General features: G+C 40.5%; 1 protein-coding gene and 1 non-coding gene across 2 annotated transcripts; both read left to right on the forward strand.

Annotated features, from left to right (window-relative positions):
• Positions 1-3122: 3122 nt before the first annotated feature.
• On the forward strand, positions 3123-201099 carry krtcap2 (keratinocyte associated protein 2). The gene is made up of 5 exons (XM_072591747.1): positions 3123-3177; positions 45465-45619; positions 71908-71971; positions 79435-79501; positions 200960-201099. The coding sequence occupies exons 1-5, from the start codon at positions 3174-3176 to the stop codon at positions 201072-201074; spliced, it is 405 nt and encodes a 134-aa protein (XP_072447848.1). The 5' UTR covers positions 3123-3173; the 3' UTR covers positions 201075-201099.
• trnal-cag (transfer RNA leucine (anticodon CAG)) lies at positions 30481-30562 on the forward strand. Its single transcript has one exon. It is a non-coding gene; the product is annotated as a tRNA-Leu (tRNA).
• Positions 201100-288358: the final 87259 nt, after the last annotated feature.

The raw sequence follows: 288358 nt of genomic DNA on the forward strand, positions 1-288358 counted from the left end.
GGAAAGCAAATCTTAGCAGGACTGATACACTTAATGGTAAGGTCCTGGGGAGTGTTGCTGAACAAAGAGATCTTGAAATGCAGGTCCATAGCTCCTTGAAAGTGGAGTCGCAGGTAGATAGGATAGTGAAGAAGGCGTTTGGTGTGCTTTCCTTTATTGGTCAGAGCATAGAGTACAGGGGTTTGGGAGATCATGTTGCGGCTGTACAGGATATTGGTTAGGCCACTGTTGGAACATTGCATGCAGTTCTGGTCTCCTTCCTATTGGAAAGATGTTGTGAAACTTGAAAGTGTTCAGAAAAGATTTACAAGGATGTTGCCAGGGTTGGAGGATTTGAGCTCTATGGAGAGGTTGAACAGGCTAGGGCTGTTTTCCCTGGAGCGTCGAAGGCTGAGGGGTGACCTTACAGAGGTTTATAATAGAGGTTTATAAAATCATGAGGGGCATAGATAGAATAAGTAGACAAAGTCTTTTCCCTGGGGTGGGGGAGTCCTGAACTAGAGGGCATAGGTTTAGAGTGAAAGGGGCAACCTTTTCACGCAGAGGATGGTACATGTATGGAATGAGTTGACAGAGGAAGTGGTGAAGGCTAGTACAATTGCAACATTTAAAAGGCATCTGGATTGGTATATGAATAGGAAGGGTTTGGAGGGATATAGGCCGGGTGTTAGCAGGTGGGATTAGATTAGGTTGAGATATCTGATCAGCATGGACAAGTTGGACTAAAGGGTCTGGTTATGTGCTGTACATCTCTATGACTCTATGACCTGGGACGGCACAGTGGCTCAGTGGTTTGCACTGCTGCCTCACAGCACCAGGACCCGTGTTCAAATCCAGCCTCAGGAAACCGACTGTGTGGAGTGTGCCCATTTTCTCTGTATCTCCGTAAGTTTCCTGTGGGTGCTCCGGTTTCCTCCCAGAGTCCAAAGGTTAGGTGGATTGTCCGTGCTATTTTGCTCATAGTGTCCAGAGTCAAAAAGGATCCTGGTATGTGTAGGTTGGGTGAATTAGCCATGGGGAATGCATGGTTACAGTAATAGGATGGGGGGTGTGTCTGTGTGGGAATCTGTTCAGCAAGTTAGTTTAGATTTGATGGGCTGTATGGCCTGCTTTCACACTCTAGGGATTCTATGATACCTGCAGTCCCTCATTCCACCATTCGTTCTCAGGACCGAAGTTATGGAAACAATGGTGTGGTGCTCCCTTTTTACAAAGTGACAGGTGGTGCTAGCAGGTACCCATGTGGACATAGAACAGTACACAAACCTCGTTGTACTTTCCACTCAGGTGACTGTAGTGGTGGCCAGGATAGAGTCATTCTTGGGTTGTCTTATACATTCTGTCCATTATTTTGACTTGTTATCCATCTTTATACAATTTCATTATTTTTTTAAAAATTTGGTATTGTCTTTAATGTTTTTTTTAGTTAACTATGAACGATGGTCTGGTCCTTGGAAAAATTCTTCCTCGTTGGGATTTATCTATTTCGTGTATTCTGAAATACCATTTTAATTATCTACATTTCTGTTGACTTGTTCATAACTTAAATGCCAATTCACTTCAGCTAATTGTGCTTCTGCACCACCATCATTCATCTTATTTAAATTTCAAATACTAGTCTTTGATCCACTTTTGTCTTTGTCAAACTTAATGTAAAATTTAGGCATATTATGGTTGTTGCTATCTGAAGGCATCTTCATCATGAGGTCATTAATTGTTCCTGCCTCATTGCATAATACCAGTCAGTTTTTAGTCTGCTCTCAGTTGGCTTCAGAATATCCTGTTCTAAGAAACCATGTGAAAAATATCTTCATTTAACCTACTTCTGTTTATCTGAGTTTTCTGGTTTCTATATAAATTAAAATCTCCCATGCATATGGCCAAATCCTTTTCCATTTATACTCCTATTGAGCAATTACCAAGTGTGTGTGTGTGTGTGTGTGTGTGTGTGTTGCTTACATCACTCTTACAAGTGACATCTTGCCTTTATTATTTCTAATCTTTATCCATATTGCTTGTATATCCTGGTTTCCTATGTCTTAGGTCACTTTGGTCATCCCTCTCTGTTGTGCTAATGCTATCATTAGTTAACAGAGCAATGTTCCACCTTTTCGGTCCTTCCTAAATATAATTTACCTTTGACTATCTAGGTTTCTTATCTCTGTCGTCCTGCAGCCATTTTTCGATAATGGCTATGCAATTGTACTTACAGTATATTGCACTATCCTTATTTATTTTAATTTGCCCTACTTTGTTTCCAATGCTGATGCAGAGTCTTCAATTCTTTACTTTTATAACCTTTAATCTTAGTTTTGGTTTACTCTGAGATTTGTCTTCATTTTCCCTTCCAGTCACATTTGTTTTTATCATTTTGCTTATTAATACCTTTCTCTTTTGTTTTGACTCCAATCTGGCTTACCACAACTTTCCAAATTTGTTGTTTACTATATTAGTAAACAATTATGGAAGGATCATGGAATAAATGAGAACAATATTTTTGATGAATTGTGGAAGAAATTAAAATAATGAATTATGTTATTATTATGTTGGCATGGCAATGTTGTCATTGATATATCCATGATGGTTGGGGATTTGCCTGAGGGGCAGGAGTGCAGTGTAATTTGTCAAATAGAAAGGCTCAAACCTGCTTCCGAATAGGTGATGGATTCAAAACATGTGAACAACTAAAGTCACTGTCAGGAGAAATAAATATATATTTTAAAATGTCTTTGTTGTAAATTGTATCATTTTGAAGGCTTCGCTGAGAAAGCAAAAATATATCTCTTGGGAATAAATTTTCAGTACAAAGTCACATTGTTGTCAGGTTCTCATCTATTAAAATTGAATTAACAATAAATATGGTGCAGATTATTGAGGTGACTTTTGAATAAAATGGATGAAATTGAACTCTTTTAGTGAATTGTGTGATAAAAATGTGAATAGATGCCATGAATGTGATGTTCCTGCTGCAGAACCTTATGCAGAAACATACCTGTTCTTTTGCTTTTGAGATGACCTTCACAATCGGCATTTGTGATCCTACATTCAGTGGGAAAATGACACCTGAACAGTTATTTTTAGAAAAACAGAAACTAGTTGATCCATTTTGTGACTGTTTGAATTTGAACATTATTTGTCTCAGGTCATTCTCCACCAAAGGTCTGCTTTTCACAATGAGTAAGTATCTGTTCTTTAGTTTTTCTTCTGTTAAATCCCTTTCAGATAGCAAACGGTGATTTTAAGATTACAGTGATTTAACCTGAGTTGCACTTTGAAAGTAAATAAGAACATTTCACTGGAAGCAGTAGAATGCATTTAAATACAATTTTTATTGGGAGTATAAAGTTCATGGAAAGGGCTATTTTGTTTTTTGAAATGTTCACAGATGATTATGAAATAGAATTCTATATCTAATGAGTTTCACTTTTAGATTGCCTGATGATAACAACTGATAAATAATAATTTGATCAGCTAAACAAAATGTCAATGGTCTTGGATGTATATCAGATGTTCACAATTCAAGTCATATCTTTTCTATCTAGAAGCAATATACTTTGTACTGCTGTAACCCTGACAGTTTGAAATTAGCTGGAGAATTTTTGTCCCATGGCAGGCCATTAACTATTACAAATGACCAGTTCCATTATTCCAGAGTTTCCCAACACACTGGTCAAATCACTCCTATGAGTTGGAATCATGCTAAGTCATATTTTATTTGAATTGGGTTCCTGATATAATTTTAAAAGCAGACTGATATTATACACAACAATAACATTTTGATTTGTCAACCAACTTTACATCAAAAAAAAACTCCTCAAGGCACAAACATCATGGAAGTATAATAAAACAAAGTGTATTCATGTATTTATTGCAAACATAGTATCCTACTGGGGTGAAACTGTTCCATGTTCAGCTAAGGTCACCATTCCACAAAAAATATACAAGTTGGAAAGGGTACCTAGAAGACCAATAAAATTGACTTTAAGTGTAAATGGAATGAGCTATGAGCAATGATTAGACTTGAATTTTGCAGTCTGAAAAGAATCACTTGAAAATTAGCTTTCAACAAAATGCCCCAGCAGAATGGAGGCCTGGGTTACATGCCGGGGATGTGGGACAAGCTGATTTATTCTAATGGCAAGGCATGGACACAATATGCCAAAATGCATTGTTGTATGCTATAATGATTTTATGATCCTATTACCATTTCTCTTTGAGTACCAGCCCATCATCGAAATTGCTACTACCTAATGTTTTGAAATGTACAGTTGCTGAGAAGGCAATTTTGTTGTGAGGATATTAATCCTTGGATGGTTTACGGGGGTTGTGCCTGAAATATATAAACTATTAATCAATATTGGTAAAGTAAAGCCAGTTTCCTACTTCAGGTAAGCTGTAAAAATGGGATTAATGGCAAAGTGGAGATTATATAATGCAAATGTAAAAGTTATATCAGAAACACCTTCTTTGCTCAAAGAATCAAGTAAAGGAGAGTTTTTTTTAAAGTTGCGAGACCAAGAACATATTGCAAGAACTTTCAAAAAATGTCTTGATTTGAAAACAATGAAGATATGAGTGAAAGAAAAACTGCTTATCAACATACTTATAATTCAATATAAATAAGCAAAGATTGTGTCCAGGAGCACTGACAGCATCATTTACAGGCATGGAAATGAATAAGATACTCATTGCTGAATTTAAAGTCAAGACGATCTTCAAGTTATAGAAGTTAAAGAATAATACTGATGAAAAGTGGAAATTGTAAGTTGAGTGTGTGATCTGAAGTAAGAAAAGAAGATAAGAGGAGTGATTGGCAAAAACAGAAGTGGATAGTTTTGATGAGGAGGTAAATATAAACAAGAATTTGCAGATACTGGTGATCTGAAATACAAAGAGAAAGTTCTCGAGAAATTCATCAAATTTGGCAGCATCTGTGGAAAGAGAAACAGAGATAATAATTTAACTCTTATGACTCTTCTCCAGAACACATGATAATTACGATTATCAGTTCATTGACATGAAGATAACACATAGCAGGGCACTAGATCAGCATTCTATGGATCCTTTGAATAGGAAAGGAGCTAGTGGATGAAGAAACCATAGCACGGACAAAACAAACTAAGAAGATATCAGATAGTTACAGAACTTTGATGGGAGCTTGAAAGCAGAAATTCAATTAAAAAATACTATCAAAGGAGATGAAGATTCTTGAGGCACATTGGATTTTAACAAAATGGTCGAGAGCAGAGTTCCAGTAATTTGTAACACAGCTCTAATGGAAAATGAATCAGGGAAACAGACATTTCAAGCATTAACAACTGCTTTTTAAAAATTCACTTGTGAACTGTGGGCATTGCTGGCTGGCCAGCATTTATTGCCTGTGACTATTTGTCATGAGAGGGTGATGGTGAGCTTTCTTCTTGAAGCACCATAGGTACACCCACAATGAAATTAGAGAGGGAACTTACACAGCGTGAATGTTACCTACCACTTGTCAGTCCAAGCCAGGATATACTCCAGATCTTGCTGCATTTAAACATGGACTCCTTCACTGTCCAAGGAGTCGTCTAATCAGAAGATGAGGTTAAATTCTTTGTGTTTTCATTATGATTCATTAGAACACCAGAAGAGGCTAAGGGCTGAAATGTTGGAATGGTAGTGAGGTCATGAATTAAAATGGAAAGCAACTTTGAGCTCAGTGTCATGTTATGGGCTGAGTGGCTGTGTTCTTTAAAACAGACACAATCTGCCTTTGAACTCTGCAAAAAGGAAAGCACTTGCTGACCAGCAAATGTAACATATTGAATTGAAATAATGTAAGCAAATTGATACTTCATTGGGAAGTAATATTTGGAGCATCAGGTAATGGGAAGAGAGGAGATAAAAAGGTGCCTATTGTGCCTCTTGTGATTGAATGGGAAGGGTCCAAGGGAAGGGGAGTAGTGTTGAAATGGTGACATGGTAAAGAAGATGTCTTCAGTGAAGATCCAACTACCCTGACAAATAATCAAATTCAATATTAACTATGAAGAATGAACAAATTAAAAAGCAGTGATACTAAAATAAAAAAAAATAGTATTTTAATGCATGGCTGTAATTGTACCCTGTTTAGAAAATATTGTTATTGATATTTTAAATAGGCTGATATCTTAAACATCCATTGAAATATTAGACAGGAGAAAGTTGTACAAACATATTAAGTATCAACAGTAATTTGCAACATAAAGTTGCTTTGTATAGGAGAGATTCTGAAAGAGCTTGTAAAATCTTTTTCTCGGAAATAAAGGCTGAGATTGCCCCTTTTCACATCACAAAGTTATCATTCCTAGAAGTGCTGTTTGCTGAACTATACTTTCAAGATAAATTGTCCTTGGCCTGTCTTCCCTCTAGGTGCGCTGCTAATGGTCTATTGCCTATATACTAAACTGTCACTAATGACATGGTCAGTTACAGTTGGACACACGACCCTTTTCTAGTTTTCCGCAACCTCGTCTGTCTAAGTGAGAGTGAAACTGAAGAATCAATCATTGCTTTACAGTTGCCGTGAATGAAGACACCATGGTCCAATAGTTTGACTAAGAAGGATTGCTGATGATTTTTGGAAGTAATATATATCGTCTTGGCTTCCCTCTGTGCACTCCCCCATGATTTTTCTGTTCATTATAGTGATTGAGGACAAACTGTGAACACACAGCATAGCAGCCTGACCCTGTGTGGCTAGTGCAAAATAAACAGCGACACTAATCCTTTCAAGATATCATTCCCATCCTCAGCTTCCCTTGCCTCACGAAAGTCCTCAGTATATTGTTTAATCACAAATTCTTGTCCATCTTTCCTGCAACTTTGATATTTGACTCTCTCCAATCAAAGTTAGAATTCTTCCATAGCACTGAAGTGACCCTTCATGTCCTGGTACAGTGGCTCAGTGGTTAACAGTGCTGCCGCACAGCACTAGGGACCCAGGTTCGATTCCAGTCTCGGGTGACTGTCTGGAGTTTGCACATTCTCCCCGTGTCTGCATGGGTTTCCTCCAGGTAGTCTAGTTTCCTCCCACAATCCAAAGATGTGTAGATTTGGTGAATTGGTTAGCTAAATTGCCCATGGCTTTCAGACATGTGTAGGTTAGGTGTATTAGTCAGGGGTAAAAATAGGGGAATAAGACCATAAGACATAGGAGCAGAAGTAAGGCCATTCAGCCCATCGGGTCCACTCCGGCATTCAATCTTGATGGGCATTTTAACTCCACTTACCCGCATTGTCCCCGTAGCCCTTAATTCCTTGTGACATCAAGAATTTATCAATTTCTGCCTTGAAGACATTTAGCGTCCCGGCCTCCACTGCACTCTGTGGCAATGAATTCCACAGGCCCACCACTCTCTGGCTGAAGAAATGTCTCTGCATTTCTGTTCTGAATTTACCCCCTCTAACTCTAAGGCTGTTTCCATGGGTCCTAGTCTCCTCGCCTAACGGAAACAATTTCCTAACGTCCACCCTCTCCAAGCCATGTATTATCTTGTAAGTTTCTATTAGATCTCCCCTTAATCTTCTAAACTCCAATGAATACAATCCCAGGATCCTCAGCCGTTCCTCATATGTTAGACCTACCATTCCAGGGATCATCCGTGTGAATCTCCGCTGGACACGCTCCAGTGCCAGTATGTCCTTCCTGAGGTGTGGGTACCAAAACTGGACACAATACTCCAAATGGGGCCTAACCAGAGCTTTATAAAGTCTCAGTAGCATAACAGTGCTTTTATATTCCAACCCTCTCGAGATAATTGACAACACTGCATTCGCTTTCTTAATCACGGACTCAACCTGCATGTCTACCTTTAGAGAATCCTCAACTAGCACTCTCAGATCCCTCTGTACTTTGGCTTTACGAATTTTCTCACCGTTTAGAAAGTAGTCCATGCTTGTATTCTTTTTTCCAAAGTGCAAGACCTCGCATTTGCTCACATTGAATTCCATCAGCCGTTTCCTGGACCACTCTTCCAAACTGTCTAGATCCTTCTGCAGCCTCCCCACTTCCTCAGTACTACCTGCCTGTCCACCTATCTTTGTATCATCGGCAAACTTCACTAGAATGCCCCCAGTCCCTTCATCCAGATCATTAATATATAATGTGAACAGCTGCGGCCCCAACACTGAACCCTGCGGGACACCGCTTGTCACCGGCTGCCATTCCGAAAAAGAAACTTTTATCCCAACTCTCTGCCTTCTGTCAGACAGCCAATCCTCAATCCATACCAGTAGCTCACCTCGAACACCATGGGCCCTCATCTTGCTCAGCAGCCTCCCGTGTGACATCTTATCAAAGGCCTTTTGGAAGTCTAGGTAGATAACATCCACTGGGTTTCCCTGGTCTAACCTACTTGTCACCTCTTCAAAGAACTCCAACAGGTTTGTCAGGCACGACCTCCCCTTACTAAATCCATGTTGACTTGTTCTAATCTGACCCTGCTTTTCCAAGAATTTAGAAACCTCATCCTTAATGATGGATTCTAGAATTTTACCAACAACCGAGGTTAGGCTAATTGGCCTATAATTTTCCATCTTTTGCCTTGATCCTTACTTGAACAAGGGGGTTACAACAGCTATCTTCCAATCATCCGAGAGTTTCCCTGACTCCAGTGACTTTTGAAGATCACAACCAACGCCTCCGCTATTTCCTCAGCCACTTCCCTCAGAACTCTAGGATGTAGCCCATCAGGACCAGGAGATTTATCAATTTTAAGACCTTTTAGCTTTTCTAGCACTATCTCTTTTGTAATGGCAACCATACTCAACTCAGCCCCCTGACTCCCTTTAATTGTTGGGATATTACTCATGTCTTCCACTGTGAAGACTGATGTAAAGTACTTATTAAGTTCTCCTGCTATTTCCTTATCTCCCATCACTAGGCTTCCAGCATCAGTTTGAAGTGGCCCAATGTCTACTCTTGTCTGTCATTTGTTTCTTATGTATTGAAATAAACTTTTACTATCATTTCTAATATTACTGGCTAGACTACCTTCATATTTGATCCTCTCCTTCCTTATTTCTCTCTTTGTTATCTTCTGTTTGTTTTTGTAGCCTTCCCAATCTTCTGATTTCCCAGTGCTCTTGGCCACTTTGTAGGATCTCTCTTTTTCTTTGATAGATTTCCTGACTTCCTTTGTCAGCCATGGCTGTCTAATCCCTCCCCAGATAATCTTTCTCTTCTTGGGGATGAACCTCTGTACAGTGTCCTCAATTTTACCCACAAACTCCTGCCATTTTTGCTCTACTGTCTTCCCTGCTAGGCTCTGCTTCCAGTCTATTTTCGTCAGTTCCTCTCTCATGCCCTCATAATTACCTTTATTTAACTGTAACACCATTACATCCGATTTTGCCTTCTCTCTTTCAAACTGCAGACTGAACTCAACCATATTATGATTGCTGCTTCCTAAGTGTTCCCTTACTTTAAGATTTTTTATAAAGTCTGGTTCATTACATAGCACTAGGTCCAGAATAGCCTGCTCCCTTGTGGGCTCCATGACAAGGTATGGATGGGTTACTCATTGCAGGGTTGGTGTGGACTTGTTGGGCTGAAGGGCCTGTTTCGACACTGTAGGGATTCTATAAAACATTGTGGTTGAATGTTGCCCATTTTGAATTAGTGTTTGTTTGAGTGAGATTCCACGATACCTGGTCTGCCATGGCTTAGGGCAACTTTTCTCATGCAATCTTCTGCTTTTCACCTCATTAATGGTGTATTGGAGATCTTCTTGTTATACGTTTCACATGGCAAAATAGACAGAAGTGTTCACCGCTGCTGGGACATCCCAACGTCCATGCAGTAACACTGTATTTAAAGCCCCAGCTGCACACCACTTCAATGCTGCAATCCAGAAACTGCACTTCACATTGCTACTACATTGCTATAGCAGAGGACAGGGACTTGGGTAGTGTTGTAGAACAGAGGGACCTAAGTGTTCAAGTACACAATTCTTTAAAGTTAGAATCACATATAGACAGTGGATAAAAAAGTGTTTAGCATACTTGCCTTCATTGTTCAGACCTTTGTGTATAGGAATTGAAAAGCCAAGTTGAGATTGTACAGGATATTGGTGAGGCCTCATCTGGAATATATGTACAGTTCAGTTTGCCCAGCTGTAGGAAGGATTTATTAAGCTGAAGAGAGTACAGGAGAGATTTATCGGGATGTTGCCATGTATGGAAGGTCATATGATAAAGAAAGGATGTATAGGCTGTGACTTTTGTCACTGGAGAGTAGGAGATTGAGAGATAACCTTAAGTTTATGAAGTTTAGTATATAAAATCATGTCGGTTATAGTTAGGATTAATGGTTGTTACATTTTCCCTAGGATAGGAGATTTTAAGACTACGGGGCATATTTTTAAGGTGAATGGAGAGGGATGTAAAAAAAAATGAGGGGCAACCTTTTTACGCAGAGGGTGGTTCATGAGGAATTTTCTGAGAAAGTGATGGATTGCAGGTACAATTATAATGTTTAAAATGCACTTGAATAAATGCATGACTAGGAAAGGCTTGGAGGTTTATGACCCAGGAGCAGGCAGGTGGGACCAGTTTAGTTTGGGATTATGTTCAGCATGGACTGGATTGACCAAAGGATCTGTTTCCATGTATGTCTGTATGGCATGAAGCAGAAAGGGAAGCTGGCACCCCTTGTTTGCCTCCAGGATCTGAAGATGCTGCTGGAATAGGGAGTGAGTAAAGGAGGGCAATACCTTGACCGGCTGACCAACAAAGGAAGCCACGTCATCAGAGCCAGTCAGCCTACATCAAGATCGCAGCCTGGTTCAGAAAAGATCAACAAGGATGTTGCCAGGCTTGGAGGGTTTGAGCTGGAGGGAGAGGCTGAATAGGCTGTGCCTATTTTCCCTGGAGTTTTCAAGGCTGAGGGGTAACCTTAGATAAGTTTATAAAATCATGAGGGGTATGGATAGGGTGAATAATTGAAGTCTTTTCCCCAGGCTATGGAAGTCCAAAACTAGAGGGCATAGTTTTAAGGTGAGAAGGGTAAGATTTAAAAGGGACCAAAGGGGCAGCCGTTTCATGCAGAGTGTGGTGTGTGTATTGAATGAACAGACAGAGAATGTTGTACAATTACAACATTTAAAAGGCGTCTGGATGAGTGTATGAATAGTACCAGGTTTAGAGGAATATGCTGCCAAATGATGCCAAATGGGACTGGATAAATTTAGGGTATCTGGTCAGCACCGACAAGTTGGACCAAAGGGTCTGTTTCTGTGCTGTACATCCCTATGACTCTATGACATCCTCCCTTCATTTCTTTCACTAGGAGTTAGCTTGTACTCCAAGTGACCATCCTTACCCCTCTCCCTCTAGGCTTTACTGATCCCAACCACAATTATGATCACCCAGGATTATATCCAAGTATTGCCAGCAACTACCCGATGGTTTCCTTAGCTGGCTGCCATCCAGTTCATTGACTGATTTCTGGACAGGAACCATGGAGGTAATCATAATAAGGTCCGAGGCATTAGCCTGCAGCCTATGATCTTGCTGCAGTTCCCTGCACTGCCACTCCTTTTCACACCTTTCCTGTCACTCTATAAGTTTCATGGTTCATATGTTTCAAAACTGTACATTCCTGTCATTTACAGGTATTCAACTGATGGAAAATGTCAAAACTCTTAAAATATATTTTTTAATGATTTATTTTCAAATTTCTGGCTTGTATTTGTTCAGGCCATATAAAAATTTGATTCACAAGAACATAATACCATCTTTTCAGGTACATTCCTTACTTAATTATGAATAAGTATTCTAACATATCATAATACAAAGTTCCTTCATGGACCAGTTTATTTGCTTCCTTTAACCTATTTAAAGATTATCTGTTTTGCCAATTTGATTCACTCGAAGTGATAAGAAACAGCTGAACGCACTCAATCCTGCAGAGGCTCTGGGCACAGACAACATTTTGGCAATACAACCAAAGCTCTTATGATCCAGAATTAACTATGCCCCTTGTCAAGCTGTTCCAGTACAGCTGCAACACTGGCTCTATCTAGCAATGTTGAAAATTGCCCAAGTGTGTCCTGTCCTCAAAAAGCAGGACAAATCCAGCTTAATCATTTACTATCTTGTCAGTCTACTCGGAATCATCAGCAAAGTGACAGAAGTGGTCATTGACTGTATTATCAAGCAGCACTTTCTCAGTTATAACTTGCTCAGACAACAACTGCCAGTCAGGTTCTGACCTCTTTATAGTCTTGGTTGAAATGTGGACAAAAGAGATGAATTCCAGAGGCGAAGTAATTAAGAGTGCTAACAAAACTGGAATCCATGGGAATTAGGGGTAAATTCTCCATTGGATAGAGTCACACCTAGGAAAGGAAGTGGTTGTGGTTGTTAGAGATCGGTCATCTGAGTCCAGGATATCTCTACAGGAGTTTCTGAAGGTAGTGTTCTGTGTCAGATCATCTTCAGCTGCTTCACCAATGACCTTCTTTCTATCATCAGGTCAGAAATGGGGACATTTGCTGACGTGCACAATGTTCAGCACCGTTGTGACTTCCTGAACACAAAAGTATTTTATGTTCATATGCAGCAAAGACATGCAAGCTAGGATCTTAAATAACAACTAACATTTGTGTCACTCAAGTTTCAGGCAATGACCATCCCAAACAAAAGAAAATCTAACCATCACCCCTTGATATTTAATGACCTTCGATGAATATCATGCTGTCAACATCCTGGGGCTTATGATTGACCAGAACTGGGCCAGCTATGCAAATGTTGTGATTGCAAGAACAAGCCAAAGGCTGTGAATTCTATTTTGAGTAACTCACCACCTGACTCCACAATGCTTGTCAACTATGCATAAATTGTGAGGAAAATGTCCCCTTGCCTGGATGAGTGCAGCTCCAATAATGCGCAAGAAACCTAACACCATCCAGGTGAAAGCAACCATCTTTATTGACACCTTATCCCAGTTCTCACTCTCTTCACCAATGACGTACAGTGGCAGCAGTGTGTGTATGATACACAAGATGCACTACGGCCACTCACCAAGCCTCAACCAACAGCACTTTCCAAACCTCTGACCTTCACTACCTAGAAGGACAAGGGCAGCTGTTGCATGGAAGTTGGATTCAGTTAAACTTGGTACTTCTGATTCTGACATGACAATGTAACAATTGTCCAAAATCAATTCTGTTCGAGAAAATCTAAGTATTAAACCCATAGATTAAGGAAGAGGAAACAGAGAATGTTTCTTACATGGTGGTCAGTGAACTAAATTATAGCTAGTACACAACTTTAATACAGCTGTCCATTTGGTACTTATTTGAAAGTCAAGACAAAACTTCAAACATTTATAATGCCTCCCCATAAAAGTCATTTTTGATTAAATAGAGAGTATTTAATGGGGAAACATGATGAAACATTTGCAATCTATCATGGCTGATGGATCCAAATAATTCATGGGTAGTAATAGTTTTCCACCAAAAAATAACTTAATTTATGTTTATTGAGATTTATGAACAGTTTCTATTTATTGGTCTCTGCTTTTTAGCAGCTTTATGCTTGATATTGACATCGGCATATTGGAAAAATGGAGCAGAGAGGTATTATACCCTTCTCCATACCTTATGAAAATCATTATAGTAATGAATTCTGCATGTGAACAAACTTTGCCAAATCTTTTTACATCTTCCCAATTTTTATTTCCTTTGAAACCAATGGAACACTGTTTCCCATGTTATTTTAGTAGATAACCAATAAACAATAATGAGGGAAGTACTTTTTTCAACTTGCCATTTGTTTATTTGGTTACCACAGAGCGTGTTAGGTTAACGTAGCCCTCAGGTCAATAATGTACCACAGACCCATAATCCGGGACCTTTTCTTCTCCACCCCTCACTGCCTCCTCCGCTGCCGCCTGCCCCCCACAACACCTACTGCTTTCTTTTCTTCAGATAATTTCTTTTTCACATCCAATTACAACTTGAATTGCCACTCATTTTTGTTTCAGCACTTTAATGATGGCTTTCCTTATGCTACTTTTTCAAGACAACAGTTATGTTACAAATGTGCTCTTACACTGTGTACATCAGAATTACATTAACTACACCACTAGAGGGCATCCAGCTACAATAAATCAGGTCTTGCTGCTTTTAAGGGGGTGCTGGGGAATTATTCATTGTTGAAGTTCGAGATACAATTCTAAAACAGCAGCAGTAAACAATTTTACAGTCTGTTCAAAGGTTTTATCTTTTTTATTCTCAATAAAACACAAATTGAACTCCACAACATTCTAAAGTAATCCTTTGATTATTTTAATTAACATGATTTGACATATCATTGCATTTACTCACTTGATCTTGACAGTGATATGGAATTTCATTAGCTATTTGTATATATACTCTGAATCTGTGAAGTCATCCCAGAAATTTGTCAGGCACCATCAGACACTGTTAAAAAAGAAGCAAAAGGGGAATGTCTGACTCTTTATCCTGAGAATTCTTTGATTTTTACTCTGTGCACACTGTCCTCTAGTGGAAACAAGCAGAGCTTAGTAATTTTGTGCAGGACTGGTCGTAATTTTGTTTTTCAATTGTAAGTCAACTACAATGTCAAGTTAGTGTAATGGGATGTGGATAAACTGACCATTTTCACATGGACGATAGCATGAATGAATCGATTAAATTGTGTATGTAAAACAAACTGCACCATAGCATCCTTCATTTGATATTTGATCCCAGCTTACGGTAATCTAATTGCCTGAGAAATGAAACTGTATCCAAATAGAATTATTCTCATATTAAAAGCATGCATGTTTTAAATTTGTTCCCTTAGAGTATATTTCTATAAGAATTCCAAATAAAACAATAAATAGGTGATGTAACCAAATTTTTCAGATTCGGCTTAACGATAAATACATTAAAAAAACAATTTTGTTGGTGGCCTCACCATTAACAGACATTACTAAGCATGGAACCACCAACTTATCATTTCAGTACTAACATTGTGCAGAAAACCAAAAGTGATTGTGGTTGGGTGGTTCAGCAAATTCAGTTCATTTTGTGCCAGAGTTTATGTTTTAATTAATTTACTTTTAACTCTTTTGGTTTCATCCTGACCCAGCCCAGAAATGCCATCACATCTCACCTATTCTCCCTTGAGATAAGGAGACAAGAGAAGCAAACCAATGCTAGCTGCTGTGTTGTGGTTCAATGTGCTGCTATGATGACAGTATAGATGTAGCGTCATTAACTTAGCACTGGGTTCTGTGTTTCTATCTCCTACAGCAAAAGCACACAATGCTATAGGATCAACTCCGTGCCCTGTTTCTTGAAGGCAGCCCTCTTGGGGATGTCTCCTCTGGAGGTCAGCCTTAGGTATGGACTCTATAAAATATTGTGTTAATCAACCCCATGTATCACTCTGTTAATGTAGTGGTCAAAGTTTTAATTATGAGTATGGAAGCAATTTTTAAAATGATATTGATATGTTTATCCTTAACCTGTGTGCAGTATGAATAGTTATATAACTTATGAGCATAAGAGGTATAGTTAGTAAGTTTGCAGATGACACCAAAATTGGAGGTATAGTGGACAATGAAGAAGGTTACTTCAGATTACAATGGGATCTTGATCAAATGGGCCAATGGGCTGAGGAGTGGAAAATGGAATTTAATTTAGGTAAATGCGAGGTGCTGTATTTTGGGAAAGCAAACCTTAGCAGGGCTTATACACTTGATGGTAAGGTCCTAGGGAGTGTTGCTGAACAAAGAGACCTTGGAGTGCAAGTTCATAGCTCCTTGAAAGTGGAGTTGCAGGTAGAATAGGATAGTGAAGAAGGCATTTGGTATACTTTCCTTTATTGGTCAGAGTATTGAGTACAGGAGTTAGGAGGTCATGTTGTGGCTGTACAGGACATTGGTTTAGGCCACTGTTGGAATATTGTGTGCAATTCTGGTCTCCTTCCTATCGGAAAGATGTTATGAAACTTGACAGGGTTCAGAAAAGATTTCCAAGGATGTTGCCAGGGTTGGAGGATCTGAACTATAGGGAGAGGTTGAGTAGGTTAGGGCTGTTTTCCCTGGAGTGTCAAAGGCTGAGGGGTGACCTTGTAGAGTTTTATAAAATCATGAAGGGCATGGATGGGGTAAATAGACAAAGTCTTTTCCCTGAGGTGGGGAGTCCAGAACTAGAGGGTATAGGTTTAGGGTGAGAGGGGAAAGATATAAAAGAGACCTAAGGGACTACGTTTTCATGCAGAGATTGATGCGTGTGTGGAATGGGCTGCCAGAGAAAGTGGTGGAGGCTGGTAATATTGCAACATTTAGAAGGCATCTAGATGGGTATATGAATAGGAAGGGTTTGGAGGGATATAGGCCAGGTGCTGGCAGGCGGGACTAGACTGGGTTGGGATATCTGGTTGGCATGGACGGGTTGGACCAAAGGGTCTGTTTCCATGCTGTACATCTCTATGACTCTGTGACTCTTAGCTATAGACTATGGAGCATACTTAGATTAGAAGGTTTGTTGCCCTGTCTGGCCTGGTCAGGGTATTGAATGATTGGTGACACTGGTTTGCTGCCAGGATCAGCGTCACCTCCCTCTGCACAGTGCAAAGGCCAACTCCTCCAGGTACTCACGAGCCACCTGCATCTCCTCTGCTCTGTTTCATCCAGGAGGCTTTACTGATTGAAATTTTACATAATTTTCCACCTTGATCTCAGTTCTTTCCTTGTTTGCCTCGGGCAGATGGTAAATGTTCTTGTAAACTGTGGCAAAACATTTAGAAATGGTAGGGTTGAGGTACTTGGGAGTGAAATTAGTAAGCTCAGTATTTGGCTACTTATCTATTTTTTCTTCACAACGCTATTTCAGCCATCAGCTAGAATTCTAATTCTAAAGGCTGCACTCTACTTCCAAGAAACCCCGTGCATTTTCACTTTAATCACCAGAGTGGGACACCAACAGCCCCTTCAAATGATTTTCAAGTGAACTGACCCATTACATTTCTTGTGTAAATAGATCCTTGGGTATTGCCCATCTTACACTGGTGCTCACAAAGTGGAAAAGTGGAATACAGAAATCTATCTTTATTCTGTACTAATACACAAATCTAGCTAGCTGCCTGTCTTAGGATTTAGTTCTTTCTCCTCTTTATTGTCTGATTTGAGGGAGGAGACTGCAGATGAATACTCCTGCAATAGTTTGACTTGCTTTTAGTCAGTTAAAGGCAGAGACAATGTTGAGTAGAATTCTGAGAGCTTTGTTTGCAGAGTACTTGCACAGACTGAGCACTTTAATCTGCTACTCAGTTGAACACCTCCATTCATCATAGTTAATAACTTTGGAAAGTTTCAGAAATTCACATCCAGATTGGCAAAAGTGGTCCAGGTCATCAGAGAAAAATAATATTGAATTAAAGGCCAGCTTTAATATTCTATTACTACTCTGCTTACATGTGGCTCTGCAAATGATTTACTTCTGAATGTTTTAATGTGTATATGTTCATTATGTTCCAAGCCTCAATTCAGTATTATTTCTTTCAATTAAGATGGCAACTGAAAAGTTTTACAGAACTTGTTTATTTAGTCGTTTGATTAGTTTTCCTTTCTCCTTGCTGTATGACAGCTCTTTACTGAGCTCCTGACTCTTTAGTGCAGTCTAGTAGGGATTTGTTTTTACCTACGTCAGCACAGATGGAAACTGCAAGGGTGGGGTGGGGAGAAATGCTGATGAAACTGAATAGATATGTGCTCAGAGCTCCTCTGTTTCTCAACAGTGGACCCTGAGGGTTCTGCAGGCAGATGGAACACCAGCCAAAATCAGTTTGGGGATCTCATGAATTTATGTAAACCACGATCCTACTCTGTCATGAGCTGCATTTTAATTTGGGTCATCAGATAATCAAAGGTCAGCGGCTGTATGGAAAAATGGGAGGTCTCACAATGACAATAAGAAAGTTTCCAATATGGAGGTAGCAAGGTTTCTAGCAAGAAAATTGTTGTCTCCTTTGTTCTAGCTTCCAACCCATTTTCCTCCTGCTGAAACCCACTTATCTGGAAGCTGAATTATGGGAATTCCGATGCTCGCTCTGTTTGGAAGTGAACTCATAGCGTTTAAATAGAGCTGAGTGGTGAAAAATTTACCAATGGTCTCAGATTTTTCTTGTGGCCATGTGATCAATTGGTCATAAATTGTTCAGCTGATAATTTTCATACCCTTTTGATTTCAGTCATTACGGATTCCCCAGATGTCTGTTGTGATAATGGCAGCTGAGTTTATTTGCATGAATGCCACCTACTTTGTGGGAAATGGTGGTAATAGCACTGAGCTAGTATCTCAGAGCTCCTGTCTGATGTGTTGGGAACAGGAGGGATTAATTGCTGTGTTGGGGATAGGGGGTGGTAGGGGTTTGGGTTTGCCGTTGAGGGGTGTTGACAGCATGGGGAGATATGTCCCTTTCATGGGATCTTTTTGTTCTACTACCAGGTCCCTCGGTTGGGCACAGACTGTCTGGTTATGATGGGTATCCTTCCCCTACTCTAGTAGCTTGATTTGCTGATCAGTCTTCCTGGATAGTGACTGCTCCACACCACTGGTAGAGTATCAAAGATAAAAAAAAATTCCCAAGGTTCTTCTATTCATTATATAATTCGCTCTAGAATTAGACTTGCCTAAATGCATCACTTCACATTTGTCTGGATTGAAAGCCATCTGCCACTTTTCCACCCAACTCTACAGTCTATCTACATCCTCCTGTATACTCTGATAGTCCTTTATGCTTTCTGCTACTCCACCAATCTTTGTGTCATCTGTAAACTTGCTGATCATACCAACAGTGCCCTCTTCTAGATCATTTATATATACTATAAATAACAGTGGCCCCAATACTGACTCCTGTGGAACACCACTGGTCACCTTTCTCCATTTTGAGAAACACCCTTCAACTACTACTCTCTGTCTCCTGTTGCTCAACCAGTTCTTTATCCATCTAGCTAGAACACCCTGCACACCATGTGACTTCACTTTCTCCATTAGTCTACAATGGGGAATCTTATCAAACACCTTACTAAAGTCCATGTATATGACATCAACAGCCCTTCCTTCATCGAACAACTTGGATTAATATTAGAAAGAAGGATCGGTAGCAGTAAATCTCCCCAAAGCATCTCCGATGATTCAAGTTGACAAGTCACTGCATATGCCATGCTCACAGTGGTGTAGATTTTGTAAAATATACAATGAATAGGTAGCCATTCTGGTCAATATCAGGAGCCTTATCCTGAGGAACTCGATACAGTACCACTAAAAGTTTCATGATCTGATATTAGGAGCCAAGAGCCAGTATGTACCTGATATGCTATCTCGCTGTCCTGCCATCCCTGGTTGAATATCAGTGATAGAGTTATAAGGTCCTTAAATAGGCATTAATTGTTGTTCTAAATTCTTAATTGGTTGGTTCTCCCAACAGGAAGAACTCTTGCCTATTGTCCATCCAACAGGTGAGATTCCTGTGGTCTGGATTAAATTGCACTTGCTACATCTAGTGGTTCCCAGCAGTCACATTTTTAGACACAAATGCAGAGACCTGACACCGGACTTTTCATATCTCACAGTGTTGTGGAATAATGCACAGTTCGTTGGGTATTCAGACTGGTGTGGTAGTGAGTGATATGGCATTTTGATTCCTCATGTTTTCATATAGATAACAATAAAGTTCTGAACTCTTTTTGAACAGCATAACAATACAACAGGAAATTTCAAGAGAATGAAAGCTGTTTGTGAGTTTTCCTACCCCAAATTAAATTCGGACAAAAATGAGAAAGTGGTGGGGATTCCACCCAGCATGCCCCTGTTCAATTAAATGTCCCCATGCCATCAATCTCACCTCAGGGGAAGGTATTAAATTCCACCTCACATTTGAGAAATGGGGAAGGAATGGAGACTACAGCTGACAACTAACCTGGGGGATTCTGCTATAATTCAAAAACTGTCCAAGATGCACTCCAAGGGTTTATAATGTGTTATGGACCAGGCCAGATCCCTTCAAAACATTTCAAGAAAGTAGCCCAGACCCTAACTTTGCTAGTTGTTTTAAGCAGGTGTAAAATGGGTATTCCAGGAGAGAATCAGCTGGTCAAACCATTTAGTTTTAAAGAAAACAGAATTTATTTGCAAGTTTACTGAATAAAGCACAAACAACAGAAAACAGAATACCGAATAACTTAACTTCTCTGAAAACCCAATAGATCAACCCAACTTAATGATGCTGTTCCAAATACCTGCAACAATCCCCATAAATACCCCTTGGCACAAAAGATAAAATCAAACACAGGTTCTTACAGGAGAGAAGTCAGAGAGAGAGAGAGAGATTACCAGCCTGGACCTGCTTCTGCTTCCAGCTGCTTTTCCATGCTACTGCTTAAGAAAAAAACCAAACCAGCAAAAAGCTGAACTGGGATAACTGGCCACTGTCCTTTCATTGTACAAGTGTTGTTTTTCTAAAACTTGAAAGCCTTCTGTCTGAGGCAGTCTCTGTTAGCTATTATCAACTCAGCCCTAAAACCCCTCACCTCCAGACTTCTCAGAATCTGTGTCATTTCCAACCTCTCTGGAAAAAAAAGCCAAGGACAGCGTAACCTTGTTTAAGGAACAGCTTTGTCACAAGTCTCAGCTCCTCAGTCAGGTTATAGAATTTCAGGTTATTCCCATTTTGAAGTTATAGTAGCCTGCAGTCTTTTAAAAGCTGTGACTCTAGCACATGAATAATAAAGATGCACATTGAAAACCTTTGGTATTATCTACCAGCGTGTTATTCTTAAAATAGATAATACTGTAAACAATAATCAGAACACACCACACATAGTACATACTGTACAAATAAGTTTTAGTATCAGCAATTGCATATTTATCAGAATTTAAAAATATTTCTACTTCATAATCTAAGATAGCGAGGTGTCCTTTAAACAAAACTTATTAAGACAACACTGGTTTGCCCATGTGCCGTTCACAGATGTCATGTATGTATTTCATGGATAAAATAATTACTTTGTAATTGTGGATACTTGCACAAGACTACCTTGGAAAGTTGATTTGGTACAATAACCAAAGTGTGAACTTTTGTATTGTCGGAATTGACATAATTTGGATGAAATGTTGACCTGAATCTCTAACTATCCTCTCAAGTAGACATAAAAGATCTTTTGGAATTCTTCAGTAGTTCTCCCTATGTGTTAATCAAAATGCATTCCTCTAAAGTGGGATATTTGCTAATTTATCTCATTGCTGTTTGAGAAGCCTTTCTGTTTATAACTTATTTGTTGATATTATAATGTTGACTATATGCCAAAGTAGTTGTTATTGTGAAGAAGTTTGCAAGGTACTAGCTCGATAAAAGTGGAAGCTAAATTTGTCTTGAGTGAAGCCCGAGAACAGAGAGTGTTTTACAGACAGAGTTGTCCACTCTGCCCAATTCCCTTTCCCACGGGAGAAATGAAAATGAGACCAATTGCAAAACAGGTATAAAGTTAAAAATGTTCCTGTGAGGCAGGAAAAATAGAAGCAGTCCTCTGAGCTATTCTGGGATTTAGCTGAGGGTCACTGATGATGTGGTGGGTGATTTGAAATTGGAATGCTGCTGATGGTTAGCACTTCTTGGCATATCATCCATATTATTGAAATAAAGCTGATATCCAACTTGGGCAAATATTTTCACATAATCAGCAATCCTAAAAATAGGCTACAGAAGGTTTTACCCCCAAGTGTCCTAAAATATGATTAAAAAGCTGTCTCTTGGAGGACAGGATATGAGAGAATGGACGTATTCAAGTAAAAGCAATATAACAAATATTATCCACTATAATTGCTGGGAGAAGAGAATAAGTTTTATTCAGTAATATTAAAGCAAACCATTGATACTGTTCCATGCAATATAAACGGATTTGAAGGCTTACAATGGGTTTGCCAAGCAAGGGGCTGAAATGCCATAATCCACTCCGGTTGAAAACTATATGTTTATAACAGTGTGTATGAAAATGATGCACAGTTACTACCATAAACCACCATAGTCAGAAATCGAAAAGAAAGGATACATCCCATAAACAGGATACCTTCAGCAAACGGGTTATCACACATTAATTTTTGGTAACCATTGTGTCCTATAATGCATATATTTTTGGCTTTGGAATTATTATATCCCTTACTTCATTAGGATCTCTTTTGATTCTATTGTGGGATGTAGGTGTTGCTGGTTTGGCTAGCATTTGCTGCCCTCCTTGTTTGTTGCACTGCGGTTAATTTGAATAAAATTATCAGGAAAACAACAGCTTGCAAATTTAAATCTGTGTTTTGCATCCCAGAAGTTCTGTAATGACACATTTTAACAGTCTTACACTGGCACTGACACACTAGTTAATGTAATTCCTGTGTGTATGGTGCGTTTATAAGCTATGTGAGATAATGTTGGCAGGGGTGTTTTTACTTTGGACAAGTTTTTTTTATGTTATCAGCTTTCCGATCAGGAGTTACAGTGGGCTGACACTGGCCTCCCTGTCCCAGTGGCTCTGCTCTTTCCCTCTGGGTGGAACCTCTGAAGCTATGCCCTTGAGTCAACTGAGGTTGAGAAGTGGGGGAAGGAATGGAGACTGCAGCTGACAACTAACCTGAGGGATTCTGCTGTAATTCAAAAACTGTCCAAGATGCACTCCAAAGGTTTAGAATGTCATCTAATCTCCTCAGTCAGACTATAGATTTTCAGGTTATTCACATTTTGAAGTTATTAGCATCCAGCATGCAGCAAGGGGTCATTTCAATATGTGGGGAAGTGCTAAGGCTTGGCATTTAGTCCACTGTATCAGCTGTCTGTAACATGTGCTAATATTTAAACTGCCTGTGAATGTATAAAAAGTGAAACACATTGTAAAGTTGTCAGGGTTAGGGACATGCCAAAAATCCACAAAATAGGAGCTGAACAAAGTTTCTCCCAGGAATCATTTATTTAGAAGTTGAATTTTAAAAAGCTGCCTCTTGGAGGACAGGATATGAGAGAATTCATCTGAGGCAAATATTTCTTCTCCAATTATAGACTGTAAATCCAATGGAGAATATAAATAATTGGGATCAGAAGGGAGGGGAGGTGGAACACCGTCACTGCTCATGTTAGTTCAATTCTCTGTTGGTGCCAAATTAAATTGAATTTAATTTTAATTTTCTAATTTGAGCCGAAAAGGTGGAAGGAAATGCTGTGATTTAGGTGCTGTATTCACCTGGGTCACACATTTTCTGTGTTAGAAAATTGGAAAGGCCACAACTATTGTCCATCCATAATTATCCATTGTATAAGTAAAATCATTCCAATGATTACAAAGGTTCACAGAAATGATTTTATTTATTGTATATGCTGCAGAACCAACTATTATCAGATTTTGGTTGGGTTTCCACCATACCCTTTCCATCACTGGTTTCCAAATGTTTACTTGTTTTACAGTTGTAGAGAACAACCATTAGTGAGTCTCAATGAGAGGAGGATCTTGCGTTCAACACTGTATAGTTTATTGTGTGATAGTGATCAGTACAAGTTATATGAGAATGCTAAACATGGCCACAAAGACTCTGATGAGACATTTGAATAAACATCTTCATTCTACAAGATCCTAAGATATTTTGCCTTTCCCTAACCCAAGTCCTTATGACATGATCAGATTAGGTAGACCTTACCTTTGTCTTCACATTAATCTTTTCAAAACCATTAACTTGTACAATTGCCATCCCAAGCTATTTTTCTCACAGTTAAAATATATACATTCATTTATATGGTTATATTTACCACGACCTTATCTCCCTTAAAGTCTCTGACTTCACAAATTCAGACAGTCTGGAGATTTCACAGTTTTTCCAGAATTTGTTCTTTTCAGATTTGGAAGGTTGGTAGGTCTTTGGCTTGAGGACTGTTGACATTGATTTGTTTTCACCCGCTGATATCTGTAAAATGTTGCTGTCGTGGTGCTCTTGGTTCAATGATTGTTCCATAAGACAAAAGGTTCCAGGCATTCTTTTATAAAATTTTGTCGGCCACACAGACAGGAGATAATCACAACTGGCTTACTCCCTTTAGAATAACTGTCTCGTTCTTGTTAAAGTATTATATATATATCTATTGCCTTTGGTTGGAGTGCATCAATTATCGTGCACCGTATCATGAAGACAGATCAGAACTCCAAAGTCCTGTGGACATTTCAAATTCCGAAATGTGGCTTGTTTTAAAGAGGACTGCTACAGACAAAAAAGACTGCAGATGTAAATCCAGTGCTGATGAAGTGTGTCACTGGAAAAGGCACAGCAGGTCAGGCAGCATCTGAGGAGCAAGAGAGTTGATGTTTTGGGCATGACTCTTCTTCAGGGCTTTTCACTTTATCAACTCTGACTTCTCCAGCATCTGCAGTCCTCACTATCTCCTAAATTCAGTGCTGTTTGACCAAGTCATGTCTTATAGACATGTTTTTTCTGTTTGCCCTTTCAGGAAGTCCAAAAAAAGTGTTAAAAATTGACTGTATCCCTAGTTCCTATGTGTTGGTAGTAGGAAATATGCTAAAGATTCATGTACTGGCCTGAATTTGAGGGCTAGCATGCCAAATGTCTGGCAAAAAGGAACACCCAGTGAAATAGTTCCTTGCCTAGTCAATTCTTTCAGATTCTGCTACAATGTGATTGATCAGGGTCCTGATGCATCATTCCCAACTATGCTTCAAAATGATTATCTGGCCATTGGAAAATCCAGGCAGAGTCCAATGGATTTAACTGTGGAGTCAACTTCATTGATATGACAGGGAATTGAGTCTTCAATTTCTGATCAGCAATTCTGATATAGATCAGCTGTACTGTAGTGGGATGGACATAACTTAATAAAGCTGTCTTAACAAAGTCAGCATTTCTCTTTAAAAGGGACGTGACTGGCTGGATCGCATGTTTTGCCCACCAGTTGAATGGTGAACTTGTTGTATGTCCAATTCCAGAACTAGTTGTAAATTTGCTGGCAAACTTGTTAACAAGCTGTGGGCCATTGTCTAACACAACCACATCAGGGATCCCACACACAGTAACTTTTTCATGCAAGAACATGATAGTGCCATCTGTGGTGATAGTGTACAAATTTTTCACCTCTATCGCTGATGAAAATGACGTGACAGTGATAAGCTTAGATTGTCTGTCAAACATAAATGCATCTGTTCTCACATGTTCCCTCAGTCTGGTGGAAAATGTAATGGGCTACGAGTGACTCTCGCTGCTCAGGACCCTGAATGGCAGAAGTTTCAATGTCATTTCCCTGGAGTGTTGGAGGCAGAGGGGTTACCTTATAGATGTTTATAAGATGATGAGGGGCATGGATAAAGTCAAGAGACAAGGTCTTTTCCCAGGAGTTGAAAACTAGAGGGCATAAGTTTTAGGTGAAAGGGGTAAGATTTAAAAGGTACCTAAGGGGCAGCTTTTTCACGCAAAGGGTGGTGCATGTATGGAATGAGCTGCCGGAGAAAGTGGTGGAGGCTGGTACAATTGCAACATTTGAAAGACATCTGGATGAATATATGAATAGGAAGGGTTTGGACGGAAATTGGCCAAGTGCTGGCAAACGGCACTAGATTAGGTTAGGGTATTTGATTGGCATGGATGAGTTGGACCGAAGGATCTGTTTCCGTGCTGTACATCTGTATGACTCTATGACTCTATCTATTGATCATTGATCTCCTTTGAGATCCAAGGCCACTGCACTGATGACCAAGCCTTGGCTCAGCACTTGGTAATCTCCTGTGTATCCAGACTAGGATATCTTCCTGAATCCAAACTGGAACCACCAGCCTTTCATCAAACTCAAGCAAACCTTCCATTATTAGAAAATGCTGTCAATGCTCGAAATAGGTCACATGGCCAACCCACTGCAAAAGGGAAGCAATAACCTTGTCAACTGGCTTGTAATGCCAAAAAAAAATTGGAGATCATTAACCAATTTTGGAGTGGAGAACACCTTAGCAGCCCTCTGTGGTTTCGGATGTTCCATTCTTGTGGAAAAAAATGGGAGAGAGGAGAACCTGGAGACAGTCACCAGCATCTAAAAGAGCAGGTGGATCTTTGGTGATGTACAGGAGGGAGGACAGTACTGACAGAGGAATCTTTAGTGATGGGACTAGATAGGAGTTTCTGCGGCTATTAGTGTGACTCCAGAATGATGTTGCTGTCTGTTGTTTGGAGCAAGGATGTCACAGAATGGCTGCGGGACATTCTTCTAGGGGAGGACACATAACCCAAGGTCATGGTCCAGATTGATACCAAAAATATCTGTAGGAAGGGGAAAGCGGGATGTGGCATATTTCAAAAGGTCCATCACCCCACCAGAATCCAAAATGGAAAACCTCCATGGATTAGTGTACTATCTACGTGGTTCTGTTGGAATATGTGGCAGCCACTTATTCCCTATCTGCCTGCTGTTCCCTAACTTGCAGTGTGACCACCTCTCTGAATGTGCTATCCATAAGATCTTTTATCTCACAGATACACCATAGTGATTCTAGGCATTGCTCAAGCTCTGAAACCTGTAATTAGTAGGCAGGTGAATAGAAACTTGGCAAGTCGAATGTCCAAAGTAGTAAATGCCCTGATTACTCTCAATGTCACATGTAATTGAGGACAGAAATAGAAGAAAAGTCAGATTGATGAGTGGCTGTAAAGATGCAGTCAGAGGGAGGCGAGTAGGTTGTTGGGATCCTTCCATTGGCTCAGCAGAAGATAGCACCTGTATTAACCAAACAGGTTGCATTTGAACAGAGTTGGGATTGGGTTCTTTCCAGGTCATCTACTGGTGCTATTGCAGAGAGTTTAAAATAACTCAGCAGGTGTAAGACTCGGAGAGAATTTTCAAAAATAATGCCAGGGTGCACAAAATGCTAGGAGAGGTAGATATCATTAGACTGGAGAATAACAAGTAAATAGGTGGAGTCAGTGCAAAGGGGAAAGGAATGAACTAAACAAGTGTTGCATTGCATGTTTCTTAATGCAAATTGCTGTTAGTAAGACTGGGGAATTCCAGGCACATAATGCCATGTTGCAGTGATAACTGAGGCATGAGTCAAGGAAGGACAGGTCTGGGAGTAAAATATTCATGGATACAAGGAGTTCACAAAAAAAGGGAAAGGTAAAAAGAGGAAAGGTAGTATTTTGGTTAAGTAGAGGAATGCAGTACTGGAGTTGGACAATGCTTCTGAGACTTCAAGAATGCAATTAATTTGGTGAGAGCTAAGGATTGAGTAGCGTGCAATTACATTTCTTGGTGTAATCTATAGACCGCCAACTATAGGGAAGCATGTAAACGAACAAACCTGCAAGGAAATTACAGGGGGTGGAAACATCATAGAGTAATTATAATTATGGCATAGTGGTAGTGTAAGGGACAATGAGAGTAGATGTTGCTAGATTGTACTTAGAAGGCTTTCCTGTAGCAGTATGTATTCACTTCAGCAAGCAAGCAGGCACTAATAGGAACAAGTAAATCAAATGACAATGGGGGACATTTGGGAGATAGTGATCATTCTGTCATAAGGGTGATGATGGTAGAGAATGACAATGGTCAATCTAGAGTTCTAGATCTTCGTGTGCAAGTGGTTCTGTCAAGGTATGTGGATGACGCAAAATTTCAAACATTTATAAACTCAAACTAAGGACAGAGTAGAACTTCAAGAGGACACTGACAAGTTGGTGAAGTAGGGTACTGGAAAAGCACATAGGTTAGGCAGCATTCAAGGAGCAGGAGAATTGACATTTCGGGCATAAGCCCTTCATCAGGAATGATTCTTGCAGTGTGACCACCTTCATCAGGAATGATTCCTGACGAAGGGCTGCTGCCTGAAACATTGATTCTCCTGCTTCTCGGATGATGCCTAACCTGCTATACCTTTCCAGTACCACACTCTCGACTCTGATCTCCAGCATCTGCAGCCCTCACTTTCTCCAAGTTGGTGAAATAGGCAGATAAACAGCAGATGATGTTCATTGCAGAGAAGTGTGAGTTGATATACATTGGGACAGAGGACATGGACTAACATTACAAATTGCACTATGTAAATGCTATGCAGTAGCGTAGAGACTTGAATTAAAATGTGAAAATCTTTAAAGTTGGCAGGACAGGTGGAGCGAACTGTTAAAAAAGGCAGACAGTATTACGGGCTTCATTAATATGGACATAGAGTGCGGAGGTGAGGTAGTTAATTTATATAGGACAGTGATTAGACCTCAGTTGAATTATTATGTACAATTCTGGGTACCAGACTTTAGGAAAATGTTAATGCATTGGAGAGAGTTCAGAAGAGGTTTATAAGAATGGATTAAAAACCTTCAGTTATGAGGAATGCTGTATAATGTTAATGTGCTGTGGCATTTTGAGATCGAGAAAAAAGTGGGTGTTCGGTCTCTTGAAGAGTATTAAGGTGGATAGTTCCCAGGGCCCAATGGTATCTACCCCAGCTTATTTAGAGAAGCAAGAGAGGAGATTGCTGGGGCCTTGACCAAGATCTTTGTATCCTCACTAACCAGTGGAGAGGTCCCAGCAGACTGGCGAATAGCTAATGTTGTTCCTCTGTTCAAGAAGGGCAATAAGGATAATCCAGGAACCTACAGACTGGTGAGTCTCACATCGATGGCAGGGAAGCTTTTAGAGAGAATTCATATGGATAGGATATACATGCATCTGGAAAAGCACAGCCTAATTAACAACCGTCAGCATGGCTTTGTGTGGGACAGGTCATGTCTTACTAATTTGATTGAATTTTTTGAGGAGATGACAATGGTGATTGTCAGAGAAATTATCCAGTTGAATAGAGCATGGATCGGATGAAATTGACAAGCTGTTTATTATAAGCAATATCACTAGAAGAGAAATTGACTACCCTGACACAGAACTGGCAATCTATAGGTAGATCAAGGGTTCTCTTCCACAAGCAGTGATTGTGGGCAGTTTTTATAGGGATACAGTACAATGGTGTGAATTACAGATCGATCAAGAGAAGAATGGAATCAATGGGAGAACAGTCAGCCATCCAAGAGTAACACCCAGTCCATAATTGACACAGGAGATTTTAATCCTGTGTGAGGGTAGGTGTGAGTATCTCTCATCCTGGCATCAGTGGGTTTCCAAGGTGGCTTAGTCGCAGCTGAGTTAACTTGGTGCCCGTCAGTCTGAGCACCCTTTTGGGAGAAGTTGTGCTTACTGAGGACTAGGAAGTCTATTGTCAGGCTGTCTCAGGAAATGTATTCCCCAGTCTGGACATGGCTTGAGTCATTTCCTGTTTGCTGTCTAGTGTCTTAGATAGCCTGTTTGGTCAAGGCTGAGGCACTCTGGGTAGTTTCTGTTGTGGCTTATGCAGACGTGGTTCCTTATATTCTTTGTGGCCATGCTGTGGGTGGACAGGGTAACAGATTTTCTCCCACAGTGGTCAATGAGGGTAGAGCAGTGGATGTTGTTTACATGGATTTTAGTAAGGCTTTTGACAAGGTCCTTCACAGTAGGCTCACCCAGAAGATTAAGATGCTTGGGATCCATAGTGATTTGGCCACGTGGATTTGGAATTGGCTTGCCCATGGGAGACAAAGGGTAGTGGTGGAAGGGTATTTTTCTGACTGAAGGTCCATGACTACTGGTGTTCTGCAGAGATCCATACTGGGACCTCTACTGTTTGTGATCTACATAAATAACTTGGATGAAAATATAGATGGGTGGGTTAGTAAGTTTGCAGACAATACATAGATTGGTGGAGTTGTGAATAATGTAGAGAGTTGACAAAGGATACAGCAGATTATAGATCAGCTGCTGATATGGACAGAGAAATGGCAGGTAGAGTTTAATCCAGGTAAATGTGAAGTGTTGCACTTTGGGAGGTTAAATGTTTAAGAAAAGTAGGCAGTTAATAGCAGGACGTTGAACAGCATTAATGTACAGAGGGATCTTGGGGTTCAAGTCCATAGCTCCCTGAAAGTGGCCGCACAAGTGAATAGAATGGTGAAGAAGGCATGTGGCATGCTTACCTTTATTGGTCCAGGAATTGAGTACAAGAATCAGGATGCCATGTGGCAGCTTTATAAGGCTTCGGTTAGGCCACAATTAATTGTGTTCAATTCTAGTCGCCACATTATAGGAAGATTGTGGAGGCTTTGGAGAGGGTGCAGGAAAGTTTTGCCAGGATGCTGCCTGTATTAGAGGGTCTGAGCTATAAGGAGAGGTCAGAAAATCTCAGGTTGTTTTCTCTGGAGCGGTAGACTTGATAGAAGTCTATATAATTATGAGCTGCGTAGATAGGGTTCACGATCAAAATCTTTTTCCCAGAGATGAAATGTCTACTACTGGGGAGCATGCATTTAAAGTCAGAGCAAGAAAGTTCAAAGCAGATGTGAGGGGCAAGGCTTTTACACAGAGCTTGGTAGGAGTCTGGAACACACTGCCAGAGGTGGTAGTGTGGCCGAGCGGTCTAAGGCGCTGGATCCAGGTTCCAGTCTTGAAAGGGGCGCGGGTTCGAATCCCGCCACTGCCATTTCTGCTGTTTAACTCCAATGCTGCAGCTTGTTAAAATGCTGTTTCGGTCCCCACTGTCTTGATGTTGAAAACAAAAGTAAAATGGGTTTGCTTCCCGGGGAATTAACTGTGGTGTGGGATAGTGCCACGCGGAAAATCGCAAACAGCTCTGCTGTTCCAGGGTGGCCGGCACGGTGGCACAGTGGTTAGCACTGCTGCCTCACAGCGCCAGAGACCTGGGTTCAATTCCCACCTCAGGCGACTGACTGTGTGGAGTTTGCACATTCTCCCCGTGTCTGCGTGGGTTTCCCCCGGGTGCTCCGGTTTCCTCCCACAGTCCAAAAATGTGCAGGTGAGGTGAATTGGCTATGCTAAATTGCCCGTAGTGTGAGGGGAATGGGTCTGGGTGGGTTGCGGGTCGGTGTGGACTTGATGGGCTGAAGGGCCTGTTTCCATACTGTAAGTACTCTGATCTCTGATCTAGGTAATGGTGGAGGCATATAAGATAGAGGCATTTAAGGGATTTTAGATAAGCACATGAATATGCAATGTATGGAGGGATGTAGATCAAGGACAGACAGAAAAGATTAGTTTAATTTGGCGTCAGATTCGGCACAATACTATGGGCTGGAAGGCCTGTTCCTGTGCTATATTGTTCTATGTTCTATGTTCTATGAAAGATTGGAGAAGTTGGGACTGTTTTTCTTGAGAAGGAAAGGACAAGGGGAGATTGGATAGAAGTTTACTATTTGTATTCAGGATTATTAGGGGTCTGGGTACAGTAGATGCAGAGAAACTGTTTCTATTCTAAAATGGATTGAGAAGGAGTGGGCACGGTTCTAAAGTGTTTTGCAAAAGAAGCAAGTGCAAGGTCAGGAATAAAACCTTTTCATTGAATGAATGGAATGCATTTGGAATGCACTGCCTAGAAGTGTGGTGGAGGCAGTTTCAATTGAGGCATTCAAAGAGCACTGGATGATTACTTAAATAGAAACAACCCCACGTCAGCTGTGTAAAAATGGGAGGAAATTGGCAATAAGTTAAATTGCTCAGACTACTGCTGCAAATATGGTGGGCCATAGCAATTCCACGATTCTGTGATTGTTTCCAAGTTCTCTCAAAATGTGAATAGATTCCTTAGACAATTCACACTTGCTGTTGAGGGCAAACCCTTCTAAAACTCCATGGACTCGCTAGTCATGTTTTCTGTCTGTCTCCCCATCTATCAATATGTCATTTATTTGGCATATGTTACATTCTAAGGCTTGTAAAATACTGAACATAGTCTGTTCAGAAATCTCCGGGATTAAGCAATTCCAAAAGGCAGTCTGTTGAAGTAGAATCTCTCCAATGATATTTTATCACTGGAGTGAGCATCTAGATTGCTTATCGAAAGGTACTTGCCAGAAGCCTCTGTTGGCAATAAGTCTAATGGAAACTCTACTTTTAGACATTTTGGCTAAACTCTTGTTTACTGTAGACAGATGGTGAACTTCCCTCATCACTGATTTGTTGAGTTGTGTTCATTCAACATAAATTATGACAGCCATATTGAGTTTGGGCGCAGTATCTATGCCTGAACACCATACAGTTAGTTTTGCAACCCTTAAAATCATGGCCATTTTGGCCACTCCACTTCTCAAAATGCTTTAGGAGTTGTTTCATTATGGATTAGAAATTTCCCAGGTATATGGAGACATAATGAATGAGACTCATAGAGTCATACAGCATGGAAACAGACCCTTCGATCCAACTGATCCATGCTGACCACAATTCCAAACTAAACCAGTCCCGCCTGCCTGAGCTTGACCCATATCCCTCCAAACAGTTCTTATTTGTGTACTTAACTAAATGTCTTTTAAATGTTGTAACTGTATGTCCACCACTTCCTCTGGAAGTTCATACCATATGCGAACCACATTGTGTGAAAAAAAAATTCCCCTCATGTCTTTTCTCCTCTCGCCATAAAAAAAAACGCCCCTGGTCTTGAAATCACCCACCCTAGAGAAAAGACACCTGGCATTCGCCTTATTAATACCCCTCATTATTTTATAAACCTCTACAAGGTCACCACTCAACTTCATACATTCCAGTGAAAAATGTCCCAGTATCCATCCTCTCCTTATAATTCAAACCCTCCCTTCTTGGCAACGTCCTGTTAAATCTCTTCTAAACCCTCTCTAGCTTAATAAAATCCTTCCTATAACAGGGAGACCTTTTTTATAGTGATGCTGTAAACATCATCGAAATTTTCTAATCCCGAGATCAGTTTAGAGTTATCTTTCTTATAAGAATTTTTACTCCTGTGCTATTCAGCTTCTTTGACCTTGTGAAGAAGTTGGAAGGCAAAACATGCTTTATCATGTGATGTTTTCTGATTATAAATTACATGTAAATTCTCTGTCGTCTGACACTATTTTTGTTGCTATGTTGCCTGTAACATACCTCAACCAGTTCCACCTAGACTGTGCGGTTTCATCTCTGTAGGCTGTAACTTTTGATTCTTAACTAGGATAAATGATCTGATATGACATTGACACTTGCCTCTATATCAGGTTTAATATTAATAAGGTGTGCACTGACATAAACTGATTCTGTCAATCCTGAATTGGTTGAATCAACAATTTTCCCCAAAAATGCAGTTGCTATCTTTTCTAATGCTGGTGGCTCTATTGCACTAAAATAGTTCTTTAAGTAGCTGTTTGACTTTTTGCTGCGCTAACTGTGCCCTCTTTCTGCTCATCTTCTCGAGGAATTTAATTCAGATAAATGCGAGATGCTGCATTTTGGGAAAGCAAATCTTAACAGGACTTATACACTTAATAGTAAGGTCCTAGGGACTGTTGCTGAACAAAGAGACCTTGGAGTTCAGGTTCATAGCTCCTTGAAAGTGGAGTCGCAGGTAGATAGGATAGTGAAGAAGGCGTTTGGTATACTTTCCTTTATTGGTCAGAGTAATGAGTACAGGAGTTGGGAGGTCCTGTTGTGGCTGTACAGGACATTGGTTAGGCCCCTGTTGAAATATTGCGTGCAATTCTGGTCTCCCATCGGAAGGATGTTATGAAACTTGAAAGAGTTCAGAAAAGATTTCCAAGGATGTTGCCAGGGTTGGAGGATTTGAGCTATAGGGAGAGGCTGGACAGGCTGGGGCTGTTTTCCCTGGAGCGTCGGAGGCTGAGGGGTGACCTTATAGAGGTTTACAAAATTATGAGGGGCATGGATAGGAATAATAGACAAAGCCTTTTCCCTGGGATTGGGGAGTCCAGAACTAGAGGGCATAGGTTTAGGGTGAGAAGGGAAAGATATAAAAGAGACCTAAGGGGCAACGTTTTCACGCAGAGGGTGGTTCGTGTATGAAATGAGCTGCCAGAGGATGTGGCAGAGGCTGGTACAATTGCAACATTTAAGAGGCATTTGGATGGGTATATGAATAGGAAGGGTTTAGAGGGATATGGGCCGGGTGCTGGCAGATGGGGCTAGATTGGGTTGGGATAACTGGTTGGCGTGGACAGGTTGGACCGAAGGGTCTGTTTCCATGTTGTACATCTCTATGACTCTATGACTCTAAGTGACCTATAGTTGTAGAGATATTGTATTTTTTTTTAATAGCTGAAAATTTCTGATTCCTGCCCATGATGGTTTCTGAGGTTTGATATTCCCAGAGGCAGCTAGTCAACAGTAATTTAGTATGTTCAGTGGACTGTGTAAACAGGAAGGTTAATTTGGATTTCCAGGCACCATGCTAGCTGAAGCCTCATCACAAGAGGTGGTTGCTGCTAAGGTAGGACAAGATCATGCAGATCTCTCAAGATGGAAATAGCTTTTGATCACTTCAAAGATTAAATTAACTGCTGCCACAGCTACCAGGCCATCAGCGGAATGGCTTTTGACCTTAGATCTAGGCTATATACTAATGGCAAAATCTTGCTGCTGACAACAATTTGTTCCCAAGTGAGGATTTGATTGCCTATAATAGCTACTACCACCAATAGGCATGCAGCTGATGTCAGAATCACTTGACTCTGATAAGATTGGTTAGAGGCTGGACCACATTGAGTCAAAGATTTGATGCATACATTTCAAAAATTCTGTGCCCTCCTGCCTCAAAATCTGTCTACATGTAGCTGATTGATTCTGCCCAGAGAGTGCAGGCCATCCTTTATCATGCTGTTCTTTTTTTCTTGTTTAAAGTTGTGACAATGGAATTTAGCAGTAATCAGCAATCATTCAATGCAGTTCCCCTATAAGAGAGACAGACTGTCTTTAAGACCACATAGCCGACTGCAACCTGCACTATTAGCACAATGGTGTTTGGCTTTCATATGACTTCGAGGCAGTTAGCATGTGTGGGAGCCACAGGATGATAAGATTGCTTTTTTAGATTGTTTCATTCCTAAATTTAGATTGAAATATTTGTTGCGGTAAACATTATTTTTTCATTCTTGCCAAGGGTAAGTTGTACTTGTCAGTAATAGAGGATAGTACCACTGTCAGATGAGTCGATGAGAAAGAGACCTCCTGACAAGATGATGTACTGTCTTGGTTTCCTTTGCTCCTTCTTTTGCTCCTTCTCTTCCTCCATTCGTTCCTCCTTCACTTCCTCTTCATCATTTGTAGTGGCAAATGATGTGGCTTACATATGGTGAGATTCTGCAGCATCCAACAGTCATCAGAAAAGTTGAATAGTTCTAACAAGAACTAGATCTTCACTAAACACGATATACACTATAAAGTCAATGTAAGATGCTGCGTTTGATATTTTGTTGTGCATCAAATTATGTTATGCATGTCAAACAGTTCTGTTTTGTTCCTTCCATGGACAACAATGTCATCAAATAGTTGTAGTAACATTTACAACGCTAAAGAAACAATCTTCTTCAATGTGTGATGTGCTAAACGTGGACAATTGAGCTTGCTGTAATACTGAAACATAAGACCATAAGGAAAAGAAATAGGAGAAGGCAAGTCCACTCCTTGAGCCTGCCCCACCATTTAATGCAATCGTGGATTATCTGATTTTAGCGTCAACTTCACTTTCCTGCTGACTCTCGTTACAAATTAAAAATCTGTCATCTCCTCCTTAGATTTATTCAATGCTCTGACATCCATCACATTCTGTGTTAGTGAATTCCATAGATTTATTACACTTTGAAAGAAGTAATTCCTTCTCATCCTTGTTTGAATTCTTGACCTAAGACTATGACCTTTCATTCTAGATCATCTGTCTACTTTGTCAATCCTTGCAGCATTTGTATGTAGCTGAAAATGTGTTGCTGGAAAAGTGCAGCAGGTCAGGCAGCATCCAAGGAACAGGAGAATTGACGTTTCAGGCATGAGCCCTTCTTCAGGAATCCTGTAAAATATTGCTCTGATAGTGGTATCTGAAACCGTCATCATTACATGTTGATATTTGTGAAGAGTGTGAATTGATGAAATGATACCGATAGTTCTTAGATTATAGGAACCAAATAACCTTTCTGGAATGATTGTTTTGTTAGGTCAATGCACAGACTAAATCGACCATTTTTACATCATGCAATGACTGGGTTCATTTCAGTTCCAGTGATATGCTGGCATGGATTACAAATGGTAACCATCTCAACTTCTGCAAAAATGGCAGAACATTTGTCATTATAAGAAACATGACAGTACACCTTAACGCCTCTAGGAACTGTAATTAATGAAGGATACTGCTGTGTCTAGTTTATGCCATTAATCACATAAAGATGTGCTTCTTCAAGTGGTCTTCAGGTTTGATGACAGACCTACCTTAAATGTTACCCTAATAAGGTTGTTTAGGGAAGGAAATCTGCTGTCTTTACCTGGTGTGGCCCACATGTTACTCCCAACTCAGGGCATTGTGAATGAGTCTTGGTTGCCCTCTGGGTAATTAGGGGTAGGAAATAAATGCTGACTTATCTAGGAGCATCCAATCCCATAAAGAAGAAAATAATGCCCAGCTATTAGCTCTGTAGAACATGAACATGTGTAAGGTGATATTTTTGGAGCACACAGGAAATGCAATCCTCCAAACCTGGAGTAATCAATTCATCATTGGCTTAAATACTGTCTGATGCAGGAATTTGCAAAAATAAAATGACGTTTGGAGAATTTTTGCTCAATATAGATACTTTCATGCCAAACATCAATGAGAAATGATACTGAAATGCCTACAATCCCGACTGAGCATTCTCTAAACTAGTTTTGTGGGGGTTTATCATCTGTGTTAGTATACAAATGTATAAGTGGTATATCTTGCAAATAATATAGAAGCCTCTCACTTAGAAAGAGACTCCTTCACAATGCAGACTGATTAAGCTCATTGATGAACTGCATATCTTTTTGGAATGATTCCACTTCAAACATAAGTTAAACTATTTTTCTTCAACATTGTGAATTGACGGGTACGTTGAATTTGAGTACATTCTTAAGTATATCTGACTATGATGAATGGTCTGGTATTTCTGATTGAATTTATATTTTTCGATCATCAAGCCTTTTTTGGCCCAAAATATTTTTCAATAATAGTTACTGCTGTATCAAACATAGATTTGTCTTCAATGAGCTGTGTGAAAATTTGTTGACTTACAATATCAAGACAATGTGCAAGTACTATCATCTTCCGGCGTGTTGCTACATCTGTACGGGGTAAAAACAATGACTGCAGATGCTGGAAACCAGATTCTGGATTAGTGGTGCTGGAAGAGCACAGCAGTTCAGGCAGCATCCAAGAAGCAGTAAAATCAATGTTTCGGGCAAAAACCCTTCATCAGGAATAAAGGCAGAGAGCCTGAAGGGTGGAGAGATAAGCAAGAGGAGGGTGGGGGTGGGGAGAAAGTAGCATAGAGTACAATAGGTGAGTGGGGGAGGGTATGAAGGTGATAGGTTGGGGGCAGGGGGTGGGTGGAGTGGACAGGTGGAAAAGAAGATAGGCAGGTAAGACAAGTCATGGGGACAGTGCTGAGCTGGAAGTTTGGAACTAGGGTGAGGTGGGGGAAGGGGAAATGAGGAAACTGTTGAAGTCCACATTGATACCCTGGGGTTGAAGTGTTCCGAGGCGGAAGATGAGGCGTTCTTCCTCCAGGCGTCTGGTGGTGAGGGAGCGGCGGTGAAGGAGGCCCAGGACCTCCATGTCCTCAGCAGGGTGGGAGGGGGAATTGAAATGTTGGGCCACGGGGCGGTTTGGTTGATTGGTGCGGGTGTCCCGGAGATGTTCCCTAAAGCGCTCTGCTAGGAGGTGTCCAGTCTCCCCAATGTAGAGGAGACCGCATCGGGAGCAACGGATACAATAAATGATATTAGTGGATGTGCAGGTAAAACTTTGATGGATGTGGAAGGCTCCTTTAGGGCCTTGGATGGAGGTGAGGGAAGAGGTGTGGGCGCAGGTTTTGCAGTTCCTGCGGTGGCAGGGGAAGGTGCCAGTTCTTTAGAGACCGCAATTTCCTTCCCATGTGGTTAACGATGCCCTCCAACGCATCTCATCCACATCCCACCCCTCTGCCCTCAGACCCCACCCCTCCAACCGTAACGAGGATAGAACGCCCCTGGTGCTCACCTTCCACCCTACCAACCTTCGCATAAACCAAATCATCCACCGACATTTCTGCCACCTCCAAACAGACCCGACTACCAGGGATATATTTCCGTCCCCACCCCTTTCCACCTTCCGCAAAGACTGTTCCCTCTGTGACTACCTGGTCAGGTCCACGCCCCCCTACAACCCACCCTCCCATCCTGGCACCTTCCCCTGCCACCGCAGGAACTGCAAAACCTGCGCCCATACCTCCTCCCTCACCTCCATCCAGTGCCCTAAAGGAGCCTTCCACATCCATCAAAGTTTTACCTGCACATCCACTAATATCATTTATTGTATCCGTTGTTCCCAATGCAGTCTCCTCTACATTTGGGAGACTGGACGCCTCCTAGCAGAGCGCTTTAGGGAACATCTCCGGGACACCCGCACCAATCAACCACACCGCCCTGTGGCCCAATATTTCAACTCCCCCTCCCACTCTGCTGAGGACATGGAAGTCCTGGGCCTCCTTCACCACCACTCCCTCACCACCAGTCGCCTGGAGGAAGAATGCCTCATCTTCTGCCTCAGAACACATCAACCCCAGGGCATCAATGTGGACTTCAACAGTTTCCTCATTTCCCCTTCCCCCACCTCACCCTAGTTCCAAACTTCCAGCTCAGCACTGTCCCCATGACCTGTCCAACCTGCCTATCTCCTTTTCCACCTATCCACTCCACCCTCTCCTCCCTGACCTATCACCTTCATCCTCTCCCCCACTCACCCATTGTACTCTATGCTACTTTCTCCCCAACCCCACCCTCCTCTAGCTTATCTCTCCACGCTTCAGGCTCACTGCCTTTATTCCTGATGAAGGGTTTTTGCCCGAAACGTCGATTTCACTGCTCCTCGGATGCTGCCGGAACTGCTGTGCTCTTCCAGCACCATTAATCCAGAAACTACATCTGTACTGTCCATCCACTAGTGAATAAATAGGTGTTAAAGATGGGACACTATGAATCCCACAGCATGGGTGGAACTTTCAGCAAAGAAAAGAGAGGTAGGTCCTGGATCCAACAAATTTACTCCAATCTCTATCTCATTGTAAATTGTTTTATATTGTTTCTTTTATTTAAGAGATACTTCAGAGATATGCATGGCTCTATGTATACAGGAGCTCTATTTGCAAGTGTCTTTATCAAAATTGCTTGCTTCGTCTCAGTTTGATTTCTATTTCTCTGTGTAATTACACTGAGGCTTGGCTAATAGCACACACAGAAAAGAGTCAACAGACTTAATTAGAGACTGAAAAATTGAAAACTGTAGTAGCAAGCTTGTCATCAAAAAGATAACTTGCCATTCACATCATATTGAAAATTCCAGTGCGTTAGTGTTTCAAATATATCATAGAATTGCAAAGGCAATTTTCCTCTGCTGGAAATTGACAGCACCTTGGTGAACTAGCTGGGTGCTTTTTCCCATTGAAATAAAAGGAAGAGAATTTTTAACTGGGGCAATTGGAAGCAAGGTGCTAATGTCACTGCAGAAGGATATATTAGTAGGTGAGAAGGTAGATTCCCACATCTTTGGTTTTCTGACCAAAGACAGGTCCTTGGCAATTGTTCACTGAACTATGGTGAAATGCAGTTTTTTTTTATGATGTGTAGGCAAGGAGGAAGATGACAAGTCTCCCTCAGTCAGCATGGGGATCAAACTCTGTGCTGTTGGCATTAACCTGATCTATACCACTAGCTGTCTAGCCAACTGAGTGATCACCCTCCTTCGAATTGGATATACATACCAAAGTTTATTACAAAACTGACAATTACAGATTTTGGCGGATGGGAGAACGATCATGAGAGCCTTAGAATAGTTTGATGTACAAGGGATAAAAGGGATACAGGGATGGAGGTGTTTATTAGCAGGCTATGGGCTGCGATAGGAATGGAGTTATTGATATTGTCAAAAGGGAGATAGGTATGTTTTGTGACAGTGAGGATTTTAGTTAGATACTAAGTTTAGAACTGAATAGGATTTTGAGATTATGAACAGCTTCACTCAGACTGAGATATTGAAGAAATTGATGGTAAGGCTCTGGAAGTTTTGGTTGAGCCAAAGATGATAATTTACCAGTCTTATCAAAGTTAAGCTAAGGAAGCTACATTCCACCCAAACTGGATGCCAAGAAAACAGTTGATATACGTAAGTGGTCTAGGGATTCAGGGGGTATGTGAACAGGTAGAGTTGAGTGTTGTTTGTATGCATGAGAAAGCTATCTTTATAATTGTGATTGAATATTACAAACAGAAGAGTACAGAATTTTAGGTGACAAATGAAATAAGTGTAGATTGTAAGATGAATTCATGTGTCCTTTCTAAGATCCAGTAGCTAAGAGTGGTAATAAGGAGAAGACAGTTACACAGAGCTGGGCTATACAGTATTAGCAAATGATTTGTGGTCAATTATATCAAAGGGTGCAGAAAGATGAAAGAGGAGGGATATTGCATCATTGTGACAATCATGGAGAATGTTGTGTATGACTTTGTTCAAGGCTGTTGTACCATTGCTCTTTCTCTCAGTACTTACATCTTGGTGGTTGAAGAGATAGACTGTAGGGTCTATTATTTCTCAAGATTCTATTTCCTTGTATCTTCCAGCCATTTGTGATGCAAAAAGATTTTTAACTAAAAAGTTAGGGATGAAGGACAATGGGAGGAAACCAGCTGTAGTAAATTCTGGCCCATTGTGTTCGAGTGACACAATACTCTTGTTTTCAAAGGGAAAAAAACTTTTGGCAGACAAACTCATTGTACCTTTAATTCAGCACTAAGTACTTGTTGCATTTCAAAGAAATACATCTGTTATTAGGTTGGAATGTACAACAAGCGAAATACACAAAGTAATTTCATAGTCCTTTCTCATGCTCCTTTCTGCTGTTATAAACCAACGGTTCTGTGCTACATAGTTTTAGAATGATTCTGGTTTTCTGCCATAGCACAAGTGAACCATAGAAATACAGCAGACCCCCTTTAGAGTAAATATCATCTCTAATCTTGGATCACTAGAAGATAAGCTTTTTAAATTGAGTTGTGTGAGATGTACATTATCTTACGACAGTATCAAGCAAAACTAATCTGTGTGAGTCTGTGAGAAACATGGAGAAAAGCAGAAGAATATTAATAATTGGAGCAGATGAAGGCTTGTTTGCCACTCAACAAGATTGTGTCTAATCTTTTACTTCAGCAATACTATTCTGTAAATTCCTCATAACCTTTCATTCCTTTAGTAGCCAAAAATCTGTGTCAACCTCTATCATGAATATACTGAACAATTGAGCATCCAGAACCCTGCAGTATCGAGAACTCCAAAGATTCAGATCTTCTGATGGTAGAGATTTCTCATCTCAGTCCAAACTGATCAATCTCTATTCAGAGATTTGAATCTTAGTTCGAGACTTTAAAGGTTGGAACACCATTCTTTCAGTCTCTCTACCCTGTTAAGTTTCTGACTCTATGACTAAAAGACAGAAGATGACCCAGGGAGATTTGCAGTTGAAACAATAAAGACGCCGGAGGTGACAGCAGCTGAATGGTTTTGAAATTAAGTTGATGTAATCTTACTACATGTTTTTAGTGGAACAGTACATTATTATATAGTTGGATACAGGTAACAAGCAGTTAAGAGAAAGGGGCTTAGAGCTGTGAATAGTTTTTGTTTAATATTCACTTTTATAGTTAAGGAATAAATTGATATTATTTCCTTTAAATAGTGGAATTTGGGAATTCTCTGTCACTCATAGTTTATCAGATTACAAGGCGAGGCGAGCTTGTCTGGGTGTTTGGTTTAATTTACAGAAGGGTTCACTGCCGTGTCGTAACAGCCTCTCATAATTGAATAACTGGAAAGGTCACTTACCAGCCATCTATGAAAAATGAGCAGGATGGCAAGTTAACACAAAACGACATTCATCTGATTCATGTGAAGAATAAAGACACCCAAGTCTTGGTGGACAAGGTACAATTTCAAACCTTGCAGTTGATACATAACTTGAAAGCATGTGAACTGTGAGGTGGGTAGTGTAGCATTTGAAAAGGATATAGGCAAATTGATGGAGTGTGTAGACAGGTGGCAGATGGAATTTAATTGAGAAAAATATATGGATACAATATGAAAAACAGTACAGTTCTAAAAGGTCTTTAGGAGCAGAGGGAGCTGGGTATATATTTGCATAAAATTCCTGAAGACGGGCTTATGCCCGAAATGTCGATTCTCCTGCTCCTTGGATGCTGCCTGACCTACTGCGCTTTTCCAGCAACACATTTTTCAGCTCTGATCTCCAGCATCTGCAGTCCTCACTTTCTCCTATATATTTGCATAAGTTCATTTCAGGTGACAGGACTGGTTGAGAGAGTGGGTTCATAAAATATATACCATACTCCCCTTTATTAATAGCAGCATGGAATATTTATTGGGCTGGCTGATCATGTTAATCTTGAGTAATTTTGGCCTCAGCTGTTGAGTGCAGTTCTGAGGTTTATACGTAGGAATGATGTGAAGGCAATAGAGGGAGTGTTGAAAATATTTATGCAAATGATTTCTGCGAGGAGGAACTTCAGTTACTAAAATGGATTTGAGAAGTTGGGACTGTTTTTCTTCGTAGAGAGAAGACTGAGAATGAATCTGATGGAGAAATTATATCAGAAGAACAGGGCACAGATTCAAAGTAATCGGCAAAGAAGCAATCAAGATGTGAGGAAAAACATTTCCATGCAGCAAGTGGTTAAGGTCTGGAATTACTGCTTGACTGTATGGGAGAGGCAGGTTCAATTGAAGCTCTCTAAAGTGAATTAGATTGTTATTAGAAAACGAACAATGTGCAGGATTATGGGGAGAAGACAGGAAAGTGGCACAAACTGAAATGTTAATTCAGAGGATTTATGTAGACACAATAGACAGAATGGTGTTCTGCTGTTCTGTAACTGTCATTAATTGTGGGGTTCCAACATTTCTGTTTTTATTTAAGCTATAAGTTTGAATATTATATTCTCCCTTCTGCTCCTTTCTGTTGATGAAAAGGGAACCGTGGGTGCCTTTTCCCTCTCCCTAGAGGTGGTGAGAGAGGAATTGAGATAAGATAATAATTGGGCTGGCTGATCTTGGAGAGGACCTCACCCACTTCACATCACCTCACCAATTAAGTTATGGACAAGTAGGACCCATAAGACCTGCTCAATTCCAATTTAGACACTTAAGTGGTCAATTACTGGCCACTTTGGGGCCTCAGCCAGCCATCACCCCAATCACCTGACTGTGGAGGGAAACCAAGGCAACCTACCTGCTGATTAGAGGAAAGACCTCCAGTTATGCCAAACTGGGGCAATTGTAGACATGTAGTTGAGGGGGCAAAGGGTTGGTCTCAAAAAGCCTCACCTCTATCTTTGTTTCTGACCCCTGAGCAGACACTACCCACGACTACCATCATTTGAGAAGAATATAAAAAGTAATTACTTTCTCACCACTGTGGAATAGGCCTCGACTAGAAGACATTAGGATCCAGAAACTGCAAGCTTCTGATAGGCTGGGAGCTGCTGGCTAGTGTCCAAGCCCACAATTCATGGAGAAACTCAGTGCAGCTTGACTTTCAGTGCATATTGAGCTGATTGGCAAGCAATACAATAAGTTTTCTCAGCAGTGGGTATGGTGAGTTGGTCACTGATTAACACACTCTCCCCTATACTTTAGAAAAGGGGTAATACCACCCTTTGTTTTATTTTACTGTTGACATGGTAAAAGGTAAATATGCTGGTCTGTGTTCATTTCTGTGATTCACATCATCAAAGAAATGATACCTTTGGACCCAGTGCACTGATTGCTGTGTTCGACTCAAGAGGCTCATTATCTCCCTTGTACCTGAACTGATTAATCACCTCTTTACGGCAGTGCAGATGTAGTTTAGGCATACGGAAATATGTAGGTTGCCCCATTCGCTCTGAACAAAGCCGGAACATATGGGAAGTGGCACAACTTAAGAACACATATATTCCCTACAGCTTGCCAGTAGTAAGATTGAAAAGAAATCTGGAAGCCTACTTTATTGTACTATGGGGATTTCAAACCCTTTCAAAATAGCTTGAATAATAGAACTGTTCATTTCTTCAGTAAGCTGGTTACAATGTTTATATCTGGTTTATGTTATGACTGACTTTAGGCAGGAATGAGCCATTTTTAAATGTGCATTAGGACATGTCAGACAGAGTGAACTCAGGATTCCTAATTCCAAACAGCTTGGAGCATTATATATTGTTCCCACTTTGCCTTATCACAATATCAATAAGATAAGTTAAAAAGCATCAAAACTCCAATGTTTGAATGTAGATTATTAGCAGGGGAATGTAATATTTGGATATTAATATTCTGAGTTAATACTGTAACAGAAGATGAATGCTGTAGCCACTATTCTTTCTTCCAGGAGGGTGGCATAGTAGGGCTCCTCAGCTGGAGCTCATTTGCTCCAGATGCTTTTCTCTTTCTCTCTCTTTTTTTCTCCTTGTATTTTTTTTTCCTTCTTTCTTTCGGCAAAGCCCTGAACTCTTGGCCTCAGCACAGAGTTGGACTCTTGGTCTCAATGCAGACCCAGTGTGGCGATCTCTCAGTCCAGTGTGGCAATCAATCTACTCAGCATAGTGTCCTGTCAACCTGCCGTGGCTGTCTCCCGCCCCATTGTGGCTATCTTCCAGCCTGGCGTGGCTGTCTCCTGGCCTGGTGTGGCTGTCTCATGGCCTGGCATGGTGGTCTCTTGGCACAGTGTCCTGTCTCCCAACCCAGTGTGGCGATTTCCTGGCACTGCGTAATAGTCTCTTGGTGGCTCAGCCTGGCAGTCCCTTGGCAGTCCGACGTGGTGGTCGTTAGGTCTCAGCGTGGATTTTCACCCTCGAGATGATTTCAGAAAGGTCTCCCAACCTCGAGAGCCTTGAGGGGAAGCCCAGCGTGGTCTGGAGTCAAGGCCCAGTGCAGACTAGAGATTAGGTGGTGGCGTGGACTGGAATGGAAAGACATTCATTTTGAACTATTTAATAACTTTTCTAATTTATTCCTATAATCTGTAATACTGGGCTTTTTATTTCTTTATTTTTCTGATTTTGTTTTCCTAAGAATTTGTTCTTACGAATCTGTTCCTATGTACCTTTCTACCTGAGATGGTGCGTGAGTGGCAACTTGTAAAGGTTTCGCTGTACTCATTTGGGTACATGTGAAATAAAGCTAATTCTAATTCTAATTGTAATTCTACTAATATTTGCTTTATCACAATGATAAAACCTGTGATTTACTTTATGGTAATAATTTTGTACTTCAAATTAATTTCTGTGACCTATTTCTGTTTATTTTATGTTTTTGTGATTACTCACAGGTAAACGAACTGCAGTCTCATTTGTCCTGTCCTCCTTGCTGTCAATTCTCATTTACTCGGCTCTGGGAATATACAAAGAAAACCTGGTAAATGACAAAGGAATGATTCTCTGCTCTGGCTTTGTGACATCATATTTGTTTATTTTTTCACTGACCGTATCCTTTTCTATTGGTTAGACTAGTTCAAAATACTAATAATTTAGAGCAATTATATAATTAATAGAGCTTGTTAAAAAAATCGGTCAATTTTAAAATAACTTTTCTCACCCAAACACACAAAAGTCTAGCTGATGCAATCAATAGATTGAGCTGAATATGTTTGTATGACGTTCTTCTAGCTGCTGTTTTAAGACTTTTTTTTTATTTTTGCATGGGATGTAGGAGTCACTGAGTGGGCATTTATTGCTCGTCCCTAGTTGCCCTTGAGAAGGTGGTGTTCAGCTGCCTTCATGAATGCTCCAATCCATTTGGTAATCCCCATATGGTAATCATTTGATCTTCAATGAGTTACTGATTCTCCTAAAATATAGGACAGGGGGACGTTACACAAATGCCCCAAGTTTGTACATTAAAGTTGAGAACAGTCATTTCTCAGCTCATTCATTTCTCAGTAAACCTGCAAAGATGTAACATTGCGAACTTTCCTCTGTAGCCTCCAGACATTTAAACATATCTCTTTGACCACACTTTGATCATCTGCCTTATTATCTTGTCAAGTGTTAAATTTCGCTTTTTACTGATTCTGTGTGGAGCTTTGGAATATTTTATTATATTATTGAATTGAATTGAATTTATTGTCATGTGTACTGAGGCACAGTGAAAAACTTTGTTTTGTGAGCAATGCAGGCAGATCACAGAGTTAAGTAGTATAGATAGGTAATATAATAGGTAAATAGTGACAAAACAAAAATGTAGGTACAGGCAAATGCTAAGAGTTTGTGAGACTATTCAGTGTTGTAACAACAGGAGGGTAGAATCTGTTTCAAAACCAGCTGGTGCATGTGTTCAGGCTTCTGTACCTTCTCCCTGATGGTAGAGGTTGTAGAAAACATTGCCAGGGTGGGATGGATCTTTGAGAATGCTGGCAGCCTTCCATTGACAGTGGGCCTGGTAGATGGATTCTATAGATGGGAGGTTGGCCTTTGTGCTTGTCTGGGCTGAGTTCACCACTCTCTGTAACAGTCTTGAATGGTACTCTTTCCATGCCAGATAGTGATACATCCAGACAGAATGCTCTCGATGGTGCACCTATAAAAGTTGGCAAGGGTATTCGCTGACATGCTATTTTTCCTCAGCTGCCAGAGGAAGAAGAGATGTTGTTGGATCTTTGTAACCAGTGCATCCACATGAAGAGTCGAAGAAAGCTTGTTGTTGATGACCACTTCCAGGAGCTTGACATTCTCTACTCGTTCCACCTCTGTGCTGTTAATGTGTTGAGGGGCATGAATAACATCCCACTGAAATCAATAATGAGTTCCTTGGTTTCAGCGGCATTGAGAGCTAGATTGTTCTCAATGCACTATTTTTCCAGGTCTTCCACCTCCCGTCTGTAGTCTGTTTCATTGCCATCTGAGATTCAACTGACTATGGTGATGTCATCAGTGAACTTGTAAGTGGCATTAGTCTGGTATTTGGTGACACAGTCATGGGTATACAGCGAGTACAGTAGGCGGCTGAGTATGCACCCCTGGGGGGGCTCCAGTGTTGAGTATTAGTGAGGATGAAATATTGTCCCCAATCTTCACCAACTGTGGCCTGTGGGTCAGAAAACTGAGGATCCAGTTGCAGAGAGTGGGGCTCAATCTAAGATGACTAAGTTTAATAATCAGTCTCAAGAGAATAATAGTGTTGAAGGCTGAACTGCAGTCAATGAGTAGGATTCTTACATAATTGTTCTTGTGTCAAGATGTTCTAGGGAGGAGTGAAGGGCAAGTGTTATGGCATCTGATGTGGATCTGTTGGTCCGATAGGCAAATTGGAGTGGGTCAAGAGTAGTGGGGAGGCTGGAGTTGATTAATGCCATGACCAGCCTTTCAAAGCACTTCATGACCACCAAAGTTAGGGCCACTGGGCGGTAGTCATTGAGACAAGATGCATGAGCCTTCTTAGTCACAGTGGCTCAGTGGTTAGCACTGCTGCCTTACAGCACCAGGGACCCAAGTTCAATCCAGCCTTACGCTACTGTCTGTATGGAGTTTTCACATTCTCCCGAGTCTGCAAGGGTTTCCTCTAGGTGCTCTGGTTTCCTCTCACAGTCCAAAGAAGTGCATATTGAGTGGATTGGCCATGCTAAATTGCCCCACAATGTCCAAGGATGTCAAGCTAGGTAGATTAGCCATGAGGAATGCAGAGTTACTGGGATAGCGTGGATGGCATGCTATTTGGAGAGTCAGTGTGGTCACGATGGGCAGAATGGCCAGCTTCTGCACTGTAAAAGGGGCGGCACGGTGGAACAGTGGTTAGCACTGCTGCCTCACAGCGACAGAGACCTGGGTTCAATCCCCGCCTCTGGCGACTCTGTGTGGAGTTTGCGCATTCTCCCCGTATCTGCGTGGGTTTCCTCCAGGTGCTCCGGTTTCCACCCACAATCCAAAAATGTGCAGGTTAGGTGAATTGGCCATGCTAAATTGCCCATAGTGTTAGGTGCAGGGGTAAATGTAGGGGAATGGGTCTGGGTGGGTTGTGTTTCAGCGGGTTGGTGTGGACTTGTTGGGCCGAAGGGCCTGTTTCCACACTGTAAGCAATCTAATCTAATCTAATCTAGTCACAGGGATGATGTTGGCCCTTTTGAAACAGGCAGGGTAAGTGGCCTGCTGCAAGGAGAGGTTGAAGATACCCAAGAAGACCCCTGCAAGTTGGTCTCCGCGTGCTTTGAGTACACAAACTGGTACTCAGTCTGCTCCCATCACTTTCCTTGGATTCACCTGAAGGAAAATTGATCTGACTTCTGATGCAGTGACTATCGGGATAGGTTCGTCAGGACTTATCAGAATTGGTGTTACTTTTCCTCCAAAATTCTGCTCAAAATGAGCATAGAAGGCATTGAGACGATCTAGGAGGGATGTGTCATTGTATGCTATCTTGCACTGTCTATTTTTAGAGCCTGTGATGTCATTCAGTTGCTGGGTGTCTGTCTGGCCGTTTAGTTTGGATCGATATTGGTCCTTGGCTGTCTTAATGGCTCTGCTAAGGTCATACTTGGATTCCTTATATTTGAGTGGATCTCCTGATCTGAAGGCCTCACAGCTGGTTTTTATCAGGTTCTGTATGTCCTGATTCATCCAGGGTTTCCTCGGTATGCAGTCCTCCCATACGTGCGATGAAGTCTGTGACGGTGATAGCGTACTCATCCAAGGTACCTGCAGACTGTTTGAAATTGACCTCTGCCAGGGAGGTACAAACAAAGTTAATTCAGTAATAGCTGTGAGTTTTCACGATGAGTAATTACACAGTGCAATACACAATAATTAGGGCAGTCTCAACTGTGATGCAACCAAATGTACCTGCTATCATTCATTGCTCAACGTCTTTCCTGAGGAATGGACTTACATGTGGACAACAGGACAATAGATGGTGCCTATGGAAATATATTCTGGATTAGTGGTGCTGGAAAAGCACAGCAGTTCAGGCAGCATCTGAAGAGCAGTAAAATTGACGTTTTGGGCAAAAGCCCTTCATCAGGAATACAGGCAGAGTGCCTGCAGAGTGGAGAGATAAATGAGAGGAGGGTGGGGGTGGGGACAAAGTAGCATAGAGTACAATAGGTGAATGGGGGAGGGGATGAAGGTGATAGGTTATGGAGGAAGGTGGACTGGATAGGTGGAAAAGAAGATAGGCAGGTAGGACCAGTCATGGGGACAGTGCTGAGCTGGAAGTTTGGAACTAGGGTGAGGTGGGGGAGGGGAAATTAGGAAACTGTTGAAGTCCACATTGATGCCCTGGGGTTGAAGTGTTCCGAGGCGGAACAATAAATTAGAAATATTGAGTAGATATAAACTCAACAAAAGAGGAAATATATAATCACACAAGAAAAAATTAATAAGAGTTTTGACTTTAATCAGGAGCTGAATTCAGGTGGATGGGACAGGACAGGCAACATGCCTGTGTCTTATTATTGTGAGCCTTAGCTGGTTTTTGCAGTGAGACCTTGTTATATTATGATTGCTTATCTGCATCTCAGTGCAAAGACAGAAATTTTATAGTTTTAAATGACCTGGACTATTAGGTGAAATCTGGACAAATCACATGAGGTGTCCAAAGACATTTTTCATAACATTGTGAGCAACTTGAATAGAGACAAAATACCACTGGAAATCTGAAATTCTGAAGAGGTTCTAAAGGACAGTCATACCTGAATCAAAGCATTAACTCTGTTTCTCTCTCCGCAAATGCTGCCAGACCTGCTGAATTTCTCTAGCATTATTTGTTTGTTTGGAAGCAACCTGTTGCATTTTCCAATAGAGTTCTGGATGTCAAGGTGAGATTCTTGCCATGGAGTGGTGAGAGGCCTCTTAATAGCGATTAGTGCTTGTTCCCATCCTCAATAACTGTAAATCTCAGTTTATTAATATGCAGGTTTCTACCATATTCCAGATGTGGCCTAACTAAAGTTACTATACAGCTGCAACATGACTTGCTAATTTTTATACTTTATGCCCCAACCAATGAAGGTAAGCCATTTGTATTGTCACTTTCAGGAAACAATGGACTTGTACAACTAGATCCATCTGTATATTGATGTTATTAAGGTTCTGGCATTTACAGTATACTTCCCTCCTACATTTGATCTTCCAAAATACATCAGCTTGCATTTGTCCAGATTAAACACTATCTCCTATTTCTTTGCCCAAGTCTCCAGCCTATCTATACCCAGCTGTTATCCTCCTCACTATATGCAGCTCCCTCAATCTTTGTGTCATTAGCAAACTTACTAATTAGGAAACCCACAATCTCCTGCATAGCGTTTATACTTTTGCAAACAACAGGGATCCCAGCACTGATCCATGCGAAATGCTGCTGGTCACAGATCCCCAGTCAGAAAAACACCATTCCACTGCTACTCTCTACTCTCTACCTTCTAAGACTAAGCCAGTTCTGTTACCAGTAGGTCAGGCAGCATCCAAGGAGCAAGAAAATTGACATTTTGGGCAAAAGCCCTTCATTTCTGACCTGCTGTGCTTTTCCAGCACCAGTCTAATCTTGACTCTGAGGTCCAGCATCTGCAGTCCTCACTTTTGCCCAGTTCTGTTACCAGCTCACTATGATGCCATGTGACTTTACCTTTTACCAGCCTGACATGAGACACAGCCTTCCTACAAAAAGCAAAGCTGCTTATATCCCTAATAAGCCCATATTTTTCCAAATGTGATTAAATCCTATGCCTCAGAGTCTTCTGCAATAATTTCCTTACCACTGACATAAGGCTCACCAGCCTGTAATTTCTGGATTATTTCTGTTTTCTTTTTGAAACAAAATAATAATGTTGGCTATTCTTCAGTCCTCTGGGACCTCGCCTGTGACTGAGTTTCACTTTGAGAACTGTTTGCATTTGGCCTTAGAAAGCAATCTCAGTAGGTTTCACCTAATGGGATTAGTGTGTGGTCAGGAATCATAGGGCTGCGCATTACACTGCTAATAGATTTGAAGGCAGGGCTTCATAAAATGCCTGCCTTCCATCTACCCACCCAGAATGATCTGTTTCAAATCTGATGGCAAAGTGGTGCATATATTGAGCAGCTGGCCACAATTCATATCCACCGATGGACCTCATCACACTCCCATGACTATTTTACCCATATCGGTGGGGGGATTGGAACTAGAATTAGGTTTTCATTGCCACATGTAATCAAGTACAGAAGTACAGGAGTACGGTGAAAAATATATAAAGTTGCCATTCCTGGTGCCATCTTAGGTACAAAGGTACCTAGGTACAAAATCTTCGGTACAAAATAGAAAAATATAGAAATAACTTAAAAGTTCAAAATTACAGTCCCTCTTTAGCAAAGGGCCTGCAGTAGGAGGGGGAGGAGAATCTGTACCAAGTGGGTAGCTGACTGCTTTAGCTGCTCACACTGGTGCTGGGCAATCTTGATGGAATCCATTGGCAAATTTAGGGATGCATTTTCCCAAGGTTATCCTTTCCTCCTTGCCTTGCTACCTGGCATCTCCAATCTGACCCTTCATGATCCTCAGCTTCCTTCTGATCAGGACCAGCCAGCCTTGCGCTGCTAACACTCTGGACTTATTTCGGAGTCCTGCCTCCAAGGCCTTCTCTTCCTCAGGATTGCCTGTAGTCTTAGCCATAACCACATTTTAAAGCCTGGCACAGCTGGCAATACTGAGCTGTTGAGCATCAGATTAGGTTGCAGCAATCTGAAGGGAGAGTATTAGCCCAGGATAGTAGCAGAAGCCTCAAACTTTGCTAATTAATGCTACTGTCAGCATTATATTGCAGTGGAGCCGGTGGAAACAGTGTGTGAGCTTCATCTTCACTCTTTAGCTGAGGCTGTAGGTACCACAGTGCACTGTAAAATCCAGCCGTCTGGATTCTGATTGATTCTTGACAGGTAGGTACCAGCACTGCAACTCTACTAAAATAAAGGAGTGGCTAAAAGTATAAATGCTGAAAGATTGGTGGTCTTTTGGGTATAGTAGTCATTCAGGACAAAGCTGAGATGAATCATCCACTTAGCATTTGTGACTGAAGGTGCTTATAAACACCTCAGTCTTGTCTTTTGCATTATTATGTTAGACTCCACCATTATTGAAGATGCTGAATGGAGATCTTTCCAGTCCACGTTTTGTGTTATTGAATCATTATTCCCCTGATTTACTTGTTCTTTTATACTTTCTTGCCTTTGCAGGGTCGTACTTCACCCTTTCACTTGGATTTCTCAATTAAAATAGATTAAATTTTCTAAATCACCATGTCAGTCTTATGATTAAGTCTTAAAGCAAAACTTACCATAACCCTTTACTAACTGAGACACAAATCCTTGAGGTGATACAGATTAATTAATTTTATTCTCAGGTTTGTATAAACGATCAACAAACACATCGACCTGGACCCAATATACTGGCCACTACAGTGGACAGCTCGAACGGACAACCGGAAGCGGCAGAGACAGGCCACTATAAATACCGGAGAAAACAGCACAGAAGCGCTTCACAGGAGGCTCCCAAGCACTGAGGATGTCACCTAGACAGGGGACGAAACGTTTGCAAGACAAATTCCCAGCTCGGCGAACAGAACCACAACAACGAGCAAATCTTCTACCAAACTTGGTATAAACAATTCAGATAAACAAAGATGGAACTAAGTACAAGTCAAGTGTCAAAGAACTCGATGACAGCTTTGTCTTGTTGGTAGCTTGCACACCTATGTGGTTCTAGACAAGTTGATTTACCTTTACAAGTTGGCAAGCCTCCAACAGCAGGGCAAACACTTGCTCAATATCTCCAACATACCATTTAAATTATTACTATGATTTTTAGTCTCTACCTCAAATTTCTCTTTGGTGACAAACTGCAGCCTTTTAAATGTTGTTCTTTACATTAGTTTGAATCTGGGATGAGTGAGCTCTATTTGGAGAAAATGATTTGGATGGACCTTCATTCTTATAAGTCTCGAAGAATCAGTGTTGATCTTATTGGAACATTGAAGATTCTTTGGGGGCTCACTATAATGTTGAGAGGCTGTTTCCCATGGATGGAGAGCCAAGTCTCAAGACAAGGGATCAGCCATTTGTGACTGAGGAGAAAAGAAATGTCTTCACTCAAAAGGGTTTAAATCCTTTGAGCTCCCTATTGCAAGAGATAAGGAAGCTGAGCTAATGAGCGTATTCAAGGCTGATAAAGATAAACTTTGGGGCTGAAGGAATCAAGAGATAAGTGATAAGGAGGAAACTGGAGTTGATGCTGGTGTTTGATTAAAATTTGTCTGCAACAGTGAGTTTTACCTGATGCAGCAATGCTTATGTTATCTCTCGTAACATAAGAACCTAGGTGTTGGTTTTGTTTTACTGATGAAGCCAGCAGACATTCATTACAACTATTACCTAAAAACGTTACATCCCACTGGTACAAAATTGTCTGAGCCAATATTAAGCTATTATGTTAAAACAGAGGAGTCTGCTTCTAATAGAATTTCGTGCTTCAAGTGATCCACAATAAGATGGAGTATGAGATCTTTCTACCCTCAATTTACATGCTGTGATGCAGTGATGATATCATGAGCATGTGTCTTTAAGATGTACTAGCATACTGACAGTGAGACATAGCACAGAACACAATAGTGATCATTCATGATTGTTTTGAATGATGGAGGAGTTTAATGTGCAGTATGTTCTAATGTTGTCCATGTTTCTTCCATTCTTCTGTTTTCTCACCAATTGTGGTAAAGGCTAAGCTATTCCAATGACTAACATAACAACTTAGGAAGGAGAACTTACATTGAAAAATTGAACCATCTGTGCTACAACCACAAGTGAGTCCAAAAATCATTAGAACTTCATTTCTACCAGCGGTCGAAAACTGTGATCATAGCTACCTGTAGTGTTGAAATTCATGATATTTTTAATTTCACCTCTTATTAAATATATTTACTACTATAATGAGGAGGTATAACTTTCATCACATTGTCTAACATCTGGTTCTATATTTTGGTTTCCTGCTGGATGGTTACAATGATCTGTCTCCACTTGCAATCCACAAATCAACTGAGACTTTAACTTACCACGTTTGTTTCTGTGTAAGGATTGTTGAAATCTATGTATATTGAATAAGCATTCCATATCTTCTCTGACAACTGTTTAGAAAACTGCCTTAAATCTGATTTGTGCTTTAATTCAGACAAATCCATGTTGTTGTTGCTGCTGTCTCCTACTATCCAGGAACCAAAACTATCCACTTCAAAGAAGTGTATGGTTGATGAGTAGAGTCATGTTCCTACAAATGCACTAAAAATTAGAGGAGTGTAACTTCTCATTTAAAGCACTTATAGAGTCGTAGAATCATAGAGTCATACAGGACGGAAACAGGTCCTTCAACTCAACTTGTCTATGCCAACCAGGTTTCTTAAACTGAAGTAGTTCCATTTGCCTGTGTTTGGTCCACATTCCTCTAAACCTTTCTGATCAATGTACCTGTCCAAATGTCTTTTAAATGTTGTAATTGTACTTGTCCCCTACCCCACTTCCTCTGGTGGTTTATTCCATAATATGCCATCCTCTGTGTGAAAGTGGTACCCCCTTGGATCCTTTTTAAATTTTTCTCCCCTCACCCTAAATCTATGCCTTCTAGTTTCCCCTGGGTAAAAGACCTTGACTATTCACCTTATCTTTGGCCACATGACTTTATAAATCTCGAAAAGGTCACCTTTTCCGTTAATGAAAGATGAAATATTATCACATCAATTTCCTGAAGACAGCCTGGGATAATAAGCAAAGTGCAACCTGTATAATCTTTGTTTTGATCATTACGTTTCCGTATTATTGAGAAAAACTGCTCCAACAGAGGATTTATTTTGCTATGTTTATTCCTCACATCGACCAAACATTGCAAAATTAGCTCCATCGAACTGGTGTACCATTGCTCTGTCAAGAATGCAGACAGCTCATTGACAACCTTGCTTTATAATCAGTGTATTCTTAAAAATCTATATCATAGATCCAGTATGATGCAAACTTCCAGCATATATTATTGAAAGCTAGCGTGGTATTTGCATAAATATCCGGCTAAACAAGGTATGTGTTTGAAATAGAGTTGTTCACTTGAAGATGAACTTATTAAATCATAATTTAAAAATAATTACTTAGTACAAGTTTTCCAGTCTTCTGTCATCCATTTTTTACAGTGACAGATATGAGGAGTATTGTATCTGAGCTGAAGCACCATAAATAAATGTAAATTTGTAATTAAATGCATCTAAGATCTAAATGATTTCTTTTTTTCTTGCTGATTGTGCATAAATTAAAGCAGTGACAGTTTGGTCATTTATTGACCATGTGCGGAGTGCAAACAATGGCTGTGTTGGCTACATGAAAAGAATCTCATCCCTTCACTCCATCACCCAGAAAACACCCATTTGGTTGGATTTAATGTAGCCAAACTGCAATCTAGTGGGATGATGGGTAACACAGAGGCTCTGCTCACCTCAGTGTGGGAAGAAGCATTGTACCAGTCTCCTGCAGTAACAAAATTCTCTTGAGGATGGGAGGGGCTGATACAAGATCCCCAGTGGCAGGATAACAATTAGGTTCATGAATTTTTTTTAGATTACTTACAGTGTGGAAACAGGCTTTTTGGCCCAACAAGTCCATGCTGACTCGCTGAAGCGCAACCCACCTATACCCATTCCCCTACATTTACCCCTTCACCTAACACTATGGGCAATTTAGCATGGCCAATTCATCTAACCTGCACATTTTTGGACTGTGGAAGGAAACCGAAGCACCCGGAGGAAACTCAAGCAGACACGGGGAGATTGTGCAAACTCCACATAGTGGATTGCCTGAGGTGGGAATTTAACCCGGGTCTCTGGCACTGTGAGGCAGCAGTGCTAACCACTGTGCCACCGTGCCACCCCAAGTTAATGACCCAAGTTACATTCATTATCCCTGATCCGACTGCAGTCTAGTGGGGTGATGGGGACATTGTGTAATCAGACATCCTGTGTCTGAATAAGGGACCCAGCTCTGGGGGGTAGTGGCCATTTCAGTGCCTGAAATGCACTTCATATCATCAGGCCTTCCCCATGGAACAGAATGAGTTTCCCTGCTGTTCTCTGATGAGTGGGTAGGCCTCTGTCAGCTTGTCAGAATCTCAGCCATTACATGAAAGGATCTTGTCATGGATAAAACAGATTTAAAAAAAGAGTCTTCTGCCAAATTCAGGGCTAGAGGTGCTACAGTAGAACAGTTCAATAGTCACCAAGATAAGTCCTTACGGAAACCTACCTGTCATACATTGTACTGAGATGAGTTTATCAGCATTCAGATGTGAAACACAGCAGAAAATCACAAACAGGACCAAACGATGTGGGAGCAGAAGAAAGAACTTGGACTCTTGCCAATAATTAGAGCAATGACATTTTGAGCCAACTATGAATATAAATCAGAAGTGATACATAAACATAAAATGTAAGTGCCTTTCACTGATGGCCAGAATCTTGTGTAACGTGAAACAAAAAACATAATATGCTGGAAACACTGAGTAGGTTAGCATCTGTGGAAACTCCAGACATATTGGGATGAATCTTACCCATATTTTTGTTGAATTTCATGGAAGGTTTCTTTCTGCATGGCCAAACAGTTTTTCTCACGTGATCTTTACAAACTCGTTTCAATAACTTCCCACAATGTCCCCAGGTATCCCTCTTGTCTGATTAGCCTGTTTCTACCACTGCTGGGTTATTATGGAATAGATCAGCATCCTTGGTGCCACCTTTTAAAGATTGCTGTGCATCTGGACAAGTGCTGGCCCTGCTCCAGATTTGCATAATATAGGCACACCATGTCATGGAGAGGGTCCGAGAGGTTATGGCAGATGAAGTGAACTCACAATTGAATGCAACACCACTCATTCTACCACCCCAAACTCCCCCAAACTACCAATCATGCATGCCCTCTACCCTGCCTACTCTCTCACTTGGGACGCCTCACCAATTTTCCCCTCCCTGTACCAACACCAACAGCTGTGCCACCCACCTTCACCTCATTCAATCTTCCCCTTTCTCTCAGTCCAAGAGAAGCTAACCCCTAATGGGGCCGAAAGAGTGAACCTGGTGGTGGGGTGCCTGACATTCGGTCTCTCATCCTCTATGAGGAAAGTGTTCTGACCTTGTCCACTTCAAGTACCTCCTGAGTGTGCATAAGCCTCTGGATTGATATTGGAGGCTGTCCTTGGCTTAGAATGCCAACACATCCTTACTGGAGGGTGTCTCCTTTGATGTAACTCCATTAACTTTGAGACAGGGTCATTTATTGGAAGCACATTCAGGACCATTTGTTGGAAGTTTGACGGCTGTGAGCGCTGCTGGCACCAGGTTCATGTACAGCACTGGGGTAGCATGGTAACATGCAGCAACATATCAACTCCCTGGACTGGTGACTGCTGACGACATGGGAATCAGCTTGGCTCTGTGCTTGTGCTGAAAGGCAAGGCAGGGCTAGATGGAGATGCTGAAGGCATCCAGGTTAGTGCAAGGTGTGAGGCCAAGGATTGTGTAAAGTTGAGAGATAACCTGGTCCAATCTATGAGCTGGGTGCTGCCCCTGCATACACAAACTGTCCTTGCAGCGACATTACAGTGAAAAGTGCTGGTGCACTCCAATTTGCAGCATGATAGGGCAGAAGCATACTGTCAGTTGGAGACATGCAATAAAAGTGTCAAAAGGCTGCAATGTGTCAGATGCTGGAAAAGCACAGCAGCTCAGGCAGCATCCGAGGAGCAGGAAAATCGACGTTTTGGGCAAAAGCCCTTCATCAGGCAGCCCTGCTGCGCTTTTCCAGCACCACGCTGATCTAAACTCTGGTTTCCAGCATCTGCAGTAGTCACTTCCGCCTAGTTGAATTTTAACCTTACTGCGAATCCTCTCGCAAGGATGCCTACCTTGAAGAAGTTCTCCTCCTCTTTCCACAAGAATCTCAGTGAGTCTCTCTCTCACTGCAACTCCCAGGTCATCTCCTCTGCCCTGAAGCTCTTCAACCATGTACTGAAACAGACCCGCTACCACAGCCACATCTGCTTTCTCAATGCCTGCCTCTGTAACCAACTGGTCCCACATGGACTCCGGACTACATTCAACCCAGCGCAGTTCAGAACCGAACAGGACAAACAGTACTGACGACAGATTCAAAACCACCAGAAACAGTTCTTCTTCCAGATCCTCCGCTCCATACTCGTAACCATATGCTGGCACCTAACCTCTCTACAGTCAGTCCTGCCTCAGCTGAGGGCCACACTCTCTCATAACTGCAAAGGACCCCTTCTGTACTTTATTCTAAAAAGAATTCATACTCTCAACAAACAGTATTTCAACATCATCTCAAACATCAAAAACTGTAAGTACAACAAACTTTTATACACCACCTCAATAACCAGCACTCCTCAAACATTCCAGAAGATTCCCCTGGACTCTGGAACTGCTCGGATGCCATTAGCCATGTGGCTGGTACAGCTACCATCCCCATGGTGATCCCTGACATCACTTCTACCCCCATCATGGCCACATCTGCAGCCACTTCCGCCCCTCATGATTCATCATGCATCACATGTGACATCACTTCCACCCCCCCCACGTCATCGCTGACGTCACACGTGTTCACCACCACTTCCGCCCCAACCAACATCACTCACCTGCATTCTGCTGACACACCCCCCACAGATCCCACTGTCACCATCCCCACCCCCAGAGCCGTGAGGGGGACATCACCCCTGCTCATGACTCCACCCCTATTCCCTCTACCACCACACCCACTCCAGTTACAGGCTCTGCCCCCACTCCCAGCTCCACACCCATGACAGATCCTAGTTCTCAGCCCTGCTGAATTTTCATCATCCTCCCCAGGACCTCCCCCTCACTGAGGATGAACGATCAGTCCTCAGCAAAGGCTGTACCTTTATCCCCTTCCGTCCATGCATCAATGAATTTAATACACATCGTGACGTTGAACACTTCTTCTGCCACCTCCACCTCCGAGCTTACCTTTACAATCAGGACGCCCGCCCACCTTCCGAGGACCCCTTCACTCACCTCCAACACACTCCATCCACCTGGATACCCCATGCTGGCCTATTACCCGCCCTCGACCTCTTCATTTCCAACTGCCACTGAGACATTAACAGCCTCAAACTGTCCACCCCCTCCCCCACTCCAACCTCTCACCCTCACAACGCACAGCCCTCCATTCCCTCTGCTCCAATCCTGACCTCACCATCAAGCCAGCAGATAAAGGGGGTGCAGTGGTAGTTTGGCACACTGACCTCTACACTGTTGAAGCCAGACGCCAACTCAAAGACACCTCCTCCCTACGCCACCTCGACCATGGCCACAACCCCCATCACCAAACCATCATCTCCCAGACCATACAGAACCTCATCACCTCAGGAGATCTCCCACCCACAGCTTCCAACCTCGTAGTCCGGGAACACTGCACCGTCCAATTCTACCTCCTTCCCAAGATCCACAAGCCTGACCACCCCAGCTGACCCATTGTCTTGGCATGCTCCTGCCCCACCGAACTCATCTTTACCTACCTCGATACTGTCCTATCCCCCCAGTCCAGGAACGCCCTACAAACGTTCGAGACACCACCCACGCCCTCCACCTCCTCCAAGGCTTCTATTTCCCCGGCCCCCAACGCCTCATAGAACATAGAACAATACAGCACAGAACAGGCCCTTCGGCCCACGATGTTGTGCCAAACTTCTAACCTAGATTAAGCACCCATCCATGTACCTATCCAAATGCCGCTTAAAGGTCGCCAATGATTCTGACTCTACCACTCCCACGGGCAGCGCATTCCATGCCCCCACCACTCTCTGGGTAAAGAACCCACCCCTGACATCTCCCCTATACCTTCCACCCTTCACCTTAAATTTATGTCCCCTTGTAACACTCTGTTGTACCTGGGGGAAAAGTCTCTGACTGTCTACTCTATCTATTCCTCTGATCATCTTATAAACCTCTATCAAGTCACCCCTCATCCTTCGCCGTTCCAACGAGAAAAGGCCGAGAACTCTCAGCCTATCCTCGTACGACCTACTCTCCATTCCAGGCAACATCCTGGTAAATCTTCTCTGCACCCTCTCCAAAGCTTCCACATCTTTCCTAAAGTGAGGCGACCAGAACTGCACACAGTACTCCAACTGTGGCCTAACCAAAGTCCTGTACAGCTGCAACATCACTTCACGACTCTTGAATTCAATCCCTCTGCTAATGAACGATAATACTCCATAGGCCTTCTTACAAACTCTATCCACCTGAGTGGCAATCTTCAAAGATCTATGTACATAGACCCCAAGATCCCTCTGTTCCTCCACCTGACTAAGAACCCTACCATTAACCCTGCATTCCGCATTCTTATTTGTTCTTCCAAAATGGACAACCTCACACTTGGCAGGGTTGAACTCCATCTGCCACTCATCTTCACCATGGATATCCAATCCCTCCACACCTCCATCCGCCATGACCAGGGCCTCCAAGCCCTCCATTTCTTCCTCTCCCGACGTCTCCAACAGTACCCTTCCACTGACACTCTCATTCGTTTGGCCAAACTGGTCCTCACGCTTAACAATTTCTCCTTCGAATCGTCCCACTTCCTCCAGAACAAAGGGGTAACCATGGGCACCTGTATGGGCCTCAGCTATGCCTGTCTCTTTGTCAGCTATGTAGAACAGTCCATTTTCCGTAGTTACACCAGCACCACTCCCCACCTCTTCCTCCGCTACATTGATAACTGCATCAGTGCCAACTTGTGCTCCCGCGAGGAGGTTAAATAATTCATCAACTTCACCAACACATTCCACCTCAACCTTAAATATACCTGGACCATCTCTGATACCTCCCTCCCCTTCCTGGACCTCTCCATCTCCATTAATGATGATCGACTTGACACTGACATTTTTTTTACAAACCCACCGACTCCCACAGCTACCTGGACTACACCTCTTCCCACCCTACCTCCTGCAAAAATGCCATCCCGTATTCCCAATTTCTCCGCCTCCGCCATATCTGCTCCCAGGAGGACCAGTTCCACCATAGAACACACCAGATGGCCTCCTTCTTTAGAGATCGCAATTTCCCTTTTCACGTGGTTGAAGATCCCCTCCAACGCATCTCATCAACATTCCACACCTCTGCCCTCAAACCCCACCCCTCTAACCGTAACAAGGACAGGACCCCCCGGTCCTCACTTTCCACTCCACCAACCTTTGCATTAACTGCATCATCCGCCGACATTTCTTCCACCTCCAAACAGACCCCACCACCAGAGATATAATTCCCTCCCCACCCTTTTCTGCCATCCCCAAAGACCGTTCCCTCCATGACTACCTGGTCAGGTCCACACCCCCAACAAACCACCCTTCCATCCTGGCACTTTCCCCTGCCACCGCAGGAATTGCAAAACTTGCGCCCACACCTCCTCCCTCACCATTATCCAAGGCCCCAAAGGAGCCTTCCACATCCATCAAAGTTTCACCTGCACATCCACCAATATCATTTATTGTATCTGCTGCTCCTGATGCGGAATCCTCTACATTGGGGAGACTGGACGCCTCCTAGCAGAGCGCTTTAGGGAACATCTCCGGGACACCCGCACCAATCAACCCCACCGCCCTGTGGCCCAACATTTCAACTCCCCTCCCACTCTGCCAAGGACGTAGAGGTCCTGGGCCTCCTTCACCACCACTCCCTCACCACCAGACGCCTGAAGGAAGAATGCCTCATCTTCCACCTCAGAACACTTCAACCCCAGGACATCAATGTGGACTTCAATAGTTTCCTCATTTCCCCTCCCCCCACCTTACCCCAGTTCCAACCTTCCAGCTCAGCACCATCCTCATGATCTGTCCTACCTGACAATCTCCCTTCCCACCTATCTGCTCCACCCTCCTCTCTGACCGATCGCCTTCATCCCCACCCCCATTCACCTATTGTTCTCTTTGCTACCTTCTTCCAAGCCCCATCCCCCATTTATCTCTCCATCCTGGAGGCTTCCTGCCTCTATTCCTGATGAAGGGCTTTTGCCCGAAATGTCAATTTTCCTGCTCCTCGGATGCTGCCTGACCTGCTGTGCTTTTCCAGCACCACTCTGATCTAGAATCTGGTTTCCAGCATCTGCACTCCTCACTTTTGCCTGCCATGTGTCAGATGCCAAGGCTTAGTGTGTCTACTGTGCCGTAGCTTGCTTTGAGATGCTGCTGATGTGCTGTCCAAGATGTGGCCTCAGAGGGTGCAAGCTGGTCTCGTGCTACCTGCTTAGCCTTTCATGTTGGGAATTATTGCCAGCTAGATTCCATCGGAGACATGGTAGAATCAGAAGTTGCATGTTAATAAGGGGAGAATAAATGTTAATGAGGGTGATAATGAGCAATAATTCCTGTTAACTGGAATCTTGCTGGTCCCCTGATCCCAGAACTCTGTTGGGAAGTGTGACTTGTTCCCGATGTTTGGGAGTGGTCCTGGATTTCTGACCAGAGGCCGCCTCGTTCAGAGCTGAGCAATATTCCGTCTGTTACCTTTACAGCTGTGAACCCTTTTAGAAAAACTAAAACGTAAGAGGCTGACAGATACATAAAAGGAGTAGATGGGAGAATTTTCAGATATATTCCCTCCCCATTGCAAATGATGACAGACTATGTCAGCCAGTATTTCTGAATGAAAAGATTTAGAAAGAAAAGTGGCCTGAAGAAGAAGCGTGATGGAATAATAAAGGCTGGTGACAGAGGAAAGGACCAGGTGGACTTAGATAGGTATGTGGATTTGGATGTTGGGAAGTGCATGGTGTGGTTTGGTGGGAATCTCCACACCACCATGATAAAGAAAAGGTTGGGAAGGTTGAAGCCTGGCTTGTCGTGATGATCAATGGGGCCAGATGAGCATTTGGAGTAGTCAGATCAGCCATGTGTATAACCATATTGTATACTGCAGCAGACTCAAGGGGAAAAACCATCTACTCGTGCTCCTCATTTATATTCTTCTTCACATCACGCTGAAGTGGATGAAACTGGGCCTTATGCTAAGGATAGACATTTCGGACCATAAAGAAGAAAATTTCTGAACAGTGAAGATATTGGAACTGGTGAATGGAAATGGGAAGAAGGTGAAGCAGAGAGATTTGAAGTTAGACTTCAGGAATTGTTTGGGTTTCCAGTGCAAATTACATGAAAGAAAAAACAGAATGCTTTAGTTAAATTGCTTGATGAAACAGCAGTGAGCACCAGGCTGCCTATGGAATAAAGGTCATTGAGGAACAGATAGATATAAAGATGTGTTAATAACAGTAATTTAACCTGTTTATGTACAGCATAAAATGCTATATTTTATTCCACTGAATATGGTGTTCTGCTATTTGAGCATTACTTTTTAAGTAGTGCTTTAGATTCTATCTCTTGGTGTTGATGTACTGTAAGCAATCTCTATTATTCTAATTATATGCACTTTAAATATTCATGTAATTCAATAAAGTATAGACAACTCGTATGTGTTATATTCCTCCATGCCATTTTAATTTCATTACTTACATTATATGATTCTCATCAGGTTCCCTTCACTTCCTAAGACTTTAATTCCCAATGCATTTTAATGATATTAATTATTGTTTTATCAAATCATTTAGTCACTTTAGGGAGAAGGCGGAGACAGAAATATGGAGACTAATTCAATGGTTATATTGAACAGGTTTTTTGTCCCAGCTTTGTTTGACTCAACTCCTCTTTCATATTTGTTTTCAGTTTCCCGTAATTATTTTGCATGCCACACATTATTCTTTAGCCAGGACAAAGTCTAGTTGCAGATATCTGTAAGCATTTATGAAGTGATGCACAAAATTAGAATACAAAATGCTGGAAAAGTTCTCAGGCCAGGAATTTGAAAAGATATATGAAGGTAGGCAGAGATAATCACCCTAGTGATTTACAAGTTTCTTTCTTGTCGTAGGAGCTATTTGAGTGTAACTCAGTTGTCAAAAGCATCACTATTTTTCTTTTACTTTTCTATTTTGGTTTGGTTTGGAGCTGTGAGTTGAGAATAACAGTTGAATTTTTAAAGCTGCCAGTTTTAAAAGAGGACAAAAGCAGATTTTATCTGTTAGGAACTGGCCCTGAAGATTAGATTACATTACAGTGTGGAAACAGGCCCTTCGGCCCAACAAGTTCACACTGACCCGCCAAAGTGCAACCCACCCATACCCCTACATTTACCCCTTACCTAACACTACGGGCAATTTAGCATGGCCAATTCACCTTGCCTGCACATCTTTAGACTGTGGGAGGAAACTGGAGCACCCGGAGGAAACCCACGCAGACACGGGGAGAACGTGCAAACTCCACACAGTCAGTTGCCTGAGTCAGGAATTGAACCTGGGTCTCTGGCGCTGTGAGGCAGCAGTGCGAACCACTGTGCCACTGTGCCACCATGCCACCCACTAATGCAACTCAATTAATGCTTTAAAGGACACTGTAGATGAATGGGCAACAAATTATTGGTATGTTCAGGGCTGGCAGCTATTTGGGTGTAGAATTGGTCAACCAAGATGGGATTAAGCCAGTTTCTACACTTCAGCAGAGTGACTTTCAAAACTGCTGGACTGGCTGCTCTGTTTTGCTCTTTCTGGTTTTCTCTCCAGTTATTGAATTGTTGAATGGTCTAGAAAAGGATCCCAGTCTACAAGAAATAACTTAATATTTCTGGAAGTCTGCTGAAACTATTTACATTTGTCAGTGACTTTAGAATTCGAGCAAAATATATAGCAAGAAAATGCTATGAAGCCATTTTCCAAGGATTTTGTGAAGGCTTGGTATTTATCCTTTAAAACAGTTTAATTTAACTGGCAAATTACAAGGCAATTATTTTTCTTTTCAATTTATCCCTTAATTGTGTATGCCTGTTAGACTGTCTGTGTTTGAGTGCGGGTTATGGTCAAAGAAGATCGGGTTTTAAATTGTACGTAATAGTTATGTTACCGTTGTTGATTATCTCTGTTCTGCTAAGGTCACATTAAACACACATTAGTTGTAACTTTATGTTTAAGTTATAAACTTGGTGTCCAATACCTTTTAGTTATAAACTCTGGTTAAGAGAAATTGGGCACTTTTGCTGGTTAATGCTTTAATTCCATTGTGTTATGAATCCAGAGATAGAGACAGATGTAGTTTGGCATGATGTCATCTGTGTTGTAACACAGTATGCTGACCATTTTGGGAACAAAGCCTAGTTTTATGACCTCATGGCAAAGCCTGTTCATCTATGGATGTAATTTGCAACTATATTGCTCATACTAAATATGGAGAAAACTGCAGATCATTTGACAAGGCGCATAATATTTTGATAGCCAAACATAAGTAAATTATGCATTAATAAGTTAAAATTTAGGTAAAGTGAATATCAAGCTTCAAATTGAAACAAAAGCTTACAATTATATTGCATCATCAAGGTCCCAAGTCATTCCACATGTAATAAATTACTTTCTGAAATGTTATATTGAAACAAGTGAAGCAAACAGATTGCATGCAGCAAGATATCAAAAATAACAGATGAAAAGAATGAGCCATTAATTTGTTTTAGATGATATTGATTGACAGAGAAATATCACTCAAGATATCAGAGTGACAAAAACTGTTCTTGTTTGAGCAGTCCCATATGCTTTTTTAATTCATCTGCAATGGAATTTGAATTCAATCAGTATCTGCAATTATTAGTCAAACTGTTCAATCTAATGATACCATTGTCGATCGTTGGAAAGTCTCATCTCGTTTACCAATGTCCTTTAGGGAAGGAAACTGCCATTCTTGCCTGGTCTATGGCATAAAGTGACTAAATGATTTGATAAAACAGTAATTAATATAATGAAAAAGTACCGGGAATTAACTTCTTAGGAAGTGAAGCGAACCTGATGAGAATCATATAAAGTGACTCCTGACCCACAGCAATGTGGTTCACACTTAACTCCTCTCTGGGCAATATGGATGGGTAATAAACACAGGCTTGTCCAGTGATGTCCACATCCTGTCATAGTCATTGCAATGTACAGCATGGAAACAAACCCTTAAGTCGAACTCGTCCATGACAACCAGACATGCTAACCTAATCTAGTCTAATTTTCCAGCACTTGACTCATATCCCTCTAAAACCTTCCTATTCATATACCTATCCAGATGCCTTTTCATTGAATAAAAAACCTATTCAAATCTAGAAGTGGAGACTTCTCATCATGATGAAGGGGCATATGCGTTGGCAAATGAGGCAAGTATTCCACTGTAGACTAATTTAGTAATTTACTACCTCTCAGCAGAAAATATCACTCACTGAGAAAATCTGCTTCTTTCTCAGTGAGTATGCTTTTCTTCTATTTAAATCAATGGTTGAAAAACTCTGCGTCCCAAATTGTGGATTACGTACAAAGAGAAATGATCAAATCTGATATAGAACATGATGGTTCCTGATGGCAGGATAATTCAAGTTAGATGTCAAGTTAAATAGGGGTTTTGGTCAATTTATTACTTGAGCGAGATGACAGGCCTATATTTTTACAGAACCTTTTCTTAGAAGATGAATTAGACGGTGCAGAATCTCTTACATTGAACTTTTTGAGTATAGTTTTCAGAAATGAATCTTGTTTTATTAAGTCTTAGCTGAAAATATATTTGCAGGGTCAGACACAATCAGTCAGTGCGCTGATGCTCTTCCCATTTTGTCTGTGCAAATATGACAAAGAATTTTTCAAGACAGATCACCGTAGCAACATATTCACTTAGTAGGCGAACATATTTACTACATTGATATGGCTTCAGTCTGTGCCATGTCACATGCTTTCTTTCTATTTCATTAACTATCTCATTGTTTATAATTATTGCAAGAGTTGCATTTTGATTTATACCATCTTTCTTTTGTACTTTACGATGAATAGATTTTTGGATTCTCTATTACAGTGGAAGATATTCTGTTTATATTTCTTATCTCATCCCTTAGAACATTTCCAGGTCCTAACTCCTGCCTTATAATTTTCAGCGACAATGATTAATTGTTTTGGAGGTCAGTTCATTAGTCAATTTGTGGCATGGAACAATGGTCAGAAGACAGGGGATGGCATCAAGAAATAATTAAAGAGCTAAATGGCTGCCATAACTGGCTTGCTGTTGTCTTTGCAAATAGAGGATCAGGAAAAGCAGCCAACTAGCAAAGGTTTGGGCAATCATCTCTGCATGGCATGACATTATTTTGTTTGTGATGTGTCCTCTGGGCCCCTGATTGAGGTGATCGATAGCATGGCTATAGTCTGGAAGAAATGCTCCAACAAGATGCACTAAGCAGGCATGGCATGGATGCCAACAACCTCACGTTCCTCTCAAAAGTCCAAATACTGTCTCTTCACAAAATCAAATCTCCTAGCTTTAGTGTTTACAATTCTGTACCATTGCATGGATAACTGAGATACTCTGTGCTCTTTTATGTTTGTTTTTCATACTGGAGCACTTGTGTCTTCAAATCTTCTATCTCTGTTCTGTCTCTGTCCCACATTTCCTCACAGTGGCTATTTGAAAGTTGCTAACTGTCTCCTGATACACCTGATGGGTACCACAATGAGGTCAGCATGCCATTAATTGTGGTAAGCAGGATTGCCCCCTTTACCCTCTCTTTGAAAATGTAAATGTATCATTGAGGTATCAGAACAAGTGGACACTTCCAAATGTGTAATATTCCAGGCCCACACCTGAGTTTGGCCCCATTGGTGATTGACAATGTATTTCCAAAAATTTGGTTGGTGATCTGCATTTTCTTTCTCACAGGACAAGCATGATCCATTGGAGTTTTGTTCCCATCTTATTTATGGCAGCTCATTGTAATTGCACACTCACATGTCAATCAACAGCCTTCAATGTTCAACGTTAACCAGTTTCTGCTGAAAAGTTTTTTCTGACCTTCACTTAAATCGTGCCATTACACAAGTCTCTGGTCTAAGGATTTCTTTCAAAACAAATACTGAATTGGCATTTTGTTGGCAGCTTCCTCGCTTCAACTAAAAACTGATTGAGAGATGTATCTTGTTTTTTCCTATGGAATATGAAAAGTTCACTAACAATTGGAGGCTTTGGACTGACATTTTCTTTCATTAATATCAATAATCCACAGAATGCTTTGTCTTGGTCCAATTGTGCTTAGTATACATTTTTCTAGATGACCACTCCTGACACCTTGTGACATTGCCATCTCTAGCAATGTATGGCACGGGGTAGGAGTATTTGAGATAGTTTGCTGCCAACAATCCTCTTTGGTCTTTGCTTTGTCATGGGCCAAGCTAATGATCAGTCATCGATAAAGCACCAACATGAAGTATCTACAGGAAACAATCTCCTGAATTTGACTCATTCCCACCAGACATTGCCCTCCTGTTTTTAAATACAGTTCGTTCTTAAATGACGCGATAGCTCTGTTGTCTTGCAATCTTGCATTTCAAGAAAATCGCATAATATGCACCTCACTTAAAATAATGAAATCAGAATCATGTTACAGCCAGTATAGGTAAGAAAAATTCATGTTCTACAATAATGGTCTAACTTCTTCAATTGCATTAAAGCCAATTCACATTGAAGAAACATATATTATAGCAGAAACCGGCTGTATGTACCCTTTCTACCATTCCACAGCAGCTCAAGCTTTTCTTTCTTGTGAAGGTTAATTTTGCCATTTCTTTATCATGCTTCGCCAACACTGACTGTCCAGAACAATAAATTACTTTCCAGATTGACAAACATCCAGGTCTCATGTCCCAAATTGGGTAGTGAACCTATCTCGAGGAGAATTAATGGCTCTCACTTTGAAGATAGTGTTGTATCACTGGTGAATCGATGGATTTCAGAACTCAGAAATGTTCCAGGTGTCAAGTGAAATGAAATTTTGGCCCTAACATTTATAACTTGGTAAATTGTCACCAATGCCATGACCCATATTAGCAGAAAATCTTCCAATTTAATAGAGAGTAGTTATCAGTCTAAATATCTATTAATCATAAAATGCAATAAGCTGTCAGTGATGACTTGATTAAAATATTTATTTTTGCAGCAATTATACATAATTAGATAACTTCTAAAAAGAAAGTGTATGACTTGGCACAGGCTAAAGTCAAATCCAAATATTAAATGTGTTTATTGCTAAGTTAGTAAGTTAATAAGTTTTCAAATGACACCAAAATTGGAGGTGTAGTGGACAGTGAAGAAGGTTACCTCAGATTACAACAGGATCTTGATCAAATGGGTCAATGTGCTGAGGAATGACAGATGGAGTTTCATTTAGATAAATGCGAGGTGCTACATTTTGGGAAAGCAAATCTTGGCAGGACTTATACACTTAATGGTATGGTCTCAGGGAGTGTTGCTGAACAAAGAGACCTTGGAGTGCAGGTTCATAGTTCCTTGAAAATAGAGTTGCAGGTAGATAGGATAGTCAAGAAGGCATTTGGTATGCTTTCCTTTATTGGTCAGAGTATTGAGTACAGGAGTTGGGAGGTTATGTTGCGGCTGTACAGGACATTGGTTAGGCCACTTTTGGAATATTGCATGCAATTCTGGTCTCCTTCCTGTCGTAAGGATGTTGTGAAACTTGAAAGGATTCAGAAAAAATTGATGAGGATGTTACCAGGATTGGAGTATTTGAGCTATAGGGAGAGGTTGAATAGGCTTGTGTTGTTTTCCCTGGGGGGTTGGAGGGGCATGGATAGGGTAAATAGACAAGGTCTTTTCTCTGGGATGGGGGAAGTCCAGAACTGGAGGGCATAGGTTTATGGTGTAAGGGGAAAGATATAAAAGAGACCTAAAGGACAACTTTTTCATGCAGAGAGTGGAGCGTGTGTGGTGCCAGAGGAAGTGGTGGAGGCTGGTACAATTGAACCATTTAAAAGGCACTTGGATGGGTATATAAATAGGAAGGGTTTAGAGGGCTATTGGCTGGGTGCTGGCAGGTGGGACTAGATTGGGTTGGGATATCTGGTCGGCATGGACGGGTTGGACCAAAGAGTCTGGTTCCGTGCTGTACTCTATGACTCTATAAGTGGTTAGCGTTGTCATAGTGATAAGCCCTGGACTACAGGCTCAGGATTGGCTCCAACAAAAACAGGTACTAATATAGAACGCAATGTCCCTGCAGTGACATAAAGATAATTTGGTTAAATATCTTTTTAATTTTATCACTTCATCAAATTATTCAAGTTTGGTAAACTTAACTAGATGAAACAAAAGGCAATTGGAAAGGTTGTGGTAACATTGTGGATTTTTTGCATGTAGCGCAACAATTAACATAATTACTGCCATTTTCCATGTGAGATTAAATGTATCAGTAATGTTTTAGCACTCAATGGCCAAAGCAGCAATTAAGTCAATTATTAAGGAGTGAACCCAATTAAGTAACTATTTTCCACATGAAATATCACTGTATTTCATTTATGCTACAAGTGAACCATAGTAAATCGTCTGCAACCAAGTTCAGAGAAGCTCACTTAAACAGCTAATGGACTATTAGAAAATTATCAATAATATTTATGGTTTTATCTGGTGACACTTTTCCTTGATTCTTTATTTTCATATTGCTTTATTCTTCATTTTGTAATTTTGACTTGTTTCGATCTTGTTCATCTCTTTTCTACTTCTAGATTGCTTAATTTAATCTTTCTTCTTAGTGTTTAAAAGGTTCCAAGAGTTTGCTTACTTCTAACCCCTTCCTTTCATTCACCATGTTGAAGTTACAGGATTGAGATTTTCAAAAAATGCTTTCATTAATTGAAAATGCCAACAAAAGGATGTCTTCCTCCTTTACAGTCTAATACGTGTTATTCTCTTAGGTAATGTAATGGCTGTTATTTTCATACAAGACATATAAATGTAGTATGATTGATAGAAGTGAGAAAGTGAGGACTGCAGATGCTGGAGATCAGAGGCTTAAAAATGTGTTGCTGGAAAAGCGCAGCAGGTCAGGCAGCATCAAAGGAGAAGGAGAATCGACGTTTCGGGCATAAGCCCTTATTCACTTGTCTCAAGCAACTAATTTGTCACTTATGAACTAAAACCGATTCAAAGTTAGTGAAATGTCTAAAACAGTCATATACTGGTGTCATGGAAGTAGAGGAAATGGAGATTCACCCAAAAGATACTTCCTAAAAACAAATCCCAGGTTAGAAAGAAATTGGTCCTGCCTGGTTTCCTAATGCCTCATCTAAATGGATGCCAGTTCCTGAATTTTCAGGTTTAGGTTATTGAACTTGTCTCCTTGGTCCAGCTTGGTGTGCATTCACATTTTAAAGTGCAGAAGTTGGTCTGTTATTAACACAGATAGAAGCATGAAAGGTTTATACAGTATCTGCAACATACGCAACATTTTCTCCCATCCTGTTCTTCCACCCACCCAAAAATCAACGTGAATGATGAATTTCTGCCTCACCTTGTGCTGTCAGTTGATGGCAAAATCAATGGCTATGTCTGTGGCCTCTCCAAAAATTTATAATCAAGAGAAAATTGAAAGATTAACTTCAGAAAAACTCTGTCTGTACACAATTTAAAATTTGAAATACGTCAGAGCAAAAACAAATGTATTTTTCCAGTACCAGGTTATTGATGTGTCAGATCATTGCTCCGGTTTAGTTCCCCTGTATGATTTGTCACAGAGATGAGGTAGATGCACAAGATCTTCATTTTTACACTTGTTTGCTTTCTTCCTTGACTTGCTTTTCACTCAGGCGGTCAATAATCTTGAGAATATGATGTTTGGAATGGGATTTGAAGCAAGCTTTTTCCCTGAAGGTGAGAATCAGAAACACACAAAATATTTGAGGTACATTCATTTGTGTAAATATATTTTCTGAATAATGGAAGTCATCATCTCAAGGCACTATATTTATCCATTATAAACAAGTTTGCATAAAAAGTGTGATATATTAATTGGAGTACAGGTTGAGTAAGAGGAAAGGAGGTGTTGGGACTGAGCTTTTACAAAATGAGAAGAAGAAAGTTCAGCCTGTCAGTGTGAGTGGGAGGAGGAACTGCAAGCCAGCTTTGTTAATATGGAGGAAGACAGTCAGGAGAATACTGACCTGTAAATGTGGGAACAGAGAAAGATTGAAATCTTGTCTGTAAAGTTGATGGAGCAAAGTGAAAATGAGAATACAAAAACAGAAAATGTTTAAAATATAGACTGGATCAGCCAGGTACAATGGGAAGAAAATATATTTTATAGAATGTAAACCAAACTAGAGAATGGAGGGGGAAAAAACAAGAGTAATTACAATTATAAAAAGGAAAAAGGGTTGAATGATTTGCAACCTGTTTAAATGATAACGTTCAAACGTATTAAAGATTCTATTAATAAACGAGTGAAAGGCTTATAAAGAAAAAAAGTGTCTAAATAGCTGAAACTCGGAGCCTAGAACTGGGGAATATTGAAGGCAAGTAAAAAATACAAAGCATTTCGTGCTGAGTCAAAAAGGAGTACTCAGTGCTGGAAGATGTATTAAATATTGCCATCCTGTATAGTGAAAAACAGGCCAACAGCAAAAACCTAAATTTTCTTGATCAAATTGAAATCTCAGGAAAAACTAACACTTAAAATATTAAGCTGCTTTCCTTTCCCCCACAGTCCCAAAATGTGACAGGTTCAAGGGGTGCATAAATAAAATGGGGGATATGGGCAGGTTCTAGACATCAATGTTAGAACAAAGGGCTCCTGTGAGAGTTGGAGGGGGAAGGAAGAAACAGTGAAGTCTCATCACTATGTGTGCATGAGAGGAAGGAATCTGAGGGATCAGGCTGTCAGTATGGAAAGCCTATGTGGCAGCAATGAGAGTTTGCCCCTCTAAGTTTTTATATGTGGAATCATAACTATCTATTGATATCACTGCTAACTCTATCAGGCAGAATCAAATTGCAGATAACCACGGGTGTCATTCCATCTACATGAGAGACGTCCTTCTCCTAGATTGTCTTAATTTTATTTCCTTTTACAGTCAACACATATGTTGTCTTATGGCAGAGATTCCAGGCCTGTACATTTAAGATTGATGCATGACATCATGAAATGTTGTGGCCTAGTACAAAAGCTACCTGCCTCACCTTCAGTCACTCTCTGTGTGTCATGGAATTAGTGCACAGTCTTCAGTCAGTCTGCATGTCATTGACAGTTACACTCGGAAGCACAGAAGCCACACTATTGGTGGAATCTGTGTATTGTTGAGTTGAGATTTATGGAGGCTGGTCAATCACATTTTAAAGTGACTATTCTCATACAATCTTCTGTTCTTCATCTCATCACTTATGGAAGTGGGGTTTTTTGCAATCCTTCTCATGGAGCCATGTAGCTGGAGGAGTGGTGGTGCTCGCCATTGCTGGGACCTTTTGTCATTCACATCACTGGCACCATGTTTAAAACCCGGCTGTACACCATGTCAGGTGTTGTAAGCCAGAAACTGCCCCTCACACAGTGGTGTTGGATTATGGCACACACAGAAAAGCTTACCCCTCACCCAATGGACCTGGGGGTGTTGATGGATGGGTTGTGGAGAGGCAGGCTGTCCTTTTTTTCCATTTCACTTCCACACCACCAGACATAGCCACCCTGGACCCAGTTAGCAGTGTGGGTCAGAGCTGTGTCCTGGGGGAAGCGGAATGCCCAGCAGTGCAGTAAAAAGATCATTGATCAATTAAGTTCAGCCCAGGGTGAGTGCCACCATTTTCTCTCTGCTACTTCATTTGTAAGGCCACCATTCACTCCAGTGCTGCCAGTGCACCTCCAAGGTTCATGCACCACAAATCTCAGTTTTACACATATCATATCCTTTCAAGGGTTCGTACCATCCTCATTCTCACATACTACTTATCCTTCCTGTCCTCCATGCTTGCTACTCACTGACTGGAGACACCTCACCACTTCTCCTGCTCCTGATTCACCATAAAATGCTGATCCAACCTCTTCCATCAATGTCTTATTGCAGGAAATGGCCCATAAACTGGACGAGAGAGCCAAGACAGTGTCAAGACAGAAGCTTTTTTCAAATTTACTCTTGGGATACTAGTGTTGCTTGCTAAGTCAGAATTTATTGCCCCTCCCTAGTTGTCCTTGAGGAAGTGTTGGCAAACTGCATCCTTGTTCTGGATTAGTGGTGCTGGAAGAGCACAGCAATTCAGGCAGCATCTGAGGAGCAGTAAAATCGATGTTTCGGGCTTTTTACCTAAACTGCATCCTTGAACTGCTGCTGTCCATGTGCTGTAGATAGACCCACTACGCCAATTGTGCTGTGCTGCACTGCTCTCCCATTACTACCAGTACTAACGTGTTCTGAATCCACACATGCTTTTTATCTCTGTAGGCCAAACTAAATCTCTCTTCTCCCATGGAGGTCCTAATGGCATCCAGCAAAACTTTGCAAGGTATAGACCAGACCAGAGACTCTCTGCTCCACCTCCGCCTCTGAGAAGGAGGCCACTCAATCCTCATGCACTAGCAACACTTTCACTTCTCTGCTGGCTCAGAGACTTTCACTGATTCTTTCCAGATTAGATTCCGGAGCACAATCTGGTGAGCAGAGCATTGACATATATTTGCAACTGGTCAAGGAAGAAATGCTACAAGCCTTTAGCACTTAGAGGACTGTCAGAGAACAGGCACCTGATCAACCCCAAGCAGGAGATGTCCTTTGGTCTGGCGTATTAAAGAACTTTATCAAATTGCACAGATAAGCACAGGAGCAACAGGAAGATTTGTTAGAGTCATTTGAGAAGCTGTATCAAAGGATGAAGGAGTCCACTATGCTATTCGTACCATGCTGACTCGAGCATATGTTTATCTGGCTCCCTCCATGGACAGGCTGGAGACCACCTTGGAAATTCAATTCACTATAGTCCGTGTCCACTGAGCATGCACAGGAACCTGTGGTCATCACTGTCACTGTAATGTGCTAGGAATCAATGGTTCAGTAAGAGGAGAATGAGGGTCCTCAACCTCACTCTTGGTGTCCCTTCCTCTTGGGGAGAAACAGAGATGTCAGCATGTACCATTAGAATGGAGGAGCCACAGAAGACCCCTAAAAGCTTCCTCTCCAGGCACTCCAGAGGGACCTGGTAGCAACTGCCTTGTGATCCCAAAGGCTGCAAATGTTCTAACCACTGAGGGTGAGCCTACATTTGGGCAGAACATTTACAGCTGGCCCAAAGGCACTGAAGGATGTTTGTCCAACTCTTTCAGGCTAACAGCTAAGTACAGAACTGGCTGCTTCCAACACAGCTATGGAAATCAGCACTGCACCTGGATATAGTGGGAGACAGAGGAAGACAAAAATATACCAAGGGCAAATAGGTGTGTCAAGTGATGTACTATAGACAAACCTTTCATTTTTGTAGATATATATATTCTTTTGCACTGTGTTAAAATGTGTGCCACGTATGATTTTCATTGGCAAACCTGGCTAAGTCACACCCATTCAGGAGTTCAGCAGTCTCTGACATCCCAAGAAAGGAGTTGCAATAGCCAATCATTGCTCATCTCTCATGAGCAACAGACTCTTGGACTGCAGATTGCCTCAGATTCAGGGATTCATGAACTGTGACCTTCAGCACTCCAGCCATGCCATTCTCTATGTGAGATCTGAGCTTAGATAAAAGCAAATTCATTGAAGAAACTCCTTAGCCCTCACATCCTTCACAACCTAGCCTCATGTTGTACCCAGGATGGCATGGTTGCTTTCCAAGGAGGGCATTGTCAGGCCTCCATAACAAGCTCTGAGGTTTGTGACATTATTCAATTTTACTTTGAGCAACCAAAGTTGTAAAGCTACATTGTGAAGTAGAGTTTTGTCAATAAGCCATGATTAAACCAACCTCCATCCCTACTTCCCAAACATAAGTCCTTTTCATATCACAAGCCATGTCCTTGCGCACTTGCATGTCAGTATGAGAATGTGGCAGCTGTGGTGTGTGGTCTTCCAATGCTCGTTATGCAATGTGTTTGGGAAGTGGGAACTTTACACTTGACTTTGAAATGCCTGGAGGATGTCAGTTGCCTCACTGACTTGACAAGAAAGTGAACAAATGCACACAATGTGATGCTCCTGTTTGCTTGAGGTCAAGATTTGGAAAGTGCATTTTTGGACAATGAACGTCCAAATTGGACAATGGAGTGCATATTGAAGCCACATAGGTGGCAATACTGAATCAGTACAGGCGGCATTTCAGAAATTATCACTATCAGGACCAAGAATTTTACTCAGCACCCACAAAAAAACTTTAACTTACTTCACCCACTTTAGATGCAGGGATAGTCATTTTATGCAGTTATTGTACAATTGATTTGTGAGCTAAAAGAGCACAGTTCCAGCACCATGACCTTGTGAGTCTGTTGCAGACTCTGCCTGTTATATCAGAATGTTTCCAAACTTCATATTTCTTTTGAAATTGCTGTCCTTGGTGGTCCTATGACCTTTTAACCTTCTTCATTTCTGTTGAACCCCTTTGTGTTACATGCCCATTTTACCACCAGAGAAAATGACCGGAGGTGCCCTTACACTTGATGGTCCTACATCCTGCCCATGTAGAGGCCAACATCATTGTGATCTGTAAGTACCTGCTCATTTCCACTCTCCAACCAACACTCTCCCCACAGTCTGAGAGCTCCCTGTTTCCTCTTGTTCTTACATAGTCCCATCCTTCTACCCAGAAATACCTTCATCACTGTCACTATTCCCTCATCAACCCAGAGCAATTAAGCCTCACTCCCAGACTTGAGTTGCCTGCTTTCCCATGACTCCTTATTTAAATGGCAAGTCTTTGAAAGGGTAAATTAGAGAAAATCAGTGGGAAGTTTTCAAAAATAATTTAACATAAATCAGAACAAGTTGAAGGTATCCAATTGCATGCAATTGTGATAAATCATTTTGTAACAGTCATTTATCAACTAGTCTGAGTTCAGAGCTGTAGTTACAACTATAACCAAGGCTGAAGTACCACAACCAAAGCTAAAGACTACAAACTTGTACTGAAGCGCAGTGAGTACTTTAGTTCACTTTGTAACTTAAAAAAAAACACATACAAGAACTTGCTACTAATCTGACTTAAAATGCGTATGCTTAAAAATGTGCCAAAAGCACAGCTCCAATCTAAGAAAATGCACCTCGATAAAAATACAAATAAAATTGTAGAAAAACATATCTTTTAATAAAGAGACCTTACCTATGTCCAAATATTAGTTGATTCTGCCATTTTTATTTTTTTTTAAATCTTTTTTATTTTCACAATTTAAGAAGAATAAAATTCTCCAGGACCTTTGAAGATGATTGCAAAGATCCTGACAAATATTTGTCAGATTTCAGAAGATCAACTTAAAAGTTCCAGTCGATTTCAGCGTACATAAACATGAGTTCATGTCACACTGACCACACTGTCACACATGTCACACTGACCACACTGTCACACATGTCACACTGACCACACTGTCACACATGTCACACTGAAGCTCTTCAGCCACGTTCTCCACTTTCCCCACACTGACCACAGCCAGGCGAATCCAGTTCAGAAGGAAATATCGAATGAAGGCACTGAATGTGATCACTAGACCGAATTGGCTAAAAGGCTTATGGAGCTGGTTTTTCCTTCTACATCCATCACATTCTTCAGGAATGCAATTCTGAACAAACCCAAAAGAAAGCTCTATGCCAAGATATGTTAGACCATTTCCATTAGGTCACAAAGGCATAGAGAGAAAATAAAACAAATGATGAGTATGTGGATTCTGTTTTTGATCCGGCATTAATAGGGCATTGATCAACTACTCAAGTGGTGTGAAAAAAATGTCAATTCCATCTAATTCAGCAATCAAGAAACTCCACCCTTCCACACGAGATTCCGTTTGAGCTGTTCTGCAAGATCATCGCTGACATTTTCCATGTCCAAGGATTTAATTATATTCTGGTGTCTGACTATTTCACCAAGTTCCTTTTTAGAGGATAACTCAATGATTCCACTCATGCAACAGTTATTGACAGATTGAATGCTTCATTCGGGATGGTCGCTGTACTCCATCAAATTGTGCTTGGCAATAGTCCACAGTACATTAATGCAACCTTTCAAAACATGAGAAGAAAATGGGGTGCCAATATATTATCTATTTTCATCACTGCCCTCAATTGAATGGTCTTGCAGAATGCACAGTTCATACCATAAAATCTGTGATCATTAAATGCAAAGTGACTTGCCAAGATTTTCATAAGTATGTTAAATCTATATGTTAGTCTTTCTTGGCAACAGAGCCTGCAGCTCTCATGTTTGATGGATAAGTTCACACAGTTCTCCCCTCCCATGGTCTCGCTACTCAAATTAAATGTGCATGGCTATGTTTGGAAAGTTGGGAGAAAGTGGTACTAGGACATTATCAGTGAGCTTGCAGTTATCCTAACGTGAATCAGTACAGCGCAACAGTTAAAGATTTTCACAACAGCACATTGGATCTTGGAAAGATAACACAACACTAGGCTGCTGTGTCCAGCCTAGATCATGTGATATTATATTGCATCAAGTCCTGCAAAGAACATACCTGAACTGCAAATCATCAACCATTCATTACACAGGATGACAACTGGGATTCTAAAGATATCATACCAGCCAACTACAGAGTTTATCAATATTTATGATAAAGATTTCTATCAATTCCCCCCCTCCCTCCTCTTCTTTGGATCTACTGGGAATACAGTTTAATGGTTTGCAATTCACTGTTAACATGGAAGCCTTATCATTGAGTGTTGACAATATTTTCAACTATGAGGGCCGCAAAGCAGAGCCTGACTTGTCTTTAGTTTGATTGATGGTCTTACTCTCAGCCACGTGAACCAAGTTAATTTTATGACTCTCAATGAATTGGATAAATCTGGTGAGCACTGGGCAAGTCTTTGGTTGACACTTCTCTTGTTAGCTTGGTGGGATTGGGATGTCACCTAGTGCAATTCCACAAATGATTTGAATATTAAATAGCAAAGTATTTCCAGGATATTGGTGTAATGTATTGTCAATCTGAATATTATAATGCTGCAGCTGAATTATATATGGTACTGAATCTCAGACAACTCATTTTGAAATTATTATCTGATAACAAACATGGGAAAGTGCTGATTGTCTCACCCCAAGCCTAAAAGAATTTTGAAAATTGTATCCCAGTAAAATGTTGGGCTTTGACTGATAGCAATGTGTTGTTCAAGTAGACAGTTAATTTTTTTTTCATTTTCCCCCAGTTTTGTCATGCTTTGGCCTTGCACTTTATACATCTTACCAGGTGCATCCTGTGTCATGTAGTTCATGGTAGGTAATTGTTCTTTACTATCTATCTGTTGATTTCTGAAAGCAGTTATTCATGTATTCATTCTGTATGAAATCTACACAGCGTGAATATAATGTTGTACTACAGAAATAAGGTTCACTTGTTTGAAATGGAATTCCAATATATGTTTCCATTCAAATGCGCAAATGGATCAAAAAAGACTGATAACTTTAAAATAAAAATAAAAAGCTGTGGATGCTGAAAATCTGAAACAAAAACAGAAAGTGCTGGAGAAACACAGCAGGTGTGGCAGCATCTGTCGAGAGAATAACTGAGTTAATGTTTCAAGTCCAGTGATAACTTTCACATAATTCTAAATGCTGATTTTAAACGGCTGTACAAAGAAATTGGTATGAATAAGGTGTCAGTATGACAAACTTGGCTTGATACTGACCTATTGATACAACAAAAATTTGCATTTGTGTTGTGGTGAAAGATTTGTGACTTATCTATATTCATATTTGTTTTAAACGTTGGATTTAAAAATAGTGGCATGTCGATCAATTTTTGTGAAGGTGTTTAATAAATACCAATTTTAAACTTGTTCATGTCAGAAAGTGGGACTATAGGGCCACATGGAGTATTATTGAAACTTTGTTGATGTAGTGGATTACAACCGGAGTGAGAAAACAATTTTAAAAAACTTGCTTTTGCATTTAGAATAATCAAAATTGATTTTAACTTAGAAAAACCCAGATATTAGAAAGTTTTTGGGTAGTTCCAAGGAGACCTGTGGAACTACAGTATGGTCTGTACAAGAAAAAGGAGGTTATGCAGAGTAGTGAGGAAATAAGCTGTCTCAGAGGAGTAGGATTGTGAAACTTGCAGATCCAGACTGTTTGGTTGGAACCCTACAGATTATTAAAAGACTCTTAGTTATATGAAAATTCGAGAAAATAATTCTTCACAGTTTATAGGACAGGAACTGGTGTTCTAGTTTACTAGACCAGTGACATTATTATTAAGCTACTGCCTCCTCAGTAGTAATGAGAACTGCAACAGGGCAACCTGCTTTTGAGCAGAATATCACTGATAGCAACTTCCAGATTTCTGCTTTCATTTTCACATAACAATACCAGTGAATAATAACAGTTTCATCATGACGATAATCGCAAATTCTGATTTTCAGAACAGATATCCAAAAACATGATCAAAGAGATTGTTTCAAAGGAGATACTGTAAACAAAATGGAGAGCTAGGTAAACTTGGGAGAGAACCTAAGAATTCTGGGCCAACATGGCTGAAGCCACAATCACTTATGGTGGAAAAATGGAGATTGGAAGTACAAAACAGCCCAGATTCATAGTTCTGAGAGGATAGCATAGCTGGTGAAGATACCAAATCTCTGGAAGAACAAGGCACTGGAAATTCATTATAGATCATTAAGAATTGAAGTGATTCATGAACAGAACTTCTGTGAGTTAGAATATGACCAGCAGAGTTTTGGATGAACTCAACTTTACAGAGGGTTTCGGGTAGGAGACTGGCAAGGATAGCATGAAGAGAGTTGACTCTGGAATTAACAGAAACATGAATGACGGTCTGGCCAACCGCATTTACAAATGATGTTATGATTGGACTGCTGAACTATATGCCTATATCAGGCAGTAGGTCCTTTTAATATGTACATTGAGTTTCATAATATACGTACTAGTTCTGCAGCACTTTTGGCAGCATGACTAACTGAAGGACGTTTTCTGTCTACTGTATAACAAAATTCCAGCTTTAGTGTGAGAATTATATAAAGTGTCTTTACTGGTGAGAGCGCTATATTAAATTCCAGGACATGTAGAAATAATATTGCAATATCAATAAAGGTTAACTACCAGTTATATTCCTCAGACTTAGATTTTCACACTAGTTTATAATTATCCATACTTTTGACATATTAGATTAAAAACAGTCCACAGTTAAAACAAAAGCAGCAGTGTCAGGTATTAGTGGGGAATTTTCACTTAATTGCAGCTTTGGTTCATGAGAGAATCTGCAGACTGAAAATAAACAATGACATTTAATCTGAGACTGAGGACTGGAATAGACATGTACAAATATACATTGATGTTATTTCCTTCTGTAACTCAGTTATCATGTTACATACTTATCAGCTCATCAAAATCTTTATAAATTTAATAATAAATATTAATTGACAGGTATCAATGATGAAAAAGGAGAGAATTTCTAGCAGGTTGATGCAATTATACTAAAATATTGTAGTAAACTGCTACAGATTGAAAGAGTTATTCTGAAAAGCTTCAAGAAATTAAAGTTGTTTTCATATTGATGGTAAAGTGGCAGTGTAATTGCAGACCAATTTTCATGTAATGAGTTTGAACTATTTTGTCTGGGCTGGTAGTGTCATACTGAGAGCTGTGGCACTCCAAAGATGTACCAATGACTCAGGACAAGGGGCTCCACTAAAACGTAGAAAGTTTTCAATCAAAAGTGCATTTTAAAGTAATCATACACCCAAATGTTTGCAGAGTCAGTTGGGCTCTGCACCTTGACCCATGCCCTGAATTGATAAGCCCTGCTCCACATCAGTGTCCACCACTTTTGTGGGGTGGGATGTAGTTTGCACATTCACAGTTCACAGAAGCAGCAGTATGTTGAGAAATGAAGTTGCTTTCACTTAGAGGAATCTTTGTTCCTGAGGTTAGTGAAAAACATCTTGTAAGATTTACAAGTTTGAGGAATAGGTCTCAACATAGCAGCCTTCTTTGAAGAAGTCAATTTTTTAAAAAGGTCAAATATCCTGATGAGATTTTTAAGTAGGCATTAACGTCTGTAAAGGTTTCATAAAACCTGTGGAACAGTCAGGCTGTTGTGATTTAAATCCCCTGCATTTTAAATTAAAGTACAATTGTCTGTCTCCGTTGATAAAAAAGACTCCTGCAACTTCAATAGCTGTTTGTGGATATAAGGTTGCGGCATTAGTACTACTGACTGTCTTTATAATCAATGACTATCACAATAGGGAGTCTGTAAATTCATAGTTTGTTTAAAAGTCTCAAGAGGTAACAAACAGAGTAGTTACTTCTGATTTTTCTCAATTAGATTACTTACAGTGTGGAAACAGGCCCTTTGGCCCAACAAGTCCACACTGACCCTCCGAAGAGCAACCCACCCAGACCCATTCCCCTACACCTAACACCACAGGCAATTTAGCATGGCCAATTCACCTGACCTGCACATTTTTGGACTGTGGGAGGAAACGGAGAACCCGGAGGAAACCCACGCAGACACTGGGAGAATGTGCAAACTCCACACAGACAGTTGCCTGAGGCGGGAATTGAACCCGGGTCTCTGGTGCTGTGAGGCAGCTAACCGCTGAGCCACCATGCCACCCATATGTGAACAGGAATATAATTGTTTGTTCTTGTAAGAGATTAAGCATGTGAAAAGAGATTTTTTTAAAATCATGAAGTTTGTAATAGGTACTACAAATTTTATTTCATTTTATCTCAGGTTGGCTCTGAAGTGGATGCTGGGTGAGATGAGATGGGACAATGAGAGACAGTAGAGATGATTTGAAGGGGGAATGGGTTGGCATGAATTGGCAGAGTTGGCAAAGGAGCTATAAAGGTGGGTTGAGAGAGGAAGAAATTGGCATGGATGGTGAGCAATGAGGTGGGGGGGGAGAGTGTCAGCTGATATGAAAGGGCAACTGATGTGCAAGTGTGTGGGGGATTGGGGGTGTGAGGGGTGAGAACCAGAGAGACTTTAACTAATTATATTATAACAGGAGCACTGAGACAAGACATTTAACACAGCCTGCTTCAATACTCAGCAGCATCTGCACTGCTTCAGTGTGAGGTGGGCCTGAGTCCAGCAAGTACCCACCTTCTAGAATAAAAATCCTGCTGTTTGAGAAAATTTCTCTTGACTCGGGTTTGGAGAGTCTAGAAATTTTCCAACTCTGTGCACTTGTCCTGCAAATTAACTTTCAGCCCTTAGGGTTATTTCCAGAACAGAAGGAGTCGTTTGGCCCATCAAATCTATGCTGGTTCATTGTGGGACATTCGAGTTAGTCCCATTCCTGCTCTATTCCCATAGCCCTCATCGTCTTTTACCCAAACCCAAAAGGGAAGGTAATGGCATAGTGGTGTTGTCACTAGTAATTCAGAGAACCAGGTAATGTTCTAGGGAGACACATTCAAATCCCAAGGCAGCAGGATGTGCAATTTGAGTTCAATAAAAATCTAGAATGAGAACAAACGGTGACTGTGAAACCATTATCAATTATTGTAAAAACCCATCTAGGGAAAGAAATTGCTGACTTATGAATCCAGACCCACAGAAAAGAGGTTGAGTCTTAGTTGCCCTCCAAAATGGCTAAGCAAGTGACTCATTGAAACTGCTAAAATGTCTCAAAACAAGAATGAAACTGGACAGACCAACTGGCATCCACTGAGACACTAGAAACAACAGGCCTCTGTTGATCCTACAAAGTCTTCCTTACCGGAGCTGGAGGGCTAGTGTCAAAATTGGGAGAGCTGTCTCATAGTCTGTTCAAGCAATACCTTGACATATCCATACAATTGGAATCATGCTGTAAATGTTCCAACCAGTGAATCAACCCTGGTTCAATGAAGAGAGCAGGACAGTATGCCAAAAGCAACAGCAGGCATACCTAAAAATGAAGTGTCAACTTGATGAAGCTACAAAACAGGACTACTTTGTGCCAAACAGCATAAGCAGCAAATGATAAACAGAGCTAATCAATTCCACAATCAACAGATTGATTTAAACTCTGTAGTTCTGACACATCCTGTCGCGAATAGTGTTGAACAATTAAGTAGCTCACTGGAGGAAGAGGCTCTACAAATAATCTTACCCTCAATGTTGGAAGTGCTCAGCATGTCAGTGCAAAAGATAAGGCTGAAACCTTCACAATAATGTGAAGTGCCGAGTAAATGTTCCACGTTTGTCTCCTCCAGAGGTTCCCAGCATCACACTCTTCAGCCAATGCGATTTGATGTCAAAAAATGGTTGGAGGCACTGGATACTGCAAATACTGTCCATGTTCAAATGCAGCAAGATCTGGAATAGTCAGATTAATACTGTGCCTCAAGAGTTTGGCAATGTTGCAGCGAGTATCTCAATTACTGATTTCCTAAAGCCAATCCACCAACAACAAGACACAAATCAGGAATGTGATGGAATACTCCTGCTTGTCTGGATGAATACAGCTCCAACAACACTCAGGAAGCTTGGCATCAACCAGAACAAAGCATAACATCCACTCCTTCCATCACCAGCATTCTGTAGCAGCAGTGTGTACTGTCTAAAAAATGCACTGCAGAAATTCATCAAACCTCCTTAGACAGTACCTTTGAATCACTACCATGTAGATAGACAAGGGAAGCAGATACATGGAAATTCCAGTACTTGCAAGCTTTCCTCCAAACCACTCTTCATTCTGACTTGGAAGCATTGGACTAGCTAATCTTCTGGGGACAGATTTGAATCTCTCCATGGTAGATGGTGACATTTGAATTCAGTAAAGTCTAGAACATAAAGGGGACCACGTAACCACTTCAGTTGGTATAAAAACTCATCTGTTTCACTAATGTCCTTTAGAAAGGGAAATCTGCATCGCTATCTGGTCTGGCCTAGATGTGACTCCAGACCCACATCAATGTGGTTGACTTTTAATTGTTCCTTGCGCAATTAATACTGGTCCAGTCAGCGATATCCAGGTTCTGTGAATGAATTAAAACAAAACAACAACCTAGTCCTGCAGGCAAATGCATGGAAGATGAATATAATATAGATAAACGAGAGGTTTCCCACTTTGATAGCCAAAACGGGAAGGCAGATTAGTATTTAAAAGAGAGACCAGAATTGCGATAGGGAACTGTGCAATGAGACCTGGGTGTCCCTGTACACCAGTCACTGAAGGTAAGCATGCTGGTAAAGAAGGCAAGTTGTATGTTGGCCTCCATAGTGAGAGGATTTGAATACAGGAGCAGGGATGTCTTGCTGCAATTAAACAGGGCTTTGGTGAGAGCACACCTGGATGATTGTGTGCAGTTCTGGTTTCCTTATCCGAGGAAATAGGTTCTTGTTGTAGGGAGAGTGCAGCAAAGGTTTATCAGACTAATATCAGAACTGATATATGAAGAGAAGTTAAATTGGGGGCAGAGGTTTAAGGTAAAATGGGGGAAAATTTAAAAGGAGATGTGAGATGTAAGTTTGTTATGCAGAGGGTGGTGGATAACTGGAACACGCTGCTGGGGGGGGGGGGGGGGTGCGGGGTGATAGAAGCAGATCAGATAGCAATGTTTAGGAAGCATTTGGACACTCATATGAATAGGCATGGAATAGAGAAATATAGACCATGTGCAGGCAAATGGCATTTGTTTAACATGACATCAGTTTTGGCATGGTGGGCAAAGAGAGCTGTGCCTGTGTTGTACTGCTATGTTTTATATTCTATATTTGCGAGAGTTATGAAGAATGAGGGGAATCTCATAGAAACATAAAATTCGAACAGAACTAGACAAGGTAGATGTTCAAGAAGGTGGGTGATGGTGGGTGAGTCCAGAACCAGGGATCACTATTTAAGGATATGGCGTAAACTATTTAAAACTGAGCTGAGGAGAAATTTCTTCACCTAGAAAGTGCTGAGCCAAAAGAGAAATTGCAGGAAAAACTCAGCAGGTCTGGCAGCATCTGGGAAGAGAAAAGAGAGTTAACATTTTGGATCCAGTGAATCTTCTTCAGAATAGTTCAGGTGAATTTTTCTTCAACAATTGACAATGGATTCATGGTCATCATTATACCCTTACTGCCAGGATCTTGATTGAACTCAAATTCCACCATGGCAGGCTTCGAACTGCGGTCCCCAGAGCATTAGCCGGGGGCTCTGGATTAACAGTTAAGTGATAATATCACAAAGCCATTAACTCCCCATGATGTGAGAATCAAGGTTGTTATTGAACAAATTTGTCAAAACAATTGGATGACACCATGAATGTATAATTCAGCCAGCAGTTTATACTGAGGAAGAGATACCTGAATTTCAGTTCACCATGAATTACAAGCTGATTTGTGTCATTGGTTATCTTCTTGAAAAACCATCTTCCTCTTACTCTTCCTATGAGATTCGTGAAGTGACTGCATTTGCACAATAATTTTCCATTAAAAGTGCAACAGAAATTAATTTATCATGTGAGGACACTTCTAATGATGTGATTACTCATTACTGGCAAGAAAATTCTCTGGTCCAGAAGGTGAATTTGAATTATGGAACCACATACCTTCAGCTAGTGAATTGTTGGAGAGTTCGAAGTACCTATTTTGCATTATATTTTTTATTTTCCTTGCAGCCTCTTGTCATTTTTTATTTATCTTTAATCTTTTTTTCTTTTCCGCTCTTTATTTCTCTGTCTTTACCAGCATTGATATTCCACCATCCACTCAAACTTATTCCCTTGTCAGTATTTCACCTGTTTATTTACCAATTTTTACAGCTCATTGGTTAAGGAGCTAGATGGTTGGTTCCACTATTCAGTTAGCTTCCAAATTCTCCAATGACCTCACCACAACATTTTTAGTTTGCACATTCAGCAACTTGCAGGGCAAGGTGAATTTAAACTGACAGATGAAGAAAAAAATAGAATGAAGAAGGCACACTGTGTAGTGGACAGCGAAAAAGGTTACCTCAGGGTACAATGGGATCTTGATCAGTTAGGTCATTGGGCTGAGGAGTGGCAGATGGAGTTTCATTTAGATAAATGCAAGGTGCTGCATTTTGGAAAATCAAACCGTAATAGGACTTATACATTTAATGGTAAGGTCCTAGGGAGTGTTGATGAACAAAGAGACCTTGGAGTGCAGGTTCATAGCTCCTTGAAAGAAAAGTCGCAGGTAAATAGGATAGTGAAGAAGGCATTTGGTATGCTTTCCTTTATTGGTCAGGGTATTGAGCACAGGAGTGGGGAGGTCATATTGCAGCTATACAGGGCGTTGATTAGACCACTTTTGGAGTATTGCATGCAATCTGGTCTCCCGCCAGTTGGAAGGATGTTGTGAAACGTGAAAGCATTCAGAAACGATTTACAAGGATGTTGCCAGGGTTGGAGGATTTGAACTATAGGGAGAGGCTGAATAGATTGGGGCTGTTTTCCCTGGAGCATCAGAGACTGAGGGGTGACCTTATAGAGACTTATAATGTTATAAAGGACATGGATAGGATAAATAGACAAGATCTTTGCCCTGGGATGGGGAGTCCAGAACTAGAGGGCATAGGTTTAGGGTGAGAGGGGAAAAAGGGACCTAAGGGGGCAATCTTTTCACGCAGAGGGTGGTGCGTGTATGGAATGAGCTGCCAGAGGAATTGATGAAGGCTGGTACAATTGCAACATTTAAAAGGCATCTGGATGGGTATGTGAATAGGAAGAGTTAAGAGGTTTATGGATCAAGTGCTAGCAAATGGGACTAGATTAGGTTGGGCTATTTGGTCGGCATGAATGAGTTGGAATAAAGGGTCTGTTTCCATGCTATACATCTCTATGAGTCTAGACTGTGAGATACCCTAGTCCAACACATTTCAGCCCCTTGAGTAAAATCGTATCAGATTCTGGGCATCATGGCAGAATTGGCCAAGATGTTCAACAAGACCCCATCTCAACATTGAGATCACATTTTATACACTATTCAGTCATGCAACAGGACAAGATTCTCAGTAGGCAGCCACAGGTTACCAATTGATGCTCATATTTGCTTGTTAAATGCCTTGTTAACCTACTGTGATCTTACCAAATCTTCAGAATAAGTTGGCATGAGGAAAACTTGACATGGAAACTAGAGTGGTTTCTTGGTGGATTCAACCCACTGCCCCTCCAAAACACCTCTTTGCTTGACACCGAGCATCAATATCTTAGGCATGATCCACTGGCATTGGCCACATCCTCCTCACACTATACAGAATTAGAATCCAACATATGCCAGCATCTATGAACCCTTATGGCACATCTTTGATCCAGTTGCAGGATGTTTTTGCCAGGCTCATTTTGCTACTGCCTTGCCATGTCATTTCTAAAAGACACAAAGCCAGGAATTTTGTTTCTATTTACTCGTGGGATTGAAGCATTACCGGTAAAGCTGCCTTTATTGTGCATCCTTAATTGACCTTGCACTGAAAGGCTTGCTGGACCATTTCAGAGGCTGGTTAAGAGTCAGCCACATTGTTTTGGATCTGGGATCACATCTAGATCAGATCAGGTGAGGTTGACAGATTTCCAAGCCTAAAATACATTGGTGAACTGACAGTGAGAGTGACAGTGCTTGTCCAGGTACTCAATAGGCACTTAAAAACAGGGCCAGGAAGCGAGTGGGCATTCCAGAGATGCCAGTCAATTCCAGGATCTCCGATCAGTGCTGAGTTGCTGCAGGAATGGCACTTGGTAAGATGGAGTGGTAAGTAGACGTGATACTCACTATAATGGCTGAAATGCCAATCATTGCAACGGGTTTGGGAAGGTACAACAAGAAAACTCATTTGGTCCTGCAGTGAGAATCGCTCCCTCAAACCTGACAAGAATCTTAACCAAAAAAATCATTCAATTCAGTCCATTGTCTTTTCCTAAAGCAGTTATATAGTGGCTAAATTGACATTTCATGAAGTTATAAAATACATATTTGGCCCAAGATATGAATAACAGACCTAATGCTAAAATCCTTTGTTATATTTCAAAGTTGCATTATAGGATTTGAAATCTAGCTCATGGATTAAAGTGGTTAAAATGCCTCAGCAGGCATCTGTCATGTATCACTGTAGCTTTAAGTAAGAGATTACAGATCCATTCCTTTTTACAACATAGTACAAAAGAGAAAAGAATAACAGTTCAAGCAAAACAGTCTCTGGTAGTGCAAAGAATATCCAGGACATTCAAAGCCCGCGGAAGATCACTGAGAAAATAAGACAGAGCATTTGGTAGATTTGTACCATGATATGCATGGTTCAACAGGTGTACTGGAATATTCTTCTGGTTCAACTATGAGTTAGTTCTGCACTTTATCCTTAAAAGGTTGCTTAAATAATTTAATTCCTCGTGTTAAATCTGTTCCAGATACCACAGTGCTTGGTCATCCTGCCTTTTCATCTGTTTTGAGCAGATGTAGAATCATTCATTTATTTTTCAAAGCATACTTCCAACCTTCTGGCTTGTTCAACTGATATAATAAACCTATCACTGAATCAGTGGAGTTTTATTATATAAGTAAAGATCCTGCAAACATTTTAATGAAATCTTCAGATTTAACAAAATCCAAGATTAAAGTAGAAACTCTCACACTTTGTAAGGATTGGTGGTATACATATACCAGAAGAAGAATATAAATGGAATGAAAACGCTAACTAAATAAATGAACGCATATTCTTTTTCAATGGCATTGTTTGTGAAATTGTTGGAAGAACTCTCTGACCATGTTTTTAAAAAATGCTAAATGATTTTTATTTTTATTAACAGAATAACCTGTCCACTCAATTCATTCCACCAGTTTTGTAATACAGAAGCATTTCATGTTTTCTAATTCAATAATCAAAATAAAAACTGTTTTTATCAGCTTATATTTGCCTCATCAATGTAAAATATTCATGCATTCTGTCATGAAGTAATCTGTATATTATGACTGATTCAACAAGCAAATTCACCAAAAATCCAGAATTTTGCAAACTCATCTCTCATTGGCAGAAACCTTGTTTTATTGTTCTTGGGAATCAGAGTAGAGATTTAATTGTAATATTGAGTGATATAACACAATCAATACCACAGTTCGCACTAGGCCCACAACCGCACTTACTGTTTGAGACTGGAAATCCATGATTATCTAATTCTAGAATGGGAAACTTATGCAGAGATTTGAACATAAAAATCCTACTTTTTATTCATTCCACCATATTGGTGTTGACTGAAAGGAAGAGTGTTAATGTTTTGTGTTCTTATATGTTTTGTTGGGTTATGCAATTTATATTTTTATAGTTTTATCCTGTCCCATTTCTAAACATTTGATATAATTCTCATCAAAGTATCCATGTGCAATAGATTCAAAGAAATTTATATTCAGTAATCAATCAGTGTTTTTCAATTTTATGTTAAATCACTTGTGGTGCTTGGGCGACAGTGCCTGGCCCACATTTATTGCCTATTCATAATTACCCTTGAACTAAATGGCTTGCTCAGCCATTTCAGAGGCAATTGAGAGTCAACCACATTGTTGTGAGTCTGGAGTCACACATAGACCAGACCGGGTGAGGTTGGCAGATTTTCTTCCCGAACAACATTAGTGGGTTTTGTTGACAATCGGCAATGGTTTGCGATTGTGTGTATTTGTCTCTGTGATTGTGATTAAAGCTAAGACTTTTTAAAAAGTATTGAGTGATAATCTCTGTTAATAGGCCTCTTGTCATTCAATATCCAAGATCTTATCACAATGTTTAGGACTTTGTTGGAAAACTTTTAAACTGGCACAAAGGGTCTTTCCAACATTCTATGAGCACAATTGTTTCACTAAGGCAGGGAAGCAATGATGCAATTTTACTCTTTAAAGGGCACCTAGCCTGTTAGTTTCATTGATCAATGATTCCCCACTGTTCTTTGCCTCATTAATCCTGACAAATTCTATCTGGTTTGAAACTCCAGCTGCTGGTTGTTAAATTCAGAATACTTGAATCAATTATTTCCTTCCGTATTAAAATTAGAGACACAGCATCTCAGTGGGTATTTTTTATTTGCACACCTTGAAATACACACTGATAAAAATAAGAAGTGAGCAAGATTAAGTCAAGTTTCCAATGTGCCAGCATGTGTTTTAACAGCCTGGCACCAACCACTCCAACCTCATTCATTCGCAATTAAAATTTTGTTTTCCGTATCAATCAACACTTTTTTAAAAATCTATAGAATTCTCTTTTTAACAAACGGCCAAGTAGAAGTTTATAATTTTAACCAACCTTCATATCCTAGAAAACATCTGAACTATACTTTTAGAGTTATTTTCTGAAAACCTTCAGTACCAATTAAGTTCTGCTGACCTTGAAATCAAATTTTCTTACATGATTCTACAGGTTTCAAATTAAGTCCTCCTTCTATGAAAGTTTTTAATAATATCAAATGTTGTCATAAAAATATCAATGAACTTCATCAAAGCAAGATTTGGAATTCATTTCAATTTCAAATGAAATTAATTCTGAGTAGTATCTCACCACTTTCAGTCATTATGAAAGGGAAACATATGTTATTGTTAAATTAGAGCTTTTGCTAAGGGCACATATAACAGTTTCTACAATACAAATGTAATTGAATATACACATTTCTATGAGTAAATATGACCTTTACAAATCTTCAGTTAAGACAAATTTATCAGTTGCTTGAATGATCAGACAGTTGCAGGCTGCATCATTAAAGCTTGCATCTGGAATTAAGTTCCACTTAGGTGCCTGAATAATTTTGTCATTGAATTAACACGTTTTGCTGTAATTTCTGCTGCCTCCAAGTTGCCTCACTTTGTGTTGGCTGCCAATTGATTTGTGTCCTTTTAAAAGGGTACTATTGTCCAAATACCATTCTACTGCCACCAGTGATCAGTAAAATTCATTAATTTTGACAAGAGCAAAATCTGGTTCATAAATGTGAATAAGATAATGAACGCCATGATCCTGGACTTAAATCATGTTATTGTATGATTGCTTTACTTGCCTGGCTGCCAGCCAGTTTTTCAGTAGCAGCAGCCAATTGGACAGATTGAAACAGATTTTAAAAAAAACTGATGTCCTGCTGCTAAATTCTTGGCATTTCTTCATTTCTCCACCATCGCAACAAGCACTCAAGCTGCCTCCCTGTGATGATCAGGACATCTATATCCAGCAAAATGTTCTTCCATCACATTACAGCTATCATACCCAAAACCAACTGCTTGGAGCTCAGTACTTCTGACTAGACCCAAAGCTCATATGATCTTCTAAACTTCTCATTTCTTTTGATGAACAAGTATCATATTCTCATTGAACAATGGCTATATTTACCTTAGTTTTCATTTGTTCTGGGAATATGGACAATGTTGGCAAGTCTGTATTTATTATCTATCTTTAGTTGCTTTGATGAAACCCTGAGTTTCATCTTGAACTGCTGTTCTCCTGCGCTGGCCAAACATTTCCTACTTTATTTCAGATTACCAATATCTGCAGTATTTATTTTTGTGTCGTTGTTATAAAAAATAGCAGCTATTTGAGGGCATGTGCTGTGTTCTTAAAGTTAAGTTCATTCTTTCAGAAAAAAGGTGTTTTTCACCATTTTCTTGTATATTTTTTCTTACTGCCTAGAAAGTGACCTTCTCAATTGTGATGTATAGCGAGAAAAGAGTTAAATTAGAGCAATGGGTATCTGTGGCAGAAATGCTTTGTTGATTGTGTGATTACTTTCTGCTGAGAGATAGGATGCCTAAACCACATCTTCAGGTTTCAACTACTTGGTTGAAGACAGTTCTCAGCATCAGGTATATGTCTGTGTATCCCCTGAGTTTCATTGCTTGGGTGCTAATAGATATTGTTAGCCATGTCTTCAGTAGGTAGCCCTTAGCTGCAAGGAGCAAATCAGTGATTCTGCCTGGCTGTGCTCGTCCTCACCCTGAAAAAAATTCTCCTTTAACTCCTGTCACTTTCTTCATGTCAAAGGTGTGGCCAAGGGTGCCTGCATGTGCCCCAGTTATACCTGTCTCTTTGGGTGCATGGAACATTCCTTGTTCAAGTCCTACTCTGGCTCCCACCCACAACTCCTTCTCTGGTATACTGGTGACATGTTTGCTGCTTCCCTCTCTTGTCCGGAATTAGAAAAATTTATCAGTTTCACTTCACCCAATTTCCACCCAGCTCTCACCTTTACTTGGTCCATCTCTGACTCCACCCTTCCTCAACATCTCTGTTTCCATTTTTGGGGATAGGATGGCCCCTGCTATCCATTACAAATGCACCATCTCCCACAGTTATCTGGACTATACATCTTCATACCCTGCTACCTGTAAGGACTCCATCCCATTCACCCATTCTCCATCTCTGTCACATCTGTTCTGATAGTGCTACCTTCTGTAGGGGATCCTCAGGAATGTCCACCTTCTTTCTCAGCTGAGGGTTCCCTGCCACTGTGGTTGATGGGGCCCTCAGCTGTGTCTGATCCATTTCCTGTACTTCTGCCCTCATCCCTCCCTTCATTAATGAATCAGATGACAGTAAACACATCGTGCTATTCTTTTCTATTCCAGATTTTTATTGAAATGGAATTTCCGCGTCTGCTGAATTGGGATTCAAATCCATGTCATGAGCATTAGCCTGTTGTTCATGATTACTCGTTCAGTGTCATTACACACAATGCTTCATGGAGATCTTTGAGACTTTGTACAATGGATCCAGAACTGTTTGCCTCAAGGACACAGAATTCAAGTTCTAGGGAACATAATGTAAAACCAAAAGAAAATGTCATGTTATACTCTGGACTGAGCTTCAAATTCCACATCAGTTTCATTGCCAGTGTTATTTTCAATCTCCAAAACATAACTCAGTTTCTGCTCTTACCTCAATCAACTGCATACAAAACTTTCATGTTTTTTGTCAATTCCAAGTTTAGCTTCTCTAATAATTTTTTCATTAGCCATACTAGTTACATCGTCCATAAACTGTATCTAACCCAAAGCATCACTCTTCAGTGCTAATCGACATCAAACTCATCTCTCCATTGGTCTTGTCCTCAAAAAGGTTTCAATGGCTTCCTATTCTCCAAGACAATGATTTTAAAATCTTCATTCTCATTGACACAGCTGTCCAAGGATCCTCCTTCTCTACCTTTGCAATGTTCCTCCATTCCTATTGTCAGTGCACGTCTTTCATTGTTCTGAGTTTTCAGATTATTTTCTTTCTTTTCAAATTCACACACATTCTTTAGCTGTCAGCTTCACTCACACCTGAATGATCTCCCTAATCTTCCCACATTCCTACAGCTCTCCCATCTTCAATTCTTTTTCTTTATCCCTCCGGTTACCTCCCCTACTTCAACTACTATTATTAATCACATTGTATCAGTGCCTCAATGACATGCCTTGGGATGTTTCCTATGTTGAACTTGCTTTAAAAATGCACGGTGTTTTTATTCTATAATAAAGGATTATTAGCAGAATCCTTTCACCCCATCAATTCTTGTTGGATGTTAAAAGCTGTTGGAGAAGCTTCTGAACTATTGTATGGACACATGCTGCATAAAAAGTTAAAGAATCCTGTCACATAAAAACACACTGTTGATATTCTGAGGATGGCAATAATCAATATTATGCAGCCTTGACTCTTGGTAATACGTTGCTGTACAAGTGAACTTTTTTTTATTCTTAAGCTTGACCTACAAACAGAATGATGCCTGTGAGCAAACTGAATGCAGTTGACAGCTGATGTCTGATCAAAAGTTTCTGTGTACATTTGTTTATAAAGGTGACACATTTCAAATCTAGGGAGACTAGCTGTAGATTTCTTGCAAATATTATGGATGTGAGCTAAATGTGTGATAAGAGGACAGAAGAGAAAACAGTCCAGATATTTACTTCTTCAATATAGAACCATAAAACCCCCACAGTGTGGAAGCAGGCCATTTGGCTCATCAAGTTCACACCAACCCTGTGAAGAGCATCCCAACCAATCCCTGTAACCCTGCATTTCTCATGGCTAACCCACCTGGCCTACACATCTCTGGACACTGAGTAATTTGGTACGGTCGATCCATCTAACATGCACTTCTTTGGACTGTGGGAGGAAACTGGAGCATCTGGAGGAAACACACACACACGTGCAAATTCTGAATGGACAATCACCTGAGGCTGCACTTGAATCAGGTTCCTAGTGCCGTCTCATTATAGTGTCACTAAATGTTGTGATAGTCACCAAGATATACTATGGATACTAAACTATTAATACATGGATTTCATGGATCCACAATAGTTACTTAATGGCAAAGTACAGTGATGAGGCTACACAATGCCAAAGCATGGCTTTCTGCTTATGATCACTTAGTTGACAAGCTGTAGAAATGTCTGTGGAACAAGCTAAGCACAGGCAATTCGTCTTGTGGGTAATGAATACAAGACCCACAGCCAAAGTACTTCTGGAGTCATTTTACCTGCATTCTAGCAGCCAGTTACTGAGAAGGAGTGATAGAAAAGTTTAAATAATGTCACTTGCCTGATATTATTGGGTCGAATATTTTGTGATGTGTGTAGACCTATAGAACAACAAATGAAAAAGATCAGAAAATAAATTGTCTGGTAAAATCATTAACTGGTAAGGGATATTTTATAGTTAGTGCAAAAACAACTCTTACAACCATCATGAAACCTCTATAACATATTGGCAGGGCAGCTCTGGAAGAACAGTTTGGCATTGCAGACCATCACGGCAACCAGGATTGATAGACTGCATCGGGGCATTTTATGCACAGGGACAGGGACCCAGCGCATGGGTGGAGCAGGCTGTGTCTCAGGGCTGCTCATTTACTCTGGTAAGCTGTTCCTCAGTCCTCAGACAAGGAGATGGACATCTTGCTGTGTGGCAGTGTACAACATTAATCTCCCTATCTGCACCACCTGCCCACAGCTTATATGGAAAACACACTGCATGTCCAGGAAGCAAGCGAGCAACCATGTCGCAATGTCTTTGAGGAGTAGTCCTCACCAAAGTTCATGGAGGCACCTGTCAATCAGGGGGTGTCTCATCACAGAATATCAAAGGCAACGTCTCCTATCAGTCCAGAGGATTGGTCCTGGTCCAGCATCTGGGTTGGATTATCTCAGAGAGGGGTTTCATGCCTCTGCAGTCCAGGGAGTAGAGCATGGGAGCTGTCACAGCTGGGGAGATGGACAGGTCATTCTCCAAAAATGCGTGTTTCTTCAATGCGATTTGGTTGTAATGCAATTGTTGAATTGGGAATTGCCTTTTTGAAATGCAAATGCCCATTGGCTCGGACTGATCGCATCCCCGGCAGTAGGTGTTGCAGTGCGCTAAGATCTGGACCTGCATCAATGTCACATGGTCAGTCGGCATGTGCACTTTTTTGGTGAAGTGCTGCACTCAGTCATTTTTGGTCCTGTTTTTTGCAAGTCTCGCTGTGCTTTCCATGAACATGGAAGGACAAAGTTAGAAGAATGTTGACAGGAAGCATCCAGGTGAAAAAAATCATGGGTGGTGACTGTAACACTTGAACAGAAGCTAAATGTTATAAAGCTCTTTCAGTAATGAAAGAACATGTGATACAGTTCGTGCAACAGGAATAAAGGAGTCTACACTGAGCACCATTAGAGACAATGCTGAAAGAGTTAAAGCAAGCTGCATTGCTGGAACAAGTCTGAGTGCTAGCAAGTGTGTGAGGTCATGAGCAAAAGAACTTGAGGAGATGGAATGGCTTCTAAGTGTGTGGATAGAAGATCAATCAAAAGCGTGATCTGGGACCATCTTTCTCACTATGAAACAGTAAGCCTTATCAATTTATGAGAACCTAAGGAAAAAAGCTGATGATCCTGCAGGTGTGCCTGCCTTCAATGCTAGTAGTGACTGCTTTGTTGGATTTAAGAACCACGGTGCTTCTCATAATGTAAAGTTATGTGGCAAAGCTGCCAGTGAATACGAGGAACATGAGCTGTCATTTCCTCCCATGGTGAAAAAAGTTGATTGAGGGAGAAGGCTACACCTTAGATCAAATCCTCAGTTTGCATGAATCAGGTTTATACTGGAGGCGGATGCCACCCAGAACCTGCTTTCGTAAGAACGAAGCACACGCTCCAGGTTTGAAGATCTCAAAGGGGTTGTATGACTGTTGTTGGATGCCAATGCTCGTGGAGACTTATACCTTAATCCTGTGGTGGTATATCACTCTGTTAACCTCGAGCCTTGGAAGGTTACCTGAGGCCCACGCTCGGTGTTTACTTCAGCTCAAGGAAAAGAGATTGGATGACAGGCAAAATTTTTCTGACCTTATTGTTTATGTTTTTGAGGATGTTTTTATAAATTATTGTAGGAGAAGACACTTAGATTTCAGGATTCTCCTCATTCTGGATGAGGCACTAAGCCATCCTCCCACCATTGATGAGCTTTCTGAAAACATCAAAATGCTATTTCAATCTCTGAACACAACCTCTCTCATTCAACCCATGGACCAGGGTGAAATAGCAGCTTTTAACAAGCTTATTATTTAAGCACATTCAGGAAGCTGATTGCAACTACTGAGGGGGGATAATGAGGACAGTATTCTTCAATTTTGGAAGAGCTTTAACATTTAGAATGTTATTGTGGAGGCCTGGGGTGATGCCAGTAAGGCTTGCTTGCATGCAGTTTGGCAGAAGCTGCTCCCAGATGTTCTTCATGATTTTATAGGTGAACCGTCAGCAAGTAAAAAATATTATGTCACTCTTGCAAAGCAAGTTAGATTTGAAGAAGTGGAGACTGAGGATGTCAAGGAGCTGCTTCAGTTTCATTGTGAAGACCACACCACAGCTGATCTACTACAACTTGTTGCTGTGGGGGGAAATTGAAGCTGGAGATGTTTGACGATGAAATACAGAATGCAACACCACAAGACCCTCCCACTTTTCTTTTGTCTTGTATCCTGTGGGAAGTTGAGAAGCAGTTGCATCTCTTAGAGGACAATGACTACAATGCAGAATACAGCAGGACAGCAGTTTATGGCCTAAAGTCTTATCTGGCACCCTATGAACAGCTTCTTCGTGAAAGAGGAAAGATGGCAAAGCAGCAAAATCTAAATGCCTTTTTAAGTCAACCCACAAGAAACAGTCTGAGAACAATGAACCACAGCCATCCAATTCTGGACTAAATATTTTCAGGTGCACCCAAAACTGCATCTAAAAGTGATGATGACTCTCAACCCTTGTCTTAATACAGTACTGTAACTCAGCAAAGTCAGAAAGTCCTTCAAATTACCTTTCAGTTTTTTCAGGGTAAAGTGTTAAGTTTATTTTATTATTTCATTGAAATATACTATTTTAACACTTACTTAGACTGTGTTATCATTTGTGTTGGTCTAACTGCTTAGATTTGTTTCAACTTTTAATTTTTGGTAGTCCACCCCTCACCCTGTTTTTCCCATAGGCCCCGTTATTTCTCTTCTGCAACTTTCTATGATGCAAGGTCACCTGAGACCTCAACTATGGTGTTGTAGAAGAACAGACTATACAGCCACTAGCCAAGGGTCTTGGCTGTTCTGGTCTGTGTTGTTCTGTTAGTTCGCTCATTGGGTTGAGCCATGGTCAGTTTGTAAGTGTGACCTGCAGAACTAACGGGGTTTGGGAGAAGAAGTGGGGTAGGGGCATTGCTATTTGGTAGGATATTTGGTGAATATTTCTTCAGGACTGGCAACTGGCAGTGGGCAGAGGGATGTGGTATGACAATTGGAAAGTGAGCATTATTTGCTACATTTGAATACATGGATACACAGAGAAAAGGAGTATGAAAAGGCTATTCACCCTTCAAGCCTGCTCCATTATTCATTATGATCATGGCTAATCATCCAACTCAATAACCTGTTCCTGCTTTCTCACTGTCCCCTTGAACACTTTAGCCCCAAGTGCCAAATCTAACTTATTCCTGAAATCACAGAATGTTCGTACAGTGGTGAAGCATGCACAGGAAGAGGAGCTGGCGATGTTTCTACATGTTCAGGAGAGCCCAATCCTCAAGGATAGGGGTAAGGGGAGTTGTGGGCAGTGAGTAAACACCTCTGGCATGGCCACCTCACATGCTGATGTCTGGGTGAGAAAGGTGGGCAGGTTCAGTTTAATGTAGACTGGTTCAGGTGGGACTGGGGAGATGCAAACTCTTTGGTTAACCCCAGAGGGGAAACCAACAGAGGATTTGGATATTTGGGGGCGCATTGAAACATTGAGCTGGAGGCTATGCAGTGAGTTGTTCTGGGAATGGTGCCTGGTAAGAAGTGGTCAGAATTGAATGTGAGGATTGTCGTTGAGGATGATGATATTAAAATGCAGGGTACAGAACAAAATAGGCGATAGCCATTCTTTGTTTCATTGCTTAGGACAATGTTTGACCAAGTAGACGCAACATTTCCTGTTTAAATTTAGAGAAAGCTTGGTAGTTAACTGTCAGTCATCATTAATTAGTACATTACTCATGGCAGTACTACTACCAAACAAAGTCCATGCTAATCAGCACTATCCTATCATATGGTATAAATGTTGTTTTCCTTTGGCTTTGGTATTTCTTGTGAAATGTCCTGATGAGTATTAGTGAAAGACTTAGAGTTAATATTTATGACTTTCTGTAATTATAATATTTGGATAATAAGAAATGCTGGAACCTGAACGGAAAACAGTAGCAGTTAGAAGTAAGTTAATATGAGGGTATCCAGTGACAGATAGATGATGGAAAAAGAAGAGGAGAACTAGATTTCTGTGAAGTCAGACACCACATTTAGGAATTTCATCACTGTATCATTTTCTTCTGAATGGTTGAATGTACAGAATCAGCCATGCTGTGTGAAAAAAAGCTGTTCTTATAGGTCCAATTACCATCACCAATAGGAGCTGAGAGTTCATAATGTTCTAGAAAGAAGTGCACCATTGTGAAGAAGACTGCATAGTGTTACCCTATTTACAGAGACGCTTTAACTCAGTCCAGGATTTACAATGATGTTTCTGTTGTGTTATGTCTGTCAGTATACATATAACAAACATGTTCATGATATCATAGCTGTATCATAGCCTGTGACCTGAGGGTATACAGATCTCACCCTTTTATCTCAGGCCACTTGAAGTATGACAAGCTGATAAACTTGTAACTGAATACTTAAATACTAGTCATGGACCTGAAGTGTCTATGAATGTAATATTTACATATATTAGCTATAATAAACATTCTGCTGGGATTTTCAATACGAGGTAATGCCTACATATAATTCTTATGTAACAAGAGATAAGTTAAACATTGCAACATCAAGTACAAATACCCTTTTGGAGGCAAAACATTAATCAGTGTCAGAACATGTTTGACATGATAGGATGTTTCCAAGACAATGCTGTGGTGCAGCTCAGAGAAGATGCAATTTCATCAAGTGATACTCCTGGAAAGTGTAGGATTCACAGACAAGCAAAGCTTAAATTTGACTTGGATGGCATGGAATGCAATTGCATCATTTGCCATGTGGATCACCACACAGATTGATGTAATTTGATCACAAACATGTTAAAAATGCATGGTACAATCAGGATATGGCTTGATCTACGATATTTAAACTTCTCCCGAAAGAGACATGACCCAGGATTACAACACTAAAAGGATTGAATCCCAAGTTTAATGGAGCTAAGTCTTTCTCCAAGCTGGATGGCAAACATGGATTTGGGCGGTAGACTTAACCTTGAAAACTAAGGAAGTCTCTACTTCTAGAAAGTACCTTTTATTTTAGGTAGTATAGGGAGTAAATAGTTTCGAACTGAGATGAAGAGGAAATCCTTAATCCAAAAAGTGGTCGCCTGCAGGTATTTTAAAAAATAGAATCTCTACAGTGTGGAAACAGGCCAACAAGTCCACACTGAGTCATTGAAGAGCATCTACCCATGCCCACCCCCCTACCATGTAACACTGCATTTCCCATGGTTAACACACCTAACCTATGGGATAATTTGGCACAGCCAATCCCACTGATTTGCAAATTTTTGGACTGCGGGAGGAAACCAGTGCACCCAGAGGAAAGCCATGCAGACACTGGGAGAATGTACTAACTCCACACAAACAGTCACGTGAGGGTGGAATTAAATTTAGGTCCCTGGCACTGTGAGGCAGCGGTGCTAACTCTTGAGCCACTGTGCTACCTCAGTTGTTACCACAGAAAGCAGTCGAGGCCAAAACATCGTACGATTTCAAGAAGGAGTTGGCTATGGCACTTATTGCTCAAGGAAATGGACAACAGGTAAAGGATATGGGGTAAAATGCGAACGAGCTGTTGAGTTGCCTGGTTATCCATGATTAAGCATGGCAGAGTAGGCTCAAAGAGCTGAATGGGCTTCTCCTGCTGCAGTTTTCCATGTTCCTATTTTTATCCATCAGTCAAGATTTGTTCCAGTAACTTGTGGATAGAATTACAAAATATGCACTTGGAGTTGTATGTATTGCCAATGTATAGACAATCCTTTTCTCACTGATGGTAGCAGACCACCATGAAGAACTCATTTATGGGCGGCACGGTGGCACAGTGGTTAGCACTGCTGCCTCACAGTGCCAGAGACCCGGTTTCAATTCCTGCCTCAGGCGACTGTGTGTGGAGTTTGCACGTTCTCCCCGTGTCTGCGTGGGTTTCCTCCGGGTGCTCCGGTTTCCTCCCACAGTCCAAAAACGTGCAGGTCAGATGAATTGGCCATGCTAACTTGCCTTAGCGTTAGGTGTAGGGGTATGGGTCTGGGCGGGTGCACTTTGGCAGGTCGGTGTGGACTTGTTGGAACGAAGGGCCTGTTTCCACACTGTAAGTAATCTAATCTAATCTAACAGCAAGAAGAATAAGGGGAATGTAAATCAGCTCAATCTTGGTGTGACACATTCAGGTTGCAAGTCTATCCTGATCCAGGTAAAATTGGGGATGTGAGACCAATATCTACCCCTTACAAGACAGAGACTTACAGGAATGTCTCTAATTCTTCATCTACTTGGCAGCACATACAACAACAATCATTGAGAAGGCTCCTAAAGAAAGATACAACAGTTGCATGACAGGAGGACTGTTGTATGTTTGAATTATCCAAGTAAGCATTATAAACAGAAAACTGTACTCTTTAGAAATGCTGCTCAAGGGAGAGGACAATCTAGCACATTGAGGCTTTGCAGAAAGGGCTAAAAGTGACCATTGTATAAGTTGGTACATCAGTTGCATTTGGAGATGAGGGTCTACTATATTAAGGCCCACTTAGGAAAGATTCTCAAGCCTTAATATCCTGAGGCTGCCACAACAACTAGTGATTTAGTCTAAGTATGTTACGTCCTCAATTAACCTGTCTGATGTAATCAAGTTTACAGAAAACCAAGTTTCTGTACTGAACAACAACTACCATCGATTACAAATAATTAAATTCTAATCACAGGTAAACAACTATGAACTATTGACCCTATTAGTTAAAGTTCTAACTCTCGTATAAAATCCATGCACACATGCACAGACTAGCCTGACATTAAAAAATTAGGACAGGGGAAAAAGTGCTGGGGAATCATAAGTCAAGAGCACCAACTGTGTTCAAAAAGAGATGTTGCTGAAAAAGCTCAGCAGATCTGGCAGCATCTGTGAAGGGAAATCAGAGTTAATGTTTTGGGTTGAGTGATCCTTCCTCACAACTTATTAACACAATTATGTTCATTTCTTTTTGTGTTTTCTGCTCCCTATTCTTCTAGCTTCTTTACTAAATTGTTCAGTCTCCCACAGTGAGCAGCCCTCTTATGGGGCAAGGATAGTCTCCCTACTGTTTGGCTGAAGGGCCTGTGTTCAGTCCCGCTGCTCCAGAGGTGTGTGATAACACTGAACAGGTTGATTAGACAATTAACTTCAGTTTCACAGTCACCATGAAGGGGCAAGTGTGTACAGTTAATGAAGGGAAAGAATAACTGACAAGTCTCCAGGCTTGAGTTACTTTGCTGCAGGAAGAGACAGACATTGCTTTCTCCAGTTTAGAAAACTTTTGCCTCTGCCTTGTTCGCAGATAAGTTGTTCAGCTGGGTAGGAGCCAATTAGGGAGTATCATCAGGCTGATAACCTCTGCCATCTACAACTCGTCACAATTGCACAAACCAACCAGCAGCCTGTTGCGAGAGGAATCTCACCCCAGTACCTTTATCTAGTACTATGTTGTTTCATTTTGCAAAGCAGCAGGGCAAACGATTCACATAGAGTTCTTTGAATTTGTTTTGAAAAGGGCAATCTTCATTTTACTTTGGAAGAATTGTAAAGTGTGAGAAGGACAGTGTGGAAGTTCAAAAGACCATTGACAAGTTGGACGAGTGGGCAGATAGGTGGAAGGTGAGGTTCAAAATAGAGAAGTATGAGGTGATGCACTTTGGTCAGAAGAAGATTGAAAGACAATATAAAATAAGAAGTACAATTCTAAATGATGTACTGGAGCTGAGGGACCTTGGTTTATAAGTGCACAGATGTGTGTAAAAACTTCTTTACACAGCAAATTGTTAGGATACAGAATACAGTCAATGCAAACGTAGTGGAGGCAGGTTCAACTGAAGCATGTAAGAGGGTATTGGAATTTTTTTTTTGAACAGTAATTGTGTGTAGGGTAAAAGATAGCAGATTGGCATTAGATAATAGAGCCCAGGTAACGAGTGAAATAGAAATGATGCAGACATGATTGGCCTCATTCCATACCATAATAATTCTCTGATTATTTGAGCCTTTTACAATTTAAATCTAATCATTCCAATATAGAGCGTGAACACTTGCTGCAGTGTGTGGTATCATAAGATTCCATAAGTAACTGTGTAATAAGCAATTCAGAATAGAAACCAACCAAAAACCATTGGAAATGATTTGCTGTGAGCTATTGACAAATGTATGACCTAGACTACAATGACTTCGGATCTCTGTACAAAATTATCAGAAAATGTGTAAAAAGGGCGTATGACTCTGATGTCTGCAACACTCTGGAGCTGAAATGCTCACCTCAGAATAGGCTGAGCAGATCGACAAACATGAACAGACATTCCCCTAAATCTACAAGTAGAAAGCAGTGATACTGAGGGTGGAGATGTACTCAAAACTGATCTGTTGCAGTTTAGTCAGCATAAATGTGACCAGTTTCAATCATAAACAACAAATGATCCACAACTGAATGCATTATGGAATGTTATCATCGAAGGATGACCTGCCAAGTTAAGAGAAATGTCAGAGATTCTCAGATCCTTTTTGCCTTACGCGAGGAGCCCTGAATCTTGACAAGCAATATCCTCAAAGAAAAGAATTGTGCTTGGATCTAAAGCTCTCCACCAGAACATATTTTTGAAACGGTACAAATGAGTATAGAACTGAAAAGACAACTGGTACATGGTATAATGGTCAGGTATTTAAAGTGTCATCAAGAAGTTTTTAAGGATGTACAAAGTATGTCAGAACCACAGCCAGAGCAAAATAGAGAATCACGACATCTGTTAAATTCACTCAGACCTTTGATCTCAACTCACCATTCAGTCGCTTACTGTGAATGAAGATAACTTCATCTTAGTCACTGATTATTTCTTCAAATTAATAATCATCAGAAAGGCAAAGAATATTTCAAGGTCCCTTCATGGCAGACACATGGAAGAGTGCCAATATGAGTGTGTTTGCTTCATCTGAAGAAGTCATTCCTGACAATGGACCACAGGCTAGGATATGTGTGTCAAATGAGTTGTGAACCATGAGATATTCTCACTATATTACCTCAGATTAAATGGTCTCATGAAGTGAATTGTTTATGTTATTAATTCATTTATCTGTAAGTGAAGGACACAATTAAATCATTTATCCATAAGTGCAGGACAATGGGAACAAGATTTTGTGTTGTCATGTTAAACCTCAGCGTCACTCATAATATGGGATTACCTTCACCAGCAGTTTTAATGCTCTGAAGACAAGTGGAATGAACTTGCCAAGCTACCACTTATTCAATCCTTTTCAGAGGCAGTATGTATTCTCATCAAAAATGAAAGATGAAGATGATGTTTGACAAGCATGTAGGTTGAGAACCATCTGCTCTATCTGTAGGACAAAAGCTCCATTTCATAAATGCCACAATAGGAATCTGGTTGCTCTCAGAGACCTTCAAAGTGTGCAGTTATCCTTTGAAGCCTCAATCCAAACAGAACAAGCTGAGGAAGACAGAAGACAACCAGGAGAAGTATGCAATATGTCAGTTGTGCAATGAAGTGTAAGAACACATCAGATGACAACAATGTGATGGAATACCAGAAGAACAATTCACATACTGACAAGGTACAAAATCTAAAAGAGTTGTCAAATCATCAAACTAATTGAGAGTAGACTGAAGGGGCGGTAATTGGCCAAATTTGATTTGTCCTGCTTTTTGTGCAGAGGACATACCTGGGCAATTTTCTACATTGTCATGTCAATGCCAGTTGTACTGGAACAGCTTTGCCAGGGGTACAGCTAGTTCTGAAGTACATGTCTTTCGTACTATTGCCAGAATGATATCAGGGTCCATAGCTTTGCAGTATTCGGTTCCTCCAACTGTTTCTTGATATCACATGGAGTGAATTGAATTGACTAAAGATTTACATCTATGATGCTGAGAGATTTGGAGGAGGCCAAGAATGATCATCCACTTGGCATTTGCGGCTGAAGAAAATCATTAATCAATCATGATCTCAAGTTAAGAATTTAATACCTTAAGGATTCTAGGGGCTATACAATGCATATTCTCTCTGCTTACAAATTTCTTTTCAAATTCTTCCCTGTCACATTATATAATTTTCTCTCAGGGTTAATAGGTATAATGTTCCTCTTTTCTCAACTCAAGAAAACCTGGCAATTAGTTCCTTCATTTTTTAACAAACAATGTCACTACCTGCTAAAAATGAAGTGTTCCTGCAACTGACTGAGAGGAGTTTTAAAAAAGGGAACTCAATTCCCCCGGCATCTAGTTATAACAATAGTTACCCAGAGTTAAACTAGGATTTCTGTCTAACCTTATCTATGCAGGTAAGTATGTTGGTAATGTCCAATGTCTCTGACTCTAAGTTAGAAATGGTAGTTTTTGTGGAGGGTCCTGGGGAGCAAATGAATTGCCTGTGATAGGTTCAACACTTGCGGGCAACTCTAGCAATTAGGATTTTGACACCATCCCAACACACACCTTGGGTTGTATACTCAGTCTCCAATAATGCTGAGACCTGAAGCTGTTATGGCATACAGTATCCATTGACAATGAGTATGCACAAGGGATTTTACTTTCTCTGTGTTGTGATGATGCTCATGTCAATACTATTTCTTCTGTCTTTATAATTACATGATTAAGTCTCTGTTGGTAGTCAATATGTAATTACCTTTGACCCCAAAAGTAGTAATAGCATTAAATAATTATTCAAAAAACTACTTTTCGATAAATTCAGTAGTTCCATGATTCCTTCAGAAGATGGAGAATTGCCACTCACCATATATTCAAATAGTTTCAAACATGTCTTGTGGCACAGCCTGATTTTTGAACTTAATTTGTCTTAGTTTATTTCTTCAGCCTAGGTTTCTTAATTGTACACTGCATCAGGACTGTATATCAGAAAGATCACAGTACATTGATTAGTCAGTAAACTATATAACAAATCTATAGATCAATGGTTGTAAAGGTTAATGAGATATTAGCAGCTATCTGTAGAACAAATGCTCAGCACAGCTATTAAAATAGTCAATGACAGAACAATTAGTCAATAGTATTTTCTTCAGCCAAAAATTTTTAAGAATTGATTATACAATTCTTATATAAACACTGTCAAACTCTTCAATACATTTGTCAAGTATAACTGTTTGTAAAAATAATAGTGTTCCAATTAATCATTGCACATGGTTGACTGAGATATGAAAAGGATTTGGTATTCATCCATTTATTTCTGTGATTACTGAAGGTTGAGTGCTTAGTCTGATTTATATATGTAGTTAAACCTATACACAGCAGATTGAAAAAGATACTCAATTTAATTTTTACTTCTCAGCAACTCCTTAGCAGGTGCACTCTACAAATAAAATATTAACCTATTGGCATGTAAAAACTTATAATTGAGTCTGCTTAGTAACATCATACTAAGGATTAATTTTCTCTTTTTTTCATCATGATCACTCAAACTTGCAATTTTACTTTATAAGTTAGAAACACTGCTTCCACTCAACCAACAAGAAGTGTGATTAAATAATTATCTATATATCAGTCGGATGAAATAGATACAATTGTCAGAATTAAATCAGTATATACTTCCAACTCTTCAAATAAGGAGGACGTTTTGTTTTAAAAAGGACAATGTTTTGAACTGGAATGCAATTTAACAACACAAATTGGGTAGCATTGATGATTAAGGCATTACATTTCATCCCAATGAATTGTGGAAAGACTATACATTTCTAACATATTGATCTTAGCTGGCCCCTATCAGAGGGAATTGCAGAATAAATTTAATATATAACATTGATAACTGGAGGCAGGGTGTCTGTGTGTGTGCGAGTGTGTGTCTCAGAAGACCAGAGACTAGAGCAGTGGAGCATTGCCATGAACTTGAAAACAACGTAAGTGGCTGATTCTTTCCAATTTTGTGTTACAGCATTTTTGTTTTGATATGAAGGAAAATGCATTATTATGATTACTTTCTTGTCCATTTGCGTGAGTAACTCATCACCTGTGAAGTCTATTCACTATCTACAAGGTTCAAGTCAGACATTGACTTGGATAACACTCAACACAAGAAACTTGACACCATTCAGCTGCTTGATTGCACCCAATCCACCACTTTTAACACTTATTCCCCTCCACCACTGGCATCCAGTGACAGCAATGTGTGTCATAGCATGAATTGCAGCAACTCAGCAAACCTTTTTTGATAGTACTTTAAACTTGCAACCTTTACCACTTAGAAGGACAACAGCAGCAGAAGCATGGAAACATAAGCACCTTAAGGTGCCTCTACAAATTACAAACAATCTTGACTTGGAACTCTATCACTGTCTTTTTTATTACTGCTGTATCAAAACTGTGCAACCTCCTTTGTAACAGCACAGTGTGTGCCCCTGCCAGTTCACTACAGTCATCTCAAGTGCAATTAGACTTTGGCAATATAATTTTGACCCATTAAATCCTGTCCACATTCATGAAAAAAATTAAAAGCATTCATACTTTCCATGATGAAGAATCCAGAAATCCTAGTATGTACCATAACAGTTTAAATGGTAACCATAGCAAAAACAGCTAAAGATCTCAGTTCTTTTGATGTTCAGGAAAGCACTGAGCACTGAACAGCAGTAAGGGATTATCCATTAATCCAGTATGTAAGATTGCCTCCCACACAATCAATTACTGCTGATAAATGAAACAAATGCATTCAGATTTTATTTCTTCCCTTGTCACTCTTGTCAAATAATGTATGAGATCATTCCAATTAAAAGTCAATCAATAAAAGGCAATTTCCTTGCAGAGGCCATTTTCTAACACTCAATCAATTTCTTGATGGAATCGTCAGAGGAGTCCTCAGAATCACAATCCATGCTTAGAAATCTTTTATTGGGAAGAATTGAAGTGAATTCACATGTAGCCAATATTGTGTGACAAGCCTGGATATACTGCATAAAGCAACAATTAGTTGTGTCCAAGAACCCTGTTAATATTGCAACGTTTTTACAAGTTCAGTCTGGTTATTAATTTGTACAATTTTCAGCACTCACTTCTCTAATGTTTAGTAAGTGTCTTAACACTGGAAGCCACAAATTAATGTGACCCAAAGACATTTTGAATTCCTTCCACTTCATCACTTCTGCAGGGTTGGACAATGATGATGCTTTCTTCCGTGGTTTCACTGTAATTGGTACTTACTTAGACATATGACCAGTGCTAAATGCTGACATTACACAGTGATACTAACCTTCAGTGAAGGACTCTAATGTTCTCAAATTTTGTATATTTTACATTTTACATTGACTGTTCCTTTTTACAACATCTGGGCTTCTGGGGAATTTGCAACTCATGAATTAAACCATTTAGGTAAGATGAAAAGCTTCACTCTCACGCTCAGTCAGATTTTTGAAAATAGCCCTTTTCCTTATTTTTTTCCCAGTAAGGAAACAATTACTCACTTTCCCACAATTTTATTGTGTCTATGTTCACTGTGCATATTATAATACATGCACATAATTCTGTAACCACTCCAATCATGCTTTCGTATGACACAATTATGCCTTTAGGATTACTTCATAAATGCCAAGGAAAAAGGAAGTTAGCAGGGAACTCTAGCAGTAAAGGAAATAACTAAAAACAATTTATTCAGGCTCAAAGCAATCATTGGCTGCTTATGAGGAATTGTTAATTGTTTCAATATTTCATCATCTGCTTTGTATCACCTTGAAAAAGCTTAGCAACAAAATGACATGGACAAAGCTTTTCACAGAAATAGCAAAACATTAATTAGCCCTTTCTGTTGCATTTACACTAGAATATCTATCTTATATGGGCTATGACAGAAAATGAAATGCTTTTAAAGTTGCAAATCTAAGGATCGACCTTTCTTTGTCAGATTGGATGGAAAGTTTTTAAATTACAAAAATCAGTCTGCTTTAAAGCCTTGCTGAAAATACTTGAGTCCTAGAGTGAATTGGCATCTTTTTGGCAGTGATGCTTTGCTGGGTTAGTTAGCTTAGTTGGCTGGCTGGCTGCTTTGTGATACAGAGTAATGCTAATAACACAGGTTTAACTCTTACATTGGTTGAAGTTGCCATGAAGGTCCCACTTTCTCAATCTCTTCCCCTCCAGCTGAGTGGAGTGGTGACTCTCAGGTTGAACTACCATCAATTGTTTGCACCTGATGGGAAAGCAGCCCTATGTTTATCTTGGGCAATGGCTACCTTATCTTAATGCATTGCTGTATGTTGGGTGATGGTGAAGTTGCAAGGCAGGAATGGTAGAGCACATTGGGATGGTGGTTGTTCTTTTGATTCTGGAATTTCCTCACACTTGGCCCCAAGGCTACAACCAGTCAAATGTCAAGAAAGTTGAACTCTGATTCCCTCCCTTTCCCCATCCTTTCCAAAAGGCAAAAATTTAAACAAAGAAATATTTTTTCTGGTTGATAACCATTCTCAGGCACTTCATATAAATGATTATCCTTCATGTATGAACAACATCTCTTGAACATACAACTAGAAGGCACAATCTTAAAATAGTGATATATCAGTGATTTCAGGATACACTTTACAAAAGGATTGGTGGAAACCTGAATGCTTTCCTCTGATTGAAACTAGGCTAAGTAAAAAAAAACTATGAAACTGAGGTTGTCATATGTTTGCAATGGTTACAGAAACATGGTGAATAGAAAAAATTATGATACAGTTTAGTAATTATCTGATATGGCACAACAGACTTAATAGGCTGAATAAAGCACTTGGCCATAAAATAATTATAACTAAATACCCTCTTTCTCAGTGAAAATCCACATGTTCACATATCCTTTTTCTGTTTGACGTTTTAAAGTATGGAAAAAAAAGTATGCATCCATCCATAAAACTGTGATGACTGATCCATCATGATACAGCTACTCTCTGTTTACCATGAAACTGCCTCAGAGCGAACCAGAGAACCGTGGAGCTGATAAAAACAGATAGAAAAATAGGCCAATGAGAAAATAAATCTGGAAGAAGATGACTGTTCCATTCATCATATTAATCAGAAAACTGACAAGAAAAGAAGTCTTTCTGATCATGCAGGTCCCATATTCAATATCTTCCCTTTGTTGCTCTCAGTCAGAGTGGAATTACATGTTTACGTGAATTATAACCTCTCGATCCTCCTGGGTTAAAACACCTTTCCAGCTCCCTTCCTCTTTGGCTCAACCTCTTAGAAGAAGCAGGGGAGTACATCTCTAATTTATAGCAAATCATTGGGCTGAGAGTTCAGCGGGTTCTGGACCACAGCCTCTGTGAGGGAGTGCAATTCTGCTTCACTGAGCGGGTGTCTGATGGAACAACAGTGGTGGATTTGTATTATAATATCAATCAGCAATGGAAACCTTATCATGGCTAAAGTGAAGGGAAATCTTTAGGCAGAGGAGACTTTGGGTACCAGTCGAAACCTGTTAATGCTTGCTAGTTTGACCATGTGATCTATTGTGCTATGAAAGAATTTGATAAATTTTCCTTGTGACTCAAAAGGAAAATCTTGCATTTTGGAGATTTAATACTGTCATCTGTTTACAATCCAAAACTTTCTGTATTAGGAGATTTGAAAGCTCAGAAATTTAATTCAAAAATTAGGAAATTAGGATAAATGCAGAGTTAAGAAAAAAACTATTTCACCCAAAGGATAATAGGCATATGGAATACATTATGGGAAATTCTATTGAAGCAAATAGGACATATGTGTTCCATAAGCAACTGGGAATGATTCTGGAGAGGGAGGTGATTAGTGGATGAGGGTATACAAGCTTGGAATTGAGATTTGTTATATTTCCTAATATATAAAATAATGATACTGCTGGTAACTAATAAATGTGAAGTGTAGCATTTTGGTAAGGCAAACCAAAGCAGGATTTATACACTTAATGGCAGAGCCCTGGGGAGAGTTGACGAACCTAAGGGTGTAAGTGCATAGTTCCTTGAAACTGGAGTTGTAGGTAGACAGGATGCTGAAGAAGGCAATGGCACACTTGCCTTCATTGGTTAGAATGTTGAGTATGGGAGTTTGGGCATTGTGTTGCAGCTGTACAACACATTGGTGAGGCCACTTTTAGAATACTGCATACAATTCTGGTTGGCCTTCTAAAGGAAGGATGTTCTTATATCAGAGAAGTTGCAGAAAAGATTTACAAAGATGTTGCCATGAATAGAGGATTTGAGTTCCAGGGAAAGGCTAAATAGGCTGGGACTTTTTTCCCTGGAGCACCAGAGGCGGAGGGGTGACCTTACCAAGGTTTATAAAACCATAAGGAGCAATAGCCAATGCCTTTTTCCTCAGGGTTGGGGATTCCAAAACTAGACGGCATAGGTTTAAGGTGAGAGGGGAAAGATGTAAAAAGGACCTGAAAGGCAAAACTTTCAGGCAGAGGGTGGTGTGTGTATATGGAATGAGTTGCCAGAGGAATTGGTGGACGCGAGTACAATTATAATCTTTAAAAGGCATCTGGATGGGTCTATGAATAGGAAGGGTTTAGAGGGATATGGGCCAAATGCTGGTAAATAGGATTAGGCCACACTAGAATGTCTTGTTGGCATAGACGATTGGGACAGAAGAATCTGTTTCCATGCTGTATGACTCTATGACTGTAATTAATTGCAGACTATTACTAAAAAATTTCAGCTTGATAATTAGTATCTCAATGTGATTATTATTCCTATGATTTTTCCAAAAACTCCTCATTCCTTTTACTGTCTAGGCCAGATGTAGACAGACATTCAGCCACATGGTCACAACTAGACATGGAAATTATAACAGGGTGGGATAGTCATAAATGCTGAGGAAACACAATTATATTAAATATATGTTTTTGTATGAATAAACAAATAAAATTGACAAGTAAAGAGGTATTTCAGATCATGCATTTCCCATATTTAATTGCTAACTTTTATTTTAGTAACTGTGCTGTGAAAGTGATGTACTATTTGCAGTAATAAAAAAACAAACCTATGATCCTTTCTATGCCCTGATGCTTAAGTAAACAATGCAATTTGTCACCCTCTTTAAATCATTACAAATGCATCAAAATCACTCTTTATCTGTCTTCACAAAGTGTCAGACATCTTCAGTACTTCCAGCATTTTCTGGTTTTGTTTTATAGAATCCACAGTATTCTGTCTTGGCTGGTTTACTGAGATCTAAAATGCTGTGTTTTGAAATCCACTAATGAAAAATCTATACAGAAAAGAGAAAGAAATTGTGGAGACACCAAAAGGCATCTCAGAGATAGTTACCAGATCTTGTGGGGAGTATAGTTATCTGTATCTTCTCTATACCCCTCATTCCTAGATTTAATAGCACCTTTTTTAAAGTGTGCCACAAGGCTATCAAAGAACAATACAGCACAGCAATAGGCCCTTCAGCCCTCCAAGCCTGCACTGACACATTTCATGCTATTACGTCCATCTGAAATTTGTTCTGTACCTGTTTTAGGAACACCTTCTACACTTTAATTATATCAAACAACAAAATTGTGACCTTAGTTTACTTATAAATTCATCAGCTATCTTCCAAAAATCTAAAATTTAGTTTCACCTCTGTGAGGAATGGAAATTATTACTTTTAACTCTGATTTTTAGATATGCACAAACAACTACTGTGAGGTTCCTATCTCAAAATATTAAAACGAGTTTACTTGTGGAGATATTTACTACTGCATATCTTGGCATGCATTGCAAATGGCTGTATTTATGCTTTGAGTATTAAATTTCTGCCCACTACTAAAATTGCAGATCATGCTTTTGCTATGTCTACAAATCTACTAACCTTTGATTCTTGTGTTAATTGCTTTAAATCTGTTTTGTGCGGTTACTCAGCTTTCTGTACCAGACACAATTCTTCCTTCATGATTTAGAATACTTCTACCGAGCATACCCATAACTTTATCAATTCTAGGAAGAATAACTCAGCTTTTCTCATCTCCAACTTAATTGAAGTTGTCCATTCCTGGTACCATTCTGGATATAGGAATTTATTGTATGGGCAATTGACAGGAGATGCATATAGATACAAGATTTTAAAATATAGATTCAAAAGGGTGATTAATGTACTTCAGATCTGATGTAACCAGGTTCAAATCCTGTACTGCCAGCTTTAGAGAACCAGATCTCAGCAAGAATCAAAACATTCAGGAAGAGAATGAAAAAAAAGTGAGACAAATAATGTAGAATAGCAATTGGAATAGCAAGACTAGCAATTTGTTAACACTTATATTTATGAAAATACACAGTGAAATGTGTAAAGCCACCGCAATTCAGAAATTTTAATTACAGAAATTATAAAAAGAAGTAATTGAGGCTAAGTTAGGACAAAGGCCATCTTTGTTCCTGCCACAGCAATCTGGGTTTTTGAAGAGGCTATGGGATGCCATTGCAAGCTGAAGCTCCCAAAGCAAGGATTTCTGGACTGGACCGACCATACTGCCACCACCAAAACTGACACCGAAGCCATTGCATCGCCACCTCAGCAAAGAGGGACTGACCAGACCCACCAAGTTTGACCCATCACTCAAGCCATCGGCTCGTCATTCACCACCCAAAGCTGCCACATTGTTGCCATAGCCACAATGAATGAAACGAAGCCACCGTGCTGCCACAGCCATAGCCATCGCTGAAAGCATCCACCAGGGAAGAATAGGTCAGACCCACTGACAATAAAGCCTTGAATAAAGCCGCGGCCACCATGGCCACGAGGAATGGAAACGTGGATCCATCACGCTGCCACCACCGCAGCAGGCCCGCACAACCGCCTTCCTCCACCGCAGCCACAGTAAAGAAGAAAAGGTGAACTTTGGTACAAAGGAAAAAGAATAAATGAGGAAAATGAACAAATAAAACAAGAATAAAGAACAAAGAAGAATGTGGCTGGCCAGCTGAGCGGGCGTGTATGATCACAGAGCCCAAAGACTTTCAACCCTGCTGCCGCCATCTTGGAAATGAAATGACTTGTATGAGTTGACTGGACTTTTCATAAAGAATATTAACACATAGGTGTAAAATATGTTGAAGTTTTGAAATTACAGCATATGTAATCGCAAAACCAAACTGTAGTTAAAACCAAACTGTAGTTAAAATGTGGAGTAATTTAACAAATAGCTTTAAATGGACCAACTTGAAGAGTTGAACTGCTGTCTGTAGATGCTTATCTCTGTAATACAGCCAAATTCCCCTTAGAAGTCTGGCTCTGGCCTCTGAACATTGGCTAATTCTAATTTATCTGGAGGTACTTCCATTAGCTTTGATGTGCTTTCATTGATGTTCTCCACCATCTGAATTTTACATTCACAGATCCTGACACCGTGGCCCTTGTGCTGCATGAATATCTCATTACGTCAAATTTTGTCTGGCAATTTTCCTATAAATACCTTATGTTGAAGTTCTTACATCAATGCCAAGTGTTACTGTTATTATTCCTATGACAAGTAAAACCATCATCAAACGACAAAGTGAAAATTACCACACTGTGACTTCAATTATAATAAATACTTATAACAATCACAAGTTGCAAGAGCATTTATGATGCAAATATCAGACTTTTTATTGACAGGTTAGGCTCTGCAATGAATTAAGCGTTGATTTCCAAAGCAGAATGATTTATGTTAGATGCTATCAGGATATCTTTGGACCTTTTCAAATAGTTTTCGTAGCTTTATCAGGTGCAGAACAGTGTTTTAAAGACAGCATCAGTCCCAGGGGTACTGTTCCGAGATTTCTGGCATTGGTGAATTGTTTGGGGTATGGTTGAATAGAGCTAAAATTGGGCAAGTGGGGCACCATTATGCCGAGAGTAGGTAGTTAATGAGGTAAACTTGGCAAGAAAGCCCAGTATGCCCTGGAGACAGATACCCTTCATGAAACTAGATTTAACTGATACAGCCAAAGAAGATGTTAAGATTATGTTTTCTCCTTAATTTACATGTTCAAGTGAATTTCTGCAGTAGTACCCCTAATCTCCCACTGGATTGCCATGAACCTGATAAAGAAACTGCAGAAAAATTTATGGGAGATTCCTTACAAATTCAGTCCAATGACAATTGATTTCCATCGAGAGCTTCTGGTGCAAAGGTATCACCCCTGCTTCTAAATCAGAAGTTCTACGTTCAAGTCCCACTTCAGAACATGATGGCTAAAGAAGGCGAATTCATAATATGGCCAAACAGGTTCAGTATCAACTTGCAAAATCTTTCCAACATACATAGTGCCAGGTGGTATGTGCAGAAGAGAGATCTGGTCAGCATGTGATGGAATGAAATTGGAGTCTTGAGCAGAACACAACATTCATGTGAATGTGCATGTTGCCTCAGCAAGGAGGAGCTAGCCAATTCACATAGCTGGGAGGGCATTGCACTTCAAATTAGTGCCAAAAGCATGGGAGTCCAGCTGGGGTGGATTTGAGACTTGACTCTTTGTCCTTCCCACGTTGGAGGTCATGGTGTTGAGGCCTTAAGGCCTGAAAACTCAGGAAGGAAGGAAACCTCTCCTTCTATTTATCAACACATAGTCCATAATTAAAACCATGCATTTATGTAGAATCTTAACAAATGAAAGGCAGTACTAATTTGATAATTAATTATACCTTTAAATGATCAGATTTGGCTGCAGTTGATTAGTCTTTCAGCAATCAACACATGTTCTAATCTTGCAGGACCCAGCTGCTGCCTGACTAATGGAATGTGCACTGTACAAATGTGTATTTAATTGGCATGCATCTGTTTCTTAATGTACTAAATGCAATGGTCAAGTATTTTCTACATTATTTTTGCTAGTAACCTGTGTTAAGATTGATAGAATGTAATGGAGGTACTTCCTGTGAGGCAAAAACTTTTATTGGATTATCTTTCACTATATTCAGTGGAGGTACATAACATTTTAACAACTAATTGATTTTGACAGACATCCAATTAATAACTAGTCAAAGAGCATGCTGTTGTATAGAATTACATGACCAGTTCTTAATGGAAGAAATAGCTTTGAGTTGGAGTAAGCAAACTTAGGGAAGGAGAGATAGAAGAGCAGACAAATTAATATGTTAAAAGTATCCGAGGTACAGTGTTCGTACTTAATCTGTTTACCTGTTCCATAACTTTGGCCAGATTTGTTAAAGAAAATGAAGGATAATGCAGACAGAAATATCATCACTCTATCATTTTAACCACTTTTTTCCCTCCCCAACAGAGATTCCCTCTTCTGCCTGCAGCATGTAAATGTTAGTTGGTTCAGATTCCAGGTTCTTGATGCATTTTCCTCCCTTCTTGTTGTGCTGCTTCTGGGATGTTATACCCAAGAATGGCAGTGGAATTCCCATTGGGAATTTACTGTGGATCACCGATAAAACCCATCTGTTCTGGTGGGTTTTGGAGGAGGTTTGACCCAACCAGAATATGTTGTGAGGACATTTTTTTTTTTTTTGAAACCTTCCAATTGTTCTATCTTTATCCACAGGTAAAAATCATGTTTAAATTTTATTTCCAAAGTGCAAATTTCATTGTTTGCATAATCAGTTCTCATTTCCAAATAATAAACCTGCAGAATGTGTTCTAATGGAGGCAATGATACCCAACATCTGATGACAATGGAAAGTATTGAGAGCATAGTAAATTCAGAAGGAAGCCTACTGCTTGAACCCTTACTTCTACAATGTACATAGATTGGAATGTATATCTTTGAACATGTGAGCTGGTGCTTCAAGCTGGAATGTGATAATATGATCAAAGACATGAATGTGCAATTGCTTAATCTACCTCATTCAGAAATATCATAAATAAGATAAAAGTACTTGAACTCATTCATGTAATAAGAAATACACTACTAGCTGAAAGGTTCTGGGGTTTCCTGTGATTTCCTATATTTCCAATCACAGTCAAATTGATGGAAAAAATATTTTCTTTAAGGATAAACCAAAGGGTGACCAACTCCAAATGACACTTTGACACAGTGTAAGTTAAGGAAAAAATATTGGACAAAGATTTAAAATATGATGACTAAAATTAATGATAATGGATAAAATAGACTATAAATAACAGAGTGAGAAATAGTCAACTATATTAACATTTAACTGCAAATAAATATGATTTCTATTGGACAATGTACCTTGGTTTTATGAATATTTGCATATGCATTGTATGTGATTATAAAATGAAGCCTTTTATATAACAGTAAGTCCATATTCAAATTACCTTTGAATTTTGAACCTTGCAGAGCTTTTAAAATCTCCAGGATTGAATTGGTTTTATATGTAAAGCAACAAACTTCAGGCAATAACTTTCATGGAGGAAAAGTAAATCTACACTTTTTTACTCAATTCACACTTCCTATTACTACTGGGCTCTTGAAACATGCTGCAATCAGCATCCCTAAGTTGAAATCATGTATATAAATTGAATAAATTTCCCCTAACTTTATACAGCCAAGAATTGCTTAAAGTCTACAGGAGGAACAAAATCAGGTACAAAAATAGGCAAACATTCAAAATTAACAGGAAGTTTAACTGAACTTCTGTAGGTATTCTCAAGAAATATCAATTCCAATATATTTGAATGGAAATGTAAATAAATATAAATTCTAGCAGTACTATATAGATACAATGCAGATACAGTCAGACTGTTTGCAAGTCCAATTTCCCCTGTAAAACATCAGATTCTAGCTGGAGACAACAATTCTACAGTGATTTTCTCTCAAATACCTGAACTACCTGCAGGGCTCCTGATATCAGTTACTACTGCTGCAGATCAGATGTCTTCCTTTTCTTTCACAGGAAGCAAAAGATGCAGAGGAAATGGAAGCTGGGGTTCTCCTTCTCAGTAATGCTATTTAAAGAAATTTCTAATAATGGGAATGCTAATGGAAACTTTTCATTCACAACATGAAGAGTTTGATCATCGGGCAGAAAGAGAATGAAAAGGAACCCTAACCCCGCAAACCTTTAGCAGTGGTAAACCGTGTGATAACATCTATTATTCTTTTGTATCAATTAGTGCAATGTGAGCCAGTAGCAAGTGAAATGTTTTTACATTTAGGGTGGGTACTTTTCATTTTGCCAAGCGAGAGGGGCAGGAATCTCTTGGTGTGTCTTGATAGGTTGTGCAGACCAAGGGTCCAAGACATTACAAAGGTTTCGAAATTAGTCTGTTGGTTTGAGGTGGTCCAAAGAGAGGGTTGCTACTTTTGGGTTTTTGGTTAGTCAAATGTAGAACTGAAGGGAATGATGCTCCATACTGACAAAGTGCTGCTGTAACAGGATCCAGGCAGGCAGAAGGGATATACTGTTTGATAAAGTTTGCTAGTTTTTAGCTGGTTTAGTTTTATGTGGCTTATATATCTAGCATAACTGGCAGCATATCTCTCCAGTTATTCACATTAAGCAAGGTACTGACAGTTTGTGATGCAAAACACACAACAAGAAGTGCAACATTAGATATGATTCTACAATTAGACAACATTTTCTGCAAAATCCTGGGTTTGAGCTATTGGGAGAGGCTGAATAGGCTGGGGCTGTTTTCCCTGGAGCGTCGGAGGCTGAGGGGTGACTTTATAGAGGTTTATAAAATCATGAGGGTCATGGACAGGATAAATAGATAAGGTCTTTTTCCTGGGTGGGAGAGTCCAGAACTAGAAGGCATTGGTTTAGGGTGAGAGGGGTTAAGATTTAAAAGAGACCTAAGGGGCAACTTTTTTGCACAGAGGGTGGTACGTGTATGGAATGAGCTTCCAGAGGAAGTGGTGGAGGCTGGTACAATTGCAACATTTGAAAGGCATCTGGAAGTGTACATGAATAGGAAGGGTTTAAAGGGATATTGGCCAAGTACCGGCAAAGAGGACTAGATTAATTTAGGATATCTGGTGGGTATGGATGAGTTGGACCATGAGATGGATCTGTTTCCGTGCTGTACATCTCTATGACGCTATATGGAGAATTATGCTGACAATCAATTGTCAGTTGGGTTTGCAATATTATACACTTGTATGTACTGGAAGAAAGATATTAATGCACAAGGCCCTATTTTCTGCACATAGAAAGAACAGGAACACAACATATTCAGTACAACAAATTAAGTGACGCTCATTCTCAGGTTTATTTTTCTGAACAATGCCTTGACCAATTGGAATTAACCTACATATTTGGCATCATTATCTGGTGCATTTTCAATGTCAATGTTTTGACCAATCAGAGTCTTTTTGCCAAACAATCAGCACATACCTCTCACATAGGATAAATGCTGTTTTCACTCTATTTTGGTATTTCTTACAAATTATCCAGATGAGTGCAAGACAAACATGTTCAACAGGCTTTTTCTGACATAACATTTATGGTTTCCTTTCACCAGTTCCATTGAGTGTATTGGAATGAGGTACAGAGGCACACAGATTTGTGGATATGGCAGTGTAGATACTGTACCAATAAGAGTGAAGAATACCTCCTCAGCCTTCTCACTCTCATGTCTCTTCCCGACATCTGGTACTGCACTGCCTCATCTGATGGCCTCCTCCCACTTTATGTTTAGATCAAAGTCGCCTCTTTGTAGGATACCCAAAACTAAGATCCTTGCTTTCTCCAGTTGACTTCTGTAGAGTGTTCAATGAGATGGAGCAACAGGGTTCTTGACTGCTGTGTAAAGTCCTCACAGAGCTTCCAGAATGAATGTTGCTTGAGTGTTGATGAACTCCTGACAAAATGTCACAGGCAGTCTCAGTTTCAGAGATCTACTTCAAAGCTTCAGCACAATGATGAAATGATGAGTATCCTTTTGAGTACCACTTGTAATCAACATAAGTGCTGTGATTACTTCCTAACTACAAGGTGGTATTAGTTGAGGGCGTTGATTAAAGCATTAGCTGCCAAAATGCCTTGCAGCTTTTTTAATACATACTCGAAGGCATTATACAATCAGTCGTTCAGCAAAGCCCTGGTCAATTTCTCCGAACATAGGCATTAACTTAATTTCCAAAGTTAAGATTAATGTTTATTTCAAGCAATATTTAAACAGATATTATTCATTTCAATGTCTTGTTGCTGGAGCTATGTGTTTTGCTCTGGTTCCCATTATTGCCAATGCCTGTGGTTGGTTGAAAGCTACTGGTGATGGCATGAGGCCTGTAAACAGCATAATCTACCCCTATAAGGGTTTCAGTTAGCATCCAGGTGGGAAGGCTTTCCATGATCATTCCCATTCTGGATATAATCAGGCAGACGAGGGAGAAAACAGCATTATCCCAAGCTATCACCCTCCAGCCCAGGGCATTGAGGTCCCTATGGCCATTAACACTTGCCAATCCTTCATTGTTTAAGAAATATTCTGCAAATTTGTGTCTCATAAAGAAGTGGACAATCTCATTCTTATCCATGCTGGCTTCCATTTGCCTTGCTATTGCTATTGTAGGATTGATGGCTATGTGGGAATTAGCACAGTGTAGAATGTCACAAATTTTTTTAGTTTTGGTGATATCTTGTTTCTGAAATAGATGTGAAGAAGACACGAAGAACTGGGAATTTAGGAATTAACCTATTTGGGAGAATTGATAATCATAAAGGATTAAGTCATAAGTTGTTCTGGTGGATGAACACACGCTTTGCAAAACCCAATTTCTCAATTAGTGTTTGCTCTCATCACTCATTTGTAATTAGCCCGTGCAATGGATATGGTCCATTCATGTCTGTTTTGCTGCTCACTGCACTGTTTCTGAGATACCTGTTGTCTGTCCACTGTTGCTCAAATAACACTTCTCGGTTGTCTACTGACCAATTAGTAACCACCCCTTTTTTGAGAGAGTTAAATAGGGTCTTGTGGGTCTTGTTTTGGTCTAAAGTGGCAAGCCTGGAGATGGAAGATTGTGACTGGATTAAACCATGGCACTCTGTTTGTGTAGATAGGCTGATTAATGTTTACTGAGATTGTTGTTGATGATGCAACCGCCTCCACCACACCGTTCCCCCTCCCCCCCCCGCCCAACCTCCCCCCAACACCATTAGTATTCTGATTGAAACCATATCAAACTCACCCAACCAACTAGACATAGGGAAAACCCAACATGGAAACCAGAGCAGCCTTTGGTGAGTTGAGCTTGCTGCATGCTTCAAACAATCTTTATTCTGCACCTGGACACCAACATTCTCTGGAATGCTCTGCCCCAGAGGGCAGTGGAGGCCCAGTCTCTGGATTCATTTAAGAAAGAATTGGATAGAGCTCTTAAAGATAGTGGAGTCAAGGGGTATGGAGATAAGGCTGGAACAGGATACTGATTAGGAATGATCAGCCATGATCATATTGAATGGCGGTGCAGGCTCGAAGGGCAGAATGGCCTACTCCTGCATCTATTGTCTATTGTCTATTCTAGGCGTACACCATGGGCACCGGCCATTCATATCCCACCTTCACTGACACATCGATATGTGCTAGCTCTATGAAACCTCATAGCACATCCCTCATCCACTTACAACTCCTTCTTCGATGCTTCACTAGAAACGATCATTGTATTATTGCAGTAAGGACACTGTTCACTCAGGGACACACACCCAGCTCATGGACTTGACCAGACTACATCTGCAGGCTCTTCACGCACTGTTACAGTGCTCACTCACTCTGAGATTACCTGAGTGCTCACAGCATCCCTGTCTTGCATTATCATTTTATGCTTTGTCCCCCTTAGCAAGATATACAAGGCTCATATAAGTAATGTCTTGCCTTGCAATTTACTGCAGTCCCAAAAACAAGAGCCTTGTCATAGTGCCAGCAGGTCTTAGTCAGGGAACCCCAGCAGAATAAGTCAAGGTCAGCTTTTGGCACCAGTCCAGGCCCTGCTTAGAGCAGTTAGATCTTGTCCTCGTGGGATGATGAGCCAAGTAATAGGTAGCACACCGACCATCTTGACTCTTCCTTCCAGATTGTGGGTTGCTTTTCGGTTGGAATGAAGAAAGTGGTTATTATGGAGATAAATGTGGATGGCACAGCTACCGTTTTGTGCAGGAAAAGAGGTACTCCAAGAGAGGGAGCAGGAAGCATACAGGGCATGCACGATATGTGGTGTCAGGGGTTGGAATGGGTGGGGTGAATAGGAAGATATTGCAAGCACTCATGAGAATGGTGCAACATGAGCATTGATGGAAGGTAGGCGCAATAATAGATATTGTGTAAGTCTGAGGGTTGGAGAGAAGATGGAGGCATTTACACTGGCAGATTGGAGAAGAGCCTTGACCAGTGTTGTACATTCCTTCAAATGACTGAATTTGCTTTACCCAGGTGGAAACCTTGTGCTAGGTTGGAATGATCTAGTGCCATGTTGGTAAAAACAATGACCGCAGATGCTGGAAACCAGATTCTGGATTAGTGGTGCTGGAAGAGCACAGCAGTTTGGGCAGCATCCGAGGAGCAGCGAAATCGACGTTTCGGGCAAAAGCCCTTCATCAGGAATAAAGGCAGTGAGCCTGAAGCATGGAGAGATAAGCTAGAGGAGGGGGGGGTGGGGAGAAAGTAGCATAGAGTACAATGGGTGAGTTGGGGAGGGGATGAAGGTGATAGGTCAAGGAGGAGAGGGTGGAGTGGATAGGTGGAAAAGGAGATAGGCAGGTAGGACAAGTCCAGACAAGTCATGGGGACAGTTACTGAGCTGGAAGTTAGGAACTAGGGTGAGGTGGGGGAAGGGGAAATGAGGAAACTGTTGAAGTCCACATTGATGCCCTGGGGTTGAAGTGTTCTGAGGCGGAAGATGAGGCGTTCTTCCTCCAGCTGTCTGGTGGTGAGGGAGCGGCGGTAAAGGAGGCCCAGGACCTCCATTTCCTCGGCAGAGTGGGAGGGGGAGTTGAAATGTTGGGCCACGGGGCGGTGTGGTTGATTGGTGCGGGTGTCCCGGAGAGGTTCCCTAAAGCACTCTGCTAGGAGGGGCCCAGTCTCCCCAATGTAGAGGAGACTGCATCGGGAGTAACAGATACAATAAATTATATTAGTGGATATGCAAGTAAAACTTTGATGAATGTGGAAGGCTCCTTTAGGGCCTTGGATAGAGGTGAGGGAGGAGGTGTGGGTGCAGATTTTACAGTTCCTGCGGTGGCAGGGGAAAGTGCCAGGATTGGAGGGTGGGTTGTTTGGGGGCGTGGACCTGACCAGGTAGTCGCGGAGGGAACGGTCTTTGCGGAAGGCAGAAAGGGGTGGGGAGGGAAATATATCCCTGGTGGTGGGGTCTGTTTGGAGGTGGCGGAAATGTCGGCGGATGATTTGGTTTATGCGAAGGTTGGTAGGGTGGAAGGTGAGCACCAGGGGCGTTCTGTCCTTGTTATGGTTGGAGGGGTGGGGTCTGAGGGCGGAGGTGCGGGATGTAGATGAGATGCGTTGGAGGGCATCTTTAACCACGTGGGAAGGGAAATTGCGGTCTCTAAAGAAGGAGGCCATCTGGTGTGTTCTGTGGTGGAACTGATCCTCCTGGGAGCAGATCCGGTGGAGGCGGAGGAATTGGGAATACGGGATGGTATTTTTGCAAGAGGTAGGGTGGGAAGATGTGTAATCCATATTCCCCACTGCTGGCCCTGGGCGAAGAAGAAGAACCATACTTGCACCAGCCCATCCAACAGAAGCTTCTGGACCATGACAGCAAAGCGGTGTGCCAATTTGCCCCATCTGCCATGTCTCCCTACCCTCTATGCTTACCATAGAGGGAGTGTAATGGAGATTCACAAGAATGATACCAGGAATAGCAGAACAGACATAAAGGAGAGATTGATTTGACTGGGCTTAGTATTCACTTGAGTTGAGAAGAATGAGGGTTGATGTGATTTAAACTTATACAATTTTATCAAGGCTGGACATCCTAGATGTAGGAAAAATGTTTTCCCTGTTTGGACACAGTCTTAGGATATAGGGTTGACCAATAGAAAGTAACTCTTAAGGACAATTAGGGACAGGCCCTAGTCATTGTCACCCATGTTTCATGATTAAATAAGTTAGGGTGAGATGAGGAAATATTTCTTCACTCAATGAGTAGTAAATCTGTGAAGTTCTCTGCCAAAGAGGCTGTGAATATCAAGTCACCGAACATATTAAAAGGAAAGATATAGGTAAATTTCTAGATTTTAAAGGCATCATTAGGTAAAGGGAGAAAGCAAAAATATGGTATTGAGATAAATGATCAGCCATGCTCATATTAAATGGAAGCAAGCTTGAAAGACCAAATATTAAATTACAAGCTCCTAGTTTCCATGTTTTTTTCACAAGTTAATTGCATAGCTGTACATTTAATGCTGCATTTGGATCATATATCCAGCTTTAATGAATAATTCAACACAAAAAAATTGATACATGTTGTCAAGTTCTACAAGCATATCCTGACCATTCTGGTATCACAGTTGCTAACGTAGGTTATATGAATAGAGAACTAATAGCACAATTATTGTGTGTGACGGGAATGAATCAGTTACGTCTCATTTTACCTTTGGGTAATTCCTCTAATATGATTATTAACTTTCTTTAAAAAATAGCAGCTGATGGAATCTTGTTACAAATTTAACTCTGTACAAATGTGGAAAGATTATTTTTGCATATGCACTGAGAGGCAGAGGCCAAGCTGTGTTCAAAATAACAAAAATTGGTATGACATGTTCAGTTCTTTACATAACAATGAAGAATGACATGTTCAGCTCTTTATGAAACAATATTCAACATATTGTTTAATATGGTCAAGTCCAACATGTCTGCAAAGTTCCTATAACTTTTTGAAGGTGATTAAGCAGTGGCAACTCTTCAAATGTTGGAATTTGTAATTTCTAAAAGCATGATCCAGCTTAGAATTGGTTTCACAGCAGTCAGACATACAGGAAGATAAGATTGAGACCTCAGTAAAAATAATACAAAATGCGTTGCTGAGTATTTCAACATTTTATTGTTTCTTATTTGTTCTTTCTTTTTATTTGATTTAACTGTTTAACCTTAAACCAAATACAGTTTTGTGATGATCCAGTTATTTATCGAAGAAGCCACAAGGACCTATGGAGGGATAAATTAATTCTAGTTGTTTGTTCAGGAGGTAGTAATGAATGCTTACTTTGATATTAATGTATTGATGGTACAAATGAATGCATAGATAATTGAAATTCACTGAAGAGAGTATTCTAAGCCAATGACTTTCAAACATGATGGCATCAGAAATGTCCAAGTGTGTTGTGAAATTATGTACAAAGGGGATGAAAATCAAAGGAAAACAAACTATATTTCATCTTAAACCATATTTTATCCAGCCAAATTTACAATTCGTAAACTTCTGTGTGTTTTCTCTGGTGGTTTTTAAATATTAATGCATTTGATCCTTTTTTAGCGTGTATACATTGTGTTTCAAACATCTTTAGTAACAACGTTTACCATAGTAAACCTAAGTAAATATGATGTTTATGAGCAATCAGTTGTCCTGAAGAAAATGAGTGTGCAATGGAATTGTTTGTCTCATCTGAGACTGCCATGCAATGGGAACCATTATTCTAAGCAATTGGAGTTAAGCATCTAAATTAATGTTTGAAAAGACCCAAAGTGTGCCGTGCGATTAGTTATAATTAAGAAATGGCTATTATAATATTTGCACAATAGACAGTAACTCAATTATTTAGTTTGTGTCTAATTTCCTCCTTTTTATTTATTTCTTCAATGTCCTCAATCTTGCAGTCCCATCAGCATTGCAAGTTGATATCATACTGTAATGACTACTTTTCACGTGAGTGCATTAGGCAATTATTGAAGGGCGTTATATCTAAAGATGATTCTCTCTTTACGTGACATCTATCCATCAACATTCCAGGATAGTCTACCAAATAACATGTATTAGTTGGGGTCTGACTACTGTCTCTTTATCCTCAACCAAAGTACCCCTGTGTCTGCTTCAGCTGATTTGTTTATCTTGTTACATCTAGTTTCAGCTACAGGGGGGTCCTCGATTTGCAAATGTCCAACTTACAAATAATTGTACTTACAAATGCAATCCTATGCAGGGCTGTGATTTTAAAACCCAACATACAAACACTTCCTGTACTGACAAACAGCTGCTTTCTATTGTCCTGCATTATGTTCCGAGTTGCGTACAAATTGACTTGTGCGCAGGTTCCTGAACAGAATCTGTTTGTAACCAGGGGATGCCAGTATTCAATGTTCTCCTGATCAGCTTCTCATCTTGCACCCAATAACCTGAGCTCACTCCAAACCTCCAGCGTCTGCGTCCTAACTTCTTCTGTTCACCTATTGCTCTTGCACCCAATAACCTGCCTGCATTCCTATTATAGCAATATTTGAATTTCTCATCCTTCTTTTCAAATGCTTTAATGACCTCATTTCTTCTGTCTCTATATCCCCTTATGTAACTCAATGTCACATTTTATTTGTTGGTACTGTGAAATTCTGAGGGATGTTTTGCTGCAACACTGTTGTTACTGATGTGATTATTAAGAGCAGTTGTAGTATCCATCAACTGATTCAGCCCAGACCCTGGATGAAATCAGAGATGTGCCAGACTGTATAGTACCTCATGAGGGAATTGTTTTATCCATTATTGACCCAGCCGAGAAAACCTGAAGGATAATGTGCCTCAGCAAAAGTATATTTGTGCCCTAACCTTTGTTGCTGATCTGGTAAAGTTTAGGTGATGAAGAAAGTCATTTTAATTACCTGGCTCCAATTAACTGGGAACATCTGGAAACAGATCTGAATATCTCCTGCCATATAAACCCATCTGCATAAGTGACAGAAAATCATTTGTACTCCTGGAAGGAGTACAATGAATAGGAGAAGATCTTTGATGTCCCTGTAATCTACAAGAAAATTGCCTGCCCTCATAAACTTTGCAGATCCAGACTGTGATTCTGACTCAAGTCCCCACTAACACCTGATGAGTTTTAGTTGGTCAGTTTTAAAATCTCACCACAGTTCTGTCTCCCTGCTATAGGAAGGATGCTGTGGAATTTGAAAAGCTTCAGAAAAGATTTACAAGGACGTTGCCAGGGTTGGAGGGTTTGAGATATAGGGTAGTTGATTGGGCTGGGACTGTTTTCCCTGTACCATCACGGATTTAGGGGTAACCTTACAGAAGTTTATAAAATCATGAGGGGCATGGATAGGATGAATAGCCAAAGTCTTTTCCTCAGGGGGGAAGAAGTCCAAAACTCAAAGCTGTAGGTTTATGGTGAGAAGGGAAGCATTTAAAAGGGACATATGGGGCAATATATTCACGCAGAGGGTGATGCATGTGTGGTCTGAGCTACCAGAGGAAGTGATGGAGGCTGGCACAATTACAACATTTAACAGGTATCTGGATGAGTATATTAAAAGGAAGGGTTTAGAGAGATATGGGCCAAGTGCTGGAAAATGCAACTAGATTAATTTAGGATATCTGGTCAGCATTGATGAGTTGGACCAAATAACATGTTTCCATGCTGTACAACATTGTGACTCTATGATCTCCTTCACTTTTTGTCTGACAAAATAGCTGATCATTCCTATTTCAATAGTGCATAAAAACCACAGTTTGGAATTCCCATTACTAACCCGACCATTAGCCAAGACTGTTAGCCTTGAAAATGCAGTGTCAGTTCCAGCTGCATTTGGTCAAATGTGAAATTTTGGCATTTGCAGCGTTCAGTTCAGTTTCTGACCACTTTGGAAAACATTTTTTTCAGGCAATAGCAAATATTCAGCCCAAGAACTGCACAATATTTATTGCTCAAATCTTAATTAAATCACATTTTTGACAAATATATAATATTTAGCTTAATGACTTAAATTATGAAACCTTTATGGGTAAAATGCACACACTCACTAACGCACATTATCCGGACAATTGTCTCGACACTGTTCTATGTCTTCGACTAGCAATTGAATTAACTAAAAGATAGTAAGTAAATAAGCAAATAACTTTGTCCTTTGTAGTATTCAACAAGTTCAATATTTAAGATAACTAAATGAGTTAATAATTCTCTGATAGAACAAAACTAGATTAATTGGAAATTATAGTACATTGGAAGGAATATTCATATATCTTTAATGGCTTTAATTTAGTCCTACAAGGACTCTATTAAAATTTAGTATATAATGGTTTTGAAGAGTTTGTTTAATGAAACATGAAAGCTACTAAGTAAATTTGAGAATAAAAGATGACAGCTGCTTTATTACAGTTCTGCTTCTTCCTCTGTTAAGATGTATACTTGAAGTGCATCAGGGTGGTTGGTTTGAGGGCACTCATATGTACATTTTTCAATGTCAAGAAATAGAAAAATCAGCTCAGAGTAATATTTTAAATCAATCAGGTTAGCAGGTTTTTGGCCAAGTTTTCAATTCACAAAGGGGCTGAATTGATTGAATGTAGTTGTGAATTCACTGGAGTGAGCAAAATGTGTCCAAAGCTTCAGATATGCTAACAAGCAATGATCAATTGCGAATCAATGACAGTCGGATATTCAAATGAATGCAGCTACAGTTACCCTTGACTTCATGATAATGTACAATAAGCTCGTTTCATTTAGCTTAGCCAAATTTCAGTTAAATTGCCCATTTCTAATTTCATCAGCATAAAATGTACTCTGAACTCATAATAAGCTACATTTATGGCTCTGAAATGATCAGCTGTTTAATGTATCCTCTTTCACAAATAACCTTGATGCAATGTTGTGATATTAGCACTGCAGAATAAAAGCAAAAACTTCTTCTGTTTTCTTGTTAGGTTAACTGTGTGGCACTAATGGCTTACCAATTACTCATTGTTTTCAATTGGTTACAGCCTCTGGTTCCATTTATGTTGCATGAATATTGGATGACTTCTGATCATTGTGTCCTTTCTAATCCTTGGGCACCTTCTATGTTTAGATTATTTATAGCACTTGTGCACTTTTCCCTAAAATCACACTTTTGAACTTTAATATGGTTTGAGGTACTTCTCCAATCCAGAACCTTTTTAAATTTTCAACACAGATCTATCACTCTACCAAAGTAGCTTACTGATCTCCATTTATATGTCCTCCATTTCTTTTAGTCTACTTTGTCCATTTTATTTACTTTGCTTCTGTGGCACTACTGGTGTTTATAGAAATCTGACATCGGATCAGAGAAATACAGGAGTGGGCTTTCTGGCCTCTCAAAACTATTAACTCATTCAATCAACCACTGTTGCTCTATGACCGAGTTCCACGTTTCCCACCTTTGGCCCACATCTCTCAACAGTTTTGGGAAACAAAACTCTTTCAATTTCAGACTTAAAATGAATAATTAATGGAGCATGAATTGCTAGTTGTGGAAGAGAATTCCAAATTTCAACACTCTTTCCTAATTCCTGAAAGATTTGGTTAAATGGCTCAAACCTGGGAGATCAGCTTGTGGGGTTTCTACGATACTATGCCACAGAATAGATATTGGTGTCATATTTAGAAGTAATTGGAAAATACATATATTTAAAATCTGAGTCTTTTCTTCTCCAACTAATACTTCATAATTACTTAGCTTAAGTCATCTAACATGAGATTCTCATTTATGCCTGTCATCTTTAGGCACAATTTTCCAAAACTGTCAAAGGCAGTCTCCCATTGTTCATCCTTTGTAAATCCTACCCTCCTAAAGCTGCTAACGCTTCCAAGTCAAAATGTTCACCTCTCATGCTCTCATTCCTCTCTATCATTGTAGCGTGTGGTATGCCAAATGCTGTCAAATAGGTCTAGGTCAGATTGGGATGTCTGATTGGCATGGACGAGTTGAACCGAAGGGTCTGTTTCTGTTCTGTACATCTCTATGAGTCTATGACTTTAATATGAGACTGAGCTCCCTGATCCTCAATTCTCCACCTCCCAGAATAGTTTCTCTTTCCCTATCAGATCTGTTTTCCTCAGGGGGTCAAGAACAGGGGATACAACAAGGCTGTGTAACCTAGGCCCAGCGCTCCATGGGTACACTGTGCTTGGGGAGGGCAGGAGTTGCTATGCACAGGTCAGGAGCTAGGGCTGGGGGGATGAAGGAAGGCATATCAACAGTGCTTAGTTCAGGAGTGTGGCTACAGTGCTTGGATTGGGGATGAAGATGCCCCCTATCTTTGTATTATGATAAACTCAGATTTATAGTTTTTTTATCCTATCGTATAAGTTGTTCATGAATCGCCTGAATAGTTGAGACCATTTTACTGATTCTTGCTGGGCAATTCTGCCAAGATTCTGCCAGTTAAAACATTGTCCTTCTCTCTATCTGCAACCTCTCAATGAATGTCTTTAGCTAGACCACTGATATTGTATGGCAGCTTGATTTCATTATATGCATGATGTCTACCTTTGCATTGATTTTGCACCAGTGTTGTGTATCATGCAGAAAGGACCCGGTTGTCAAGATGCCAAACTATGGTTTGTCATTGTGTCTCAAATGCAGATGGTACTGTGGTGCTGCTGAGGAACTGTGGTATAATGATTATGTCCAAGTTTAGGGCATTGACCTGTGTTATGATCCCAGCTGATGTTACCACTGAACAAGTCAGATACTAGACTGAAACCTTGCCTGATGGATTTGTTTTTATTTAGTGAGATGGTCTTTCACTGAACTACAAATAAGCAAGTCTGCAGAGTTACCTTTAACAATAAAACAGAGGTTTATTACACAAAATAAATGAAAATAAAATAGAACAAGCCAATCAATCACATATAACACAATTTGAAAGAATTCAAAACACCCAGCAAAATGCTACCTCATCAGTTCTCAACATCTCTTTACAATGCTTAACTACCAGAGAGTTCACTTTTTCTATCATATCTACAGATTTGACCTAATTGTATGTTTCTATTCTTGGTTTTGACATTGTGGTTGCCCCTTCATCGATCATTAACACAACTGACTTTCAAAGAGCCAATCCAGGATCCTATCCAAACACTTCTACTCTGGAATTTTCAAACTAAAACTTTTATACAGATATAACTTATTTGCTACAAATTCTGAATTAACTTCTTTCCCGGGAGAAACTGACTTTATATCTGGTCCCAGCCAAGCTTTTTCTATAAAGACTGTACCCATTGGTCTTTCTACTGTAAAGAAACAAAGGTTGTCAAAGCATTGTTGCATTTTTTTAAAGCAAGCAACTTGAGACTCATCGTGAATTCTGTTTACATGGCTGCTTGTTCATGCAATAGTAGAAGCTTAGTTTGCAAACAAGCTGGAGTTAAGGAATGTGCATGAATGGAACTTTGGCTAGTAACAAACAGCTGATCGGTCTATTAATAACCAGTTATTGATGACAAAATCTTTCTGCCTGCCAACAGCTTTATGATTGGCTCCCAGGTAGCTAAACAACCTGAGGGTGTAAATGTTTTGGCAGAAATTATTGGACCACTGGAGGAGGAGAGCAGTTTTGCCACATAGTTAAAAAAAGTCTCAGGCTTAAAGATAGCCAGTTTCTTTTCTTTTTTCAGTTGCTGTAAGTTGTGACTTTTAATTGATTAATTAAAGACCTTTATACATTTGACCCAGTCACCCTGTGCCTCCTAACGAGACAAGTGAAAATATCTGGAGGAGGGAGACCAATCAGCAGATTCTGATCAGGAAAAGGATCATATCAGCAATCCCTGCAAACAGAAACTACAGAGGGAGGGGTATTTATAAGGAGGTTAGAGTTTTGATTGGTGAAGTTTTGGGCCAATAGTTCAAAATTGCTCACCTGTAGTTAGAGTCTATTTCTTTGTAATAAATAGTCATTCTTCTTAAGTACAGAAATCCTGCCCATGTTTAAAGACGGGTAAATTGGGGAATTCTGCATACTTTTAAAAATCTTTAACTTGTAGCATAGAAACATAGAGAATATGAATTGCTGTGTGTCCTTTGGCCCATCAAGCCTGTTTTGCTTTGATTTGCTCCACCAATATAATCATAATGGATCATCCAACTCAGTACTCTGTTCCTGCTTTCTCCCCATACCATTTAGTCCCTTTAGCCCTAGGAACTATATCTAACTCATTCGTGAAAGCATTTAAAGTTTGGGCCTCAATTGTTTTCTGTGGCAGAGAATTCCACAAGCAAACAAGTGTCTGGGTGAAGAAATTTCTCCTCCCCCCACATTCTTAAACTATGAACCCCTGTTTTGTGATGGCTCCAGGAAGAGACAGCTTGATTTCCAGCATGCAAACCCATTGCTGTGTAACATCTGTGAACCTCACCCAGAAACTTTCTAGTATATGGGTTTTTCCCAAGCAAAGATCAATTCCTGATTATTCTCAACCTGAAGCAAACTAATACCTTTCAATGTTTGCTTTGTAAGTTCATAAAACTTGCACAATACAAATGCAAACAAATTTCCAATATCATACTAGTCAGTTGGTGACATATATTAGTTTGAAGTCCTGGCTCCAGAAAGACTGATATGCTAATTATAAAACCCATTCATACACACAGACAAAACACACACATGTCCCTAGTTTAAAATCCAAATTCGGCAAGAAATGATATCTAAATGTATATAAGTTTTACCCTTTACAACAGATTTGAATAATTATGTTAAACATGGTCTCAAATCAGCTGGATATTTTGGTAATGAAATCCCTTCTGGTTGCACTACATCTCAGTGTTGACATGTAGTGCCTATGAAGTAATTCCAGAGGCACCCTGCACCAAGAGATGCTTGCCTGTCCAATGGTCTTTAGTAACAGAATGGCATGTATTCTGTTATCCTGCAATACAGAGTCTTATTGAGGCCCATTATGTCCTAATCAATGGCAAAATAGGGAATGTTACAAATGTTGCCTGCTCCAGCCTGGAAGGATGTTCAGTACTAGGATCACTTTTATACCTGCAGGCATGACCATGCTCTGAGGCTGAATGTAGATATCATTTCAATCAAGGCATCCTCAGTAAAAATATTCAGATCAGAGAATTGCTCCTGAACATTCTTGGTAGATATGGCTGCCTGGTGTGAGACCTTCATTTTATATTCATTCATGGTATATGTGCATTGCTGGCTAGGCCAGCACTTACTGCCCACTATAAAGCCCTGGAGAAGATAGTGGCGAATTGTCTTTTTAAACACTGCAGTCCTTAGAGTGTATGTACCATCATGATCCAATTCGAGAAGGGCACTTACGAGTGGTGCTATTCCGAAACATTTGCTGCCTTTGCCTTTCTAGAAGTAAAGGTCACAACTTAGTGAGTTGTCGCAGTGCATCATTTAGGTGTACACACCACTGCTACTGAGTGTCAGTGGTGCACAGAGTGAATATTGAATATGGTGTATTTGTTAATCAAATAGGTTGCTTTGTCTCATATGATGTCAATCTTCTTGAGTGCTGTTGAAGCTATACTCAACCAGGCAAGTAGAGAGTATACCATCATATTCCTGACTTGAACCTTTAGGTGGTGGATAGGAATTGAAGACACAGGAAGTACGCTACTCACCATAGAATTCCTAGTCACTGACCTGGTCTAGTAACTATAGTCAAAGAGTCATACTTATGGAAACAAACCCTTCACTCCAATTAGTCCACACTGACCATGTTCCCAAGCTAAACTAGTCCCATTTGCCTGCATTTGGCCCATATCCCTCTAAACCTTTTTTATTTCATTTACTTATCCAAACGCCTTTTAAATGTTATAACTGTACCTGCATCCACCACTTCCTCTGGTACTTCGTTCCACACACAAACCATTCTCTGTATAAAAACATTGCCCCTCAAGTCCTTTTTAAATCTGTGTCCTCTCACCTTCAGAATATGCCCCCTAATTTTGTACTTCCCGGCACTATGGAAAAAGACCCTTGCCATTCACCTTATCTATGTCCTCATGATTTTTTAAACTTCAATCATGTCACCCCTCAACCTCCTATGCTCCAGTGAAAAGATTCCAAGCTTATTCTTACAACTCTAGCAATTCTAACAACATCCTGGTAATTTTTTATTATTAAATTAGATTCCCTACAGTGTGGAAACAGGCCCTTCGGCCCAACAAGTCCACACCAACCCTCTGAAGAGTAACCCACCTAGACTGATTTCCCTACATTTATCCCTGACTAATGCACCTAACACTATAGGCAATTTAGCATGGCCAATTGACCTGGCCTGTACTCCTTTTGGAATGTGGAAGGAAACTGAAGCAACCAGAGGAAACCTATGCAGACACGGGGAGAATGTGCAAACTCCACACAGACACCTGAGGTGGTAATCGAACCGGGTCCCTGGCACTGTGAGGCAGCAGTGCTAGCTACTTAGTCACCGTGCCACTCCTGAACCCTCTCCAATTTAATAATATCCTTCCTATAGCAGAGAAACCAGAACTGGACATGTTTCTGAAGAGGCCTCACCAATGTTCTATATAACCTCAATATGATCTCCCAACTCCTATACTCCCAACTCCTATACTCCTATACTGAGCAACAATAGCAATTGTGCTAAACCACTCTGTCTACCTGTTATGCAAATTTCAAAGAATATGTTCCAGAATTGCTGGATCTCTCTGTTCTACAACGCTACCTAGAGCCCTATAGTTAATTGTATAAGTCATGTCCTTGTTTCTTTTACCAAAATGCAATACATTTATCCAAATTAAACTCCATCTGCCACTCTTCAACTCTTTGACCCAATTGATCAAGGTCTCTTTGTGCTCTAAATCTTCATTGTCCATTATACCACCAATTTTGATGTTATCCCCAAACTTACTAACGATGCTTCCTATTTTCTCATCCAGTTCACTTTCTGATTAATGACAACCCATAGGATTTGGTCACATAAGATTCAGCGATGGTAATGTCATTTAGATATCTAGTGGAGATGCTTAGATTCTCTCTTCCTGGAGATGTTATTGCTTGTCACTTATGTGGTGCACATGCTACATGTCACTTGCCAGCCTATGCCTGGTTATTGTCCAGGTCTTTCTGCATTTGGACATGGACTACTTTGGCATCAATGAAGATGTGAATGGTGCTGAATACTATGCAATCATCAACAAACACCTCCACTTCTGACCTTATGATGGAGGAAAGGTCATTGATGAAGATGGTTCTGCCTGGGACATTAACATGAGGAACTCCTGCAGATGTATCACTAGCTGAGATAACTCCAACAACTACAACTACCTTCCTATGTGTTAGGTATGACTCCAACTATCGGATGTCAAGATTAGAGTGGTGCTGGAAAAGCACAGCAGGTCAGGCAGCACCCGAGGAGCAGGAAAAATCAACATTTCAGGCAAAAGACCTTTATCAGGAATGAGGCTGGGAGCCTTGGGGGTGGAGAGATAAATGGGAGGGGATTGAAGCTGGGGAGAAGGTAGCTGAGAGTGTAATAGGTGGATGGAGCTGGGGCTGAAGGGAATAGGTCAGAGAGGAGGGTGGAGCAGATAGGTGGGGAGGAAGATTGACAGGTGGGACAGGTTGTGAGGACAGTGCCCAATTCTCATAGAAGCCAGTTTTGCTAGAGCACTTTGATGTCACAATCAGTCAAATGTGGCCTTCATATCAAGGGCAGTAACTCTCACCTCACCTCAAGACTTCAACTGTTTTGTCCATGTTTGAACTAAGGCTGTAATGAAGTCAAGAGCTGAATGGCTCTGGCGGAACCCAAACTGAATGTCAGTGAGCAGATTATTGCGATGATGCCCAAGTTTTGTCATCAATTCATCTTATTGCTTATGGACTATCTGCTTTTTAGACCCATTTTCAGTTACGGTTTGGTTTCTTCCATATCTTCACTGCTCCAATTTCCATCTGCCATAACATAAGCAAATTCTCTGTCATCAAAGACTGCAGTCATTCTTATTAAATTTGTCCACACTTTTCTGCGTGGAATAATACTTAAGATTATAATTTATTGGCTAATGGAAGATCAAAGTTGTAATTAATTTCTGCTAATCGCTTACTTATCAACTCAACTGAAGAATGAATGCACCCCTAACTGATACATGACAAATGCTTTCGGAAACCTCACAGGTTAAGACTTGAATTTACAGATGGATGATTTTCATGTTAAAAAATGATTTTAGAGCTTTTGTTTTGAGATTACACTTATGATTTACTTTGTCTTTTTAAATGAATAAAAGTCAATGCTGTTTTTATTTCCTGTTCTCTATAGGCTTCATATCATTTACGACATTAGTCTCAGTTCAATGGTAGAACTCTTGTCTCTGATGCAAAGTGTTCCATGCTCATTGAAGCCACTTGCACATTGACGCTCAGGTACAGCACTGAAGCTATGCCGCACTGTTGAAGGTATCATCTTTTGATGGGTATTTGAAACACAGCCATGTCTGCCCTGAGCTATGTGTCAAGGATCCCACAGTATTACCTGTAGAAGAGTTCACTTGGCGAAGTGGTCAATACATTTGTCTCAACACATCACCAAAAGTGATTGTCTGGTTATTTATGTTCTTGCTGCTTGTAAGATTTGCTGTCTGCAAATTATTTGCTACATTTCTTACATTACCACAACCAGTACACTTCAAAAGTACTAAAATTGCAAAGAATTGGGCTGAATAGGCTGGGGCTGTTTTCCCTGGAGCGTCGGAGGCTGAGGGGTGACCTTCTAGAAGTTTGTAAAATCATGAGAGACATGGATAGGGTAAATAGACAAAGTCTTTTCCCTGGGGTGGGGGAGTCCAGATCTAGGGGACATAGGGTGAGAGGGGAAACATTTAAAAGAGACCTATGGGGCAACGATTTCACGCAGAGGGTGGTGCATGTATGGAATGAGCTGCCAGAAGAAGTGGTAGAAGCTGGTACAATTACAACATTTAAAAGGCATCTAGATGGGTACCTGAATAGGAAGGGTTTAGAGGGATATGGGCCAAGTGCTGGCAGATGGGACTAGATTAATTTAGAATATCTGGTTGGCATGGACGGGTTGGACTGAAGGGTCTGTTTCCATGCTTACAGCTCTATGACTCTAATTTGGATCCTTGGTGTTATGAAAGGAGCTACATAAATATAAATATTTTTCTTTGTTTCTTCCATTTCATTCTCTCTCTTTTCTTCTGTCTGTTTTCCTTTATTATCTATTTATAATTTACATAGCATTCCATTTCTTCTGTTATGGTTCTTACCAGCAGTACCTTCTTGCTATTGTAACATCAGGATCACCCAAGAGCCATGAAAACCATTGTATAAATGCAGGGCTTTAATTTGATTACTGAAGAAAGGTAAAATATAGAATGTACAGACTGCATGCTAAAAGCAAGAGTAATGGGTCTACTGTTAAATTAAAGCTTGATTATAATTTAGGTGAAATGTCCTTTTTTAACTTTCAGAGGATTAGATGTGAATTATAGGTGTGGGCTAAAAAATTAGTACAATTTTAAAAAACGTATATAAATGTTTAAAATAGACTCTGAAAGCAAGACCTTACATTAAAAAAAAATGTCATTTTCTAAAGGGTCTTGAAACCTTAAGAGGGCTGTCAGGACTGATTGTAAAATTATGCGACTCAGACATTTTTAGCGCGAATGAAGTTGTTCCTCAAAACTGGAGCTCACTGCACATATTTAAACTTGTAAAATAGGCCCATATAATTTCTGCCTAACCTTAATTTGTTATGCTCATGCAGTTCTGTTGTTCTACAGGCTTAATATGTATTTTAAAATCAAAACTTTTCTGTCATTTTTAAAAATAAAATTTTATATATTAATGGGAAGATTTGTGCAAAAATGAGAATTCTTTAGAAAATGAAATAAAAAATACAAATGCTAGAACTCCATTATTGGAAGCCAATTCTCATCATACATGGTGCTCTTTTATCCTTCATTTAAAAGTTGACAACCTAATTTTTCGTCTGAAGAAAAATGAACAAAGAAAATTACAGCACAGGAACAGGCCCTTCAGCCCTCCAAGTCTGCGCCAATCCAGATCCTCTATCTAAACCTGTCACCTATTTTCTAAGGATCTGTATCCCTATGCTCCCTGCCCATTCATGTATCTGTCTAGATACATCTTAAATGACATTATCATGCCTGTCTCTACCATGTCTGCTGGCAATGTGTTCCAGGCACCCACCACCCTCTGCATAAAGAACTTTCCACGCAAAGAACATAGAACATAGAACAGGCCCTTGAGTCCACAATGTTGTGCTGAGGATTAATCCTTATGTAAAATAAAATAAACTAGCCTACACACCCCTTGATTCACTGCTGTCCATGTGCATGTCGAGCAGTCACTTAAATGTCCCTAATGACTCGGCTTCCACCATCACTGCTGGCAATGAATTCCATGCATTCACAACTCTCTGTGTAGAGAACCTATCTCTGAAGTCTCCTGTATATCTTCCTCCTAATATCTTAAAACTATGGCCCCTCTTGCCAGTCAGTCCTGCCCTGGGGAAAAGTCTCTGGCTATTGACTCTGCCCATGCCTCTCATTACCTTGTATACCTCGATCAGGTTACCTCTCTTCCTCCTTCTCTCTAGAGAGAAAAGTCTGACCTTAGTGAGCCTCTCTTCATAAGACAAGCCTTCCAATCCCGACAGCATCCTGATAAACCTTCTTTGCACCCTCTTCAAAGCCTCTGTATCTTTCCTATAGTAGGGTGACCAGAACTGGATACAATATTCCAAGTGTACATATCTCCCTTAAACTTTTCCCCTCTCACCTTGAACTCATGACCCCTAGAAATTGAGTCCTCCACTCTAGGAAAAAGCTTGCTATTCACCCTGTCTTTACCTGTCATAATTTTATAGACCTCAATCAGGTCCCCCTCAAACCCTGTCTTTCTAATGAAAATGATCCTAATCTACTCAACCTCTAGGAGTTTATAGATGTTTATAAAATCATGAGGGGCCTGGGTAGTGTAAATAGACAAAGTCTTTTCCCTTGGGTGGGGGAGTACAGAACTAGAGGGCATAGATTTAGGGTGAGAGGGGAAAAACATGTAAAAGAGACCTAAGGGGCAACTTTTTCACGCAAAGGGTGTTGCATGTATGGAATGAACTGCCAGAAGAAGTGGTGGAGGCTGGTCCAATACAACATTTAAAAGGTATCCGGATGGGTACCTGGATAGGAAGGGTTTAGAGGGATATGGGTCAAGTGCTGGCAACTGGGACTAGATTAATGTAGGACATCTAGTGCCCTCCATACCAGCACCAGGAAACATCCTGGTGAACCTCCTTTGCAATCTCTCCAAAGGATCCACATCATTTTGGTAATGTGACAACCAGAACTAGACACAGTATTCCAAATGTGGCCTTACAACTGTACAAAGTCCCTTACAACTGTAACATGACCGACCAACTCTTGAACTCAGTACCCCGTCCAATGAAGGAAAGCATGCCGTGTGCCTTTTTGACAACTCTGTTGACCTGCGTTGCCACCTTCAGGGCACAATGGACCTGAACACCCAGGTCTCTCCGTACATCAGTTTTCCACAGGGCCTTTCCATTTACCACATAGTTCGTTCTTGAATTGGATCTTCCAAAATGCATCACCTCGCATTTATCCAGATTGAACCCCCATCTGCCATTTCTCTGCCCATCTCTCCAATCTATCTATGTTATGCTGCATTCTTTGGCAATCCCCTTCACTAACTGCTACTCCACCAATCTTAGTGTCATCTGCAAAGTTGCTAATCAGACCATTATACCTTCTTCCAGATCATTTATGTATATCACAAACAATAGTGGTCCCAACACGCATCCCTGTGGAACACCACTGGTCACAGTTCTCCATTTTGAGAAACTCCCTTTCACTACTACTCTCTGTCTCCTGCTGTCCAGCCACTTCTCTATCCATCTAGCTGGTACACCCTGGACCCCAACTGACTTCACCTTCTCCATCAGCCTACCATGGGGACCCTTATCAAATGCCTTACTGAAGTCCATGTATATGACATCTATAGCCCTTTCCTCATCAGTCAACTTTGTCATTTCCTCAAAGGAATCTTTTATGTTGGTAAGATATGACCTTCCCTGCACAAAACCATGTTGCCAAACACTGATAATTCCATTATCTTTCAAATGGGAATAGATCCTATCTCTCAGTATCTTCTCCAGTAGCTTCCCTACTCCTGAAGTCAGGCTCACCGGTCTATAATTTTCGTGGATCATCCCTGTTACCCTTCTCAAACAAGGGGACAACATTAGCAATTTTCCAGTCATCTGGGACCTCACCCATTTTCAAGGATGCTGCAAAGATATCTGTGAAGACCCCAGCTATTGCTCCTCAGTAAGCTGGGATAGATCCCATCCAGACCTGACGACTTGTCCACCTTAATGCCTTTTAGAATACTCAACACTTCCTTCCTCCTTATGCTGACTTGACCTAGAGTACTCAAACATCTATCCCTAACCTCAACATCCATGTCCCTCGCCTCGATGAAAAATACTCATTAAGAATCTTACCCATTTTCGCTGACTCCCCACCTAACTTTCCTCCTTTGCCCTTGAGTGGGCTAACCCTTTCTCTAGTTATCCTCTTGCTCCTTATATAAGAATTAAAGGCTTTGGGATTTTCCTTAACTCTGTTTGCTAAAGATATTTCATGACCCCTTTTAGCCCTCTAAATTCCTCGGTTCAGACTGGTCCTACACTCCTGATATTCTTCCAAAGCTTTGTCTGTTTTCAGTCACCTAGACCTTATGTATGCTTCATTTTTCCTCTTACCTAGTCTCACAATTTCACCTGTCATCCATGGTGCCTAATCTTACCATTTCTATCCCTCATTTTCACAGGGACACCTTTGCCCTGCACTCTATCAACCTCTCTTTAAAAGCCTCCCATATATCAAATGTGGATTTATCTTCAAACAGCTGCTCCCAACCCACATTTTCCAGTTCCTGCCAAAGTTTGGTATAGTTGACCTATCCTCAACTTAGCAGTCTTTGTTAGGACTATTCTCGTCTTTGTCCATAAATACTCTAAAACTTATGGAATTGTGATCACTATAACCAAAGTAATCCCCTGGCTGGGCTCATTCCCCAACACCATGTCCAGTATGGCTCCTTCCCAAGTTGCATGCTCCTTACAAATTCTGCTCTACCTAGACCTCTATCACTAAATGAATCCCAGTCAATGTTGGGAAAATTAAAATTGCCAATCATCACTACTCCATTGCTCCTACATCTTTCCATAATCTGTTTCCATATTTGTACCTCGATCTCATGCTTGTTGTTGGGAGGATTGTACTACAGCCCCAACGTTGTTACCACACTCTATTTCTGAGCTCTGTCCATGTTGTCTCACTGCTTGAGTCCTCCATAGTGCCCTCCTTCAGCACAGTGGTGAAATCGTCTCTGACTAGTAATGCAACTCCTCCATCCCTTTTACCTCTCTCTCTATCCCACCTGAAGCGTCTATATTCTGGGATATTTAGTTACTAATCATGCCCTTCCCTCAACCAAGTCTCAGTAATAGCAATAACATCATACTCCCAGGTACTAATCCAAGCCCTAAGTTTATCTGCCTTACCTACTACACTTTTCGCATTAAAACAAATAAACCTCAGACCACCTGTCCCTTTGCATTCATCATCTGCTCCCTGCCTACTCTCCCCCTTAGTCACACTGACTTCATGATATAGTTTCTTACAGGCTTTAGTTACTCCCTCCTGACTGTCCACTAACCTCCTCATTTATTTCCACCCCTCTGCCACGTTAGTTTAAACCCTCCCCAACAATGTTAGCAAACGTACTCCTGAGAACATTGGTTCCAGTCTGGCCCAGGTTTAGACCATCCAATTTGTAATAGTCCCACTTTCCCCAGAACTAGTCCCAATGTCCCAAAAATCTGAACCGCTCCCTCCTGCACCATCTCTTAAGCCACATATTCATTCTGCCTATTTTTTAATTTCTACTCTGACTAGCACGTAATATACGGCAAAACACTACAGTGCTGGAAATCTGAAACAAATGCAGAGACTGCTGGGAAACCTCAGCAGGCCTGGCAGTATCTGTGGAGAGAAAAGCATAACGTTTTGTGTCTGGCATGAATCTTCTTCAGAACTCTGTTCGACCTGCTAATTATTTGTCTTAGTAGTTTGCAGGCCCTGATCCTAATTTGTAGCTTCAAGTGGAGCCTTCCCATTTGGCGACATGATAACCTGGTCTTATCAGGCCAGGTTTTGCTCCTGGACTACATTTGTTTGTGAGCTAGGGGTAGTGCAATTCTGAAATTAGGGAGCCCTTACCCCAGCCCTGCCTTATTACAACACTGGCCATAAAAATGGTCATTCTTATCCCAGTTAAGCTGGGATGTGAAATATCTGCTTTTAGCTTAATACCCTGCAAAATGAATGAACTCCTGTTAAATGGGAGTGGAGTTTTATCATTAAAAATTTTCTTTACTTTTTCATAATTGCATCTGTGTAGAGTACTTTTTCTGCCTTTTTAGGAGCATAAATGTGCAAGTCAACTAATTATTTTCTTGAATATATCCCATGGAGTTAACAACATACATTCATTTCATTATACAGTATGCATTTCTTTCTTTTCTTAGTTCATTGAAAGTTAGCCAGGTTTGAATTGTAGAACATAGTTTTGTGATCATATTTCCTGCTTTCAAGCCTGCTAATGAATTCAAGCACATAATTCTCAATATTCCCAAAATGCTACATTATACAAGATCGCTAACTATTTCTGGTTCATTACTCATAATTACATCGAATATTGCCTGTCTTCTTGTTGGCTTAAAGAACTGGAAATAATCACTAATACATTCCATAAATTTATTCTCATAGCTGTTGTCCCTGATATTATCTTGAGGCACATTGAGATGTATGATAAAGACCCACATGATACAATCATCACTCCAGTTTTGTAGTACTGGTACCAATCTAAAAGTAGAATTTGGAGGAGGATAAATATCGGAAGCAAAAGAGACATTGGGAGCTAAATTTAATAGCTTCTATCAACAGAGCTGGGGTCTGGCTCATTTAATTATTATTATCATTCATTCTATGAATGTGGGCATCGCTGGGTGGATCAACATTTCTTGCCCATTCCCAGTTTCCATTGAGACGATGGTTGTGAGCTGCCGTCTTGAACTGCTGCTATCCTTTTTTTTAGATTACTTACAGTGTGGAAACAGGCCCTTTGGCCCAACAAGTCCACACCAACCTACCAAAGCGCAAACCACCCAGACCCATTCCCCTACATTTACCCCTTCAACTAACATTTGATGTAGGTAGACTCACAATGCAATAAGGGATGGAGCTCTAGGATTTTGACCCAGTGACACTGAAAGAGTGACAATATATTTTCAAGTCAAGGTGGTGAATGGCTTGGAGGGGAACTTTCACATGATGGTGTTCCCATGTATTTGTTGCCCATGTCCTTCTAGATGGTAGTGTGTGTTTCAAAGGTGCCATCTCAGAATCTTTGGTGAATTTCTGCAGTGCAACTTGTGGATAGTAAACACTGCAGCTACTAGTGATGATGATGGAGCTTCTTGCTTCCATTCATTTAGGCAAGAAGGGAATATTCCCTAACACCACTGACTTTTGCTTTAAAGATGGTAGACAGGTTGTGGGGTGCCTGGGTGAGGTACCCACTCGTAGACATTGACCTGCTCCTGACCTATTAACAATCCATCATACTTCAATTCACTTTTTATCACTCTTCCTTCAACTCACTCTAACTCATTCTACCTCACTCCAACACATGCCAGTTCACTCCAACTCACACTCACTACACATTGCACTACCTCACTAACAATCACCATGATTCTCTCTGTATCATTCCAAATCATTCTACATCTCCTTTTCATATTTTGGAACTCTCCAAATCCCTCTATTTCGCATCCCCTCAATATAGCCCAGTCTTTAGATGACTAGTTTCTGGTGAATGGAAACTCCCAGGTTTTTGATAGTGGGGTTCAACAATATTAATGGCATTGAATGTCCACAGGTGATAGTTAGATTCTTTCATATTGGAAATGGTTAGTGCCTGACATGAATAAGGCATAATGTTACTTGCTACTTGCCACTTATCAAGTCAAACGTGGATATCGTCCAGACCTTGCTGCATTTGAACATGAACTGCTTCAGAAATTGAGGAGTTGCAAATGGTGCTGAATATTGTGCAATCATCACCAAAGATCCCCACTTCGGATGTTATAAAAGAGGGTGGTCATTGATGAGGTAGCTGAAGATGGTTAGGCTTAGGACACTGCCCTGAGGAACTCCTGCAGTGAGCTGACCTCCAACAACACAACCTTTTTTTTTTGGGCCAGGGATGACCCCATCTAGTGGAGAGCTTTCCTCCTGATTTCCATTGGCTCTAGATTGCAAGGGCTCCATGATGCCACATTCAGTCAACTGCTGCCCAGATATCAAAGGCAGTCATTCTCACCTTATCTCTGGAATTCAGCTTTTTTGTGCAGATTTGAACTAAAACTATAATGAGGTAAGGATCTGAGTGAGAACCAAACAGGGTGTCAGTGAGCCGGTTATTGCTGATTGGATGCAGACCCATGCAGAGTGGGGCTGGGAATGACCCTCACTCTTGAAAATAAGCTATCACTATAAGATTTCACTTCCTGCTATCCATATGAACTATGCCTATTTCCATCCCTCTTGCAGTGGACAATTGGAGGCAGAGGAGCTAAACTGAAGGGGACAGGTGTGCCTACTCCATACCCCATTGAAAATATAATGGTGGCCATGACTGCCATGGTCAATTCTGAGGCTATGGTGGGGCTGAAGCCATCAAAGATGACAGTGGATATGGGAAATACACACACAAAGTTTGGACCAAGAAACAGAATTAATAATTCAGATGGATGATCAAAAAGACAAAAAAATGGGAGCTAGAATACATTAGAAGAAATTAGGGTGAAAATCGAAGTGTGTAGTGTTACAGTGGAATAAGTAAATAAATCTGCTTTTGTAAGACAAAAGAATACAGGAGAAGGCAGCTGTGATGCCAAAGTTAAAAGGTGAATAGAGATAGCCAGAAATATTTTTGTGAGGGTGAATGATTTGTGAATCACAAGAGAAATACATTTTCTAACAAGGAAAATGTCGTAAGTTGCTAATTCTACTTGTTATTCTGTATGGCTCAGGAATGTGGCATATATTAGCAGGGCAGGTGATTGAGGTATCAGTGAGGGAGCACTTTGGGGCCAGCGACCATAATTCTATTAGATTTAAAATAGTGATGGAAAAAGATAGACCAGATCTAAAAGTCGAAGTTCTAAATTGGAGAAAGGCCAATTTTGACAGTGTTAGCCCTTTTCAAAAGCTGATTGGAGGCAGATGTTCTCAGGTTAAGGGATGGGTGGAAAATTGGAAGCCTTCAGAAATGAGATAAGGAGAATCCAAGAAAGTATATTCCTGTCAGGGTGAAAGGAAAGGCTTGTAGGTATAGGGAATGCTGGATGACTAAAGAAATTGAGGATTTGGTTAAGAAAAAGAAAGAAGCATATGTAAGGTATAGACAGGATAGATCAAGTGAATCCTTAGAAGAGTATAAAGGCAATAGGAGTATACTAAAGAGGGAAATCAGGAGGGTGAAAAGGGGACATGAGATAGCTTTGGCAAATAGAATTAAGGAGAATTCAAAGGATTTTTACAAATACATTAAGGACAAAAGAGTAACTAGGGAGAGAATAGGGCCCCTCCAAGATCAGCAAGGCGGCCTTTGTGTGGAGCCACAGGAGATGGGGAAGATACTAAATGAGTATTTTGCATCAGTATTTACTGTGGAAAAGGATATGGAAGATATATAATGTAGGGAAATAGATGGTGACATCTTGCAAAAAGAGGAGGAGGAGGAAGTGCTGGATGTCTTGAAACACATAAAGATGGATAAATCCCCAGGACCTGATCAGGTGTACTCTAGAACTCTGTAGGATGATAGAGAAGTGATTGCTGGGCCTCTTGCTGAGATATTTGCATCATTGATAGTCACAGGTGAGGTCCTGGAAGACTGGAGGTTGGCTAATGTGGTGCCACTGTTTAAGAAGGGTGGTAAAGACATGCCAGGGAACTATAGACCAGTGAGCCTGACATCAGTGGTGGGCAAGTTATTGGAGGGAATCCTGAGGGACAGGATGTACATGAATTTGGAAAGGCAAGGACTGATTAGGGATAGTCAACATGGCTTTATGCTTGGGAAATCATGTCTCACAAACTTGATTGAGTATTTTGAAGAAGTGACAAAGAGGATTGATGAGGGCAGAGTGGTAGATGTGATCTATGTGGACTTCAGTAAGGTGTTCAACAAGTTCCCCATGGGAGACTGGTTAGCAAGGTTAGATCTCATGGATTACAGCAAGAACTAGCCATTTGGTTACATAACTGGCTCAAAGGTAGAAGACAGAGGGTGGGTGGTGGAGGGTTCAGATTGGAGGCCTGTGACCAGTGGAGTGCCACAAGGATCAGTGCTGGGTCCACTACTTTTCGTCATTCCTATAAATGATTTGGATATCAGTATCAGAGGCATAGTTAGTAAGTTCGCAGGTGATACAAAAAATTGAGGTGTAGTGGAGAGTGAAGAAGGTTACCTCAGATTACTATGGGATCTTGATCAGATGAGCCAATGAGCTGAGGAGTGGCAGATGGAATTTAATTTAGGTAAATGCGAGGTGCTGCATTTTGGAAAGGCAAATCAGAGCAGGGCTTATACATTTAAAGGGAAGGTCCTCAGGAGTGTTGCTGAACAAAGAGACCTTAGAGTGCAGGATCATAGCTCCTTGAAAGTAGAGTCACACATAGATAGGATATTGAAGAGAGCATTTGGTATGTTTTCCTTTATTGGTCAGAGTATTGAGTGCAGGAATTGGGAGGTCATGTTGCAGCTGTACAGGACATTGGTTAGGCCATTGTTGGAATATTGAGTGCAATTCTGGTCTCCTTCCTATCAGAAGGATGTTATGAAACTTGAAAAGGTTCAGAAAAGGCCTACAAGGATGTTGCCAGGATTGGAGCATTTGAGCTATAGGGAGAGGTTGAATAGGCTAGGGCTGTTTTCCTTGGAGGCTTATAAAATCATGTGGGGCATGGATAGGGTAAATAGACAAGGTCTTTTCCCCTGGGTTGAGGGAATCCAGAGCTGGAGGGCATATATTTAGGGTGCGAGGGAAAAGATATAAAAGAGACCTAAGGGGCAACTTTTTCACGCAGAGGTTGGCGCATGTGTGGAATGAACTGCCAGAGGAAGTGGTGGACGCTGGTACAATTGCAACATTTAAAAGGCATTTGGATGGGTATATGAATTGGAAGGATTTAGAGGGATATGGGTTGGGTGCTGGCAGGTGGGACTAGATTAGGTTGGGATATCTGGTCGGCATGGACGAGTTGGACCAAAGGGTCTGTTTCCGTGCCATACAGCTCTATGACTCTTTTTTTTTTGCAAAACATAAGAGAGGCTTTTGAAATGTGGATGTTAAGACATATGTTCAAAATGTCATCAACAAAACAGAAGATAACTGAAGAAGTACTTGATACTGAAAGAGCAAAAAGAACCTGAAAAATTAATTAATCTCAGAAAATGTCTATATTTTTGTCATTTGACCAGAGCTCAAAAGCCACAGAAATCTCTTCTCGAGTGCAAAGTGGAGGGCAGAAATAATGGATGGCTTTAAATAGTACTGATATAGAACAAGCCTTCCCGTTGCTGAATGAGTTTTCAGCTATTAGGAGATGACACAATTTCATGTATTGAGGAAAAAACTGGAAGTAGTCCAGAAGGTCAGCAGCAGCAGTATCCGAACATGGTTCTGAATTCAATGTCGGAATACCTTTAATGACCTCATCAAATCAAAACAGTGAATACAACTGTTTAGTCATCTACATCCTGCCCTGTGCACCAGCCTCCCCTGATCTTGTTAAATTCCATCAAATTATTCCACAGCCTCTTTCCTCAGCATCTATCCCTTTTCTTCATGCATTTCGTCTTCACTACCTGGATCCCATGGATCACAAATCCTTCAAGGAGTTGACGAGTTCTGAAGGTTTACTATCACTGAACTCGCAGTTACCATGCATCAGCTCAGATACTCATAGTTCATTGAAACCATTGGGTTTTCACATAGTGACTCATCCTTCATTTGAACAAAAGCAGATCGTGGTGGCTAAGCCAATTTTGGATAAGCTGCATCTCAGCATTTAGCCTTGCCAAGGTCTTTTTAGCAACATTGTGAGAGCTGTCATTGCATTTACCTATCACTTTCATCCTGCTCATTGTCTTTTGTCATCCTATTTGGAATCATTTACAACCAATCGTCATTGAGTTCCTTATTGTGTTTTCGCTAATCTCATTGCTATGCAATGTTCTACAGAGAGTTGAATACCATGATCATTTTGAAGGATCAGGTTGATGTACTGAACTATGTTTTCATGTTTATCCAGGCTCCTGAAATATGTCTTTGACATGCCTATGACTTCATCAGTGACACATCTGATAGGCAATTTGGCATTCACTGTCATGCTATAACCATATTTGAAATGAATATCCCTTACCTTCTAACTGCCATCCCTAAATCTGCCTACAAGACCACAGAGGCTTGTTGCAGAATGAAATTGTTGATTTGATGATAATTCAGAGGTAGTTCTTCAGGAACATTGGCTACATTGGTGGGAATAACTTTCTGTGATTGCCCAATAATTGCACATTGATGGAATGGAAACCTTTATTATTCATGCATATTCCTGATTGATCTGATTGATCCTGATTGATCTGGCAGTGGGATTGCCATTTGGTGGGAAATCAGCCAGAAATATCAACTGAAAGACTCACTTGTTCTGAATGGCAATATCATAGGTGAAGGCACAATTTCAAGCCCTGGCAAACAGTGAGCAGTCTCTTGTCTTTTACATTTTTGGGTTGATGATGTCATTTGTAGAACCCTGGAAGGATCCAAAGGGAAAAGCATTGTGATTATCGTTCTCCACTCTCTGTTGTCCTACTACAGGTTTTGCAACAGGTGCAACTGCAATTTGCAAGTGCTGGCTATATTGCTCCTTCTCTGAGGTCCAATCCAAGATGTCAATGGTGCCACCCATCCTGATGTGCTTCTGAAAATGGAGAAAGTAAATTATTAAATGAAATACTGTGAAAAAACCCCTCTGCAACTCTTTAGTCAGGAAGCAGCTGTGACAGCTGTGTATTTATTGCAATATTTCCATGCATTTGATATCCCCAATTGTTTTACTGGTGAGTTTTAGAAAGGTCATGAACTGTGTTGCAAAATCACTTCAATTAAGTGAAACCACATGTTAATCAGCAAATTCCCTCTCCTGAGGACTTTCACATAGACAGCCGTATTCGCTCTAGCTAATGGGGAAGCCAGTGGGTTGAGATTTGTTTCCTGATGTGGTCACAATTCCACTGGATTTATCTCCCCACCACAAATAAATTTCTGCATTATTCCAGGTTAAAGTTGTTCTCCAATATCATTGCCTTCGTCAATGCGCTTATCACAATCTTCCACTATTGTCACATCCATCTTTTAAAAATTGCCTTATCCATGCATGCATACATTATTCTACCAATAATCAAGGATTAAACAAATATGCTCAGACATGTTTTCCATTTATTTCCCCATCTGTAGCCCACCCATTGTAATCTTGAACAAATTTTCATCAGGATTCTGTGGGAAACTCAGATTTGTTTTTATTAATGAGTGACTCCATTTTAAATTCAGAATCACTTGTTTCTCTACAATTAAGAGTTGAAATCACCTCTTACCAGTCTAGAGGTTTCCTTCTACACCATCCCTGAAATCATGTCTTGATACATCAAATCTGTTTCACCTTCATTTTTTTATGTATGGCACTGAACATTGGCATCAGAAGTAATTCTCAGGTTATTATTCCGGAGGTAGTGCAGTTTATTTACTCAAACCTTCATTACAAGATCGCTAACCTCTCTTTAACGTAATATTGTATAATAATAATGGACCACATTTTTCTATTCTCCCTGGCTGTCAAGTTTGGGTCATTAAGTATATTCATGACTGAGATAGACAGGTTTTGAATCAGTAAGGCAATTAAGGATTGTGGGGATAAGGCAGGAGATAGAGTTGAGCAATGTCAGATCATCCATGATCTCATTGAATGGTGGAACAGCTTCCATGACCTACTTCTCCTCTGGTGATTTTATGATCCCTTTTTTTCTGAAACCTTTTGCATCTACTTCTATATGTCCTTTATTCTGGTATTTGGATATCATGGGGTATGCAAATGAGAAAAATCCTCCAAATGCAGATTCTGTATTGAATAATTGCCTGATATGAATGAAAAATTGGAGGCAATGTCAGTCTCACACATTTCCCAAAGCCTAGTTTAAAAGTAACCTTTGAGCCAGCTCGCTCCTTACACTCTGCCGAGAATGTAAACCACAATGGAAGTAATAAAGTTTTCTACATATCTACTTGCAAATTGTATTGGACAGTTACATAGATACCTGAAAGGGGATGTTCCAAAGACATCCTCTTTCTCAAAAGTAGTTCCTGACCTTGGGGATCGTCTGCTTCTGTCCAGTTTTTCTTTCTGCTCTTTTTTTTCTTTCACTTTTGCTCTTTTTCTTTTCTTTTTGTGGCATCTTCAGTGGGGCATTCCTGAGAGAGAGAGCAGAATGGCAGCAATGGATTTGAAGAGTGAATTCCAAGGGTCTGCAGTACCAGCAGGAGCGAGTTCCAAGGGCCTGTAGCTTTGTACACTTTTCACTCTACTGCTGTATTTCTGTACTTGAGTACACATGATAATAAATCTGAATCCTAACTCTAATTCAGAGATGTTATCAGACCTGCTGAGTACTGTCCTGTTGACTCTCAATCACCAGTCAAAGTTACAGTAGGTGTCATCCCAATGCTATAAAACAACACTTACTCAGCAACAACCTGCCCACTGATGCTCAGTTTGGGTTCGCCAATATAGCTCAACTCCTGTCCTTATTACAGCCTTTGTCTAAACAGAAACAAAAGAACTAAATTCCAGATGTGAGCTGAGAGAGATTCAACTTGATATCAAGGCAGCCTTTGTCTAGGTGTAGCATCAAGGTGCTCCAGCAGAATTGAAGTCAGTGGGAAGGTGGAGAAAACTGTCCATTGATTGGAGTCATACATAACATAAGAATATAAGAAAAGGAACAAGATTAGGCCCATTGCATCTGCTCGGCCATTTAATAAAATCATGAATGATCTGTTTGTGACCTTAAATCCACTGTTTTACTTGCTCCCATAATCTCTTTTGTCTCTTGTTAATCAAAAATCTGTTTAACCCAATCATGAATATATTCAATGACCTATCTTCTATAGCTCTCTGGAAAAGAGATTTGCAAACAGTCATAACCATTTGAGAGAGGATTGTTTTCCAAATCACTGTTTTGAAGATGTGAACCCTATGTTTGAATTGTGTTCTCTAGTCTGTAGATTTCTGCATGAAATATCCCCTCATCATCTACTCTATCAAGCCCCCTCAGAATCTTAAATGTTTTCGTAAGATCACCTCTCATCCTTCCGTAAAACCATAAAACCATTAGATGGTGAGCAGAATTAGACCATTTGACCCATTGAGTCTGCTCTGCTATTCAGTCATGGCCAATAAGTTTCTCCAACTAATACTCCTGCTTTCTTTCCATAATCCTTAATTGCTTTACTAATCAAGAAACTATTTACATCTGTCTTATATGCACTCAGTGACTTGGCCTCCATACATCTCTGTGGCAGTGAGTTCCATAAATTAACCAGCTTCTGGCTGAGGAAATTCCTTCTCAACCAATTCTAAAGGATTGTGTCTTCACTCTGCTGCTGTGCCCTGTATCCTAGTCTCCCCTACTAGTTTTAAAAAATATATAATTTATTGGATGTTGGCGTCACTGGCCGGCCGATATTTATTGCCCATCCCTTGTTGCCCTTGAGAAGGTGGTGGTGAACAGCTGTAGTCCACCTGCTTGTGGGTTGACCCACAATGCCATTCAGGAGGGAATTACCAGATTTTGACGCTGTGACAGTGAAGAACCAGCAATATATTTCAAAATCAGGATGGTGAGTAACTTGGAGGGGAGCTTGAAAATGGTTGTGTTCCTGAATCACTGCTGAAACCAAATCCTGGAACTTCCTTCCTTGAGGGACTGTAAGTATATAAAACCACATGGACTTCAACAAATCATGAACCTTACCCAGCATCACCTTCTCAAGGGCAGTTAGGGAGAGACAATAATTGTTGGCTCAGCTAGTGAGATCCACATCACAAGAATGAACAAAAAATGTTATACTTCCAGAGTAAAATCTTGAACTAATTCCAGATTACATTAATACCAAAGTGTAAGAGAATCTCCTAGGAGAAACCACTTTTAGATTAGTTGTGAAGGAAGCCAGTTGACGGGTAGTTTTAATGAACTTGAAATCAGGTCTAATATCCATAAATTTACTGAATTTCCGCAAGATTTTCAAAATGTTGACTGATCTTTTAAATTTTATGCGAAGGCAAATACATGTGCCTGCTATTTCCTAACATTAATATGCAACTGCTGCTAGACTGGAGGACTGGGCATCTGTACCATTATCTCGAGGCAGGCAGAGTACTTATTCTTAATCCAGAGCTGCTGACTATTTTGATTTAAAGCGATATTGGAGTGGACCTAAAGCTGCTAACTTTAAAGAAAATTCATTCACGGGATGAAGGCATGGCTGGCTAGGCCAGCATTTATTGCCAATCTGTTAAATTGCCCAAAGGGCAATTGCTGTGGGTTTGGAGTCACATGGAGGTCAGACCCTAAAGGATGTTAGTGAACCAGAAGAGTTTTTCTGACAATCAGCTCATCATATTCTTAATTTGAGATTCTTAATTGAATTCAAATTCCACCATCTGCCATTGCAGGATTCAAACCTGGTTTCCCAGAATGCTACCTGGGTCTTGGGATTAGCAGTCCAGCAATAATACCCCTTAACATCGCCTTCCCTCTAGCTGCAGTGTAGGGCTCTTGCAGCACAGTAGTAGTACCCAACACCTCTGAGCTAGGAGGCCAGGGTTTGAGTCCCATCTGTTCCAGAGGGGTATCACAGCATATCTGAACAGATTGATGAACAAATCCTCTGTTCCCACAGCTGCTTTCCCAAGATCAGGAAATTCATTTCTGAACTAGAATCAAACTTAAACCTTCCTGGATTGTTTTACTTTGTATTATGCCTTATGAGCCATTTATCCACTTAACATCAGGAGTTATTTCGATGTGAAGTGTTTTTGCACTGCATATTACAGCAAGTATTCAGAGGGTTAAAATATTCTGCCAGTGTGGCATTAGTAGGGTCTGTAGTAGCTTTTGCAGTAGTGTGGGAAAATGCAAACCAATTATACTACAACGGAGACTTTTTAGATTAAATTATATTTAGATCGCAGAACTAGTCAAAATTTCCAATAGAATTAGCTAACGGTTTGCTACATATTTGGAGAAGATAAGCACATGCCTGATATTCTGTCTGTGTACACAAGTTAGTGGTGGGTTTTGGCTTTGCAACAATTTTACTGCTCTTGGCGGAAGCGCACATTTGGGTAAAACAACCCCTCCAGTTGTATATAGCTTAGTTGTAATGCTCAGATGTGCTTTAACTTTTGAAATAAAAGCTCATGACGCCGTGTATGAAAATAACCAGGCTGCCCTGTTGTCGACAAAGGAAGCAACTGGCACAAGTTGCAGCTGGCTACACTCGAAGGAAGTTTCCACATTCCACTTTCCCAGAGGCACCAGCACTTGTTTATCGTTTGCTTATTCAAAGGAAATAATTTTCACACATATCTGACATGAAATCTGACGTCAAAAAAGTTGGCTGCAAAATCTGCACTCTTTCCCATTGTCCATTATTATGTTCTGCTATTTTGTTTGGTAACGTCAATGTGTAAAACTAAATACAATACATATCCTTTCAATTTGTTAAGATTTTGTTATTTTGCATATTTTATTCCACTTGATAACACTAAGGATCATCATTAACCACCTCACCTGGTAGTCACCTAGCAGAGTGAATGCCTTGATTCCTGTGGAACTGATGATGGAATTATTCTTAATTTGGCAGTGTGGTCAAGTGAACCTCAGACCTGGTGTTGAAACCAGTAGAATGAAAATCAGCTGAGTTCGGCAAGAAGGAAGACACCTGATCCACTGGATTACAGGCCAAGTGGTGGTCAAAATAACTCTCCAAGTATTGGCCACAAATGCTGAACAGCACAAAATCAGCAATGTTAAAATTGGCCAAAGAATTATAGCAAGAAGATAAAGATTTCGAGAACAGCATCAGCCCAAATTTTCTTGTTTATGTCTTTATGTTGAAATTTCCTTAACTTCTGTTCTCCCACATGACTTCAGACTGAGTAGGACCAGCCTGTTCATTTCCATTGCCAATATTAAGAAATTTGAGGTGCTATGTAGATTTTTCCAAGATTTACTGCCAATACTAATTTGGACCAGTTAACATTGAAATGGGGCTTACAGCAAAATTATATCAACAATATCATTAATTTTATGCTTTTAGATATCACCTTTCTGCCAATAAATACCTCAGCCTCACAGAGTTCTTCCCTCAAACACTCTAATAATGCTTCACAGAATTAAAGTGGTAGGGATAGTCCCGAGCATCAAACTATTCTCAAATCCTTATTCATTGAACTGCAAGACCTGGCCAGAGGCCATTTTCATTGTTATTGGTTTGCCAAGGAAAGGCATCTTGAATTAACTTTAGATTTCAGGTTTTGATTTCAAAACTCAAACTTTGAATTAGATTTTCTATATATGATTTAATAGATTATTTAGGAATCTATTGCACTTGATTTTAATATAAGCTAAAAAGAAGTTCCATCAGTAATGTTATATTATTGTCCAATCTCTGAAAGGCTTGGCTTTAACACAACAAGATAATATCACGATACACGACAACCTTAAGTGAGAATATTCCTCTTACTCTCTGTACATTATGTTAGTCTCTTAACAAGCAGCGAGCTGGCTAGTAGGTTAGTTAACCAGTCAACAGTGTATGTAAAATAATAGAAGCCTAAGTAAGCTTCAAAGCCCCCAGATTATATCAGGGGTCTTGTGGCACAGTGATAGTGCCCTGAAGTACCACATGCCCTGCAGGTCTGTCACAGCATCTCTATATAGGTTGATTAAAATAACTGCAATCCAGATTGTACATATAAGTCTGAGATACCTTATTAATATACATAGTTTATTATTCATAAATTTCCAGATATCTGGCTTGATATAAACCTCACTCTTTGTGGTATATGTTGTTTGGGCTAACATGGAGAAACCTAAAAGTCTGGCCATCAACTGGTCACATCTTGGCAACAGTGATGGTCACTAGTGGAGAGTAGAAGTTGCTGACTGCAAGTTGGTACCAAAGTGGCAGTTGCAAGAAATCTTTATTTCCACACAGTAGTTATTTATCGCCCATCTGAATTCAGAGTTGAGTTACACTTTAACAACCAAGATTGGAGGATAGAGCTGTGTGAAGCCAGCCACATCCTGTTTCTTGTTTAAAGAAAAAGTGGCAGACCACAACTGATTTGATTTCAAAACCTGGACTTGTAATGTTTGGTGAAAGGACAACTCCAATCTACTGCGCATTCCAAACTGAAATGCAAAAAAAAAGAAATTGTTCTTGACATTATATGCACCTTACCTGTGTTCAGACGTCAGCTGATATTATCTTCCCAAAATCAGCTACACACTGTTTGCAGATATTTGTGCAATCTACAGACACAAGCAACAAGTCTTGAAACAGTAACCTCTAAAGCAATAAGGCCAGAAAACAAATAACCAAAAGACATAAGCCAGCAAAGGCAAAGATAATAGAAATATTACATTGCAACACCTTTTTTTATTTGCAGTTTAAAAGAGTGCAAAACAGTGCACCTGGTTGTGATTGACATTCCAGTGACATTTTGTTTGAAATTTAGTTATTTAAAGAAATAATGGCGACTTGTCACTTGGTCAGACAATTGTTATGCTAGATAGATAAGAGTTCTGCATGGGAAACCTTTGAAATTCCAATCCCAGCACTCTCTGAAAGAATTGCCCAGAAAATTCAACTTTCTGTTGGCCAATTCCTCTTTGTCTGGAACCCTCTAAAAGTTTCCATTTAAATCAGAACAATCAGAGATTGTGGTCCATGTGTCCAATATCCAAGATAGGAAGAGGGATGAGGCCCTGAAAGTAGATTTCAGGGAGCAAGGAAGGGGTTTGAAAAGCAAGACTGCTTAAGCAGCAGTCTTTTGAGTTACTCCCAGTCAATTGCATGTTTCAGTGAGCATAGAAATAGGCGAATTGAGTGATTGAATGCAAGCTGGAAAGCTGATAAAGAAGGGTGGGCATCTTATATCTGAGGCACTGAGACCATTTGTGGGGCAGGTGGGACCTGTACAAGATGGATAAGCTGCATCTCTGCAGAACTTGGACTGACATCCTCATAGGAAGATTTGCTAGTGCTTTTGGGGAATAATTAAACTGGTTTCGCAGTGGGATGCGAATGTAAGAAGGAATCTCAATTCAAGGTAGCAAATCTAATAAATGGAAGTAGAAGATTAGCAAGCAAAATTAGGAGACAGACAAATTATTGGCAATTATCAAATAGGGTCAACATGTAGAATAGTGGTAAAAGGACTGAATTAAAGACACATTATCTGTACGTGAACAGCATTTACTAAAATTTTGATGGTACGAATGGAAAATCAAGGTAAATGGATATGATTTGATTGCTATTATGAAGGTTGCTACAGGGTGACCCAGATTGGAATATCCAAGAATATTCCATATTTCGGATGGTAAGGCAAAAAGGAAAAGGAGATAGTTTTGGACTTCTAAGAAGGGATAAGATCGATATATTATTAAGAGAAATTCTTAGATCAATGAATTGGGCATTGCCTGTTTAGGTAGGGTAAGAAAGAACAGGGGGAAGCAAACATTGGTGAGAGTTGTTTATAAATCACAGAATTGTAGGACTAATATTGGGCATGTTATAAATCAGGAAACTAGAGATGGATGTAACATCAGTGATACAGAAATAATGGGTAGCTTCAATTTACACATAGACTAGTTTAACCAAGTCAGCACTTGATAAATTCCTGATGTATGTATGTTGAGGACCCAACTTAAGGAAGTAGTTATTCTGGATTGAGTCTTGTTCAATGAGAATGGCTAATTAATACCTTTGCTGTAAAGGAGCCTTTGGGAAAATAGTGACCATAAGATGATTGAATTTCACATTAAGCCTGAATGTAACATATTCATTTTGAAACCAGGCACTTAAACCTAAATAAAAGAAATTCTGAATGTGTGAGAGGCAAATTGACCATGGAGGGCTGGGAAAATGTACAAAAAGTTTGATGATAGACAGGCAATGACAAGTATTTAAAGAAATACTGCAAGATCTATCACAGACACATATTCTTCTGAACCACAAACACCCACAGGGAAATGTGATTCAACCATAGTTAATAAAATAAGTTCAATGTTGCATTAGATCAAACGAAATGGTTTATAAGAATGCCAGAAATATTGTGAGCCCTAGAGGATTAGGAACAATTTAGGATATAATACAAGAGGACTGAGAAACCGATAAGGAAAGGAAAACAGTATGAATGCAAATTAGTGAAGAACTTAGGGCTAAATTTTTCATTTTTTTTATTAAGTCTGAGTTGCATTGAGTTTCTTGGAGGCTTTTTGCCCTGAGACCTGCTATGTTTTCTAACCAAATTTAACCCTATCTAAATCTAACCAAATTTGCTTTGTTAATTGCCCACCATGCTTCTATTGCTGCCTCTCATGTCCACTTTCCAGCCATCTTCCATAAAGTCTTCCTGAACGACTCACCATTCACCAGGTACCTGGTGAAATACTAGCATTACCTCTGCTGCGTCACCTTTAAAAGCTTGTTGTGGCCCTGAACACGCACTGTCAGTCTGGATTTGTCTTGCATAGTTTCTGACATATGCCCCAGATATGGCAGATGGGAGAAAGCAGCGCACCCCAATTTGATCCCGGAGGTTTGCTGGATGGGCTGGTGCCAATGAAAGACTTCCTCCTCTCCCAGGATCCCCAGGAGAAGAGGCCACAATATCAGACCATGCATGCCTTTCTCCACACCACCATGATTCTGTGCCACCATTCTCTGTCTGGTATCTTACACTCATCTCTGCTGCTATACCTATCATCTACCAAGGATCATACTCCACCACTCTCACTACTGCCTGCAGAATCCTATTCCACATGTTCTCAGTCATCCCAAAACCCAACACCACCAACATTGCATGGCCTCTGCTCTGCCTACTGACTGAGTTGGGTCACTCCTCACCCACACCAAAAGCAACTTCTCAAACAGTAAGGGGACCAAGAGTTATGTGGAAAGGGCAGGAAGATGGATGTGAGGAATGTCAGATCAGCCATTGAATCAGCCATAATCCTATTGAATGGCAAAGCAGGCTTTCTTGCCCCATAATACCTATGTCTCTCTCATTTCAGTAGGAAAACAACTCTCAACAGGGCATAATGAGTCAAGACAGGTGAGTACTCACCATCATTTGGCTCCTCATCCCTTATTATGATCATCTCAGCAGGCCCTGGATAGTTATCAGAGGCTGCCCTTGTCTTCCTGTGCCAGGTCTCCTGATAAAGGCAGGCCCTAGTATTGACTAAGGCCTAGTGACAACTATGAATAGCTTCCTGACTTTGTGGCTGTGCTAAACAGCACAGCAAGACAGAAACACTAAGAGCCTGGTATCACTGGCTGAGAGGCCAAACACAAAATGATGATGCAACACAATACAAGGACTGGATGCTGAGCATCCTGGTAGGTTCAGGCTAAGTGCACACTATTACAGCAAGTGAAGAACCTGAAAATTTAGCCTGGTCCAATCCATGAGCTAGGTGCATGCTCCTGAGTGCAAAGTATCCTTGAAGCAATATGCAATGACCATTGCTGGTGCAGTCTGTGATGTGGCATTGCAGTTCAGATATGTTCCGTAAGTGGTTTGGGGATCTATCACGAGTGTTCTTGGTGGTTGCCACACATCAGTTGCCACTATCCATGAGTGTCAGTGTGCATGTAGCCAGAGGCCGTCATGCGTGCCCTGAGATGTTCATGCATGGTTTCCAACTGGGAAATCATTTGGGCAAGCTGAATCTGCTAGTTACACATTCTGGTTTCCTTATTGAGTTTCTCACTATCTCATTTGTTGGGAGTCATGACATGTGATGTCTTAACATAAAACATCTCCATCTTACTTTCTGTATGTTCCATTATTTGGTAGTAGATCTTTTGGGCGGCATGGTGGCACAGTGGTTAGCACTGCTGCCTCACAGCGCCAGAGACCCGGGTTCAATTCCCGCCTCAGGCGACTGACTGTGTGGAGTTTGCATGTTCTCCCCGTGTCTGCGTGGGTTTCCTCCGGGTGCTCCGGTTTCCTCCCACAGTCCAAAGATGTGCAGGTCAGGTGAATTGGCCATGCTAAATTGCCCGTAGTGTTAGGTAAGGGGCAGATGTAGGGGTATGGGTGGGTTGCGCTTCGGCAGGGCGGTGTGGACTTGTTGGGCCGAAGGGCCTGTTTCCACACTGTAAGTAATCTAATCTAATCTAATCTAATCTGTTACTAGTTAGCCAATCAGCTAGTGAACTATGTGTGTGATATAGTAGTAATCTAAATCAACATAAAACACAAGTTTTCTATGCAATTCTGAGACATGATATTAGTGTACATAATTCACTATTCAGAACTTCCAGATAGCTAACTCAACATGAACTTGACTTTTTATGGCTTGTTATGAGGGTGAACGTGTAGAAAACCATGATGTGCATCAGGCTGGCAACAAATGCTTATACTAAGTAAAGTTCTACAGAACAATGTTGACCAGTTGGTAAACTTGCCATTGCAACAACTTTATGGAGACAAAACCACGGAATTCCGTTTTCACCAATGTATAAAGTCGAAGGCAAATTGCCATCAGTTAAAGTGCACAATGGACCTCATTGGGCCTCTAGCAGCAATTTAGTGGATTAAAAATATTTAACTTCTAAAAACATGAAATTACATCAGCTGTTTTGATAAATGTGTTAAAATAAATGAATCAAAAAGGCAAAAGTAAACAAAGGATATTGAAGGTAATAAAAATTCATTGCCTCTCTTTGGCTTTTAAAACGAGTGACAAATGATAACAGTAGCAATTTGGGTATAAAATCTTGATCTTTTTCTCATTCAATCTTAAGGATTGTCCTTATATTATGGATTACGACCTGATATTAATAATGCTAACATTCAAATAGTTTGCATACTTAAACACTGCATCCATGAATATTGATGATGCAGTTATAACTCTGTGGAATTCATCACTAATGTAACTGAAGAATAGCTATAGTCATTAATGTAGTGGTAACCTGTCAAGCAGAAAATTTTTTGCAACAGTATTTGCCCAAAACATCAATTTAAATGCCATTTCATAATGTTTGGAAAATATAATAAATCCTCTTTTAAATATGCATTAGTAAAATGAAAACTTTCATCAGAACAGGACAATATTTTACAGCAATGTTGATCAGCAATTCACTGATACTATTCTATGATGATCATGCCACATTTTATTGCAAAATAAATGTTCAAATTTTAATTACTCACAACTGTTGCTGTTGAAGTTTTGTAGAATTTTATTAAGGTATTTGAAAAAAATGATGAAAAATCAAAGTAAAATTTGAAAAGGAAATGTTTTGAACCAAATCATGTCGAGTACAAAATATCATCATCTGCTGCTGCTATGGCTTTAATATTTTTCTATTCTCTGCTGAATTCCTGTTGTCCTTTACAGGCTGTTTTACAAGTCCTGCGCCTCACAGTGTAAAGTAACCCAACAACTTTTGAAAAACAGTCAGAAATAAACATGGGAGTAATACCTTGTGCAAGCCGTTGTGTTGCTCATCAATCTTGCATTTACTCTAGCAACACATGTAGTTCATTCCTCCAAAGCTCTTTTATCCTCAATTTTAGTATAGCTATTAACTGGTTTGAACTAAACAGATTAACATCTGCATTACAGTGGCAGGTGAAGTAATTTTGCATAAATATAATGAGTGCACCACATAAGGAAATTAGATACCTGGAATATCCTTATTCATGTTTAAAAAAATATGCAGATAAAGTTTGTCTGACTATACCCACATGTTCGTTGGATATATACCTCTATGGCCAGTCTAAGAGTAACAGCTACAGTTCAGGTTTCACCCAATATACTAGTGTTTACTTGACTCCTGTCCAACTGTTTTGCTTAAGGGAGAGCAATGTACAGATGTATTTAATCATGTGCAGTACTCTCTCTCTGAAGTAAAATTCTTAAGTGTTTAGAGAACAGGGAGAAGAGATGGCCCTTACTCTCTAAATATTTGAATCAAAGCATTGAGCATATTGCAAACTAGCTTTGACACCACATTGAATTTAGTCCATGCAGATTGAAGCTGAGACAATGTGAACCTATTGTCTCCAGAGAGTCTCACTCGTTGCTTTATGTAAGACTCCTCCGACTTTAGGGAGAGCCAGCTGAAAATGAAGCAGAATGACTATTCTTGGACCAGATCATTGTATTAACTTTTAGAGACTTATTTCTATATCCCACTGGATCAAGACCCCACCACTGAACACCATAAAGTGGTTTCCAGGACTCTTATTGAACTAATGCCCTCCACACCGTGTTCCCTCTAGGTTTCATGACCACGCAGCCTTTCAATGTGTCCATAAGTACTGATTAGTGTGCAGACACACTGGTGACAAGTTCCAAAAGCAGCAGTTATACACAGACCCTGGAGGTCCTTGCTGCAGCAAAATTAGAGAAAACGTAGTCTTTACAACCTCCCACCTATAGTCCCTCAAATCTAAGCAGCACATTTCTTTTCTCTTCCCAAAATGCACAATCAGAACTGTTGTGGGAAACCCATTGTTTTAGCTTACTCCTGCCCTGCTCAACATTTTTCTTTATATCTGACAAGTTTTTCTTCCCTTGTCCAGTCTCTTCCCACTGACATTTGTGTTTCTTCTGATTCTTTAGGTCGGTTCCACAATTTCCTGTTTCCTAGCCCAAACCAACTATTCTTCACCACAGACATGCAATCCCTTTGTGCATCCACTCCCTCATCAGAGTGGACTGAATGCTCTCTGCTATTTCCCTGAAACAAGGTTTGAACACTCCCCATCCACCATCACTTTCCTTCACTTGTTTGAGCTCATTATTACTTTGAAGAAATTCTCTTTTAAATCATTTCACTTTCTCCACCTTTAAAAGGTGTGACTATGAGTACCCACATGAGTCCCAGTTCTGCTTGTCTTTTACTGGGGTATGTGGATCATTTCATGTTCCGGCTATTCAGGGCCCGACCAGCAACTCATTATCTGATACATCGATGATATTATCAGTGCTGCTCCCTGCTCACCAGAATTGGAAAAACTGATAAGTTTCGCTTCAACTTCCATCCTCCTTTCACCTTATCCAGGTCCATTGCTGACTTTTTTCTTCTCTTCCTTGACCTCTCTGTTTCCATTTCTGATGATGGTTTGTCCATCAATATCTATTACAAGACCATTAACTCCCACAGTTACCTGACTACACTTCCTCATGCTTTGCTTATTGCAAGGATTCTATTCCATTCTTCTAGTTTCTCATGTTCCGTCACATCTGTTCTACCTTCCACCAGGAAACTGAATGAATGTCTGTAGACAATGAAAACAAAATTCAGTAGTGTCAGAAAATGTGTGTAGGGATCACAATGCACGATTGACCTATGCCCATTGCTTCTGATGTAAGCAGCATATAAGCCTCATGTTTCTCAGTCATTTAAATGATTACAGCATATAATCAGCACTATGTGTTCCACCGATTGGCTGTATATCTTAATAAAGAATGCAACATCGTGATTTCAAGCTCACTATGTGTCTTAACAGGTAAGGTTATTTTGGCTGGAACCAATACTGGAAGTCATACTAGAAGTCAGTTTCACCTGAAAAGGTGGGAATTACACAACACAGCAAGCTTTGTCATCCCAGCATAGCAGACTTTGGTGCGGAAGGTTGTGAAAGTCCTCTATCATTGGAAATATATATCAATATTTAAGGGCTTTGTAGAGAAGTCTAAGATATTGAACTATTTGGACACATTGAGGATTTTAAAAAAGTGTTTTTACTAAGGATTTAAGGAAACCCATGTGGTTTCTTGTAAATGTGATCAATAATTTAATGTGAACTGTGATCCACCTGCTTCTTTTAGAAAGTGATATGACTTTTGAAGATAGTTATGGAAAACTTCCAGGAAGCTAAGAGATGGTGTTTATTGATCTTAATTGGTGAAATCCTAGTGTTGGAAGAAACTATGGGGGTCCCTGTGCTGATAGTTGCCTAACAACACCTTCTGGACTTGGTTTTTGGTTACACTAACCTAGGGGTGTCTAAGTAGAAAGAAAAACCTCCAAAGTGATTGTATTGCTGTCAGACTATCTCTTTCCCTTTTTATGTTGAAGCGGTTGGACACCTGATAGTTTCTTCAGCTCTATATTTTGATTACATTGCAAACCCTGAAAAGCTGAACTGTGACCATTATCAAAAGATTTGGATTGCTGGGGTGACTATATAAAGTGTGAGTGCCAATTCATCCCTCCTTACCTGGCAGCTTGACAATTTGGGGTATTCCATCTAGAACCTTATTGGGAGTGTACTATAGGCCCCCCATGAGTTAGTGGGTGTTGAGAAGTACATTTATAAGGAGATCTTAGTTATCTGTAATGGTAGGGAATTTTAACTTTCCAAATTGAAACTGGAACTGCCATAAGTGTTAAGGGCTTTGATAGAGAGGAATCTGTTAAATGTGTACAGGAAAATTTTCTTATTCAGTATGTAGATGTACTTGCCAGAGAGGGATAAAAACTTGACTTACTCTTGGGAAATAAGGCAGGGCAAATAACTGAGGTGTCAGTGGGGGAGCACTTTGGGGCTAGTGATCATAATTTCACTTGATTTAAAATAATTGTGGAAAAGGATAGACTAGACCTAAAGTTAAAGTTTTAAATTGGAATAAGGCTAATTTTGACGGTATTAGACAAGAGCTTTTAAAAGTTGAATGCAAAAGACAATTCGTGGGTAAGAGGATGGTTTGAAAGTGGGAAACCTTCAAAAATTAGATAACAGGATTCCAGACACAAAATATTCCTGTTCGTATGATGGGCAAGGCTGGTAGTTGTAGGAAATGCTGAATAACCAGAGAGATTCAGGCTGTGGTCAGGAAAAAGGAGGCATATGGCAGGTATAGACAGCTGAGACTGAGTGAATTCCTAAAGGAGTACAAAGGCAGTACGATTATATTCAAGAGTGAAATCAGGAGGGCAAAAATGGAACATGAGATAGCTTTGGCAAATAGGGGTAAGAAAAATCGAAAGAGATTCTGCAAATACCTTGCTGACAAAGAGTAACTAGGGAGAGAATAAGATCTCTTAAAGATCAACAAGGCATTGTGTGTGTGTGGAACTGCAGGAGATGGGGGAAATATCGAATGAGTATTTCACATCAGTATTTACTGTGGAGAAAAAGATGAAAACTAGAGAACTTGGAGAAATAAATAGTGATATTTTGAAAAGTGTCCAAATTATAGAGGAGGAGGTGCTGGACACCTTAAAATGTATAAAGATGGATAAATCCTCAGGACTTAATCAGGTATATCCCAGAACTTTGTGGGAAACAAAGGAAGTGATTGCTGGGTCCCTTGCTGATATATTTGTATCATTAGTAGCCACAGGTGAGGTGCTGGAAGACTGGAGGGTGGCTAATGTGATGCTATTATTTAAGAAATGTGGTAAGGAAAGTCCAGGGAACTATAGACGAGTGAGCCTGGTATCAGTCGTGGGTAAGTTGTTGGAAGGAAGTCTGAGGGACAGAATTTACATGTATTTGGAAAAGCAAGGACTAATTATGATTGACAACATGACTTTGTGCTTGGGAAGTCATGCCTCACAAACTTGATTCTGTTTTTTGAAGAAGCGAAAAAGAAGATTGAAGAAGGCAGAGCAGTGAACGTTGTCTAAATGGATTTTAGCAAACCATTCAAAAAGGTTCTACATGGTAGTCTGGTTAGCAAGGTGAGATCTCATGGAATTCAGGGAGAGCTGACCACTTGGATACAAAATTTAGATAAATGTGAGGTGTTGCATTTTGGCAAGACAAATCAGGGCAGGGCTTAGTACTTAATGGTAAGGTCCTGGGAGTGTTGTCAAACAAAGAGACCTTGGGGTGCACATTCATAGATTCCTGAAAGTGGAACTGCAGGTAGACAGAGTGGTGAAGAAAATGTTAGATATACTTGCCTTTATTGGTCAGTACATCGAGTAGAGGAGTTGGGAGGTCATATTGTGGCTATACAGGACATTGGTTAGGCCACTTTTGGAATGCTGCGTTCAATTCTGCTCTTGCTATTCTAGGAAAGATGTTGTTGAACTTGAAAGTGTGCAGAAAAGATTTACAAGGAAGTTGCCAGGGTTGAAAGGTTTGAACTTTAGGAAGAGGCTGAATAGGCTGGGGCTATTTTCCCTGGAGCATCGGAGGCTGAGGGGTGACCTTATGGACATGGGTCGGGTGAATGGTCAAGGTCTTTTCCCCAGGGTAAGGAAGTCCAAAACTAGAGGGTACAGGTTTAAGGTGAGAGAAAGACTTAAAAGGGACCTGAGGGTGGTGCCTGTATGGAATGATCTGCCAGAGGAAGTGTTGAAGGATGTTACCTATTACAGAGGAAGAGTTTAGAGGGATGTGGGCCAAATAGTGGCAAATGGTACTAGTTTGAATATCAGGTTGGCATGGATGTTTGGATAAAGGGTCTATTTCTGTGCTGTATGACTCTAATTCTAATAGATTGGAGATGACAGAAATAATATTGTGTCACAAGAAGTTTAATAATCATGTGCCTTACCTTAAATCTACACCTGCTGATTCTAATTCCTTTTACTAAGGAGAAAAATTTATTTCTATTTACCTCCCCTCAGAATTTTATATACCTTATTCAACTGCAGTCTACTTAGTTCCTCAACCCAGTAGTAAGTTGAGTTAACCTTCTCTGATTCTAAAGCAATTTTATATTTTGTTAAATAAGGCCTTTCCTTAGAATAATGTAGAATGTGGATGTACTTTGGGAGAAGAATCTGTAGTGTTGAAAATATGGGCACTACAAAATTGTCTGTGGCAGTATAGGTGGTTAACTTGGAATCCCTTAATTTCAAGTCTGCTCTTTTAGTTGTATCTGTGGTTATAATGGGCTGAAGAATCTTCCCAACAAAGCGCCATAAAATTATAATATCAAGGCCCAATGCTTTAAGCTGTACTATCTTCACAAGCTTCTTTAAAAGAAAAGTATTCAAAAGAACAAACTGCCAGTAAAATTAAGAGGTTAAAGGGTCTTAATGACAATGTTTTGTGACTATTGAGATAGAAAATATGACAACGGAAATGACAGCAGTACTTTGAAGAAGAATCGTGATTCTTTTCATACAATGCAATCTCGAAGAATGATCAATCGTATTTTTAAGAAGATATTCATATATAAATATGTATAAATTTGCAATTATCAAACTTTATTGTTGTGATTCATGGTTTAACACATCCAGCAGCTACTGTAGATAAATTTAACAGTTTTAGCAATTAAGAAAATGAAATATATCCGGACCACTATAACATACAATGGATGAACATAAATGTTGTTTTAAATGAGTTTAAAATCTTCAATAATTTTACAACATCCACTAACCTTGAAATTATTTGCATTACATTTAAATTTGGTTAGGAGATCAAATGTTCCAATAGCACTTAATTTTCTTATTCCTGTAAATACTTCTTCACTCATGAAGTTAGATGAACAAATTCAAGTGATCTGAGATAAATTACATTTCATACTGTTTCATGTTTAACATCATTAGTGCACTATCAGGTGTCCATTTTCATATTCAGTCTTTTGTAATAATGGAATCTTTCAGTGATCCATTGCTTGCTGCGATACAAACAGTCACCAATGAAAATGAGGTGCACAACGCAATACTACTACCTATCCTTCCATTCTCCTCCCTAATTCCCAGGGTTTCTGTTCTGGTTGGGCAAGTGACTCAGACTGGATCTGGAACAACAGCAAAGTGTCACTGGTTTCATGACAGGAACTGACAGCTCACCACTCTCATTCTAACCAGCTGCTTGGTTGAAATACTATGCAAAAGTGTGGACTGCAGATGCTGGAAACCAGAGTTTAGATCAGAGTGATGCTGGAAAAGCACAGCAGATCAGGTAGCATCCGAGGAGTAGGAAAATCGACGTTTCGGGCAAAAGCCCTTCATCAGGCTTTTGCCCAAAACATTGATTTTCCTGCTCCTCAGATGCTGCCTGACCTGGTTGAAATACTGTCATGCCTTAAGTATCCTAGCTAGGGTGTATGATGGATCCCATGTGTTAACATCAGCTATTCTGAATTGTTACAATTATCTGTAGCCTAATACAAAGAAATTATCCTTAGAGCTGCTGTCATATCATTACTTTATCTTTGCTGAAATTGCTATGGAAATCCCATTGAAGTAAACAGAGTACTTGATACTTTATGCTTCAGTAGCAAAACAGGAATAGTGTTTCCATGAAAATGAAAAACATATGGTGATCACTGGATCAATTTGAGGCAATCTCTGTGAAAAAAAAATTGAAAAAAAAACTCAACCATAACTATAATTTACATGTCACCAAAATGACAAAAAAAAACACAAATTTGTATTTTTATGTGATTTACATCTTTCTGAGAGTCATATATAGGAATGCAAGTGCTGTCTATAGATTATATAGTTTAGAAAAAAAAGAGGCCAGACATTGGAATACACAAATAAACTATATTTTGGCAGCTCTTCTTAAGCAGAGAGAGCAAGAAAAAAAAGATTGGCAATAGTACAACTGGAAGACTCTCTCCCAGTTTTTTATTTCTCTCAGTAGATAATACATGGTGTGAAGCAAGTTGGAGAAGCATTCATTCACTGAGAACTCAAATTAATCTACAAATTTTACTACTGCAAGGATGTGTATTATCAACTGTGGTCTCAAGCTAAACCTAGCACCTCAAGTACTCAAAGGTCTTCTAAATTGTATATTCTCGATCTTCCTTTTACTACAAGACACTCTGCCTTTTTAAACTTGTAAGACCTTGAAAGATTAGAGTGGTGTTATTTTTAATTTTGGACTGAAAAGGGAAAAGAACAGTTTTAACAGTAATGATTATTGAAGAGTTGCTACACTTTTTAAAGACAAGTAACCTCACACTTCTTGTAAGTACTGTCCAGATAGCTGTTTGTTCAGGTAATAGTGGAAAACCAGCCTGGAGGAACCAAGGAGTGGAGGTTTGGCTAGCAGCAAGTAGCTGATTGGGTCTGTGGATTAGTGGATTGGGTCTGTGGATGAACAAAGGTTGTTCTTGTCAGGCAGAAAATGTAATTGGCTCCCTGGTAGCTAAAAAGCTGGGTAGAGGCGGAGCAGTGAATGTTTTGGCAGAAATGATTGTACTTTCATGAGAGAAGGAGCTGGTTTGCTCTGCCAGTTTATTTCTCCTTTCCAATTGCTGTAAGCTGTGACTTTAAATTGAGTCTCTCCCTTCTGGCATTATGGGTCTACAATTCTTATTCATATGTTTGTTGGTATTCTCTGATCCGTTTGTTTGATAATGATCTTGTTAAGATCCTTGCGTCCTTTTGTTATATTGCAGGCGGTGAGTAAATTGTTGTCAAGACCATTAGTCATCCATTAGCTGGATTGAGGTAGCAGATACAAAATTCATGAGATCAATTTGTGAAATAGTTTTAAGAAGAGCTTTGTTTTCATTCTGTCTCTTTGTTGTATGACTCTCAACAGAAGTTACTTATTGATTCTATTGACAATCATTAATGATTAAAATTAGCTTTGGAAGAACATTTAGAATAAGAGTGTAAATGCTATGTGTTTACAAGATAAATGATAGGATATAAACATTCTGAATCGAGTGTCTGTGTTCCTGTGCAACAAACATTAGTGCGTTTAATATAATGATAACGAATGTTATGCTTGGGACATGATTTGTGAAGCTCTTTTTATTCATCTGAATTTCCTTCAACCATTTTAACAGAGGTGAATACAAACAATAATAATCGCAATTACATGGTGCCTTTAAGCTAGTAAAACATCCCAACACACTTTTCAGAATCATTATCCATCAAAGAAATGATGATGAACTATTTGTAGTGGCATGAGATTAAATTGGCTTTGCGTGTTTCTAAAAGGAAAAGAATGGAGGATATGGGATGGAATTGCTGAGAGTGTTAGCTGCAGCAGATTTATCCACAACAGTGGAGTAAATAAAGACCACAGCACAGATATCTCAGAGATTGTAGAATTGGAAAAATTTTACATCATTAGAGAAGAACAATCCAATGAAGGTATTTGAAACAAATTAGAACTTTAAAGTCGAGGCATTGATAGTTTGAGCAAACAATGTAGATCAACATCTATGGGGAATTTATGTATTTTAGGAGATAAAGAGTTCTCAAGAGTGGAGTGTATAGAAGGCGGACATTGAAATCAAGCCTAGAGCTATCAAAAATGAGAATTATTCCACCATAATCTTGACTTTCTCTAACAGAAGGTGGACAGATTTCAGGGAGTCAAGTGGTGAGTTAATCACTGCAGAATTCATAGCCACTTACTACTCCTGTAGCCATAGTATTCACATAGCTGTTGTAGGTAATTGTCTGAACAATGATAACACCATAGAATGCTGAGGGTGGGAAATTCAGCAATGGTTATGACATTGATCATCCCAAAAAAGGGAGAATCTAGAAATCTTCTTTTAATGTTCACTGTTAGGTACTAGACTGATGTAAATTTGACTTTCTACTTATCAGTTCAAATCTATTTATTGATCAAGTCTTACTGTATATGTGTATAGATTGTTTCAGTATCTGACTTATTGCAAATGGTACTAAACACTGAATAATCATCAACAAAAATCTCACCTTCTCATTATGTATTGGAGGGAAAGTATTGATGAAGCAGCTGAAGATGAAGCAGCCTGGGACACGAATTTGATGATCCCCTGCAGCAATACCTTGGGCTATGATTATTGATCTCCAACAACAACAATCATCTCCTTGGTGCTAGGGATGGCACAAACCAACAGAGTTTTTCTCCTGATTCCTGTTGACTTAAAAGTACACAGAGTTCACTAATTCAGATACAGATTAACAGAAAACCTAGGCTACATTTCTGTTGTTAACAAGAATTACAATTGATTACAGATCAATAGGCTCCAGATACAGTAAACAATTATGAACTGTTAGCATGTAACTCCACTAATTAAAACACTGATCCCTTATAAACACACCTGATATACACATACAGATAGATACAAAACAAAAGACTATCATGGATGGAAGAATAAACTGATTAGACAGTTCAGTGGTTTCTGTTTCACAATTTTTTCACTTCCTTTTTTAAGAAAGGAGAGAACAAAAGATGGATGTTTGTTGTTGAGACCTGGCATGGAAAGATAATATAGGTTCATTATTGCTCTCAGGACACTGTGGATATTTCAGCATTCAGATGTTGCTATTCTCAAGGATCTGCAAATGCTGGTTGTTAAATTGGTCTATTAAGGAAGGACAAGTACTGGCCAGCCAACCACAGACAGTGTTAACAAAAAATGAAATTTAAAAATCAAAGAGTGAATTGCCTCTGACTGGGTTTTGTGCAAGAAACAATTTTCATCAAGGAAGCTTCAGGACTATTTTCTTCTTGGTTTTGCTCGATCTAATGTTTCTGGAGTTATCAATTTGTTGAATGTTCTGAGAAAACAACCCCAATCTGTAAGAAATTTCCAGAGGTCTATAGAGGCTGCATTGACCAGTGACCTTAGAATTCAAGCAAGATGTACAGACCTCCATGTCTGTAATGCAACACATCATTCAAGGATTTCATGAATGCCTAGTATTCATCATTGAAACAGTTATTGAACTGACAAATTATGATTCCTTTCCTTTAATTTATTTCCTGGCTTCCAGTGTGCACATGGGGGTTTATGATCAAAGAAAATTGGGCTTAGATTATAGGTATTAATTAGATTGCCTTGTGGTTTATCTTTGTTCTGCTAAAGTTTCATTCTTATTAATAAATCATTAATTTTTCTTTAAGTTTATGAACTTGGGGTCCAAGATCAGTTATTTGTAGAGTCTGGTTAGGAACAAGATACTTCTTTCCTTGGTTACCTTCTGGGCTTTAATCTGCTGCACTTTATTTCTTCCTTTGCTTTGTTTATGCAAAAATGTCAATCTTAGTCAGGAGCACAGAGTCAGATCCAACAGGGAAATAAGGTGCTGCATATCATACAAGATGTAATTACAGTTATAAGTGTGATTAACCAAGTCAAGTAGTTTCATCACTCATCTTGTCCAGTTCATAATTCAACTTCTATTTCCTAATCTGATTCTCTATGTCTCTGTTTCCAGGTCTCGTTGAAATTCCTTGATCCAATCCAAAAATTCTTCAACCTTCTCATTTCAGTCTTCCAGACATATTTTAGTTTTATCTGCGCAACCTTGCAGACTTCCACCTACCCTTACTAATTTACATTTCAAAAGGTAAATCTTAATTCATTCTTCATGTATTTTTGGTTTCATCCTTTTTCTTATCAGTGTTCTGTTGTTGTCACATCCACTTTAAGATATGCTCCTTTTTAATTCAGTCGTTTTTCTTTATTAATTCTTTTTATATCTACAGCTATATTTAATTCCTCTCTTTGTAGTCCATTTTCTATCTGTTTCCTTTGCATACCCATAGAATATGTTACAGTAATGAGGCCTGGTATCAATGTTGCTTTTGAAGGATCATATCCTTCAACATTTTTAGTTTCCTGAGCATTACAATAAGATTAGGCCATTTTATATTCCTCATCAAAATGGAATGATACAAACCAAACAATCTTGAAAAGATGAGTGATTCACAGAAAAAAATAACTCTCCTTTTGACATCAGACCAGAAAGCCAAGTACCCTGAGCTATATGAGCCCATGCTACTAAATGCTTTTTTATTTGTTTTCTTCAGTGTTTATTCTAAGTATAAATCATAGAAATGAAGTAAAATCAGCTAAAACCCAACATTTCTCAATTAACAAAGGTCTCTAGAATGAAAAAAATAGTTTTCAGTTTGCGGAATTTGTTGACACGCTTTGTTTCCCAAAAATGATTTCATAGAAAATCTGCTTGCATGTGAAATTTGTACAGCTCATAACATCACCCATTAATGTGGAAACATCTCATCACCAACTTATCACAAACTCACGACAGTGAGATATTCAGGAAGCATTATGGAACAGCAAATCAGAAATTTGTAGTAAGTAGCATCAATGAAGCTGCCAGTTCCTGTTCATTTCCAAAAATGAATGTTAAAACCCTATATGATGTTGATATCTGTATTTTTTCCAACAGTCTGATGTAAATGAGATACTATATAACATTTTGTTGTAGTGTTTAAGAATTTTTCAAGCTGCGTTACAAGGACTGAACAGCAGACAACAAGCATTGAGAATAGTGAAAATTGTGGGAGATGACATTATTTTTGGCCAAAATGTCAAACTCTAAGGAGTCAATTGAATGAAAGGAGAAAGGCAAAAGGATTAGGAGGCAAAAAGAGAATTCTGGAGATCAAATGTTGCTTTCATGCCACTCTCTCTTCAACTCTGGACTTCAGCTCTTTGTATGTGCTTTGTATATAGGTCATGATTTGGAGGTGCTGGCGTTGGACTAGGGTGAACAAAGTTAAAAATCATGAAAGACCAGGTTATGGTCCAACAGGTTTATAGTTCTTCCAAATAAACCTGTTGGACTATAACCTGGTGTTGTGTGATTTTTAACTTTGCATATTGATGGCAAAGTGGCTCACTGGTTAGGACCACTGTCTGACAGTGCCAGGGACCTGGGTGATTGTCTGGGTGGAGTTTGCACATTCTCCCTATGCCTGTGTGATTTCTGCCAGGTGCCCTGGTTTCCTCTCACAGTCCAAAGACGTGCAAGCTAGGTGGATTGGTCATGCTAAGTTAGCCATAGTGTTCTGGGATGTGTCAGGTTAAGTGAGTTAGCCATGGGAAATGCAGGGTTACAAGAACAGAGTATGGGGATGGGTCTGGATTGGATACTCTTTAGAGGGTTGGTGTGGACTTGTTTTTGGGCCAAATGGCCTGTTTCTAAACTGTGTGGATTCTACATATGGGATAATTCAGGCTATTAAGAGTTCAGGTGCTGGGTTATCCTAGCAGAACCCAAACCAAACATTGGAGAGTGGATGTTGCTGACTAAGTGCTGTTTTGGAGCTCTGTTGGCAATATCTTCTACCTACCAATATTTGATCTGGTTGCATTTGACGGGGTTGAATTTGCTCTGCTTTTTGTAGGTAGGACACCTTGGGGCACACCTGCATGTTATTGGAGCAATACCAGAGTTGTAGCTGCGCTGGAACACCTTTGCTCGGGTGATACTACTTCTGTAGCATGCATCTTCAGTACTATTGCCAGGATATTGTCAGGGCCCAAAGCTTTTCCATGATCCAGTACACTTAACTATTTCTTAATATAACATGAAGTGAATCAAGTTGGCTGGAGAATGGTGTCTGATGTTAGGGTCATCAGGAGGAATCTGTGTTGCATCACCCACTCAGCATTTCTAGCTGAAGGTGGTTGCAAATGCTTCAGTCTTGTCTTTTACATTTATGTTTGAGCTCCTCCATTTTTGAGGGTCTTCCTCTCTGATTAGATGTGGAACTATTTGCCACCATTCAGGCCTGGATGTGGTATGGCTGTAGAACTTTGATTTGAGTTGAAAGTTTTAGGATCATACAGCTAACAGATTAAAATGGCAGACAGAAGCAAGTGTTGTATGATGCTTTGTAGACTATAGAATTTAGATACAAAGGTCTTGGTGACATACAGTTTTTTGGGAAGGAAACGTGGTACAATATGAAAAACAAAATTGAGCTTTGAGATGACAAAAATTTGCCGAATGAATTAAAAATGGCAAGTTAAGATAGGGTCATGTGTAATGGTGTTCACTCAGAATGTTTTGAATTTAGTGTTTGCTTTGAAGTTTTGAGACCCTGTTTTATTCTTTCTTGATGGCCAGTGCTGCATTGTTGGTCTGACCTCAATGGGGCAAACCTGTTGGTTTTTCTTTGTTCATTGCTTCAAACCGATGAAAATGTTCTTGATCCTGTGATGAAACGTCAAGATATTCCTCAAGATCACCATATCCTTGTGATGACCTGAAGTTAGCTGACTGTGGAAGTCCGAACAGAAAAACATGGATATCTGGGTACTTGGAATGTTTGCCTCCTTCCTGAAACACTTAACCAACAGTTAATGAACTATGAAACGTGGTAAAGGCGAAAAAGGAGGCACAGTACACTGCTTGCTCATGTGTGATTAACTCCAAAAATATTTGGTAACTTGTGCATTGTGTCCAATGGATAGTTATGCACAATTTCATACTTTTTGTGTGTGGCTAGTTTTAACACATGAAGCAGAGGGGCTGATGTTGAGTAAAATGTAACTGTGTTAATCTTTATTCAAGCTGTTCAATTCCTGTTTTAATGGAGGCTAGTCAACAGGGACAAGAATCAAAATAGTGTGTCTCATTTTTGCTCCTGACTGGCTCCTGGACAATGTCCCTGACCCAGGTACAACTGCCTGGCTCCTTACTCAAGCACAGTTGAGTCTCAGGCCATTGTCATTGGGCACGGATGTACCCCTGGCCACAGCCCTGTTAGTCAGGTTGTAGGTGATAAATATTCCAGAAAGTTGCTTGGTATTTTGATCACTGGACTAATTGCTGGGAACCTCAGGCTAATATTCTGGGGATATGAATTCAAATTCACTATATTGCAAAATTTGAATTCGATATAGAAAAGGTTCTGTAATGAAAAAGCTATCCAAATGGTAACCAGATAATTAACTTTGATTGTCATCTAACCCCATCAGGTTCACTAATGTCCTTTATGCAAAGGAAATCCACCATCCTTACCTGGTCTGGCTTACATGTGGCTCCAGATCCACAGCACTGGGGGTGTTTCTTAACTGCTGTATGAAATAGTCTAACAGTCTCACACATGCTGTGCAAGAATAATAAAAATAAATTAGTATTATCTGGAGGTTGTGTGCTTCAGATTTAACAAGGGAGAAATGAGGATGGCTTGCTCAGATAATCCTTTACAGGGGTTTGTGTTGTGCAGGAGGAGCAACAGTGTTTCTTGCTGGACATTCAAGTTCACCCTTACTCCTTCCATCTGACTTATCACTCATCATTCCTCCACTAGAAGAAATGATTTCCACAAATCTATGCTTTGAAATCTGTAGTGATTGTGATGAGGTCAGTCAGATGGACCTCATAGAACAGGAGTTCCCTGATTGGGGCTGTCAGTCTGGTCCAGTCAGGGAACCCTGGCTGACAGGTATAAACAGGAGTGTCAGAGGTTCTGTTCATCTGAGAGCTGGCTCTGTGGGAGCTATATCAGTGTCAAGGCTTCTCCACATATAAATAAAGGGTGATTTGCTGTTGGGATACTGGCCTCTGAGGCATTATTTCAAAATCGTTTCATCATTTTTAATACGTTGATTACCTCACCTCTAAACCTTCTTACTTACAAGTTACGAGATATATCTATGCAACTGGCCTTCAAAGTTTAACCTGCCAATTGCTGGTATCATTCTGTGCTCCCAACAAGGTCACTATCTCCTTGCTAAGATATTGTGCTGGCTCCTGGAAGCGTACTCCAGATGGAGTCTGACCAAGGTACTGTGCAACTGGCATTTAACTTCCCCCCTTTTGAATATTACTTCCCTTGAGATGAAGTATCATTCAATTAACTGAATATGAGACGGTATTATCAACAACATTTCATGCTGACTTTCAATGAGGTGTTTGGTGAAAATGTGTTAGAAATAATGCTTGCACATTAGAAGAATAGAAACCATCTGGAGTTCAGTCAGCACAAATAGAGCCCATCTCCCTCCTGCCCACCCTCGCACTGAAAAATGACCTGGATCACTTCAGAAGGCAGTTCTCTTTCAGTCTCTAGTTCCCTCACTTACTGTTCAGAGCTATGACAAGATAAATGAACATGGGCTGACCAGAAGAACAGAACACAAAGGAGCAGATACTACATTTGTACTATCTCCTGCTGCAGGCCATTGAACATCAAAAAGAAAGAAATGTCTCCTAATAGCACTTGAGAATGTTAACAAAGCAACCAAATCATTTTAAGAAATTTGTAACCAGAATTTTGACATCAACAGCTGCTCAGTGTTCATGCTGAGGGGGAGTAAAGAATCTCTCCACTTCAACTAATTTTAAAAGGGTTATAAATTGAAATATTTTACTCCCAAATGCATTCCTATTTCAAGCAAATGCTGCATTTAAAAAAACACATAGTGATAGAAAAACAAAGCCTGAGAAAATGTGATTACAGCATGCAAAATGGAGCTTGGTCATGAATTTTGATTAAGTACATTTTTTAGTGGAATTGTTTGCTGAATCAGGCCAGAAAGCAAGAGTGATAGCAAATGTGGAGACTGGTTCTACATTACCTCCAATAATATATAAGATCAACCAGCATCTCTCTTCAGTCAAAATGCACTGAGATACATTGATTTATTTATATTCATTCATGGCCAGCAGTCATTGCACCTCAGGGAAGGTGCTGGCGAGCTGCCTTCCTGATCCACAGCAGTTGATATGCTCCAGGTACACCCACAGTGTTTTTGTCATTCGAGTTTCTAACCCAGCGAAAGTAAAAGAATTACAATATATTTCCAACTCAGGATGGTGGGTGTATTAGAGAATAACTTGCAAATGGTGATGCTCCATTGGTTGCAGAGGTCACTGGTTTGGAAGGTGATGTCCAAGGAGCCTTCATGTACTGTATTGTATAAGATAGTTACTACAGATCATTCTGCTATAATGTATGTTTCGTTAACACAAATTTGCTGTGACATGATTGATGATTTGGAAATACTGTTTCTAAAGCACAAACTTTTAAAACGTGTGTTGGCTGTAATGCGATTACATCGCAAACACTTTAAGCGCTGTTTCTAAAGCGTGATTTTCCTATAATGTGAGATTGCACAAGAATAGAACCATTGCATTATGGAAGAACTATCTGTAACTGAAAGGATTAATTAAATGACATTACATGGATCTTAAAAGAAGTTACCAATGAGATAATTGATGTGTTGGTTTTAATTTTCTGAAAGTCTATGTTTGGGAAAGGTTCTTTTAGATTGGAAATTAGCAAATGTAAGTCCCTTCTTCAAAAATAGAGGGGAGGCAGAAAGCAGAAAAATACAAGGCAAGTGGCTTAACATCTGTCATGAGAAAGATGTTCGAAGCCAGTATTAAATTCATTATGGAAGGGCACTTTAAAAAGTTCAAGGTAATCAGGGAGAGTCAACATGAGTTTGTAAAAGGGAAATCATGTTTAACCAATTAATTACAGTTCCTTGAGGAAGTAACATATGCTGTGGATAAAGGGAACCAGCGAATATGTTTTGTTAGACTTCTAGAAAGCATCTGATAAGATTCCACATCAAAGGTTATTGCAGAATAAAAGCTTATGTTGTGGGGGCAAACACATTGGTACTGTCAGAAGATTGGTAAGCCAACAGGAAACTGAGTGCAGGCTTAAATGGTTCATTTTCTAGTTGGCAGGATGTAATGAGTACTGTGCCACAGGGATCAATGCTGCAGCCTCAGCATTTTACAATTTATATAAATGACTTAAATGAAGGAACTAAAGGTATAGCCGCTACATTTTCTGATAATAATAATGACAAATAGCAAAGTTGTTTCTGAACAGGCAATAAGGAGACCACAATTGGATATAATGTAAGTTGAATGAATGGGCAAGATCTGGCAAAATGGGTTGAGTATGTGAATATATGAAATAGTCCATTTTGACAGAAGAATAAAATAGAAGCAGATTATCTAAATGTTGAGAGTTTGAAGTGATCTGAGATGCAGAGGAATCCAGTACATAAATCATAAAATGTTATTAGGCAGTTATAACAAATAAATAGAAAATTATTGTTTATTGTGGGGAAATTGAATATTATAGAACATATTATAATACGGAGATTATGCTTCAGTTCTTCAAGGCATCATTGAGAATGAATCTGGGGGAATATGTACATATTAGCCTCCATATTTAAGGAAGAATGTAATGCATTGGAAGTAGTCCAGAGGTTTATTAGAATAATACCTGGAATAGGCATTTGACTTATAAGGAAAGGTTGGACATGTTAGGTTTTTAACCACTGAAGTTTAGAAGAGTAAGAGGTGACTCGATTGAAATAGATAAAATCCTGAAGCATTTTGATAGGATGCATGCGGAGAGGATGTTTATCCTTGTGGGAGAATCTAGAATTAGCGCTCACTGTTGAAAACAAGGGGTTGCCAATTTAAGACAGAAAATCATAGAATCCCTACAGTGGGTAGCAGGCCATTTGGCCCATTGAGTCCACCCCAACCCTGCAAACAGCATCTCACTCAAGAGTACCCTCCTACCCAATCCCTGTAGCCTTGCATTTCCCATGGCTACTCCACCTAGCCTGCACATCCCTGGATACTGTGGGAAACTTACCATGACCAATCTACCTAACTCGCACATCTTTGGACTGTGGAAGAAAACTGAAGCACCTGGAGGAAACCCACACTGATACAGAAAGCTTGTACAAACTCCACACAGTCACTGGAAGCTGGAGTCAAACCCAGGTCCATGTCACTGTGAGGCAGCAGTGCTAACCATGAACCAAGGAGAATTATTTTCTCAGAGGTCCGTGAGTCTTTGGAATTTTCTCCCTCAAGAGGTGGTGGAAGCAAAATCTTTGGATAGATTTTTGATAAATGAGGGGGTGAAAGGTTGTTTCGAGCAGGTGGGAATGCTGGGTAATCGGATCAACAGAGAACTTATTGAAAAGTGGAGCAAACTTCACTGGGTTGAGTAGTAGAAAGTGAGGACTGCAGATGCTGGAGATCAGAGTCGAGAGTATGATGCTGGAAAAGTACAGCAGGTCAGGCAGCGTCCGAGGAGCAGAAGAATCAACATTTCAGGCATAAGCCCTTCATCAGGAATGAGACTTGTGGGCCGGGGGGCTGAGAGATAAATGAGAGGGAGGTGGGGTTGTGGGGAAGGTAGCTGAGAATGTGATAGGTGGATGAAGGTGAGGGAGAAGGTGATAGGTGGGAGAGGAGGGTGGAGTGAAATAGATGGGAAAGGTGATGGACAGGTCAGGTGGGCAGTACCATGTTGGAGGCTTGGGACTGGGATAATGTGGGTGAGGGAAAATGAGGAAACTGTTGAAATCCACATTGATCCCATGTGGTTGCAGGGTCCCAAGGTGGAATCCGAGGCGTTCTTCCTCTAGGTATTGGGTGGAAAGGGTTTGGCGATGGAGGAGGCCCAGGACCTGCATGTCCTTGACAAAGTGGGAGGAGGAGTTGAAATGTTTAGCCATGGGGTGGTGGGGTTGTTCGGTGCGAGTGTCCCAGAGATGTTCTCTGAAGTGATCCGCAAGAAGGCGTCCTGACTCCCTGATATAGAGGAGACCACACCGGGTGCAACGGATACAGTAGATGACAATTGGTGGAGGTATAGGTAAATTTCTGTTGGATGTGGAATGATCCATTGGTGCCTTGGATGGAGGTGAAGGCAGTGCCTACTGCTGTTCGTATTTTGTAAATTTGTATGTATAACTGAAGAAATACCAACATTCAGAGGATATGTCTAAAGCTCTTAAGTTTCAACTGACAGATGTGGAATTAAAAGAAAGCTTACCAACAATTCAAAAGCATAACAAAATGTCAACTGGAAGATATGAAATTGCTCAATTTGAGTCACATATGAATGGCTCCACAGTGAATGATCCAACTGGATTTATGCTGTAATCAAGGTTTAAACACCCAGCTCTCACCAGCCTACTTAACTGGCTTTCTGTAAATCATTCCTACATTATACCTGCAAACTCATTGACCATGTCCTTTATACTGATAGCAAAGTTTTAAGTCATGTGGAAACAAAGTCGTGTGTTGTGTTTGAAAACACAGTTTCTCTATCTGTCTATTCTGATCCTTTGCTTCTGGGACATGTGTCAGGATAAACGTGAACAATGTGATGGAATTTTCTTTCATTGTAAGCTGTTTGTGGATCTGAATAAAATGATTGTGGATATTTTCACATCTGATAGTTGTGAACTAATAAAAAAAATTGCCCTGAACACTGGAAATAAAGTAGCTTGAATTGATAATTCAAATTAATTTGCCAAATTCCCAAATTTATCACCATTCAACTTTACATATAGAATCCCAGTACTCAAATGGCCAAAATGTTTTTGTTCTTGCATATCACTATTGTATTCACTCTACCACTTCATGCAATACTTGATATAAACTAAAGGCGACAAATTACATAATACCAGTTTATTGAAGGAAAGTAGTTTTATTTTCCAAATTGCAACAGTATCACATGGCTGGAAGTGAAAGGGAGCAGAATGATCATTTCTGCCTGTTTCTGTGAGCTAAGTGCTAGCTAGCAATGAGCAGTTGACCGTTGGGACTGCTGGCAAATCAGTGGCCAAAGTAAGATATCTTGCAATGGTAGGCTCAGGGCATTGAACCATAAGGAGGCTCTGACATGAAATTAAGAAGGCAGCCAGCAATACTGCTGATACTCTGAGGGGCAGCATCGGGCACCTGGTGCCTGTCAGCTCTGAGGAAAGGAAACACAGCATGGAACATGAAGAGAGAGAGCCTGAATATCTTGAGAGAACATCTTGTGGCAGCTGCAATCTCTGCTAGACCTGGAATATGAAAGGTAGGAATAAAATCAGCTTCTCCAGGTTACCGACCCACACTGACCTCCAGCCCCCATCCCACCCCAAAAACCAGCAGATCAGAGCATCAGCTCCCAGGAGCAATGGAGGAGACAAAAACACAGGCACCATCATGGGCTGGAGATGAGTTGCTGTGCATCCCTCCCCCCACCTCGTGTTCTGAATAATCAGTGGGAGAGTGACACAATGGAGATGGGAGGAGGAGACGTTACTCCCAGATCAGGGTAATCTGGATGGAGGTGGTAGCGGAGGTCAGTAGCCATGGGGATGTGAAGAGTACCTGGCTACAATGTAGCAAAAGTATGAATGACCTTTCCTGTTTTGCAAGGTGAGTGACAAACCTTTATCTTGATGTGATGTCCACCTATGGGAAGGATTGGAGGTGATGCACATGGGAAGTGGATGCAGTGAAAATAAATGAAAGGTGCCAGAACTCAAGGACCTTCAGCATCTGCCTGGCTTTGGAGGAGCTGAGTGTTGGCTTTGGGAGGCATGTGAAGGATGCCACCATGTGGAGAAGAGAGGCACTGTAGGTGATGAATCTAACCTCTCCAGATTGCCTTCATAGCAGGAGGGCCCATAGTGACTGGGAGAGGTCATGGTATAAGAGGAGAATGCCCACCATGGCAGCAATGGAGCTGGTGGATGAGGAAGTGCTGCAGTGCCCAGTATCTATTGTGCAAAGCCATTGTCTAAAGAAAATAGTGTTTTGGGCAGAAATGATGGGATTCTGAGGGACCATTGCATATTTTGGATTTTGGTGGCTGTAGCTATAACAATGGAAGGTATCAGTATGTCTTGTCTAAAGAGAGGAAGGGGATCACTCTGGATCATGAATGAAGTTGCAAAGGTATCTTTCCAAGTTGTGGCAACACTCTTTTGAGCATTATTATTGATAGTGTCAAAATTTCTGTCCTCTTTGGCCCCAACAGCCAGCATCTCCAAGGAGCAACTTTCATCCTCTGAAGAAGGGTTTGGGATCTCAGCAAAGGAATATTCTTGCTCTACACAAGCCATGAGCTTAAGTACTTCTATCCATTGATGGGAGTGAAGCACCACCTTGTTCCTGTATCATACAATTCCTGCATCAGCTGTCGGAGCTTGTCTCTGAAATACCAAGGAGTGCAGGAGTCCAGGTTGATGCTGAGGCACAGGCTGATGTCAGGCAATGAAGGGATCTGTAAAGGCCATGAGTACTACCATTTTGCACTTTTCTGTACAAATGTCTTTCTCAGTCAAGAGATTGGAACCTTTCCTGGAGACCCAGAACCAGCAATACTTTCAGGGACTGTTGCATTTACGTATGGATCTGCAACTTGTTGCTTTGATACTGAGCTCAATCAGGTAGTGTCAATGAGAGAGAAGACTTCACCATGTCCTCCTTCCTCTCAGAAATGCAGGAAATAAAAATGCACTTCATGACAGTGGAAGAGAATTGGCTTTCTATATCTTCGAATCCTCTGAGATGAGAGTCGATAAAGTGTGGCACTGAAAAAAGTCCTGATGAAGGGTTATGTCTGAAACATCAACTTTCTTGGTCCTCAGATGCTGCCTGACCTGCTGTGCTTTTTCCAGCACCACACTTTATCGACTCTGTCTTCTCAGCATCTGAATATGGGTTGAAAGCATTGATCTTGGTGTTGACAGGCCTACATAACTTTAAGAGCAATGTCTCAGCGTGAAAGAGCCCTGTTTCCCTGGCACCCTTTCCCCACTGACCCACAAGTCAACATTCATCATCTGAAGATGCAGATTATTCAATTAAATCCTCTTCTGCCAGGGTTTTTAATGAAGGGTGCAACAGACTACATTAATCAGGGAGTACTGCGCCGGACATCCACTGTACCGGGGTTGGTTAGCTCAGCTGGCTGGACAGCTGTTTTAGTTACAGAGGTAACCCTAACAAGTGTGGGTTCAATTCCTGTACCAGCTGGGTTTGTCATGACAATCCTGCCTTCTCAAACTTGCCCCTTTCCTGAGGCAAGGTGACCCTCAGGTTAAGCCACCACCAGTCACTTCTGTCGAATGAGAGAGTGGGACTATGGTAACTTTATGTTCATACTGTAATACTAAGACTTTGTAATTTCCTTTTGAGTAGATCATTTGGTGGTGCTCAAATGCAAGTTGTACATTCAGGAAGTAAAACTTCTTGCCCAATATTTATACCTGGCTGGTCCATTTGAGCCTTGTTAGCTATGTGTCTGAAGCCTGTAACACTATATACTATAGCTCAAAATCCTCTACATCTCTCAAGTTCACTGTAATGAAGGTAAGGGAGTCACCCACTCTGTTCAAAAGTAATTACCAACTTGATGCAGCAATGTGCCTGCACCTGTGAACTGCTGCACAGATCTCCTGATGCTTCCGGTATATACCAAGTCATAAATGTTCTCGACTATGTCATCTACAGAGCAACTGGGATAGGTGGCAATTATAATTTTCACATAACACCCCTGCTATCATCTTGCACAGATCTGTCTCCTGAGAGAGTTGGGTCCAGCACAGATACTGAAAGTTTCCTCCGCTTGTGCACTCTTCCTGCAGGATTGAGTTTTAGATATTGGTGTCTGCAACTTTGTACCTTTCAACAACACTCTACTTTTTTTAAAAAATACACAATTTTAAAAATGTATTCTTCTTTGGAATATGGGCTTCAATGGAAAGATCAATATCCATTGCCTATCTTGAACTGCCTTTGAACTGAATAGTTCAGATGGCATTTAAGAGACGACCCACAATGCTGTGAGTCAGGAGTCAAATGTAGGCCAGACCAGGTAAGGATCAGGTAAGATTTCCTTCCCTAAAGGACTTGGGTGAATCAGAATATTTTTAATGATATTTGATGACTAGTTTTCAATTCCATAATTTTTAACTGAATTTAAGTTCCACCAGCTGTAATTTGAACTCATATCATTAGAGAATTACGAGAAAGTGAGGATTGCAGATGCTGGAGATCAAAGTTAAAAAGTGTGGCACTGGAAAAGCACAGCAGGTCAGGCAGCATCCAAGGAGCAGGAGAGTCGATGTTTCGAGCATAAGCTCTTCATCAGGAATGCGGGGGAAGTAGGGGGAGGTCGGGTTGCCAAGGGGACTGAGAGATAAGTGGGAGGGGGCTGGGGCTAGGGGGAAGGTAGCTAGGAATGTGATAGGTAGATGAAGGTGGGCGGTGATGGTGATGGTGATATCCATGGTGATACCATCCCCTCAGCCCCAGCCCCCTCCCATTTATCGTCCAGCCCCCTTGGGCACCTCCCCCCACCCACCACAACATTCCTGAGGAAGAGCTTATGCTCGAAACGTCAACTCTCCTGCTCCTCAGAAACTGCCTGACTGCCTGTGCTTTTCCAGTGCCACACAGAGTTATCCCAGGCGAAAGTGAGGCCTGGAGATTAGAGTCTAGATTAGAGTGGTGCTGGAAAAGCACAGCAGGTCAGGCAGCATCTGAGGAGCAGGAAAATCGTTTTGGGCAAAAGCCCTTCATCAGGAGAATTAACCCAGGCCTCTGAATTATTAGTCTGATGGCATTACCAATGTGCTGCTATCTCCACTAAATGCCACTGATACATAGAGTCATAGAGATGTACACCATGGAAACAGACCCTTCGGTCCAACCCATCCATGCCGACCAGATATCCCAACTCAATCTAGTCCCACCTGCCGGCAGCCGGCCCATGTCCCTCCAAACCCAACCAGATACCTTTTATGATATGAACAATAAATTCCGATTTCCTTATTTTATCCTACTCTTTTAAAAATTCTCAGTGGCTATAGGCCTCCTGAGCTATAATTCCTGTATACAGTACAGGTTTCTTTGCAATGTGTCACCTTAGAAAGTTTCCCCAAACTTGAAAATTCAAAACAAAACTAAAATTGCTGGAAAGTATCTGTAAAGAGAAATCAGAGTTAACATTTCAGGTCCAGAGAGTTAGAAAGACAGAGGAGTGGATAATAATCTGGCTCGGAGGGTGAAAAGCTGTTAATGAAGACTGTTCGTGACGAACACTAGGTCATGTGTAATGGCAGACTATGCAATAGCAAGATTACCAAGTATTCACTCTCCTAGCCAGATTGTTACCCACTCCTTTGTCTTTCCAACCGTCTTTTCTGTCTTTGTGCTTTATCCCCACCTATTATTTACTCCTTACCCCCTCTATCTTCTGCAAATAAACTATTTTCTGAGCTACCATCAGCTCTGAACAAGGGTCACCAGATCCAAAACATTAACTCTGATCTCACTTCACAGATGCTGCCAGACCTGCTGAGCTTTTACAGCAATCTCTGCTTTTGTTTCTGATTTACAGCATCTGCAGTTCTTTCAGTTTTTATTTTGAAAATTTAAAGCATCTTCACCTCAAGCACCAGGCAGCTGCTGCATCTATCATGTCTGAGCGAGTCCCTCCCTCTTCATCTTGGATATTACACGCATGTGCCATCCATATTTACCCACCAAGATTCACAATACCTGACTCTTTCTATTTGATCCAAATGCATCCCATAAAATTGCATGGGCCATCTAAAATTCTGTTCAATGTTATCTTTAAATGTCATGATTAGCAAATTGCTCATTTTTGGAAGGCAGGTTGGCTTCCAATTTACAGAATCATAGAAGCCCTACAAGTGTGAAAACAGGCCCTTCAACCCAAAAAGTCCACACCGATCCTCTGAAGAGTAACCCACCCAGAACCATTTCCCTACCCTATATTTACTCCTGACTAATGCACCTAACCTACACATCCCTGAACACAATGGGTAATTTAGCATGGCCAATTCACCTAACATGCATATCTTTGAATTGTGGGAGGAAACCCATGCAGACGTGGGTAGAATGTGCAAACTCCACACAGACAGTCACCCAAGGTGGGAAGCAAACTTGGGTCCCTGATGCTGTGAGGCAGCAGTGCTAACCATTGAGACACTGTGACTCTAATTTTTTTTTACTTCATTCATGACACCCAATTGTACAAAATGAAGGAAGAGGTAACTGTCCAATCCCTTGCTGAAACATCAGAAAAATCACTTTATTACACCATTGTCCAGTGTAAACAGTAAATCAATGTTCATTAGTTTGCAACAGCATTATTTCCAGAGCTTTGCTGTCATAGGCACCTCAGCTTTGTCATTATGTCAGTGTGTGGTGTATAGAAAACTATTTTCTAGGGTGTAATTTCTGGTTTATGAAGATTAAAAGCCCAAAACTTCTGTGTTCACTATCCATTCTTTTGTTTCCTAATTTTAAACAAATGCACTAACTAGAAATAGCACACAGAATTTTAGAATGTAATATGAGGGCAGAAAGTATTCAGGCTTAAGTTTCACTTTTAAGTAAATATATTCTTTAAATTCCTAAACTACACAACATGGTAAGACGTATCCTCACTATCCTAATGTGAAAAGTGATTGATGAGCTTCTTCTTGAAATTCCTTACAATGAAATTATTGACGTGTTTTTACTATTCCCAGCTCCCAGCAGGAAGCTGGGCTCACAGAGACATTTATGTCAGAAAATTGGTGTGAAGTTATTAACTGCACATTTGCAATTTCCTAAGAGCTGCTATCTGTAAGTCTTACACGAGTAACTTAAGCAGTAGGCTAATTGGAGACAGTGATGCAAATAGAGGTCTGCATGTATGCCATAAGGATGTGAGGGATCTCACTGAAACTTAAAGAATACTGAGAGGCCTGGATAGTGTGGACTTGAAAAAGATGGAACTAGTAGGAGAGACTAGGACCCGAAGGCACAGCCTCAGAGAGAAGGGATAATCCTTTAGAACTGTGATAAAGAAGAATTTCTTCAGCCAGAGGGTGGTGAATCTGTGAAACATATTGCCATAGAAAGCTGTGGAGGTCAAATCACTGAGTGCATTTAAGACAGAGAGAGACAGACAGGGAGAGGGCAGGAGATGGTATAGAGGAATATTTCAGCCATGATTGAATGGCAAAACAGATTTGATGGACTGGATGGCCTAATTTTGCTCTTATATCTTATAGTCTTATGGATTTACAATAAATCTCAACTCATATGAATACTTATTATATTGTAATTATTACTTGTAAAAAAATGTAACTTATTGATGTCATGATGCATATCTGGTGTCTCAGTTGTACTGGATTTGTGTACTGTGTAAAAGTTTTCAGTGTAGCTTTAGCATTTTTGAGTCTATGGAGGGAATCTGATAAGGGATCTGAGTAACATGGGATCTGGTGAGATGTTTTGCAGATAGGGCAACTAGTGTGGTGAGGCCCATCTTGATGTGGAGATCACCTTGTTCCATTTTTTATGCTTTTCATATCTTGTGTGATGAGATTCTTGTTAGGCAGTGGCCAGGTGCCAATTGATGGTCATTACTGCTTGTTAAACACATTGCTAATAGCCCAGCTCACACCATTATCAGTGATGTGGAGACACCGGTGTTGGACTGGGATGTACAAAGTTAAAAATCACACAACACCAGGTTATAGTGCAACAGGTTTATTTGGAAGCACTAGCTTTCGGAGCGCTGCTCCTTCATCAGGTGGTTGTGGGCACAAGGAGCAGCACTCTGAAAGCTAGTGCTTCCAAATAAACCTGTTGCACTATAACCTGGTGTTGTGTGATTTTTAACTAAAATTATTAACATTAATACTCCCATGACAAAGCCTGGAGTCTTATCATAGTTTTCAGCAGTAGATCAAGAGGGATAGCCATTGATCAGGGATATCCTGGCATACTAAGTCAATGACAGGCCCAGTCATCAGTCCATGCTGTGCTCAGGGTGGCCAGAGACAGGATCCTCACCTTGCAAGGGGTAAAGAGCTGAATAATGGCCAGTTCTGTCTTGTTGTGGGCTGTTTTCCTGTGAGTATGAGTGGCAGGTTTTATGGGAGCTGAAAGTGGGTGGAGGGCTATTGTTATTGGTGTATCTGGGGAGGTTTCCAAGTGAGTGAGTAGGTATCATAGAGGGCATGGTAGATTGTGATTAGAGGCTGGGGTGGGTGAGGTTGTGATGGGAAGACGTTGCAGATAACAGTGAGGGTGTTAGAGCATGAGCCTTGTTGGAAGGTGGCTACAGAAGCAGAGATAGACTGAATGTGAGAAAAAGGAGAGAGGATAGTGGACCATACTCTGGCAGAATGGAGCAGGCCATTGTCCTTCTTCTCACAGTTTTGGGCATTCCTCTAGAAGGCTGAGACTGCTTTAACCTGATGGCAATCTCAGAGCAGACTGGTTTGGCCCATTGTTGTGGCTTCCACTTCTGGTCCTGGGGGAAGAGGAAGTCCCACCTCTGCACCTCTCCATCCTGCAGGACCCCCAGGTACCACCCCAGACAGGGGAGCACCAATCGTGCCCCCTGTCTGCCACCTCTGGGGTCGATTTTTGTAACTGTGCCGACTAGCTGCAGACTGACAGTGAATTGTCCTTTCCACAATCAACTTTTCAAGATGACCAGGGCATAAGGGATGCCAGTGAATTCTGAGATATCCTCTGAGTGGTGAGTTTTTGTGGGAGCAGCATGTGCTAAGATGGGGTTGAACCGGTTGTGAGAGACGCCGGGGTGAGTTTGCTAAGATAGGGTGAGAGAACTTGAGAAAATTCCTGGCAGTAAACCAATAAAAGACTCAATGGAACTCAGACGTAGGGTTGAATCTTACTTGCTTTTTGTTGCGTGCGTTTGTTTCAGACTTGTGGGAACCAGAAGATATAACAGTACCACGATCAGATTCTATGCATAGTATTCAACTCTGATTCACAGCACGATTTAAAGCTTCTTTTAAGCAGTCCTGTTACAATAACAATGAAACATAGCGTAATATGTAAGAAATGCACATTTTTATTTGCTGTCCGCGTGACTGATGGGTAAAAGTTCAAAACTCATGTTGTAAACTAAATGGGACCTCTAATTGGGCTAAGTTGATATTCGTTTATAATCACAGCCAAGGTCTTTAACTAAGGCCAGCATAACAGAGATCATTAACACTAAAGTCTATTTTGAGAAACAATAGGGCTCGATTTCCTTTCTCTTTTAAAAAAAACAAATGCTTATTTTTTAACTTAATTTATGACCTGATAATAAAATAGTGGGAAACCGTACTTTCCAAACATGCACTTCCTGAAAATGTGACTTTATTAGCTACAATGAGAAATGAACAATGATTGTTTTATACTCGTACCTGTATTAATGATCCTTTAATGCTTCTAAAGCAACTAATGAGCTGCATGACTGATCTAACTGTTTAGAAAAATTTGTTACTATCACGGTGAAGTGTGGAGTATTTTTGGGAAATGGATTAATGACATTAAAAAAAAACATTTTGGTGAATAGACCAAATGTGTACTGATAACCTTTGCATTACATCGTTGCATGCAACTTTTGAATTATATTAGGGAGGAAGCAAGACTGGTGATCTGTCAACGCAAAAACAAAGCTAATGGTAACTGCTCAGAAAATGTGATTGAAAGTCAGGAATAAGTTGGCTACTAAAGTTCAGAGAAGATATAACTATCACTGTAAAGCAACAGATTTAAATGAGCAAGTCAGTAATGGTTGTTGTATATGCAAGGAGTGCTTAGTGGCATAGATGAATTAGCAATTACAGCATACTGCAATGATACTGCAAATAAACAAAGAGTTATGAGGGTAGTGTGTAACAAATATTGCAGCCAAGCTAGGAAGCAATAGTTGATTAATCCAGAATGGCTGTAAAATAGTCAGGTAGGGGAACTGAATGTGCCAGTTATAATGTCTTCAAGAAATATAGGGATTCTGGTGGAGGAGGTGCATTAGCATACGTGATTGAAGATTAAATCACTTCAGAGATGAGACAGGCTATAAGAGGAAAGTAGGCAGTGGACAGTTTATGGGTAGAATTAAGAAATAGGGAAGAATTTAAGACTCCAGTGGGAGTTACATATTAGGCTCTGGTAGCTGTGAAATGGTTGAATGTGAAAACGTTAGCCAAGCATGTAGTGAAGGTAAAGTGATTTAATGGGGCATTTTAAATTCTGAATAGAATGAGATAAACAGACAAGCTTGCATCAGAAAAGGTATATTTGTTGAGTGTTTTCAAGATAGTTTCTTGCAGCAATCTGTCCTAGAAACAAGAGGGTTTTGCCATATTAGATTAGATAATCAGCAATAAGACAAAATTAATTAGTAACTGAATAGTGCTTCAACATTTATCAAATTACAACCATAATGTGACTGAGTTCAATGATGCGTTTGAAAGAGAGAATTGCAATAACGTTGCTAAGATCCCAGATTGTACATTTAATTAAGGCTGACTTCAAAATGATCTGACAGAAACAGTAAACTGTGTATATCTGTTAATGGGTCAAGTTACAGACAATCAGTAGAAAATGTGAAAAATTTTTTTAGCAGAATACTGAATCAGTTTATATGCCTTAGAGGCAAGGGACAAAGCTTAGGGACTCACCCTAAGGAGCAGTCAGGAAAGAATAAAGAGTTAAGTGACATATGAGCATCTGAACTAAAAGCAGAAGTTGGCCATTTTGCCCTTCAAGCCTGCTCCACCATTCGATAAGATCAGGGTCAATCTGTTTGTCTTCTGAATTCCACATTCCCATCTAGTCCTGTTAACCTTTGATCCCTTGTCTAACAAGAATGTATTTAGTTCTGTCTTAAAATATTTAATGCCCCTACCTCCATCACATTTTGAGACAGAGTTCCAAATTCATATAACCCTCTCAGAAAAAAAAGCCCCTCCCTCATATCTGTCCGAAAAGGGTGGCCTCTAATTTTAAAACAGATGTATCCTAATTTTGGACTCACCCACAAGAGGAAACTTTCTTTCTACGCCCCCTTGTCAAAACCATTCAAAATTTGATAAACTTCAAACACTCAACTTAATGACTCTTTCAAACTTCAGTGTAGTCAAACCCAGCCTGTCCAATCTTCCTCATAAGACAACTTGCTCATTCCAAGTATCAATCTAGTAAATATGCTCTGAATCGCCTCCACCAAATTCACACCCAAACTGAACTGAGGAGCCCAGAACCACGCACAGTATTCAAAGTGTGGTCTCATCTATGTTTCACTGAAGTATATCTTACTTTTATATTCATTTCCTCTTGTTACACAAGCAATGAAATGTATTGCATTAGCAATTTCAATCACTTGCATATTAACATTTGTGACGCATGTATTAGAACATCTGGATCCCCCTACATTTCATAATTCTGCAGTTGCTGGTCCAGTTCAGTTCTGACGGTAATCCCCAGGATGTTGACAGTGGTGGATTCAATGATGTTAATACCATTGAAAGTCAAGGAGTGATGGCTAGGTTGCCACTCATTTGAAATGGGCATTGCTTGCCACTTATATGGGGCAAACATTACTTGCCCATGTGCTTAGCACAAATGTTGTCCAGATCTTGCTGTATTTGGACTTGGACTGCTTCAGTACCTGAGGAATCATGAATAGAGCCAAATATTCTGCAATCATCAGTGAACATTTCCACCTCTTATCTTATGAGGGAGGAAGGATCTTTGATCAATCAACTTCCTGTGTAACACTGGAACGGCTGAAGTAACTTTCTTGAGCTGGGATGAATGACCTCCAGCAAGAACAACATTTTCTAATATGATTGTAACCAGTGGAGAGATTTCTGTCTGATTCCCATTGACTTTGCCTTTGCTAAAGCCCATTGATGCCGTACGAATACGTGAAATAGGAGTAGAAGTAGACCATTCAACCCCTGAAGCCTGTTCTGCCTTTCGATAAAATTTTGCAAGATCACAAGACCATAAAACACAGGAGCAGAAATTAGGCCATTTAGTCCATCAAGTCTGCTCTGTCATTTAGTCATGGCTGAAAAGTTTCTCAACTTTATCTGATGTTTATGTTTCAAATTTCACATTCCCATCTGCTCCCTATACTCAGTCAAACACTGCCTTGGTGGTAAGGGCAGTCAATCTTATCTCAAGTCTGCAAAAAGGTTAGATTCTAGTCAATGGGAGCGATACATGAAACAGCAAAATGTGACAATAAGAGCTGTAAAAGGAGATATGAAAATTAGCTTTTGGATAAAACAGAGCTGATTAACAGCTCCTTAAAAACTGACTATGATGATATAATTAAGGATAAGGAAATGTGAAATAATTACACTGCATTGAAATTTGCATCAAGAACATTGCAAGGAAGTTAATATTGACTCAGGAATGAACTCATAATTTGTGAAAGCAAATTAACAGAAACAAATGAAATAAAGGTAGTTGTGAGTGTCAAATCTCTACCGAGCAGCATTCTTATTTTATTCATTCACAGGATGTGGGTGTCACTGGCTCAGCCAGCATTAATTACCCATCTTTTATTTCCTTTAAGAAGGCCAGCTCCTTCAGCAGCTGCAGTCCTTGGGTGCAGGGACACCCTCAGTTGAATTAGGAGAGCTGTTCTGGAGTATGCCCTAGTGACACTAAAAGAATGGCTTATTGTTCCATGTCAGGCAAAGATGTGATTTGGAGGAGAAATCTTTCCCATGCATCTGCATCTCTGCAGAGGGCACAGGTTTGAAAGCCTTGGTGAATTGCTACACTGCATCTTATAGACGGTACTCACTGAATGGCTTCTATCCTAGTGTTTTAAATTAAGAAAATTGGAAATGTCCTAATCATGATCATTCAAAGTTCTCTCAATTCAGGAACTGTTTTGTAGATTGGAAAATTGTTGTTTAAGATGAAAAGTGAATCTAGGAAATCATGAACCAGTTAACCTTAACATCTATTGTCATAAAATTACTAGAGTTTGCAACAAAGAATAGAATAACTGAATACCCCCCTTGAAAATTTGCAGCTGGTCAGAGAGATCCAGTAAATACTTTTAAAGGGTAGGTCATTGCTGAGAGACGTGATTGAATGTTGGTGGCTAACATAGTGGATAAAGTGGTCGCCATGACTTGTAGATGCCAGCGTTGGACTGGGATGGATAAAATTAAAAATCACACAATGCCAGATTATAGTTCAACAGGTTTATTTGGAAGCACTAGCTTTCGGAGCACTGCTCCTTCATCAGGTGGGACAGCGTACTGATAGCTAGTGCTTCCAAATAAACCTGTTGGGACTATAACCTGGTGTTGTGTTATTTTTAACATAGTGGATAAGGGTATTGTTCCAGTTACCATGGAATGTGATAACTTAGACAAAAAGTTTGAATTTCATAGTGACATCAAGAACCAAACCATGTAATCCCACATTTTAAGACTTTTAATTTTACAAACAAGCTACAGTCAATATGGGAATAAACATTATTCAGTAGCAAACTAATACATTAAACACCAAAAATCCTATTCCCCATTATCTTTTAACCCAATTGAAATCTCATGCCATGTCTCATTACACATCACTCTCAATAGAAATATAGTCTGTGTAGAAAATCCTAAATTCCTTCTGGATTTACTAGGATCTCTACTTCCTGCCGCACCAGGGTCAAGCATCAAATGCATTTTGAAATCTGGTCCCCTCATTCAATCTTCTGAGCATAATGTTACAGATTTCCAGGAATATGAGGGCCTCTGGCAAATCCTAGTCTTTAACTTTGTATAAACATTACTTCTTTGAATGGAGGATCTGTTTTCATTCGCATTTTGCTTGATGATAAATCCAAAGAAGGTCCTTTTCTTCTCCTTAGAATGGCAAGATCTGTTGTGAGGTTTCTTCTGAAATTGTGTGTGCAGCCAGAACAGTTGCTCTCCCTTTGAGTTGAGGCTTTAGAATTTGCATCTAACTTATAGTGTAGATTTGAGCAGCTGTCCCCATAAAAAAGGTCACATGGGTTTATTATTAAGCAGATTACTTAAATGGTCATATCACGCTCTTTAAATTATTCAATTTTATTTTGATAACAGTATTTTTATGGATGTTTTCCAGGATATTTGATGAAAGCCTTCATGAAGAAACCTAAGAGTTCAGATACATAGTTCTTTGAAAGTTGCATTGCAGGTGGTTGAGAAGGCATTTAACATACTTGCCTTTGTTGTTCAGACGATTAAGTATAGAAGTTGAGATGTCATGTTACGGTTGTACAGGGCATTGGTGAAGCAACTTTTGGAGTACTGTGTACAGTTCTGGTCGCCCTGCTATAGGAAGAATCTTATTAAATTGGAGAGAGTATAGAAAGTAGTTACAGGATATTGCTGGGAATGGAGGGTTTGAATTATAAGGAGAAGTTGGGTAGGCTGGGCCTTTATTTTCACTGGAACATAGGAAGTTGAGGGGTGACCTTATAGAAGTTTATAAAGTCATGAGAGCCATGGATAAGGTGAAAAGCAAAGGTTTTTTTCCCCCTATTGTGGTGGAGTTCAAAATAAGGGATTATATTTTTACAGGGAAGAGAGGAAAGATTCAAAAGGGACCCGAGGGGCAACCTTTTCACACAGGAGGGAGTTTGTGTGTGGGATGAACTGCCAGATGAAGTGATAGATACAGGTACAGTTGCAACATTTAAAAGACATTTAGGCAGGTACATAAATAGGAAAGGTTTAGAGCGATTTGGGCCAGGCAAAGGTAAGTTGGGAGTTGCAGTGGGAGAGGGACTCCCTGAGATTCTTGTAGAGGGAGGAGGAAATCTTCTTCAAGGCAGGCATCCTTGCAAGAGGATTTGCAGTAGGGTTAAAATCAACTCGGTAAAAACAATGACTGCAGATGCTGGAAACCAGAGTCTAGATTAGAATGGTGCTGGAAAAGCACAGCAGTTCAGGCAGCATCCGAGGAGCAGTAAAATCTCTCCACCCTTCAGGCTCTCTGTCTGTATTGCCCGAAACATTGATTTTAATGCTCCTCGGATGCTGCCTGAACTGCTGTTTTTTTTCCAGCACCATTCTAAGCTAGACTCTGGTTTCCAGCATCTGCAGTCATTGTTTTTACCACAGGTAAGTTGGACCAGTTTAGTTGGCATGGATGAGCTAGACTGAAGGGTCTGTTTCCATGCTGTATGATGCTATGACTCTACAAAACTAAAATGTATCTAAAATTGAACCTCGTGGAGTTGAGGACAAATGATTAGTTCAATTAAAGGTGAGCAAGCAAATAGAAATGGGTGACTGCAAGTCAATCATCGAAAACCAGACAGGAAGTGCAGAAATTTCCGACATGTTTTGTGCTGTCCAGCTGCTATTCAATCTTAATTACTGCTGAGTATGATAGTTAATTTGGTGAACACAGCCAAAGGCAAGTATTTTAACTAGACAGGGCTGAATAATCTTAGGGAAATCAGTAGTGACATGGGATTTGATAAGAGAACAGATAGATATTGTTGAGGTTGCAGATGTGAATCCAGATTGACATATTGCCTTCCTTGTGCACCTTAGTTCAGCAAAAGGAGTTAGACTAAACCCACTAATATCAAACCAGTCAGTTTAATTTCGATAGTTGACAAACTATGAGAGACAAAATTAATGTTCACTTGGGAAAATGTGACATCTTTACAGAGAGTGCAGAAAATATTTGCAATTATGAATCAAGTATGAGCAACGTAAATTATGTAGAGATTTAAGAACTTGCCTTTGATCTCTTTAGAGAAGAGAAGGTTGTGAGGAGACTTATTGAGGAGTTTAAAATTATGAGACATTTGGATAGAATAGATAGAGAAGAGAGGGTAACTAGAAAAAAAACTATTCCTGTTGACGGAACAAAAGGACATTAATTTAAGGAAAATTGTTTTAAAAATCTGAGATAAAATAAAGAAAAAACATTTTTACACATTCTCTGCCTGAGAGGGTGCTGGAGGCAGAATTCAATCTTGACTTCTAAATGAGGAATTGGTAATCCCCAGAAGAGAAAAAGACATTGCAGACCAAAGAGGAATGATCTGGAGTGTGGGACATGTTGTGTATGGGTCAGATAGGATTACCTTCAAGGGATATGAGGAATTTGTTTTCACCCAGAGGCTGGTGGGAATCTGGAACTCGCTGTCAGTAAGGGTGGTAGAGGTGGAAACCCTCATAATGTTTAACAAGTATTTGATGTACACTTCAGATGCGAAAACATACAAAGCTATGGGCTAGGTGCTAGAAAATGGGATTAGAATATTTAAGTGGTTATTTTTTATTGGCTCAGAGTCGATGGGCCAAATGGCTTTTTTTCTGTGCTGTAGACCTCTCTGACCATGACAATGACAATAATAATTCACTGATTTTATGTATCATAGATTGCCTGAGAAGCTAGAAATAGGGAAAATGGACGGGTAAGCTGTGACTGGTGACATCCTGAAGGGATCTGTACTGAGGACTCAACTATTTACAATATTTATTAATGAGAGAGATGATGGGATTGAGTTCAAAATATAAAATTTCTCAACTGATGTGTGGTAGATATCGGGCTCCTGGATGGTTGCTCTATCTCCTTCCAGCTTCTTAGTCCTGCAAAATTCACCACATGAACTCTATGGGCTAATCACCACTCATATGTTATGTGACCTCACTAGCTAAACCATTGTCCCACTGGTGGAGGAAGTGTCTGTTGGTGGAAGTAGTGGCTGATCAGCGCTGGCTAGTGTTTACCTGTTTCAATGTTTGTAGCTGCATCTATCTAAGCAAGTGGAGAGAATGCCAGCATATTCCTGCCTTGTGCCTTGAAGGAGGGTCAAGAGGTGAGTTCCTCAACAGAAAACACAGTCTCTGACCTGTTCCAATTTGCCAAACTCCTACTATGAACTCTGTGCCTATATCTCAATACTTCTCTCTTTCAAACTGGTCTCAGACATTCCAATAGAATGAGAATTACTCTTATTAAAAGAATGCAACCACAGTTCATCTCATTCTTATTGACTTGGAGGTACTGGTGTTGGACTAGGATAGACAAGGTTAAAAATTACACAACACCAGGTTATAGTGCAACAGCCTGTTGGATTATAACATGGTGTTGTTGGATCTTTAACCTTGTTCACTCTTTTTGGATTTTCTCACACTTTCAGGAACATTGACAATTCAATTCTGCTTCGTTGTTCTTCTGCAGGGAGCATTGTAATGCTCCCTTTCTCATGTTTCCATTCCAACTTTTCTGAAACAGTCACTTCAACTCTCTTATCATGTCTTCTGTAATTTGTCATAAATCTCATGATCCAGCCACCTTTTTTTTCTGTATATGTTATTCTTCAGTGAAACCATTCCTACTAACATGACCTGTCTTGAGATGTTTGCTGATGAGATTAACTTCATCAACTTTAACACTAACATTGCCTTCAGAGCAGAACCAGTATTACTGTAAAGATACTTCTAATCAACTGGCTCAGAAATGTTGTTACACCTTTGGAGTAGGTGAGACTTGCACCCAAGTCTCCTGCAGGAACACTACCACAAGGTCCTTATTCCAGTATTATATGCTATGGATCTAACTGCCTACAATTTAATCCAGCTGAATAGTTATAAGCCTTATGACTCTCAAATACTTTTATTTTCGTTTCCACCAATTGCTCTTTGCTCAGTCGATCAGATGGTGTTTTTCTTCAGTGTCTGGTTCAAAATCAAACTATCCCTAACTGTCCTCTATGCACAACTGATAACTTCTTTCCTCTGAGTCAGAGAATCATGTGACCATGTCACACTCTACAGACCTGAAGATCACTCCTGGTTCCCTGCACTTGTTTTCAAATCCACCTTCCATCCACTCAAGAAAGTCATGTATCCAAGTTCTACTCCTAATGTTAGACATTGTCTAAGCAAACCTTTCAGTGCATTAGCAATCTGAACTGCCATTTTTCAGATGAGCTTTTAAATTGAGGGCATCTCCTTCCTCAGCTGCTCTCCACTGCCTCCATAAAGTCTAAATAGTTCCATGCTATGATAGTAGTGCTCTTATGTAAAGTAGATGGTATATTTTCAATAATCTGCCCTTCTCAAGCTCCCAATGACTCTGTCCCACAGCAATTCACCTTCAATTGTTTACAAATGCTTTTGTCACCTCTTACTGTCGGAGCAACTTGTTGAATTACCTGCATATATCCTACACCTCACCAGCACCTGTTTACTGCCTATTCCTCACTCACTCTATTTTACCATCGGTGGCTGATCCTTCAGCCATTATGTCCTAACGGTTGTAACTGTCGGCTAGATTCTATGGTCCCTAGCCAGGCAGAGCAATACATAAATTATGTCAGGTGGCTAGCTGACTGCTTTTCTAGCCATTCCGGCTGGGTCTCCATAACATACATTAGGGGTACATTAGGCAGGAGAATGCCAAAACTGGCACTTTTAGCACATAAGTAAACAGCAACTGAGTTTGTTAACAAACCAACTGATGCAAACATTACACTGCCCTGTGCCGTATAACAGTTGGTAGGAGCAGGCGGGTTGGAATATTGGAGTATCACTCAGGATGTTTGTCTGGCTACGAAAATCTGATGCGCCAACCTTGTCTCACCCTCCTCCCTGAGCTACCCAATACTTCCCTGTCCAAAAAGCCCCAGATTTAATTGAATTGAGGGTCCAGCCTTGATCTTTGCATGCCTTCTTGCAGTTCCATTTCTGCTGCTGCTGGAACTCCTAGAGCCACCAGCCAATATGAGAGCTCAGCAGCCCTCAGCATTGCACGTGCTTCCATTTGGGGACTGAAATCTGATCCTCACTTTGTTAAGGCTTTACTGAGCATGTTATTGCTATGGGCTGTTTAACTTGTCTTCAGGGAGGCTCTGGTAACCCTGATCTCATGTGAAGGTCAGCCCACAATCTCTACTCTACCTCACAGGTTTCTCTCTCCTATCAAAAACCTTGTTTCAGCCTTTCATTATTTTTCCTACTTACCCATCAGAACTCAGTAGTTTCTCCCATCTCATTGCTGAATGTGCTGAACCATTCACCTGCATGAAGGAATATTGTCCATCATTATAAAGATTGGCACTGTTTTTAACATTTCCAATTATATCTGTTCATTCATTTTTGGAGGCATAGAGATCCTAAAATCAGAGCTGAACATGGGTGTTAGCACATTCTAACAAAATGACACTCCTTTGATTCTCTACTTCCTTGCGAATGCAAACAAATCTGTTTTGTTCTTTATTAATTTATTATAGCCCACTTGCCCCAATGAGTACCTCCACTATGGGTGAGATTTGTGATGTCATCAGGTCATAAGTATGCTTTCAAAGTGTAGAACTGAAAGCAGATGTCTGCATGTATAAGCTTGATTTATTTTTATTATGTGTTCCACAAAATGAGCCAGACTTTAGTTTTCCCTTGACATACAAGCCCCAAGAGATGGTTTGCACCAGTTGTAACATCCTAGGAGTTTTCTCTCACTACAGCATCTGTAATAATTATACAATTTTTTTTTCCATTTAATTGGAAAAATATACATTTAATTTAAATTCTGTTTGAAATAACTCTCCACACATTCTCATAACTTAATCTCTGGGCTCTAAGTGTACTGGAAATGTATCAGAAATTATACAGTGAAACATACTAAGTACATTAAATGGATTTAGATCAAATTGAATTTTAACAAGGCGCAACTTTCACACTGCAAGTGATTTGTACTGTCTACTGAGGAACAAAGCAGACTTGATAAAGGTCAAGAGGTGTAACTATGCTGATGAAAATCCTGAGGAAATTCCATTACCCTAGAGTTCATGCATTGAGAGAAGATGTTATGGTAAATGGTTGAGCACTTAAAGGTGACTCAGGTTTCTGAGGAAGTCTGGCGATAGCACTGAGAGTTGAAAGATTTAATAGAAATTTGCATGAATAGCATGTATGTGTAAAACAAAACAAAGTAGAATAAAACTCCCTCTTTCCCAAAAGGGTTTCTGCATTCACGTCAAGAACATTCCTTGCTCTTTGTTTTAGCTGTTTTGTAATGCTGCTTTAGCAGTCTTCTGTTTTCCTTAGAACTAGTGATTTGATTTGCTGGTATCAAATTCCCACGATGAAATTAGATACACCATTTACACGTCCAGCCATTACAGATAATGACCAGCTCTTGTACTTGAACTTAATCGCCATTCTGTAGTCAAATAAACAAGTGTCTGGAATGTTAATGATGTTTTACTAATCCCCCATCTGCACTGAGAGGTGTGAGTTCAACAGACTTACATTTGACTCTTTGATTTGACAATGTTTATGTTGAGAAGAAAATAGTTTACATTAGCAGTGTAAAAAAAGCATTTTACAAACAGAGTAAAACACGTCTCATCAGTATTGAACTTCATTGGAATGCAATGAGTGTGATGTGCATTTAATGAAAGGAGCATTTGTACTTTAAATGATAATTTTCTTTTTCAGTTTAGTGTTCTGCTTGGTGCAACTGTACTTCATCAACCAGCTTTCCAGGAACATTTATCACATGTCAGAGAGCTCCAATGTGACAAAAGAGATTAAAGGAAGGAAGAGGACCTGAAGCAAGCTCACATTTTGTTTGTGAATTACTGAGTCAATAAAAGTGCTCACATCATCTAAACTGAAGGTTTGGCAAACGTGTTTTTCATATGTACAAAAAGTAGGAGACTGTAAAAACCATTTGTAGGAAAATTTGTGTTTCATCCTCAAAATAGTTCTGATTGAAGCAAAGAAAATTATTGTGCAGCAAGGTGCTCAATAATGGTGCCAATAGTTTTGATTTAATCACATGCAGAGTTAGAACTGAAACATAATGGTGAAAAAAACAGTTAGTCAATATATGATAGTTAAGTCCATTTTTGTTTTTGTTTTTCACTGAAGAATGAATGGAACCTTGGACTCATGGGTGCCCCACTGTCTGCAAACTCCCCTTCAGCTAATATACATTCTGCCTTGGAAATGTATTGTTATTCCTTCACTGTCATTGAGTCAAAATCCTGGGACTCCCTGACCCACAGCACAATGGATGTATGAAGATGATAAGGACTTCATTAGTTTAAGAAGGGCATTTATTATCACCATCTTAACAGCAATCAGTGATGGGTAATAAATATTGGCCATGGTTTTGACTGCCACATCTCATGAATACAGCATAAAATATTTTAAAAATCACAAACTTATTTTGAGGTACATCCATGCCTCTTTGTCAATGTAGGTCTTACTGCTTTTCAAGAGTGACTTGATGACTACTGCTCTGTACATGAGGATTTGTGTCGACTTGCAGATGTTTTGTTGTCAAACACCAAGGTTAGTACTGTTGATCCAGCATTAGATTTTGTCATCAACGAGAGAGGTGGCTGCCAAGGTATGGGAAGTGTTAAACATATTCTAGAACCTCTTTTCAACATCTAGCACGATAGAATATTTGGTTCTCATCACATTACATTCTCGATGCCCTGCCTGATGCATATTGAAGGGTGACTCTACATTTGTCTAAGCACCTGAAGCTCACCTTTAAGAGTCCGACTGCTTGTTTGATGACACATTTAGTGGTGGTAAGCAATGATGGTAACCCTCTTAGAAGTCATTCCTTGAGTTCCTGAGAGGTGATATTAGCTGGGTTTTAATGTCTCCAAGTAGCCAGCCAATAACTGGTCCCAGAGCTCCTGAGGAACCCAGGATGGGTGGTCTACTACAAAGCAAACACTGCATTGAAGCTGCTTGGGAATCCTGTGCATACCTGTGCATACTCATAAACATTCTTTCGGTGTTGCATGCCAGCTGAACCTTGATAGAATTGGAGCCTTTACAGTTGACAATCACCCCTGGGTGATTTCTGGGTATCTTCACTGCCACATGTATGCGATCAATAACACCCAGTAACTGTGGGGAACCAGGTAGGGCCACCAAGTGAATACCAACTCATTCTATCTGGCATTATTAAGGTCAGGAAAAGTTTACAGAGGAACCTCGATTATCTGAAGGACATGGGCCAGCAGTATTTCATTTGGTTAATCAAATTCAGGATAATCAAATGCTGGATAACATAGTTTAGCCGAGCATCGGGACCTTGCGATCTTGCCGGATAATCCTATACTTGGATAATAAAATACTGGATAATCAAGGTTCCTCTGTATATGATTGTCTGTCCTGGCAAGCTAGCTATTAGCACTCTGCTTTAGCCACATCATTAGCCATTTGTGTACTTCCAAATCAGAGATCTTGCAAATGCTTCTGAATATAGTCTGGAAGAATTGAGAGGCAGAAATGTTGAAGCATCAATGACTTTGACAGCCATTGATTAATCCTGGTTCTCAGGCCTAGCACGTGGAACACCATGTTCCAGCAGGCTACAACAGTCTGTCACCACCTCCAGCGTCCTGAATTACTGATGTTCAAGTATGTTAAAGAAGCTCATCCTCAGTCTACAAGTCATGTGTGCCAGGTTTGGTTGATGTGAAATTCACCTCTTTATTGAACTCGTCTTTATAGCAGATTTATAGGTCATAGAGTCATAAAGCCATACAGAATGAAACAGGCCCTTCAGACCAACACATCCATGTTAACCAGGTTTCCTAAACTGAACTAATCCCAATTTCCTGTGTTTGGTCCATATACCTCTAACCCTTACCTAAACCTGTCCAAATGCCTTTTAAATATTGTAACTCTACCTGCTTCTACCATTTCCTCTGGCACCTCGTTCCATACATACAACACCCTCTTTGTGGAAATGATGCTCCTCAGTTCCCCTCTCACCTTAAACTTATGCCCACTAATTTTGGACTTCCCTACCCTGGGGAAAAGACAATTGTTATTCACCTTATCCATCCCCCTCATGATTTGATAAATCTCTATAAGGTCACCCCTCAGCCTCCCATGAAAAGAAACCTCCAGGTGATTCCATGTTTGGATGCTCCTGCTGTTCCTGCTGATGCTGTTAGTGAGATTGAGTGTCATTTGAAGTCTAATATGAAGCAGTGTAAATAGCACTATTTCTGATCAGACTGAGCTCCAAATTTATATCAGAGTTCCAAAACTTCAAAGTGTAAATAACACCTCAAAAGTGTGTAAAGTAACCTCTCAGCACCAAGAATTGTGAACAATCCCTTTAATACAAGCTGATTACTTGTGAATACTGATTACTTTTTGACATATTTCCCAGCCTTGTCTTTACCCTCCGCAATTGTTAATAAAATCTTTGGGAAACCAATGGATCCAGAGTTAGATTGCAAAACCTATGTTGGCAAATCTCTGATTAGCTGAATAGGTTTAAAGTGTAATTTTAAAGAGGAGTCTTGTAGATGCAGCTTAACACATTGCAATCAAATGTGGAAGTCAGCCGGTTAGACTTAGACATTTTCCAGGATTTCAACCCCACCTTCACCTGAAATATTGTCCTCCCTCCACTCTTCATGGTCTTAAGTCAAAAGAGTTTCATTAGGACATTGTAGAAAATCCTTTGTAAGAAAACCAATAATTAAATTTATAAAAATGGGTTAAATTATAAACAGAATCAAGAAATGGATTCCCCAAAACAAAAGTAAATTTTTGTATTTATGTATTAAAATTTAATCAATCAAAATTTGTCTTATCCTGTCACCATGCAATGCAACCCTCATTATAGAAAGCAAGTGAGTAGTTATTGGCACTTATTTCTCAGTAAACACTGAGTTGGAGAGACCAGCTCATGACTTTTGTCTTGCCTCATAAATTTCACATGGGAATACTTCAGTTCTTTACTGTGGCAAGTTGTCAGAATAATTCTGTTGACAAATGCAACCTCTTTTATAGCATTGTTTGGTCTGTTAAACAGCCTTCCCTTGTTTTCGCTTCTAACTGGATAAAACAAATAATGTGAGTTCATTTTTTTTGGTTTCTGCCTGAATACAATCAAATACCCTGTAGCAGATAAAATGGGACTTAAAGGAGATCAAAATGGAATAATAGAGTATTATTTCAGTTCTATAGGAGAATTGTGATTTCTCAAAGGTTGACTGATCCTCTGTCATAGTAAGTTATATATCATGAACATGGACAATTCTTTTTAAAATAACCGACTTAATTTTGTGGTTAGCAGTGACAAAACTAAGCTCACAACTGACCTGCAATTAGACAGCCCACAAAGTTCTAGTGATCTCTATGCTGGGGAATTCTCCTTTACCAATGGCATTTTAAACCTAGAGCTGAGTCATAGGGTTCACTTGGCAAAGCTGCTCTGATACCATCAAGCAGTGAGTCATTTTGAGGTATTCTTGCTTGCATTACACCGAGAAATTAAAGCCAAGTCCCTAAACTTCTAATACAACATTTTAAATAGAGAAATAAGTTATAATTGTTGTATTAATATAAAGACTAAAATAATAATAAATGCATAGAAAAATATACTATTGTAAAAATTCTTTTCACAAGGAGACACAAACAATATCACCCATGCAGGACAATCAAAATCAATAATTGCCACTTCTTGAGACAAGTTAAAAACAGAAAGTGCTGAAGAAACACAGCAGGTCCAGCAGCTTTTGTGGACAGTGAAACAGCGTTAATAGATTAGATTAGATTAGATTAGATTCCCTACAGTGTGGAAACAGGCCCTTCGGCCCAACAAGTCCACACTAATGCTCTGAAGAGTAACCCACCCAGACCCATTCCCCTACGTTTACCCCTGACTAATGCACCTAACACTATGGGCAATTTAGCATGGCCAGTTCACCTAACCTGCAGATGTTTGGACCATGGGAAGAAACCGGAGCACCTGGAGGAAACCCACGCAGAATGTGGAGAATGTACAAACTCCACGCAGACAGTTGCTCGAGGCGGGAATTGAACCCGGGTCCCTGCCTCATACTTCAAATCCAACATAACTCTTCTTCAGAACTTTATTTCAGATCGCCAGCTTCCGCAGTACTTTACTTTTATTTAGCCACCTTCTTGATTTCTGGTTTTCTCATTTTGAATATGTGTGGACTTGTGAAGTTGCTGTTAGCTTCAGTGGAGTAATGTTGATGATAGCTAACAATTTCAGTGTTATTGCCACCACTAAATCCAAGCAATTTGAAATTCACTTTAATTTAAATAAGTCAACTATGATTATAGAAAGCATCGATGATGCTTTACTGATACTTTGTGTTCCATGACATGAACTGTCATTTGTTCTTAACAGAAAACTGTCACTTTGAAAATGCCTCAAGGAAGATGCTAGAACACATGTACACATAGGAAAACCTTACCAGTGCTCAGAATACAACGAGCTTTAGTTAGAAGCGGGGTTGGGGGGAGGGGTTGCTACAATACACTAGGCTAATTTTGGATCATTCTTTCATGCCATTGACCATTCCTAAATCACCAACACCAGTTCATCAGAATGTTACAGCAAAAACAAAGAGAAAACAGAAGCATAATTTTGTGAAGTCGACACTGATGCCGTGTGATTGGAGGATCCCAAGGCAGAAGGTGAGGTGTTCTTCCTCCAGTCATTGTGTGGCTTGGAACTTGATGAACATTTCAGGAAACATCTCTGGGACACACGCACAAAACAACCCCACCGCCCTGTGGCTGATCACTTCAACTCCCCCTTCCAAGGGGACATGCAAGTCCTGGGCCTCCTCCGCTGCCAAATCCGAGCCACCTGACAACTGGAAAAAGAATACCTCATCTTCCGTCTTGGGAACCTTCACCACACAGCATCAACATCAAATTCACCACCTTCCAAATCTGTCCTTCCCTCCCTCATCCCAGATCCAATCCTTCAACTCAGCACTGCCCTCTTGAACTGTCCTACCTGTCCATCTTCCTTCCCACCTATCTGCTCCCCCTCCCTTCTGACCTAGCACTATCACCCTCATCTGCATCAACCTATAACTTTCCCAGCTACTTGTCCCCATCCCTAGCCCCACCCTCCTACTTATATCTCAGGCCCCTTTGTCCCCGCCCCACATTCCTGATTAAGGGCTTATGCTCGAAATATCGATTCTCAAGTTCCTCAGATGCTGCCTGACCAGCTGTGCTTTTCAGTGCCACAATTTTTGACTCTGACTCTCTAGCATCTACTTTCTCCCAACAATCCTGGTACTACATAGCAACTGGTCACCAACCCACCAGCAAAATCCACTGCATTGATTTCAATGAAACTAAAATTTAACTTGGGTTATGATGGGTTTGGTAATCAATTCTCAGCCTCAAAACTTAGATGGCAGACAGGAAACATAAAGTGGGAATCCACAGATATTTTTCGGAATGGCAAGCAGTGACTCATCTGGCACTGCAAGGATTAGTACTGGGATCCCAGCTATTCACAATACACAGTATATTAGTGATTTGGATGAGGGAACTATTTGTTGATGACACAAAGCTGGGTGGAAGGTTGAGCTGTGAGAGGATGCAAAAGTTCTTCAGTATGGTTTGGAAAAACTGAATGGGTTGGCAAATGCATGGCAGATGCAGTGTATTGCAGATATATGTGAGGTTATCCATGTTGGTAGAAAAAAAAATGAAGGCATATTATTATCTGAAAGACTATAAATCGAGAGAGGGGGGAATGTGCAACGAGACCTCGGTGCCCTCTTTTACCAGTCACTGAGGGTATACATGCGGGTGCAGCAGGCAGTCAAAAAGAACAGGAGCAAGGATGTTGGGTGCTGAGGGGTGACCTTATAGAGGTTTATAAAATCATGAGGGGCATGGAAAGGTTGAATACCCAACCTTTTTGCTTCCCAAGGTAGTCCAAAACCAGAGGGCATAGGTTTAAGATGAGAGGGGAAAGATGTAAATATAACCTGCGGGGTAACTTTTTCACGCAAAGGGTGGTGCGTATATAGGATGACCTGGTAGCGGATGTGGTATGGGCTGGTACAATGACAGCATTTAAAAGGCATCTGGATGGATACATGAATAGGAAGGGTTTAAAGGGATATGGGCCAAATGCTGGCAGATGGGACTAAGTCAGATTTCGATGTCTGGTTGGCGTGGATGAGTTGGACCCAAGGGTCTGTCTCCATGTGAATGACTCTATGGCTATGTCTTGATTTTTTTTCATTCATGGGATGCCGGTGTCACTGACTAGGCCAGTATTTATTGCCCATTCGTAATTGCTTACAGGGCAGTTGAGAGTCAAACGCATTGTGGACCTGGAATCACACACAGATCAGACCTGATAAATTTTGGCAAATTTTCTTCCCTAAAGGATATTAGTCAGTCAGATGGGTTTTTCCGACAATTGGCAACAGTTTCATGGTCATCATTAGACCTTTAATCCCAGTTTATTTTTTGCAATTGAGCGAGGCCTGGATGAAACCTCACCCGGAGTGTGCAGATTTGATCTCTTTATCTGAAGAAGATGGTCTTGATATAAAGTGAGTGCAGCAAAGGTTTATCAGAGTTATTCCCGCGATGGTGGAACTGACGTATAATGAGAGGTTGAATCGAATAGGATTATCTTGACTGGAGTTCAGAAGAATGAGGGGGGCATTTCATAGAAACCTCTAGAATTCCAACAGGACCAAACAGGGTAGATGCTGGAAGCATGTTCCCAAAGGTGAGTGAGTCCAGAACCATGGGTCACAATGTAAGGATTTGGGATAAATCGTGTAGGTCTGAGATGAGGGAAAATTTCTTCATTAGCGAGTGGGTCGCCTGTTGAACTTGCCACCGTAGAAATAAGTCATGGCCAAAGCATTGTGTGATATCAAAGCGTTGTTGGATGGAGCTTTTAGAAGTAAAGGTGTCAAAGGATATGGGGGAAAAACAATGATAGGCTGGTGAGTTGGATGACCGGACATGATTATAATGAATGGAAGAATAGTCTAGAAGGGCTGAATGGCCTACTCCTGCTTCTAATTTCTATGTTTCTATGAAAAATAAAACAAAGCAAAATCTAATGGTGAATTTCAAGCTAGGGTGGAACAAGTTTTAAATGAAATTATTAAAACATTTTTCTTATGATCCTCGAATAGATTGTTGGAGATTTGAAATCTCTTCAGGTCTTCAGCAGATCGCTCTTAGGGAACAATTGGGCTGCTGATCACAGCTGGATAAATACTACAAACCCATTTAATAAATTATGGGTTGGTCTTCTGAGTTATGGACCCTTCCTTTTCTTTTGATCTCCTTTTGCTGTTCCTCATTCCCCAGCTGAGAGGGCAGGCAGACAGTTTGCTACCTGACCCCTTTTAGTGTCACACTACAGGTGGTGATGAGTAAGTGTGGAACTTTGCTTTCGGATTTTCACCCTGCTTCCTGTAAGGAAATGCCTCTTCAATGTCTTGACAGTAAAAAAAGTTGCAGACAGCACAATAACAATTGAACACTCCACCGTTTGGGGAAAAGCATAAAAAATACTGTGAAAAAACTATTTTTTTAGTTCCTGCATCAAAATAATGTTTCTAAAAACTTCTTTCCTTCCCTTTTCTCCTAAACAATGACTCACACTGTGCTGTATTTCAATTGGTTCAGGAATTCAAGTTTGAACTAGTCTATGGTGTTAGGGGTTGCATTAACCAGAATATTAAAATAATAATTCAATATAGACTATCCAAGCATTTTATATGATGGTTACATTAACTCAACATCTTTTTTTGTGAATCTTTTTATTTGATTGTGATGGACTACTCTCTACTTGCTTGCATGAATACAAATCAGATGTGCTGAAAAAGCTCAGTACTACCCAGGACAGATAACTATATAGTGCAGAAAGAGATGATTCAGCCTGTTGAGTCTGCACCAAGGCTCCAAAGGGCATCCCACCCAGATTCACCACATCCCTGAAACTCCACATGTATCATGGCTAATCCACCTACCCTACACTTCCACTACAAGGCAATTTAGCATTACCAATCTGGTTAACGTGTCCATCTTTGGACTGTGGGAGGAAACCGGAGTACCAGGAGGAGACACATGCAGACAGAGGGTGAATGCGTTGCCCTCTAGGTTGGCAACAAAGTTGTCCTGTAGATTGGCATTCCATTCAGCCACTGAATGGTGATCAAATTAACAGGAAGGAACGGGAGATGAATGGGAAGAAGAGGAGGGAAAGGAGAAGGTGAGACAAAGGGAGGAGGCAGTCAACTTCATCCAACAACAATTCTAAAGCAAAAATCTGACTAATCACCCTATGTTTAAATGTTTAAATGATCTAGTAGCACTGTCTTTGTTCATACACAAAGAATTATTCCAATGAAGCAACAAAGAGCCTTCAGAGTTTATCAGGCTGTGGTCCAACATGAAGTACCAAAGGTAAGATCTAAACTGGGTTGCAGTGCAGCTTAAATCATTCTAATCTATCTGTGGAGGATGCCAGTAAAATAACTGGCATTTCAAGATAAACCACTCTGAGGAAAGTGAAAAGCTGTTTTGAGCGACAATGTAGTTCTCAGAAGAGCATAGGTTAGGTTTCCTTCTTCTTCACGTCCCAAAAACAAACATTTCTAAAAGCTATAGGAATTTCTGAAAGCTCCGAATGGACCTGAAGGGACTTAAGAGCAAAGTTTACATTCCAAGGACTCAAACACAGGTCTGTTCAGGCCCGTTCACACTCTTTGAAAAACCGAATATATCCTTTGCCTTTGAAGCAGTTAGTCCAAAGTTTTCGAATGAAGCATTTTTTTTTAAAGTGGAGGGAAGTATATATCCTTGTCAGAAAATGAATCATAAAAATTAAGATTATAGTGGTTAAGCAAGGAGGTCAAGTACAACCTAAAGAGTGAACAACATTGATCTAAGATATTGAGTACAGGAGTTGGGAGGTCATGTTCCGGCTGTACAGGACATTGGTTAGGCCACTGTTGGAATATTGCATGCAATTCTGGTCTCCTTCCTGTCAGAAAGATGTTGTGAAACTTGAAAGGGTTCAGAAAAGATTTACAAGGATGTTGCCAGGGTTGGAGGATTTGAGCTATAGGGAGAGGCTGAACAGGCTGGGTCTGTTTTCCTTGGAGCATCGGAGGCTGAGGGGTGACCTTATAGAGTCTTACAAAATTATGAGGGGCATGGATAGGATAAATAGACAAAGCCTTTTCCCTGGGGTGGGGGTGGGGGGTCCAGAACTAGAGGGCATAGGTTTAGGGTGAGAGGGGAAAGATATAAAAGAGACCAAAGGGGCAACTTTTTCATGCAAAGGGTGTTGCATGTATGGAATAAACTACCAGAAGAAGTGGTGGAGGCTGGTACAATTGCAACACTTAAGAGGCACTTGGATGGGTATATGAATAGGAAGGGTTTGGAGGGATATGGGCCGGGTGCTGGCAGGTGGGACTAGATTGGGTTGGGATGTCTAGTCAGCATGGAGGGGTTGGACCGAAGGGTCTGTTTCCATGCTGTACATTTCTATAACTCTATAAGATACATAGGAATCAAAAGACACCTGTATCAAAGTTCTAACTTTTAACTGGAAATGAACTTCAAGACTGATTTTCAAAGAAACATATGCAATTTTGAAGTTGTCAGCCTTATTCGCAGTGGATAGTGGGAATAAACAAATTCAAGAATATCAATAAAAATGGTTTTTTGAAATTAAAGTGTCATCTAAAAATGAGAATATCATTGTGGAATATTACATCAAACCAAGTACAAAATAGAGACTGAAAGTGCAGGAAGAACTCAGCAGGTCTGGCTGAGGGGAGAAAAACAGTGTTAATATTTCAAGTCCAAAGAACATTCAGAACCTACACTGAGTAAAATTGGAGAACCAGCAGAAAAGACCTGGGCAGGTGAAATCAGCAAGAAATATTTAAAACTCTTAAAATTCTCGACTGCTGGCCCAACTGCAATAAATCAAAGTTTATTATTGAAAAGTGAATAATTTTAAGGTTGAATAGTTTCTAATCCATTGGAATTTACAGTTGTTTGAGGGTTAAAATTTTTATTTCCTTTCTGACATCTGGTTCCTTCTTTAAAAAAAATTCAATAGTTGTCTCCATCTTTGTTACATCCCTATGGAGTTTCCCAGTTGCTTTTTTCTGATATTTTCTCTGAACTAAGTCCTGTATCTTTTAGTTTCTGATATATCTTCAATCAATGTTGTTTATTCTTTAGGTTGCATTTGACCTCCTTCCTTAACTGCTGTAATCTTAATTTTTCTATTTCATTTTCTGATAAGGATATGCATGCTTACATTTTTTTAAAAAATGATTTTTAAATTTACTCATTTTCCATCTTACTTAGTCCAGCTACAGCTCTTATTTCTAAATCTATAATGTTTTCCTTTGAAGTTGCCTAACTTTGCATTGTTGATGTTCTTGACCTTTGGGATAAAATGTTAAATCTAACAAGAGCGTCACTACTCTGAGCTTAAGTACTGTTAGACTTGCAAATATCTTAATAACGCAGCAATGTGTCTGCAATTCCTGAAAGGAATTGGAAGTTGCCTTAAAGTAGAAGTCACAAATGTGCAAAGGTGAATATATTAGGAAAGTAACAATGTTATATCCAAGATAAATTAGTCTACTTGATTCGCATTCCATCCACCATCTTCAACTTTCACTCCCTTCACCACTGTTACATAATGGCAGAAATCTTTTCCATCTATAACATGTGCAGTAGTATTTTAGGAAGACTCATTTGACAACATCTTCCAAGCTCATGACCTCTAACACCTAAACGAAGACAAGGCCAACAATTGTCTTGGGACTTGTTCCATTCCTAGCAATTCACCATCGTCACTTGGAAAAATGTCACCAATTTTGCATTGTCACTGGGTCAAAATCCTGGAACCACTTTATTAACAGTACTGTAGATGTGGCTACACTGAAGGGACTGTGGCAGCTCAGGAAGGCGGCTCACCATCACAATCCCAAAAGCAACTAAGGATGAGAATAAGTGTGATTTAGTTACTGACATCCATCTCATAAAACGTTGCCTGGAGACAAGGGTGATGTCACCCATGCTCTCATAATCATGCCCTTGTTGTATACTGAAGCATTGTAATCCATTTCTGTGAACAAATGTTCTGCGGCTGTTTCAAAGACAAAACTGGATTAGTGTCAGTTGAAAATCATGGCCTGCTGCTGTCCCCTCACCCATTTTCCTTTTTTTAAAATCACATATCACTCTGTATATTTCCTTGGTTAAGATATGTATTTCTCTCAGTTAAATTAGCAGATTTTTCATGCTACTAAAGGTGTACCTCATCATGAACTGACTCTTTGTCCAAAATTAATTTGTAGTGAATCAATCTCTCTTCTCCTTTTATCACTACTACCATAGCAATAGAAATTGCATCAATTCAGCTTCACATTCAAATAGAGGACATCATTCCTAAGAAAGTTGGTCCCCATTAGTGTCAGATAGAATAGGTTACATTCACTCATTAGCCTGCAAGTTAATGGTCCAATACACATTACGGTGAAGAAGAGTAAGTATGTTATTTTCTGCAGCGAGCAGACTCAGCTGTGCTAGCAACCTTGCTTTTCATTCCTTGAAAGGAGTGAAAGCAGATTTCTTCAGTATAGCCATAGTTGGAGGCTCAGTCACTGCGTTTAACCTTTAAAATAAAACTACTCAAAGAGAGCCTAATATGATTTCAGTTCCAGGTTGAGAGCAAGCTTTTTTGTCTGCAGAAACAACCATCTACATAAAGTATGGAGAGGTGTGTGTGTGTGTGTGTGTGTGTGTGTGTGTGTGTGTGTGGTGAGCAATATCTGTAACCCCGACAGGTCCTGCGGACACATAATAATGCAGTGGAATACAACTTTCACATATATTTATTACAATGGTTCAGTGTACAACAAAGGCATGATTATAAGATCCAGGAGTGACCGCAGAGAGCACTATTGATTCCCACTCCATCCCCCCATCCCCACCCTGCCCCTGCCCATCCCCCTTGTCTCCAAGCAACAGGAAATGCCAGTGAAATGACATGTTCTTCAAACACTGTCATCTGTCCTAAAAAGCTGCTCAGATAAATACAAAAGGCTGTCACTTCCATACCTTAAGCAGATCTCATCATTCATTGAACAAAGCAAGAAGCAAAAGTGAACTCTTCTAAAGCTTGACATGGTGGTCTCTTGAGTCAAATGTTTTTATTTGATTCATTAAACATTGTAGTTTAAATGAGATCACAGCAAAATTTCTATCTCAGTAGGTTCTACAAATAAAATCCGCACCTTTGAAGTCTAACTGTTGGCTTTTTGTCTGTACATTTGTTCAGGCCTGTAGGGTTTTTTTGTGCTTTTATTAACATGACCTGCATAATACACAGTTGGGTCAATATTAAGTTTGTTTATTTTAATCAGAAGTCAGGCACAGATGCAAAGAGTGAATATTCCATCACTCCTATCTTGTGCCATGTAGATAATAGGTAGGCTTTTGACAGTAAGAGTTTTTGATAAATTTATTAGAATTCTTTTAGGATGTAGCAATCTGGGTGGCTAAAGGGGAATCAGTAGCTGTAGTTTATTTGGATTTCATCTAATATACACTAGATAAGAAATGAGAAGGGTAATAAAGCAAGAGGGTTAAAAGATCTATATTGTGTCATTTATGAGAGGTGGGTGCTGCTGGCTTGGCTAGAATTTATTACTAATCACATTAAGAGCCAACAACAGTGTTTTGGGTCTGGAGTCACATATAAGCCAGACTAGGTAAGGTAGACAGAGCTTCTTTTAAAAAGGGTATGAGTGAACCAGATGGGGTTTTTTTGACAGTCAATAACAATTTCATGGTCATCTCTGGTATCTTATTTCCACTTTTAAATTGAATTCAAATTCCACCATCTGTCATGGTAGGACTTCCATCTGCCACTTCTCAGCCCATTGGCCTATCTGGTCCAGATTCTGTTGTAATCTGAGGGAACCCTCTTCGCTGTCCACTACATCTTCAATTTTGGTGTCATCTGCAAACTTACTAACTGTACATCTTATGCTCGCATCCAAATCATTTATGTAAATGACAAAAAGTAGGGGACCCAGCACTGATCCTTGTGGCACTCCACTGGTCACAGGCCTCCAGAGTGAAAAACAACCCTCCACCATCTCCCTCAGTCTTCTACCTTTGAGCCAGTTCTGTATCCAAATGGCTGGTTCTCCCTGTATTTCATGAGATGTAACCTTGCTAATCAGTCTCCCATGGGGAACCTTGTCGAATGCCTTACTGAAGCCCATATAGATCACATCTACTGGTCTGTCCTTATCAATCTTCTTTGTTACTTCATCAAAAAACTCAATCAAGTTTGTGAGACATGATTTCCCACGCACAAAGCCATGTTGACTATCCCTAATCAGTCCTTGCCTTTCCAAATACATGTACATCCTGTCCCTCAGGATTCCCTCCAATAACATGCCCGCCACCAACATCAGGCTCTCTAGTCTATTGTTCCCTGGCTTGACCTTACCGCCCTTCTTAAACAGTGGCATCACGTTAGCCAACCTCCAGTCTTCCGGCACCGCACCTGTAACTATCAATGATACAAATATCTCAGCAAGAGGCCCAGCAATCACTTCTCTAGCTTCCCACAGAGTTCTCAGGTACACCTGATCAGGTCCTGGGGATTTATCTACCTTTAACCATTTCAAAACATCCAGCACTTCCTCCTCTGTAATTTGGACATTTTGGCAAGATGTCTCCATTTCCCTACAGTCTATATCTTCCATATCCTTTTCCGCAGTAAATACTGATGCAAAATATTCATTTAGTATCTCGCCCATTTTCTGTGGCTCCACACAAACGCCGCCTTGCTGATCTTTGAGGGGCCCTATTCTCTCCCTAGTTACCCTTTTGTCCTTAGTATATTTGTAAAACCCCTTTGGATTCTCCTTAATTCTATTTGCCAAAGCTATCTCATGTCCCCTTTTTGCCCTCCTGATTTCTCTCTTAAGTATACTCCTACTTCCTTTATACTCTTCTAAGGATTCACTCGATCTATCCTGTCTATAACTGACATATGCTTCCTTCTTTTTCTTAACCAAAACCTCAATTTCTTTAGTCATTCAGCATTCCCTATACCTACCAGCATTCCGTTTCACCCTGACAGAAATATACTTTCTCTGGATTCTTGTTTTCTCATTTCTGAAGACTTCCCATTTTCCAGCTGTCCCTTTACCTGCGAACTTCTGCCTCCAATCAGCTTTCGCAAGATCTTGCTTAATACCGTCAAAATTGGACTTTCTCCAATTTAGAACTTCAACTTTTAGATCTGGTCTATTCTTTTCCATCACTTTTCTAAAATGAATAGAATTATGGTCGCTGCCCCAAAAGTGCTCCCCCACTGACGGCTCAGTCACCTGCCCTGCCTTAATTCCCAAGAGTAGGTCAAGTTTTGCACCTTCTCCAGTAGGTACATCCACATAATGAATCAGAAAATTGTCTTGTACGCACTTAACAAATTCCTCTCCATCTAAACCCTTAACACTATGGCAGTGTCAGTCGATGTTTGGAAAGTTAAAATCCCCTACCATAACTACCCTATTATTCTTACAGATAGCTGAGATCTCCTTCCAAGTTTGTTTCTCAATTTCCCTCTGACTATTAGGAGGTCTTTAATGCAATCCCAATAAGGTGATCATCCCTTTCTTATTTCTCAGTTCCATCCAAATAACATCCCTGGATGTATTTCTGGGAATATCCTCCCTCAGCACAGCTGTAATGCTATCCCTTATCAAAAATGCCTCTTCCCCTCCTCTCTTGCCTCCCTTTCTAACCTTCCAGTAGCATTTGTATCCTGGAACATTAAGCTGCCAGTCCTGCCCATCCCTGAGCCATGTTTCTGTAATTGCTATGATATCCCAGTCCCATGTCCCTAACCATGCCCTGAGTTAATCTGCCTTCCCTGTTATGCCCCTTGCATTGAAATAAATGCAGTTTAATTTATTAGTCCTACCTTGTCCCTGCCTACCCTGACTGTTTGACTCACTTCTGTTCTCAACTGTACCAGTCTCAGATTGATCTCTTTCCTCACCATCTCCCTGGGTCCCACCCCCAACTTACGAGTTTAAATTCTCCCAAGCAGTTCTATTGTCTATTGTCTATTGTATATAGCAAATTTCCCTGCCATTATATTAGTACTCTTCCAATGTAGGTGCAATCTGTCCTTCTTGTACAGGTCACTTCTACCCCAAAAGAGATTCCAATAATCCAAAAATGTGACTCCTTCTCCCATACACCAGCTCCTCAGCCATGCATTCACCTGTTCAATCCTCCTATTCCTGCCCTCACTAGCTCGTAGCACTGGGAGTAATCCAGATATTACTACCCTTGAGGACCTTCTTTTTAAATTTCTGCCTAACTCTCTGTAATCTCCCTTCAGAATCTAATGGTAAGGTCCTAGGGAGTGTTGCTGAACAAAGAGATCTTGGAGTGCAGGTTCATAGCTCCTTGAAAGTGGAGTTGCAGGTAGATAGGATAGTGAAGGTGGTGTTTGACATGCTTTCCTTTATTGGTCTGAGTATTGAGTACAGGAGTTGGGAGGTCATGTTGCGGCTGTACAGGACAATGGTTAGGCCACTGTTGGAATATTGCGTGCAATTCTGGTCTCCTTCCTATCAGAAAGATGTTGTGAAACTTGACAGGGCTCAGAAAAGATTTACAAGGATGTTGCCAGGGTTGGAGGATCTGAGCTAAGGGAGAGGCTGAACAGGCTGGGGCTGTTTTCCCTGGAGCGTCGGAGGCTGAGGGATGACCTTATAGAGGTTTACAAAATCATGAGGGGCATGGATAGGATAAATAGACAAAGTCTTTTCCCTGGAGTCGGGGAGTCCAGAACTAGAGAGCATAGGTTTAGGGTGAGAGGGGAAAGGTATAAAAGAGACCTAAGGGGCAACCTTTTCACGCAGAGGGTGGTACATGTATGGAATGAGCTGCCAGAGGATGAGCTGCCAGGTGGAGGCTGGTACAATTGCAACATTTAAGAGGCACTTGGATGGGTCTATGAATAGGAAGGGTTTGGAGGGATATGGGTTAAGTGCTGGCAGGTGGGACTAGATTGGGTTGGGATATCTGGTCGGCATGGACAGGTTGGACTGAAGGGTCTGTTTCCATGCTGTACATCTCTATGACTCTATGACCTAGGTCTCCAGCAGCTGGGTCTCTGAATTAGTAGTTCCAGTGATAATACCATAAGGAGGTGCCTCCCAAATTGGCTTACAAACGAACAGAAAATGGACAGTTAGCATAAATGGATCATTTTCATGATGGTAAACTATAGCTAATGGTGCCCTACCACATTCAAACATGGATCCTCAGCAACTTTTATTATATCAGTGCCTTGGATGAAGAGACAGAGTGCATTGTATCCAATTATGTTGATAATACAAAGTTAAACCAGACACAAAGTGCTAAATTTTCCCAGCTCAATCAGGAATGTATTGTCTGCTGTTTCTGTAAGAACCATGTTGGCCTTCCAGTTGCCCGCTATTTTAACACACCATTTTCCTCCCATTCTGACATTTCCATCTTGGTCCTAACATAGTTACAATGGGATCTTGGTCAGATGGGCCATTGAGCTGAGGAGTGACAGATGGAGTTTAATTTACATAAATGTGAGTTGCTGCATTTTGGGAAAGTAAGTCTTAGCAGGACTTATACACTTAATGGTAAGGTCCAAAGGAATGTTACTGAACAAAGAGACCTTGGAGTGCAGGTTCATAGCTCCTTGAAAGTGGAGTTGCAGGTAGATAGGATAGTGAAGAAGGTGTTTGGTATGCTTTCCTTTATTGGTCAGGGTATTGAATAACAGAGTTTGGAGGTCATGTTGCAGTTGTACAGGATGTTGATTAGGCCAATTTTGGAATGTTGTGTGCAATCTGGTCTCCTTCCTATCGGAAGGATGTTGTGAAACTTGAAAGGGTTCAGAAAAGATTTACAAGGATGTTGCCAGGGTTGGAGGATTTGAGCTATTGGGAGAGGCTGAATAGGCTGGGGCTTTACCTTGGAGCATCTGAGGCTGAGGGGTGACTTCATAGAAGTTTATAAAATCATGAGGGTTATGGAGCGGGTAAATAGACAAAGTCTTTCCTTGGGGTGGGTGAGTTCAGGACAAGAGGGCATTGGTTTCTGGTGAGAAGGGAAAGATCTAAAAGGGATTTAAGGGGCAACTTTTTCACACAGAGGGTGGTGCGTGTATGGAACAAGCTGCTAGAGGAAGTGGTGGAGGCTGGTACAATTGCATCTGGATGTGTATATGAATAGGAAGGGTTTAGAGAGTTATGGGCCAAGTACTGGCAAATGGGACTTGATTAGGTTGGGATATTTGGTTGGCATGGATGAGTTGGAACAAAAGGTCTGTTTCCGTGCTGTACATCTCTATAACTCTATGACTGTAGTGCTCCAATGAGGCTAGGTAGAGGAACAACACCTCACTTTCCACTGAGGCACCTTACAGCTTCAACTTTCAATAATGAGTTTAACAACTTCAGAGTATGACCTCTGTTGTTCTTTTTGATTACATCCAACCTCCACACAACCCCCACCTTCCAACTCCACCTCGTGAGCTGTGCCTTGTTGGCCTTATTCTTCATAATGCTGATCTATTTTCTCCTCTCAGAACTAATACTTACATCTCTATTGCTTTTACATCACCATTAGCACTCCCTTTATCTTTTTCTTTGGTCACCTCATTATCTGCTTCTGACAATTGAAGGCATAAAACCACCATTTTCCAGCTTCAGTCAATATGAAGAAGAGTCCTGGCAGCCTCAAAACATTCACTCTGTTTTTCTTTCCAAGATGCTGTCAGACCTGCTGAGCTTCTCCAGCGTTTGCTCTTTTTTATCTCAGATTTTCAACATCTGCAAGAAATTGCTTTTATTTTTAGAATGGAGGCAGCACAGCTGGTTGCATTTGGGTCAGTTCCAACTCTTACGTCTTTCCTGAGGATGTGGAATGGGGGGAGTGGGGTGGGACTGAATGGGATAGAATGCACAAATGCAAAATTATTCACCTGATTCATTGGTGGATTGAGGTCACTTCAGAGTATGTTCAGAGCTTGCCTTCTGACCTCTTAAAATGTTCATTCAGCAGGACAACTGTTAGGAATACCCTGAACCTGGACACTTGCAGCTTTGTGGTACAGGTATGGCAGCACTGAAACAGTTTGTTGTAATGCAAACATTTTGAAGTTTTGACTAAAACAAAATTACAGAGAGGTAATAAAATTTTATGAATGAACCATTCCTCAACTCTAAGAATAGGTCTCAACTCTGCATTTGCCATGGCCACTTTGAATATGAAGGGCCTTTCAGTTCTTTTAAGACCATGTATGGATAGCAACTACAGCTGCCAATACAATGTGAAACATGGTCACTAAAGTAACAAACCTGTATTTTGGGTCAACAGGAACATCCCTCCCCACTCTATATACGCTGGACACTGAGGTGGATTTGTCATCTGGAATTGAATCAGCAACTTAATTCCTGCCTCCAATGGGAAAAACACTCCCAAAGCATCTGAAAAAAAACATAAGTAGGTTAAAGATCAAATAAGTGATTAGGGCAGAAATTTGGCAGATATAGATGAATGTGGGTAAATGTGAAGTTACCCACTTTGGTAGGAAGAATAGAAAACAATGTTATTTAAATGACCAGACTGTAAAGTGCTGCAGACTTGAAGTTATCTGGGTATTCTTGCCCATGATTCAGAGAGAAGAGAGCCTACAGGTACAGCAAGTAATTAGAAAGGTGACTGGGAATCTTGGCCTTTGTTACTGCCTGAGCCACGTGCAAATTGGAAAAGGATTAATATGATTACAGAAATGAATGTGTGGCTTAAGGATGGCTGTGGGAATAGTGGATTATGATTCTTTAGGCACTAGTACTGGGACTAGAGAAAGTTAGATTTATATCATTGAGATGGTGTTCACCTGAACTTTGCTGGGACTGGTGTTCTTGCAAACTACATATTTGAAGAAGTAAAGAGAGCTTTAATCTTAGCAAGAGTGGTGAGGGGGCAAACTTGGGTAACTAACAAATCAAGAGATGCAGCTGAGGCAGGAGAACAAACAAATAGTGAGGAAAATGAACAACGAAGTAAGGCAGCAAGGGCCAAACAGAAAGAATATACCAACAGTCAAAACTAGTTGCGACAAATTTAACAGATAAACACAAAACTAAAGACTCTGTTTCTGAATATACATAGCATTCATAGAATAAATGAATGAATAGTGCACGTTGAAGTGAATACATTTGATCTGATAGCCATTGTGGAAATGTGACTGCAAGATAATAAGGTTTGGATCTGAATATTGAAAGGTATATAAGATTCAAGAAGCAAGGTAAAGACTAGCACTGTTAAGCAAAGTTGTGTTGTGCAATAGTTAGACATGACTTTGATTCAGGAGATGAGGATGTGGAATTGGCTTAGATGGAGATGAGGAATAGCAGGAGAAATAAATCACTTGTGGGAGTGATTTACAGACCCCCAAACAGTAACGCAATGTAGGAAAAAGTAAACAATTCATATCAATGCCTTAGAAGAGAGGATCGAAAGTATGGTGCCTAAATTTGCAGCTGACACAAAGATAGTAGGAAGATATGTTGTGAAGATGACTAAATGAGTAAATGGGTATAGATGGATTAAATGTATGGGCAAATATTTGGCGGATGGAGTAGAGTATGGAAAAATGTGAAGTTGTTCACTTTGGTAGGAAGAATAAATTGAGAACGACTGTAGAATTCCAAGATGCAGAGGAATCCACTGATGGTGGAAACATAGACTAATAGAAATAGGTACAGGAGGAGGCCATTTGACTCTTTGACCTTGCTCCTATGTTCAAAATGATTTTCCTGGTACCCTGCTCCCACTTTCACCCCAAACCCTTTCATCCTTTAGCCCTAAGAACTATATCTATCTCCTCCTTAAAAATATTTAGTGTTTTGACCTCAACTGCTTTAGGTTGGCAGTGAATTTCACAGGCTCACTACTCTCTGGGTGAGAAATTTCTCCTAATCTCAATTCTAAAAAAACTACCCTGTATCATTTAACTATGACCCCTGGCTCTATACTGCAATTAATTACCTCTTTACTTAAGTAAGGATGCAAATGCATTGGAGGTGGTTCAGGGAAGATTTATCAGATTGATATCTTTGAATGAGCGGATTATCTTATGAGGAAAGTTTGGACAGCTGGGCGTGTTTTTATTGGTGTTTAGAAGAGTGAGAGATGACTTGATTGAAGTTAATAAGATCCTGAATGGCCCTGACAAGGTGGACATGGATAGGATGCATACTCTTGTCAATGAGTTCAGAACTAGGAGATTGTTTTGAAACTAGGTGTCATCCTTTTGCGACAGAGTTGAGGAGGATTCATTTTCTTCAGAGGGCTCAGAAGGGGAGGTCAGTGAATATATTTAGGGTAGAGGTAGATAGATCTTTGTTAGGCAAAGGAATCAATGGTTAACAGGATAGTTAAGAATGTGAAGTTCAAAACACAAAGAGATCATATGATCTTATTGAATGATGGAGAAGGTCTGAAGGACTGAAAGACTGACTTCTCCTAATTCATATGTTCATATATTTACACATCTCATTGCAAGGAGGATAGAGTATAGAAGTAGGGAAGCCTTGCTAAAACCGTACAGGGCCTTGTTGAGACTACATCCAGTGTACTGCATAGAGTTTAGCCCTCTATTTGAAGAAGGATAGACTTAAATTGAAGGCAATGAAGAAATCCATTACAAAAATTACAGAATAGCATTACTGATAGAGGAACCTATAGGACGTTGTTTCAGGGAGATGAATGAGATAGTAGCAGGCAGTCAAGAAGGCAAATGATATGTTGAACTTCATAAATGAAAGGATTTGAGTACAACAGCAGAGATGTCTTGTTGCAATAACATAAAGCCTTGGTGAGACCATACCTGGAGTACTGTATGCAGTTTTGGTCTCCTTATCTGAGGAAGGAAGTTCTTGCTAAAGATGGAATGCAGTGAGGTTTACCAGAGTGATTCCTAGGATTGCAGGACTGATGGATGAGGAGAGGTTGAATTAGTTAAGATCACAATCACTGGAGTTTAGAAGAATGAGGAGGGAATCTCATCAAAACCAATAGAATTCTAACAGGACTAGACAGGGTAGATGTAGGAGAATCCAGAGACATATCTACAAATACAGGGTAGACTATTTAGGACTGAGATGACAGAAATTTCTTGACCCAGAGAGTGATGAGTCTGTGGAATTCATGCTCATAGAAAGCAGTCGAGGCCAAAGCATGGAATGATTTCAAGAAAAAGTTGGGTTGAAGAGATCAAAGGATATGGGGGATGAACAGGACCAAGCTATTGAGATGGATGATCAGCCATGATCAAAATGAATGGTAGAGTCAGGAGTAAACCAAACTGTCTGTTGAGCCTTCCCAGTTTTCAATACAATCATGGCTAATTATTTGAAATGATAATTTGTTTTTGTAAAATGTGTAGACTCAACTTACCTGAAGTTTCATGGTGGGACAGCCCTCTTTTCCCAGAGACAAATGAAGTGAACTTTCATTTTGCTGCCTCCAAGGCAAGTACACGCTTCCTTAAATATGGAGAATAAAGCTGCATAAGATGCTCCAGGAGTGGGTTCATCAAACTCCTGGACAATTGTAGCAAGGAACTTGTAGTGCGGGTTCACGAATATAGTCAAGACTGAGTTTTGCAGATTTCTGACCTCCAAGAGCATCGAGGCTATGTGGGGCAGGAAGGCAACTGGCATTAAGATCATGATTGTTTTCCTAAATTGAAGGGTTTTTTCTTACGTTGAAGGTAAGTCATTTGTGCAATACTAAACTTTGACATCCACTTGAAGTCACAATACTTATAGAGTCATAGAGTCATAGAGATGAGCAGCATGGAAACAGACCCTTCGGTCCAACCCGTCCATGCCGACGAGATATCCCAACCCAATCTAGTCCCACCTGCCAGCACCTGGCCCATATCCCTCAAAACCCTTCCTATTCATATACCCATCCAAATGCTTCTCAAATATTGCAATTGTACCAGCCTCCACCACATCCTCTGGCAGCTCATTCCATATACGCACCACCCTCTGCATGAAAAAGTTGCTCCTTAGGTTTCTTTTATATCTTTCCCCTCTCACCCTAAACCTATGCCCACTAGTTCTGGACTCCCTGACTCCAGGGAAAAGACTTTGTCTATTTATCCTATCCATGCCCCTCATAATTTTGTAAACCTCTATAAGATCACCCCTCAGCTTCCGACGCTCCAAGGAAAACAGCCCCAGCCTGTTCAGCCTCTCCCTGTAGCTCAGATCCTCCAATACTGGCAACATCCTCGTAAATCTTTTCTGAGCCCTGTCAAGTTTCACAACATCTTTCCGATAGGAAGGAGACCAGAATTGCATGCAATGCTCCAACAGTGGCCTAACCAATATCCTGTACAGTCGTAACATGACCTCCCAACTCCTGAACTCAATACTCTGACGAATAAAGGAAAGCTTACCAAACACCTTCTTCACTATCCTATCTACCTGCGATGCCACTTTGAAGGAGATATGAACCTGCACTTCAAGGTCTCTTTGTTCAGCAACACTCCCTAGGACCTTACCATTAAGTGTATAAGTCCTGCTAAGATTTGTTTTCCCAAAATGCAGCACCTCGCATTTATCTGAATTAAACTCCATCTGCCACTCCTCAGACCATTGGTCCATCTGGTCAAGATCCTGTTGTAATCTGAGGTAACCCTCTTCACTGTCCACTACTCATCCAATTTTGGTGTCATCTGCAAACTTACTAACTGTACCTCTTATGCGCGCATTGAAATCATTTATGTAAATGAAAAAAAGTAGAGGGCCCAGCACCGATCCTTGTCGCACTCCACTGGTCACAGGCCACCAGTCTGAAAAACCAGCCTCCACCACCACCCTCAGTCTTCTACCTTTGAGCCAGTTCTGTATCCAAATGACTAGTTCTTCCTGTATTCCATGAGATCTAACCTTGCTAATCAGTCTCCCATAGGGAACCTTGTCGAACGCCTTACTGAAGTCCATACAGATCACATCTACTGGTCTGCCCTCATCAATCTTCTTTGTTACTTCTTCAAAAAACTCAATCAAGATTGTGAGACATGATTTCCCACGCACAAAGCCATGTTGACTATCCCTAATCAGTCCTTGCCTTTCCAAATACATTTACAGCCTGTCCCTCAGGATTCCCTCCAACAACGTGCCCACCACCGAGATCAGGCTCACTGGTCTACAGTTCCCTGGCTTGTCATTACCACCCTTCTTAAACAGTGGCACCACGTTTGGCAACCTCCAGTCTTCCAGCACCTCACCTGTAACTATCAATGATACAAATATTTCAGCAAGAGGCCCAGCAATCACTTCTCTAGCTTCCCACAGAGTTCTCAGGTACACCTGATCAGGTCCTGGGGATTTATCCACCTTTAACCATTTCAAGGCATCCAGGACTTCCTCCTCTGTAATCTGGACATTTTGCATGATGTCGCCATCTATTTCCCTACAGTCTTTATCTTCCATATCCTTTTCCACAGTAAATACTGATGCAAAATATTCATTTAATTACTCCCCCAATTTTCTTCGCCTTGCTGATCTTTGAGGGGCACTATTCTCTCCCTAGTTACCCTTTTGTCCTTAGTATATTTGTAAAACCCCTTTGGATTCTCCTTAATTCTATTTGCCAAAGCTATCTCATGTCCCCTTTTTGCCCTTCTGATTTCCCTCTTAAGTATACTCCTACTTTCTTTATACTCTTCTAAGGATTCACTCGATCTCTCCTATCTGTATCTGACAATGCTTCCTTCTTTTTCTTAACCAAAACCTCAATTTCTTTAGTCATCCAGCATTCCCTATACCTACCAGCCTTCCCTTTCACCCTGACAGGAATATACTTTCTTTGGATTCTTGTTATCTCATTTCTGAAGGCTTCCCATTTTCCAGCCGTCCCTTTACCTGCGAACATCTGCCTCCAATCAGCTTTCGAAAGTTCTTGCCTAATACCATCAAAATTGGACTTTCTCCAATTTAGAACTTCAACTTTTAGATCTGGTCTATCCTTTTCCATCACTATATTAAAACGAATAGAATTATGGTCACTGGTCCCAAAGTGCTCCCCCACTGACACCTCATTCATCTGCCCTGCCTTATTTCCCAAGAGTAGGTCAAGTTTTTCACCTTCTCTAGTCGGTACATCCACATACTGAATCAGAAAATTTTCTTGTACACACTTTAGAAATTCTCCTCCATCTAAACCCTTAACACTATGACAGTCCCAGTCGATGTTTGGAAAGTTAAAATCCCCTACCATAACCACCCTATTATTCTTACAGATAGCTGAGATCTCCTTACAAGTTTGTTTCTCAATTTCCCTCTGACTATTAGGGGGTCTATAATACAATCTGAATAAGGTGATCATCCCTTTCTTATTTCTCAGTTCCACCCAAGTAACTTCCCTGGATGTATTTCCAGGAACATCCTCCCTCAGCACATCCCCCTCCTCTTTTGCCTCCCTTTCTATCCTTCCTGTAGCATTTGTATCCTGGAACATTCAGCTGTCCGTCCTGCCCATCCCTGAGCCATGTTTCTGTAATTGCTATGATATCCCAGTCCCATGTTCCTAACCATGCCCTGAGTTCATCTGCCTTCACTGTTAGGACCCTTGCATTGAAATAAATACAATTTAATTTATTAGTCCGACTTTGTCCCTGCGTGCCCTGGCTGTTTGACTCATTTCTGTTCTCAGCTGTACCCATCTCAAATCTATCTCCCTGGGTCCTGCTCTAGCTGCCTATCTCTCTTACCCTTCCTAATCTATGTGACTCTATCTGAGACATTCCCCCCCTTTCTATAACTGCCATCCATCACCTACTGTAGCTGTTGCACATCACTCAGCACTTCTATTTGTCTCTCCAACCGATCCACTCGATCTGATAAGATTTGCATCCAACAGCATTTATGGCAGATATAATCCACAGTAACTTTAAACTCTTTTTAAACTCCCCCATCTGATAAGAAGTACAAATCACTGCAAAGGCCATTTTTTGCTCCTTCACAATCTACAGACCCAGGAAATAACACCGTCCTATTCCTCTACAAACACTGCCCCAGGTTAAATTAATAGCTATGGCTTATATTTTAAGTTTAATCAAGAGACTTATCTCCAAAAACATATAATCAAGAAAGAATCCACTGTATCCGCTACTACAGCCTTTCTATTGGACAGACTTAAAACAACAATTAACTTATCTGATTCTGTGCTGTGAACTTCGCCCAACAGTTCCTCCAAGATTAGTTGTGAATTTCACTGTTTGTTAATTTTCCCAGATGCACTCCGATGTCCAGCGATACACGAATTCAAACAGCAAAGGTGGTAACTGTGCAGGTTTTCTCTCTCTCTCCTGCACTGTCCTCACCATGTGCTTCCTTTGTTTGCCCTTCTCCCTCTTAAACTGCTGTTGTTTTGACTTTTTTTTCCCAAAGTTCCAAAACGATGCAACAGCATATAAAACAGTAATTGCTGCTCCTGGAATTCGAGGAAATCACCTCCAGCACCTAAAATACCTCAAAAAAAGGAGCAGCTGTTACAGCCAGAAATTTTTCCCGTCCTCCATCTTGGATTACCCAGATATGTTTTCTTGCAATGTTATGATCCCAATTGAGACCATTAATTTTATTGGAAGAAATCTGTTATTTACTTAAAGAATGATGCTACAATATTCTTTGGTTTAAAATAAACAAAATTTGACCATATAGAAGTCAAAAAAGGAAACACAATATACTATCTTAGGTAGCCACCTATGATCTTAAAGTTACTTGCAACACAAGTTATACACGAATTAACAGGCAAGGTTAATCAGATCTTTTAAATTAGCCCAACTGTGCACTCAGCATATATTTTGGTAATCTTAGTCACAAAGTCCCACAAAGCTATATCTTTCTCATCCTTCATCTCCATTCCTCCCAAGAGCTAGTCTCTTCTTCAGAGGACAGCAGTGTACAACCAATTACAATTGCATGGGCAGGTACTCACCAAAAATGGTATTTTTTTTGGAGAGCTTCCTCAACTCTGTTTATGATGCTCTGGATCTACTTATGTTCTCATCAAGTAATAGAAAGAGATGCAACAACTCTTATTCTCCAATTATTCTTATTGCTTATTCTCCAATTAGGGATCCAGCCTTTGTCTTCTTCAGCTCCTGCCCCACTGGGATCATCATTTTTATTTGAAGTCTGAGACTAGTCATTTTATATAGTTGTAACTGGTTTCAATCTTATTTTCCTTATACATTTTTTGTTACCCCTTTACAATTATGGTTTGTCTCGAAAAAATATAAATATGAAACTATGATCTTCTCACAGTATGCTATGGTGAGCTCCGTTAATTTGCTGGTCAAAAAAACAATCTTGCTGAAATAATATATGTTTAATGGAATAGATCATACTATGACTTTTTAAAGTATTTTCCAGTATTTTTAGATCAGTTGTTTAATGTAACATTTTGATGATAAGTCAGATTGTTTTATATCTGCGAACATACAGTTATTCAGTGCAAAGTGGTTATAGTAATCACTTGTCAATGTAGGTACCTCATCCATAAAAAAAGTCTGTTTTGTCATCAAAGAGATGGAGAAAAGCATTAAAACTAACAAAGCAGAAAAGGCACAGAAATGAAGCCAGTTTGTAAAATGACAGTTTAATAAAAGTGACATGTAGCTCTGATGGAAAACTTCTGTTGCCTACAAATCCTGATTGATGGAACGTGGTAGGTTTTATAAATTTATTGTGTAGCTCACACAAACCAGTTTAGCTGGCCAGAGGTCAAATATAGCCTGTCAACATTAAATCTGCAATCGACCAATAGTTACAGCATATCTTTACTTCATTGCTACATTGTTATTTTGTTAATCAATACCTTCTAAGTATACATTAGCCAGAATATTTCGTGCAACAGTCATTTTGTGGAAGCATAGCCAGAAGCAAGTTGTTAAGGATGTGACCTCTAGTTACAGGATTGTCTTACTGGGTGCCTTCAGGGTTGCTGACAACTCTGCATCTAGAGATGGAGAAAGGCACTGGAGGCATGGTAAAAATGCAACCAGAATCCAAGCCCTTAATGAAGCTGTAGCTCCATCCATTCTCTTTAGGAGACCAACTTTCATCTCCCTGACCTCCCTTCCTCAGCTTGCGGCCAGTGTCCTCAGCCTGTGGTCAGTCTGTCCTTAGTCTGTGATCAGTCTTGCCTCAGTTTCTGGTCAGTTTGTCCTCAGCCTGTGGTCAGTCTGTCCTTAGTCTGTGATCAGTCTTGCCTCAGTCTCTGGTCAGTCTGTCCTCAGCCTGTAGTCAATGTCTCCAGCTGCAGTCAGGCTGTCTGCAGTAACTGGGTGTTCCAGTGAATGTAAGCATCGTGACTTCACCCATCAAGTCACACACACATCTGCAGGATCCACTGATGGTGGTCCCACACGAGTTGGATATTGAGGAAGTGAAATCCCTTCCTATTTATGGAAGCTGTTGACTGGCCTTGGGATCCTTGATGGTCATATTTGTATTGTCTGTGAGACCATGTGCATATAGGAATGCTGAAATCATATGAACCTCTCTGATTCTTTCTGCTTGACTGCCTACATTGGTTCTGAATCAACTACATCAACATTCTAGGGATTATCATTGACCAGAAACTGAACCAGACTCACAATAGAAACACAATGACTAAAAGAGCAGGTCGGAGGCTAGGATACCTGCTTTGAGTCACTCACCTTGATTCCCTATAACTTATACACCATCTACAAGGCACAAGTCAGGAGTGTGATGGAATACTCCCCAGTTGCTTGGATGAGTGCAGCCCCAACAACATCCAAGAAGCTTGATACCAACCAGGACATAGCAGCTGATTTGACTGGTTCCATATCCACAAGTATCCAATCCATCCACCACTGAATTTCAGATGCAGCAGTGGGTGTACCAATGACATAATGCACGCCAAGGCTCCTTAATCATCACCTTCCAAACCCATAACCACCTCACCCAGAAGGATAAGAGTCACAGATACATAGGCACACCACCATTCTGAAGTTTCCCTCCAAGCTACTCACCATCGTATCATGGAAAAGTATTGCTGCTCCTTCAGTGTTGTTCGGTCACAATCCTGGCTTTCTCTCCCAAATGACATGGGTCTATCTACAACATTTAGGCTGCACTGGAGGCAGCTCACCACAACCTTTTTCAAGGACACCTCGGGATGGGCAATAATTGGGTGGCACGGTGGCACAGTGGTTAGCACTGCTGCCTCACAGCGCCAGAGGCCCAGGTTCAATTCCCACCTCAGGCAACTGACTGTGTGGAGTTTGCACGTTCTCCCCGTGTCTGCGTGGGTTTCCTCCGGGTGCTCCGGTTTCCTCCCACAGTCCAAAGATGTGCAGGTCAGGTGAATTGACCATCCTAAATTGCCCGTAGTGTAGGTAAGGGGTAGATGTTAGGGATATGGGTGGGTTGCGCTTCGGCGGGGCGGTGTGGACTTGTTGGGCCGAAGGGCCTGTTTCCACACTGTAAGTAATCTAATCTAATCTAATCTAAAGTACAGGCCCAGCCAACGATAACCACATCCTATGAAGAAATGAAAAAAATGATGCATTGGCTTGCCTTCCTGAAGAGGGAATTTGTCAGAGGATAGTTTGCATTGAGAGGCAACTGCTTGGGAGTTTCTGCTCAAGGAGATCCCTAGAGTACATCGGACATGTAACAATTCAGGGCCAAACTGGCCTTGAAAGCCAGGGACATCAGGTGCCACCAGTAGAATTGGGATTCACCTCTTCCATCAGCACAGAGTCAAAGAGATGTAGAGCATGGAAACAGACCCTTCAGTCTAACTCATCCATGTCAACCAGATATCCCAACCCAATCTTGTCCCACATGCCATCACCTGGCCCATATCCTTCCAAATCCTTCCTTTTCATATGCCCATCCAGATGCCTCTTAAATGTTGCAATTGTGCTAGCCTCCATTACTTCCTCTGGCAGCTCATTCCATACGCGTACCACCCTCTGTGTGAAGAAGTTGCCCCTTAGGTCTCTTTTATATCTTTCCCCTCTCACCCTAAACCTATGCCCTCTAGTTCTGGACTCCCTCACCCCAGGGAAAAGACCTTGTCTATTTATCCTATCCATGCCCCTCATGATTTTATAAACCTCTATAAGGACACCCCTCAGCTTCCAATGCTCCAGGGAAAACAGCCCTAGCCTATTCAACCTCTTCCTATAGCTCAAATCCTCCAACCCTGGCAACATCCTTGTAAATCTTTTCTGAACTTTTTCAAGTTTCACAACGTCTTTCCAATGGGAAGGAGACCAGAATTGCACGCAATATTCCAAAAGTGGCCAAACAAATGTCCTGTACAGCTGCAACATGGCCTCTCAATTCCTGTACTCAATACTGTGACCAATAAAGAAAATCATACTAAATGCCTTCTTCACTATCCTATCTACCTGTGACTCCACTTTTAAGGAGCTAGGAACCTGAACTCCGAGGTCTCTTTGTTCAGCAACACTCCCGAGGACCTTACCATTAACTATGTAAGTCATGCTAAGATTTGCTTTCCCAAAATGCAGCGCCTCACATTTATCTGATTTAAACTCCATCTGCCACTCCTCAGCCGATTGGCCCATCTGATCAAGATTCTGTTGTAATCTGAGGTAACCTTCTTCGCTGTCCACTACACCTCCAATTTTGGTGTCACCTGCAAACTTACTAATTATACCTCTTATGCTCGCATCCAATTCATTTATGTAAATGAGGAACAGCAGTAGACCCAGCACCGATCCTTGTGGCACTCCTTTGGTCACTCCACAGGCCTCCAATCTGATAAACAATCCTCCACCACCACCCTCTGTCTTCCTCCGTTGAGCCAGTTCTGTATCCAAATGGCAAGTTCTCCCTGTATTTCATGAGACCTAACCTCGCTAACCAGTCTCCCATGGGGAACCTTGTCGAACGCCTTACTGAAGTCCATATGGAGCACATCCACTGCTCTGCCCTCATCAATTCTCTTTGTTACTTCTTCAAAAACTCAATCAAGTTTGTGAGTCATAATTTCCCACGCAAAAAGCCATGTTGACTATCCCTAAACAGTCATTGCCTTTCCAAATACATGTACATCCTGTCCCTCAGGATTCCATTCAACAATGTCCCACCATCGATATCAGGCTTGTCCTTACTACATTTTTTAAACAGTGGCACCATGTTAACCAACCTCCAGTCTTCCGGCACCTCACCTGTGATTATTGATGATACAAATATTTCAGTAAGAGGCCAAGCAATCACTTCTCTAGCTTCCCACAGAGTTCAAGGGTACACCTGATCTGGTCCTGAGGATTTATCAACTTTTATGAGTTTCAAGCATCGGGCACTTCCTCCTCTGTGATATGGAAATTTTTCAAGATGTCGCCATCTATTTCCCTACAGTCTATATCTTCCAGCATGTGGTGGTATTTTCAAAAATATTGTGAGCAAGACCCTAAGCAGTATCAGGAGTGGTCACTAGGCAGTGACTTCTGCTGATCTGGCTAGTTGATAGTCAGAAAGCATGCATGTATTACAATTGAGGATGTTGCGATGCTGGGTGCAGGGTCAACAGGAGACTCTTCAGCATAGAACAAGCTGCAGTCTGGCTGCTGCACAGAACAGAGAGAGCGAATGGATATCAACCTCTTTCGGCATCTTCGAGTGCTCTGTCCAAGAAGGCAGCAAGGGCCTCACAGTCTGTCAACTGGAGGTCAGGTCCCAAAACTGTAACAATCCAAATGGAAAATCTCAATTGTTTCCAAACTTTGGACTGAATTGATCTTTAACTGTATTTAATTGGCTATGAAGTTGCTTGTTTACATAAAATTATATAAATCATTACTCCTGAGCACTTTTGTGGTGTGTTGGTAATGACCCCATTTCTGAGCCATCAGGCCTGAGATCTATTCTTTCCTGCTCCAGAGATGTGATGTTTGAGCAGGTTCATTAAAAAGTATCTGAAGCAATCCTCCCATATGTAATCTTTTGTAGAAGTCAATAGTATATTGTAACAATGGATTTTGAAGGATTGGTGCAATTTGTGACAGGTGGAAAATATGAGGGTGTGCTATAGGTGAAGTGTACATTTTTATGGGGACTACTAACTTTAAGTCAACTCAAATCAAATCTTGTCCGTGTGTTATTAAGGGCTTTTTTCTTTAGCGATCAGGTGTCATTGAGCTGTATTGGAGAACTCCCAATGATGAGCAGGGGAATGGTGATGGTGCCAATGTGAAATCCAAGGAATCTGGCATCAGTGTGTCGCCCTTATTGTTGCAGCAAATACGAAGATGGCCTGAATGTCCCACAGTGCTGAGGTGGGAAACATATGTAAATTGATTTCACAGAGAATAATTGGGAGCCTAATCTGGGATTAGCTGGTGCTGTTTTCCAGGGACCAAGAAATTCGGCAGTGAGAAAGAGGCAAGGGGCAAGGTTTCCAATAGATGGCTGGTTCTGTTGGAAGTCCGTGAAAGACACAAAGAGCCAAAGTGTATCTGTCTCTCATGAAAGTCTTCAGCCTTCCCTAGCCCCAGTCCCCCTCTTACTATATCAACCTTCCCAACATGCACCTCCTGCAGCAATTAACCTTCCTATGTCGACCTAGTTATCTAATTGCCTGGCTGCTATGCAGCAAGCAAAGCTACAAAATGCAGGCAGGGCCCTGCCATTGTGATTCAGCTCCTCGTTTGCACCTTTCTGTGAATATGATGGCCAATATTTCTGTGAAATGTTGCATAGTGTAGTATGCAACATGCCATCACTATTTTAGCTCCCATTTCAGGATAAATTGTCAAACTGATAAGATCACTTTCTGAGTTACACCACCATGCCAAAGATCTGCTTGATTAACTGTGGCCCAAGTCTCAATGATACCTTATTGTACTGTTGCTGAGTTCTGCTATGCAGTTTATACAAGGGAATCATCATCATTCATAGTTTGAAGAACGAGATAATGCTGGATTAATGCAGAGTCTTTAACTATAGCAGAATACGAAAGATACTGGAAATTTGAAATAAAAATAAGAGATACTGGAAATGCTCGGCAGGTCTGATAATATGTGTGAAGAGAGATATAGAACTAAAGGATAGTATCTTGTAGACAATGTGGTTAAAACAATGTGGCTATGGTAAAATCACATTAGAAGTCCATCTCAACATCAGGAGCTGCATCTTTTAATTAAGTTATGGATATTGAGGTGAGATTCCAAGTAGGATGTGGTGAGTTGCCTATTAAGAGGGATTATTGCTTGCTAGCAACCTTATTAACTGCAGATTTCCACCTCATTAATGTGCAGCTTCCAATACTAGAACCCAGCAGGAGCAAACAAACTGCTGAGAATTTTCCATAAAGAAGTTAGAACAGGTACTTGGCAACTTCAGATCACTGCTGGCTGCAGTGATGGACCTCCATGTTGGTCACCATACTCAGCATCTTAGGTCACAATCCATGGGTTGCTAACAAGCAATAATCCCCCTTAATACAATCCATGGGCACCAGTCATTTGAAGCCTTCATCCACGGACTTTGGCATCGCAGGATCCTCATTGCATCTCTCTGATCCCCTTGCAGGATGCTCAGGAAGCACAAGCCTGCATTTTCTTTCACACCAGCAATTAAAATTGAAAGACTGTTGCAAGAACAATTTGTATATAAGGACAGGCATCAGGTCACATATTGGAGCAGGCTGCATCTCAGATTTGCTCTCTAGCTATCATAGTGCTCCCTCTCCTAACACCTATGTGCATGCTTACAGCACCTTTGCCTTTCCTTGCTGTGCTATGCCATGCTTGCTCATATGTTGGCACTTCAGATGGAGCCTGAAGGCTATCAATACTGCCATACTGAAACCTGGAAAAATGGTGCACTGAGAACAACCTAGCTCTCAATGTCAGCAAAACCAAGGAACTCATTATTGACTTTTGGCGGGATGTTACTCATGCCCCCCGACACATTAACAGCACAGAGGTGGAACAAGTAGAGAGTGTCAAGCTCCTGGGAGTGGTCATCAACAACAAGCTTTCTTGGATGCTTCATGTGGATGCACTGGTTACAAAGGCCCAACAACATCTCTTCTTCCTCAGGCAGCTGAGAAAATTTGGCATGATGGCAAAAACTCTTGCCAACTTTTATAGGCGTGCCATCGAGAGCATTCAGTCTGGATGTATCACTACCTGGTATGACAATTGTAACATTCAAGATCGGACATGGTTACAGAAAATGCTGAACTCTGCCTGGACAAGCACAAAGGTCAACGTCCCATCTATACAATCCATCTACCAGGTCCGCTGTCAAGGAAAGGCCGCCAGCATTCTCAAAGATCCATCCCACCCTGGCAATGTTTTTCTACAACCTTTACCATCGGGGAGAAGGTATAGAACACATGCACCAGCTGGTTTCAGAACAGTTTCTACCTTACTGTTGTTAGAATACTGGATGGACTCACAAACTCTTAGCATTCGCCTGTATCTGTGTTTTGGTTTTTGCTGCTGATAACCTATTATTTACTTCTCTATGATATTTAACTATGCCTGTGTTGCTCGCAAGACAAAGCTTTTCACTGTGCCTTGGTATGCGTGACAACAAATTCAGTTCAATTCAATTCAATTCACATTGACAGGCTGCTTGTCAGGTTTGTCAGTCAGGATCAGTCCAGTCTGGGTGGGGGGAGCCTCGGTAATAAACACATTGCTGTTTATTCAACCAAAGGGCTACTTTGGATAGTCAGTGATAGCTACTCCTCAGTCCAGTTTCAGGGGGCTTCCATTGGTCAGGGCCTTGTGGTGCCAACAGTCACAGTATACCTGATCAGATCCTGGGGATTTATCCACCTTTATGCATTTCAAGATATCCAGCACTTCCTCCTCTGTAATTTGGACGTATTGCAAGTTGTCACCATCTATTTCCCTACTGTCTATATCTTCCATATCCTTTTCCATAGTAAATACTGATGCAAAATACTCATTTAGTATCTCCCCCATTTTCTGCTGCTCCACACAAAGGCCCCCTTGCTGATCTTTGACTATTTTCTCCCAAGTTAACCATTTGTCCTTAACGTATTTGTAGAAACCCTTTGGATTCTCCTTAATTCTATTTGCCAAAGCTATCTCATGTCCCCTTTTTGCCTCCTGATTTCCCTCTTAAGTATACTCCTACTGCCTTTATACTCTTCTAAGGATTCACTCGATCTATCCTGTCTATAGCTGACATATGCTTCCTTCTTTTTCTTAACCAAACCCTCAATTTCTTTAGTTATCCAGCATTGCCTATACCTACCAGCCTTCCCTTTCACCCTAACAGGAACATACTTTCTCTGGATTCTTATTATCTCATTTCTGAAGACTTCCCATTTTCCAGCCGTCCCTTTACCTGCAAATATCTGCCCCCAATCAGCATTCAAAGGTTCTTGCCTAATACCGTCAAAATTGGCCTTTCTCCAATTTAGAACTTCAACTTTTAGATCTGGTCTTTCTTTTTCCATCACTATTTTAAATCTAATCGAATTATGGTCGCTGGCCCCAAAGTACTCCCCCACTGACACCTCAGTCACCTGCCCTGTCTTATTTCCCAAGAGTAGGTCAAGTTTTGCACCTTCTCTAGTACGTACACCCACATACTGAATCAGAATATTTTCTTGTACACACTTAACAAATTCCTCTCCATCTAAAACCTTAACACTATAACAGTCCCAGGTCATGTTTGGAAAGTTAAAATCCCCTACCGTAATCACCCTATTATTCTTACAGATAGCTGAGATCTCCTTACATATTTGTTTCTCAATTTCCCTCTGACTATTAGGAGGTCTATAATATAATCCCAATAAGGTGATCATCCCTTTCTCATTTCTCGGTTCCACCCAAATAACTTCCCTGAATGTATTTCCAGGAATATCCTCCCTCAGCACAGCTGGAATGCTATCCCTTATCAAAAATGCCACTTCCCCTCCTCTCTTGCCTCCCTTTCTATCCTTCCTGTAGCATTTGTATCCTGGAACATTAAGCTGCCAGTCCTGCCCATCCCTGAGCCATGTTTCTGTAATTGCTATGATATCCCAGTCCCATAATCCTAACCATGCCCTGAGTTCATCTGCCTTCCCTGTTAGGCCCCTTGCATTGAAATAAATGCAATTTAATTTATTAGTCTTACCTTGTCCCTGCCTGCCCTGACTGTTTAACTCACTTCTGTTCTCAACTGTCTCTGGGTCCCACCCCCACGTTACTAGTTTAAATTCTCCAAAGCAACTCTAGCAAATCTTCCTGCCAGTATATTAGTCCCCTTCCAATTTAGGTGCAATCCGTCCTTCTTGTACAGGTCACTTCTACCCCAAAAGAGATCCCAATGATCCAAAATGTGAATCTTTTCCCATACACCAGCTTCTTATCCTCCTATTCCTGCCCTCACTAGCTCGTAGCACTGGGAGTAATCCAGATATTACTACCCTCGAGGACCTCCTTTTTAAATTTCTGCCTAACTCCCTTCAGATTCTCAATCTTTTCCCTTCCTATGTCCCCTAACACAATTGGTCTCTTGGAACCCGATGTACCCCTCATTGCATTAGAGTCAGTCTCAATACCAGAAACTTGGCTGATCGTGCTATGTTCGCCTGAGAATCCATCCCCTCCTACATTTTCCAAAACAGCATAGTTGTTTGAAATGGGTATAGCCACAAAAGACTCCTGCACTTGTTGCCTACCTCTCTTACCCTTACTGGAGTTAACTCATCTATCTGGCTGTATCTGTGACTTGTCCTCCTTCTTACAATGGCCATCCATCACATACTTTTGTTGTTGCAAATTCCTCATTGCTTCTAACTGTCTCTCCGCTGTACTCCTCAAACTCTCTTTTAACTCCCACATCTGACAAGAAGCACATTTCACTCTACTAAAGGCCATTTTTGCTTCTTCCCAATCTACAGACCCAGAAAATAACACCGTCGTATTCCTCTACAAACACTGCCCCAGGTTAAATTAATAGTTATGGCTTATATTTTAAGTTTAATCAAGAGACATATCTCCAAAAACACATAATCAAGAAAAAACACACTCTACTCACCACTCAGACCTTCTGTAGGTCACACCTAAAACAACAATACACTTATCTGCTTCTGTGCTGTGAACTTCAACCAACAGTTCCTCCAAGATCAGTTGTGAATTTCATTGTTTGTTACTTTTCCCAGATGCATTCTGATGTCCAGCGATACATGAATTCAAACAGCAACGGCAGTTATCAGTTGTTGAGGTTAGGACAAGGATGGTGATAGGGGAATGTCAAGCTATATGGAGAGCATGCAGGCCAGCACTGGAGAACCTGGTAGACCAAGGGAAAGAGGGTTATTGTCAATGACCACTACCATGGCATGGGCCTTCATTAGAGCAGCACAGAGAACTACTATGGGTATGTAGGTTTAAGCCAGACTAGAGCTGATTGACACCTTATTTGAATAGGTGAGAGTAGAATGTTGATTTTAGATTTGAGATTGGTATATTTTTGATAAATAGAGGTATTAAAGATATGGGTCAAAAGCAGATATCTGACTTTAGGCCAAGATTAGCCAATATCTCCCTGAATGGTGAGACATGTTCAAGGGACTGAACAGCCTACTCCTATTCCTTGTTCCTATGAATGTAAAATAGCTGTTGGTCATCATGGCAGCATTGGATTTACACTGTGGGAATGAATTGCAGTCTGTATTGATTTTGCTTGAGTTTGCTTTGCTGGCAGTAAATTAAAGCTGATCTTTGAAATCCTGTAGTGATATTGCCCTACTGGACAATGACAAGATGTAGGTCTCCTGTGGGTGTTGAGGAAAGAATAATGATGACCGAGAGAGGATATTTAGATAGAATGGAGCTCAGGGCAGGTAAACTGTGTTGCTTGGTGGTTAAATGGTGAATAGGGCGAGTGAATGGGTCGTATGTGTGAGGGAGTGTTAGCCATGCCAGTTATATACCATGAACAGTGTAACTTTGGGATGAGGTGCCATGACCTGACCAGTGAGGGGCAAGGCAGATTGCAATGCTTGTCCAAGTGTGCAGTGCCCTTTTAAAGATGGCACAGGGGCCAGTGACATTGGTCTTTTGGCAAATATACAGTGAGAGCACAGTTCTTCATGGACTCATAGGTAGCAGAATGATGCTAGAATTAGGCAAGAGGGTGTTATAATGCTGGGGTAAGAAGTTAATGAGGTAAGTTTGATACAATTCAGTGAGACATTTCATTAAGCTTTATGGAGAAAAAACCTCCACAATCCTTGACAAAACTGACAGCCAACAAAATGTGAAAAACAGCCCAATATTTCAGGTCAGTGACCTCTCATCAGAGTTGGGAAAACTTAGAAATGCAATAGATACCTGCAGCATGTTCAGTTTGTGTATGAATGTTGAATATTGCCAGGAAAGCGAGCATTGGTCTGAATTTAAATTGGGAATCACATGCTCATGCTGTACATCTCTATGACTCTATTTGGACGAGTCTGAAATGCTTTTTGTTTTAAATATACCGATGTATTGGAGGATACTACTAAATTGGCAATTACTGATTAACATTAAGCCCCAGGGAAGTCTTTAAGGTGACTGGCATCTCTCCACGGTCATAAATAGCAGATGCGACACTACAGCTTAGACTTTTCTAAATAGTGCATCAAACACCTGTTTAATGATTCTAAGTACCACATTCCCTGACAGGTCTGGAAGCCAGCTGGCATAGTTTGCCAAAGCTGCAATTACCTTGACTGCCACAGGAAGAAGAGTGTTGACTGTTGACTGCATGAAGTTAGTTTTCTGGGCGAAGTCACTAATTAATACAACTCTCCATCGACTCTATCCTCAACCTATCTATGTTGTGGTCTCAATCATCTAAAAGCTACTTATTTAGGCCCCATACACTGGAAGTCATCTGTACGGATGGTTGGAAATATTGTTTGAAGAGTCTCCTCTAATCTTTTATCTGCAGCGTGTAGCAAGTTTACCGATCCTGGAGGTACGATAAATCCATCACAGGATTTATGACATTGAACAGAAAGCAGCACTGCTCAATATTAAGAGTCATTAACTGTGCTTTAATGGACATTATTAAGCAGTTAGCATTCAAATATGACAGAATTTTAGTGTTAACAAGCTTTTCTTCCTACAGGTCAGAAAACAGACTGGTAGTAAATGTCCTGCTGATGCTGTTCATGCTTTTTTTCCAAGTTTGTCTTCATGCCAACTTCCTTAGGTGTTAGCAATGGAAAACATGCTCACTGGTACTAACTGAAAGTTCATATTAGTTAAATGTCTCAGCTATAACATAGTGGCATGCATGAAATAAAGCACCAATTATTAGGGACCAGACTTGGAAATTTTTGTTCTTAATAATCTTTGCAAAAATGTACTAATAAGCAATAATTGAATTTGGTTCAAATCCAGACATATGACTTTTGTGTTTTTATTTGAGTGCCACTATTTTCTCATTGTGTCTGCAGCAGAAACAAAACAAAACACACAGAGGCTGCAGAATTTGGTTGTATCAATCCTGTTTTCATGTAACCCATGCTATTTCAGATCATGAATGGTGTCTACTTTGTGCATGCACACTTTTGGTTTGGGCTGCAGTGACCCCGAATTTGACCCCTTAACATGAGTTACATGAGAGTACAGAGTAGGCAAATATTTTAAAATATTAGTCAGTGTACAAGACTGATATAACCCCAACAGTACATTTTCAATATTAATGTTTCATTAACCAATTAGATTAGATTACTTACAATGTGGAAACAGGCCCTTCGGCCCAACAAGTCCACACCGCCCCGCCGAAGCGCAACCCACCCATACCCCTACATTTACCCCTTACCTAACACTACGGGAAATTTAGCATGGCCAATTCACCTGACCTGCACATCTTTGGACTGTGGGAGGAAACCGGAGCACCCGGAGGAAACCCACGCAGACACGGGGAGAACGTGCAAACTCCACACAGTCAGTCGCCTGAGGCGGGGAATGAACCCGGATCTCTGGCGCTGTGAGGCAGCAGTGCTAACCACTGTGCCACCGTGCCGCCCACCAATCCAAATGGGCTCACACAGCTAAATACTCACTGCTTCTAGACCAAGCATGTACTATTTACAAACTCTTATATTCATTCAAAGGATACAGGTATTGTCCATCCCTAATTGCCCAGAAAACAGTTACTAATCAATCACATTGCTGTGATCCCACCATCATACAAAGTCAAGTTGACAGCACAAATAGCAAAAGAAATTGGAATATTGTGTGCAATTCTGGTCTTCTTCTTACCAGAAAGATGTTGTGAAACTTGAAAGGGTTCAGAAAAGGATTTACAAGGATGTTGCCAGGGTTGGAGGATCTGAGCTACAGGGAGAGGCTGAACAGGCTGGGGCTGTTTTCCCTGGAGCGTCAGAAGCTGAAGGGTGACCTTATAGAGGTTTACAAAATTATGACAGGCATGGATAGGATAAATAGACAAAGTCTTTTCCCTGGGGTCGGGGAGTCCAGAACTAGAGGGCATAGGTTTAGGATGAGAGGGGAAAGATATAAAAGAGACCTAAGGGGCAACGTTTTCACACAGAGGGTGGTACGTGTATGGAATGAGCTACCAGAGGAAGTGGTGGAGGCTGGTACAATTGCAATATTTAAAAGGCATTTGGATGGGTATATGAATAGGAAGGGTTGAATGTGAATATGAGCTAGGTGTTGGCAGATGGGACTAGATTGGGTTGGGATATCTGGTCGGCTTGGGTGGGTTGGACCGAAGGGTCTGTTTCTATGACTATAAATGAATATGACTTGAAAGTTATTACAGAGATGTGGTTACAGGGTGACCAGGATTGGGAACTCAATCTTCAAGGCTACCTGATGTTCCAGAAGAATAGGAAAAAGAGGTGAAGTAACTTTGTTAGTGAAGCTGTATCAGTGCAGTGGTGAATTTTGCATGGGTAAAGTGGATCATGATGTGGAATAGTTTGTGTGGAAACAAGGAATGGCAAGGAAAAGACGTCATGGGAAGAAGTATAAATTGGCAAATAATAGAAGAAGGCACTCCAGTTCTCATGGGCAACCTTAATCTGCATATTGTCCAGACAAACCAGACAGGAAAGGGAAACAAGAAAGATGAATTTCGAGATTGCATTGGGGATTGCTTCTTAAGATTTGTCTAAAGAGTGGGAATCTAAACTATGGGAAGGTCAGTGAATAAGCAGTGATAAACATTTAAGGAGATATTACATATCGCTCAGCAAAACAAGCTATTGTAATCGAAAAGAAGCACTTGATGACAATGATGAAGCATCTCTGGTTAACAAATGTGGTCAAGGAGTGTATCCAATCCAAAACAAAGGCACTCATAGTGGCAAAACTAGTGGGAGGACACAGGAATGGAATTTTTTAGGACCGAGTAGTGGATGACTGAAAAGCTAATAAAGAGGGAGAAATTGTTTATTAAAGTAAATTGGTAAGAAATATAAAAAAAATTCAGCAAGAGCTTCTATGGATACATGCAAAGAAAGACAGTTAAAATAAGACTGGAATCCTTGGAGTAGATAACAGGGAACAGGGATATATCTAACAATTTAAATTAATATTTTACATCAGTTTGCATGGCGGAGGCACAGAACCATTCCTAGGAAGGCAGGTAAGCAAGGTGCTAATGGAGGAGAAAATGTTGTAACAATCCCTATCACTACGGGAAAAGTATTTGACAAACTAAGGAGACTAAAGGCAGGCAGTCACCAAGATCTGCATCCAAGGGTTTTCAAGGCAGTGGCTGCAGAGAGAGTGGAGGCACTGGTTAAAAAAATTCCAGAACTCACTGGATTCCAGGAGGATTTCAGCAGGATGGAAAACTGCTAATCTGATGCTCCTGTTCAAAAGGAGAGGGAGACAGAAAGCAGGATATTGTGACATTTCCAAAGTCTTGCAGTCACCTTCCAATGTTCAGAAAGAGATGACTGATGCTGTGTATGCAACAAATGGAGAATACATCATGCATTGTCTTTCCAAAGAAAAATAATATGTTGGAGTCATTGAGTGACTTTGCCAAGATAGCATGGTCTCAGTGCAAGTGGCAGTGTTTCTTCTTCATCAGTTTCTGCTTCTTGCTCCTGCTTGTCTAGGTTGTAGTTTTAAAGTATCTGAAACAAAAAAGTTAAAGGATAAGGTTTCAGTTGGGCAGAGGGAGGAAGCAAGAGATACATGCTGACACCATTGATACCTTATAAATTAGAAGGGATATGGAATCAGCTGGAAATAGAAATGGAGAAGCAAGATCCAGTATGAATATTTGATCCCTTCAGTTCGCAGTCTCAGTCAAGTTCATTCCAAATATATAAGACGCAATCTCCTCCATTAGGGTACAGCCCTGTCTGTCCCTGTTAGTTAGTTACTGCTGCTGCTGCTTCTCTTAATGCCTTACCCTGAAAGTGAGAGGGATTTGTGCCAATCAGTGTGGCACAATCTGTTTGAGGTGGATATCAAGTTAAATAGCTGTCAGCGTTTCTTAGATATTTATGAAAGTTGTAGCGTTTTTAAATGCATAAGGTTAAGATAAAGCTATCAACATTCATTCTGATTTGTACTTGATAGTGAATGATAAAGGGTGGTGAATTGTGGAGAGTTTGATGGAAGAATGTAATATTTGAAAACATATTTTCTGGTCACTTGTGTGAGGCTGTTGAACAACTTATGGCACTGCATCCAGGTCGTTGGGGTTACATTGCTGGTTTGGCTCCAATGGCTGTCTGTTTTCACTATCTTTGCAATGTCTGCTAAATGATTCTCTGTGAATAAAGGAGCCATTTTGTCCTGTCTATTTTGTCCTGTCCAGCCTGCAGTTCTGCATTGGAGTACTTTGAATTACACTATCTGCCTTGTTAGATGATTTTTCAGGCTTCTTCCTGTTCAGATGGCCTTCCCTTGACACTTGAAGGCCATGGTCCAGTCAAAATGTATCTCCAATGTAACAGATAACAACTGCTTTTAAGTGGTTCAAGTGAATCATTAATCTCGCTTTTGCTAGCAGTGCATTTAGCAGTGGGTTTGCATCATGATCGTTGTACTGAGTAAACATCATGAACTTTATGGAATGGCCCCATGTTTGGGCCCTGTCATATGTTGTGACTGCACTATTTTCACTAATTGCTGCATGGCATCCTTATGGTGCATGCCACTTCTGCAAATATGTGACACAGAATAATGGTTGTTTGAACTTTGTTTGCTGCTCTCGGTCCTCCTTTGTCTAGTTCATTTTAATCATGTTTGGACAAATCATGATACACTTCTGGGGTATTTGGGACGTGAAACCAGACCTTCTGGCCCAGAGGAAGGGAAACTACCATTGAGACACAGACCCTTCCAACTTTGTCTATACTGTATCTATATCATGATAATTTATTAATGGTAGAGGTTCAACCACTCATGAGTCCAAAATGAAGAAGGCATGTCTTAGTTAACACGATGGTTTATTGAATAGTGCACTAAATACAAATTATATTACGAGTTAGGCATAATGACTGAGGGCTCTTGGAAGATGCATAGAATACAACAGCTCCTTATCAAGATAAGTGTAGAATTCCTTGGCTTTACCAAAAGACTGTATGTAACTTCATCTGATTGGGTGGAGCTATTACAACATTAACTCTTTCAGAACCACTACCTATAGAATAGTCACCAGAAGGCATGAAAAAGAGAATGCTCTTTCTCCAATCAGAGATACAAATCACTTAAAATACCTCATGAGCTGTATAATTGTTGATTCCGTTTCTGCAGATTAGATACTTTAATAATTCTTGTCAAATTTTGAAAGTTGGTTGGGAATCACCCACTCGACCTATGGCAATAAGATTATCTCTGAATATCTGTAGCTCTTGGATCAATCCTGGCATTATCAATGAATGTGGCAACATATTGCAGATAATGCTATGAAATTGAACTAGGAGGTCATAAATCCAATAGTCCGAACCTGAAGAACAAGTGATTTCTGAACTGCGTAGTTTCTCTATTGTTGTCTTTGCAGAACCAGGGACCAATTGTAGTTCAACTTATTTGGACTTGACTGAAATTAACAGAGGTTTCTGCATCACTCAACACTATAGATAGTGAGCGTGAGTATTGAGATATCAAAGGAGCCAAACAGTGTTAATCAAAACAGATGAGTTTTATTTATTTTTCAGAATGGTACTGGCAGTAAAATTGCATATTTAAATAATATATTAACAAGCTAATATAGATCAGTAGAAATCAATAAATATAATGACTTAAATATATTCCTGCTTGAAATTCAAATGTTTTATTGAATTCTGGCTCTAACTATAATTGACCCTGTTTGGTTAATAATCCTTAATAGCTCCAGACAACATAATAAACTACTAATATCATCTGTTTTATGTGGAGTTGGTTTATAGAGGGCCCTATAGCTTCTAACCCCTTTTAACCTCACTGGGAGGACATTTAGAATTGTTCATTACATTTATATAATGCTACAATGTGGACTATTGATTTTTGAATGTTATCATTTGATTTAATACCTGGACTTTCATAGATGAAAATGGTTTTAAAAAGAAACTAAAAGCACTGACTTAAGATGGCCAGATATCACCTGACCCACACTGCTTGGCCAAGTTTCATGACACTAATGTGAAATAGATCAAAGACAGTCTGAGTTAACGTTGCCATGTTCCCAAAGAGGAAATAGATCAGCCAGGATCACCATGGGAGGTGTGTGAAATAGCACTCATCTCCGAGGGAAAACTATTGTGACTTTGGTACCAAATTGGAAAGGGTGAAAAGAATTCTAATCCTGGATTTTCAGGAGTTTGTTTTTATAATATTTAATAATTATAAATTATTATTTAATATTTTTTGACAGTTGGAAAAGGATCAGTTTTTTGATCATTAATTCTTAATCGATGTAAACAATGTTTTCTGAGACTTGTCAAATGATATTGAGCTTCCATAGAAGGACACATCAAAAATATTCATGTGCTGCACCAGATGTAAGTTTTCAACCCTAAACAGCAGTATATCATGTATTATATAATCAATGTTCTGCAGTCAAGTTAAAGGAAACCTTATATTTTCAAGCTTTTCAATCAGTCAAATGAAGGAGAACTTTAATTGCCTATTTCACAAAGGTTTGTAACTTGCATTTATTAACTCAGTATCACCTCAGGAGCTTCTATATTTTTAAGTAATTTATCAATAAGATGACAGAAACATTTATAATAATTGCAAAGTTTTAGGCATGGTAGTAAATCTCTCTGAACCCATTCAAGCTACAGCGTGGCAGCTCATTGGCATAACCAGATGATTCTGCATCCACCAATTCCTCTGTAGTATTTTGTCCATATCTCTGTCTTTTTTTCTGGTCTCTCACTGACTCTGCCCCTCTTCTTCCTGTTTCCATTTGTCTTTTTTTATTTAATTTGCCTTCATTTGCACAAGGTTTTCCTGACTTTCTGAGTAAATGGGAGCCCAATCTCAAACACTATAAAGCACGGTCATCAGTATCAGTGTTAAATGAAGGTGCTTATCTTACGATTTCTTCCTGAACTCTTTTATTGTTTCATATCATTAGATTATTCAATTACTCAATGCATATAAGTAACATTAGGTACATATATACATTGGTTACTTTGGTTTAATTGTTCTTCTTTGTTTGCCTTCTGTTATCCGCCCACTTTTCGATTACCTCTCTTCCGCAGTCAATGATTTTTTTGGCATGCCTTCATATATCACCAACTTTATTCAAATTGCTTTTACTTTTAAGCCTGCATAAATACCACTGGTGTATCTAAGTCACATCCTTGGTCACTTCCGATTGCATTTACATGTTAGTAATGTAATCTATAAACTTGATGACAGATTCCACATTTGACTTGAAACATCCAATTCTACCTTTTCCATCATCATCACTGATTCTACAGCTGATGTGATAATTTCATATTGTTTGTGTAAAATCAGGTTCTGAACATGTTGTAATATCTTTCAGGTTAAAGTTGGAAAGAATGAAGCAACCCTTTCTGGTTCCCATCAGGACTTATATACTTCAGAGTGCAGCTCCATCAACTACCCTGGCTACTTCTCCAGATAATTGTAGAGATGCATAATGTGACTGTCCAATGTAAGCCATCCATCCCAATGAGTTTCCCAAACTAATCTAGACCTGTGTTTGGCCCATATCCATCCAAACCTTTCCTATTTATTTATTGTCCAAATGCCTTTTAAATACTGTAACTGTACCTGCAGTTACCATTTCTTCTGGCAGTTCATTCCACATACAAACCACACACTGTGTGAAAAAGTTGCCCCTTAGGTCCCTTTTAAATCTTTCTGCTCTCACCTTAAAAATATGCCCCAGCTTTGAATTCCTCTACCCTAGAGAAACTTGTTATTCACTTTTTCTATGCCTGTCATGATTTTACAAACCTCTGTAAGGCCAACCCTCAATCTTCTATGCTGTAGTGAAAACAGTCCTAGCTGATCCAACCTCTCCTTATAAATCAACTCCTCTAGTCCCACTACCATTCTGGTAAATATTTTCTGAACCCTCTCCACTTTAATAATATCCTTACTATCACAGAGCAACCAGAACTGCACACAGTATTCCAAAAGTAGTCTCACCAACGTATTGTGCAACCTCAACATGACATCCCAACTCCTACACTCAATGGTCTGAGCAATGAAGGTAAACTTGCTAAATGCCTTCTTAACAATCCTGTCTACCTGTGATGCAAACTTCAAAGAATTATGTACCTGAACCCTTGGTCTCTATTTGACAACACTACCCAGAGCCTACCATTGACTGCATAAGTCCCGCCCTTGTTTGTTTTACCAAAATGCAAAACCTCACATTTATTCAAATTAAACTCCATCTGCAACTCCTCAGTCTATTGGTCCAATTGATCGAGATCCCTTTGTAATCTTAGGTAACCTTCTTCACTGTTGACAAGACCACCAATTTTGGTGTCATCCACAAACTTATTAACCATTCCTCCTAAATTCTCATCCATATTATTTATATAAATGACAAACAAAAGTGCTGGTCAAAGGCTTACAGTCCAAAAAATAACCTTGCACCACCACCCTCTGTATCTTATTGCTAAACCAATTTTGTATCCAATTGACAAGCTCTCCCTTAACTAATGAGTCTCCCTAACTTTACTAACTTTACTAATGAGTCTACCATGAGGAACCTTGTCAAAGGCTTTACTGAAGTAAATGTAGGTAACACCTCCAATCTGCCCTACTATATAGTAACTAACATAACCTTCCCCAGAAAAATACCTAAAAATGAGGCAATAGTTAATATTTTGATTTGTTTTCAACATTTTATACATAAATTGTTGCATTCAATATTCCAAAAATATTTTGTCATTGGGAATATTTTTGTATTCAATTGAAGATGGTGGCTTACAAACTGCAAACTTTTGTAAACAATAAGAACAAGCAATCAAAAACTGTATAAAATACAAAAGTGAGAACTGCAGATGCTGGAGATCAGAGTCAAGATTAGAGTGGTGCTGGAAAAGCACAGTAGGTCAGGCAGCATTCAAGGATCAGGAAAATCAACATTTCTGGCAAAAGCCCTTCATTAGGAGTTTCTGATGAAGGGCTTTTACCTGAAATGTCGATTTTCCTGCTCCTCGGATGCTGCCTGACCTGCTGTGCTTTTCCAGCACCACTCTAATCTTGAATCAAAAACTGTTGTCTATTCAACAAACAGTAAGAGTTGAAAATCTTCTCAAATTCAGTAATTCAACATTGCAGAGGCACAGGTTGGAAATCCTATCACAGGTATTGTATGTATAGAAAATATTGGAAAGCTGACATTGTTCATTGTCCCTGCATTGTAAGCCAACACTTGAAGGGGCCACACCTATCTAAGCCAGCTGAGTTTTTGCAAATAATGTTGCCATCCTATAACTTGGCCTGATGTCTTGCTATGTACTAACATCAAAACTTGAGGATCATTCCTGTGTGGTGATGTTGGCCAACAAAAGATGACCAAAAGAAATTTGAAAAATATTAGAAGTAGATAATTCAAAAATTAGTTTTCAATTTGGCACTTGACTTGTCGATTCTTTTGTTGCTATTTATATTTACTTTGACAGCAACTAATTTACATATAAATGATGCAATACTCAAAGGTTTGACAGACAAGCTGTAAATCTTTGTCATTATAGTTGGTTATCAGAGTTAGACTGGTTAATCCCTGTTTAACTCGCAATTCAAAAAGTTTATAAAAACATTAGAAAAATATAGAAACTTTTAACAGTTTAAGAAATTAATTCAAGAGTCAAGCATAAACCAGCAAAGGGTGTGTCACCAACTGAGGGCTTAAAGAAGAGGTGAATACTCAAAGTACCAGAATCGGAGAAACACAGGATGCAGGAAAGATGCCAGATTAGAGGAACTTCCAAAGGTAAGAGGGGTGAGGATAGAAGATGATTTGAAAGAAAAGGCAAGAATTTTAAAGCTCAACATGTTCCAAAATAAGCAGTTAATCTGTATGTACAAGGATGGTAATCATAGACAAGCATGACTCCAAAAATAATAAGGCTGCCAAATTCCAATTCGCTAATGGAATATTACACAATAATAGGGACAAAATGGATATTACATGTTTTACAATGGCCAGTCTGGTCACCAGTCAAAATATTTGAGAGCTTTGATAGTACACTTGTTGGCTAAACAGATTTTTTTGTTTCTTTCAAACAGTCTTCAGATTGGCCTTTATTTCTGCCATCCTTGTCAAGTTTCACTGAATCCGAGTATGCCAGTAAATTGACTTAAAAATCCTCACGCTCTTTCACAAATCTTTGCAAAGCCATGCTTTACTGTGTCTGATTGAACTCCTTTATCACTACATCTGTGATTGAAACCTTTGCTCTTCTGATTTTGGAATACCTTGTGATTCATTTCCCCAGCTCTCTGAGGACAAATGCTTAGCCTCTGTGTGCTTCAGTACACAATTCTTCCTCTAATTAGCTTACTACCTTTCATCTACACTTCAATAGCTTCCGAAGTTCTCTGAAATGCTTCTTTCAGATGAAAGTTGCTAGTTGAATGCAAGTGACTGTTACCGCAGGCAATGTGGTGACAACTTCAGGACTTATTTAGATTCTTGCAAGTTGTATTTGACGTGTTTCTAGGATTGGAGGGCTTGAGCTATGGGGAGATGCTGAATAGGCAGGGACTGTTTTTCCTGGAGCTTCAGAAGCTGAGGGGTGACTTCATAGAAGTTTATAAAACCATGAATAGGGTGAGTAGCCAAGGTCTTTTCCTAAGGGTAGGGAGTGATGAACTAGAGGGCATAGAGTTAAGGTGAGAGGGGAAAGATTTAAAAGGGACCTAAGGGGCAACATTTGCAGATAGAAGGTGGTGCATGTATGGAAAGAGCTGCAAGAGAAAGTGGTGGATGCTGGTACAATACAGCATTTAAAAGGCATCTGGGCGGATATATGAATAGGAAGGATTTAGAGGGATATAGGCCAAATGCTAGCAAATGGGAGTAGATTAATTTCGGATATCTGGTTGTCGTGGACGAGGGGGACCAAAGTGTCTGCTGTATGTTGTACTCTATGTGAAAAAGTTATTATTTGGCTTACAGAACATGTAGAAAGGATTTCAAGATATTTCCAATTTTTAAACAGCAGTCTTACCATAATCTTGCTAAAATATGTTCTTCTGTTCTGTTGCAAACAAAATGGGGCTCAAGATGCCTTGAATGTCGTAATATTTCTACCAGGGTGCACCGGCATAGCTGGTAAACAGGTTGGCATTGAGACATTCCAGTTTCTATCTAATACTAAATGCTTATGGGGTGGTAATGGCCTACTAGCATTACCGTTAGAATATTAATGCAGAAATACAACTCATGTTCTGGAGACCTGAGTTCAAGTTTGTCCTTGGATTGTCATATTTGGAATGGTGGCTCAGTGGTTAGTACTGTTGCCTCACAGCACCAGGGACCTGGTTTCATTCCAGCCTTGGGTGACTGTGTGGGGTTTGCACATTCTCCCTATGTTTGTATGGGTTTCCAACAGGTGCTCTGGTTTTCTCCCACAGTCCTAAGAATTGCAGGCCAATTTGGGTTGGCCATGTTAAATTGTCCATAGTATCCATTGATGTGCAGCTAAGTGGATATGCCACAGTAAATGTGGGGTGGGGAGGCTTGCTTTGGGTGGGATGCTCTTTGCAGGGTAGGTGCAGACTCGATAGGCCAAATGACCTCTTTCTGTACTGTAGGAATTCTGTGATTCTATATTCATGGAATCATATCTTACAGACATTGTCCCAGATATCATCACTGACAGGACAGATCCAGCTGAGGTGAAAGCATGGTGGATTACAGTTAGGAGAGAGTTACCCTGGGAGTTCTCATTGTTGATTACATATGACTCTGGACCTCATGAGGACTCATGATGTCAGATTAAACATGGATAATGAAAGCTCCCACTGATTACCATGTATTGTCCTCCCATGGCTGATGAATCAATACTTCATGTTGAACAACACTTGAAGGAAAGCACTGAGTGTGGTAAGGGCACAAAATGTATTCTGGTGGGGGATTTTATTCTCAATGAGTTTCACTGGATCCAAAACATTAACCTGGCTTTCTCTCCACAGATGCTGTCAGACCTGCTGAGTTTTTCCACAAGTTACTGTTTTCGTTTCTGATTTCCAACATCTGCAGTCCTTTGGTCTTTTTGAGGGATTTCAATATCCACCATGAAGAGTGGCTTGGCAGCAGTACTACTGACCGAGGTGGTCAGGTCCTAAAGGACATAACTGCCAGATTAGGGTCTGCGGCAGGTGGTGAGGGAACCAACAAGAAGGAAAAGCATATTTGACTTCATCCTAACCAATCTGTCAGCTGTCCATGAAAGTATCGATGAGTGACCATCATACAATACTTACAGAAACAAAGTCTCACCTTCTCACTGAATAACCTTTCATCATTTTGAGTGTCACTTTCATTGTGCTAAATGGAACAGATTTTGAATAGATCTAGCAACTCAATTCTGGGCATTCCCGAGGGGCTGTGGGCCATCAACAGTAGCAGAACTGTATTCTAGCACAATCTTTAACCTCTTGGCCTGGCATATCCCCCACTCAATCATTACCATCAAGCCAGGGGATCAACCCTGGCTCAATGGAGAGTGCAGGAGGGTATACAAGGAGCAGCACCAGGCATACCTGAAAGTGATGATGTTGACCTGGTGAAGCCACTAAATAGGACTACATGCGTGCCAAACAGCATAAGCAGTAAGTGATAGACAAAGCTTAGCAATTCCACAACCAATGGATTAGATCTAATCTCTACTGGATGTGACAGGACTGCAATGAATGATAGAGTATAGAACATAGAACATAGAACAATACAGCACAGAACAGGCCCTTCGGCCCACAATGTTGTGCCGAACATTTGTCCTAGCTTAAGCAATTATCCATGTACCTATCCAATTGCCGCTTAAAGATCACCAATGATTCTGACTCTGCCACTCCCACAGGCAGCGCATTCCATGTCCCCACCACTGTCTGGGTAAAGAACCTACCCCTGACATCCCCTCTATACCTTCCACCCTTCACCTTAAATTTATGTCCCCTTGTAACACTCTGTTGTACCCGGGGAAAAAATCTCTGACTGTCTACTCTATCTATTCCCCTGATCATCTTATAAACCTCTACCAAGTCACCTCTCATCCTTCGCCGTTCCAATGAGAAAAGGCCTAGCACTCTCAACCTATCCTCGTATGACCTATTCTCCATTCCAGGAAACATCCTGGTAAATCTCCTCTGCACCCTCTCCAAAGCTTCCACATCTTTCCTAAAGTGAGGCGACCAGAACTGCACACAGTACTCCAAATGTGGCCTTACCAAGGTCCTATACAGCTGCAACATCACCTCACGACTCTTGAATTCAATCCCTCTGCTAATGAACGCTAAAACAACATAGGCCTTCTTACAAGCTCTATCCACCTGAGTGGCAACTTTCAAAGAGCTATGAACATAGACCCCAAGATCCCTCTGCTCCTCCACCTTACTAAGAACCCTACCGTTAACCATGCATTCCACATTCTTATTTGTCCTTCCAAAATGGACAACCTCACACTTGACAGGGTTGAACTCCATCTGCCACTCCTCAGCCCAGCTCTGCATCATATCGAAGTCCCTTTGCAGCCGACAACAGCCCTCCTCATTATCCACAACTCCACCAATCTTCGTATCGTCTGCAAATTTACTGACCCACCCTTCGACTCCCTCTTCCAAGTCATTAATAAAAATTACAAACAGCAGAGGACCCAGAAATGATCTCTGCGGAACTCCACTTGTAACTGGGCTCCAGACTGAATATTTACCATCTACCACCACTCTCTGACTTCGACCGGTTAGCCAGTTCTCTATCCAACTGGCCAAATTTCCCACTGTCCCATGCCTCCTGACTTTCCGCATAAGCCTACCATGGGGAACCTTATCAAATGCCTTATTAAAATCCATGTACACTACATCCACTGCTCTACCCTCATCCACATGCTTGGTCACCTCCTCAAAGAATTCAATAAGACTTGTAAGGCAAGACCTACCCCTCACAAATCCGTGCTGGCTGTCCCTAATTAAGCAGTGTCTTTCCAGATACTCATAAATCCTATCCCTCAGTACCCTTTCCATTACTTTGCCTACCATCAAAGTAAGACTAACTGGTCTGTAATTCCCGGGGTTATCCCTATTCCCTTTTTTGAACAGGGACACAACATTTGCCACTCTCCAGTCCCCTGGTACCACCCCCGTTGACAGTGAAGACGAAAAGTTCATTGCCAACGGCTCTGCAATTTCCTCTCTTGCTTCCCACATAATCCTAGGATATATCCCATCAGGCCTGGGGGACTTGTCTATCCTCAAGTTTTTCAAAATGCTCAACACATCTTCCTTCCTAACAAGTATCTCCTCTAGCTTACCAGTCCGTTTCATACTCTCCTCTTCAACAATACGGTCCCTCTCATTTGTAAATACTGAAGAAAAGTACTCATTCAAGACCTCTCCTATCTCTTCCGACTCAATACACAGTCTCCCATTACTGTCCTTGATCGGACCTACCCTCGTTTTCGTCATTCTCATGTTTCTCACATACGTATAAAAGGCCTTGGGGTTATCCTTGATCTTACCCGCCAAAGATTTTTCATGCCCTCTCTTAGCTCTCCTAATCCCTTTCTTCAGCTCCCTCCTGGCTATCCTGTATCCCTCCAACACTCTGTCTGAACCTTGTTTCCTCAGCCTTATGTAAGCCTCCTTCTTCCCCTTTACTAGATATTCAACTTCTCTCGTCAACCAAGGTTCCCTCACACGACCATCTCTTTCCTGCCTGACAGGTACATACATATCAAGGACACGTCATATCTGTTTCTTGAAAAAGTTCCACATTTCCATGACATCCTTCCCTGACAGCCTATACCCCCAACTTATGCTCCTCAGATCCTGTCTTGCAGCATCGTATTTACCCTTCCCCCAATTGTAAAACCTACCCTGTTGCACGCACCTATCTCTCTCCATAACCAAGGTAAAAGTCACAGAATTGTGGTCACCATCACCAAAATGCTCACCCACTAACAAGCCCATCACTTGTCCTGGTTCGTTACCGAGTACCAAATCCAATATGGCCCTCCCCTCTGGTCGGACAATCTACATATTGAGTTAGAAAAGCTTCCTGGACACACTGCACAAACACCGCCCCGTCCAATGTACTTGATCTAAAGAGCTTCCAATCAATATTTGGGAAGTTGAATTCGCCCATGACTACTACCCTGTGGCTTCTGCACCTTTCCAAAATCTGTTTCCCAATCTGTTTCTCCACATCTCTGCTGCTATTGGGGGGCCGATAGTAAACACCCAACAAGGTGACTGTTCCTTTCCTATTTCTGACTTCAGCCCATACTACCTCCAAAGGCAGATCCCCCTCAAACTGCCTTTCTGCAGCCATTATACCATTTCTAATTAGCAATGCCACCCCCCCTCCTTTTTTACCACCCTCCATAATCTTACTGAAACATCTGTAACCAGGAACCTCCAACAACCATTCCTGTCCCTCTTCTATCCACGTTTCTGTGATGGCCACAACATCGTAGTCCCAAGTACCGATTCACGCCTTAAGTTCACCCACCTTATTTTTGATACTTCTTGCGTTGAAGTATACACACTTGAACCCATCTCTGTGTCTGCAAGTATTCCCTGTCAGTGCTACCTTCTCCACAGCCTCCCGACATTCTTGGACATCCTGAAAAACAGCTAACCTACTTGCTGGACTACAAGTCCGGATCCCATCCCCCTGCCAAATTAGTTTAAACCCCCCCGAAGAGTGCTAGCAAGCCTACCTCCCAGGATATTGGTGCCCTTCTGGTTCAGGTGCAACCCGTCCTGCTTGTACAGGTCCCACCTCTCCCTATTTCTTGCCTCACTGTCACGTGGCACCAGCAACAACTCAGAGATGAAGACTCTGTCCGTCCTAGCTTTTAGCTTCCAGCCTAACTCCCTGAGCTCCTGAATGACCTCCCCACCCCTCTTCCTACCTATGTCGTTGGTGCCAATGTGCACCACGACTTCTGGCTGCACACCTTCCCCCTTAAGGATTCTGAAGACATGGTCCGAGACATCTCGGACCCTGGCACCCGGGAGGCAACAAACCAACCGAGAGTCTTTCCCATGTCCACAGAACCGCCTGTCTGTCCCTCTAACTATAGAGTCTCCTATAACTAGCGCTCTCTTCCTCTCCCCCTTTCCCTTTTGAGCCTCAGAGATGGACCTCATGCCAGAGACCCGGTCACTGCAGCTTACCCCTGCGAGGCCGTTCACCCCCAACAGTATCCAAAGTGGTATACTTATTGTTGAGGGGAATGACCACAGGGGATCCCTGCACTGCCTGCTTCCTCCCCTTCCCACCTCTAACTGTTACCCAGCTACCTCTGTTCTCTGGCGTAACTATGTCCCTGTAGCTTCCATCTATCACCCTCTCAGCCTCTCGAATAATTCTCAGTTCATCCAACTCCATCTGCAGTTCCCTAACGCGGTCTGTGAGGAGCTGGAGCTGGCTGCACTTCCTGCAGATGAAGTCGGCAGGAGGTCACCCCTACCTCAAACGTCCTGCAGGAGGAACATTCCACTGCCTGCGCTGCCATAAGTCTCCAAAACAAGAACACTAAGTAGCTTACCTTTTCTTTAGGTTAGAGGAGGAGGGAGGGTGGGAGACACTACACGTGTAGTGTCTCGGGTTCCTTCTCCACTCAAATAAAAAAAAGATGGTGGATAATTATCAGCCTGCTGGAGATGGAGGCTCCACGTATATCCCCTTCCTCCGAGAGGAAAAGAACAACACACCAGTATAGAAGAAAAGGCTCAAACATTCACAGCTATCTTGCCAGAAGCACCAAGTGGATGATCACAGATGCCAGTCTTTAGCCAATTCGATTCACTCCATGTGATAGCAAGTAACAGATTGGAGACTAGAAATGCTTTGAAGCCTCACAACATTCCGGTAATGGTACTGAAAACCTTTGCTCTAAAACTTGCAGTTCTCCGAGCCAAGCTGTTCCAGTACAATTACAACACTGGACATCTACCCGACAATGTGGAAAATTACCCAGGTATGTCCTGTACATAAAAAGCAGGACAAATCCAACCCAGCCAGTTATCACTCCATCGGTATACCATCGATCATCAGTAAAATGATGGAAGGTGTCATCAACAGTGCTATCAATCAGCACCTGCTCAGTGACGCCCAGTTTGGGTTTTGCCAGGGTTACACAGCTCCTGACCTCATTACAGCCTTGCTTCAAACATAGACAAAAGTGCTGAATTCCAGAGGTGAGGTGAGAGTGATAACCCTTGACCTCAAGTCTGGCACTGAGTGTGGCATCAAGAAGCCTTAGCAAAACTGAAATCAATGGGAATCAGAGGTAAACTGTCTACCCTGCACATAGGAAGATGGTCAGTCATCTCAGCCCCAGGGTGTCTCTGCAGGAGTTCCTCAGGGTAGTGTCCTACATACAATCATCTTCAGCTGGTTCATCAATGACCATTATAAGATCAGAATTAGGGATGGTCATCAATGATTGCACAATATTACACACCATTTGTGAGTCCTCAGGTACTGAAGCAGTCCATGGTCAAATGCAAAAAGGTCAGGACAATGTCCAAGCTTGGGCTGATAAGTGGCAAGTAACATTTACATTGCACAAATGCCAGGCAATGGCCATCTCTAGTGAGAGACAATCTAACTACTGCCCCTTGACAGTCAATGGTGTTTCCAGTACAGAACAGAATCGTGCACTATCAGCATCCTGAGGTGGTTGGGGTGGGGGTGGGGGGTGGTGGGGCATGGTTGGGGTTGGGGTTAGGGGGTTGGGGGTTACCATTGACCAGAACCTGAACTGGTCTCACTACATTAACTCAGTTTGCACAAAATCAGGTCAGAGGTCAGGTGTACTGTTTTAAGTAACTAAAATCCTGTCCACTATCTCCATGGCACAAGTCAGAAGTGTGATGGAATATTCCCGATTTGCATGGATGGGTGCAACTCCAATAACACTGAAGAAGCTTGGCACAATCCAGAACAAAACAGCCCACATGACTGGCATTACATCCACAAGCATATGCTCCCCCCACCATCGGCACTCAGGAGCAGCAGTATATTATCGATAAGATACACCACAGAGATTCACCAAAGATCCTTTGATCACTTCCATCTAGAAGGACAAGGGTTGCAGATACATGGGAACACCATCATCTACGAGCTCCCCTCCAAGCCACTACCATCCTGATTTGAAAACATATCATCATTCTTTCACTGTCGCTGAATCAAAACCTTAAAATTCCCTCCGCCAAGGCATTGGAGGCCAAACTACAGCACATGAAATGGGGCTCACCACCACCTTCTCGAGGGTAACTACAAACAGACAAATAATGGCCCATTCAGTGACTCCCACGTCCCACAAGTGAATTTTTAAAAAAATGTCCCTGCAGAACCTGGTTTGAATCAAAGCATCAAATTGCTCTTTCCAGAGATAAGAGGCTCAAATTATTTAAAACATTAATATTATTGTGATTACTTGTTCTACTATTTGGCAACTTTGATAATGTGTGTAAATTTGGAGTGGGATTGCTCTTAGGAAGCAGTCAACAACTTACCAGTATCCCATCCCCAAGCGTGAGTAGCTCTGAGCCAAAAGAATGAGACACACCTTGCGCCAAGGCAGTTGTTGGCAAAGTCTCAGGAGTGGGGGGAGTGTGGATTTCGGAAAATGTGCAGCGACATTGAGAATAGGGGTGTGTTGGTTTCTGGTGGAATTGAAATGAGTGGGAAGGACATGGGAGTTTGGAGGGCATTAATTGAACTGCTCACCACATTCCAGATCACGTGGGTTTGGCCCTCACCCCTGGACATATGCAGGACAAGCTCAATCACAAAACAAATCATAGGAATGTTAAATATTCTTTGCCTCTTAAAATGCCAAGACTAAATTTTGACCAAATGCTACATATGAACATGAACTGCTGCAGTATCAGAGATGTTACAAATGATAATAAACATTGTTTGCTGATGATTGCACACTCCCATTATTGACATTATGTCAATGGCAAAGCATTGGTGATGCAACTGAAGACCGTCAGATCTTGTGGGGAACACAGTGACAGTGCCCTGGGGCTGAGATAACTGGCCTCTAACAAACAAAACCTTTGTGCTAAGAATGATTCCAACCAGTGGATAATTTTCCTTGACCTGAATGAATTTCAAAGTTACTTGGGCACTTTGATGCCATCTTCAGACAGATGTTGCCTCGATGTCAAGAGATGTCACTCTCAAATCAGAATATAAAAAAATTAAGCAGGGAATATTGATTTAGAAGTACTTGACTGAGTGAGTTTACAGACCCAAGTAGATATATAATGTGCTTTCTATGAAACAATTGATAACACTTCATCTAAGAATCGGAATATTAACCCTGGTTCAATTTAGAATGATAATGTATGTCTGTAGTAACATGATTCAATATTGTCTGGTAACATAATAAAATTATAAAGATACTTCCATTCTGAATGGCAAATGTTATAGACTATACGCCAAAGTAAATGATCCTACATTCAATAGCTCAGGGCAAACATTTGTAGTCCAATCTTTTCCCATTTAAAATGCTAGGCAATTTGGAATTAATAGTGGAAGGAATTCTGTGAACATCCCTATCCTTAAACATGGTAGTGGTCAGCATGAGTATAAGAAGCAAGGCTGAAGTTGAAGATCTCGACGCCCAGGAGGGATCTCTCGGTTCTGCAATCAGTCAAATAATCAACAGGTATGTGGTCTGCTTCAGCAAGATTTCACAGTTTATTACGACGCTGGGCACAGGTTGGCCAGCAACACAGAGGTTAAGAGCTTCTGTGTTCCTTGGAGAAACTGTGCAATTCCACTTAGAACAAAGGCAATTTTTTATATGTTTCTTAAGAAATAGTACAGCCTTAATTACAGAATAAATCCAATAAATTGTAATAAAATGACAAAATGGACAGCAGGTTAACCCAATGATATTTTCTGGAAAACAAAGTTGTTTACTACACGTTTATCTCTTTCCACCTGCATTTCAAGGTTAACTGAAATGGTTAGTAATGTGCGATCTAGCTTAGTTAATTCCATGCTGTGAAGGGTCCATTGTTCTGCTTTATCTTTAATTCAGTTAGCCCAGCAAGGCAGGAATGCAGCCTTTAGCAGGGTGAGAAGCCATTTTAAACACAGTGTTAATTTGCAGCCTGAAACCATTTTGTTATGTTACTTTGCATTAAGAAGCCATTTTGTTGTTAATAAAAGCATGCATAAAAATGATCACTCCTAACAACGGTCTAATTCCAGATTTTAGATTCTCAAATTAATTGTAAGTATCTTCAAACGAAATTCATAAGTGAACAAATTCTTCAAATTCTATAATAGTGCAGGCATTCTTCAGCTGCCTGCACTATTATAACTGCTGCTGGCAATCACTTTGACTCTTCATATACTGTTATGAAGTAACTGCGTGCAATGCACTCAACAAAGAGTTTTCAGTCCTGTATCATTTTGATTGTAGCACTGAAGATGTGTGTACCAGGATAATTTATACCCAGAACCAGGCCAATCCAGTACTGCTATAATACTTTTGTTTTATATTAATCCACTGTATGTGGGCATCACTGGCTTGGCCAGCATTTATTGCCCATTCCTATTTGCCCAAAGGGCATTTAAGAGTCAACAATATTGCAAGAGCAGACAGGCCAGACCAGTTACCGACAGCAGTTACCTTCACTGAAGGACATTATTGTACCAGATGTGTTTTCCTGAAATAGGCAATGGTTTCACAGGCATCATTAGACTCTTAAATCCTGTTTTTTTTAATTGAATACAAAATCCACAATCTGCCATGGTGGAATTTGCACATGAGTCTGTAGAACATCACCTGGGAATTTCATATCTCGATTATTAGTCTAGTGACAATATCGCTAGGCCATTGCCGCCCCTGTTATCTAACCAAAATTGTGGAAAATTTCCAAGTGTGTCCAATTGACAAAATTAGGACAAATGTAATTCTGACCAATTCCTGCCCTAGCAACCTCTTTTCCATCTCCCAGTAAAATAATACAAGAACTCAATAGTGCCATCAAACTGCAGGTGCGCATGAATAAGTTGTTCATTGACAAACTATTGACTCCTGCCGGAACCAGTTTGGGAATGAAAGTGAAAAATAAAAAGTAGTTAGAGATGTATTTGGCAAAAGCAAGATGACTTTATAGTTGGCTAATCATGATGGCACTGGCCATTTTTGCAGAGAACCACTGGAAGCCAAATCATGGCCAAGAGCGACGTGAACGCTGAGGTTCCCAAGTGGGCCCTATAATCAAAAGAAGCAATGGAATTATATTTCACAAACTGTATGATTTTGCTGGTTGTCATGTTAAAGGTAGGGAAGACATTATCATGGTGGAGGATATATAAAAGTACTTCCACAAAATAAGATTGAAATGACTAAAGAATGGTATAAAATAACAAGTGACAAGAATTCTGGCAGAATTTATAAGCGATAATGAGGATTAAATTCAAATTCCTCTCTTACATCTGCTACCAAACTGTTTTGTGTACTCATAACAAGGAAATAAAATGTATCACCTTAAACTGGGAAGTTATTTAACTTGAAAGATTTTTTTTAAACTCAGGAAAATGATCATAAAACCAAATGCAGAGATGTGTATTTTCTCTATGTCATCAAATTCTTCCTACCATCCAAATTTCTGCTAGCTTGACTTAGCATTTGATAATATGAACTTCCCAATTTTACTTTTACATAGATTTATCATAAGCAAAAGTCAGTTTTCATACCTATAAACATTTAGATGTTGGATATGCAATGCTCTGGTGCATTCAGTACTTTGATTTACTGTCAACATGATCAGCAAAGTATGGAGTGAGAGCTCTATATTGGAACTGACAAGGAGGGCAGTGAGTGGCAAATTAGTTTGGTGAAGGACATTTAAAATATTTGAAATGTTTAATAGGACAACAATTAATTTAATATTAGAAGAATATGATTACGGACAACATCATAGCACAATGTCAGAAAACATGTTAGAAAATAATTTAGGCAGGACATATATTGTTTCATAGATAATTGGTTTCTCTTGGCAGTTTTATTGCATTGTGTCTGCTATTACTTAGTAAACATTGCTAGCAATTTGATGCAGTGCTGAACATATAAAAACATCATCCAGTGTATCTACATCTAATAATAAATTTCTCTCTTAAATGATACATACCTTTTCTCATAGTCACCACAGATAATACCACAAGCCTACATAGTAAAGTACCATAAGGTGCACTAGCACATGCAGCACGAAAAATTGTTTTTTTTCTTTTTTTTGGTGTTGCAAATCACAACGATACCCAAGGTTTAATTGTACATTAAAAATTAAAGATAAGAAAGAGCTACAAAAGCTAGAATTCTGATATAAAAACAGAAAATGTAGAAAATAGAGAGAAAGTCAGTATTTATAAAAGGGAATATCAACTTATTGATATATTAGATACATAATTAGTTGCAGGGTCACTACAATAACAGTACTAGTAATAGCAAGACTGATAATGTGCCATACAGTTAATCTAAAAAAAATTGATTTTATATTAAGGTAGCCAATCCTTCAGGAAAATCTTCATTAGATTAGATTCCCTACAGTGTGGAAACAGGCCCTTCAGCCCAACCAGTCCACACCGACTCTCCAAAGAGTAATCCAACCAGACTCACTTCCCTCTGACTAATGCACCTAACACTATGGGCGATTTAGCATGCCAATTCACCTGACCTGCACATCTTTAGACTGTGGGAGGAAACCGGAGCACCCGAAGGAAACCCATATAGACAGGAGGAGAATGTGCAAATTCCACACAGTCACCTGAGGCTGGAATCGAACCTGGGACCCTGGCGCTGTGAGGCAGCAGTACTAACCACTGTGCCATCGTGCCACCCCAGATGGTATTCAGAAATGAAAAATTAATTTTCTGACACTGCTGCAAACAATTCAAGAGAAAGGTTATTGGAGCACAAAGAAAAACATGTTTTCCAGTTTCTTCAGTTTTCTACATAAATATATTTGAAATGACATTTTGATTAGGAATGATTTGTCTTATCATATGATCTCCTATACCTACAGTTGGCATCTTTGGGCTATATGTTTCAAATGACCATATAGTAGGGCCAATTTGATTAGAGCTGAAAATGTGTTGCTGGAAAAGCGCAGCAGGTCAGGCAGCATCCAAGGAACAGGAGAATCGACGTTTCAGGCATCAGCCCTTCTTCAGGAATGAGGAAAGTGTGTCCAGTAGGCTAAGATAAAAGGTAGGGAGGAGGGACTTGGGGGAGGGGCGTTGGGAATGCGATAGGTGGAGGGTGGTCAAGGTGAGGGTGATAGGCCGGAGTGGGGTGGGGGCGGAGAGGTCAGGAAGAAGATTGCGGGTTAGGAAGGTGGTGCTGAGTTCGATTAGGTCTTGTAAAATAATGAAAAGACCAGCATGTGTTTGTGTGGGCCAATTATGATTCCACTAACCGTATATGTTTGATTTTGCTGGTTGTCATGTTAAAGGTAGAGAAAACACTACCACGGTGGAAGATATATAAAAGTATTTACACAAAATAGGATTGACATAGGATTGAACAGTATGAAATAATAATTCTGCCAGAATTTGTATGCAAGAATGAGGATTAAATTTACATTCCTCTCTTACATCTGCTAACAAACTGCTTTGTATATTCATAACCAGGAAATAAAAATGAGCACTTTCAACTGGGAGGTTATTTAACTGGAGATTTTAGGACAACTAAGAGTTGTTATAACACAAGGCCAAAGCTGGCTAGGAGGTTAGGAAATTCTTCCCTTCCTCAGAACATAATGGACTTGTGGAAATGGTTGTTAGATTTTCTGGTGAATGTTGATTTGTTGGGATGAAGATTTACTTGTTTAGAGATAGGTACCCTTCAATACAAATTACTATCAAAGTATTCTCCTGGACTAGTTAGTTTTCATTTTGGTCAGGGATAAATTTCTGCCTTACACATTTAAACCTGTTTTTTTTTAAACTTGCAAGAGGTGGGTGGAATCTTACAAGGTCCTGAATTATGTGGGCTATGATTGGAAATGTGACAGAATTGCATGTCAAGTCTTTATGGCAGGAGCAACTTGCTGCATCTTTTAACCGAGTTCAAGATGTCAAGGTGAGAATCTCATTAGGCAGCAATGAGTTTCTATTCAGGAGTAATATTGCTCATTAATGATCTTATTAATGTGCATCTCTGTACATCTCTCCTCAATAATGTACAGCCTCCTATCATACTACCCATATCAAGCAAACTCGATGTGTGAGCATTCATGATATGGAAGTCAGAGCCCACCGCGAATCATCAACAGTCTCCATTTTGCACACCATGCAACAGCATCTTCCTGCACAATCCATGGGCACCAGCCTCATGCTTGCGTCCTCCAAGAATATTGGCTTCTGATATTTGCTAATACCTCAGGATCCTCATGGCATCTCTCTGATCCATGTGCAAGATGTTTGCAAAGCACAGACTAGCATTGGAAGATGCACTGGCAACTAGCATTGAAAGGCTGCTGCAAGGAGACTTTGGCTGCAGAGACAGGTACCAACTCATAGTATTGGCCAGTCTGCATCTCAAGCCTGCTCACATACACTCTTAGCACTTGCACATTTAAGCCTGTCTGCATTTTGCAGCCTCCATGCCTTATCTTGTCATGCCAATTAGTGCAACCACACAACCAGGCAGCATGCCTTGCTGGTCAGAATCCTCAGGCAAGGGGTGAACATCTTACTGTACAGCAATGTGCTACATCAATCTCACACTGCACCTTGTGCTAGCAGGTGATGAGGTACTCTGTGTGACAGAGTAATCAGTGCAAAGGCCAGGTAGTGTTAGTGGTCTGGCAGTGTGGGGGAGTTCTGAACACCAAGTAAGGGAGGATGTTGTAGGCAATAGTAAGAATCATGACATGATTTTCCCCTTCTCCACCATCTTCAAAACAACTGTCTGTCATCGAGTATGGCATCTTCAGAATGCCAGTGCATTCCCAAATGTAGATTGGCCTTTTAAATATGGTCCTAGTCCTGGTGATGTTGGACTTTAGTGTACATCCACTGAATGCCAAGATCTTCCAAGAGTGGGTGCGATAAGACTGGGGCTTGAATTTTGTGAGAGGTGCACCATCAGGCAGATTAGGCCATTAACAAGGTCTCCTTTAGAGAAGTCAGATGATCTCCTAAGTACCCATACAGTGTTAACAGGAAGCTTAACAATTAGAAGGTCTAGAACTACAATAGCCCCATGATGGAGTGAAAACTGCAACGACTGTTAGATTCTGGGGTAAAACTTATGCAGGGGTGACACTCCAGCTGGCAGTGGATCAGAATGTATTTATGGATAAATGACCACTCTCCACAATATAGCTGGTAGACATGAACCCCTTCAAGAATCAAGGCAAGTATAGTTGTGTTGTTTCTCTTTTCTTCCATCTTATGTTGCACAAGAGTTGAACAACTGATGCCGTAAATAAGAAAAAAATCAGAAAATGCTGAAAGTACATAGTGTTAATGACAGTATCAAAAGAAAAAGGGTTCATGTTTTGAATTATTTTTATCCAAGGACATAATTTCAGATTTCTCATGAATGATTGGATCTCGTTAAAATGTAGAGACGTCTTATTTTCTTGAGACATACTGAGCGTGTGTCTTTGGCATTTTCAGTCATTATTTCAAATATTTAAAGTTTTTCTTTTTTCAATTCTGTGCAATAGTTAATTTTTCCAAAGCCTCTGACCTATGTCAAATTTGGTGTGATTTTCTATGAAAACCTAATGCTGTTTTTGAATCAGTGAGGAACAAGTTTTATTTTCCATGGCAGGTGACTTTTCTGTAAAATATAGAAATCATTTAGACATGGGAGTGTAAGCACCGTCATTGTGTTTCATTTATCAATTCCATTTTCTGAACTAAATAATTTTTACAGTCCACAAAATACTGTGCAACTGTCGCAAATAATTTCATGAGTTTATACAGCACAAATGCTGGAACATGGATCACCGCACATAGATAAAACAGAAGTCTGCTGTTTTAGACAGAAATACAGACATTGCTTCAAACATGGCAACTGCAGCTCCTTCTGTTATGCTAAGTTGAATTGTATGTTCTAGTTCATTAAGGCCATTGATACCCAATGCTGTGAGGCAGTTGGAGGGATTTGTACATCTACTATTTCACAAAGTGGCTGCCATTGCTGTTATTCTAAGCTTTTTGAATCTCATAGCACCACTCAAGATACATATTTTTATTAAATATTATTTTATATCTCATGAAAAATGATCTGTATTACAAGCAAATCAACTGCAATGTTATATATTGATTTCAGATACACATACTGCCTTGGTTTTAAATGTGGATTAGCCGAAGAACATAATCTTATGTTGGCAAGAGCTACCTAATGAATATGACTTGACTGTTGCAACAAGTGGAATGTATAAATGCCAACAAAAATACATCTTTATGTTTGAATTCACACATTCTTCCTCCCATTGTAGTTACTCATGAGGGTCATGAGAGCAAGTTAGTCACAGGTCTTTGAAGTCCTGGTTATCCAAGAGCTCAGCTGATATCAGGGCCATCTTTATGATCTGAATGAAAACATTTCGGTTACAAGCCACAGAAATCTGAAAGAGTGAATCTCTGAACTTCATCTCACGGTTACAGTGAAGAAATTGCTGACATCTGTTACAAATACGAGAAAAATAGTTGGATTATCTTCCCTTTTACTACCTCTTGACAAACTTAGACTCAGGATTAGACAAGTACCAGGTTCCTTGTTAAGTTTAAAATAAGATAAATGTCAAAATGTATTTACAAAAACACAACGTCAAAATGTATTTACAAAAACGTTCACAAAGTGACACACATACACACGCATACACATACCTAGACAGATGACAAAAAAGGTATACACTTAGATCGTAAAAGTCCAAAAATTTAGTGTAACATTTTCTGAGAGATGGGTTTTAAATATTGAATGCCTGTAATTCCCTTTTGATCCATTGAAGGTATAGAGTTGGGGATTTTTGAAGATAATTTTACAGTGGTTTACTATTGTATTAATTTAACAAGATGCAGTAGAGCATCTGCAGCAGAAACCTGTTTTTTATTTCTCAAATCAATAAAGGTTGGCCCACATTCTCTGCTTCCTAGCCAGGGTCCTTTTCCTTTGCTGGTCTGGAATTCCTTTCCTTCTTTCCTTGCCTGCTGCTCCAAATCTGTGTCTTGTTAAATGTTCTTTATCAAAAATCTGGTTTCTTTCAGGTGACCCGAGTATCTGTTTCTTCATTGTACGCATGGATGGTTTCAGATGCCTTGACCATTGAAGTACAATGGTGTTCAAGCTTCACATATTTACATACTCTTGTACTGGAAAAGGACCTTCTCGAAACCATTCATTTGTATTCTACTGTGAAGCTAAAAGGATTGCAAGTCTATTTTGAATTATTTTCTTCATTTATTTAGATATCGATAGCCATTAATCCATTAGAAATTTTTATTGCATGTGAATGTTTTCTCAGTGAAATGTCTTAAATGATCAGTTGCATTTTAATGTTGTGTTCAGGCAGCTATCTTCCAGGGAATGTTTGAATTGATGCATATTGACAGGGTGTTTATGCTCCATTTTGTTCAGGTAAAATGGTCAATTCAAATGAATCCATGAGTCATTTTCAAGTGAGTGTGACCCTTGTAACTTCAATAACACCCTATTGTCTCCCAGAAGCCAGTCCCTGAAAATAGTGATCAAAGACTTATTGTTCAATCTGCCATAAGTTTCAAAAAATTTCCTCAAAGTATCAACTGCCACAAGATTTCTTCTGAAATTTGTTACTTTGGCTATTATCTGAAGTTGCGCCAGTTAAGGAATCGGAAGGTAGCATTTTCCTGGCATTTGAACGACATTGACAAATGAGAAAGTTGGGACGATATGACAAGAATTCAAATGAGATTCTTGATCTCAAAAGGAGATTGATTTTAACCTTAGGGTTATACTGGTTAGTTGAGAGTCTGGCCAGTAAGTGGTGAGGAACCTATTGGCAATGTAATTATCAATTAAACTCTTCAGGTTGTTACTCTGCCATTAACGTAAGAGAAAATAGTGGGCGCCAATTCCCAAAATCAAAGTCAGAGTGATTACCCTGAGCCTGCAGTTCATCAGTGTCTCATCACTGCATCCATCATGGCCAGCATTCCACAACAGCTCTGGGCATGCTTCAAGCACAGTGACCATCTAAACCTTCTGTCTATGGAGGTTGGCATTGTCAGAGCACCAGCCTCATCACAGCATCATGGCACATCTTGGACCAACTTATAATAGAATTCACCACGTTAATACTGTCCTTTGAATGTTAATTGACAGCTTACAGTACTATGCTGCTACCAGGTCACTTTGCACGCAGGAACAAGCACTGTCTCTTGCATTGGAACAGGGTGCACCTCTATTCTCTTGCACTTGCATTCTTAGAGTTCGCTGACTTTGCACTTACTTGGATACTCACAGCAACTCTGCCTTGCTTTTTAATTTCTGCTTCATTCAGAACTTACAAACTCATGGTAGTTCAGTCTTGTTTTGCCTTTCAGCTCAGACACAAAGCCAGATAACTTGCCATGAGTGACACCACTGATAAGTCAATGACGTTGTGGTATGACAATGCCACATCTATAGATTGTGCAAGTAGCTTAAATGTTAAAAACACTGCATGTGCTTCAAGCACATGGCCATGTCTGAAAGTCTCAAGGTGGGGTGTAGGGAGGGGGTTCATCGTTAGTCCAATGAAGGTCCGTTAGAGTGTACTGCCATAGTCAGTAAAGTTCATCATCCAAGCTCAGCCCAGAGCCCGGACCTCCTCAAAGCCTGTCCACCATCTACAAGGCACAAGTTAGGAGAGTGAAGGCATACTCTCTACTTGCCTGGGTGAGTGCAGCTCCTTCACCACTCAAGAAGCTTGACATCATCAAGGACAAAGCAATCCTCTTGATTGCCACTACATTCACAACCATCCACACCCACACTCAGAAGCAGCAGTGTGTATCATTTACAAGCTCCACTGCAGAAATTTACCCAAGCTCTTCAGACACTGTCTTCCAAAACCTCAAATTCTACCATCTATATGAAATAAAGGCAGTAGATACATGGGAATCACCAACTGCAAGTTCACCACAAGCCGTTCACCATCCTGATAAAGAAATATATTGCCATTCCTTCACTGTCGCTGGGTCAAAATCCTGGAATTCCCTCTCTTATGGTATTATGGGTCTATGTACAGCATGTGGACTGCAGTGGTTCAAGAAAGCAGCTCACTGCCACCTCCTCAAGGCCAATAAATGCTGGCCAGCCAGTGATACCCTCATCCCACGAATGAGTTAAAAGAAGCCATGTCATTTGAAAATCACAGAAACAGTTCCTGGTTCGCAGTGTTAAAAGTGGTGTGCAGATGGAGTTTAATTCATTGCTGCAGCACAAACATTGGAAAGTCCTGGCAGTGACAAACATTCCAGTCTCTGCTGGGTGCAGGTTTGGATAAGGGCAGCACAGTGGAGACTGGATACATAATTATTGAGGGGAACAGCAGACAATCATCAGGATTCATGAAAGGTGAAACTTCCCAAAATTCATACTTTGTTAAAATGTGGGAAGATTCAGTCCAGGAAGTAACTTGATCCTGAACTTACTAAGCTTTTCTCGAGTTATTAAATCTCTCCACCTCAAAGTTCCTTTCTTTCTTCTTGACCAGCACGTGTTTGGTATCCTTCCACCTTTGAAAGATGATAAAAACCATCCATCTCAGATCAGGAATTTTTATATGGCACAGATGGTTAAAGAGGCCAGACCTTGGGAAACAGACTATATAGCATGTGCTGCAGCAGATGTTTGTGTGGGTTGCTGCTGTTTTCAGTATTGGAGTTTGTTGCCGAGCTGCTGCCTCAGTGGGCATGTACCAACCCACAAGTGGTGACACCATCTTCCTCTGTCACCAACTAATGACTCTCATCTGTGATTATCAATGTTGTCAGCCTTCATGTCATCCTTGCAAGAATCTTGAAGCAGAACTTTGGGAGGCATTTGCTTACATGATGTGACTCTTGGAAAAGAAAGTTCAGTTCAGAGTTGGAAATAACCCCGGCCAGCTATCCTCAGCACTATCTTTTAACCTCAGGAATATCCAATACCGCATCAATGAATGCATTAAGAATCTTGAATTAGCAGGGTGAAAGTCTGAGAGACTTTAGGATGAATTTTCACTACAGCATTTCCTGAAGCATTTCTTTCCTATTAAGGTTGCAATATGAGGATTTATATTCCACACAATACAGTGACCTGATCTCAGCTTTGTTGGAATGAATTCTTCATTCTTCTTCCAGCATTATAACATGATGTCCATTACAGAAAATTTCTATTGCTCATTGTAAATCATAACTCAGTCTCAATGGGATGATCAATTTGGAATATGCTGTTCTGCAGGCTTCACTGTTTTTTGTTGCTAATGATCTCCACCGGAAGCACGATATCAGGAAAATATACAGCCCAACCAATGAGTTCCAGATAATTAGTAATTACAAAATGATGAAGTGTGACAGACCGTCTCAAAATGCATCCTGTGGGCACAGTTTCATGTCAGGATCTTTGCACTTTCCTGAGTACCATTAGTCAGTTCTAGTAATAACATTTTCTCATTTTTTTTTAAGTTACAGTAAGCCACTCAAAGAACAGAACAACCGTACTTCTGTATAGTGCCTTTTATGACCTTAGGATACAGCATAATGCTTTGCAGTCGACTATTTTTTTTTGCAGATATAGCCATTCTTACGGTTCTGAAGTTTTGCCAAATTGGGATGCCCCAGTAGCCTGTTGAAATCGGGTGCATGCTTAGTGCTACAAGGTGCAGCACAGAATTGAAAAGGAAAGGCTGCCTCTTGCTGAGGTATTGATGCCAATTAGTGGTCCCTCCTGACAGTTTTCCCTTCCCAAATTCACCCTCTTCTCATCCCTATCCAATATGCCCATCACTTATCCTCTTGGGGTCCTGTCAGCCTGGCACAGTGAGGAGATCCCAGATATTTCTGAATGTCTGTGTCCATCGTTGATTCACACTGCCTTGATCTTTCTGCAGTACCAGCAGTGGCCACCACTCTTGTTGGCAGTGCAAGTGTGCAAAAGCTGCAGGACTCGAGCCAGCAACTCTGTGTGGCTCTATCTGAGAGTGAGGAGGTAGGATTGAAACAAAAAAAAACTGCTAATGCTGGAAATCTGAAACAAAAATAGGAAATGCTGGATAAATTCAACAGATCTGGCAGCATCTGTGGAGAGAAAGCAGAGTTAATGATCCATCAAATGATCCAGATTCTTCAGAACTGGCAATCACTGAGAAAAGGTGGTATATATATATATGCTGAAGACAGAGGATAGAGATGGGGTGGGGGCAAGGAGTAACAATGTGTGGAGATGAAGGCTAGGGGAAAGAACAGCATTTAGGCAGACAAAGAGATCAGTAATGGTAAGAGAGGGAAGAAAGAAAGCTGGTGATACAGACCATTAATGGGCGAAAGCAGCCCATATCATGAAAAGGCCAGGATGTGGAGGTGGTTAAAAGATATAGAAGGTGGTGTTCAGGCCCAAAAATTATTGAACTCAATTTTGAGTCCTGAAGGCTACAGGGTTCCCAAATGGAAATGAGGTGCTGTTCTTCCAGCTGACGCTAAGCATCGTTGAAGCACTGCTGTAGGCCCGAGACAGAGATGTTGGTCAGGGAACATGACAATGTGTTGAAATGGCAGGCAATGGAATTATTTCAGAGGTGTTGGGTTATATTGGGTTTGAATCCTGCTGTAGCAGGTGGTGAAATTTGAATTCAATATAAATCTGCAATTAAACTGCTCCTCCACCAGCAACCTTGTAACCAGTGTTAATTGTTATAAATATGCATTTGGCTTGCTGTTCTCATTTAGGGAAGAAAATCTGTTATTCTTACCTGGTCTGGCCTACATGTGAATCCAGATCCACAGCAATGTAATTTACTCTTAACTACTCTCTGGAATAGCATTGTAATCCACTTGGTTCAAGAACAATTAGGAATGGGCAATAAATGCTGATTGAGCCATTGACATTCACAACCCACATTGTCCTTAAGACAAACAGAAGTCCCAACTCATAATAATTAAAGAGTTCGCTCTTGAAAAATTAATGTGGGGTGTGCCAGCTAAGCAGGGGTGAGCTTACACTCAACATACATACTGGCATGCAGGGATTTCATCCTGAGAGAACAGTCCAATCCAGTATATTACAATACCAATGCAAATCTGAAGTTTCCAGGTTCAAATCCTGGTTATCTGCCCCCATGGCCCAAGAATCAGGATTTTCAATTAGGAATGAAGAAAATAAGGAGACAAAATAATAGATGAGCTGACCTGACTTCTCACGAAGAGTACTAGATTCCAAGTATTAAAAAAGTGTGGATGTTTTCAAATTAGAGTATACAAACTTGCAAAAGCAAAAACCATACTTCATTAATCTAACAAGCAATCTTAAAGTACACTTAGCTCATGCTGCTGTCGATATTGCTCCATGATTGCTTACCTCTTTAACATTTTAACCATAATCTCCATGAAAAGCCCACCTCCGGCCCCCAATCTTTGGCAGGCTCCCAGTTTATCTGGTATTACTTCTGTTGGCTTTGACCTAGTTCCCTTGAATTTCCCCAGGATCGGTATTTAACGTTCACAGCTCCTGCACCAATCGGCAGGGCGCCAGGAACAAGTTTACCCAGATCTGTTCTACTCCCTCTGATCTCCCATGTAATTATCTCCTTTTTCACTTCCTACAGTATGGCAACTCATGCTCGCAGGCAGAAATTTACACCATATTTAATCTCGTCCTTTGACTGCTATGATAATATTTCAACACCTTTTATTTAATAAAACCCAGGTGTGACCACTGGCATGAAAGCGTTGTGTTTAATTTGGGTGTACAGCTGCAGAATCCTGCAGAGTTCATCAATAATAACCTCAAGAAGAAGGGAGAAAGAACTGTTTTTCTCTTACTTTTTGCTAATGTTTGTTGAATCTATTTTTAGAGTGATAAGAATCCCCCAAAGTAGGAACAGACATAGACAAATAGCCTTTGTGTTTTCCACTGACATAACACTACTTTTGCACTATAATTAATAAAGGCAGTAATACAATCACATTGTTAGGTTTGATAAAGGCTATTATATATCTGGTGTAAAAATAGGGATTCTGACTTTCAGGAGTTGCATATGGAAGACAGAAATATATCATAAGCCAAGACAAAGTGTAGGCGAGCTCTGGACCTGGTGTAAATCTTAGCTTTCACTTGATGGGATGCAAAGTGTTTGCAATTCTTCTGAGTTATTCTTTAAGAGAGGTTACAGATGAAATGGGTCTGACAGGAGAGTGCCCACATAGCTGCTTGGCTTTATCTGGAAAGTTACAGACCTGGTGAATGCTGATGAAACATGGATGGAATCTTTCTGCAATTAAGGAAAGCAGTTAATAACTCCACAAAGTGCAAACCCATGAACTAGATTGATGCCAAGATAAAAGATAGATAGTACAGGATCGTGATATGTGGTTTCTTAATGAATAGGTTATCAACTGTCAATGGTACTTCAGTCAGTCAATGTTGAAGACATGATGTATTTTATTGGAGAACAAATGTCAAAGTTACTGAATGCTGTCTGAAGGAGGAAAATGAAGTGATGCCTATACCCAAAAGGTTAAGTTGTGAAGGATCACTGTGTACCCTGAGATGTCACACTAGAGAGGAGGATGGGGAGGGGCACAAGAATTCTTTACAGTTGTGATGATTTTGGATCTGGAAGTCTCAGGATCAGAATCAAGGGACTAAGGGGCACAATGTAAAGCTAAGGCTTTCAAAATAATATATTTAGTCAGCTCTTTTTAACAGAAGATAATAGGATTGTGGAACAGATACTACTAAAGAGGTTTGAACAGAAACTGTTAATTCTAGATGCATATCCAGTCCATTGAATAGGTAACTTGGAGAAGTGGGCAAATAGCCTAATAGCTTTCTCCTGTCAAAAAATCATTATGCTTATTCTTAATTATCCAACGGACTTACCAATCATGCATTACAATCATTCTGGTATCATAGATTTTACTTAGAATCTCAATATGTGATAGTGCTCCCTTTCCTGCAAATGCTGATTTGTTTTATCAACAAGAGTCATTTTCAAAATCCAATTTGAATTCAAATTTTAAACTCACCACCGTTTTGAATGTATGTCGCATGCAGTACACCAGTTGTCTCAAGTCTGGATTTGTGTCCAGGCTTCGAGTAAATGTGCGCACATGATAGAGTGCATTATTTAGGTTCCATTCAGTGAGATAATTATCTCTGATTACAAGGTAAAGCACTTTATTATATCTGCAGTGTTAGTAATCTTACCTTACTGATGGAAATAATTTGCAACAGGGAAAACATAAGAGGTAATCAAAGGTGCATAGCATTTTAATTTGTGACCCTGGCTTCTCCTTTTGTGTATTTGAAATTGCATTCCTTTTGTTTTTATTATTGGTAATTTGTTTTCTTTTTAGATTCTAGGCTAGTTTCAAAATACATATGCTACTTACATTTAAATAAAGAAACAAATGGAGCTTTGTATTGCCAATGGATCCCACATTAGATTAGATTGTGGATAAAAGGATAACCTATGTAAATATTTGAAGAAACATTGTATTTCTTCATTTGTATTCCAAAACAGTCATAACCAACAGTCTTCTTTTGGCTCTTGAAGAAATGGAATTTTATGTTGGGTGATGCTGTTGACTCTTACTGGATGTTTTGAAAGTAAGGAGTCATTGGCACATCTTGATTCACATTATTTCTACCTGACCTGTCGACCTTTTCACCAGATCCCTCCTGACAGAAACAAAGTTGATGATACCATTGAATGAAAAACTGCTGGCAGAGTTGGAATAATTTGCTGCTAAGAGCTTCTTCCTGCATTTTACAGCCCTGTCATTGGTGCAGAAAATGTTGCCCTTTGAACTCAAGCACCATGCTTCAGCTTTTGTCTAATAGTAAAGTTCTGATTTTAGTTCCCAATTGCCTTGCTAAAAATTGGAAAATAAAAGTATTAAAAGTAGTTCCTGGAAAGCCAATCCGAAGATTATGTCAGCATTTCAAATGATTAAACCCTAATGACAACAAATGTCCATCTTGACTACTTGGAAATGACTCTTTAACATCATTGACCAAAGTCATCCAAAATGCATTCTGTTTGAGGAGAGAAAAGGAGCCTCCACTTTATGATAAGGTGCGACAGGTATCTATTTGACTTAAAATCAACAGTTCCATTATTTTTGATGTCAAATTCATTGCCTGGCTTGAAAGACTCTGATAATCTTGCTGTACTTCAATCACATTTGAAGTTTCTGAATCAATCACTCTGTTCTGATCTAAAGCACTTTGCTGTTTGGAACTCAAAACCAAATGTTTCAAGCAGGCTAAATCCCTGTAGAGACACTAGCAAATATCATAAAGGAATAGGTAATTGTTTAAACATTCTGGTACTGACTGAAAATCTTTACAAGAATCTGGTTTATGTCGAAGGATGCAATTATGCACTGTCACATTTGTGTTGGTCTTAAGGGGGCAGCAGAGACCCATCAGTGCTGCTACAACATACAGTTCCATGAAGTGTAATGGCCCCTTGCTCTGCCTTTTGGTTACAGGCCAATACAGTCAATTCATATTCATGTAATATCGAATTACATTAAGACTTATATCGTTACTAGGGGCGGAATTTTCCCCTATCTGAGATGGTGAGAATGATCGCAAGCGGAATGACTTAATCAGGCAAGAGTCCAAAAATTGAGATAAACTCTCCTGATTAAGTGCTCACGCCTCAGGTGGTGAGTTCAGAATCTCACATCAGGTGATGAGAAGCTTATCTTCATGTATTTGCATTTTATTAACAGTTCAATTCACTGCATTAACAGTGCACTTGCAATGTTCGTCTCTGCAATTGAGATCTCTGCAGCACAGAAACCCCCATTAAAATAGTGAGGGTACCTGACGATCTGTCTCATCAGCACTCATCACAGCTGGCAGAGTGGCTGTGCTGGCTGCCAAGCTACTCTTTACACAGAGCATTTCGTCTGCATAAGATACCTCCATGCTCAAGGCCACGGTCTATCTGAACCTTCATCCACGCAACCCGGGATCAACAAAACACCAGCCTCACAATGTCATTGTGCACACTCTCAACTTAACTTGGCCACACCTTCAGGGCTTCAGGGAGGTGAAGAACAGTCAAGACTTGCAGCTTCTGACAGGTCGATTTGTGCTGAGGGACAGACAGGCAACCTACTTATCATTACAGGAATTTTAATGCTTAGATGCATCAAGGAATCTTCAATTTGCTTGTTACCAGACAAGTTCTTAACTGCAATGATTGACATTGGTAGCCTCTGTGGTGTAGCCAACCTTTCGAGCAGGAGGAAAGGCAGGCAGCCTGTGGCAGTGCATAGTACTGAAGATTAAATGGGTCCATCAGGGAGGGGTTAGACAAGTTGCTGTGTCCTGGTGCTTTATCACATCAGAATTGAAATGTGCCAGCAGCTTAAACAGCAATCACACTATATATGACAAAAAATAGATTTTGAGAACCTCAGCATATATGGCATCAATGGAGAGAGAAAACATGTTAATATTTAGAGCTCAATAACTCTTAAGCCATTAGAGTTGAAACGTTAATTCTATTTCTCTCTCCACAGATACTGCCAGATATATTGAATTTCTCCAGAACTTACTATTTTTATTTCAGATCACCAACATCTGCAGTATTTTGCTTTCATTTCAGTGTTTAATTCACTGTCACTCTTTCAGGTTTGTCTACGTTGAAGAAGTTTTGCTTTTCTCTCTGACATGATTTATGTTTAAATCTTTCAGCTGGTTCACATTCATTGCTTTCCATTTCTCTCTAGTGTTTGATTAAAACTCACTTCACATCCACATCTCCTTCCCCAATGACTGTTTCTGGATAGGACTAGAGTGCCATTCTTCATGTTTCAATCCCAACCAGGATTACAGGCAACTCTGCGATGAACTCTTTCGACAGCTGTTCCCGTCACATCCCGAGATCCACACCTTACCATGCACTGCCACATGCAAACTCTAGATTTGATTGGATTCGATTGAATTATTGTCACATGTAACCAAAGTACAATGAAAACCTTTGTTTATGAGCAATATACAGAGATCATAGTAAGCAAGGATCGAAGGGTTAAAAAATACTTAAGACAGCAGCACACAGGTTACATTGCACAAGGGGTGTGCTAGGCAAGGTCATTATTATGTGAAGTTAAAGTGTCCATTCATCAGTTTAATAATGACCAAGAGGAAACTGTTGCTGAACCTGCTGGTGTGTGTGATCAAGCTTCTGTACCTTCTGCCTGATGGAAGAGGTTGTAGGAGAGGATTACTAGGATGTGATGGCTCTTTGATGATGTTGCCTTTCCATGGCAACAGCCGTGTAAGTAGAGTCCACGGATGGAAGGTTGGCATTCGTGGAGGTCTGTGCTGTGTACACTATTTTCGTAGTTTCTTACAGTCCTGGGCAGAGTAGTTGCCATACCAGGCCGTTAAGCACCTGGATAGTATGCTTTCAATGGTGCATCTGTAAATGTTGATGACGGTCCTTATGGACATGCCAAATTTCCTGAGCCGCCTGAGGAAGAAGAGGTGTGGTTCTGCCTTCTTGACCGTTGCATTTATGTGGGAAGTCCAGGACATATTGTTGGTTCTTGTCACTCCAAGAAATTTGGACCTCTGTCTCCATCAGTACTGCCTCATGCTGCCTCAGGGCTCTCCTGGTCCTCAGTTCCATTTTATTTTCATCTTATTAAATACAAAACCATTAAATGAAGGAGCAATTGGGGAGGCGATGTTCTAAAGGTATCATCACTAGATTATTAATGCAGAAATTCAGTTCATTTTCTCAAATATCTGAGTTTGAATCCTGCCACAGCAGATGGTGAATCTTGCATTCAATAAAAAAAGCACATTTGGAATTAAGAATGTATTGATGCCCATGAAACCATCCTCAGAAAAACTCATCTGGTTCACTAATGTCCTTCAAAGAAGGAAACGTGTCATCCTTACTTGGTCTGGCCTACATGTGACTCCAGACCCACAGCAATGCTGTTGATTCTTAATTGTCCTCTGAAGTAGCTTAGCAAACCGCTTAGTTGTATCAATGGTTACAAAGTTTCAAAGAAACAATACTGAATGGAACACCTGGTATCATTCTAGGCACTGGAAAAGACAAAGCAGAAGCAGTGAAGTCTTCCTTACTTACATCTGGAGGCTAGTGCCAAAATTGGGAGAGCTGTCTCACTGACTAGTCAAGCAACAGCCTGAAATAGTCATGCTCACAGAGTCAAACTTCACAGACAATGTTCCAGCCACCTCTATCAACATCCCTGGATATGTCCTGTCCCAGGGGCAGGACAGACCCATCAAAAGTGGCCGCACAATGGTATACAGTCAGAAGTGAATTGCCCTGGGAGTCTTCAACATTGACTCTGGACCCAATGAAGTCTCATGGCTTTAGGTTAAACACGGGCAAGGAAACCTCTTCATAAATACCACATACCATCCTCCCTCAGCTGATAAATCAGTACTTCTCCATATCGAACAACATTTGTTGGAAGGATTGAGCATGGCAAAAGGTACAAAATGGACTCTGGATGGAGGATTTCAATGTCCACCACCAAGAGTGGCTCAGCAGCAGTACTACTGATTGAGCTGGTCATGTCCTAAAGGACCTAGTAGCTAGACTGGGTCTGCGGCAGCTGATGAGGGAACCAACATGAGGGTAAAACCTCTATCTCCATCAGTACTGCCTTGATTTCATCCAACTCGATCTGCCATCTACAAATGCATTTGTCCATGACAGTATTGGTAAGACCAACCATCTGAGTCTTGCCTTCATATTGATAATAAACTCCATCGTGTTGTGTGGCACTTCTTTTGTGCTAAATGGGACATACTTTGAATAGATATAGCAACTCAAGCCTGGACATCCATGAGGTGCTGTGGGCCATCAACAGCAGCAAAATTATACTCCAGCACAATCTGTAACCTCATGGCCCAGCATATCCCCCACTTAACCATTACCATCAAGCCAGGGAATCAACTTTGGTTCAATGAAAAGTGCAGGAGGATGTGCAAGCAGCACTAGACATATCCAAAATTAGATGTTAAGCTGGTGGAGCCACCAAACTGGACTACATGCATGTCAAACAGCATTAGCAGTAAGTAATAAACAGAGCTAAATGAGCCCACAATCAGATCTAAACTCTGTAGTCCTGCCACATACAGTTGTGAATGATAGGGACAATTAGGCAATTCACTGGAGGAGGAGGAGGAGGAGGAGGTGGCTGCACAAGTATCCCCATTTTCAATGATGGAAGAGTTCAACACATCAGTGTAATAGATAAGGCTGAAGTTTTGCAGCAATGTTCAGGCAGAAGTGCCAAGTAGATGATCTATTTCAGCCTCATCCAGTGGTTCCCAACATTGCAGATACCAGTCTTCTGCCAATTCGATTCACTTCATATGATATCATGAAATTATGAGAGACAGTAGATACTGCAAAGGCTCTGGGCCCTGACAACATTCCGGAAACAGTGCTAAAGACCTGTGTTCCAGGAGTTGCAGCTCCCCTAGTCAAGCTCTTCTAGTGTAGTTACAACACTGGGCAGCCATCCAACAATATGGAAAATTTCCCAGGTATGTCCTGTACATAAAAATCAGGACAAATCTAACCCGGACAATTACCACCTCATCAGTCTACTCTCCATCATCAGTAAAGTGATGGAAGGTGTCATCGACAATGCTATTAAGCAGCACCTGCTCAGCAATAACCTGTTCAGTGACATCCAGTTTGTGTTCTGCTGAGCTACTCAGCTCCTGACCTCATTACAGCCTTGGTTCAAACATGGCCAAAAGAGCTGAATTCCAGAGGTGAGCTGAGAGTGACAGCCCTTGACATCAAAGCTGCATTCGACCAATTGTGGCATCAAGGAGCCTTAGCAAAACTGGCATCAATGGGGGTCAACTTAATCAACCACTCTCTGGTGGTTGGAATCATGCTTGACACATAGGAAGATGGTTATGGTTGTTGGAGGTCAAGTCATTTCAGCTCCAGGACACCTCTGCAGGAGTTCCTCAAGGTAGTGTCTTAGGCTCAACCATCTTCAGCTACTTCATCAATGATCAGAAGTGGGGATGTTTGCCAATGATTACACAATTTTCAGCATTATTTGTGACTCTTCAGACACTAAAGCAGTCCATATTCAAATGCAACATGGTCTGGAAACCATCCAGGCTTGGGCTAATAAGTGGACAGCAACATTTGTACCACACAAATTTCAAGCAATGACCATCACCAATAAGAGACAATCTAAACAATGCCCTTTGACATTCAATGGTGTTACCATCACTGAATTTACCACTATTAACATTCTTGGAAGTTACCTTTGAATAGAAACTCAAGGCAGAAACTTGCCAATAAACATAGTGGCTACAAGAGAAGGTCAAAGGCTTGGAATACCACAGACAGTAACTCATCCCCGACTCCCCATAGCCTGTCCATGATCTACAAGGCACAAGTCAGGAGTGTGATGGAATATTCCCCACTTGACTTGATGGGTGCAGCTCCAACAACACTCAAGAAACTTGACACCCATCCTGGACAAAGCACTTAATTGGCATCACATCTACAAGCATCCACTTCCTTCACCACCAACACTCAGTTGTGGCACTGTGTACCACCTTGAAGATACACTGCAGAAATTCTCCAAAGATCCTCAGACAGCACCTTTCAAATCCACGGCTAGTTCCATCTGGAAGGAGAAAGGTAGCAGAAACATGGAAACACCAGCAGCTGTAAGGTCCCCTCCAAGCCACTCACTATCCTGATTTGGAAATGTATCACTGTTCCTTCAATGTCACTGGGTCAAAATTGTGGAATTGCTTCCATAACGGCATTTGTGGTCAATCCATGCAGGTGGACTGCAGTGCTTCAAGAATGCAGCTTTCCACCACATTCTCAAGGGCAACTAGGGATGGGCAATAAATGCTGGCTACCAAGCCATGTCCACATCTCATGAATGAATGAAAAAAAAGAGTAGGCCTTTCATCCCTTCGAGTCTGCTCTACCTTTCAACGAGATTATGGCTGATCTGATAATACTCAGCTTCACGTTCCTGCCTTATCTTCACAAGCTCTGATTAAAAACCTGCTTATCTTCTCCTTGACTATACTCAATGACCCAACCTCGATGCCCTTCTGAGGTACTGAATTCCACAGATTCACGACCCCCTGAGTAAATAAAATTTTCCTTACCTTTGCCTTAAATGTGCAACCACTTATTTTGAGATGATACCCTTTGATCTTACATGTTCCACAAGGAAAAACTACTTCTCCAGATGAAGACTGATACAGTGCAAGTCCTGAATTAAAACAGCTGTGAAAATCAACGGAGAAGAGTTTTAGTGGGGTAAGAATGGACTCTGGTCAGTCAGAGTTTCTTTTATTTATTTGTGGGACTTGGTCTTCACTGGCCAGCATTCATAGCCCATCCCTATTTGCCCTTGAGGAGATGGTGGTGAAATGTCTTCTTGAATTGCTGCAGTCCACTTGCTGTGGGTTGACCCACAATGCTGGTAGGGAGGGAAATCCAGGATTTTGACCCAGCGACTGTGAAGGAACAGAGGTATATTTCCAAGTCAGGTCGGTGAGTGGCTTAGAGTAATAGAGTCATAGAGATGTACAGCATGGAAACAGACCTTTTGGTCCAACCCATCCATGCCGACCAGATATCCCAACCCAATCTAGTCCCACCTGCCAGTTCCTGGCCCATATCCTTCCAAACCCTTCCTATTCATATACCCATCCAAATGCCTCTTAAATATTGCAATTGTACCAGTCTCCACCACATCTTCTGGCAGCTTATTCCATACATGCACCACCCTCTGCATGAAAGAATTGCCCCTGAGGTCTCTTTTATATCTTTCCCTTCTCACCCTAAACCCATGCCCTCTAGTTCTGGACTCCCCGATTCCAGGGAAATGACTTTGTCTATTTGTCCTATCCATGCCCCTCATAATTTTGTAAATCTCTATAAGGGCACCCCTCAGCCTCCGACACTCCAGGGAAAACAGCCCCAGCCTGTTCAGCCTCTCCCTATAGCTCAAATCCTCTAACCCTGGCAACATCCTTGGAAATCTTTTCTGAACCCTTTCAAGTTTCACAACATCTTTCTGATAGGAAGGAGACCAGAATTGCACGCAATATTCCAACAGTGGCTAATCAATGTCACGTACCGCTGCAACATGACCTCCCAACTCCTGTACTCAATACTCTGACGCATATCAAACGCCGCCTTCACTATCCTATCTACCTGCGAATCCACTTTCAAGGAGCTATGAACCTGCACTCCAAGGTCTCTTTGTTCAGCAACACTCCCTAGGACCTTACCTTTAAGTAGATAAATCCTGCTAAGATTTGCTTTCCCAAAAATGCAGCACCTCGCATTTATCTGAATTTAAACTCCATCTGCCACTTCTTAGCCCATTGGCCCATTTGGTCCAGATCCTGTTGTAATCTGAGGTAACCCTCTTCGGTGTCCACTACACCTCCAATTTTGGTGTCATCTGCAAACTTACTAACTGTACCTCTAATGCTTGCATCCAAATAATTTATGTAAATGACAAAAAGTAGAGGACCCAGCACCGGTCTTTGTGGCACTCCACTGGTCACAGGCCTCCAGTCTGAAAAACAACCTTCCACCACCACCCTCTGTCTTCTACCTTTGAGCCATACCTTTGAGCCAGTTCTGTATCCAAATGGCTAGTTCTCCCTTTATTCCATGAGATCTAACCTTGCTATTCAGTCTCCCATAGGGAACCTTGTCGAACGCCTTACTGAAGTCCATATAGATCACATCTACTGCTCTGCCCTCATCAATCCTCTTTGTTATTTTTTCAAAAAACTCAATCAAGTTTGTGAGACATGATTTCCCACGCACAAAGCCATGATAACAATTCCCAATCAGTCCTTGCCTTTCCAAATACATGTACAACCTGTCCCTCAGGATTCTCTCCAACAACTTGCCTACCACTGAGGTCAGGCTCACCGGTCTATAGTTCCCTGGGTTGTCTTTAAAGCCCTTCTTAAACAGTGGCACCACGTTTGGCAACCTCCAGTCTTCCGGCACCTCACCTGTGACTATCAATGATACAAATATCTCAGCAAGAGGCCCAGCAATCGCTTCTCTAGCTTCCCATAGAGTTCTAGGGTACACCTGATCAGGTCCTGGGGATTTATCCACCTTTAACCATTTCAAGACATCCAGCATTTCCTCCTCTGTAATCTGGACATTTTGCAAGATGTCACCATCTATTTCCCTACAGTCTATATCTTCTATATCCTTTCCCACAGTAAATACTGATGCAAAATATTCATTTAGTATCTCCCCCATTTTCTGTGGCTTCATACAAAGGCTGCCTTGTTGATCTTTGAAGGGCCCTATTCTCTCCCGAGTTACCCTTTTGTCCTTAATATATTTGTAAAAACCCTTTGGATTCTCCTTAATTCTATTTGCCAAAGCTATCTCATGTCCCCTTTTTGCCCTCCTGATTTCCCTCTTAAGTATACGCCTACTTACTTTGTACTGTTCTAAGGATTCACTTGATCTATCCTGTCTATACCTGACATATGCTTCCTTCTTTTTCTTAACCAAACCCTCAATTCCTTTAGTCATCCAGCATTCCCTATACCTACCAGCCTTCCCTTTCACCCTGACAGGAATATACTTTCTCTGGATTCTTGTTATCTCATTTCTGAAGGCTTCCAATTTAACAGCTGTCCCTTTATCTGCGAACATCTGCCTCCAATCAGCTTTTGAAAGTTCTTGCCTAATAACATCAAAATTGGCCTTTCTCCAATTTAGAACTTCAACTTTTATATCTGGCCTATCCTTTTCCATCACTATTTTAAAACGAATAGAATAATGGTCACTGGCGCCAAAGTGCTCCCCCACTGACACCTCAGTCACCTGCCCTGCCTTATTTCCCAAGAGTAGGTCAAGTTTCGCGCCTTCTCTAGTAGGTACATCCACATACTGAATCAGAAAATTGTCTTGTACACACTTAACAAATTCCTCTCCATCTAAACATTTAACACTATGGCAGTCCCAATCTATGTTTGGAAAGTTAAAATCCCCTCCCATAACCACCCTATTATTCTTACAGATAGCTGAGATCTCCTTACAAGTTTGTTTCTCAATTTCCCTCTGACTATTAGGAGGTCTTTAATACAATCCCAATAAGGTGATCATCCCTTTCTTATTTCTCAGTTCCACCCAAATAACTTCCCTGGATGTATTTCCAGGAATATCCTCCCTCAGCACAGCTGTAATGCTATCCCTTATCAAAAATGCCACTCCCCCTCCTCTCTTGCCTCCCTTTCTATCCTTCCAGTAGCATTTGTATCCTGGAACATTAAGCTGCCAGTCCTGCCCATCCCTGAGCCATGTTTCTGTAATTGCTATGATATCCTGTCCCATGTTCCTAACCATGCCCTGAGTTCATCTGCCTTCCCTGTTAGGCCCCTTGCATTGAAATAAATGCAGTTTAATTTATTAGTCCTACCTTGTCCCTGCCTTCCCTGACTGTTTGACTCACTTCTGTTCTCAACTGTACCAGTCTCAGATTGATCTCTTTCCTCACTATCTCCCTGGGTCCCACCCCCGCCATCTTACTACTTTAAATCCTCCCAAGCAGTTCCAGCAAATCTCCCTGCCAGTATATTAGTCCCCTTCCAATTTCGGTGCAATCTGTCCTTCTTGTACAGGTCACTTCTACCCCAAAAGAGATTCCAATGATCCAAAAATGTGAATCCTTCTCCCATACACCAGCTCCTCAGCCATGCATTCATCTGCTCTATCCTCCTATTCCTGCCCTCACTAGCTCGTAACACTAGGAGTAATCCAGATATTACTACCCTTGAGGACCTCCTTTTTAAATTTCTGCCTAACTCTCTGTAATCTCCCTTCAGAATCTCAACCTTTTCCCTTCCTATGTTGTTGGTTCCAATGTGGACAATGACCTCCTGCTGGCCCCTCTCCCCCGTGAGAACATTCTGCACTCTCTCTGAGACATCCTTGATCTTGGCACTCGGGAAACAACACCCCATTCTGCTTTTTCTCTGCTGGCCACAGAAACATCAGTCTGTACCTCAGACTACAGAATCCCCTAACACAATTGATCTCTTGGAAGCTGATGTACCTCTCATTGCATTCGAGCCAGTCTCAATACCAGAAACTTGGCTGTTCGTGCTACGTTCCCCTGAGAATCCATCACCCCCTACATTTTCCAGAACAGCATATCTGTTTGAAATGGGTATATCCACAAAAGACTCCTGCCCTAGGTGCTGACCTCTCTGACCCTTCCTGGAGTTAACCCATCTATGTGACTATATCTGAGACTTTTCCCCCCTTCCTATAACTGCCATCCATCACATACTGTTGCTGTTGAAAATTCCTCATCGCTTCTATCTGTCTCTCCAACCGATCCACTTGATCTGGTAAGAATTGCATCCAACAGCATTTATGGCAGGTATAATCCACAATAACCCTTAACCTCTCTTCAAACTCCCACATCTCACAAGAAGTACATATCACTACATTTTTGCTCCTTCACAATCTACAGACCCAGAAAATAACACCGTCTTATTCCTCTCCAAAACACTGCACCAGGTTAAATTAATAGCTATGGCTTATATTTCAAGTTTAATCATCAGACTTATCTCCAAAAGCATTCAATCAAGAAAGAACCCACTGTACTCACTAATACAGCCTTTCCCTTGGACAGATTTCAAACAACAATTAATTGATCTGATTCTGTGTTGTGAACTTCGTCCAAACCGGTTCCTCCAAGATTAGTTGTGAAATTCACTGTTTGTTAATTTTCCCAGATGCACTCCGATATCCAGCGACACATAAATTCAAAAACAGCAAAGGCAGTAACTGTGGAGGTTCTCTCTCTCTCTCTCTCTCTCTCTCTCTCTCTCTCTCTCCTGCACTGTCCTCACCATGTGCTTCCTTTGTCTGTTCTTTTGACTTTTTTTTCCAAAGTTCCAAAACAATGCAACAGCATATAAGACGGTAATTGCTGCTCCTGGAATTTAAAGAAATCACCTCCAGCACCTAAAATACTTCAAAAAAAGGAGCAGCTGTTCCAGCCAGAAGTTTTATCCATCCTCGATCTTGGATTATCCAGACTTGGGAGGGGAACTTGCAGCTGGTGGTGTTCCCAAGTACCTGCTGCTCTTGTTCTTCTAGGTGGAAGTGGTTGTGGGTTTGAAAGATGCTGTCTAAGGATTTTAGGTGAATTTCTGCAGTGCATCATGTAGATACTACACACTGCTGCTCCCGAGTTCCGGTGATGGAAGGATTGAATGTTTGTAGATGTGGTGCCAATCAAGCAGGGTGTTTTATCCTGGATGCCGTCAAGCTTCTTGAGTATTGTCGGAGCTTCACTCATCCAGGGAAGTGGGGAATATCCCATCACACTCCTGACTTGTGCCTTGTTGATGGTGGATCGATTTTGGGGTGTCATGAGGTGAGTTACTCACTGCAGTATCCCTACCCTCTGACTTGCTCTTGTAGCTACTGTGTTTATGTGATGAGTCCAGTTGAGTTTCTGGTCAATGGTAACCCCAAGAATGTTGACAGTGGGGATTCAGTGATGGTAATACCGTTGAATGTCAAGGTACAGTGGTTAGAGTGTTTCTTACTGGTGATGGTCATTTTCTGGCATTTTGTGTGGCGTGAATGTTACTTACCACTTATTGGCCCAAACCTGGATATTGTACAGATCTTGATGCAGTTGAGCATGAACTGCTTCAGTATCTGAGGAATCATGAATAGCGCTGAACACTGTGTAATCATTGGTGATCATCCCCACTTCTGACCTTATGGCAGAGGGAAAGTCATTGATGAAGCAGCTGAAGATTAATGCATCTAGGACACTACCTTGAGGAACTCCTGCAGAGATGTCCTGGAGCTGAGATAACTGACCTTCCAAAACCACAAAGATCTTCCTTTGTGCCAGGTATGACTCTAATCAGTGGAGTGTTCGCCCCCTGATACCTATTGATTCCATTCGCCGAGCTGGGAATTTGTGTTGCAGACGTTTCATCTCCTGTCTAGGTGACATCTTCAGTGCTTGGGAGCCTCTTGTGAAGCGCTTCTGTGATCTTTCCTCCGGCATTTGTAGTGGTTTGTAAACTCAAACCACTACAAATGCCAGAGGAAAGATCACAGAAGTGCCTCACAGGAGGTTCCCAAGCACTGAGGATGTCACCTAGACAGGGGACGAAACGTCTGCAACACAAATTCCCAGCTCGGCGAACAGAACCACAACAATGAGTACCCGAGATACAAATCTCCTCACAAACTTTGAACCCATTGATTCCAGTTTAGCCAGGGCTCCTTGATGCCAAACTCGTCAAATGTGGCCTTGATGTCAAGAATTGTCACTCTCACCTCACCTCTGGAATTCAGCTCTTTTGTCCATGTATGAACCAAGGCTGTAATGAGATCAGGAGCTGAGTGCCCCTGGTGAAGCCCAAACTGGGTGTAACTGAGCAGGTTGTTGCTGAGCGGGTGCTGCTTGATAGCCCTGTTGATGACCCCTTCCATCACTTTACTGATGGTTAAGAGTAGACTCATTGGGTGGTAACTGGCTGGGTTGGATATGTTCTGATTTTTGTGTACAGGACATACCTGGGCAATTTTCCACATTGTCGGGTGGATGCCAGTGTTGTAACTGTACTGGAAGAGCTTGGCTAGGGGAGTGGCAAGTTTTGGAGCACACGTTTTCAGTACTATTGCTGGAATGTAACCAGTGCCCATTGCCTTTGCAGTATTCAGTGCCTCCAGCTGTTTCTTGATATCACATGGAGTGAATCGAATTGGCTAAAGACTGATATCTGTGATACTGGGGTCCTCTGGAGGAGGCTGAGATGGATCATCCACTTGACACTTCTGACTGCAGATTGTTGCAAATGCATCAGCTTTATCTTTTGCATTGATGTGTTGGGCTCCTCCATCATTGAGGATAGGGATATTTGTGGATCCTCCTCCTCCAGAGGTACAGTGACAGTCAGCTAAGGGGCTGTTCAGAGTCCAGTCCAGAGGACTTCACCAAGGTCAGTCAGATTCTTGGTTCAACATGTGTCTGGAGAATCTGTGTCTTTGTACTTCGGAATTGGGTCATGGTCAGTTGTTGAGGTCAAGTATAGCCAGTTTAGAGATCAGTCTGGTGGCAAGACCATGATTAGTCATGGCTGTTTAGTCAATAATGGTCATGACGCCAATTAGCAGCAGCTGTGGAGGAAGCAGGCTGATCAAGTTTGAAGGTGAGCTTCATTGCACTGAGTCACTGAGGGACTGATGATACTGTTGGGGGTGATTGCAGTGAGTAGGGTGGGTCTCAGTTAATGGGGGACTGGGAATTCTCAAGGTTGATGTTCAGGCAAGTCACAGATATTCAGGCCTCTGCACAAGGAAGGTATAGGGCCCAAAAGAGCACGGGAACTTCCAGGTTCTGGGGGTAAAGCAGGCACATTTATAGTGATGCAAAGAGACTTAAATGGGGTGAGCCTGATGGATCATTGTGGTCAAAGGATAAGTCACACAAAAGAGAACATGAAGAATAGGGGGAAATTCATGGGTCAGAAGCGCAAACTACAAGTCACTTATGCAGACAGAAAGTTGGAATCTTGCCACATCGGACCAAGAGTCAATTGTGCATTAACTTTGCAAAAAGACGGGCACTGCATACAAAGTGGAAGGAGTAAGTTATTGATTTTTTTTCTGTAGAATGGAGTTTACAATGTTCTTTTTGCAAGCCACAGAGATAATCACAGTAATCATGCCGTCACTTATTAAGCAATGCTACTCCCCTCTCTTTATTTCTCTCTTCATCTGGAGGCCAGTAATTGTTATAGGATGCAGAAAACAAATAGTGGCTTCAAGAAATTATGAGCTTCATCTAAGCTCAGCAAAGATTATTTGTGTTAAGGAACTTAAAGGATGAACCTATGTTCTTATTTGACACCAACAAGCTATTGTGAGTGCAGGACGACAATACACAGCAGCTGCCACATCTTCACACAGAAAATTAAAGGAAGGATGTGGACAGTGATGTGGAAGGG

The sequence above is a fragment of the Chiloscyllium punctatum genome, chromosome 2, assembly GCF_047496795.1.
Source record: "Chiloscyllium punctatum isolate Juve2018m chromosome 2, sChiPun1.3, whole genome shotgun sequence".
NCBI classification, from domain to species: domain Eukaryota; kingdom Metazoa; phylum Chordata; class Chondrichthyes; order Orectolobiformes; family Hemiscylliidae; genus Chiloscyllium; species Chiloscyllium punctatum.

Coding starts and splice junctions, on each gene's coding strand:
- krtcap2 (XM_072591747.1), top strand. Junction 45,620..71,907: donor TGTTTATTTTTTCACTGACC/GTATCCTTTTCT, acceptor CTTTTCACTCAG/GCGGTCAATAATCTTGAGAA. Junction 79,502..200,959: donor CCTGTGTCATGTAGTTCATG/GTAGGTAATTGT, acceptor TTTCTTTTTCAG/TTTAGTGTTCTGCTTGGTGC.